This window comes from Drosophila elegans, unplaced genomic scaffold, assembly GCF_018152505.1.
Source record: "Drosophila elegans isolate 14027-0461.03 unplaced genomic scaffold, ASM1815250v1 contig_520, whole genome shotgun sequence".
Taxonomy (NCBI): Eukaryota; Metazoa; Arthropoda; class Insecta; order Diptera; family Drosophilidae; genus Drosophila; species Drosophila elegans.
The window spans coordinates 2236170-2513158 of NW_024545903.1; the positions used below are offsets into that span (position 1 = coordinate 2236170).

Consider the following 276989-nt stretch of genomic DNA (forward strand, 5'->3'; position numbering starts at 1 on the left):
TTTACTATATAGAAAGGTTGGACAATTATTTGAACAGTCTAAAACTAATAATGGCCAAATGAATTAACGGATGAAAACGCTCTCAAATAATAAAGTTTTATATACCACACGGGGTATCATCTGATGCATCTGTTGGGCAATCAACATTTGATATTCACATTTTCCAATATTTACTTGTTGGTCATTTTAAAGTGGCAAAATATTTGTATAATATACAATTTTTTGCGGCCAGCATTTTGATTTACAGCAGCAAAATAAACATAAATAAGGGCCCCTCGGAATATGGTTATTTGTGAATATTGGGTTATAGCGGATGGCTGAGTCAGCTTAGATTTATTTTCTTTTCGTTGCAATATGCATGCGTGGCAACACTTTGTGTGCCTGCATCCAAAAGCAGTTTATTGGCGCATAAAATTTAATTAAAACGTGGATACAATGGAAGCGAGGCGACCACAGGGCGTATAAGCACTTCTGTTACCCGCAACTTGACTTTCCATTCAAGCGGCCTTCTAAGAAAAACCCTTATCTATTCTCGCTGGCTAAAAACTCATTAAGGTGGTCAAAGGACAAAGGACAAGCCAGAACAATGAACATTCCACTCGCATTTTATGGCTTTCGGGTTTAATTAAAATCCACTGACAGGTTTGCATATATCTATCTAAGTACAAATATACATATTTTGGTAAGTCAGGTGCTGCTGCGGCGGCCAAGAAGTTCACCAGTAGAGCAGCAGCAGATAAAATGGCCCCAGACTGAGCAGCATCAGCAGTACCATCATGAAACCGAATAGGCGCCAATCCTGGAGGAAATCAGGATTTTGGTGAGTTTGCAGAAAAATTATATTTATATAGACTGCATATTAACCGTCATGTTGTATTCAATTTATACTTTGGCTAAAAAATCTTCTTTTTTGTCTATTCTTTTGTACTCTTTTCTACACTACACTTTTCATGGAAGCAATTTTGCATTTGTAATTTTGAGTATCTATTTAAAATAATAGAAACAAGTTAATTTGTAAGAGACAAAAAACCTATTTTAAGATTTGAAGTATTTATGAAATAATTACCAATGTTATTTCAAAAACGGAAGAAAAACATTTAAAATTTTGTAATCTTTTTAATCTCGAAATTAGAAAAATACTTTATTTATATCACACAGGAATTTCTTTAGTTGTTATTCTCTTATCAATTTTATAACACATCAAAAACAAAACGAAAATATTAGGAGTCTTAAATGAAATAAATTTATAAATGAAACCTTAAAAAAAATAATAGCAAAATGATAAATATTTCTTACAATTCCTCATAATATAAATGGAAAAATAAATAGTGCATCAAATTCCGGTTTCATCGAGTTCAAGGCTTCGCTTTTGGAAAACAATTAAAATATTTAAGTAACCCTCATGAACATCTCTTAAACTAACAAATGAGTTTAAACTAATTTTGTAGGAGACCAAAATCATGCAAAGTTAAAAAAATAGTTTGTCTATGCCGCAGGCTTACATCATTAAACTGCCTGGACACCTGCTCCTCCAGGCTGCGCCGGCAGATGGGGCAGCGCTTGGCCACCCAGTTACGAGCTTCCCTGTACAACTCCAGGCAGCTCCTGCAGAACGCGTGGTTGCAGTGCAGCTTCTCCGGATCCTGGATGTGGTCGAGGCAGAGGGCGCACAGGTCGGGCTCCCCATCCTCCTGCGGGTTGAAGGTCGATGGTGCCTCGCTGCTTAGCACGGCACTGTCCGTGGATACGAGGTTCTTCTGTACCATGCCGCCGTCCGGGTTGTCTGTCTATGTGCTTCGTCTTCGTATGTATGGGTCAAAGGTGTGTAAAAGTGTGCATGTGTCTGGGTGTCCTGTATTTAACTTATTTTTGTGCCTTCTAACTAGCTGAATTTTTGTGAAACTACAAAATTTTGAAAACTACCCGCCCCCAAAGGGGGTTGACAGGTAAGGCGGGGTGGACTTTACCGCGATTAAACTTTAATTAAACAGCACGGCCATAAATTTGACCGGCAAACACCTTAAGCTCCTTCGCCGGCCAATAAAATTTAATTATATCAACGCCGAGCGGCAGGCATCGAATGCAATTAGTAGTAGTCTTGTACAACTCAATTAGAAGCGAGTCGAGGCGTGAGGGGTTCGGTTGCCAAGGGAAGCCATGTGTCGCACGGCTCAGCTCAGCTCAGCTCAGCACATCCTTTGGCTGATTTTTCCACAGGACAACGCTTTGCACTTTGGGGCAAACGACCGCAGACGGAGACGCAGACGACAAAAATCGAACTTTGCAACTACTTGCAAGGAGCAGGGAGCGTGGATGACAAGACGACGGCGATTACTCCAACAGGGTTTTTAATTAAGCTCGGCACTAAAAGTCACATCATTCGAGGACACTACTCCAACCCATTCCATCCCATCGCATACCATCCTGCAAAGGACATCTAACAAGCAGCTGACAAATTGAATCACTGGCGTCAGCTGCTCTGCAATTTAACAGTCGGTAACAAGCACATATTATTAACGCTGGCCAATTAGGTGGCCATATAAACCGACTATCCTGCATTTGCATCCTCAACTGGATTAAAAAGTTGCCAGTCGACAGTCGCCAGTCGCCAGTTGGCAGTTGGCAGTCGCCATTGAAGCCAACTTGATTGTTTATTGTTCGGTGTGGAAAAGTTTTCCTCGCCAAATTGTTAAATTCTCAACTCGAATTAATTTGCCAGAGTTTCTTTAATTATGTTTATAGATGCCCGAGAAATTGTTAAGACACTTTTCCGTCCCCCCCCTTTTACCCCCATTTGCCAACTTTCCGCATTTTCGCGTTTCCAACTGCTCCACTTCTGCGAGCAGGTACTCAAATCCATACAGTCAGTCGGAAAAGTCGGCAAAGACGCCCAAAGACAAACGGCATCAATCTGGAAAAGTTGGCTAAGGGGGCGGCGGGCTGTGAACTTTATCTTTGGATTCGCGTTGCTATTATTTGCCTAAAGAATTAAAAGGAAATCACGAAAAACTCGACAAAAGGTATGCAAAAGATTTTGGGGGACGAGAAGAACTTTCATATAAATATTGTATGAAGAATTTCAAGAAGTGATTCTATTACTTTGTCGATCATTCGATTGTAGAAATAATTGCAAGCACAAGCCCGATAATTAAGAATTCGCAAGTAATTTTGATAATGGCATACTTATTAACTTTGAGATAAGAAATGTATATGATTGTTAATAAATCTCAAAACACTTTTGGTTATGATCCATTGAATAGCCTACATTTAATGTTAATATAGGCATTCCCTGAAAAGTTAAAATACTAAAGGTATTATTACTTTTATAAACGAGCACAGTTTATGCTTTAAGAATTATGCAACAAAGTTAAGAATATTAGACTAAAGTAGCTTTTCAAATCTGAGTTAATCATTTATTAAATAAACATTTTTTAACGAGAAACTTGTTAAGAACTATTACAGTTCCTCCATAAATCATAAATAAAATTCGCCCAATTTTAAACAATTTGTGTACAGTCATTGCCTTGAACAGACAAGTTAATTAGTAATATTTAGAAATCTCGGAAATTCTCCGGACTGATTTAATATTTGCAAAATGTTACGCTTTTCATGCTTCCTCTTATTTTTGGGTAGCTCCTCTGGGGATTTCTACCCGGTGCTTGGCTTCCGCTGAATGACGTTGCACTCGCTGCCTTTGCCATTTTTGCTACTTTCGCTAATGAGCTTTGTTACCGGACGCAGGCGGGCCGACAACAAAACACAGCAGCACTCATTTATGCTAAGCTTTTTGTGCATTTAGACCGCAAAACAAGGGCACCACCGGCGGCCAACAACTGTATCTGTGGCGCGGTGCTTAATGGGTTAACGTGACACCGAATGAATCACGGAGTCGGGTTGGGATCTTAGCATTAGTGGGTTAATATTTTAGCCAAGGGGAAACGAAACGAAACGAAACGGATGTTGACTGCCCAGATTTCCGCCTCGAGGCGATTTCCCTGGCAATATTCTCTAATTTAATGAGGCTCTGTGCTTAATTTGCAATTAGCCCAAGTTTTCGCAAAGAACTCTCGCCTGGTAGCAAATGTAGCTGCGACTAATTAGCAGAAAAGTCTAGTAAATTGCAGTGAATTATGAAAATTGCATTTGCAGGTGTTGCAGGCAAATGAAACGGCGTCTTCTCGGGACGAGCAGGTGAATGGAGATCTTATGCTGGCATTGAGTGGCCTTATTTTGGCATATAATGGCTGCCGAGCAGAAGCAAAAGCAGAAGCAGAAGCACTAGCACCAGACAATGGGCACAAAAGCCCATTTACTCGCCTTTCGGCCTTCACCCACTTCACCACTTGCCCTCACACCACACCAATCCTTTCATCTGGCCACCGCACATGCAGGTGAATCCAGTGCATCCGCACAGTCCCCTTCTCCTCCGCCTCCTCCGCCTCCTCTTCCGCCCACTTGTCTCTTTGTGGGCCCCCTTAAGAAAGAGCCGTAATTCAGCTAAAATGCACTCAGCCGGGTTTTGTTAGCCCGGCTCACAGCGCCGTTGTTGTTGCGGCTGGAAAGGTCCTTGGTCGTCTCGGATCTTGGATCTCGGCTGGGAGAACTGCAGCAGGGTAATTGGAAAGTAGGTTGCACATTTAGTTGCATTGTCTCGGCCTGGGACCCATTTCCATACCCATACCCATACCCATATCCATACCAATACCCCTACAGATGGCCATGTAAGGCGACCCAGTTTGCCATAAATCAACCGGCCAATGGCGAGCAATTTGTCGGTCGATTTGCAACATTAACAGGCCAGGCCGTCTCATAAATTAAGTTAATATTTTTGCATCCTTGGCCATCCAAAAGAGAGAGAGAGTGGGTAGCCAAGCGGAAAGCCTGTGATATCAACGAGTTGAGTTCGACAATTCAATTGAAAAACTGGCAAATACATTGCCGATGGCCCGAACTAAAAGATTGTTGACAGCTCGTTACAGCAACTGCAACAGCAGGCTGCTTGGGAAAGCAAAGTCCTCCCGACTTTTGGGCAATGAAAACTATGCAAATGACATGCAATGGCTGGGAAAACTTTGAAAAGCCAGCACAGACCGGAAAGCTGAACGGGGGGCGGGGTGGTAAAGTCGGAGGAAAGGCCTCGAGGATAACTGAAGACTGAAGAGAGAGCTGCGGATATACGTATATTTATATGTATATGTTTATCTAGTTTTTGGGCGAATTGCATTATGCAAAGTTGAGCGATTTGGGATTGCTTTAATAGATAAGCAATATGCCAGGGCTGGCTGGTTTGCTTGTTTTTGGTGAGCATATAAATTGGGATTTATACAAGTATGTGTGCGATAAACGGCACAAATTAGAGTGCCGAAGGGACAAACGGAGACAGCAAATCATCGGTGGCTGTGGGGCATCGAATTAGACCGGAAAATGGCTTGAAAACTACTTCAAGCAGTATATGTAAAATTAAGCACAAAATAAGTCTTTAAAAGCTGTTTAGTATGTGAAAGATTAACACGAAAAGAAAAATAAAACAACAAGAACTTAATAAGGAACCACAGCTAAGTAGATGAATATTTTGATGCCGCGAAATCTTTGCAGGCAAGACACGATTTCGTAAAAATTCATCATGGACATTATATTATTCATATTTATGGTCCTCTGGCCACTTCACGTCCGTCGCTGCCGCCGCCGCCGCCACCGCCGCCCACTACAAACTTTAATCATAAAACAAGGAGAAACCACGAAACAGTTCTCAACACTTTCAGCAACTTGAACGCGGGGACAGGACTTCTCTGGACATTCCCTGCCACACCCACCACTCGACTGTGCATTAATTCCTACCTTTTATAATGCAAAAATGAAAGAAATAAGGTGCACTTACTCCACCCAAAAGCCCAGCCCAACTGTTCCTTAAAACACAGAGGAAAGGAAGCATAAAGCAAAGCAAATTCCAAGCATGCCATGGAGATGGCGACTACGTCGAGGACTTGCACTCAACAAGGACGACCATGACGATGACGATGACGACGACGACGACGACGAGGACGTCAAGAGCAGTCCAAAATATTTAAAAAAAAGGATCCCCCTCACACACAGAGAGTTGATTTTTTTGTTGGTGGAAAATTATTCTTCTTAGCCAGCGTTTTTGTGTGGCATAAACAAAAGCCCATCGCTGGTCTTGGCTAGTTGAAAATCCGTTGCTTAAAGTTGCTTCCCCTAATTGTGAAAATGAGCGAGCGTGGATTACTCTACTTCGCCTACAGTTGCTTACAAAATTGAGTGCCTGGTAGCGTACTTATCCCCGGCAGTGTATACGCTCGCAGTTAAACCAACAAGGAGAAACAACAATTGCCATTGCACTTGAGCAGCGAGCACTAAGTTCACTTTATTATTGCAAGCTTGACGGAGTCACTTCCCTTGGCTTTTTCACTTTACCGCACATTTTTTTGTATTTTCTGTTTAATTTCTTTACTGCTGCTGCTACAGCATTTTTCCCAGTCACAACTACAGCTAAACAAATTTTTGGAGTGCTGGCGCACAGGTGTGGGAAATGGGAAATGGGAAATGGCCTCAAATGCATTGCAAATTATCTGCTAATGAGATCGGAATTCGCCGTTCTGAATGCCAAAGCCATTTTCCAAGCATAAATACTACTACTACAACATACTACAGTCGGCAAAGCTTCTAAGCTGGAGTACTTGGCTGCTGTCAAAAATTGAATATGTCTGTCGAGTGTATTTGCAATCATAACATATGCAGTCGAGAAATGCAATTTCCACAGGACTCTTGAGCACAAGGACTTGTACACACACACACACATGCAGACAGCGAAAATTAGTTCAATCTGAAGTGAAGAGTTGGGTTACTTATGCTTTTACACAAGGCTATCAACTTGCAAAGGCTCTTAATTGGGAGAATTACAGACATAACTGGCCAGGATACAGATGCATAATTAAAATAAAATCGTATCGTATAAGCAGAGAATAGTGTGCCATAAGTCAAAAACTATTTTCATTTCAAGTGCAGAGATATTGCTCAGCAAAGGCAATCGATTATGAAAATCAGGAACCTAACGGTCTCTATTTGCCTAATTAAAACAATCCTATCAAAAACACCAACATTTAATAGCTAGAGCCAGCTACTTGAGAAATAAATTGCTGTATCAGCTGCAGCAACTATTTAAAGTGCTTCGCTGAAGGCACCTTCCATATGCACATTACGTATACGCCAGCGCGGCCACACGAACTCCCGCTGTGTGTGCGGTTTTGTTTGACTGCCACCAGGTGGGCCATGCCACCCTGCCACCCTGCCCCCCTGCCCCACCCCCTTTTTCTCCTCTTACCCGCTTCGGTTAATATTTTCCGCACTTGGCTGCATAATTCATGGCAGCCGTGTGCAATTGCTGGCCAGGAGTGCGTGCTCCGGACTCCCCGTGGATGGCACACATGAGTGCCCATCCCGCTGGAAAATCTTTGCAAATCCTCCGCACATATTCCCCATTTGCCCTGGTCAGCAAGTGTCGCTGGCGTTAACATATGCAGGCCCCTGGCCAAATAGAACAAAACGCGCTGGCAAGTGTACATTGCGTCTAATTACAGAAGACGTCCGACTTTTTATCATTAAAAGCGCCGAAAAAAAAAACCACGAAAAAGAAAAAAAATAGCGAGGAGACCTATCTGAAATTGTGGCAATTACGTGGGGAAAGGCAAAAAGTTTTCTCCACTGAGCTCTGGAAAAACATTCGAAAGCAGAGGGCGAAGCGCACGAACGCACGAATAATTAACAAAATTTGCACTTTATCGCAGGATGCAGGACGCAGGGCGCAAACTTTAACGAGCAAACGCGAGGGTCCTTGGTCCTTAGTCCTGCTGGCAGTATTTTTTCCCTGCCTTTTCTTCTGGCTTTTCTCTCGCTCTGTGTGTGTGTGTGTGTGTCTATTGGTGTGTGTGAGTGTTTATTTTCCTCGCTTGGCATATGACGGAAGCTGATTTGAGGCAAACACAGTAACACATTTAGCTGGCAAACATGTTGGTAGCTGGCACTGCGACGGAAGCCGGGCTGGGAAATCGGAAAATAACTGAAAATGTGAAAATGTCAACGGAGTCGGAATGGGAAATGCTGAGGCGCAAAATCAACAGCGCGCGTTCGGGCTTATGCTGCCATAAGTGTTATGTATGTTAGTGTGGGTGTAAGCCTAAGTGTGTATGGAAGTTGTTGTTGCCGTTGTTGTGTGGGCGTTGCAGCAGAAGCGGCAGAAGCAGCTTGGCAACTAAAATGCAATTAAGCCAAGCTGAAACAAGGCTTTTTGCTGCCTTAAACCTCAGGCTTAGCCAGTTCCCTTAGCACCCCTCCACCCTCATCAGTTTTCCAAGCCATTTTCCAGCCCCACCGCCCACCGCCCACACCCACACACATGCACCGCATTACTAAGCACTTTTTGCAATTATTCACATTTTCCTTTTAATTGGAATTTAAAGTGCAGCAGTCTTAGCCAGCAACTGGCAAATCTGGATTTACCACAGTCTTTTACTGATACTAATGGACATAAACTAACCGATGATATCACTTTCAAAGATTTACTTTTAATGTAAGTTACTATTTGTATTAAATTAAAAACCGTTTTTTTATCTTTTTGGTATTAATCGCCTATGGCTTATAAAACAATATTATAGCAAATACATAATTCACACATCTCATCGAACAAAGTTAATTTAAATAGCATGCTCATTTGATTAACATTTTATTTGCATTTACTGCTCCCGTAATTGCGTATTTTTTGTTGTTTTTTCAAAAAATTACATTGCAATTATTTATCGACAAACTCCAATGGGCATTTAATTGATTGTGACCGTTGCAGTTGATGCAAAATATTTCAGCTCAGGAAGGGATTAAAAGAATGAAGCTAGCATCAAACATCTGTCAGATGTTTCAATTGGAAATGCAATTACAGTGTGCTCTCGATAAATTAGTTTGATCATTTTTTTTATTATTTAGCTTCTAGCATAGCTTCTTATATTCTTAAAAATTAAACATTAACATTTTAAAATATGGTAATTATTTTTTTGTATTTATTTTTAGATCCCTAGAAAGATTTTGAAACATATATAGAACGATTATGATATATTTCCAGAGCTAAACTATCCTTGCCATCAACTTTGTATTCTGTTCATAAATTCAATTTAAAATCTCTACTAGTAATTTGTATATTTTTTTTAATACAAAACAAGCTTTAAAAAAAGTGAACAGCGTTTAAAATAAATTGATTCCATGGAAAAAATACAGAATTTCGCTGGGAGCTGGTGGCAGGTTTTAATAATGTAAAGTGTTGGCTTTGCATATACATATTTTCACATGACTATAGTTTTTCTGGCTGGCCTAAAAGTAATAAAGGCCGCCGAAAGTAATCAATGCAACAAAAGTATATAAATTACGGCGGAGCCGTTGTAGGCGGGTTTTAACGGATGAGCTGCCTGCATTTTAATTAATGCGCCAGTTAGGCTTGTAATTTCGCCATTAAAATGCTCAATTAATGCCATACAGGCCGACTCGTAGACATTAATGAATTTAAACAAAAATTTATGTACTTACAGCTGTTGGTGTTGGGCGGGGCGTCAGCAGGAATTTGCATTTTAATGATTGAATGGTTTTCAATTGAATTCATTGTGTTTTGGTTCGGTTTTTATTGTGTTTTCTATACAAGCTGCGTGTTGTCCTTTCGTAATTAACCAAGCTTGTTCGATTGCAGTCAAATGTCACTTTAATTTTTTTGCAGCAAGTATATTTGCTAATGTTTGTGCTGCCATTTATAATACAATATTACAGTGTGCCATTGTATCCACGTCCGTGTTCGTTAATTGCATGCGGTCCAGCAAGGTCAGTCGGTGTTCGTATTTTTTTTTTTCGTAATTGCCAGTGTAATTGCTGGTGTCGAAGGTGTCGGGCGGACAGTCGAATAAATAATGCATTAAACAATTGCAGGAACAAAGGCAAAGGCGGGAAAAACCAGAAAAACGCGTCGACACGGTCCACAAATTATGCAAATTACTTTGACAGAGCAACTCATTAAACTGCGGCCAGGACAGCGAAATTAAAAAACTACTCAACTTTGGGCCAAACTATGCGGCTAGCGGGCGCTAGGTGGCGCTGGCTATGGTGTCAATAGTCAGAGTTTTCAGTGCAACTAACACACAGTCACGTCTTCTTCTTCTTCTTCTTTAGCATTTTGCATGAGTTTTTCACACTTTTCGTGGCACTTTGTTTGGGGAGAAATCCTCGCTGACTGACTTTTCCTGCTGATGCTGCTGATGGTGCTGGTGTTCTGGAATTTCCTTTAGCGATTTTTCAAATAGCTGCCACTGCAACGGACTGCTGGTGAAAACAGGACACACACAGGACGCAACGGATTCAACTTGTGAGCAACGAAATGCGTTGCGAGCGTTTTTATACCGCCAGCCAGCCCGATGAATTTTCCGGGTGGGGACATGGATATGCAAAAAGAAAAGAAGCGCAAGACGCACGGGCGTCGGACGCAGGACGAAGGCACAGAGAGCACGGAGCGGCGCACTCACACCGATGCAGAGATAACCCCATGGAGCGGCAGCGCTGCCCCCATCCCGCTCGCACTCGCGTCGCAGCATCCTCGGTCGACGTCGCCGTCTGCGCACGCACTGCCCGAAAGGTCCTGTCCCAAAAAGCTCGGCAAAAGCTCGCCGCCGCACTCGTTTCGCCTTCGGCCCGCCCTTCGTATGCTTGACAGCCTTCGTGCGATTCACGCTCGTTGCGGCCGAAGTCCTTGGGCCCTTCGTGTGCGGTGTTCATTTTCCGGACAGCTCGGTGTTCATTTACAGCACTCCCCTCTAGTGTTCTGTGTTTTTTTTTTGTTTTTTTTTGTTTTTTGCGTTCAGCCCGTTTGCGCTGCTTTGGTGCAGTTATTATTATGCGCTGGCTTTGTCTCCTGGCTCTAATTTACAGTTTCATTTAGTCGGGGTCAGACTATAAATAGTCGCGCTCATTTGCCGCCAGACATGGGCTGCCGTTTCGGTGCTTTCCATTTCGCAGACACGAAAAACCAGCCACCCACAACCTCCACCTCGACTACACCCCACATCGAACGCCATCAAATCAAACACGAAAATCAAATTTGTAAACAGCGCTCAAGTGGCACAAAACATACGAGCGGAAAATGGGTGGGAAAACACTTCCCCACCTGACATAAATTGTTGCCGTTGCCGTTGCCGCTGTTGTTGCTGCCATTAAAATAAACCGCTAAACGGGCAATATTTCGGCACGCTCCGAGGCAAGTCAAGTGCTGCCAGCTTCTTTGCATATGAAAGACCCAAAAAAAAAAGAACCGCTGAGGAATCACTTTTTGGAGGATGGGTGTACTTGCCGATTTTCCGACTTTCCAACATTCAGACCTTCCAGCAGCCACTCGATAAGCGATAAGCGACCGGAAATGGCTGTTTGCTGGCAAATTGGTTGCACGGCTGGCTCGCAACAAAGCCCGATACAATTTTTGCACTTAGCCGCATTCCGTGTGCTGCTAACTTGGCACATTCAATTAGCCGCAAGTGCACAGTTTGTTGCTTTCGACGCAGCTATACCTATATATACTCGTAAAGCGGCGATTTCTAATTTCGATCTGTCAAACGCAAAGACCCAAGATCGATGGCAGCCGATAAAAAAAGAATTTCCCCCGGTTTCGCTCGCTCCGCATCGCATCGCATGCCGGAAAATCTCGATTGGCGAGTGGTCGAAATCATTTACAATTCATGTGGAAAATATTCGTCTAGTGCATTGTGCAGCAATTTATGCTTAAATAAAAGGGCAGACAGGCCTGAACAGTTATAGAAATTTCACTGGCAGAACTCATTTCGCTGGTTGTACTAACTTGCATTACGTGCAGATCAAAAAAAAAGAGAAAAGAAAGCGACATGTGGAAAGGTGTAAAGGTTCTCCTGACTTTTCTGCTGCCAATGATGAGTTGGGAAATCCCAGCCAATGAGCCGAATACACATGGAGAAATGGAGGGCTTAAACTTCTGGTATGAAGCGGAAAATTGGAGCCACATCTGACCATTACACTTAAGCTGCAATAACCATCTCACGAGATGGAGGCCATGATGGTGGCAAACAAAGCAAACGAATCGGGCCAGGCAGCAGTACTGGGATAATAATAACTGGAGTTGCGAGTAAGATATAGAAGATGATGGCTATAATGTCCACACCATCAATTCGGCAACAGAAAGGGTAATACAGAACTGGAGGAGAAGGCCAAGAAGTAAGCCGGAATGTGACAGAAAATGAAGAGATAAATATAGAAATTGTAAAAATATATAGTTACTACTAAATTCTAAATAGCAATCATAAACATTTAATAAGAAAGGAAGCAAGCTTGGATAAGCCGAAGTTTATATACCCTTGCAGTTATTGCGAAAATAAAACATCTAAATTTGGAATTATATGAGTACCCATTTGAGCCCATTGAAGCTATGATGATTTTCACCCTAATTATTCGATCTTTCCTATACAAGATATATGCTATCGTTTTCCGATTTAAATAAACGCAGTGAAGGAGACATTTCCGACCTTATAAAGAATTTATATTCTTGATCAACATCACTAGCAGAGTCGATCTAGCCATGACCGCCTGTCCATCTGTCCAAACATTTAATAGTAATGACCTTAAATGTATAAAAGCTTTCTTTCTCAGCTACAGCCTTTTTTTGACCAATCTTCCAACATCTTGTCAAATGTAATCTAACCCAATGATCTCTTCACGGCTTCGATAATCAACTGCACCGCACTAATTATTCCTGAACAAATCCCCGAACTCCATTGGGCTAAGCCTTTGTGCTATCGTTTGGATTCATCATAAAATCGCAAATTCAATTTGTTTGACACAATCTAAACCAATATTTTAGGAGAGCCGCAAGCTGCGTGCTCGGTGCCCCCGTGAATGGTAAATGGAAAATGGGAATGGGCCGCAGCTATGGCTATGGCTATGGAATGCCAGCCAACGTTGGCGGCATCGGCAAATTATGACCACGAAAATAAACGAGTTACGCAAAAAGGCAGAAACCGTGCACAGTGCAGTGTGCAATGAGCACTATGGGATGCTGGAGTTCGGATGCCGAGGCCTGGATGGTGGCCATTGCAGATGCCCATGAAGCTATAGCTATGCCATCGCCTGACAGCAGAAAACCAAAAATTTTGATTTATGGCCAGGGCATAAACTGCATTTGACGCGTCTGTCTCACTCGCACCATCTATTTCTCGCTCTCTCTCTCTCTCTGTCTCTCTCTAAAAAGAGTGGGCGGTGCATGATATGGCTACACATATAATCAAATAGTAGCAACAAATGCGAGGATACTCCCGGATCGGCCAGCCATATGAACGGTGACATGGCAGGCACGAAATTGCAGTGAGAATGCCATTTTTCCTATGGATTTTCATAGTCCTTGCTTGCAAGTGCTCGAGTTTGCGTGTGTGTGTGTGTGTGTAACGGAAGTGCGAACGCAATATCGCGAATCTGTTACACTCACACACTCATCTAGTCGCTCTGTCTCGCTCACATATGGAGTTTCCACGACGTAATGATGATTAAGCATTGTAATGAAATTGCAAATTGGCGCCACGAAAGCATGAAGCCAGAGAAGGCGAAAGGGGGTACAAGTAGCCCATATTATTTAACCGAAAACGCAAAAAATCATGGAATTAAGGTCATAAAATTGACCAGTGCATTAATTTTAAATCAACTTCACTTTTGAAACCGTTTATATAAATTAGAGACTCTGATCCTTTAACAAACATGGTTCAAATAGTTTCATTTAATTCGATTTAAGGTTCACTTCTACGAAGTGAACTGCCTTTTAAGAATTGTGGATTTATTTTTATTTATCTCATATGAATTGCTTAGGATTAAAAAGTATATTTCATCTCATTATTAAGATTTGCTTAGACAATATATTTCGTATCCCCCTGAGAAAAAAGACTGGCTACTCTCCTGACAGCTTACATCTCATCAAAGGGAAAACTTGAGGGGCGTTGATTTCCCCGACTTCATTGCGGAAAGGCGGTGGTAATTGTATTGTAGTTGAGTGCCTAGAGCGAAATAAAACCACTAATAAGCCAAATGACGTGCATTTGTCAAGAAGTTCGCTTAAATCTTGGATTTCTCTTTTTGCAAAGTCACTATTGGCTTGGAGTCATGCCTAAAATGCTAGGTTTTTGGGTAAATCAGAAGTTAATAAACCGAAATTCCTTAATCTAAGTTAATAAGTAGAAACGATTTAAATTGTCTAAGGAATATTGTTTTAAAAACATTGAAAAAATTAATACTCAACGCGGTAGCTTAAAAAGTATATATGTTAAATATTTTGTTTACTATTAATATTTATAATATTTTCAGGTACACAAAAGAAAGGCATTTCAAAATGAATTTCAAACAATGAAGCTCATTTAATTTGTCAAGGAATATTTCAGCCTACATTAGTGTGGTTGGATGGCGTTTCCCATTTAATATTTTAGAAATAAGTTTTCAAAAAATAGTACCAGGAAAAAGAAGCCAGGACAATGGAAAAACACTGGCACCGGCAGTATAATAATAATTCGGTGTGGCTGCGGAAAGGGAGAAAAGTGGGGTCAGGTAGAGGAAATGCAAACGAAACTGTCAAAAAAGGCAGCAAAAATGTTACATAATCAAAATAATGACTCTGATGCTTGATGATGGGATGGGATGGAATGGGATGGGCAATGGTTGGATTCTGTTTCTGAGCCAAGAAATATACGACAACAATAACAAAAATAAATAAAAGCAATGACAAAAGTAAATTTCGAAATGCAAACAGAGGTAACACGAGGTGGGTGGAAGGTTTCAGGCTAATCTCTCAAGTGGCAAATGCATTCAAATGAATGTCAGGGATATTGAGGAGCATTCTGCTTGAGTATGGCTGTGGGTGTGCAAGTGGGTGTGTCAGTAGGTGGTGTCGGAAGGTTGAGTCCTGGGGGCAGGATGAAGTGCTGATGCAGCAAGGACAGCGTTTCAGTGGCAACGCGGTCGCTCGCTGCGACGAGCTTACACCATGCACTTGAAATTTAATATCACTGCCGACGTCCCCATCGACTTAGCTGCATTTTATTATAGCATACTTTCCAGCTACCCGCCCCCCCCCATCCTGCGAGTCCTGGCGCCTCCTCATCTCCAGCAGCCGGCACAATAATCCCTCATATTTATTTTTGCAAAATTATTTGCTTTGTCTGATTGCGGATTTGCAGCTGCAGCGTTTGCACAGTTACTTTGCAGCGGCATCAGAATCCGAATCAGAACCAGAATCAAGCAGAGCCTTCCTCCATAGGGGCTCCACGGTTGCCATATTCGGTTCCGGGCAATGGCAATGAATGAAAGTTCTTTATGGGCATTCGGGCCCGAGCCGGGCACTCATTTAATATGAAAGCAAATTGCATAAAATCACACCTGCCAGCCAACTTAGCACTCGCCCTGCCTGCGGCCCTCTGGTTACCTGGCAGCCAATCCCTGGCGCTTAGCGAAAGGGACAGAAGTCCAGGAGTCCAGGACACGGCTCCCGGTCGAGCTGCAACCGGAAAGCGGCAGGTCACTACACAGGAACAAAAGGAGGCGAATTCCAGAGCAATTTTCCTAGAATTAAAAGAACGCTGGGTTCCTTTTAGTTATGAACTAATTTTCGAAAAACTGAAAATTAATTAGTAACTACTACTTGACCAGAGGTATCTGCTAAAGTTTTATAACTTCCCAAAAACATAAATAACGTACAAATAAGATGTACTTAATAAAACTTAAATTTTTAAATTTAATGTAATTATAGTAACAAATTAAGCACATTTCTGATCTTATTGTATCTGCAGGCCAACCATCATGTGCGATCTTATTTAAATGTTTTATAGTTGACTACATCGCTTATTTAAAAGTTTTGAGGTATGAACCATTATTAAAACTGATTAAACTAAATAAATTCGTATATAAAAAATATACGAAACTTCTGTGTGTCATGCTACATTTGGCTGATCTTGATGAACTTTTAAGTTAATATATATTTGCCTAGTCTAATCTAATGTGCACTAAAAATATCTGTGACATAAATGTTTCTATTGTTTTTCGTTTTCATAGATACCAAATATTTTGATATTAAGAAAGACCAAATTGCTTTTACATTTTTGATACATATTTTCTCCGTGCATGACAACCGTAACCGTGCAAATATCGACTGCATGGCCCGGGCGCAAACAACATACTGCCCATCCAGCGAAGTGATGTCCCTCTCCCTGCCCCGGTCCCTGTCCACCCCCTCATCCTTTTCATCGTTCGCCTGCCACTTCGGCAGTTGTAAAAACACGTTTATGGCCTCTCCCTTTTCAGAGTGTCTCTGTTTGTGTCCACATCCCACATCTTGACTGCATGCCAAAAATACTGCCACCAAAACGGAACAGAACTGAACAGAGCTGAACTGAACTGAACTGAACCGAACTGAACTGAGCCGAACTGCACTGCACTTCACTGTCACCTAGCGATTACACGGGCAAGGATACAAGGATGCAGGAATGGGCGGCTCAAGGGCGAGTGGGTATGGTAGCGGGTGGGTGAGTGGTGCAACTTTACGATGTCTTGCGAAGAGGTGGGGGCGGCTCACACAAATAAAGTCGCGTAATGGGCCTGTTACTAATTTTGTGGACATGTAAAAGTTGCAGTCGTCCCAAGCAAATGCAGTAAAATGTCCGACAAACTCAAATTGGAATACACAAAATTCCCAAATGGGTTTGTTAATAGAAAACTCCGTTGTTAAGGGCCATTATGAGAGCGGCGGTAATAAAAGATACATGAGCTCTAAAATTAACAGTTCTATACATCGGTCTGAGATTAGATGGATAACAAAACACTATGTTTAAATAAGTTTCTCATTTTTAATCAACAAGTGTATGTACAACTGCGATATAAATTTAAAATTGCCTTTGGCAACTATGAAATCATCTGTTATGTCAAGTTGATTATATAAGCCACGCTTTTATTTGGAAAAAGCTATTACGAAAATTTAAATATAATATTTTAAGATTTCTATTTCAAATTTAGTATAAATGCAGTTTTAAAATATTTGTTTGCATAATTGTGTAACCAAAAGAAAAGTTACGAAAAACTTACAAGTTATTAATGAGTTTAAATACTTTTAAGTTGTTTTTTTTGTTGTGTGGTGAGGAAGATTGTTTTATTTTATTTAAAGTAAAAGAAATGCGAGTAAATTTAGGAATCATGGAAACTCAAACCTTAATATGAGAACTTTAATCTCAAGTGTTTTAGGTGCTGTAACTGGTAACTGCTGACTGACCATTAAAAACTGGCAGCTCTTTCTCGTTTCAATTTGTTATGCCCCCTTTCTCTCTCTCTCTGTTGGGCTACCCGTCTCTTTCAGCTGCCCGCCCGGTACTAGGGAAATTGCATACGTTTAGGCGTTGGCTTTTTGGTAGCCCTGTGTTTATGTAGCTGTCACGGCCACGCCTTGTCGCAGTCGGCACTTTGCAAAACGCCCACGTTGCAGTTGCAGTCCGTTGCACTGGCCATTGTTGTTGTTGTTGTTGTCAACGCTTCGATTTTGCAGCTGCAGACAATAAATTTGTGCCCGCTCATTGTCAACTAAAATCAAAAACATAATTCAGAGCTGCCAGCCAACACACGAGCGCCAGAAGCCGAGGCCCCAATGTTATGGCATAAGCATAAGTGTCTGTGTGCGAGTGCGAGTGCAAGTGCAAGTGCTGGGCATGAAATTAACACAAATGCCAAAACAGGAGCAGCAAGTGGGCGTGGCCCGGGGCTAAGGACTCCGGACGGAGCATACCACGGACATTGGACTTTAGAGCCGGAGTCCGTTTGCGCTTGCATTTAATGCATTCGCAATCGCATTCGTAATCGCATTCGCATTCGCAGCTAAAGGGGCAGGCAGCCACATCAGCCGAGGACCACAAATCGGCAAATCCATCTCAGCAGGCGGATACATTTAGCCACAAACGCACACCTACACTGAGAGAAAACTTTGGCAAAAAGTTGCAGACAATTCGTTCTTTTATTTTTTCAAATTGTAATTGGAAATCTGTTCTTTAAGGGCCGTTTTATTGTCTTTATGGTAAGTAAATGTAGACTTAAACTGCGGATCCAAGCCAACGCATGCACTGAAAGGAAAGTTTGATAGGAAGCAAACAATTCGTACCTTTTAGTACAGTATTTGCCTTTTTCTCATCAAATTGAAATATTAAATCGGTACCCCAAATTCAAAAGTTAAAAAAAATAATTTTAAATTGCTCATTTATTCCTTTTAACTAAGACTCAAGGAGGCAATTCGTCCTTTTTCTTGAATTAAATTTGTTGAAATTTATTAAATTTATAGAAATTTTGAAATGAGCTAGAATTAGGTTTTAAGCTACATTATTCCAGACATTTTTGAGCTTAAAACCTACTCTTAGCTTATCATGAGATTTAAAAAGCGAACCTTAAAGACATTATACCTATATGTTAAAAACACTTCTTGTGAAAAGCTGAAAAAAACGTTATATCTGCTTTTAATAAAACTATCAAGATAGTTTATTAGAACTTTGATTTACTTGTTTACTGAAACTGTTCAAACTTAACACTGGTCACTTCAAGTATTTTCAACACAGCCATACAATAAATTTGTACAAACAATATGATATGAATAAATTTTAGAGGAAACTGAAATTGATTAACAATGGTCAATATATGACTCTATTTTGAAAAGGATTTAAATATGATACAATTTCTTCTCTGTGGATACACAATAGTGGGCTGATGCGAATGACTTCCGGTAGTCGTCAGTGCTGTTTGTTTAAAGCAAATAGCAAATAACGTTCGAAAGGCAGCCTTCAAATATTCAAGCCACCCACCCACTTGCCTGCTTCAAACCAACAGCCGCCCAGCACACTAACGACCCACATGACAACCACTAATCTGCACTTGTAGTGACATTATATGGACATTTGTAATTTCCGGTCGATGCCATTTTTATAACCCCGTTCAAAACGCATAAAAGAAAATTTGCAACAATGGGGCTTACAACAATAAGCCGCTGACCAGAAAAGAAAGGCGAAGGAGCAGCAAAAGGGTTTGGGATTCGGGTTGGTTTTTGGGTGCCAACTTTTGGGTCACAAAAGGCGACAACTTCAGCTCGTTTACTATTAAAAAAAAGGCACCCACATACCCACACACATAGAGCTGGCAATTCGATTCTGTTTACGAGCTCTCATAAAAACTTGCATTTTATTTCGAGCGCCCAGGAGTCAATGGCAGAGTGTGTTGCCGTCTAATGAGGCCAACCTGCCATAGAAAAAGGGGTGGATGAGCATACACACTCGGAAGACCTAAGCAAATATGCTGGAAAATGAAGGCATGCCACATTTGCTGAGCCTGTGAAAATGTTTGGCTTATTGCCTTATTAAGTTCATAAAAGTTTCGAGTATTTAAAGGCAACTGCAAGTGCTTATGAAATTATTGCCAGCACACAGATTCACAGGCTATGGCACACCTGTGCTAGGCCGTAAAGCAATTAGCCAAATAGCAGCTCGAATTGCAGTCAGCCTCATTTTACCTACCCATTCCGCCCAAGGCATTTTCCGAGCCAATCTGCTGGATTTTCATTAAAAAGGAACTTGAAGTTTACAAGTTTCGTGCAGGCAAAACAATAAAGTTTCCTTTTATTTAAAGTTATCCAAGTTTCAACATAGGCATGTGGGGATGAACGAAAAAGTTTAATTTAATGCTAATCATAATTTAAAGTTTTGATATTTAATATTTAATATTTTGGAAATATATTATCAAAGTTGTTAAAGAGGAAAAGGATATAGAATGAAATGTTAAATATTGGGAATCTACTTAATGCCATTATACTCTATGCTAAAATTAACAAAAATTACAAGTAAATTAAGCAAAGTTGTGCAAGTTCTTAAATGTTAAATGTTTACTAACGTAACATTGCATTTCTTGTACCAACAAAATCACAACTAAAATCAATTTGTTGTGGATAAACAGCGTTTGATGGGCACACAACCCGTATGACAGAGTTCAGCCAAAGGATAAAGGACATTTTTTTGTTTTTGGGTCTGCCCGGAGGTCGAAGGCGTAATTGCAAATAAGGTTTAAACGCTTGCTTCATTTGGCCCAGGTGGAAAAGTCAATATTGCGGCTTTAGTTGGGAAATATTAACAGTCTCCGGTTGCAGGCTCCTTGGTCGAAGGGTTCTTCGTCCTGCTTCCTGCGTCCTGCGTCCTGGACTAAAGGTAAACCTCAACTATTTGCATACAATTTGTAGAAAATAGAAAATAATCAAAGCAATGTGCAGCTAGCCGTAAAGGGGGGCGGTAAAATGGGAAAATAGGAAAATGGGAAAGTGTGTGAAATGGGGGGCCGGAGCTACTTAGCAAACATCAACACCTGTTAAGGGTTACACTCGAGAACAAAGCTGCAAATTGGCTGGTGGTAAGTGCAGCTATGGCTAAGGGCAACAAACCTTCCACCTCACACGCCCACCACCCACCCACAGCACCACCAACAACAACAACACCACCAACCAACAACAACAACATCTAATCAATTTAACACAGAGAGTGAGACGGGTATACACGCACACAGTGAAAGAGACGGGGCGAAGGAAAATGCTGCTGACCGCAGGCAATAGGAAATGTTCCGGGTCCTGGCGATGCCATAGAAATCGGTTTTGGCCAGGACGAAAGCATGAGGCTCTTAACTTCATTATGAGATTTGTGTAATTGTTAACCAATTTACCGTTACGTTTTGCATGCCACAACGCACGGGGTCGCCCCTTGCCATCCATCTCGATAGCACCCCGTGATATATTGTCCAAATTATAATGCCGGAAATGTTATTAATTCAGAGCGTAACTCAATTCCTGGCACTAATTACGATGTAGTTGCGTTGATGATAATGACGACGACGCCTGCAGCCATCAGCATTTACATTGGGCACGATGTTTGAGTCGATGCCAGAGATTTCAAACTGATCAAACAGCTAAGCTGTTTAACATTTCTATATATATATATATATATATATATGTTCACATACTTTTGCCATTTGCAATTTAGCCTGTCAGTGGCTGCAATTATGCCAATTGTTCATGCAACCAGAGCAAACGAGCTATTACACACGCTCACACAGAGAAGGCCTAATATTTGCGATTTCAAAACAGCAATCCCAAAATGTTGTTCATTTTCTGTTTTCTGTTTGCCCATAATATGTCCAATTTAGACTCTCAAAGGTATTTGTTTTCATAGTTTTCACACGCCACTCAATTAAATCATTAATTTTGATACTCACACCCTGTAATTCTTACATAGTTTATGAGAGAAAAAAATAATTAAAACTAGTTTGTTGGCTTAAATATTCAAATAGTGCAATCATGATGCAACTTTTTAAGCCCCGGCACTGAGAAATACTCATGGATGTGAGCAGTAGGATATAAATTCACAGCCGAAAAAACATAAATATTCACCGCCACTCCATTAATGTGAGTTTTATAGTCTGTTGCCCAACCGGTGTTAGCCTAATTAAAAATGCCAAATGATGTCGCAGCAGTCGCCGGCTAAATGGAAATTATTTGCATTCACATTGTGGCACACGGCTGGCGTTGACAACCGGCTAATGTTGCAGTATCAGTATTGGGCCAGGAATTTGGCCCAGTTCGGATTATGCCCCCATTTTTCACACCACAATGACCTTTAATTGTTTGATGGCCCACACACTCACGTACGGTGGCGGCTCAAAAACCACTTTCGCTTATTGGACAGGATGCGGGAGCGTTGGTTTATTGATCGGCGGAATGCTTTTAAGACGCGGGCATAAAAATAATAATGATGCCGCGGCGTGGTGTCAAAGGGGCAGGCAGCTGTACATAGAAATAAATATTTATATGGGCGGCATCTATAAATTGAATGGCGAATGGCGAATGGCGAAAGGGTTGCCGCCACCACGCGGCAAAACTCAGGTGAGACAGGCGGGACTTATGGGCTTTGGAGGCGAACGAACACACACACACACACACACACACATACACACATTTCGACCTGGACATTTTTACGATGTGATTTCACATAACCACAACAGACGTGCAGACAAACAGGAGCAGGACGAACGACGAAGGACGAACGACGAGGGACGAGGGACTCAAGGCGAAGTAGCGGAAAAAGACGACATAAGTTGCAGCCGCGCGTTGGTGATAAACTTTGAAATTGCCAGGACGAAGGGGGATGCACGGGAATTTATTACCCTCCAGCGGCATCAAGGAGCTCACATTCAGACGTACCATACACCCACACACACACACACACACACAGCCATCAAAGAGCACAAGCGGATTCTAATAAGCAAAATGCGCTGTCCTGCAGCAGAATCGGAATCGGAATCGGAATTATGGGGCATTACCCAAGCAGCAGCCTTAACCCATGTTTCCTCTCCCCGGACAGACTGACAATCACTCGTTGTAACCCATAGTTGTGGCTTGATTTCGGTGCCACGCCAAGCATAACCAGGCCATTAATTTTCGAGAATCACAGGCTAGAAAATATAGATGTCCTTCGCTGATTTTGCAAGTGTCAGCGCAAAGAAGAAGAAGAAGGGGTTTCCCTCTCGAGTTGAGTTGATTTAATTCAATTCATGGACAGACAATGATTGCGTCAATTGCCGCATGTTTATCATTGTGACAGCCAAACTTGGCATTGTCCTGGCCAAAATCTTGGCACACACAAACCCGACCACAATCCCAATAGGACACAAGCCAAGAGGCAAAGCCGCAGCCACAGCGGAAATTGTGGAAATTGTATGTGAGCGTATTAGTTTGGCAATTGTGCAAGTGTTGCGCTGGAAAACCCTTTCCCTCCTCATGGGGAAATATCAAACTGCTGTTGCTTAAGCCGATAAAAATAGAAAATTGGGGCTATTGTGATCATATGATTAAAGCTGCCAATTTACATTTTCTTCTCCTCGATTGCATCAAAGCAAGCTAAATTTAAAAAGTGTATCAGAAAATGGAACCGATAAACTATTTCTAAGATTTTGTCTTATCTCAAACACCTTACATTAAAAAATACGATAATATATTAAAAACCATAATAAATGTATAACAAAATTTAGAAAAATAGCATTTAAAATAATTTCAATTTAGTACTTTTTTTTAGAATTTTGAACATTTAAGCAAAGCAAAGTGGTTTAAGACTGATTAAAATTATAAAGCTTAAACTGTTAATGTTTTTGTTATATTCAATCAAGATATATTACCAATTTTTATATTTTTTGTCTGCAAAAATCCCAATGGTACAACACAAATTAGTATTTTTGTCTGATCCTTAAAAATATTGAATTACCAATTATATTAACTTACAACTAAAATCATAGTTAACCTACTTCAAATGCTGCTTCTTTTCGAAACAGTCGCATTTTCGATTCTGTCCCACAATTTGTGCCTTGGTTGACCATATTGCCAATTAGGGGGGTTCTTTTTGTTGGTAAGGACTTTATATATATTGTACTTACCCCAGGAGTACAATTCAAGGCAGGTTTCAATTACACATTATGACTGCTGCACGGTCCGTTCGAAACTGCAGTAAAATTTCACCTACCCCGAAACGCACACACATTCCGAAAGAAATTGGATTTGCGACTGGTGGCTTTAGCCAGCCTTTTCTTTTTGGCCATTTTCCGTTTGCATTTGCCTCGCTTTTTATGTGCCCCCTGCCCCCTGCCACCACACGGTCGCAGTCGAACTTCCCGGCCCGTTGACTTTTATGAACTTATAAACAAGAGACGGGGCAACGGCAACCCTTTCGGCCTGTTGCTGCCACAGCTACTTCCAGTGCTTATTATGTGGATTATTAGAGGGATTTACTCGCTGCCATGTACAAATTCATGTGCTCCAACTCGGATTCCGGCTGCTGCCTGTCGGATACTGGATGCTGGCTGCTGGCTGCTGGATTCTGGCTGCTGGCTGCTTCCTTCGCTCTCACTTGGTCTTGGTGGCATCAATGACATAAATAAAAAGATTTCCAAAGGATTTGCCTGCGGGCCACCGCACCCAAAACACCCGAAAACAAAACACCCCGAAAACAGAGCCAAGACAAACCGAAAGTTTCTTTCTGTCCCGTAAAATTCGGGGGGCTTGGAACCAGAGGTGTGTGGGTGTGATTTACTCGTATGCCAAGAGCTAAGAGCTCTGCCAAGTCGGTGTTGATCTCGGCATTGCCATAAATTGATAACCAAAAATACATACATATATAGATGTGGAGACATTGTTGACTCAACTGGCCACTGATAAGCCACTTTGTTGTCCGGCGTAAACAATGACGTGTGCTGGACTTTCACTTCCAGTGGCCTGTTTGGCTGGCGGGGATTCTGTATAGAAAAGGTGGTTGCTTGGTATACCCTGTAAGCACAGTTAATCTCAAATATAAGGACTGTAATCTATGTTCAAGAAAATAAAAGAAATGCAAAGGTTTCCCTATTACTTTCAATATTTAAGGAGGTTTTTTGCAAAACAATATGCTTTAAATTTTCCAAAACAATATATACAAAATGAAACTTTTAAAAATGCCTAGATCATTTTAATAAAACTCGTTTAAACAAATCTTTTCGAATAATATAAAGTTCTACAAATTTAAAAAAAAAACTCCGTTTCCGAAAAATGCCAATATAAATAAAAACGAATAAAATTAGATTTTACATATTAATATTTATTGATGTACAAACAGTACACAGTCTAATACACCATTCACAATCATAAAGGGTATCAATAAATCCGATGGAATAACTTATCAGCCAGTTGTTTAACTTTGGCAGATTAGCTCACCCGACTTCCTCCACATTGAGAGGCTTCAAATCACATGTTTCACCCAATTAAAAAGCGTCAATTAACATTGATGTGTGTCAAAGGCGGAAAATGTTTATTGAAAATGTCAATGTAAGCTTAATATCAATTAAACAATAAATTCGAAAGTAAGTTAATAATTCGATTATCTCTAAGGCCGCTGTGCGGTGTCAATCAATGGGGCTGGCATTGATAGATGGCTAATTAATGTCGCAATCACAACACACGTGGCTGCAATCTAAGGAGCACCAGGTGCGGCGGCATTCCGCAGGACCCTCAGTCGCGAGTACACGATGTCCCAGTCGACGAAGGCGCCCAGGATGTGGCGCACATTGCGATCCGTATCGTCGTACCCGGTCCGTCCGTGCACCAGGCGCAAATTGTCGAACGTGAGCACGTCGCCGGGCGTGGTCTTGAATCGGCACGAGTGCTCATGGGCCAGACCCACGAAGGTCGCCATCGCCTCGTACCACGGACGCACCTGCTCCATGGGCACGCTGAAGTGGCTGTCCCGCTGCGGAATGCTGTGGTTGATGCGCACACACCGCCCCTCGGCATCCAAGCTGCAACGGGTCGAAAAGGGGGGCAAAATGTGGTTAGCCAGAAACAATGTTTTCGTGTCTGCCATGTTCTACGTTTAAATATTTAGTGGACCTAAGCCAAGCATATAAATTGCTGAGAAAAATTCACTATTTATGGCCCAAAACAATTAACTTACATTAGTTTTTTGTACTAAAAAAAATATTTTTAAAAGAACAAAAGTTTTAACATTATAAAAAAAAATTATAAAAATTGAATTCAGTCAGATCTATTTATTCGTCATTGTTAAATATATTACAAAAATTACAATTTACAAAAAAATTAGGATCTTTAAACAAAACTACGACACTCTATAGAGTAAGAAATATGTATTTCAAAATGTTATACTACACTTCCAGTTAATCAAATTTGTTTTAAATCTTAAAGTTGTATTTAAAATTAAGGTAAAATGTTAAATAAATTTAAAAATATTTTGTATTTTTAAAACACTTTTACGTCACTCTAGAGTAGGAAATATTAATTTTAAAATTTAAACTACACAAGTCTTAAATATTTTTAATACCCAGCTTAAATGTTAAATAAATTTTAAAATAGCAAAATTATAAAAAAAAAATTGCAATATTTAAAAATCTTGTCCTGGGTAAGAAATAGTAATTTACAAATTTTATACCACACTTTATGTTAAATTTAATTTAAAAATGTTTGATTCTCTCCAAAAAACTTTAGGCAACAAGGTTATGAAACTCTAAACTAATCTTAAACCAGAACAAGGTATATTCTGAAACCCAATCCATCTTTACTCACTTGATTACTGGTGCCCGCCAGATATTGTGGAACTGGAGATCGCCGTCGCTTCCGATGTCCGCCCAATCCACGGGCGTCTGGCAGAGAGCGCGGAACTGATCCGGATGCCGTTCGCGCATCAGCTCGGCCACGTAGAAGGCGTCGGTGAGCAGATTGACTCCGCCCGGGGATGCCGACTGCTCCAAGGTGTGCAGCATGGTCACTCCCGGCAGGTACTCGAAATAGGGCATGTCCGTGTGGAGCGGCAGAGGGGCGGCCAGGTAGGCATAGTTACTGGCACCCGGCTGAGCCCGAACACTGAACTCCTCCCCGTAGGTGGTGCGTCTCATGAAGCCCACGCGGTTGGATAGCCTGCGCAGGACGTCCATTTCCAGGGGCGCCTCCTTGACCAGAGCCACTCCGAAAACGGCCAGGTGGTGGAGCCACTGCTGCAGCGCCGCATCACAGGTGATCAGTTCTTGGTAGTAGAAAACTTCACGGACTTCCTCGAAATTCTGACCGCTCCACAACTTCTGTTCCGGACGGTAGAATTCTTCTAGGTATCGCTGGCGATTGGCAGTTGAGAAGTCCCGCTCCCGCAGCCAACTGTACGGATACTGGGAAGCGTGACCATCAGACCACTCTATATACAGAACCTTCTGCACCACGTCCACGCTCTGCCGCAGGACTCGCACACTGGTGTCCAGATTGTTCCACAACTGGGGCAGCCGGCTCAATGTCTGGGGCAGATAGCACTCCTGGCAGCGACAATTGTCGCGCAGCCAAATGTCCGGGAACTGCATATCCTGTCGATCGGAATCCGGCACCTGGACGAGGCGCGGTTGATCCTGCTCCTTCGGCGAATCCAGCCTGGGCGGCAGGCAGGTCAAATCTCGGCGGTCCGCTTGGAACATCTTGTGCTCATACAACCAACGACAAGGTCTTCCGATTGCGGAATGATTTGCGGGTCGGGAAGCGAGCAAACAGCCCACCCTGAGGGGTACGTGGCCAAAAAGCTGGATCTGATTACTGATCGCGTGATGTTTACATCTTAAGCTACACTGAAAATATTTTATTGTGTAAACAAATTTCAATTGAATGAAGTAAATTAAAAAAAATAATAATAATATTTAAAATAGAAAACAAAGCAGTTTAAAGATGTCACAGGGAAAGGTATATTCTAAGAGTAAAGAAAAAATTTAAAAGGAATTTATTTAAGATACCAAGTGAGCGTAACAATTGTGTATAACATTTATTAATAATAGCTCAGATACAAAATCTTTAAAATTTTAAAGATAAATCTACTTTTGAATCTATTATATGTTTTTATTAAAAAAAATTTTTTTATTTATATTTTATTATTTTATTTTTTTTTTTTTTATAATTACCAAATAGGTATAAGCAAACTTATTTAACATTATATTATAATACTGTCGCAGTGACAATATAAACGCAAACAAAATTTACATTTACAATAATACAAATATTTAGTATAATATATAGCTAAAATTTTTTTTTTAATTACACAAAAAAATACTCTCAGCTTTTTATTAAAAATCTTCTTTTTTTTATATGGAAAAAATATAATTTTACAAAATTAACCAACATGTTTTTGTTGATTTATAATTACGAATTATAGGGGCGGCCCCTTACATAATTGTACAATAAAGAAACTACAAAAAAATCTAACTTTAAGCGTACTTTTCTCCAAATAAAATAAAAAAAAAACCTGGAAGCCAATTAAAGTCTCAAACCAAAACCAAAAATTGTATTTTTTGAAGTGTAAGTCCAGCTATGTCTATCCCTTATCAATCCTATGTGAGCAGTGCATAATGCTGTGGCAGCGTTTTATGCTTTGTGATAGATTCTCCCCTCGCTTTAAGCCCCCGCCACCGGCAGTGTAAAATTAAAAATGCAAAATTAATTTTCGCATAAAACTGCAAACGCCAGCGATTTTGCATAATTGTTTGTCAGCTGCAGTTGTGTGTGTGTGGGGGAAGCTACATCTTCGACAGCCTTTTCATGGCGCCCCTGCCCCTGGAAACGCCGTCAATCATTGTTAGGCGCATTGATCACTTCATTCGCGCCCACATGCCACTCCCCCTCGATTTTCCCCAGACCAATGCTGATTGCAACGCGAATATCCTGCCTGGTAGCTGGAGAAAATCATAAACAATAACCATTTCATGCTGGGGAAACAACGGGCAAAGAATCGGCAACAACAGTATCTGTTAACCAGTATATATGGCGCGATTTTTAATTATCACTTTCGCATTCGCATTTTGTGAACGAGCATTGTCTGCCGCGAACACAACTCGTATCTATCCATCTACGGCGGCTCTATCACCGCCGTTTCCATTTCCATTTCCATGGCAGGCCTTTTACGCCTCGAACAAAGAAAGCGAACCGAACAATCCATCGAAGGCGCAGCTTTTAGCCGAGCACAGAATTCTTCTTTGCGGGTGAGGGTATTTCAAAGGGGTCTTTTTAATTTTTTAGATATTTAAGTTTTTAGAAAGCAAAAGAAATTTCAAGATGTAAAATAAAACAAAGTTTAGGCAGGTATGTTGATAATAACAATTAATCATATAATTATAATTCCGTTGTAAAGAAACCATTTTGTAATTAAACTAATATTGTAAGTCCCAACAACATTTGTGAAGAGGGTTTAATTTCATAAACCGACTAAAAATTACCCTTTGAACTATAAGTTTGATTAGTTTTTCATTAAATTATGCAAACAAATAAACAATAGCTGCTTTTTTTGCAAAGGAAGTTATAAAATCAAGAAAAACTCTCAAAAAAAGTAATTTAATATTGATTTGTTACCGATTCTATTAAAAAATTACTTTTTGTTTTTAGAAAACCTTAAGAAAGTGATACCAAATTCATGATGTGCATATAAATGATACTTCAAACTTCTTAAAAGAGCGTAAGAAATTCGTGTGAAAGCTCCGGTAACTGTTACATTTAATGCATTGTTTGGAAGGAGAGACAGTTCCCCCAGAAGAACTTTATTGTTTTCAATTAAAAACACTCACAGCCCATTCAGCTAACGAATCCATTCGCTCGGCATTTTTCAGCAACGGCATTCATAGGCTCGAAGGCAGCGAAAGCCGGCGACGTGACACAATTGCAGATGCAAGTGAAATGTAATGAGGTGTAATGAAAATGCATTCAAGTGACAGTTTTTCCCCACTCTCAGGACTCCTTCCGCCAGCCCACCTGCACTTAACAATAATCAAGAACAACAAGAGTTACAAATATCGATGAGGCTGAGTAATGAATTTCTGGGAAAAAGAATTTGTCAAAGCATTGGCTTAAAATACCTGTATAAACGATCTCCGGGAGAGTATTTTAATTGGAGTTCAGCCATTTCGAGACAAACATATCCGTGTTATCGACATTTTTTTCGCAACCGATCAAAACAAACCGCAAATTATGCAAAAACATCGAGTGCAACACTTACGAAAATTAAACGAAATCCGCAGGAACCACAACACATTCAGCGAAACAATACCCAAACCAAAATTGGTTGATGTTTATTTATTTCGCCGGCCTTCAAATGGCAAATAAATCTGATCCGAGTTCCGATTACAACGGTCGTTTTAAATGCCATGAAATATTCATTAAGCCAAAAAGGCGCAAGCGAACAGGTGAGTGAACTCGTGGATGAGTGGTGCTAACAATGCCCGTCTAACGGAGTGGCACAATGGCCAACGCTTTGGGCCTAATTAGCCTCGTGAGCGGTGTGGATTTTGGATTCAGGATTTTTCGGGTATCCATGACAATGCCAGAACGCATAATTAGGCAGAAAGTGCGACTCTCGAGAACGGACCCAAATTGGTCTTGGGCGCATTGTGTTTCCGTCCGGCCAAGAAATCCTCCAGCTCAAGCCGCGTAAATGGCTCTAAAAAATCACAATACTGGATGGCGGATGGCAAAGTGCAGTAAGTAGCTGCGGCCACTGTGGGACACATAAATAAATGTGTGCCCACAAAATCCGTAAATATGATTAAGTGCCAAATTTATTTACAGCTCCCTGGTTGCCTTTAAAAAAGGCAAGCAGAAAGCTGCCCAAAAAAAAAGTCCAGAGTCCCGTGGGCAGACAGGCGGAAGGCAGGGCCGTAAGCCAGAGTCACCACCTTCCGGATGTGAAAGGAAAGTGGTTGGTGGAAAGGTGGCTGCTGGCTGCTGGCTGGTGGCAGCTGCAGGTGCCTTATAGCCAACTCGATTACAATTACGTGCGCTAATTGCACTTTAAACGCGTCCGAGCTTGCCAAGCCAAGCCATCCATCCGACCGACGACTTGCTCGCTGCCCGCACAATTCTGTTTCTCATTTTTATGGCATTTCCTTTGGCACAACTTACAGTGCAACTACATAAATTTGCAAACACGATGTCCTTGCCCAGGACTCCACTCCACTCCAGTCCCATCCCTCTGTCCCAACTCACAGCCCGTGACTATTCCGGCCCTCGCATTGTAATAGCTGTCGCTCCGGTTGCCAAGGCTACCTAGTCATCGTCACCGCTGCTGCCGTAACTCAAAGTGACGCTAAATTTAGTTTAATACACACACACAACGCAGTGGGCAATAAGTGTGTTCTTATCACAAAACTACTCAATACATTCAACATTTTAAAAACACTTTCGAAAGTATTATATATCAATGAATTGATTTCACCTTATCACCAGGTATTAGCCTTTACTTACTGATTAAAATTAGCCAACTACATATCATATATATACCCTATCTATATATTCTAAAATAAATTTAGTTTTCACAGAACAAATAGTAGTTATATCTTTAGAAACGCAAGGATCATTTGTGTTGAAATCGCTAAATTAATTAGCCCCATCGCAGCGCATACTTTTTCTGCTAAGCTTAAACCAGTTAAGAACTATACCTTCGCATGAGCAGTTAGCTTCTAAGTCTAAGCAAGCCCATTGTGTGTTGCTGCTAGGCTCTAAATTAAATATGAAATACGGGGGTGGTCAAAAGTAATTACACAAATCAGATGAAAAGATGCTTATAAATAGTGTAAATCATTTTGACCACGCCTGTATGTATGCATGTTAAAGCCTGATGGACAAGCCGACCCCTAAACTTAAAAATCCTAAAATAAATAGTTAACAAATTGTTAATTTGTGTTCCAATTGCTTAAAGAAGAAGTATTCAAGAAACTTACTGCTTTCAAGGTATATTATCCGTAAGATCAAATTTTTAAACAATATCCACCATAACTGTTTTAATCAAAATAACAAACATTTTAAAATACATTTATAAAAACTCAATCTTATCGTTGGATGTTATTTTATCAAAATTGTTTTGAAAGCGTAAAACAATATTTAATGATTTTCAAATCCAGTTTTATAGAATGACCTTATCCATGAAATATTTTATATACATTTTAATACACCTAATTGCCACAATTATACTAAGTTATTCGTACTAACGATCTTCATATCAGTTGGCTGTACCACTGTGCCGGTGAAATAAATACAAAGCTGTCTTCTTAGTCGGCAGCAAGTGGCCCTTATAATGGGCCAAGGCGTAAGTCCATGTCTGGCTGCCTGTTCACCTGGCTGACTTTCCGCCCCCCCCTTTTAGGCCACCCACTCAAACTCCCTCACCTGCGGCATGGCAGTTGGTTCTTTTGCTCATTTACACCTTTTATTACGTATGCGTGCGTCGGTGCAAAAGCAAAGTTTGCAGTTTAGTTTGCCATTAACGTGGCCATAAGCGCTGGCCACCCCGATATGTATGCCTTTCCACCTGCTTGCTATTCATATGCAAATAGCGGCAGCGAGGTGTGCTTCGAGAGTTGTAACCAGCAGGAGTTTCCTCCACTCAGAAAGTTTCCTAGCCATCCTGGCTAAATCAAAGTCTGTAGCACGCTCATGGCTCAATGCATTGTAATTGTTAGGTAGTGTGTGCGAGTGTGTTGTCAAAACTGAAGTTCAGAACGTCGTCTTTGCCTTAAGAGCACTCTGTACACTGACAAAAATAATAAAACATTTTTAAGAAATTTTTTTCTTATTTATATTGAAGGCTTGAAAGAGGTTGTTTTCGTCAAGAGCCAATAAAGTACTTTAGATTTATTTTATGGTCCATCTATGCATACCGAAAATTCAGGAAAAATTATGAGGGTCGTAAATGACTCTGAAGCAACTGGAAACTTTTAATTATAAGCAAAAATACTTAGTTATAAATACTTTATAAGCTGTTCTTTACTGTTTCTTAGGAATCCAAAATGTGTTGCTGTGCTTTTATAAAGTAAGGCATGTGTGTGTGCGTTGGCGGGCTTGCGGGCAAAAGTTTTTAATGTGAAAAGTGCAAAGGAGAGTGCAACCCTCATGCGAGAAGAAAAGCATGTCACTCGCAGCCGCCGCCGCCCCTGAACCCCCTTTTTGGGCCATGGCCCGCCACTGTCACTGCATTTTAATTTACTGCATACCTTGAGGCGCCATTCGCCTGCGCTCGCATGCCAAGTGGCAAAGTCCAATGTACGCTCCGCCGCCAGAAGAAGCTGACTTGTTGCCTTCCTTGGCACACAGATACACACCCACACCCACACCCACACCCGCACCCACACACACATCCACACCCATGCCTATGCCCGCCCAGATGGGGATATTCCACCCCTTGTGACAAAGTGGCGCTGCGTTTTGCATTTTACTGCAAATTAAAGGATTTCTTTTGCCTTTTCGAGTTGACAACTTAAGATACTTAGGCATAAAAAGCCTGTCATACATGTCTGCCCTCATGTGAGGGTGTGTGTGTGTGTATGTCGTGTGTGTTCGTGTGTGTGTGTGTGTGTGTCGTGTGTGTTCGTGTGTGTGTGTGTGTGTGTGTGCGTAAAGAGAATTAAGTGCAGTGCGCTTTGTTGAGAATCACTCGAAACAAAGCCACAGGATGCTGCGGGCCCCGCCCCCTTACTCCTTGAAAGCCCACCCCCCTCTGCTGACATGCGGGGTCGTCCTGTCAATCCTCCAACCCATTTTCCGATTTACTGCACCTTTCTCGCCTGCGTCCATTTTATTATTTTGCCTTGATTATTATTTTCCATTTGCGCAAAATTAAAATACCCCCAACAACAATGACAACACAATATTTTGGGTGAAAAAATAAGAGGAAATAGAAAAAAATTGCAGTCTCCATTCAGGCGAAAAAAATGTGGGGAAAAGGCAAGGCTGGGGGATGCATGAATAATGTGAAACTGAAAACTTTTCATCAAAAATCAGCCAAGGGCTAAAACTGGACGTGAAACAGGCACAACTGAGCCCACAGATTCCCAGCTATGGGGACTATCTCCCTCTCTGTCTCTCAGTGTCCCCCTCCCCTTCTCGCTCTTCTGAATGTCCTGGCAGATAGGGAAAAAAAGAACTCTGACAGGACGCCATGAAAAGCTCGCTTTGGTGTGACAAATCAAAGACTAACACTGAGCGCTTTGGTTAGAGCACAAAACGCACGCTCGGATGACTGGCAGCAGGGTAGAAAGAGACGGGGCGAGACAACAAGAAAGAGAGGGGGAGACCGGACAGCACTGGGCGGTCACATTTGAAAGCCGCTGACAGCTGCAGTTGGTTAATGGCGAACTTAGCCAGTTGGTAGTTCACCAAAAAAGTGGAGAATTTAGAGAGTTTAATCAAAGGAACTTAGATAATGTAATTTTTAAAATACCAAACAAATTTGCCTCCTTTAATATAGATTTAAATAAAATTTTAGATTTGTTAAAAAGCACTTAAAATCAATTCAACAGGAAAAGCCAAGCAAATTAATAATAAATGAATTATTTTTAAACAATACAGTTTTCAATTTATTAAAAGTTTTGTTCAACATAACAGACATAATTCATTCACTTTTAAACTGTTTAGCAGTTTTTAAATACAAACGTTTGCAACATAAAGTACAAGTATTTAAATATATGCTCTTTATATTATATATTACATAACTTCTAAGTTTAAATTAGCTTTATTTACATTTCAAAAAACTTTAAATTTTTTTACTTTTACAGTGTCTATACCATTAAACTATTTATCACACTTAAATGGCTAACAATACAATACAACATTCAATTTTTACTTATATTAAAAATAGATACTGAAATTGTATGACGTCTAACATATTTCTTTAAAATTCGTAAATTCGAGGAAATCAATCAATTAAAACGCGATTGAAACCCATGTTTTTTTGTTATTTTTTGGTTTTTTCGACTGCTTCTCGCACATCTGCACCTCTGCAGATTGTGTTTCGTATCGTTTCGCTTCGCAAACAAAAACCCCACTCGATGGGTCGATTTTGCCGCACCGCCTGAACCGAAAGAGTTATTTCAATTTGCAGTGTTTAAAGGTACTTGCTTCTTTTGATAGCGCATTTGCGAATAAAATACAACAAAACATGGGGAACTGCAGCATGCCGCCTGTTATTTTTTGCTCTCTAATCAGAGCTCGCGCGCCTGCAAACAATGGTCTTAGTACGAGTATCTGCATCCTCCCACTCACCATTCACCATTCGCCATTCACCATTCCATGCCATTTCAGCTCAGCTCTGCCCAACCAGAAACCGAACCCATTCGCATCCTGGCATCCCGGCATCGTAGCATTCTAGCATCCTAGCATCCCTGGGCCAGGACTGTAATGAAAAAGGGGCAACAGCTCGCTGTTGCTTTTGGCATTGTTCCTGCTCCGGCGTGGCTTTACTTTTATGCACATGCAATTCTTTATATTTTTGCCATATATTTTGCCGAGCACAAATTTATTTGCGGCCGCAATTCCAATTCCCCGCTGCCAGGACGAAGGACGATGGTACTCCGGTTATTGTTGCGGCTGCAACTTTGGTTAATGCTCCGGTTACGGTGGCATGGAGGGCGGCTTTAAGTGAAATGCAGGATTTCAATTTGTCATTCGGCTTAAAGAGCCTGACAGGAAGCAAAAAGCCTCTTACCAACGAAGGGGAGGGGTGATGGTTATGGCATCCCATCAGCCCACAACTGACTGTGTTAATTGTTTCTGTAAAGTTTTTAATAACTCTGGGCAGCAGGCAGCGACTTCCATCAGTCTCATTATTTATTTGTAATTTAATAAACAACAAGTTGATGGCTGGAACACTCACACCCTCACACCATCACTCCTTGGCACTTAACCCCATCAATTGCCGTGGGCCAAAATGGCAGGCAGCCATCGTCATCGACGTTAACGGGTTTCCTGACTATTATTTGGCAGCAATTTATTTTATGTGAAAACTTTGTCAAGCTGCCTCCGAAGATTTTTATGGAGTCCCGAGATCGCAGATCGCTTCCACTTTGCCCGCGGCGTCAGCTTGAATTTTATTGCCATCGTGCATATTTTAATGAGGCATTAAAGCCTCTGCTCTCTACTTGGCTTTGATTTCCAACACCCCACTCCCGCCACGAAACATACACTCGTAATTTATGAGCAACTAAATATTTACAGGATGTGGGTGGGTGGCCTGTGTTTGACTTTGCTCGTCCCAATGTTTGGCTGCGTTTGCCGTTTTTAACACTCGATTACTTTAAATGCCATCGCCCCCCTTCTCGACGCCCCTGCATTTGACTTTGCCTGTCAATATTTGTTTTTGGCTTAACTAGCACATACACACCCGTACACACGCACGACTTACACTTACACCCCCCCAGAGAGTATCGCCCACATCAGCATATTCCTACGGAGTTTTCAGCTCTGTTTGCCCAGCTCCTTGTTCCCCAACTTATGTAATGAGTATTTGGTTACACAAATCTTTGAGCTGACCCTTCCACGCATTTCGCCAGTCCGTTCTTATTGAACGAACGCTTAAATTACTAAGCAAATGACTCATTTATCAACTGCAGCAAACGTTCTCGGGATTAGCATGGCCTGTCAACAGTCCGCCGAAGGGCGATTTCATTAAAAATGATTTAAAGGACGAGCTGCGGGACAGCCAATAGCACTGGGCAACGCATAAATTAAAACTCTCGGCATCCCCCAATGACTGCCGATGGGATGCACTGCAGCCATCATGGCCATCATGGCCATCATGGCCATCATGGCCATCGATTGACATTTGAACGGCGGGGCCTTGCAAATTTCGCACTTTGCTTCCAATTAAATCGTCGACAGTGGGTAATTTCGTTCGACAGCTGCAAATCAGTCAATAATGTTCGTTAGATCTAATTGGTTTAGAATCACCGCTTAGCTGAAAAAAGATTAAAAAGACGTGGTTTTTTTCACACTGCCATTTGTAGAAATCATAAAGTAGCAGCAAATTTAATGGTTTTACTGAAGAAACACGCTTTTTTAAATCAAACATTAATTTACATATCTTAAATTCATAAAGTAAAATTGAATTTTTCAAATAGAAACATAAAACAATATTGATTTTAAAGTCTGAAGTGTATGTTCAAAACAGAGAAAAATTTTTATTTAATTTTATGACAGTTGATAATAAGTTTTGTTGTCTGAATCTAAACCATTGGTATACATAAACATAAACATTAAATAATAAATACCGTTAACAGTTCTTTTGCCTGTTTCACACATTTCAAAGAACCCTTCTACTCTACCAACGAGCCATAAAAATAAAATGCATTTTGTACACGAAGAACGCAGCTGCAAGCCAAACAAATATTCGCTTTACTTTCAAATGCTTGTGATAAGTTTTAAGGTGAACCAGATTAAGCGTAATGGATACGGCTCTAGCCCAAAACAAATCGACTGGATCCCGCCTGACTATATCCTGTGCATTTTCCAGTAAAATTTATGATTGTTTGCATTATGCGTTTAATGTCGCTTGATTTACATTAGTTTGCGCAGCGGAAAAATTGAATTTTCCGCGCTTTGTGCTGAAAATTAAACAAAACAAAAATAGGAAAGAAAAAAACGGAAAACGTGCCCAAGCAGCAGACGCAATATGCAAATAATCTGCGAATTTATAGGCTTTCCCTGGACTCCTTGCGCAGCATTCAGCTACAGCTACAGCTACAGCTGCGACCCGGCATTAAAATCCTGAGTGGCATGCGGCTAAGCCAGGTTATTATCTTTTATGAACTGAACTTCCCTGTGATTGGTATAATGTGGTAATTTTGCTATAGCGGGGGCCGAATGATTGATGCATGTGCAGAGATGTCACACGGAACAACATGAGCCCGAAAACTTGCCTTAACATTTCTCGCAAAAAGAACGCAAAAAAATGAAATCAAAGCGAGGGGAAATACAACGCCGCTGGGGAAGGTTTAGCATGCATGTTCTTCGGGAAAATCCATTAAAACACTTGAGCCCGGCAGACGCGACGCAACGCTCTCCAAACAAGGAAAACCAGAATGCATTTCCGTTAATAGTGAAGGCGGCTTTGAAGCCTGGCAGCCACACTTAGACGCAGCACTTGTGGTTACCCTTAAACCTTAAACCTTCAGGACCCCCTCGCCCCCTCGAAGGACATAAAATGTTATTGATATTGCAATTTTTAGCATTTTGTAATTGAGGCTAAAGTTGGTGCCTATCGCAGGCACATCAATTGTCTGCCAGATACCAGCCCGAGCGGATAACTGTCTAAATGCCACTTGAGCATGTGTTTAAACATGCCAAGCACTTGGCTCACTCAAACTATGCAACAAGCAGCAGCAGCAGCAGCAGCAGCAGTAGCATAAGGAGCCCCGGCAGCAACACCACCAGCACGGCAGCAACATCGCCACCACACGGGTTGACACTCGCCGGCATCAAAGTTCATGGGTGGTGTCCTGGCGGCAGGGGAAACATCCTGTCGATGCGCTGATAAGGCCCTTATCCCTCCCCCAAACATCCCTTCAACGCATCTTGTCTCGTCTCGAGAACGAAGGCGAGTGCCAATGTTGCCAATGTTGTTGGGTAAACTCATAATTGGAATTAATTATGCATTCGCACTTTGCGGCCAACTTTTCAAGTGGCTGGAGTGGTTAGCTGGAGTCAGTTAGCTGGGCTGAGACTGCGACTGCGACTGCTACTGCGACCGAGTGTGTGGGCTGCTCCTTTAATTGTCCAAGTGAACGAACACAGGCCCTGCCTTGAATACAGCCACCAAAACGGGGACAGGGCCAGATCCCGACACAAGAAAACTTGCGGCTGCCGGCAAGGGTTAAGTGCAAATTGCAGTTATCGTAAGTATTTCTTATACATAGTTTAAACTTGGCATTGTCCTTGGGTAAAGAGATGTTCCCAACTAAGAATAAGCATTGTAGGTTGTTAGAAATTGTGAATATAACATTTAGTTTGGCAACTGTTAAACATTCAAAAATATATAAAATATTATAAGATTTATAGAATACATAGAAAACCATTTTCGATTCTTAGCATTAAAAATTAGTTTATATATTTTTTTTATATATTTACCAATTAAGTTGGTAAGGAGATGTTCCAAATTGAGAATCAGCATTGAAGGTTGTTCAAATTTGTGATTAATTTGGCAACTGTTAAACATTCAAAAATATATAAAATATTATTAGATTTATAGAATATATATAAAACCATTCTAGATTCTTAGCATTAAAATTTTCGAATATATTTTTAGGGGGCAGACTATACTTAAATTTTCCATTTAAAACACAATAAACGATTTAAATTAAGTTGGTAAAGAGATGTTTCAACCTGAGAATATGCATTATAGGTTGATAAAAATGGTGAATATAACATTTAATTTGCAACTGTTAAACATTCAAAAATATTTTGTTTGAAAGATACACTTTTCTCTAGTACATGTGCCATAATATTAAATTTATAGAATATATTCAAAACCAATTTAGATTCTTAGCATTACAAATTTTTGTATATATATTGAAAGGACAGACTATACTTAAATTTTCCATTTAAAACACAATAAACGCTTCAAATTAAGTTGGGTATGACACTCGAACAATAGACCTCACCTGGACCTGGTTTGCATTTGAAAAGCATGCGACTCGAGGAACATCCCCATTTAGCAATTCTCGGCCGGCAGCCATTCTAATTTAAGTTAGCCCATTTATCTTATGGCTTTCCTCTTTGTGCGCACTTTTTCTGTTTGCCACCAGCTCCAATCTCCTTCCCCAAGCAGTCCAATTTGTTGCTCCTTTATGGCTACTTATACTCCATGTCCTGCCCACACCTGCGCCCAATAATTACTGTGTGCCCGCTTTGGCATTGTCCTGGCGTTTGCAGTGCGGATTTGGCCTTTTCTTGTGCCCATGTTTCTGGCCAAAATGAATGCATAAAGGCATGGCCAAGATGCTGCGAATTAATTAAAATTTGACAGCTAATAAAACGCAATCACAGCCATGAGGGAGCGTTTTCACAATGGCCATTTAAGTTGCGAATTGCGGACAATTGCACGCTTCATTTCGCCTGTTTTGACAAGCCATCGGAATCGACTTACAAAAGACAGCGGCAGAGACCCGCAGAAAACTGACAAAAGGCTGTCGCAAATCACAAGTCCTGCATCGAAACTCGCGGGTGACTATGCACTGGAAAAAACTTTGGAATCTAGTTTTTTATAAGTATAATAAATTTCAAAAAAGTTGGTATTTAAGTCCCCGTTTACACATTCAATCGCATTTCATTGAAACTGAACTTCAGAAATAAATATAATATCTATATTAAATGGGTGACTATAATTTAATAAAAAATCTTTAATAAATTTCTATAAATGGGGGTTAAAAAGGGGGTATTTATTTATTTTCGAATGTTTAAATCGTTTTTTCTTTTGTATTTTTGAAAGGTGGGTAAAAATTACGTTTTGAAACCAGGTCCTATACATGGGTTTTACAACTCGTACATAAATTTATTTGGCACTTAAGCCAAATGTTTTATTACTAAAAGATTCTAAATATTGATAAATATTTTTGAAATAATTTTCTTTTGTGTAACCAAAGCAGAACAATGGCGGTCAGCAATGGGCCGGAAACGTTCCGACAAGAAGGGACTTTCTGGGTCTGGTCGCGTGTCATGAGCAAACAAGATAATGTTACAGCAGTCATCACAAATCGGGCGCGGAATAAGGTGCAGGAGGCCATGAGGACTGTGTGGACATTCGGGCTGGAATTCGGTCCTGGCAGTTTGTTCTTGCCCCGACCCTTCCAGCGATTTGTACGAAAAATGCAAATGAAAGCTTCTCAGCTTACACCAAGTCCTTGTGCCAGCAATCTTTGGATGTGGCTGTGGCTGTGGGTGTGGACTGGAATCCGAAACGAAGACGGAGATTGGGATGGAAGCGAAAGCTGGAGCTGGCTTGATGAAAATTCAGCCACGGGCCACAGGCTGCAAGTGGCTGGTCTCCGTAGGCTGGGAAATGATTGATCGACGGCATTCATTTCCCAGAAATGTTATTGCCATGCGTTCGACAGTTGGTCGATTGCTGGTCACCAAGTGCTTTAATTATGCCTTAAAGCCTTGTCTTTACATGACTTAAGTTTCTGGATGAAATCTACTTGTCGAAAAGTAATAAAGTTAAGCAAGCTATTTTGACTTAACGAAACAGGATAATTAAAAATTAAAAATATTATTTTAAAGCAATGGAATTATTTCTCATTAAAGTATTCTCTTTTTTATAATGTGCCCCGTAGGCCTTAAGTTGAACAGATTTATAAACGTTTTGCGTTCTCTTAATTTTTTTTTTAAATTTTATAGTTATAAAAATGAATGACAACTTTGACATTTCCGTTTTCAAGACATGTTAAAGATCAAATTAATTTTTGGTTACCAAAACTATGGATTGGTGAGCTTAAACCTTCATTTATTTGATACCTCTTTGAGATATGTATATGGTTACGGACTTAAAACTGAATCTCTTCGCTCAAAGGAACTTGTCAGACTTGTTTCTGAAATTAATTTTGAAAACATGGCAAATGTCCGATTTTAAGATCCCTGTTAAGCGTATCCGATCTTCGGCCAATCAGCGTTTGACTGCTTTAGCGTTTCCATTTATGAAAATGTCTGAAACATGTTTCGCTTGCGCAAACAGAATGCGAGTATGCAATAAAATTCCATTACAGCAATGGCTCGACTTAAAAACTTGGCCGAAAAAAGAAGGCAGGAAGGAAATTCGTTGCATACGCCCAAAGCTGTGAGCAGAAACAGGAACTGGAGCAGGAGCAGGAGCAGGAGCAGGATTCGGAGGAGCCGCCAGCAAGTGTATTAAAAGCCCGCAGACATTTTCCCTGTACGTGAGTGCATCGCATGTGCTTGCCTGTGTTTGTGGGTGTGTGTGTGTGTGTGTGTTTGTGGAAAAGTCCTTGCATATTTTATGTAACTTGGCAAAGCATTTAACAACACATGCACACCCACAGACAGAGGCAAACTCATTACTTGAATTTATTTAGCACTTAAACCAAATGTTTCATTCGCCTCAGCCGGCTGATTTGGTGCTCATATCCGTACAATTCCGGAGTTTGGTTGCACACTTGGTGGATGCCAGTGCCCCAGGCAGTTGCAGCCTCTTCAATTCTTTCTAAGGATCAAAATTTCTCGGTTTCTTGAGGATCCCGCGGGGCGAGCAGAAGACAGGACACTCCGGCGCAATACGTACACTATCTTGAATGCGCTTCAGTAGCTTACTTTTTCGCGTATTTTGGGGCAACTGCGAACAGAGATCGCCTTTGTCATGAATATAACCACATCGTGTGCAGATATCAGCAAGGGTACCGGCTAACAGCTCATTCTTGGCACAGGCTTCTATGGAACCACTGGACAGGACTTCGCTGCTGGATGTGGGAGAGATGTAGTGGAAAGATGGAGTGGCTGCCGGCACCGCCACTTTGACCCCACATCTTGGACACTTCTTGAGGACCATCGAGTCCCCGGGTTGCTCTTCCTGGCACTCGCAGTCCGAACACTCCGAGCCCTCGGTAAACTTCTGCATGCGACACGTCTTCCGCGGTGCGTAATATAGATCCTCAATGGGCCTCAGTTTTCCCTTTCTTTTCTTTAACGTAAACGTCGTGGGTTTTTCTTTGGGTCGCCTGAATTGTGTTGTAGATAGCATTTCCTCCCGTCTCTCCTGCAGCTCTTTCTGCACTATCTCCTCCGTAAACCGCCTGCGGTTAAAGGCCTGAAGGTGAAAAAAAGTTTATAAATCATTTCGGTTTCCTTTAGCAATAGCTCTGGGTTATTGCAATTTATTTCTTTGTTATATAACAAATTTAGAACGCAACCTAGAATTTTACATAGGTAGTGTATATATTTTTTTGTCTTTTTATACCCTTGGAATCGGAAAAATAAAAGAAAAAAATTATAGCTTTGGTGCTTTTAAATTTATTTTAATACTTCAGAATTACGACAATAACTTATAGCTCCCATGCAGCTTAATAAAAAAAAGTATCTTTTAAATTTTTTAATTTTTAAAAAAAATTTGTTTTATGTCAAAATGGTTTATTAGCATGGAATTATGCTTTTGTTTTAATTAAAATCAGAAAACGAATTCTTATAGCTGTCATAGGAACGAACGAACAATTGAGCTGAAAATCATCATAGCTTCAATAATTTTAAACATACACGCTTATAAATCGAAATTTAAATGTAATCAAGAATATTTAATTTTTGCAATATCTGGATGGGTAGTTTAAATGTATAAGCTTATGAAAATAAAAGGTATTCTTAAATGGTTAGAAGAAATTAGTTTTCAATAATAGAAAATCGGTATTTATTTATTTAATAAATATAAATAAATAGGTAAATATTTAAAAGGAGGCTAAAAATACTATGTTTAAGTTCTGAGGAGTAACTCCACAAAATACAACAAACATTTTACGCACCTTAAACATCTGTTTGTGATCGTTCAACACGGACCTGAGGTTCTGCAGGGAGTACCGAATCTCAGAGTCGCGCAGATCCTGCTCCTCACTGGGCGCCATGTCCAAGCTGGGCGCAAGGCTCACGGATGAACCGTAGGTGCCGAAAATGCGGCTAAATGTTGGAAACAAGCGCCGCTTGCGATCCTCGCGCTCCAGCGCCGCCGCCTTCAACTCCTGCTCGATGAGCTTCTTGTACAGCGGGCCGTCCAGTCTCGCCTCCTGTGAGCTACGGTGGCTATAGGGCGTGGTACTCCTGGAGCCCCGCTTTCCGAACGGGATGAGCCGTGTGCTGAGCCGTGTGCTGTACCGCTGGCTGTGCCGCTGGCTTTCCCTAGAGCTCTTGGACATCAGCCTGTCCACCTGACTCAACTTTCTTGCAACTGGCTGCTCAGGCTCGGTGTCCACAAGATTGAGAAACACATCTCGTGGCGGCTCTATCTTTGCGAAATGCATTTCGGTTGCAACGCCTTTGAGATACTCCAGATACCTGGCGGATAGCATCTGTTTAATCTCATCCTTACTGAAGCCCGTCCGGTTTAGTTCATCGTGGAGAAGCTGCAGGCTGTCCCACATTGGGTGTCTGCCCACCATCAGCATAAAGCGCTTGACATCGGTCACATAGTCTATGAACTTGTTCTTCTCAATGACGTCCCTGAGAAACATCTGCAGGGGCTTGTGCTTAGCAGCCGATTCCAGATCTCTCATAAGGAATCTGTTAGGGCCAGTCGACCTAGGCTCGGTATGACCCCTAGGCTCCATAGCCTCAGAATCGTCGACTTCCTCCGAAGCCCTCACCATTCGTTCGTAGTATTCGCGTATTTGTGTGGGATCCATCTTATCAAGTTCTTCCGGCAATGCCTCGTAGTGGTATTCGCGAAGCTGCTGGATCCTTGTCTTGGAAACAGAGCTGGGACTAGAGTGGTCAGCCGAATCGGCGGCATCTAGAGTCACAGATCTATTTCGATTTTCATCAATTTGAATGCTTGCCTGGGGAATGCTTGTATCGATAGTTCGACCGAAGTCTTGAATATTTCCCCCAATTATAAGGCCGCTGGTTGTCCTCATCCTGGATAGGATGGTATCGGAAACGCTTTTCTGAGGAAATGACTTCGGTTCCCTCTGACTGGTCAGCAGGGGAACGCTTATGGACTTACGACTGGAGAAACTTTTCCATTTTCTGGGCCGCACCGGTTGCGAAACACTGGTGGGTATGTACATCATGTTCTTCTTGAGCGACTGATAGTGGCTTTCCTCCCGACCTTTTGACGGTGCAACAACTATTTTTTTGGGCATTATGAGTGGACCACGAAAAGATTTACGCATACTACTTTTTCGGGGTCGGTTGGCCATAATGATTTTATTCAGCGATTCACTCAGAGAAGTAATGCTATCCCTGGCTTCAGCTATTGGGGATACGCTAGTTTCGGCCTCTGGCCTGGGTCGCTTCTTAAGTCTGCGAACCATTACATCAGTGGCGGCATCTGAACTGCGAGATGTTTTATCAATCAAGACCTCTTTGGATATTATTGAACCACTTGAACTACTACTGTAGCCTCTTATACTGCGTGCGTGCTTTTTTATGTGCCTGCGGTGTTTGATGACTGTTGAAAGATCACTAAGCAAACGATGGACCAAAGTTCTTTGTTTGCCATAGGAGCTCTTTTTCATAAGTTTTGGCCGTCTTGTTTTAACACTTTGTTTCCAGGAAGACCTTTTCTTAAGCTGTTCTGATCCTGTGGCAACTGCCCCAGTTTTCCCAGGATGGGAATGCGACTGCTTGCGATGCTTAAAATGCTTATTTTGGTCAAACAGTGCTCTCAGCTCATCCCGTATAACCAAATCCACGTAATTATTTTTACGCTTTCGAGATTTTTTTGTACTTAATAATTTTGTTTTAAGGACCTTCGGCTGTGGTGCATCGTCCATTCTTAACAATTTCTTCAGATTTAACGGATTAGCTTTTTTGGCCTTTCTTTGAAATTGTGGTTGGAAAACTCGCGATTCTGAAAAGATTGATATATCCGACATAATCGGTGACCTCTTTATATGTTTCCTTTTTTTTTTAGGGGCTTTTGGACTCGTGTTAGAAGCACGTTTCTCTTTCTTTGGCGAATGAAATTCAGTTAGTTCTTTTACCAACAACTTAAGTTCATCGAAAGACGGCTTAGTGGGATCTGGTTTTCTTAGTCTTCGAATCTTTTTCATTTTTCTTTGAAGTTCCCTTTGAATTAAGAGATCGTCCAAACTTATATGGATAATTTTTGGCTTGGCTTTGGCTTTCTTTTTAAATCTTATGGCTTTAGGTATTTTATAAGGTCTGTATTTAAGCTCCTCCTTAAAGACTGGAATTTCCGGCTTTGTTCGTTTCTTGGCCTTGGTGTTTTTGCGCAGCACCTCATTGTTCCAGAAGGTAGCAAAGTCTTCTATGTCGTTATCCTGACCAGCCCTAGTGCGACGATGCTTTCGTCGCCGCTTGCCACGGATATCTGATAGATACTTTCTTACCTCCTGGGCCTCTGCTTCCCAGATTTGATCTTGACCCTCAATGAACTGATGGTATTGGGGACTGCTCTGCCACTTTCTTATGGCCTTGGCCAGCCGGCGAAAGCACTTGTCCACCAGTCGTTGTGGATTGCGTCGTTTCTTCAGCCGTTTCCGCAGTTGGTGTAGCCTGCGATGGAGCCTCTTTTTCAACTGCTCCTGCTGTCGAATGAGCCGATTTTGTAGCCTCAAAGCTCGGGACCAATTGCCCAGCCAGTGCTTGTACATGGCCAGCATTCCGCCCACTGCCCTCCTCGCCCGCTCCCGTCTCTCCAGCTCCGCGTCCCGCTGTCGTAGGCCTATGGATTGCCGCATCCTCTGGAGCAGTTGGTCACGAATCCTGCACATCACCTCCAGACGACGACGGGCTCGACGCTTCCGCTGTCGCAACTCCCTGGCCTTCCGACGGATCTGCTTCTTTAGCAGAGCCATCTGGGTGCTCCGGTGCAGTAGTGGCACTTGCATTTCGTACTGACTCAATTTATTTCTCTGCTAAGCGTTATAGTTAACAACCAGGGAGTGTAAAAAAAGAAAGGATTCACAGGTACTAAATAAAAATAGAGACAAACTGTCATTAAATTACAAAAGGTTAACTGTCAAATTTGTGGCTTTACTAAAGAAATAGTATCGTAAATCTGTTATTTTATTTTACTGGCTTACATGGTTAAAAAATATATTTTTTTATAGCAGACACCTTTTAGAAGTAAACAAAATTTTGGATTGAAATTTATGATAAATCGATGTCACCACTTAGAAGTTATAAGCTAAAATATATTAACAACATTTTACGTTTGTTTTTGTACAATAATAAATGTATTTTCACCAACGTGTATTACATTACGTGTAAGTGTTATAGATATACCTTTTAAAATCTAGCAAAAAATTTATTAACACAAGATTTCTACGGAATTCGATGTTTGAAGGTTGCATTAGGGTAAGCTTCTAAGAGTTTAAAAAAAGGATATCGTATGCCTTTTAATTAAATTAACAATTGTTCAAAACCATTTAATGTTTGAAGAACACTTTCGCGACCAGATTTGAACTAAGTAATTTCTATTGAAAAATTATAATATTTTTTTATGTAGATTGTATTTTTTTAGAATATATATATTTTTGATAATGAAATACTACCTTTATGTTTTAAACATATTTTATTTTATTTAAAAACTTTTGAGTTCTCAAAAAATTCCCCCAAAGTCATTGAATGAGCTCAAAAATCACCGGCCAGTCAATTGCAGGGGTTTTTGCCACACCCCTTATCAGACAGTGTAAAGCACCTGGTCGTTCGGGGACTCCATGGCGAAACACCGCTCAGCTTACTGATAAAGCACAAAGCATCTATATAGATGTAGGTAGTTCACAGACGGTTGCTTCTGCGGGAAGCACCCGTTCGGAGATCGCTTGCTATAAAATGAGTGGCGATCAGATTTCAGCATCGACAGTCAACAGTCAGCATTCAGATCACTAAGCAGATCAATAAGCAGCAGATCAACTAAGCAAGATGAGCAAACTAGTTGCCCTAATTGTGGTGGCCATTGGCGTTCTTGGTGTTTTTGCGGCGGCAATGCCTCAGCGTCCGCTGACCCAACCACTGATCTACTATCCCCCACCACCGACGCCACCCAGAATCTATAGGGTGCGTCGCCAGGTATTGGGTGGCTCAGTGGCCTCCAATCCGAATGGAGGAGCAGATGCCCGACTGGATCTAACCAAGGCGATAGGCACTCCGGAGCACCATGTGATTGGACAGGTGTTTGCTGCCGGCAACACTCAAACCAAGCCGGTCTCCACTCCCGTCACCAGTGGTGCTACTTTGGCCTACAATAAGTGAGTTAACTGCTGTTGTTGCTGGCCACCAACCTATCGTATACTAACCAGCATTGTTCCCCTCGCTCAGCAATGGCCACGGCATCGACCTGACCAAGACTCATACGCCCGGAGTGCGGGACAGCTTCCAGCAGACGGCCACCGCCAATCTGTTCAACGACGGAGTCCACAATCTGGATGCCAAGGCCTTCGCCTCGCAGAACCAACTGGCCAACGGACTCAAGTTCGACCGCAATGGAGCTGCCCTGGACTACGCGCACATCAATGGGCACGGTGCCACGCTGACGCACTCCAACATTCCCGGTCTGGGCAAGCAGCTGGAGCTGGCCGGACGGGCCAATCTCTGGCAGTCGCAGGATCGCAGCACGAGGATCGATCTCGGCAGCACGGCCTCCCAGTGGCTGAGTGGTCCCCTCCAGGGGCAACGCGATCTAGGCGCCAATCTGGGTCTCTCCCATTACTTTGGTTAAACTTTGAAACTAAGTAAATATCAAAGGCAGCAAATGTCTTAAGATATCTTTAATGTTCTTTGAAAACTTTTGGAATATTTTTCAAATTAATTTATTTAATTTGTTTGTTTTATTAAATGTTACTCTTACTCTTTTTACTTGTACTCGAATTAATTTATTTATTAATTTAATTACAGGATTATATTCGTAATTGATTTTTATTTTATTCAAGAGAAATACAATAAAAAATTTAACATAAAATGTTTTAATCTTCTGAAAAGTTAAGATGAATACACACCAAATTAAAAACGTCTTGAGCCAATCTATGTTATTTTGCAAGACACAAAAATACAACAAATTTGATTTAAATTAAGCAAAGTGAATTTTTATTTAAAATAAACATAAATACAGAAGAAAACTTACTAAACAATAATCAAAGGAAAGGAAACCAAAAGGAATCTGCGAATTAAAGACCTACAAAGGCCTTGGCCTGCTGTTCGCCCGCCTCCTTGAAGAGTTCCGCTGTCTTCAAAAGTTTGATGAAGCGCGGCGAGTACTCGGCGGACATGCGCTTCTCCAGGACCTCATCCAGACTGGCCTGCTTCAGGACCTCCTGCAGGCGGGCATTCCGCTGATGGCGCTCCGCGGAATCGGACAACTTCCTGAGGTAAACGAGATCCAGGAGCAGCTCGTCGCGCACTCCGGCTGCAGACTGCTGATCCTCCATCGACATATCCTCGTACTGGCGCAGCAGCTTCTTGACGATCCGCGACTTTTGGTTGATTTTACTAGAGTCGAGCAGACGGACATCCTGGCTAAAGTCCTCGGACAGGACACGCAGCGCGCTCTGTCTCTTCTCACGAATCTTCTGCTCTTCAGTCGACGTCTTGAGGATCAGGTCGTAGAACTCCTGGAGATCCGGGCGCAGGGGAATGCAGGCACGTCGGCGCACCTGCTGGTCAATAATATTACTGATGGCCTCCATGGTGTCCCGCACCATGTCCTCCGTCTGGCGGAGATAGTTCTCGCTCTTGTCGTTCCGGATCTGGTAGAAGTTCTTGGGCTGCTTCTGCGAGCACTTGCGATTCCTCTCAAGAACGGCCAACAGCCGATCCATGCCCGGATCATTGCCAACCGCCTCGAAGACGGCCGACACAATGTCCTCGGAAATCTTGCCCGTGATCAGCTTCTCGTAGCTATTCGACAGGCTCTCATCGTTTTCTGTTCGGGGTCGATTGCTGTTGGAAAGAAATCAGTTAGGTAAATAAGAGTTATCTTCTAAGCACAGTCTTCTATTATTGTGAACTACATCAAACACAAAATAACGAAAGGTTCAGTATTAATAAGACACACTTCTTGAAATTAAACTTATACAGTATTTTTTTTTATTAAAGTATAAGTATTAGTTCAACACTTAATAGTAAAGCCCCTATACTTTTTATTTTCAATTCTATACTCAAAAGTCTAAAACTGAACTCTAAGGTCTTATTTTTAAACCAAATAAGTTTTTTTTTGATCCTTTCGTGTTTTTAATTTAATACTCATATTATTGAGAAATTGTTTTTACTTAATAGTTAAAAATTCATGAACCAATTGCTTAGTTTCTATGACAATTAATTTTTTGATTTAAGTTTTTTATGCAAGCTCATATAAAATACCTTAGTGACATAACAATACAGGCTCAAAAAATGTATGATAATAAGAACACAGATTGAAGAAAAGGTTATGTTAATAATAAAATTACACTCAGAAAACTAAATTTCTTGGTTTTAGGAAAAATTGACTGAATTTTAGGAATAATTCCTTTAATGTGAGCCTTCCATATAAAATGTAAGAAGCATTACCTAAAAATACTCTAAATCATTGCAATTTCAGCGTTGTTATACACTTGTATTAGATTTCTTTGTAACAAGGACATTTTTGTATAACTAGCACAAGCTTAACTCATGAAATCCTTACAACTCACCACTGGCCAGTTGCTTCAAGTCGTTCTTTGGATGCTACTCTTGGTGTTTCTTTTGGATCTATTTTTGGCGCTACTTTCGCAGTCCCTTTGTGCGCTTCTTGAGGAGTATGTTTGGACTGGCTCTTTCCGCTCCATTTTATGATAGGCCTTTTCAGATGACCTTCTTGCTTCCTCAAGTTCCCCTTTCCATTTTTTGGTTGCCACTCCCCGCCCTTATTATCTGTGGACTCCTCAACCACCTGGCGGATATATCTCTCCTCCGTGTCTTCCAAATCATCTAGGTTATTATCCCATTGCGCAGAATTTCCATAGAGTTGACCATCATCGATATCGTGATTTGATCCTGGATGCAGCCTCTTATAATTTGGTAGCAAGCTTATGGATCCATTGCCGTAAAACTGTTTCGTTTTCGGATCGCCACATAAATTGGCATTGATGGAGACGTTGAGCTTCATGGCACCCGGCTGAATGCAAACACCATCCGATGAAGTGGTGCTGGGGGCTGAGGTGGTGCTGGGGGCTGAGGTGGTGCTGGGGGCTGAAGTGGTGCTGGGGGCTGAGGTGGTGATGGAAGTGTTGTTGATGAAAGTGGAAGTGGTTGCCTCTAAAGTTGTGCAATTTGGGGGCAAACTCGGATCCGTAGATACATTCGCAACAGGGAGAGGTGAAGTAGTGGTGATGGGCACACATCTGGGATCTATGGTGGTGGCGGTTGCCATCGCCGCCAAGAAGGGATCGCTCTTCACTTGCTTGTTGAAAAAGGGTCCAAAATATCGATGAATTCCAAAGGATTTTACTGGTGGCGACACTGGCTTGATGGGCAGTTGTTGCTGTTGCAATGGTTGCTGTTGCGGCAGATATTGCTGCTGTTGCGGTCGATATTGCTGCTGTTGCGGTCGATATTGCTGCTGTACGGGCGATGGTTGCTGAACTACTGGAGTTTGTGGGACAGGCTGCTGCTGCTGTTGTGGTGACTTCATATTCTGCATTTTTTGCAACTCATTGAAAAAGTGGGTTAAATTAAAACTGGCCTGAAAATTGGATTGATGACGTTGTCGGTTTAGATCTGGATGTTGCTGCTGAACTGGGTGCTGTTGTTGCTGCTGCTGCTGTTGTTGCAGCGGTTGCTGTTGTTGCTGCAGTTGCTGCTGTTGCACTTGCTGAGGCTGCTGTTGCTGCATTTGATATACCGCATTGGGTCGCTGATTCATCATGGGCACCAGATCCCTAGTGGGATCGTAGATATTCGTCAGGGAATCGTCATCATGGGCGGCTTCCAGTTCATCATAATGTGCCAGCAATTCGTGACTTGGATAGGACTTTCCACCCGCATCCTCGGCATCTGGTGTGAGCAAGCCATTGCCCAAGGTGCCAAAATGAACACGATTCCCATTGTGGTCTTCAAAATCATCCAGTAGATGAACGAAACGCTTGGCCATTACATGTTGTTGCCGGAGTTCTGGTTGCTGCTGTTGCTCCTTGTCCTCCAACGATCGCTTGGATCTTCTGTTCTGTCTGCGGAGTCGACGAAGCCTCGTTTGCCGCTTGCCACGATTCTTGTCCAGCGACAATTCGTTGGCCAACAGCTTGACCACCGCATCGGGATTTACTTTTGGAGCCGATGCCGCCGCCTCCTTGGACTCAACTTTATTGGCTGCCTCGCACTCTGATTTCTCCTCTGCTGGCTCCTGAAGCTTTAGCTTGATGTTGACTTTCACAATGCTGTCATCCGTTTCCGGCTTTGCGCCCTCCTCGGATTTGCAATCCGTTTCGCCGTCGGAGTTGCCGTCATGGTTGTCGGCGGCTTCGTTGGCTTCAGGACTTTCACGTTTCTCCAGATTGTCTTTGCTTTCGGAACTTATGGCCAGTTCAGCATCGCCATTGGAGTGCAGTTCACTAATGGTGTTTAAAGTAAGGGGCATCTCACCTTTTAAAGGCAATTCTGATTTGACCTCTGCTGCAGTTAAAGTGTCAGCTTTAGCAGTAGCCTCTACTTTAATGGGCTGCATATCCCCTATAGCCTTCTTCGCTTCACGTTTTTTTTTAGTCTCTAGAGTATCCACTAACTTGCCTTCAACGATTGATGCATCAGCTTCAATTTTAATTTCTGACTTACCCAAAGCTTCCTCATCTAACTTGACTTGGTCACTCAAGTCACCCAACTTAATGTCCTTGCTTGAATGCCCTTTTCCTTCCTTAATGTCCAATAAGCCAGTTTTAAGAGCCATTTCACGATCGGAAATGCTTTGCCCCTCTTCAACTTCATTGGTTGATGGTAACGATTGCTCTCCTAGAGGTAATGCAGCTCCCAAGTCCGATAGATCGTTGACTTTCATACGAGGTGCAACCAAATGTGGTTCTCTTTTGAACCGGTCCAAGTCGATGGGCATGCGATTGCTCCTCTCGTAATCCCGCACACTGGTCATTTGTCGCTGATTGAGGGGGTGAAAGCGATCGTACTGGGGCACTCGGTAGTCGTAACTTTGGGGCAACTCCATCATTTGATTTTGATTCATATCCATGCCGGTATTGACGGGCTGCAAGTACTCCAAGTTTTCGTTCGGCGTCATTAAGCTATTGCCGCCCAATCGCTGATCTTCAACTTCGATATCCTGATTGGTATCGAACTGTTGCTGCAGCTGTTGCTGCAGCTGTTGATGCTGCTGTTGCTGCTGCTGCTGCTGTTGTTCCTCCAGCTCCCTCCTCCGCATCATGTCGTCCACCTTTTGGTGACGATGCATGTCCAACAGGGCGTTACTGGGCAGTGAGGGACCGAGTCCCTTGAGCATCAAACGACTGCTGGTTTTGAGCTTGATCTCGTTCATGGGATTGAAGCCAGTGCAAGAGCTGCGCTTCTGTTGCTTGAGAGGAGTTATAGCAATGAGGCCAGGTCTGGAGATCTTCGAGGACTTCTCCGAGGCATCCTGTTCGATCTTGGAGAGCTTGTAGTTGGCCTCGTGGGCCAGCTTGTTGGACGTGGCATGGGGAAAGGCCAGCCGGTTGAGGGTACTTTCGTAGACGCCATCCGGAATGGGGGCATTGCCAAACTCTGGCAACTTCTCAGCCCAACTACTATCCGCCTCATTCAGGTGAACCTCCTTGGACTTCTCCGCCTTCCTGGCCTCCAGACTCTCCTGGTCATTTAGCAGCTGCTGCACCTGCTTCAACCTTACGTCCAGATTGCTGAGACCACTGTCCTGCGGATTTAAATGGCTCTTAGTAACCTGGTACTTGCGAACTATGTTATCATCGCTTACTTCCTTGTACTTGAGCTTTACCTTGCCCATCTCGGTGCGCTCCATGGCCTGGGCATGCTGGTCGTTGATCTTCTTGGCCAGCGATCGCTCCTGTTTGCCGCACCTACCCTTTTGGTTGGCATTCTCTTGGCTCTTGGCCATGTCCGCCTGGATGTTGCGGAACCAGGCGTCCGCCGCCTCCTGCAGCACACGCTCCTCCTCCTCCTCCTCATCGGCCTTTGCTTTGGCGTCACCGACCGTGGCCTGGGCAAAGTTGGCCAGCATGTCGTCGATGGAGTCGCGCCGATCCCGACACTGCTGCTGCTGCGGATTGGCCAGCTCCTGCAGTCCGCCATAGGAGGACTTCAGTTCCTGCAACTCGGGTCGAGCCAGCTCCACCGCCCGGCTGAAGCTGAGCAACTTGTCGCTGCCCACCGAAGGGTTCCCCTGCTCCCGCCTTTCGTCTCCGCTCGACATTTGTTGGGAGGAACCATGCCCACTGAACACCATCAGCGCCCACCAGAATTGGAGGAAAATCATCTCGTATTGGGGATTTGGTTTTCTTGAAATAAAAATGGGATTTCCGTACGATTCAAAACTCTCTATCTCGGCCTGCTTTTTTTTGTTTTAATTTTAAGAAAAATTCAAAAGTAAATTGAGCATTTCAACAACCAATGAAAAAAGCGCCTATTAATTTAAAGTATCATTTGTTTAAAAATTAATCGAGCAGTAAAGCTTGTTTTAAGCAACAAAGAAGTCACAATCAATATTTATTTTAAAACTGTTATTATTGACATAACTTTACTTTAGTCTTGGAGGGAGGTAGTCAATATTAACATCATGACTTTCAATTCAATTTATTTGTATAACATTGATTAACTTTGGATGATAGAAACTCGCTGCAAATTTGATGATGCGACAAATAAACATACACATAAAATTACAATTTTTATATGTTTTGGATATCTTCAAAATTAAATAATTTATCATATTTTCCCTTAAAAATAAAATATGATGACTTTACAAAACCCTTGGTGCCTTTGTCTTTTAATGGGGAAACTTATATACCATTGTTAAATATTATTTGGCGTGTGGCTGGAACAACAAGTTTTGCTTCCCCATTGCTGGCCACAACCTAGTCGAACTCGATGGGGTTCCGGGGCACTGGGAGTCGAGTCTTTTACGTTGTGGCGCTGTGGCAACAGGTGTCTGCGGCACAACTTTGACAACTTGGCCCGATAAGAGTCGCAATGTCACCAGTCCAACTCCCCCCGTCCAGTCCCGTCCCGCCCCCCAAGTGACACGCCCCCTCATTCCGCCCAGAGGGGAACTGCTGTATTGTGTCAAGTTTTTGCATACGTACGACGACTGCGCCGGCGGCTTCCGACAGCTGTTTAACATGAGATGTCCTTTGTTGCCCGCCCACACGCACACACACACACACACACACTATCCTGATCCTGGCACAAGGGGTAAATGATTCCACTCCCACTCCAACTCCCAGCGGGAATATTGTTTCCTCGCCCATGTAAATCAGATTTTTGTTTTATACCAAAACTTTTGCCAATGGAAGTGGAAATGGAAATGGAATGGGAATGGGAATGCGCAGCGACAATAACATTTCCTATTTCCTTCTGTCGCTGCGAGTGTGTTATCCTGCATGTTGTCAATGCCAAAGTCAGCACAATGCGCCGCTCGAAATAATTGAAAATAATCAAACATTCAGTGGGAGCAACTGCAGCAGCAACCAGGCATCGTGGCATCCAGGCATCCAAGCATCCAGGCATCGAGAGCACCCAGGAGCAATGGCAACATCAACACCAGCAGCAGCAGCACAGGCAGAACTAATGTAATTAGCGGGCACAGAGCGCATTCGCTTTTGATTAAAAGTTTTACCATCCACCATCCACTCACTTGGTAATCCAGTGAACAACACAATGAAGCAATATGAATAAACGCATTGTGTGTTGTTTAGTTTGTAAAATTATCAGGAGGGAATGGGCGATCCGTTTTCCCTTGGTTATATAACCAAAGATGCTGCTAACGAAGTTAAGGCAGGCTTTTTATTTCTATCACAAGTGGGAACTACAGTTTTCCTTTTGACTGACAGAGTTCATTGTTTAGAAAAGTCTTGATAACTCCATTTAAATTTGATTTAGGTTTCTTAGCAAACCCTCAGAGGTAATTAATGTTCAAAGAATTTTTTGTGAATGTGCTTTTAAAAAGTCTTAAAATTATGAATAACTTTTATTTTGAGTATAAAAAAATATATATAAATATATTAAAAAAATCTATTATGGTTTTTTTTATAGAAGTAGGGAGAAAAGCCACTTAAATCACCAGGGACTTGAAATTTCTTTAAATGGTTTTCAGTGAAAAGGATCAGAAAGACTTTAGAGCCGAAAATATATTGTTGCTTACTATTAGAAACACGTTTAATAGCAAATAACAATTGCTAGAAAAATTTTTTAATTTGGGAAGCTCACTTTTCTCCATTCGAACGACTTTTTGGGACCTCAAAGTATTCAATATTTATATTATGTATACGCATGCCTCACTAGATTTTGCTAGCCAAAATAGCTGGTTTCAGTATTGACAAACTGCGGCAAATTCTCTCCACAGATTAGCCTATAGTTCACCGCCAAAGAATGTCGGATTAATCTCACGCAAAATGCGTCAAACGCCGCTGGCCAATAAACAATATAGCGATAATTTTGCGGCTTGTAATTAAATTACTTAGCCGGTCGCAGTGACAGGACACAGTACACAGTATGCGCTGGGCAAATCCTTTCAACAGGCCCGCGAAGTACCGATGTGGCTGAGCCCGGGGACATATTTCCATAAAGCCACCGCAGCCACCGCTGTCAATATGCGGATTAACGCATCAATTAAATGGCGGGGGGAAAGGGACGAGAGCTGGACATGGATATATATATTCAGGGGAGGCTAGCTGTTGCTTGCAGCGACAAAAATTTCATTTCGCCGGGTAATTTAATTAATTGCAGAATTTCACAATCAGGCCGAAGCTGGCTGGTAAAAACAATTTGAATTCCGCTTCAGCACTCCCGCTCTCCGGCCGTAATCCCCATAATCCCCGATTCTATTCGTCGCATTTATGATGTGCATGAAGTGCAAATTCAACCATTGCCGCTCATTTCCCGGACATTGGGCAACTAAATTAATTCGATAATTGACTTCCACTGCCTCGCCGGGTAGCATTGTCATCCCTTCCGGATCTCAAGCTCCAGAGGCCAAAGACCGTGACCATGAACCGTTCGTCGCCTCCACGGATGCTGCTCGTTTACTTTTTTATGGGCGGCGCACACAGAAAACATAAAAACGTCTGTTGCGTGTTGCATATGGAAAATTGCCAAAAGTCGGACCGAAAAAAAATGCGAGCCCAAGGAAAGAAGTCGCAAGCGGAATTGTTGCAAAGCAGTAAAGGCCAGGCTAATGGCAATGGCATGACAGCCGGAAGAGACGGACAAGAAAACATGTTCGGGCGGCCAAGTCAGAATCAAGGAGCAATGAGCAATGAACAAGGAGCAATGAGCAAGGAGCAAGGAGCAAAGAGCTGGCAGTCCGGACAGAAAGTTTTTATAGTTGTGCAAGTGCATGTGATTGCTTTATGAGCTCCAGATGAAGTTGCCGGCACGTCCGTGGCCCTGCTGTCATTTAGTTAATTATAAGCAATTAGCAGCGGATGTTGCCAACGGGGAATTAAATATTAAGCGCCTAAATGCAACCATTGCATATTATCGGTCACGAGCGAAACATTCTCCAAATGGTTCACCACCTCAATTTGAATTGTTTGATTGGTAAGATAAAAGGGGTGGCACTAATCCGAACTATAATATATTGCGTTCCAATTGCAACATAATTAACTTTGGGTAGAGATAACAAAATTATTTATTTAAGTGGCTTATCAACAATAAGTATTATACGTATTACTTATTTTGTGAAATTCTCTTTCACACAAATACTTTTTATTTATTTTGGACTTTTTTGATTTATAGTTTTCTAAATATTTTCTCTTGTTACTCTAAACCTGCCAATTATTCAATCTACATTGTATATTGCATTTCAAATAATAATTTTTATGACTAAAAAAACCTATTCCTCAAAAATGTTTTTTAAATTAGAGAGAGAGTTAAGACATAAAATAAAACCAACTAAGAATATACAAAGAAGAATATATACACTACACTATACATACACTAAACAGGGTCGAAAATGTCTCCCTCACTGCGTTGCAAATTTTTGACTAAAATTATACAACTCTTTGAAAGGGTATACGAAAACTTTTGCTTAAAATAAAAACACTTACAAAGATCCTATTTCATTTAATTTAACCCCTTAAAACAAATTTGATATTCCAACAATGAATTTAAAGCTCTAGGATAAGTTTCGATAAATTTTACTTTCGGATACACTGTTAAATAAGCAACTAATTAAAGATCAATAGCCTGAAAGTAACGTAAAAGTTACATTAAGAAAAACAATCTCTCAGAATTCAGATCATCTGCCCAATCTCTCGGCAGAAGTGGCTGCCTGGTAATAAAATAAACCATTTTACTGCTGTTGACTCATTTGAGAATTGTCTGTCTGCCTGCGTATGGGATTCGGGCTAAAGAAGTGCAACTAGATTCGCAGCAGAAGGCACAAGTAAAGGTAAGGACAGAGGTACTGGTGGAAAGAAAGCAAGAGTCAGTGGCGGTGGCATTAATTTGTGCTATTTCCTAGAGGTTTCTCTGTGGGCCTCAAGGCAACGCGTAACCAGTTGAAGACGGTGTTGATGATGATGCCAGGATGCTCCAGCAACCAGAAACCCGCCAACCAGCTACCAACAGCAGCAGCAGCATTTGTGGCCATGATAAAAGTTGCATGAGCTTGCACTGGGTATTTTATGCTGCTTTCTACCGCCTGTTGCCTTGCTACTTGCTACTTGTACACATGAAACAATAGTTATATTTTTTAAAGTCATTTTTTGACAGTGACAAATTCTAGTGTTTATAAATATAATACAATATTTTTAATTAATACTCAATATATTAAGCACAGGCATTGACATCACTCATTCGCACTGTTGCCTTTGAACGACATTTTTAATATCCAAGGAGCAAACTTTTAAGCCAGAATGCTTTTTGGCATATGTTTCGTAGGAATAATTTTCTTGGTTTTCGAATAAAAGCGAATTAATTTATGAGAATTGCTGTAATGTAAATGAATTTTTTATTAAATATAAATTTAATTATTTGGCATTTCCTACAAAAGTTTAAAATCGGAAATTTATAAGAAAATACATATATAAAGTTGATGTGTCGAATACTTTATGATCTGGTTTCGTTGTCTGTACTGCTTTTACAGAAGAGGAGAAAAGTGAAAAAGCTACGGTCTTCGGCCAGTCAGACGCGTTCCCAAGTTGCAGTCAAATTTTCATTTTTCCACTCACGTATTTCGATTAAATTCTCATTTTGGTCATAATTTTCCAGTTTTTACGTTGGCCTCGGCATTAAATTGCAACTCGGCTCTCTGGGGCGGATGTGGGCCCCCACTCACTCCTCCTGCTGCTCACCTACTCGGTTGCTTTTCCGACCGTTGCTTCTCTTCTTTATGTGCGTTGCGTATCGAAGGCATCAAGTTCTCTGTCGGCGAATACATTTAGAAAATTAAAAGTTTTCCAGGCCCTACGAGCTTCAATAGTATCTGCAATTGTTTGCGCGCTCCTTCTTCCATAAATCAATTTGCAACGCGCAAGTTTTATTATGGCTGCATAAATCCGTTAACAAAGCCCCGGCCACCTGATGCCAGATTTCTATATGTGGTCGGCTAATTTGGCGCGGCACGCACACTTGGCTTATTCCCAATGAGCATTGAACGATGTCAGGTACAGAAACAGATACAGATACAAACACAACGGATACCGATATATGGCAGCGACAGTTGGCTTAGTTGGACAAAGCAACTTTTTGCGCGTAATAAATTGATAAATAGTCCAACGCATATACCTATATGTCCCAAAGGGGGTTTGTTTGCTGGCGAAAGGAAGAAGGAGGTAGTGCATCGCCGTTCAGCTGCCAAGTATGCAACAGTTTTCAATTGCCACTCGCTGGCAAGCTGACTGCAAAATGTAGCATACTCTTGGGCTGTGAAAAAAAAAAATTGAAATATGGTTTTGGATTGGGACTATAATCGATTTGGCTTAAACTTTGCTAATTTAGAGAATCTGAGTTCATAGACTGTTTACAATAAAACAAGAAGGTATTATAAAGCATATTTAACCTGTTAATACTGTAAGAAGAAATGTGTTTTGTTCTTAAATATTAATGCTCTAAAATGTTTTATAAAGCCCACCTTTAAATATGTATATGTTTTAAGTTTTGAAAATGTTTCATGTTTTTTTAAATAAATATTTGAATAAGACCATTTTTAAATCAAATTCCCATTAATATATGTAGTTTACGTAGCGAAAACAATTCGAAAGACCAACATTTTTCAATATATAAGCTAAATTTTGGACAATACATTTTTTAGCTAACAAAGTTGTCTTGGACAAGTTGTGTGTATAAAGAAAATATTAGTTTATTATATTGAAATTTTAGAATCTCAATTACTGATCGTATAGTTTACAGTTTATGCATAAATTTTTATGTTTATATATTTATTTTATTCTATTCAGCACAGTCTTGCCCTCAAACTGGTAACACAGCTAGGCTGAAATGGATCTTGGTAATCCCAGCTAAAGACGTCTTTATCAAACCGCGTAGTCAATCAAAAGTAAACATTTCAGCCCCAAACTCCTCGAAGGTTCCACAATTTCAGCATAATTCACGCGTACTCATCCGTCTGTTGTTTTTCGATTATGTCGCATTGTCTTGGCTTAAAGTTTTTCGGGGCCGGGACCAGACCAATGGCCAACGGGGAGCAGTCGAGTTGGCCAGCAACTCGGGATGTTGCCTGGAAATATTACAGCGATTCCTACTTATGCCTCAATTCGTTTGCCTTGTCACGGCGAGTGCACAAAGGAGGAGTTCGAGGATGGGATGCCATCCGAGCGACATGACAAAGGGGCGAAAAAGGAACACCCGGCGCATCCTTCGACCCATGCCTGTGCATCACAAAACATGACATGGCACGAGCCATTCCGTTTGTTTTTTCTATTCCCATTTTACAGCTGTCCATCCGTCCTCCGTTGGCCAAACAAATTTTTCTCTGTTTTTCGCTGCGATCCCTGAGTAAAATATTATGTTACCCGGCGACAAAGAAAGACGAAACTTTGACTATGGCTCTGGGCTAGAACGAAATGAAAAGGGCGCTAAAAGCGTATTTAAATGCATTTTCTATAAGCAAATTTGCCGGTTATGCATATGCAGCATAAACCGCACACAAGCAATTCATTAAGCGAACGCAACGCGGCGGCAGCGGCGGCGGTGGCGGTGGCAAATAGAAAATTACTGACAAAACACTGTCCGACAGTTTACGAGCCGCAGACACTGAACATCGAATGGCAGGAGCATATTTACAACCTTCAAATGCTTCATTTTATTGGTCTCGGAACGAACAAATGGCGCACAGGCCACATAGACACTGCTCCACCGCTAGCTGGGAAAAATTTTGCATAATTTATGTGGATGCCGCGCACACGGAAGGACTCCAAGGATTCGAAGGAAAACAACGCACGAGCACACGGCCAACTGATTTAAATGCAATTGCACTGAAGTATGTTGTCGAAGGAGTAGGCGAAGTCGAAGGCGAAGGCGAAGGCGGAGGATGGAGGGTCAAACGGGGGATATAGAGACATCTGCACGTGCAACCGGAAACATCCGGAGACCAGGCATCTCCTTCGCCGGGCAATTTCTTTTCATTTGCCAAGGTGTTGAGTTGCACCGACACCGACGTGGCCAAAAGCCAGCAGCTATAATGGCTTGGTCACAAGTGTCGTCTATTTGTCGCCGACCGGGGCACTGGCACTCCAGCTCCAGCTCCAGATCCTGGCCATCGTGGGCATCCTAGCCATCCTGGGCAGCCCAAGACAAACAACCGACAAATTTTGTGTATTTTGTGCATTCTTAAAATTGTCCAAATTTATGTGACACGCTGCGCCAATTGATCAGATTAAATAAACATGAGGGCAAACGAATCGAATTTGGCTGTGCGGCCAAAGACAATGCATGTGGCAGTCTCTATTTAAATGGCGCACCAACAGACTGGGTTATACAGTGGCTTGTGGATAAGGCAGACTGCCAGAAGGAACATACACAGAAAAAAATATCTGAAATTTCAGGTGCAATAATAGGAATCATTAGAAAATGTTAAAAACATTATGCAATTTTATTTCTAATAAGTGTTATAAATTTTTCTTTTTAGTTTCTTGTCATCTAAAAAATCGAATTATACAGCTCGTTTTTATCTTTGTAGGACCAAATCTAGGTAATTATGCAATATTTCGAACGGGTTTTATTGTAAACTGTTTTTTAAATTTTTTTTTTATTTTATATGTTATCAATATTTTTAGAAAAAATTTAATATTCTAAAATTATAAATTATAATTCATAATTTAAAATTATTTATGTCGTTCACACAACGTTCTTTTGATCTTTTGTAGAATTTAGCACATGTGTATGTGTGTGCATTTGAATTGCACCATTTCAAATTCAGTAAAATTATTATTTTTTTAACAGACCAATAAAATATAATTTAAATTAAGATATTAAAACAATTACCAAACAATATTTAAATTTCATTGAAAAATGAAATGAAGCCGTGCGAAAGAACCCAAAGTTTGCTTTTATTTAAAACTAATTAATCGGTCCAACGCATGTTTTTAATTTGAGCAAAAGGTCTATAAATTGTTTTCTTGCAATCCCCACAAATGGTTTCTCATAGCTAATATTCATTGTAGTTACAAATAAGTAACATGAGTTTCCTAGAAACAAGTTCTCGTTCAAATGCAATTTACTCAAGATGCAAGTATTTTGTTGCAAAGAAAGTTTGACAGTTTTATTCCAGTTGATGCAACTGAAAACGAGCTGTCAAAAATACCCATGCAGTAGTTATTCTTGTCATAAACTAATCACCATTTGTCAACAGTAATTCATCGCTTACAGGTAGTAAACTAGTTATTACAGCTTTTCCGAATAAGCGATCAAATATTCCAATAACTTCTAGGGTACAGGTAGATTGCTTCGATAGATTATGTAGATGTTTAATGGTCGGCTGCGGCAATCTTTTCAGAAATTCCCGATCGCACTCCCGCTGCAGTTCGGATTGTGACGTTGGGGAAATTCTGAGCGGTCGCTGTAAACAAGCCCAGTCAGATGCTAATTTGATAGGTATTTTTCAAGCTATAAATACTGGAAGCCAATAGCTTGCAGTTAGTTGAAGCTGGGCTTTGCAACAGATCACAATGAAATCGTTTGGACTAATTGCACTTGCTGTTTGCGGTGTTCTCTGCGTCGGTGAGACAGTTAAAATAAATAAATAATGATCAATGGAGTAAATGAATATTATCCTTGCAGCTGCAGAGCCGCAGCAAACCTACGACGGCCGCGATGGTCCTCATGTCTTTGGAACGCCGGGCAACCAAGTCTATATAAGGGGTCAAAACGAGGGCCCCTATACAGTGCCCGGAGTGGGCGGCCAGTTCCAGAACTCTCCGCAACGGGGTGAGCATGTGTACACCGATGAGCTGGGAAACACTTTTGTGAACCGAAAGAATCCAGGTGGCCCAGGTACAGTGGATGATTTAAATAGGCCCTCAAAGCTTATATTCTATTAATTTGAATATTTTTTTATTTTAGCTTCCCATTCCATTAGTGGTCCGAGCCTTTCGGCACAGAACTTGGGAAGCTCACGCCAAGATGCCCCTTACAGCGCTGCTGGAAATCCAAAACGTGGCCGTCGAAGTCCGAAAGTTTTTATACGCTTTGAGGATCGCTTCGGGAATTCTGAAAGATCGGACTTTCACCGCGTCCGTCGCAGTCCGCAGCTTGTGGTCTCCCGTCCGGATCGCACAGTCCTGGTTGGCAACGGTGGAGTGTACGTGCAACGCAGTCGCCGCAGTCCGCAGTTCCATGTTGAGCGGCCAGATCGCACTGTAGATTTTGGCAACGGCGGCTTCTCCGTTCAACGATTCCGCCGTAGTACTCTGGATGACAAGGAGCAGCCTTTTCAGCCCCGTTTCCGTCGCGGAATCAACGATGCCCGCGTCCAGGGCAGCAACTTTGTGGCCCGGGACGACCAAGCTGGTGTTTGGGATCGCAACGTTTCGGTTTGGAAGCGTCCGGATGGACGTACTGTTACCCTTGATAACAATGGAAATGCCATCGTTTCCGGACGGAGAGGTACCCAGCGCGTAAGTACTCTAGCTCATTTAACCAGTCTAACCCTATCTAACGTATTCATTGTTTTTTTTTTCAGTACTCCTAAAAAGGTTCCAAATCAATAACTCTTTAGACTTTGTAACATAAACAATTTGTTACTATGTATATGCTAGTTAAATCACATGATATCTAAATATAAAAAAAATATCCCAAAAAAACTTTATACGTTAGCGAACACGAGTTTGGTTTGGGCTGCACTTGTGACTGCAAGTTTGGTTAAATTAAGGGTAGATTTCACCTTGAGTGAATAGGTTGCATATGTTGAATATGTCTATAGAGAACAGGAGTGACCAGAGCACTGGGTGAGATTCCTTAGCCTTAGCGAATATAGAGCTCGTTCGATGGGCAGCAGATCGTAGGCTATGTTTGTCATTTGAAACTGGTCCAGCTGCAGATCGTAGGCCTCCAAGTAGTTCTGAAATATAAGACAAGATATAGATACTCCAAGTAATTTTGTATCCACTAATCTACCTCATTGTCGCGAAACTCGCAGTAAACGCGATCCTCCCGGTGGCGAATATTTCGCAGGCAGGCATAGGTGTTGTTCCACGAATCCTGGCAATGGCATTCCGCCTCCGGTGAGCACTGTGCCAGCCGATCCTGCTTCGCCCAAGGACATTCGGGATTGTAGGTGGCCACGTTGCCCTCACCCCAGTATTCGATTAGCAGGGATCGTTCGAAAAACGGAATCCTCCGCTCTTTACTCAGTAGAATCTCGTGAAACGATTGTCCATCCATGTAGGCGGGGGTGCTGACGTTGGCCCACGCCAATATGGTGGGTGCCAAGTCCACCAAGCTGACGGCAGTGTCCACATGGCTCTCGGGTGCGATTCCAGGTCCCCGGATTAGCAGCGGTATGCCAATATCCGTTTCGTATGGCTGTCGCTTGTCAAACGGCTGTGCGAACTGTCCCACATGGTAGCCATTGTCCGAGGTGTAAACGACGTAGGTGTTGTCCAGCGATTGTGTCTCATTTAGCACGCCCACCAAAGTGGCCACCAGCTCGTCCACCGCCAGCAGCGATTCCCAGCGCTTTTGGAAATACTTGTCTATGGTGTCGATTGTCTCATTGGACAGCGGGCGGGATGCTCGAACCAACCAGTGTTTATCTGTGATTGTTTTTTTTTGTATTTTAATTCTACAGTACTTTATTTTAGAATGTTCAAACTTACCCTGTCGAACCTCATTAAAGCTGGGCGTTCGCAAGGCTTTTATGTGGGAGAAGACGCCCTCGTGTCGCGGAGCAGGAGTGAAAGGTGCATGGGCTGCCGGCGGAGCCACCATGGCGAAGAAGGGCTGTCCATTCCCAACTCCTTGAGATTGGGTGGCGTTCCTCAGGAAATCCACCGCACGATCCCTTAACAGATCGGTCAGATATGTTGACTCGTAGTGCACGTTTCCGGAATTCTCACGCAATGTATAATTGTAGTACCGGGAGTTGCCATGAAGGCCGTAGAACTGGTTCCATCCCTTGGGCACATCGCCGGCGCCCCAGTACTCGTTCAAGTACTTCCCGCCGAAGAAGGTGTTGTATCCGTTCTGCTGCAGGATGTGCGGCAGAGCACGGGGCTCCAGGGCCCTCCTCCAGTGCGGTCCGTAGCAGCCACCGCTCACGGAATTGTTCCGGGTGCCGTGGTTGTGCGCATACATCCCCGTGAGCAGACTCGTCCGAGCCGGACAGCAGATGGGTGTGGGCGTGAAGGCGTTGTGGAACAGGGCGCCTCCGTAGCCCAGCAGCTGGATCGTCTGCTCCATGGGAAACATTCCGCGCAGCTCCACATCCTGATCGTCGCTCAGGATCAGCAGGATGTTGGGTAATGTTGCTGTGGCGGCATTTCCCAGGCACGCAAGGATCAATGCATTTAGGAGGGTTAAGCCGGCCTGCAGGGATTGGCGGATGAGTAGATGGCTAGGATTGTTCTGTATTTACGCACCATGGAGCTAAGCCCAATTTTCTTTTGTTGACATGAAAAGTATGCGATAACAAAACCCGGCTTAAGATTTTAGGGTTGGAGCGCCCAAACGATCGTTTAGCATTAATTGGCGGTTTTAAATAGTGTTGCCGTTTTAACCTTTTCCCAGTCAGATCTGTTTTTTTTATTTTTTGAAAATATTTAAAACTGTAAAACAACTGTTGAACGAAAAACTATAGTTTTTAAATTTATAAGTAGTATATTTTATTCATCATCAAATAATTAAAGTAGCGAAAGAAACATTTACTTCTAAAAAAGGGGATAAAACATCATTTATGTGAAGTTGTGCCGTAATTAACCCACATTTCAAAAAACGCATATTTTCACTTAACTATACATTCCCGATGTAACGCTTTTTTTTTACTGATCTTAGATTATATTTTAAAGTCTCAAAATTAATAAAGAAATATGTTAAATAATACAAATTATTTTAAATTCCATTATAATCAAATAATTTTTAATTTCAATTAGTCGTGAGTGCATTGAAAAGTTTGCGACTATACTTATTTGCATAGCATGTGTGGAATTTTCTAAAATTTTGTATGAAATTATCCGGCATAAATTTTAAAAATCGAGAGAAAAATCCTCTAAGAGCACCCAGATCTGTAAAAATTAAATGTGGTAATGTTGCCAGATTGTTTCAATTCTGTTAAATGCCACTCCCGAACATGCGCACTCTGTGCTGTTAACCGATTACTGTTAATGGGCGCCAAAATAGATTCAAAAATTGTATTTGATTTCCCATCATCAATGAAAGCTGTAAATACCGTACGAGAAATATGATTTATTTCCTATGAATATCAATGGTTCAGTGACCGAAAAATACAGAATCTTTGCCGACATAAATATGTTTTTGAAATTCACAATAATGTAATGCATATGTAGGTACAAATGTTTACAGTTTACTTAGAGATAGACCTTTAAAAAAAGAATGCAAGTCTGTATCCGTATCACAAAGCTGCGCCAAGGACAAGGACAGATACGAAAGACCGAACTCTAGCCTCTTAAATATGTTTTTGTTCTTTTTGCGATCTTACAAAATAAATAACAGCAAAGATTGATAGACGTATATGCGCAATAGTCAATGTTGTGTGGCGTCTACGAAAAGTTTTCCGATTACTGCAAGTGTAAGACACATAGAGAATAAATGTGGTGTGTGTTTTTGGCCTACCAGAAATGTGCTCCTATCTGGTGAATTCTAAATACCAATTCAAATCTAATTGTTGACGTTGCTCCTTGCGGTTTCCTATATACATGTGCACCGTGAGATCCGTACTCCCAGCCCGTCCGGCTTAGTTTCCCTCGGGCTTTGGCAGATTCGTATCATATGCTCGTATAATGATAGACTGCGGCACAGCTCCGCCCTCCTCCTGGGAAAATGCATAGCCATCTGGGGATGTAGACAAAGTCAGTTACAATCTCATGGATAAATCACAAAACAAAATGTTGTGTGGTGGAGTCTGTAATGTGTGTGAGTGTGGTCCCAGTGTCTCATGGTTCTCCTTCTGAAGGAGAACCCCCCTAAAGGGAGGGGGTTGATACCTAATGGTACCCCGATCCCCGGGATTCGGACCTACTGCTCGAGGCGTCCTACCACTAATTGCTAATTGCCTTCTGGAACTTAGTGGTACTCACGCGATAGTTCTAGCTCCGTATCGACTCTCGTGTTGGCACGACGGGTAAAGACATTACGTAGCAGCCGGGCCGTTTCCGTGAATCTGTTGGGTTAATTTTTGAGCGGGTCGTATATGATTTAGTAAAGGGTATTCAATTTCGTGGGGGGGTGGGATGTTAATTGGGACGTGGGTTTCCATTTTGAATTGTTAGCACTTTACACAGTAGTTGCAGTTATAGTAACAAGATCGGTCCGAATTCTACGGAATGGAGATTTACTTGGGCTTTGGCAAAGGAGCATACATATAATCAAATCAGGATGAGAAACGAGGTGTGTACCAAATCGAAGGGGCATGCATATTACGTAATAAATGGAATAGAGCCTACATACTTTGGAGTTGGCAAATAATAGAAATAGGTTACGATTCTGGAGATAAAAATTACAACCAATCTGACGCTACAAAAAATAAAAGTTCCGTACAATAAAGTGTTATAGGTATACAAGTTTTGGGTCCTATCTATCCCTATAGCACCCTCCTGAGTTTGGGGAACCCAGTAAATCCCCAGTGACTGGGTGACGTGATACAGTGGGTGTGTGTGGATGTATCGTGTTGTTGGTGTAGATATGAATTTTGAGCTTGATCAACAATTTACTTACACCGAATTATCGATCCCAAGGCATACATGGTACTGCGCACACAGACATTAACGCAGATAACGTTCAGAGAAATTTCAAAAAAAACATTTTTCAAAATTTTGCTGTTGACTCTTTGACTTTTATTAAATTATATATATATTGATTAGTTTATTGTTGGGTGTGTTTTGGGTTCTGCGAGTAGGTGTTGGGTGTGATTGGTTAAGTCGCTTTGTTGGGTGTCGAGTAATACAAAATAAAATATAAGTACATACATACAACATAAGTGCAGAGCGGATCGAATCGGATCGGATCGGATCGGATCATATCGGATCGGATTAAATCAATCAGCAGCCATAGAGTTAGTATATATCATTGGCCGAATTAAATTGCATGCAAGCTGGGGTGGACAGTGCAGGATACATATATTCAAAACTGATACATACATATCATCAGGGTACCATCACATTCCAATAACGTTGGGATGAGTATGTATATCGGTTGGTTAATCATAGATTGTTAAGTAGGATCGTTAACATTTTTACAACCTGACAAGTTTCTTAAAAGTGTACGGCAATACATCCAGCTAACATATAGGTACGATTTAAAGTACATAAATTAACTCAGCTTGTGGGGAATGACGAAAAACTCAGCTCACAAAAGATCATTCCCTGATTATTGGCCTATTCTACGTGCCTAACATCCTGGCTACTCCTTAGACACTATCACAGTTGGCAAATAGTTTGTTAGCACATACAGTATGCGATGTAAAAAGCCCTAGCATATATTTATAGGTATATGTATGATATGAACGCGTCGGTTCTTAGTAGGTACTGGATGCGAATTAGGGGAAATAGTCCCACACGGAATGCATATTACAATACTATACAATGCACACTTATCAGATAATGGATAGCACTAGTAAAATAATTCGATTTGCTTTGCCTTCGATGTAGAGAGTGCCCAGTGGCCAGTGACCAGTGACCAGTGACCAGTGGCCTTCACATGTGCAGAGTGGCCGTTGTGGGTGACGTGGCGGTGGATCTGGCGCCACGGGCCACTGCGATGGGCACTGTACCTCCCCACCACTTCTGTCGCTGCCTGTGCCGCTGCTGCTGCTCCGTGTCCACCTCCAGCTCCAGGTTCTCCACCCGCAGGTTTGTCTCCACACTGGACCTCGACTCCGGGTTGGTGCGCTGGTCATGGGAGAGCAGGGCGTGGCTGGATCGTATCAACTTGCCGAGGGCGTATCCGAAACCAGAGTCACTAATGCGTCGCGTAGTGCAGGGATTTGAAATGGGTATATGGATCGATTGAATGCATGGATTGGGATTCGGGGGAACAAACATCGCCGACAGGGATTGATGGGGGGATAGAGGAAGACAGAGAGATTACATTTTAGGGATTTCAATTCATTAGATACTTGCTCAGGGTGATGCAGTCGAACACTGAGTAAGTCTGATTCTGATTCTGATTAATGCTGGCTGTTTTTTGTTTTGTTCTTGTTTTTGTTTTGTTTTAACTTAATAAAATTGTGTTTGTTTCTTCAAATGCGCTGATTTTATTCAATGACAACAGCTAGGCGACACAGCCAATTGTAGTTTAAATTTTAATTCTAATTGCATTCAAAATTGCTCAATAATGTCTACAAAATGCGTATCAAACATAAAATTTACGTATAAAATTGGGTATATTTTATTAGCTAGTTGTGCTATGTTTATGTTACACATGAATGACGAGTAGAGAAAGTGTTTAACAACTTATCTTACTCTAAACTCTATAACTATTTACACATTTATCTGCTAAGACTATGTCAGTTTTTCTTGTCTGTATCTCTTTTAAGCTTAAGCTTAATGTGTGTAATTCCGTTTCTTATTCGTACATATCCTGGTTTAACATTTCGTGTTAGTTTTTCATTGTGTATTCACTTTTAAGTATATATATTAGGTGTATATATTTGGAGCAATTTTCGTTGGCCAATATTCAAGACGAGTCTTTGGTTTTACACAGTAAGCACTAACATACATCGAAAGTTGAACAAACACAATTCGAGGAGGTGGCAGTGCGATAACGGAATGAATTGGATTAAGTTAATGCATATATGGCCCAAACAAACGCTAATAAATAACTAAGGTAGGATGCTAAATTGGTGCAACGACTACAAGAAGCAGGATACTGAGTGCAGGCACATATGTTCAATCAGCCTTGATTCGGGTTGAAGGGATTGGGTAGAAGAAATATCAACGTCTTAGGGGTCTAGTTAATATTCAGCAAATGCGCAACAATTCAAATTGAAAGTATAGTTTGAATTTGTTTTTGGACAAACAGAAACTAAATACATATGGAGGTATGTACGTAAGGGACCCTCCGGCCTCCGGAGGAGAAGCGTGACTACTGGGGTCTGGAAGGCGATTGCTTCGATACTTACGAAGAACGCGGCTCGTTCATCACTTCGGAGATGTCGCTGCGTCGGATCTCCGTTTCGCGAACAGCCTCCGTGAGTGTCTTGAACACGGTGTTGTGTACGCTGAAATAGAAACCAACGATTTAGCTAGTGTTTAATGGTTTTCGTCATCAATTACTAACAGTTTGCAGATGACATCCACCAGCAGCGTGGTGATGGGCACCAGCATCAGGCCGAAATAGAAAACTGGCGTCGACAGCAGCTGGATGTCCATGCCGCGGAAGTTGCTGGCAAACTTGAAGGTCGGCCACACATGGCTGTAGATCAGCAGGAATCCGAACCACAGCACAATGGAGCCCCAAATGGCCAGATGCGTCAGCCAGGTCCACGAGTTGGTAATGAGTCCAGCCTTGAGGCAAACTGTGACAATCACATACTGCAAGAAATAGAATGGTTGGCTTTGCTTAAATCAAAGGAGAGTACTGGTATTCAAAACCCTCACCGTGTAGACAAGGTTGCCCATCAGCAGGTAGTCACTGGTCTTGCCATCGCCCCAGATCACCTCGCTGCTGTAGGCAGCCAATGGCAACCAGAAGAGGAACACCGAGTGCAGCAGCGCATTGAATATCCAGATCCAGAAAACCTTCACGTTGAAGAGTTTCGCATTCTGCGACGTTTTGTACAGTAGTGGATACCGGAGCATCGTCTCCGCCGTGCAGAACTTCTCGAAGAGACCCATTGCAAACGGCGGCATGGCCGTAAAGAGCACATTGTACAGGCCAATGGTCCAGCGCTCGAACAGTATTTGACCCGACCATCCGGAGTAGAGGGCAAACCACAGCTCGATCACGTACAGGCACACGTTCTTGTAGAAGCTGTACAGGATCAGCTTGGAGATGCGTGCGTAGTTCCAGGCGCCGTGAACCAGAAGCAAGCGCTGCAGATAGCGAAACTGGGCGATCGAGTAGTCCGAGGCGCAGGCCGCCTGCAGACCCTCCACTCCAGATATTCCGATGCCCACATTGGCCTTCTGGATCATGGCCACGTCGTTGGCTCCATCGCCAATGGCCAGGGTCACCGCCTTCGTGCTCTGGGTGACCATCTCGACCACCTCGGCCTTTTGCATTGGCGACACACGGCAGCAGATGACCACGCGGCACAGGATACACAAGTCCTGGAAATCGTTGCGCAGGTCACAGCTCAGGGCGTACTTTAGGGTAGTGCCATCAATGACCAGCGCCACATTTGCATCCTTGGCCGTCGAGGTCTTGAACTCCCCGTAATGACGATGGATAACTTCGCGTGTGGCCTACAAGAAATATTGTAATCCACATATTCAGTTGGTATAACTATATCTACATATAAAAATAAAAAATTGAAAGAGACTCACATCAAGACTCTCCTCGTTAAGGATGATAATGTCCATGGAGTGACTGATCAGCCGGCAGGAGTAGCCAATGTTAATGGCCGTCTCCTGCTTGTCGCCGGTGAGTACCCAGATGTAGATGCCGGCGTCCAGCAGGGCAGCAATCGTTTCCGGCACTCCATCCTGCAGCCGATCCTCGATGGCCGTGGCGCCCAGGAGGCGCAGATTGTTCTCAATCAAATTGGCCGCATCCTCCAGCTTGCTCTCCCGGTTCTGCAGCGCCACCGAGGCCTTGTGGAAGGTCTGGCGCCACTCCTGGTACACGTCCGGCCGGATATCGGCCACCGCCAGGCATAGGGTCCTCAAGCCGTCCGAGGCAAACTCCTCTAAGTGGCGCAGCGTCTGGTCGCGGAAGGCTTGACCCTGGGGCGCCAGCCGCTCGTAGATCACCGTGTCGGCTCCCTTGCAAAAGAGCTTGATCTTGTTATCCGGCGTTCGGACAATCAGCGACATGCGCTTGCGCGTCGAGGTGAACTCGAGGACATTCAGCACCTCGTACCGCTTCCGCTCGCCCAGCGCATTGATCTCCACGTACTCCGGAGTGCGCGTGTCGAAGATGTAGCCAAATCGCTGGGCTCCCTCCACCAGAGCCCGCTCATCCGGACTGGCGGCGTGGTAGATGATGGTGCCGTCCTCCTTGCGCTCGGGTATCACCGTATGGCACACGGACAACAGCACCAGGAACTCCTCGATGACGGCGGCAGTCTGATGGCGACTCAGAATGTTCTGCACCAGTTGCGACTCCTCGGGCGTGCGCTCCGTTGTGTAGACGTAACCGGCGATGGAGCACTTCTTGAACTCCATCACGTTCTGCGTGAGGGTGCCCGTCTTGTCCGAGAAGATGTACTTGACCATGCCCAGCTCCTCGTTCAGGTTCGATGTGCGAGCCATGGCCGGCGTGTTCGACTGCTCGTGGTACATCTCGATGTCGTAGTTGATGAAGATGGCCTGCAGGAAGCGCACCAGCTCAAGGGTCACCTGCAGCGAGATGGGGATCAGGTTGTTGTACAGAATGAAGAAGGTGAGCAGATTGTAGCCAAGGCTCCTGGTCTTGAAGTCGCTGAGCGCCAGGTACCAGTCCGTTTCCCAGTGCTCCCGCGTCCAGAACAGGTTGCACAGACCGCTGGTTATGCACAGCGAGATGAGGATCATGAACAGCATGAGGATCTGCGTGTTGGTCAGCTTGTCTACGGTGGAGCGCTTTAGTGGCGCCGAGGTAGAGTTCTTCATCAGCTTCGTCTCCTGGCCGGAGTAGACCACGATGCCGAACACCCAAGCCGTGTTTCTTAAAATGGCACCGCGCTGCAGCATCTGATCATTGCCCAAAGCAACAGTTCTGCAACAGGAAGATTTAATATCATGCGTTTAATAGGGAAAATATATATTTTAGATTCTATATATCATAACAAAAGTAAGCTTTAGGGTTAAAGTTGCATATGAGTCAAAATCCCATAGCCATAGCGTTTAAAGATCAGATTTTCATGGAACTTTTTGCCATTCTTGGATCAGAAAGATAAAAGGGTTAAAAAATTCCAATTTTACACTTCTTTGCACCTACTCTTTATTTAATAACTTTTGATAGAGAGAAGTTATCCTATTCACTGCTTAAAAAAATGTCCATATATATTAAAAAAAAAATTGTTTACGTGCTTCAAAAAAGAGGAAATTTTCACTCATATGTAACATGATATTAGCAAGATTCTTTATATCCTTTGTTTAATGTTCATATTTGAATAAAATACAATGCTATTGCTTCTAAGAGAAAATAATTACAAGTACATGCATTTTAGTAACAATGTTATTGTTTCTAAGAGAAAATAATTAGAAACACATTCATTTTAGTTACAATGTTATTTTTTCTAAGAAAAAATAATTATAAATACATTCATTTTAGTTAAGAATAGGAATATAAATCATATATTAGTTTGTACATTATTGTAATACATTGCTGCCCTTTTGCCATACATAGAAGATAAAATCTTGAATTGCAACATTCCCAAAATAAGTTCTGAAATTCGTATATCTTTCTGTTTGAATTTTTGAGATTTAATTTGCTTTGTTTTGTGTTTTTTTTAAAACTTTTTAAATAGCCTCTAAATATAGATGATTTACTCACTGTTTGCCGGTCTCCTTGAGAACCCCATTAAACTCGTATAAATGCCGGTTGGGCAGCTCGCACTCGATCCTGCCCTCCAGTCGTTGCAGGTCCTTCGTCTCCAGCAGTCCTGCGGTGGCCGGTAGTCCCTGCCGGATCTTCAGGTTCGTCTCCCCATCCAGATTGGCCGTCTCTATGAAGCACATGGCCTGCGGCTCACTGTTGGCGATTCAGAGGTCAATTGTCTGCTAATTGGGGTTAACTTGGGAACGCACCTGGACGACAGCAGAATCAGATCGGCGGGGAAGAAGGTATTGATCCCCACTTTTATGATATCGCCCACCGTCAGCTCCGACCAGCGCACTGTGCTCCAGGAGCCACTATCCAGGCGTTCGATCATTCGGTGATTGATCTCATTATCTGCGCGATGTCGTTTCTGTAAAGCAAATACCAAATAAACATATACATTTGAAGAGTAGGAGTTAACCAAATTAAAGCACTTACGATATCCTCAATTATCTCCTTAATGGCGCTCACAGAGAGGATGAACATCAGCGGCACCAATGTGGTGTAACGACCCGTTGGCGATACATCCGGAATCTGTTGCAGCATGGCAATTAGCAGGAAAAAGCAGTTCGAATACCGCCGAAACTGCTCAAACAGGAACGCGGGCAAAAAGCTGATAAAACTGCAAGCGACCAACACAATTAGTTGGTTAGTTTGGGTCTAATCCACCAATTTAGGTCGTGATAAATGATAAGTGGCAAATGATGGGCACACACTCACCTATACTTTGCCGTCGTTATGCGATTATTACAGTATTTAGAGGGCTGTGGCCCATTAATGACTATGACACGCCTCTCCCCATCATCTGCATCGTAGCCGGCGGACGACGTAAAGTCCTCATCATCTGAAAGTATCCATTAAAGGGCGGTTAATAAGTGATATCGAAACGAGAGTGGCGTTATTTGGAACTGTGACCAGCAAAGCTTCTATCAACTGCATATTTTTTGGTGATTAGTTATCGCTGATTATCTGTTAAATACTACAGTTAGTGTTCATAGTCGATTAATGTTTCAGCAGTAACTGACAAAGACATTATAATAATGTGAAAAGAAAATAAAACTTTAGTTGATTAATTCGCTGAATATCTATTGATCTTCTACTGATTATCTATACTAGAATTAAAACTATATTACAAGCCGTTACAAATATGAGGATGATAATATTCACTCCCCACAAACACCAAACCTCTCTGGAAAACAAGATAATGAAAAAAATATTTGCAACCACAAAAAAAAGTACAACTTTATAGTATAACTCGGCTATTATTCCACTTTATTCCATTTCCGCTGCTATAAACTGAGGTGTCCATCGCCACTGCCATTCCGCCAAAAAGAAATTGGCAGCAATGGGGTTGCCCAAGGCGTACTTCCGGGCAAATCGGTGACAATCGAACTTATTGCGACTTGCTCTCTCGCCCTCGGGAATAAGGACCTCGTCGAAGTCCAGCTTCAGATACTGCTTGAAGGCCAGGAAGACGATTCGATGAATGCTGCGACTTTCCATGGACCGTCGGTTGTCGTAGGCCGCAAGCGTCTGGCCCCGGTTCACATCGCAGCCCGGAATGTTGCCCACCAGCCAGATGAGCGACTCCCTCTCTGGGGGCACGTCCAGGTCGAGCACCATCAGCGTATAGAACCGCACCGGGTCGGCCTTGTACCGGACGATCGGCAGGTTGACCACGTCGTTAATGACAAGCGTTACGCCCGGTTTGATCGAAATGTCGCAGGGATATTGCACATTGATTATCTCCGTGGGCTTGCAGGCCAACAGCTCGGGGATAATCTTGTGCTTCTTGAGTTCTGCCACCAGTTTGATAACTGGACTAACAACCGGGCAGGTCACCAGCATGGTGAATGGAATTTACAAAAATTTTGGTGACAAGAAAGTCCAATCGAAAGGGGGGAGCCTGCCTTGCTATTTGAATGATATGATTGATGATATAAATTCCTTCCTGAAACTTTTTTCTTTTCAATTGCTTTAAATTCCATTTTAAAAAAATCCAGTTTTCCGCTGTGTTAGATCAATAAAAAACGATCATTGAAAACATTTAAAAATCCAGCGAAATTCCTTATTGGTTTTTTCTTTTATCAGCTTGATTTATTTACTGAATCATTTGTACTCATTGTGCTTGAAGCTTGAAATAAAAAGTGTAATTTTTGTAAAGCAAACTTTTTTAACACAAGATTGTAATATTTCAAATGGTGGTTTAAACTTCCAAATCCCTTTGTGTGTGAGCCCACTGAAAAAAAATTGCCGAGACTAGGACACTTACGACTCCAACGGATACGCAGCGCCTTATAGACATTGCGAAAGTCCATGTTGACCCGACGAAAATGGGCGAAACACCTGAAGCGTCCCGATGGATTCCCAGATGGCGCCGCTACCACAGACTCCACCGTCTCCTCCTCCGCTTCCGCTTCCTCTTCCTCGGGCCCTGGTAACTCGTCGGATCCAGAGTCGCAATCGCCCACGGGTACGAAGGCAATGCTCTCGCCGGCGGTCTCCTCCTGATTCCGCTGATTCCGCTGGGGAAACCCCAGGATGGAGGACAGCTCCAGGTTACTGGCTCACCGGCAGGGATAACCAGCCACAAGTGGGCGTGACAGCCGAGAGCGGTATAAGAGTAGTTGCGTAGGATGGCGCCTGCGCTCCCTTTTTTTCAATCACTGCGTATAAGAAAACACATTTTCCATCCCGCATACGGGGGATTCTGTGGCATGCACATTTGCATATACACACGGCCAAGGAAAGTGACTTCTTTAGATCACTATTTGGACATTTAATAAGAGTGCTTCATTAGTTTTTCATCCCTAGCATCTTGGGAGGAATAACATTTATGCATCCATCACCTGGCAACGTGCCTGAACTAATCTTCAGTTTCAGGTATCGATTTGTCGCAATTATGTTAACTGGGCTAAGCACGTGATGTTCTGCTGAACTGATTTATAACGATTCGATTTAAAGGTATTGACTTCTTTGCTAATTGCAATGGCGACATTGATTGGCAAACGATTACTTAAAGTTCCTTCAAAGGTAGATAAATATTTTGCCACAAGAAAGCACTGTCTTTAAACGGTGAACTTTTTACTACGTGCGCTCTCCTGAGCTCCGATACTACGACTGAAACCAAATTTCAACGTGCTCGAAAAACCCAGAAAGGACAACAGGGATGGGTAAGGTAAGGGGGGTAACCCGTTTTACGCTCAGGTTGAGAGCCCCCTCCAAGTCACCCCTCCGCCCCACAAAGCTGCGTAGTGCATTCTAAAAGGAGCTTATAAAGCTTACGAATTATCAGTCAACCCAAAACATTGCGTACCACAGGGGTTTTCGAAATGCAGGAGCAAAAGCGAAAGCGAATGAAAGTAGCAAAACAAAAAGCAAGAAACAAGGGGGTGAGAGTCAAAAGAGAGCGCGTCTGCGCCTTGCCACAAAAGCTATACAATAAGGGAAAACATACTTGCCAAAAGACTCGACCAAAGTGCTACCCCTTTGTCAATCCCTTTAACACAATTCCTATTGAGTTAGAAAATTACACCTTAAAAAATCCCTTTGGTGCAAAAAGAAAAGCAAAAACTTCTTATCAACAACTGGATCTGGGAACTTTATGTATACAAATTCTTAAAACAAATTGCTTGGGTTCTTTTTGAAGAGACAAATTCCTGATATAAGCCAACAAAAAAACATTAGTCATGTCATGTTGCCCAAGCAATCTGATCAAAAGGAATTCGGAAAGTAATGGTAATCATAATAAATTATACTTTTCTAAGTTTTCGCCGTGCCATTGCTGTGTCAGCTCTGGTATTTACACTGCTTTAAAATTTTTTACCATTGTAATTTGTTAATGAATGATAATAACATTGAATAATGATAAAACTATTTAGTTTTGCTAGATTTATTTTAGAAGAACAAAACCTCATACGCCTTCAGCGAATATGTGTGACTTTGATTAGCCTTTTTGTTTCTCATGACTCAGAATAGTCGGTTTAAGACAAAAAAGTAAAATTAAAACGATTTGTTGTGAAAGCGCTATTATTATATAATAGTATAGAAAATGAAGAACCTTTTCGTTTTTTCCTTCCGAGGCCTGTTTTTTTAAGGAGACTTTTCATGGAAATCCTACTGCTCGCCTGTGGTGGTTCGCTGAGCCTGCGATGGGGATTGTTGCCGTCGGTCTCCGTGACACCCGTTCCTCTCCTAGATGACGCAGCCTGATCGTTGCCCTCGGGCCGTGAACCAGGCGGAACTCGGTCCTCTCCTCCTCCGGAAGGAGCCATCTCCGGACCCGTGGTGGCTGTTCGCCGAAGGACTTGGCTTCTCAGTTGCCGAACACCGCCGCCAATCCAAGACTGTACACTTGGCCACAAACTCCGGGCATCGAAGGTGGCTTGGCTGGCGGTCGGATTTTCCAGGCGCTGACCATGTCCGTTGCGCCCATTGTGGGCGTGGTTGCGGCCACTGCCCGCTCCGTTGTGTCCGCCACTCTCGTTTTTGCCTGGGTTAGCCATTCTAACATGGCTCCGCGAATCACATGAGTCGCACTACAATTAGTTCCTTACAATTTTCACTTTCCGGATCTTATCTGCTGCGACACGACACGAATCAATTAGAGAGTTCAAACGAAGGACCGCCGAGACTTTTCGCAATCGCGAAATTCTATTGCACTTTGGATTTTGCGTTTAACTGTCATTTTAATTCGGCGTTGAGTATTTCTTTCCTCTCATTTTTTGCTTGATTTTCAGTAGCTTGCTGGGTTAATGCACATGTGAATAATTAAGGGCTGAACACGTTTATTTTTAATATATTTCGAAGGGTTAGGCCCCGCATTTTTATCTTTGATTAAAATTGCACGCAAAATTTGAATATTAGTCATCTTAAAAACACGCAACCAAGTTCAAGTTACTTATACATTTAAAGGAAATATCTCGCTTATGAAATCGTTTAATAGTGATAATAAATTGCATGTTTATAAATAAATCTCGATCGCTTACATCAAAACAGCTGCAGTAATTAACAATGAATGAACAAATTTAGCACGACCTAATAATTGTGATACCTACATTAGTCTGAATAAAAAGGCTCTGTTGATATGGTTTTCACTTTCCATTATTTTAAATTTAGCGCTAAAAAATAATGGATACTTGTAATCTCTGGGTAATTCTGTTGATAAGTTTTACATTCGTCCATATTTTTAAATTATGAACTTAAGATTAATTCATTGATATGGAACAATGATGTAGTGAAAAGTTTAAATTTCACCAAAAGAATTGCTTTTAATGCAATATTCAACCTAAGACTCAGTTTTTGTGTAACTGCTTTTCTCACTGCCCTATATCGATTTCCTGTCCACTTAAACTTGTAATTGAACTGTAATTAGGTGAAGAATAAAATCAAACAACCAATCAACAATTCAAAATGCAGTTCAAAAATGGCATTAAGAAATCTGATATCCTATATAGGTATATATATTAACACAGGCGCTTTAAGGCAGTGTCTACGCAATTTAGTTTGGATTAATTACCCCTTGGAACCGACCAGTTCCCTCAGGAACTTCGACTCGTGCCTGTAGGTAAACACGACAGGTAGACAGCCATAACAAAAATTAAAATATGATTAGTTGCGTGGGCGAGCAGGGTAGTCCAGCGAACAACGAACTCGGAAATCAGAAGCTAACGAAGCGCCTCTGGGGCTGTCTGCGCTGACCAAGCGATAAAGGAAGTATTCTATTTGCGTGCACTGTACGTGTGACCTACGTGTTTTCCGGCCATTACTATATGGTCACCCAGAGCAACAACAAACCAACCAAATTATGGCAGCCGCATAGTCATAAAAACGTCCATCAGGGGTTCGATTTAGTCAGGATTTTCGCGTAGCAGTGCCCACTCGAGAATGGCAACTGCAACCTAGGGTCGTTGGGGTTTATCGATTGCTCCAGTTTCTTGGAAAATGCCTTGCATTCTGCGAGCACATGTAAGTACCTCTAATCAACTCCGGATGGCCTTGACACAAACACACGAACGCAATTACACTTGGGCTGGAAAATCGACTAAATTATATATCCAATTGGGCTTATTAGCCTTTAATATTTATAGGTTCTCCATGGGTGCAGTTACATTTGAGAAAATAGGAAGGAAACCTGATGGTATTTCTATTGGCTTTTCCTCTTTTGGAGTCTGACGCAAATCGGTTCAAGTAGATATATCTCGTAAACAAACATATGTAGCAATAAATATATACATATTCGCGACGCTATTAAAATTTATTCTGCCAGCCGCGACGGCGTCTAAAAATACCACCATAGACATAAGAATAAATAGGTATTTTGGATTCATTCCAAGCGAATTTACTTATTTGTGGATTTCATATAAATCCAACCGAAAGTATGCCAAAAGGGAGTGCATACTGTAAGAAAAACAATCTTTACTGTGGAAAAACAGAACTAATTATATAGCTGTCGTAATTCTCGCTGGCCTGAGATCTTAAATTAAACATTTGGCCTGCACTAAACCGGCAAAACAGTTTAGCACTCGAACAGCAATGAGATGGGGAATGGTTTTCCCTAACGAGAGGTGATAATTATGGCCCAGCAGTAATGAGTACAGTACATTGCGTCTGTACTTGTACTGCTTATCTGAGAAAGGTAAACAGATACAATATATATACACTGCAAACCCTCGATGGTGTCAACGCTGTCATGGGGAAGGTAATGTCGGATTCTCAAGACGACAAAGGCGTCCACGGACAATCGATACAAAATTACTGGCAATCGACCAACATTACTTAGCTGTGTCATCGTTTGTTTAGTTGGCCCACCGCGAAAGCCCGCATTTCCAGGAACACATTGAGGGCATTAGAGTAATGCTAGGCTAGATGACTACTGTGAGTTCTTATATAAGTACAGGGTGAGTCAAAGTAGAAGTGCATATACCCCTCAAGTTTCCCAGCTGCATGGAAAGTGCAGGGCAGCGTGACGAAATTGTCAAGTCATTTATTTTAATTTTTGTGTATATTTAGCACAACATGTTTTGTTTTCCCTTCGGCTTTCAATTAATTAATTTTTGTCTTGGCAAATAAAAGCAAAAGTGACGAATGTTTATGAAAAAAGAAAAAAACTTTCTACTCAGCAACGATTTTGGCAGCCAACGGGCATTGATCAGCTGGGGATTAACTATACTATATACATATATATGTATACAGTATGCGAATTATGTGTCACAACGGTGACGAACCGACTCACTAACATTTACCTTCGAGTCTGTTGATCTGCGAGTTACCAGAACACTGATATATAAGTGACATATCGCCCAGCACTTAACGGATGACACTAACCGATCTGATCCACACGCCCCTTCAATTTCTATGAGACGAATGCAATTTACCAGTAAATTAGTTCACACATGCAACTGCAAATGCGGCTAATGCCCGATAAAAGGGAAAAGAGTCGCTAGAAGAGAGCGTACAACCGATGACGCCAACAAATGGCAAAGAAAACTGGTCTGAACAGCATTTACAATTAACAACAATTGCAATTGCAAAACAAAAGAGCGCTACTTAACATTGAAAGGATCGGGAGAGTAAGAGAGTAAGAGAGTAACAGGCTAAAGCAAATCGACTTTCCAATGAATGGATGACAATAAGCGCGCTTTCAATTTGCTTTTTATTTTTTTTTTTGCTTTTACATGGATAAAAAAACCTTCCCCAGGGTCAGGGTGTAGTAATTTAGCATTTGTAAATGAAAGAATGCTTTCTTTAACACTGGCAATGGGATTTTTACCGCTGTTTCTAACATATTTTGGGTACATTTAAATCATTGGATATTGGTAAAAAAAAAATAATAATAAAAAAAAACACTATGCTACTAGTTGTTCGTTATCAATTCCTGGTATTACTGTTTTCTGTGTCACAACATACTTGTATTTCGAAAAAAAATATTTTTTTAAAAAAATATAACTAGTTTTTATAGACGCGTGTGTGCTTTTAATCTCTTCGCGTGTACACTTTATTACGCATTGAATCTTTTAATGGAATCATTTTCGCAACATATTTTTTCACTGTGCATGTACCATGCTGTACATTTGATTATACAGCTGCTACTCTTCATTGGTCGTAGCATAGCGTAGCATATGAAAATCAAACGATAAATTGACGCGACAACACTTATTTTCGTGCATACGAAACACGCTGTGGGGTGGTGGTTATCCATGCAACAAATGTCCCATTTAATACTCGGATAATTACATTTGACCTTTCGCGGCGCGTTTGTGGGTCTATTCAAATAACCGTCACTAATATCCGCTAGCGATTTGCGTTTCGGATGACTGTGCATCACTGAGATCACCGAAAAGTCAGTCGTACATTCTGACTAAGTAGCTGATATCCAGTATTTACTTTTGTAAATAACAATTCGCGTTGGCTCAACACGTCGACCTCGTTAACCGGTCCAAAATGCGTCCGTTGCGTCCGCTAGCACGACTTTTTGCTTGGCGGTTCATAAAGCGACTGAAATACTGAAACGCTGAAAAACTAAACAACTGAGCAGAGAGCGCCGAGTGGCGAAGCAACAGAGCAGCCTGGCATCAAGTGTTCGCCACTGTGGGGTGTGGGGTGAGGCGGATTTTGATTTTTGTAATAGCGGGCGGCGATAGGTTGCCAGACCGCGGGAAATAACCGCTCAAGAAATCAATTTTAGTTAAAGGTTGGCCCTTTGTTACTGCTCTTTAATGACTTATCAAGATTTACATACACGCAATACTGTTGGTAATTAGTTATCACACATCTGAATGCCAGAATTGAAAGGCAAGGTGTCAGGCTGACAAATGATGTAGAAGGACTGAGGAATAAGATAAAAAGTAATCGTCCCTTGGCATTAAGTAGAGCTAAAAAATTTAAAAAAAAGTTCAGACTGGCCCATGAGGGGATCGAACCCGCGACCTTCGCGTTATTAGCACGACGCTCTAACCAGCTGAGCTAATGGGCCATGAGTGTATGACTGCCAAAAGGCGCATTAGAGTAGAAAGCTAGGTCAAGTTGACTTTAAAAGTCCAAAATAAAGCGAAATCTCAGCCACAAAAGCATTTGCTTGAATGTTTAAATGTATATTATGTGTTTTTCATATTTAATATTTCTATATTTATTTAACATTTTACACAGATATTAACAAATTCTCGATTCCCCTGAGATGTTGGTTTTTGAAACTAAATGTTGACAGTCATGTCATAGGATGTTTATGAACTTAAGCATGGGGAAAACACAGACATATTTTTGGTTGAAATTAGCTTTAAACTTGTAAGAAGCGAAGACATTCCTGTTTTCGCCGAAAGTAAAGAAATCATTTTAATTTTTGAAAATAAAATACAAAAATTGTTCAATTTTATTTGACGTCTAATGAATGACTCCCAACTAACTTATTAATCATGCAAAGATTCTTGTCTAGGTCGCTCACTAGCTTTTGACCTATTAACAAGTTAACTTAAGACTCTAACATTATATTAAAAACAAATAAATCTTATCTAAATGCAAAAAGTAAATATTTCATTTGCACTACTTTCACTTACACAGCATTAAAATAAAATAAGAGAGCAAAAAATTTTGTCAGAAGTGGGATTCGAACCCACGCCCTCAGAGAGGACCAGAACGCTCACACACTTTCGTTCAGAAAGCAAGATTTGACATCTTGAGTCTGGCGCCTTAGACCGCTCGGCCATCCTGACATATGGCACTCAGCTGTCCGAAGCGCTAGTAGTGTGCGCGAGTATAGCAGAGTATAACAGTATAAGGCCAGTTCTGCTACGCGGTATGACAGTTTCTGCTAACATTACAGGCACTGTTAATTGTAACATGGCAGGTCTGTTAACTCTATTCTTTACTGAAATACGGCTTTTGACAGCGACTTTCCCATGGCCCATTAGCTCAGCTGGTTAGAGCGTCGTGCTAATAACGCGAAGGTCGCGGGTTCGATCCCCTCATGGGCCAGAATGATACTCTTTTTTTATTACTTTTTTTTAATGCACTTTGGAAATTAAAAAGTTTATATAGGTTTGATGAGAATGTGTCTTGTTAGTAAACCCAGATAAGCAAAGCCCAATTATAGACGGCTTCCAATGTTATCTCATGTCGTGCACGTAATTTCATCAAGTATCCTGCGATGATGTCACTTGGACCGGACAAGGATGATCTAACGTGGTATATTTCTTGCAGGGCAGCTAAGTGAAATGTCAATTCAGTTTGCCATCAAGGATGATTGAATTACCCGTCCCTTCAGTTTCTCAACTGCTGCGCGTGTGGGGTATCTTAATTTACTTTGGCAATCAAGCTAAACGGTTTATTGAGCGATCTTATCTGCGCAACGAGTTGAAAACGCTTTTAGGCCATAGAATGGCAAACAGTGAAAATCCGAATTTATGGGATTATATTCTCATTTTTCTTTGCGTTCCTTAAATCTAGTATTTGGGCGCCACCAAAATCATGTGTCAGGATGGCCGAGCGGTCTAAGGCGCCAGACTCAAGATGTAAAATCTTACTTTCCAAACGAAAGTGTATGAGCGTTCTGGTCCTCTCTGAGGGCGTGGGTTCGAATCCCACTTCTGACAAATATTTTTTAACCCAACCAAGAGAACGAATAAAAATCTATTTATTTTATTTTGTTATTAAATTCTATAACTTCTACAGAAGATTATCCGATATTTTCAAGTTGAATAGTTGTGCGCTCGCTCCCCACTTTTATTGTCATTCGAAACTTTTAACGCGTTTTTTTCGAAACCGTGTTTTCAAAGTCGGTTGTCAATATTCCTCGCGAACTACGGAGCCGCTAATTATGAAATTATTTTACAGGTCTTCGATATATTATTTACAAGGTCTTGCCAAACGAAATAAGTATTTTTGGTAAAAACCTGTTTCCAAAAATTCATTTTTGTTTTCCTATGTCCAATATTTTTATTTTTTACTTCTGATGATCGTACAAAACGTTCTGTTGTCAATTCGGAGAAACATTTTTTCGTGATGGCAAAGTTTAAAAAAAATTTTGTTTTAATAAAAAAAGTTTGAACAACATATTTTATTTTTAAGATGAAAAAAAACTATTTTAAATTGGCCGTTTAAAATATGTATGCTGTCCTTTTCTCCTTTCTTGTTTTGTTTAAAAATAAATAAAATGTATTGAATTATTTTAGACTTTAGTTTTGCCTTGCCGGAAAAGAATTAATCTATGTAGACTGTGATTACCACTCAAACCCAAATACTCAATCAGAGCCATATTAAAAACTGACATTGTATAGCAATATTTTTCCACCAATTTAAAAAATGTCAGAAGAGCAGTTGAGCTCGTTGCGCAAGCCCATCCCTATTTTGAGGGATGAGGAGGATAAAGATGGAGGAGGAGGTGACGGCGGCGGCGAGGAGAGCTTAAAACCTAAGAAGCACGTCAGTTTCAATCGGGTGGTAGAATGCTTCACCTACTCGGAAAACTTGACCAGCTGGAAGAGACGCCTGATGCCCGACAACGACTTGGTGATTATGGATAACGCTACCAAGACCCGCATATTGAATTTTAAACGTTTTTTCAGCGCCGAGCCATGCCGCCTGAATCGAAGACTCGCAGACGGATACCTTAGTCCAGTTTTCGACTCCATCCCACCATGACGACCATATTGCACAGTCAACACTGAATAAACACAAACCACCAGCGGAAGTTGTTAACTGAACGTGACACTTTTAACCTAATTGGGGAATAAACGGCTGTCCGTATCCTTCCGGGGAAAGGGATGTGGACCTGTCAGTTGTTTTTAATGCACTTCCCATGTTGGCTAGGAAGCGGAGCAAATGGCCAATAAGTTATTCATGATTGGTATTTATTTATTTTTTTTTGTGTGTTCGTATTAAAAGCATCAGCCAGTCTGCTCTGGGCTACGACCATATTGGCCTTCGATTCAATTCAAAACACGTAAATGGACATGCGATTTACAACGTTTTCTGTGTGCCGAACGGAAGGAGTAATCTGCATTTGAAATATTTACAATTGGTAAGGCCCGGCCAGTTGGAGGACAGAGTTAAGAGTGGATTGTGGCCCGTTTGAGACGTCAAAACAAGCATGGTTACGATAAGGCTTTACACTGCAACTGACCTATCACACCGAGTCGGTTAGCAAATCGATAGCCAGCCGGCAATTTAATGCACCCATAATCCTGCCAGCACCTGAAGACAACTGCCGAATGATGGGACCCATGGCAATCGGCTACTGATATTGATGATATATGGCCGTGTCATTTGACTCCCTTATCCGCACGGGCAGAACCCAATGCTAATCGCCATTTTGCGGCTATAAAAGGCCCTCGAGAGCCGTTAGTTTGCCACCAAACGACAAAGAGCACTACCACTACTGACTACTGACATGTTCCTCCAGATTGTGACTTTCTTTGCCTTGCTGGCCAGCACTTATGGCGCAGTGATTCCCTTGGGCTTGGAGCCCCAGTTGCCACCGGGTGGCAGGATTGTGGGAGGCATAGCCACGTCCATTGAGCAACATCCCTGGCAGGTTTCCGTTCAGCGTTCCGGTGCCCACTTTTGCGGAGGTTCCATCATCAGCAACAACATCATCGTGACCGCCGCTCACTGCCTGGTTTCTCCGTCCACGGCCTCCAACCTCCGGATTAGGGCTGGCTCCCATAACAGAATCTATGGAGGAGTGCTCATCCAGGTGGCTGCCATTAAAATCCATGAGGGCTACAACACAAACACCATGGTGAACGATATTGGAGTGATGCGTCTGCAGTCGAAGCTAACCTTTGGCTCCACCATGAAGGCCATTGCAATGGCCAGTTTGACTCCACCTCACGGAGCAGCGGCCAGCATCTCAGGCTGGGGCAAGACCGCCTACGATGGCTCCTCCTCATCGACACTGCTCTATGTGGACACCAAAATTGTGGGTCGCACGCAATGCGCTAGCTCCACCTACGGATATGGTTCCTCCGTCATGTCAACTATGATCTGCGCGGCGGCGGCTAACAAGGATGCGTGCCAGGGTGACTCTGGCGGACCTCTGGTCTCCGGAGGTCAGCTCGTGGGCATCGTCTCCTGGGGAAGGGAGTGCGCCCTGGCCAACTTTCCTGGCGTCTACGCCAATGTGGCCGAACTGCGGAGCTGGGTCCTTCAGGCCCAGAACACTGTCTAGTTTAAGTTAGTTTAAGTTAAGCACAATAAAAAACCAATTCGTTGTTGAAAATGCAGCTGGCAGGGCGTTCTTTTCTAGTTCTGCTTCCGCTCATTTGACTGCTCAACAGCAGTGACTTGTGAATCCAGTCCCCAATGCCACACATGGCGGCAGCAGGACGTGCCCTTCCTGTGGGCCACGCCGCTCGTTCATGCAATCTGGGTCAGTCCGCAGGGGCTGGCAGCCGGGTGGGGCTTTAAATTCAGGCGGGGAATTGGGGCGGGACAATCGTAAGCCAGTTACAGCGTTTGCATACTCAAAGCCCAGTACAGTCGAGTGACATGTCTGTCACATGGCCAAGAATGACATAGAAAATCTCTGACTTTCTAATTTGCGCTTTTTCGAACTACACTTATAAAAGTGATTTAAATGAGCTCCTTATATTAAGATTTTAAATATCAAAGTGAACCTTTAATGAGCTACTACTGTCCTTTAAATTTGGTTGTACCAGAAAGCCACTTGTACTTTTTTGATGTGGTCTTTAAAAGTTTAGTTATTTTAGGTAAAGCATTATTATAATTTTTTTGATTTTAATCAATTTTAAATACTTTTATAAGATAGCCCCGGAATAAAATACACAAAACTGTTTGTTAAATTGTTTGTTATAATTATTTAAAATTTTTGATTAATACAACATCCTTAACTTTCTTACTACTACTATTACTATTTAACTCTTTCAAAGTCACTTAGTTAGTTTACCACCACATTTATATCGGACGTAATACCCTTTTAATTAGACCAAGCTGACAACAACTATTAAACATAATAAATTTACAAAGAGCATTAAAGAGTAGGACACAAATGCATTTATTTTGCCATAATGTTCTTATCTTGTCAAAGCCGCAAACTCACGAAAATTCGCCGGAGCCATGTTTAGTTTTATTGAACAGGTTTAACGAAAAATATAGTCGCAAAGCAAATGAAGCGGTTGGCAAACAAATCTCCGGGGTGCATCGGCAGTGAAAAACCGCTCCCTCGCTCCACCTTCGCTCCAGACTATGGGGCGCCAGCAATATTGATCCAAAACGACAAAAGGGAAGCGACAAAGTGGGAAGATGACAGCAGAACCCATGCCCCGACCCACTAGCAGCATCTACAGCAACCTACAGATGGTGACTTTTGCCTATGGAATGCCAGGGATTCTTGGGAATTCAGATGCTACCCCAACTGCCACTCACCTTCGTACTCTGTGCGCTTCCTTCGCAGAAATGAGGCGGTCATTCGCAGGCCCCGATGGGCCAGGACGGAAACCCGACTCCTGCCGCTCTGCCGCGATAGGATGGAGCCCTTGGAATCCTTGCGGTTGGACGACCGCCGATGGGAGGAGATTGTCCCGGCCACAGAGGTGGACACGGACGCTGGTGGCTGCAGACCAGAGACCGGGGTCACCGGTGTATTGGGCGTGTCCGAGTCGATGAAGCCCAGGTTGCTGTTGGCACTGTTTAGGTGGATGCTGGAGTGATCCGTGGGCCCACAAAGCGTGACGCTGCCACCGCTATGGACACTGTGCGACACCGAGGCGGCCAGTTGCTCATCCAGGCCATCCGAGGTGCGGGGAGTCAGGTGCTCCAGGGACTCGAAATCCCGGTTAATGGCCGGAGGCATTGAGTGCCGGAACCAGGAGTCCTGGCGCTGCTGGGTCACGCGTTGCTGCCGACGGCGCTGGCTGGCCGACGATCCCGAAAGATTCCGCAAACGTCCATCAGGATCCCCATGTTGCGGACTGCGGAGCTCCAGGCTCTGGCGCTGGTAATTGGCCGACATGTCAGCTTCTCCAATCAGGGATTTGCTCCCAAGGCACTACTTGGTCAGGGTTCAAAGTCTGCAGGCACTCACAAGGCACTTGTGGATACTAAATCGGTCTCCAAACTCGTTACGTAAGGGCCTCAACCTCTGGCTTGGTGGGGGGTTCCATGGTCGTCTTCAAACCAAATTCCTTAACCAAATTCACATTCCCAATTCGTGGGCCTTGACTCTGACAGGTGTTGAGAACCGGAACAACTGGCAAACCAGACGCTGCCATTAGTCGAGCTATTTTAAAGGACTGTATTCCGGCAAATGCATCAAAAATTCATTGCAGTTTTGACATTTAGGGGTAATGGTGTTTGCTCGTCACGCATATCATATCGGGGCACGCTTTAGCTGGCGGAGACACCGAGTATCTATATAATTTCAAGTGCCTTTATTGCCAGAAATCAATCTTCGTAGCATAAATCTGCGACAGTCTAAATAATTAAATCGTCGCTCAAGGCAAAAACCTTCAGAATATCGAACTGCACTCCCTACTTCAAGTGCCCGACTGCAGTGCTAAATTGAGTATTTACACCTTTCCAATTACGCTACACCGTAATTGCAAAAAGTACGAAAAGGAGTGGGACTGCGGGACCGCATTCAACGATTTCCCACGGCAATGGAAAAACAATTGCTGCTGGCGGAAGCGCCGCAGCCGAAAAAAAACACGTCCACACCGAACCGAAGTCAAAAGCCAACTGCGGATCCTCCGCGGGAAAAGGAAAAAAAGGAAAAGGGACAACCCACCGCCGCCTTCGGTCCACGAATACCCGAGCCCTTTAGCCGAACCCGATGTGGACTATGAGGAGTTTTCATAAATATATGTGTCGCTCAGAGGACTGACTACCCGCTGTTCGTATGTGGGGCAGGCACTAAATAAACTACGAGATAAATTGGGCAACTATGAAAATGCGACTGTTTATATTTTACATTTTCCAGGCGAAAGTATGCAACAGCCCATGATTTTCGTTTTCCGTAACATAAATTGCTTTTGGCTGCAGCATGTCATCGCGGCCCATTAGCTCAGCTGGTTAGAGCGTCGTGCTAATAACGCGAAGGTCGCGGGTTCGATCCCCTCATGGGCCATTTCTACATTTTTTTATTTTTTTTTATTTTTATTTTTAAAGACTTGGTATCCAGGTGGTGTAAAATAATCTTATCAATCATTTGTCGACGGCCGAGATTCACAAAGTCTTTTATTAATATTTTCAGATAAAATCTATTTTTAGGGGGCATTCTCAACCGAAATGTGGGTTACGCACACCATCAGAGCAGTGTATAGACATACTTTCATATAAATAATGGTTTAAAGTAAAAATAAAACCTAATTTTACCCAGTAGTTTTTTCACTAGTCTGTAATAACTGTTATAATAAAAGAAATGCAGTTTTAAATAAAACTATTAATTATTTGAATAATGAAAAATTACAATATTACTAAAATATCAGATGTGTCACTGTTTTAGACGTTTGAATTGGGTAAGGAACGTACAATTGTAGTTAAATCTAAATATTTAATGTTTAAATATTTTGATAAGAAAAAAGTTGATAGTTCGCGGTCTAGAACTATGACTGTAGGGGGAGATTAACCGGAACCAACATCTTATTGGCTTCAGAAGTTAGAACTTGCACGACTTAAGGGGGGTGGTTACTCACACGTATTCAGGAGGCCCGGTTCGGGGAACTCGTTGCGGCGATACGAAAGACGAAGGCGTGAAATGGAGGGCATAACTTGCTAGTGAGCAACTGGTGACCAAACATAAACATCCGAGACAATCGCCGAAGGGAAAAGGAAAAGCCAAGAAAAGTGCGGCCTTTGTTTGGCTTCTGCTTCTGTGCGTATTTCCACACAATCCGTTCAGTTCAGTTCATCGAAGAAGGAAAAATCATTTATGCCAGCAAACATAAATGCCATACACTACACTCCCACTAATATTAAGGCACTGATAGAGGGTTTTCTATTTAAGCACAAGTAAATAACGTATATATATATATAGATTGATAAGGGAGTAAACAAAGCCGCAAACTTGGGCGATAAGGTGCTGCCGCACTACTGCACTCGATTTTCTATGTCTGAACTTGTAATTTGCTTGGTTTTACCGCTTTATGGATTTATTATTAAGGTGAACACGAGTCGCGGCGCCGCTTGTTTTTACTTTTTATTATGCTTTTTATTATTCGCTTTGCCTTCTCTGCAGATCTGGCAACGCCGCTACGAACAGCTGCTTGCAATTTATCGAAAATCGTCAGCGAACCCAAATTCAAAAGCACCGTTAAGAAACAAATGGCTAAGTTTATAAATATTCAAAAATAAGTGGTTACAATAGATACAAGAAAATAAAAATTGTGAAACCATTTGAGACACAATTTTCATTTAATGGAAAAACGAAAACATTTTGGCATTAATAAAATCATATAAGTATTTGGTATATCCCTTCAAATGTTATTCTGTTTAAATGATTGTCAATCTTAAAAACAAATTCCTTCAGAGAATGTATATAAAGATGATATTTTCCCAGTATTTTGGGCCCAATCCAACAATTCCAATAAGTATAAAAACAATTTTTTATAATTATAACGCAATGATTTATTCCCTAAAACGACAGGGTACAAATGACTTAAGTTCTAGGTCTTGTTCTCCACGACACCGCACTACTTTTTACACATTGTACAAAGGGATGCTTCGAAACAAAGTTATTGGATGGCAACGTGGTTAAACCGTTTTGGCGGTAAGTCAAACAATTATTTCAATATCCGTTTCGATGATTAACTGAAATCAGGGATCAAGAGCGGTTAAGTAGTAGGAGTATAAAAGCAAGCAGTAGCTACACGCAAGAAATCAACAAAAAATGTTGGTTAATCGACACAAGAACCAGGAGGAGTTAATGCTAGAGAATATTTGTAAATGTTTAGGTACTAGGAGGATATATATATACAGTCTAATATACATGTGTCATTCAATATGAATGAGTGCTCCGGGTTAGATACATTTTATCAGCACTCAGTTATTCTGTTAACTTTACGTGTTGGTGCTATAAACAGATGTGTTTTTTTCATTCAATGTGTTCGATTCCCTCAACAGTCTTTAGAAAATGCATGGGTATTTTGTATTAATAACTTCGTTGTTCACGTTCTCTTAAACACACAAAAAATAAAAATGAATCGATATAAGTTAGCAACGAGACAACTAAATCAATACGGACAAGAAATAAAAATGGCAAGAACAATTGCAAAATGGCAAATGAATATTGGGTAAATGGCCTCTCGGGTTAATGCTGATGTTCAGGACGTCGGCGCGATCGTTATAACTCATTCTCCATGTTTGAGCGAACGTTTCGCAGCACGTTGTGCGTTTTTAGTATTTGATTTTTGATGTCTTTCTCGACTTGTGCTTTTGCTTTGTTAGCCATACGCAACTTTTCGTAGGTGTCTTCAAATGCGCGTTTGGTGCGGATTAGTTTACGCCGCAACTCGGCATTTTCAAGATCTACCTTGGCACAGTCATGAGCTGTGGCTGCACCAGTGGCCAGGTTGGTCGTGTCGTCGGGTGAACTGGATTCTGTGGAAAAAGAAATACAAGAATTAATTGAGTGATCTCTTGGTCGCAAGATTCTATTAAACTTACCCTCGGCCTTTGTCTTTGCACTGGCTGCACCCTCGATTTTCATCTCCACAGTCTTGAGCATCGCTCGCTGGGCATTCGATAGCTCGACGCTGGAAATCCTTCCGGCATCGCTTTCTATGCCCAGATCTGGTGATGAATTGTTAACCCGCTGGGCCACCACTGCAGCTGCTGCCAGTTTGGAAGATGACGGCTGTCCCGCTGGTGGTCCCATGGGCACGGCCACCTCCTCGGAAGTGTAACCAGACTGAGAGACATCGCTGCTGTTGGAGCGCTTTGGCTGCAACTTTCGTTGCTCCTCCTTGAGCGCCTCCAGCTGAAGCTTCAACTCCTCGGAGCGCTTCTCCAGTTGAAGCTTGTCGTTGTACGCCTTCGTGCGCTCCATCACCGCCTTGGAGGCCTGCAAGGTGCTCTCGTCCAGTTGCTTCTTCAAGGCCCGCGTGGCCAGCTCGTTCTCGACGAGCGTCTGCTTCAGCTCCTTCTCGTTCTCCTGGTGATATTCCAGGGAGCGTTGCAGTTCCAACAGTTGCTGAGCCTGCTCCTGGTAGACGGTTAGTGCCACCCAGTCGCGCTCTAGAGCCTCCTGATGCAGCTGCTCGTGCTCTTCCAACTGCTTCATCGCTTCCAGCTTGTGCCGCTCGAGTTCGGTTTGCAGGTGTTCCACCGAATCGGCGTGCTGTTGTTCCATTTCCTGCAATTGCTGCTGCACCGCCTGCAGTTCCATCTCGGTTATCTGTACGTCCGCAGTCAAAGTGCTCTGTGTCAGCTTCAGTTGATCGATTTGTTGGGTCTTAAGCTCCAGCAGGCGTTGCAGCTCCACCATCCGCTGGTCCTCGTGTGAACCAATGGCCTTCAGATCCGCAGTCAGAGCCTCGTTGATGGCTCTCAACTGCTCCAGTTGCTGGCTGATGTCCAGACAGCGCAGCTGCTCCTGCTTGTATCTATTGTCCAGATCGACCAACTGACACTGCACGTTCAGCAGACGTTCGTCCTTCTGGGCAATCTGTTCCTCCAGCTGGGCGATACGTTCGCTGTTGCGGTTGCGATCCTGTCGGGTGGCGCAGCCTCTTCCCTCGCTCTCCGACTCGCTGGCCGGCTGATCCGGGGCCGCCAGACTGTTGGAGGTTTCGTCCAGGCCAATGCGTGCCAGGGAAACCTTGCGATCCGGCTCCGACCAGGCCTCCGATTCGCTTTGGTTGTCCAACTGCTGGGACTGTAGCGGCAGGGAGCGCCGCTCCTTGCGTTGCAGCTGCTGTCCCTCCGTGCTGCGACGCTTCTCCAGTTCACGTTTCAGAGCCTTGTTCTCCGCCTTCAAGTTCTCCACCGTCGGACTCATTGAACTGGCCGCGTGGATCTCCTCGTGGGAGTTGAAAGTCTTGTGGCTAACATCGCCTTCGGTGTACAGAATCTCGGAGAGATTACACAGCTGCGCGAGGCTCTGGTCCGCCAAGGAAGTACCTGTTATGTTCAGGGTCATATTTAGACTCTTGGAGAGATCCAAGCTGCGGTCCACAGCCTTTCGCATGGCATGACGACGATCGGCGGCCAAGACGCCAAGAACATCCTTGTGCTTCAACAGTGAGTTAAGGAATCCGGCCAGCTCTTCCAGTCGGTTGGTCAGCACACTGCAGACATCGACGCACTCCAGACGCCACTTGTCGGACGTCTCCACTTCCGTGCGAGCTTGCTGAAGTTCCAATCGCAGCTGCCCGATGACCGCGCAATTCTGCTGATCCTCTGCCAACCGCTGGAAGAGCACGTCCACCTTGCGCTGCAGCAGTTTATTGCGCTCCAGTGCCCTCATGTATTCCGCCTCCGTAAAGGATTGCTGCAGGTCGACTTCGGCGGCCGTCTCCTCGCCAATCTGCGGCAAGGACTTCTGCTGATTTGCCAGCAACTTGGTGAGACGCTCCACCTCGCGATTCTTCTCCCACAGCTCCCTGTTGACCAGGTTCTGCAGGTTGGCCGTCTTCTTCTTGACCTCCGCTTGCAGCTGCTTGATCTTGTCCTCCTGCTCGGTGATCTTGAGCTCGTAGCGCACCCTGAGATTGGTGGAGATTTCCAGGGAGGAGGCCTCGTTGTCACTCATGGAGCGGCCCGTCGTCGATGGCGAAACAGTCGCCTTATTGCTGTCGTTCTAAAAGGAAATATCAATAAATAATTACTTGTCTTTTAACCATATTTTTAAATTTCAATAATCCATTATAATTAATGTAAAATTATGAACATGTTATTAAAATAATTAGCTTGAAAGTTTTACTTAGTTTTCTTAATTAAATTTAGAATCTCTTTTGAGAGATTTTATTTTATATTTTTGAAACACACAAAACTTTTTTTGTGTTATGCATATTTAGCTGTTCGGTTTGCGACATACATTTGTGTGACAGCCCTGAATAAACACGAAATATCTTAATGTTTTTTATATGATTTGGCGACCTAATTGCTTAAAGTGGGTTCAGCGCTCTCAAGAAATCGAGGCCCATTTGTGTTTAAATTAAGCACGCAACACACTTTTCTAAATTTTAATACTACGACAAGGCAAACAATGGTTTTATTAATTCGTCTTTGGGAACTCGGAGCTGTAGAATATATAGGTAGTGCGGTCTACGTTAAAGTTTAAGGTTCTACTTTTCATTAAAAAAATAATTGACATTCTGCTTGAGTTTTATTTTCAACCGCAAATGTTTATCAATATATAACAAACGTAAGAAGATTGGTTTCTACAAAATTCTAACTATCATAGTTATTAGTATTAGAATTTTGTATGGAAACCTATGGAAGCCAATACCAAAAATAAAATAATAAGTACATTACACAAGGTATTATTTATGGGAAACATACACCAAACAAATTAACCTTTAGGAGGAAGTAAATAAATGCTTACCTCCTTATTGACCGACGGCTCCTTCTCCTGGTTAAGGCGCTTGATTTCCTTCTCCTGGCTGCTCAGCTTCTGCATCAGCTTCTGGATGGTGCGACAAGCCTGGTCGTGGATCCGCTCACGCTCCTTGAGCTTCTCCTGCGCGTCCTGTAGCTCACACATCTTGTCCGCCAGTTGGGCGCCCAGTTCTCGCTTGGTCTGTAAGTAATCAGAGCAAACGGCTACAGCTTCCAAAGAATTCAACACAAGATCTTAGCTTAGCTAATCAGCTTATGCTTTTAATGGGGCTTAGTAACATTCAATCAACTGGTGGGGCTGACATTCAATGGGATTACATTTAAATACACCTTAACGAGAAATTTGTCGATGTCTGGGGCGATGCGACATCGTTCGAACTTCGAATAAAATATGGGCAACTTCGGATTGGTTGGGTTTTCTATTAACGATCAACAAAAAACGGGACTAAAGAGAGAAGGCGGTGATCAAATGGCGAACATGAATCCGTCCAAGTTCCGGAAATGCGGATACAACAGCGAGGTTAGCCCGATACCGCCTTGGTAATGGCCGACCTCACAGGACATCTGCCACGGCACGCCGGCGTTTTGAAGACACATGTGAAGTCGCATCAACAGAAGGGCGAGTTTAAGGGCTACGAGCCCCAGCGACACAGGAACTGCCGAAACCCAGCGAAACTGGGCAACGAATAGTTGTAGAAAGCCGTGCTGGGTGCCGACACGGCCAGCAAAGTTGCGTGTCTGCTGTGATGTTGCCCTGCCTGGTGAAGATACTGAGGATGCAGATACGATTGCTGCTGACGATGCTGCTGCTGCTGATGCTGCTGCTGTGAACAACGACGGTTTAAGAGCTGAGCGCACTGGTCGCTGGATGAGAAGGGCGTCACCTGTCCGGCGTTCCAATCGCAAATGCTTTTGCACGATGACGGCCCCCGACTGCCGCACAAGACGCTGATCGATGAGAAGTTGGAGTGCAATGAGGAACCGCTGCCGCAACGTGCAAGTGATGTGTTACCAACCCCGGCATCCGGTGGCGTGCTCATCGGCTGCACGATGGCCACGCTACGATCCAGTTGCCGCAGCTCCCGTTGCCGCAGGTTGTCGGAGAGCTCACGAAAGTAAAAGTTCTCCTCCCGCATAATGTCCAGCTCGGCGTTTTGCTTAACTATCAATGCCTCGTACTCCACCAGGTTTTTCAGCACATTTCCGTACGCCTTATCCTTGCGCTTAAAGGTTCCCTTGATAAGGGGAGGGGGGATTGCAAATTGAGGAGAGGTTTGCTGAGGGAACAGGTACTGGGGACTCACTTCCAAGAGCTGAATGGTCTGTCGCTGCACTTCCATCGTTTCGGTGGCCTCCTTCAACGAGCTGTGTTGACTGGCCAGCTTGAGCTTTAAGGCAGCGACGGAGGTCACCAGACTCTGGATTTCCGCCCGACAGCCCCCGATTTCAACCTTTAGCTGTTCTATGACCTTCTGAACATAAGGGACCCTCTTTAAACCTTACACATATATTCCCTTTCCCACCTAATCTATACTATGAATGGCGTTACTTACGTTTGCCGAATCGGCAGAATCGTTGTCCTTTTCGAGACGCTCCACCAGCTCGGCATTCTTAAAGGCCAGCTCCTCGATCTTGGCCTCGCATGCTGTTAGTGTTTCCAGACGCTCAGCCAGCGCAAATTCCAGCTCGTTCTTGACCGCCGTATGACGCATGTCGGTCTCCAGCAGTTCGTCCTCCAGTTTTTGCACCTGCGCCTCAAGGCGCTTCAACTTCTCTGTATCAAATGTAACAACGCTTTCGCCAGGTTGGGCAGACTCTGCCGTCTAAAAGTCAAATGCGGTTTCAGGTTAGAATTTGAATATAAAAAACCCTTAAGAATCTTTCAAAACTCACCTGGTAAGAGCGAATCGTGTTCTGCAGATCATCAATTATCGCCTGGCTGTCGAAATCAGCTTTTCGCTGCATTTCCTCATGGTGAGAGATGGCCCTGGCGGCATCCTTGAGCAGCTCCATCTTCTCATCGACGGTTTTTCGCAGCATTTCGATTTGGATTTTTGCATCGATGAGCTGCTTGCCCAGGGAGTCCTGCGAGTTGTTTGATCGGGCGCCCGGCTGACCCTCCTCCATGAAGTAGATGCGCAACTTCAGATTGAAGTTCTCTTTGCGCAGCGTAGACATTTGCTCCTCCAACTCGCGCACAGATCGACCTTGCATCATTATGGGCGAGTGGCTTCCGACCTGAGGTCGCGCCACATCGAAACTGGCATCTAGAAACAACAAAAAAAAAATAGAGATCTAGATTAATAAAGAATGGCTTAAAGTTATTCAACAAATCACAACTGACTGAGAAACGGAAAACTTCCAGAACTATGCGACGTTGAGGACAAGGAGCGATTTTTCTTCATGTCGGTTAGTTTTCGCCCATCAGTTAAGGCGCAACCAGATAGAAAATAAATAAAGGCAAACTGGGCGGCCGAATTAATGTACAAATGCTCTGTGTATGTTGCCAAAATGGAACCCTAATATCCAATGATTTTTATCATTGAATTACAAATAATCCACAGCCAACTATAAAAAGCTGGAAAAGTTCAGCAGGAAATTTTGATTTAAAACAGATATAAAATGTACATATAGTCCACAACCAACTATAAAAACCTGAAACGGTTCACCAGGCAACTTTGATTTGAAATAGATTTTAAATTATTGGAGTGTCTTATAAATTATCTAAATCTGCTTTTCTTGAAATTGCTCCTTCATAATGAGAGTTTTCCCATGATTTATGATTCAAAGTTTGTGTACAAGTCTATACAAAATTTGTTGCTTTATACATTTTCATACGAAAGAATGCTATCTCTTGTTTTATGAATTATATTGATTTTAGATTGCTTCTAAACATTAAGAGACTCTTGGAGAATCAATTAAAACGTAAAATCATGAAATATCTCAAACTTACATGAGTTCTCCATTGTCACATCTTGCAAAGCTCCCGGACTGGTGCTGTAAAGAAGGAGGAAATCTGTTAATTGGGTACGATGAAAGCAGCTCGCTGTGACCTCGCTGAACAAACATCCAATAAAACAAGTCGTATATAGACGGTAATTAAGATTTTAATTTTGCATACACAAATTCACATATTTCGGCAGTGATGACATAATTGGCAGCCTATCGCTAACAACCTTTGACCTCGTCCAACTCGCTGGACGCACAATCTGTGGTGTTGTGCGGCTGGAAACACTCCTCGATGGTCTCCAAAGTGCCATTACAGAACTCCGGATAAACGGACCAGGCCGTCCAACCCTGCTGTTTCTGGATGAGCCGAGCGCACTGGACGGCCATGGTGATGTCGTCGCTCAGCAGGTGAGTGCAATTCACATTGCAATCATTGAAGGCATGGTACTCCGTCCGATTTGGCGGTGCACACCAGAAACGATCGCTGATCTGGAAGAGTCCGTAGTCACGGGAGCCATCCGCATTTCCCTGACCCACGACGTGCGTATTGAAGCGGCTCTCGAACTCGGCAATGCAGAGCCACAGGGGCAACTCCGATTTCGGGACATCCAGTATGTAAAGCTGACCAGCAAGTTCGCAGGGCTTTAGGCGAATGGCCAGCAAGGGGATCCCCTGGAACAGGAACCACAGCACCGGGAGTACTCTCACTTTCAACCAACTTGATCGGACCATTTCAAGTGAGATTCAGTCACGAAGTGACTATCCAACTCCGGCTATCAAGGTGTCTTACTAGTGAGATCAAGCGATCTTGGCTAGCGCGCTTAATCCGATACCGAAACCGGTTTACATTATTTGGCCTGGCTTATGACTTAAATTGGTAATAAATACTGGAAAATGAACGGACAATGCAAAAATGTTTGATGCTTGCATTGCACTTTGTTCTGGCTACTAAATATCTACTTTTAATGAATGACATTTCTCCCTTGTACGAAACAAAAAACTGGAAGTGCTCAGAATTTCTATTTTGATCATTTTTTTACGTTAATTAAGAAACTGATTCCAGTTTTCCCAATCGGGCGTGAAAATGATGGATTTGATTCCATTTAAATGAACACTCACAGTGCACTACAATAATATAGGAAAACTATATGAGATCAAATTAAGATATATTTCAAAAGTTGATTTGGTAATTCAAAACTTAATATTAAATTAACGAATTTTTCACATACTCTATTGACTGAGTAAAATGTAATTAAAGTTTAATATCTACTAATAATACTAATAATGTATAGTTTCTTAAAATTGATCCGCACTGTACGCTTTTTCTATTCTTTCAATTACAGACACACCCAATTGCCCAAATCGGCAGTCAACCTTTTTTTTTCTTTTTGGCCAATTGCTTTGTGAACTAAATTTCAGCTAAAGTCACACTTGAATGATCGCACTTCCAAAAACCGCAAGTCGAAATGGATGAGATTACACTTCAGCGCCTTAAATCCGCCGTGAAACGGGGAAGAGGGAAGTGCAATTAACCGGGCATACATAGATTACGTACACAGTAGGCCCAACAATTTAAGAACCATAACTACTTACCAGAATGCTCCATTGCTGGTATTCAGCGAATATCGCTTGAATGGGGAGCCAGGCACATCGGTCGAGTGGTTTAGAGAGGTAGATCGAAATATACCCGCCATTTTCTATGTTTCATCTAGCATTTGGCGCTCTTATTTGGCGTATTTATTTGCTTTAGATTTTATACGGGTATATACAAGTATGTATGTATGGATATTTGCAGCGACTCTAAATTTGAGATTTAATTAGTTGCTTTTACATAGGGTGGCCACGTCACCCCTAGTTGTTGTTGTTCTTGGCTTTATTCCCTAAATACTTTCGCGGCGCACGCCCGAATTCATTACGTATCCGCCATGTCGTCTTCCAAGGGGCAGGCCGCCATGAGTCATGGGCTGCTGGCTGACGTGCGCAGCAATCAGGAGCATTCAGCCGTAGAGCGGAAGAAGCTTCAAAGAGTCTGGCGCTCCTACGGATGGGATGCAGCTCCCGGCGATGGGGGATGGACGACGGTACATGTGGGGCAGCACGACTTCGAAGAGGCCAACAGATACACTACACACACCACACACCTCTACCTCTGGTCGTCATTTATTTTGGGAATTGAGCAAATTGCAAAGAGGCGACCGCAATACAAACTGCAAAACGTGCACCGGGCAAGTAAAGTCTGCCAAACATATTCACTGAATGTTTTGTTTTGGCCATCGGCCTGGTTACTATGGTGGTAATGAAAATCAATGGCTTAAGTTAAGGAACACCAGCTGGGTGGTATTGTAAACAACAGGTGGGTGTTGGAATCGTGTTAGAGCATGTGTCTCTTTGATTAACACCTGAATATTATCTTTGCTGCGTTTTAGGGCCTCTACATCGGCAGGTAAGCTGCAGTTAACCGCCCATTTTCACCCCACCTGGAACCTGTGCTCATCTACCTGCCTGCCCGGCGCGTCTCGAGTGGGTGTCAAACTATGGTTCATGACACACAAAGGCGCCTGCATTGTTCAACAAAGAAGTACAATAACAATAAACAAAAGTGAACTGAGCATATATCGAGTGATATGTGAAGGTAGTACTATAGACACTACACATATGGCTCAAGGCAAAACTACAATTTACAACTTTTTGGGCAGGTAATGCAAGTTGCACACTAAATGTCTATCTCTACCGACTTGATATTTCAAAATACACAAAATATGATCAAACATTCCTCTCCAAAAAATGATACAATTTTAGAATAAACCTCCTTTTCGTCTAGAATATTTATTTTTCGGAAAAATTACCCCCAAAGAAAATTATATTTGACTTAGTCTTTAAACAATAGAATTAAGGACAAATTAACATAAATAAATATTTGGAAATGTTGTAATTTCGAATAATGTATAAATATAATAGTAATAATGTTATAATAAATCACAACTTTTTGCTATGAATTTCCATGTTGTTATTAATAGAGTTATTATAAAGTAATTCATGTTGATAAGAAACCTTTTTCCTTTTTTCCCCCAATATTATATTATTAAATTCACAAAGGAAAAAAACCAAAAATTGATGACCAATTTTGGTGATTAATAGTTTTTCGGGGTACATCCGCTAAATGAACGCTTAAATTTTATAAGAGTTTCCGATACTGTACTTTACAAGGCAGGATGCTTTTTTTCAGGGTAGGGACGAACATTGCAGTTTGGATGGGCAACAAAGAGGTGTTCTTTTCAGTTTTTACCCCATAGGGGTTAATTCAACGAGTCCATGACCCCTTATGAATGCACATGTGTGTATGCATGTATGTAGGTACTAAAGCCACACATAAAACTGAAGACTGATAAGACTTATGAGGAAATTAAGAATACCAGGAAATTAAGAATTCCGGGAAATGATAAACTACAGCTAATGATGTGATATGTCTGTCGATTGAACTGTGGAATGCTCTATTCCACAAACAAATTAATTTCTATACTTTTTCCCGACTAAAATTAGCCGCAGCATCGCGGCGACAAACCATTCGAACAAAAACAACAACAACAACGGGGGCACCACCACAGTCATCTGTAGTATATCTAAGTATGTATTACATTGTATGTACATCCGAGCACACTTTTGTACTTTATATGTATATTTATACGATTTGTTTTTCACTCGAGAACCACTAGCAGCATCTCCTGAATCGCTTATCCACAGCAATTTAGCAATAAATACAAATCAATCTATCACTTTTGTATCTCGTTGTGCAGTATAAACAATTGCACTTATGTACAGATATGTACAATCAAACACTCACACACCCGCACACCGCTTGACCCGCTGATTGTTACTGCTTATTTACATATAAAATGAGTAAGTGTGTGTGTATATGGCACGATTGATAGCCGAGAGGCAAGCAAAATAAACCGAAAAACGCTCTTTACACGTCCAAATAAACCGAAAGCTAGAACATAACTGACTGAATGTACGATGCGACCGATTAAGAGAGCGAGAGGAAAACTCAGACTCATCTGCGAGGAAAGGAAAATGCGCTCAGCAGATGTTACGCATTTCCCAATGCGGAATTGCCGTAGTCGTACACTGAGTGAAATAATTGCAACATTTTAGATCAACAAACTCCCTGTTAGCATTACAGATTTAGATTCTGACTGTGTATATTAATTTGGAAATTTGGAACTACATATGTATGTATGTACATACGTACATACATAGATGTTCCTAGAAAAGGAAGTCACAAAGGCTTAACAACTGAGGCTCATAAAAAATTCTGATTTAATAATATAAAATTAATTACTGAACAAGATAATGATTCATAAGGTTGAGTTACCGTTGCCCTACCTTTATATTACAAATCCTGATAAAGAAATGAAATATAAATAAACAATGCTATTTGGTAACATAAGGTGGTTAACTTTCTAAATATTTAATATTTAATTTAATTTTATTTAATTATTTAGCCGGAATAAAATTAAAAATTTAATTTTTTAAAAGTTGACCACCTAATGCTACCGAATCGCTTTGTTTGCTTTAAAATAAGAACAAAATCATGAAAACCTGAATATCAAATTCATATCCTGTAACCATAGAACTTTTAAGCTAAAATAATTTTTTTATATAAATCGCCATTCCCAATTTGTTTCAGTGTACTTGTGATATTGCTGCTCTCTTTGGAAACATTTGGGGTGGGTTATACACCCAATGTACATATGTATGTGTTTGCAAGGGTACCTCCCCCTGTGGGGCCGATTGTTACGGATTTGGGAGAGCTCCAGCTGAGAGCGTCAGTTCCCGATCACAGTGGGCACATTCGCAATGTCACATGCCGATCATCTGCTGCGCACTTTGGTGAAAAGGGAATACGAGTATTTATACTCTTATTGGTTTGGTAAGGAACTGTTTTTTGGCTGTCATGCCTACTTACTCATCTATACTTTTGGACAGGGCCTCTGCCAGTTTGCGCAGCACCCTCCTGTCGATTTCCGAGGCACCATTCTCCTCCAGGAAACTGGTCACCGTCTCAATCAATGAGATTTCCCTTAAGGACGAGGCGCAGGTGGCATTGCCATCTCCGCAGTAGTCCCGCAAAACCTGTTTAGACTGGTCCATGGGAAGTCCTTTCGAAGTTCAGATTGTTTTTTTTTTTTACTAACACTTAACAATTTTACAAAGGACGCTAACAATTAGGTTTTTTTTTTCTGTTTGGAAAATGAAGCGCGCTTGAACAGCTGCTTTTGGCGTCAGTTATCGGAATACAACCGGGCGCGGATACAGCCTTGCCATATGCCCGGAATTAGAAGCCACAGCGGTGTGGCAACGCTGAATGTCGATTTTCGTTTCTAGAAAGTCGATTCCTATCGAACGTAAACAACATCGACGGTTTACGAAAATTAGCATTTGCCTGATAAGCAACTAGAACACAGCGGCCACAGATATAACGCCATGCTATAAACGATTCACGGGCACGTTTACGCCAGCCCAACCAAACCAGCCCAATTTCAGTTGGGGGACATACACTGCGACAAAAAAAAAACAGGTAGAGGAAAAGCTCTCCCGTAACAGCAACAATGTTCGCCACACTGAAAAACAAAATAAAGGAGGAAACGGGCGAGGATGTTGTCCAGCCGGGCAATCAGCGTTATCCCAGCACCAACAACAACAATTACCGGCTACGTAGTCGCCGCGTTAGCATTAATTCCAACTCGGCCGATGATGTGGGCGGTGGCGGATTCTACAATGAGGTATGAAAAAAAAACAAAACAGCCTATTTGTGTATACATATAGAAAGGTGAAATGGATAAACAAACACCTGTACCTTTTTGCAGTCGGAGCAATTGTGCCAGCTGCGGAGTCAATGCAACGAGCTCACCACCAAGTTATCCACCGTCACGCAGGGATTGCAGCAGCTGCAGGAGGAGAAGAGCCGCGTGGACAAAACCAACGAGATCCTGCTGGAGAGCGTGCGCGTGGCCCAGACGCAAAAGGACATGTACTGCGAGGAGCAGGAGAAGATCCAGAATCTGCAGCAGATCGAGATCGACAAGTTGAAGAACCTGCTCAGTTTCCGCGAGCAGGAATCGGTGGATCGCATGGGTCTCATGCGTCAGCAGAGCCAGCAAATCGAGTCCTTGAGCGAGGAGCTGGAGCGTCTCCGTCCCATTGAATCCGTGGCCGAGGATTTGCGCGACGAACTGGAACAGCTGAGGCACGCCACGCAGCAGGAAAAGAACCTGCTGACCACCACACTGGCGGCAGTGCAGGAAGAGAATCGGCACCTCAAGAAGCGCATGAAGATCGTCGAGGAGTCGCGTCTAGAGTCGCTGGGCAAGCTTAACTCCGAGCAGCAGGTGCAGGCCCTAATCCGTGAGCACAAACTGCTGGAGCAGCACTTGGAGGAGGCCCATTTGCAGCTGTCGGACATCAAAGGGTCCTGGAGTGGCCAGAATCTGGCGCTGGAGACGCAAGTCAGTCGTCTATCCAAACAAGTGGCCGAGGAAACCACCGAAAAGCGCAAGGCCCTCAAATCCCGCGACGACGCCATCGAAAACCGCAAGCAGGTTGCTTTCGAACTGGAAAAGGCCAAAGATGAAATCAAGCAGCGAGACGATAAGGTAAGTAGGCAGTCATCCTTTAACCCCGATACTTATTTTTACTTAATCCCAGGTTAAGCTGCTAGAGGAGGAAATCGACGAGCTAAGTGTGGCTCTAAAGGAGTGCCGCGAGGAGAACGAGCAACAAATCCTCTTTGAGCGCAATAAATCTGTGAGTATGCCTTCCGATGCTGACGATTTCCATTGGGACTTGTAACACTAATAAACCTTGTAATGCGGTACTAACTCTAACACTTAAGTTTCTGGTATACCTAACACCACCTTTTGGGAAAATGCAATTTTCCGCTACACCTATTATGTACTTTTGGATTGTAAATGTTTTCCTTTCTGTATTAAACTGATTTTAAATCGTTGGCAAAACTGATTGGTAACCTTTTTCCTTAAACAATGCACGCATATGTATATGTTTACCTTCAATATCCTAAAACTGCTTGATGGAGACTTTGTAAACCAATAAACCGAATGTTCTCAGCAAAATCTGGAAACAGAGGTAAAAGATCTCAAGACTCGTCTTACGGCGGCGGATGACAGGTTCACCGACTACGCCTCGAATGCCGAGCAGGTGGCCCAAAAGCTACGCACACAATTGACTGAAAAGCAGGAGCAGCTGGACGAAACCATAATGCAGCTGGAAATCGAACGAGAGGAGAAAATGACTGCAATACTCCGTAATGCGGAAATCGCCCAAAGCGAAGACATTTTACGGCAACAGCTGCGCCTAGAGCGCAGCGATGCAACCGATCTTCAGGACAGGAATAATCAACTGGAGAGGGATATATCTGATGCCCGGCAAGCGCTGCAACAGATCAGCAGCACAGCCCAGGATAATGCACAAAAGTTGACCGAGTTCGAGGAAGTTCAATTGGAAATAGTCGAGAAAAATAAGGTAAGATGTGACCAAACTGTTTGTGCTAACTCTAATTTGGCATCTTTTGGTGTAGACAATAAAAACACTGAATCAGCGCTTGGTCGACCTGAAGAAAACTGTGCAAAAGGAATTGCGCAGCGCGCAGATATCAACGGATAGTGAATCTCATCCGACAACGAATCCCGGACACAGAATCTCAAGCTCATCTCTGGAGACGTTTCCCTCTGGCGACAAAGGCAATTGCATTATAATGGACGAAGTTAATTTCCAATATTTGAAACATGTCATAGTGAAGTTCTTGACCAGCCGAGAGGTTTGTACTTTCACTCGATTTCCGCTCGGTTATCCCGAATTCATGTGCATTTCCCTTAGGTGGAAGCACGTCATCTTGTCCGTGCCGTCTCCACATTACTTCAGTTGACATCCGAGGAGGAAAAGCTGCTGCATGACACTTTGAATTGGAAGATGAGTTGGTTTGGCATGAAACCAACCTAAATGCCCACTGCATTGAATCACATTTGTATTCTAGTCTGTAGTCAATTCATAACGTTCGTGTAATATGTACATACCAATTGCATACGCAGCACTGTGTTACTTTGTTTACCGACAACATTCCATTCTGTTAAATAGTATTTATTTCTACCGTTGTGATTTTTATAATAAACTACCATTTATGTAAGCGAGTGTTTGTTTTTTTTTTGTTTTGTAAAAGGTTTTTTAGTTTTCTCTAAATTGAATTATTAATAAGTAGCTTTGAGTAAATTAAAATAAAATTGTTTCTTACGTAGAATTACTTTCATATTACTTTACTTGATACTTACTTCCATTCTACTTACTTTGGTGGCGCCATCTAGTTGTAATATGTTCTTGTCGACCAAAATAAAAGTCGTTTGGTAATTTTGTTAAAAATACTGCATTTTACATTTAAAAATATGTTTTTGTTATATGTTGGTTTGTTACAAGTTACGTTCACTAAAATTAACTATAAATATGAATTTACTTCAATTTATTTATTGCAAAAACCTACATTGTATGAATAACTAACTATTCATTTGTATTATCTATGAATAAATGATATAGGAGAATTTAAGAGTAAACAATAAAACACACTATTACTGAGGCACTTTTTGGTGTTTATAACAATAAAGAAGACAGTTGAATTAGTCGCATATTCATCGATATTGCTTTCATATAAGAATGACATATTTACACTTCAGAATCAGAACTAAACATTAAACTAAGTCTAGGTGTTAAATGCATTTAAATCAAAATTGCGTAAGTAGGGGCTAAATCATTTGTGGATTTTCTGTCAGAACTCGGAAAATTTGGCACACGGAATTTCAAAAGACTCACACTTACATCGTTTAGACCTATGGTAATTACTAATAATTGCATTTCGCTTACAAAAATCTGCAGTCTATTGTTGCGTATGGTTGCAATCTATTTCTGGCTATCTGGCAAAATGAAACTTAACGAGATCGAATAAGTCCTCCAGGCATGGACGCTCTCTCTATAAGCTACGATTAAAATTAGTTAAAGCCTTAAATGACCAATTAAACACACATACATATTTACAAATCAGTTGTAGAAATTAGAGTTGTGAAAATATTAAAAAAAAAAAAAACGTTGATTAAACAAAAATCAATGCAGAAACAAAGTGATATGTTGCTACACCTCTCTTGCCTTACATGTAAATCTCAAAATGTTACGTGAACCCCCGACTGGGCGACTGTACGGGCGATGGCGGGGGCGGCAGCGGCGAGAAGTACGTGGAGCTCCGCGATGACGGCGATGGCGGGCAGGATGACTCCGGCACAATGCGCACATCGCTGTGGTAATGCGAGCGTGGCGTCGGCGGCGGCGGATACGGCTCACTATCGTAGCCGTATTGCAGGCAGGCGGCCGCCGAACTGGAAGAATGCTTCGTGGCCCCTCCATTACTATTGTTGCTATTCGATTTGCTCGTGTAATTCGAGTCGGACTCATCACAAATGTCCGTGGAGCAGGGCGTGGGTGGCGGTGGCTGGTTAATGATCTTGTAGTGCCTATACGGACGACGCGATCTGGTCGCCGGTGAGGGTGGCGGATTGATTGGATATGCCACCATACTACTGCCATTCGTCGTTGAACTCGAAGCCCCCGTGATGTGATTGCGATCGTACGAGTTCATGCTATTCCGCGAGTTCAGCGTGGACATCCGCACGGCGTCCGCCACGGAGGCGATTTTGGACACCCTCTGCGATTTACTGAGCGTCGACGGTGACAACGGATCCGTGGCCTGGTCGTCCTTGGGCTCCGTCCTACTCTTGCCAATTCGCGTACGACAGAACTGCAGCAGATAGACAATCGAAAAGATGGTGATCATGGTGGCTCCAATTAAAATCATAAACGCGCGCTTATCGGTGGCCGGCGCCATGCGACGCTGCAGGCAAATGTCCGAGGATTCGTCGGCTCCATCGGCGCAGTTTTCCCAGCCATCGCAGAGCAGGGCGGCCGAAATACACAGCTGTAGGAGTGTATTAACAGAGTTAACAAAGTTCGTCATTCGCACTAAAACACACACACACTCACCTTATTAATGGGGCACTGGAACTCCCCCGGGCGCTTACAGCAATCCGCCTCGTCATGACCATTGGCACAGTTGGTGGTGCCATCGCAGACCAGCGACTTGTCGATGCACTCGCCCGACTGGCAGCTAAACTGATCCGCCCGGCACGTGGGACATCCCACCTCGTCCGACTTGTCCGGACAGTCCTTTTGGCCGTCACAGCGCCAGGAGGCGGGTATGCAGTCCTTGTTCACGTCACTGATTCCCGACACGGGCGCCGCGCACGTAAAGTGGTCCGGTCCACAGGCGGGAAACGCGCCGCAATTCTCCTTGTTCTCCAGCAGCATCAGATGCTTGGGACAGGAGCAGACGTCGCGGCTGCGTGCCATCCCCTCGCCGCTGGCAATGCAGATGTGGGAGCACTTGGTGCGGCTGTGCAGGCAGGTGTGGTTGCGCAACACCTTCGGATCGGGCGTCCACACGGCCCGGATGTCGGTGATCTGCGGCAGCCGCTGCAGCTCAGCGGATCGCCTCTCGCCGGTGACTGTGATGCGTTCCACACCGGTCTTGTCATCCAGCCAGTAGACAAAACCACCCAGCGCAGCGATGTTGATCACCTGCGAGATGTGCATGGAAACCAGAGTTTTTCTGACAGCACAACAAAGAAACGGACAAGAAGTAAGTCAAAGTAGTAAGAAGTTTTAATCTTCAAAACGCACTTGTTCTTGCCATTGATATCGATGGCATCGATGCGCTTTCCGTGCGCATAGTAAATCATATCAGACTGTTGGTCCAAGGCCAAGGCTGTCACTCCCTCCAGTTTGTAGGCCAACTCCACGCGCTCATTGCCGTCCACGCGGGCACGTATGATGGCCTGGTGACTGCCCACATCTGTCCAGAAGAGCAGACGCTTCATGGCGTGCACGGCAATGTTGCGCGGCTTTTCCGAGTCTCCCGTATCGATCACACCCACGGATTCGCCCAGAAAACTTTAAAAACAAACGAATCATTAAAGAAAATCTAATCAACTTGTAGATTAATCACATATTTACCTGGTAACGTTAATACTGTTGGATTGGGAGCAAGTCCAGAAGAGCAGACGTCCAATGATGTCGATGGCCAGGTCAAAAGGCTGTCCGGAGTTGGCCAACAAACTGACCTTGGTCCCGTTTGCCAACGATCGCTTTATACTGTGACTTCTGCCCTCAATCTGCAAAGAGTTTTAGATAAGTTAAAGATCTATCTTGAACAAGGTGATTTCTTAGCTTACCCAATAGATGTGATGAGTGATGGGATCATAGTCCACAGCGCGTATATTCTTGCCCGTCACGGGCAGCGGAATATTCGGGCAATCCGTGGTGTTCGGCAGCAAGCGGCCAAAGCTGTTCCTCTGACTGAAGATGATGTAGTTCTTGGGCGGAATGCAGGAGACGCCATCCTTGGCCAACTGGTAGTGGGTGGGGCAGGCGCAGGTCATGCCACGTCTTCCGGGCTGAGCCAAACACAGATGAGAGCATCCGCCGTTGTTCACCTTGCAGGGATTGACGCCGGTCTGGCGATTGTCGTTGAACACCAGCAGCGAGGTGATGTACGTCATGCCCGAGTGAACGAGACTGCGGTTCTGTCCCGTCACCTTGTGCACACGCTCAATGTCGCCGGTGTTCCAGTCGCTCCAGTACACATAGTCCTGGTACAGGGACACCGCATACGGTTCATCCATGTCGCTGCCCACCAGTATCTGCCGCTTCTTGCCATCCCAATCGGCACTTTCGATCTTAGCCGGCCGCGATTGGGTGGCCCAGTACAAACGTCTGGTCTCCTGGTCGAAAGTCAACCCTGCGGCGTGATTAGCACCTGCCACAATCGTCTGCAGATCGCTGCCGTCCATGGCCGCTCTGCGAATTGAATCCGTTGGCGATTCCGTCCAGTACATGTAACCGCGTCGCGGCTCCAACACCAGCGAACGTGGCTCCTCCACTCCCTTCCAGAGGAGCACCCGTCGACTGCTGCCATCCAAGCGGGCCACCTCAATGCGTCGCGCCTCCGCATCCGACCAGTAAATGTTGCTGGCCAGCCAGTCCACGGCAATGCCATCGGGTCCAATCAGGCCGGAGTCCACAATCCGCTGCACATACGAGCCGTTCAAGAAGGCCCGGAAGATGCACTTGCTCTTCTGATCCGTCCAGTAAATCCGCCGCTCGGCCACCGAAACATCCAGGGCATGGGCATCGCGCACATCCTTGAAGGGTATCCGCTCGTCATTGTGATTACCCTCGTTGTACTCGATGGAAATGCGACCAATGTGCTCCTGGCGGGAAAACAGAAGAAATGCAGCTGGCACCACACAGGTGCGCTTGTCGTTGGCCAACTCAAAGTCGATGGCACAGCGGCAGACGTAATCCCGTGGACGATTAAGGCACAGATGCGAGCAGCCTCCATTGCGCACCGCACATGCATTCTGACCTCTGACCTCCCGCAAGCGAGTCACCTTGAGGCCCATCAAGTCCGGATACTGATCGACCACAACTATCCGATTGTTGCCCGTAATCTTGTGGGCCCGATCAATCGAACGCCTCTGCCAGTCCGTCCAGTACAAGTAGTCATCCAGGATGCTCAGGCCAAACAGATGCTTCAGATTATCGCTGATCACCACTCGTCGGCCAGAGCCATCCATGTTGGCCACCTCGATTTTGTCCGTCTTGCCATCGCACCAGTAAATCGCCTTGGCCTCAATGTCCAGGGCAATGCCATTGGGCCAGCCCAGGTTCTCGGAGACCAGGACGACACGTTCGGATCCGTCTAGCGATGACCGCTCCACCTTGGGCTTGCGCTCGTTCCAATCGCTCCAGAACATCCAGCCCAGCGAGGGGGCCACCGCAATGGCTCTCGGCTCCTCCAGGTGCTCATAGATCAGCACCTTTCGGGCGGTGCCGTCCAGGCGACACACCTCTATGCGATCCGTGACCGTGTCCGTCCAGTAGAGATTGCGGGCCAGCCAATCCAGAGCCAAGCCATCGGGATGCCGCACCTCGGAGGTCACAAAGTCAGTCACCCCAGTGCCATCGGCATGGGCTCTCTTGATCGTGTATGTCTCCACATCGGACCAATAGATGTGCTCCTCCACCGGATCATAATCGATGGCAATGGCGTACTTCACCTTGCCCAGCGGCAGCGGGAATATCGTGTAGTCCGGCGAATCCAATGAGATCTTGCTGATCTGCGTACGCTGCACAATGAACATCATCTCCTGGGAGCCATTGGCACAGGTATTCGGCGAGATCAGCTTAACGCCAGTGGGACAGGCGCAGCTGAAACCCTGCGAGTTTGTGGCCAGCAGACAGAGATGCGAGCAGTTGCCATTGTTGTGGGCACACGGATTGTCCTCATATGGCTGCAGTGAGGGATCCCAAGCTCTAACGGAATTCGGAGCCTTTGGCGTGTCTATCAGCTCCTTGAGCTCACGGGTCTGCAGATCCAGAGCATTCAGCGATCCCCTCTGCCAGTCCGTCCAGTACAAACGATCGTCGAAGAAGGTCAAACTAAAGGGATATTTCAAGTTGTTCACTATCGTCCGACGACTGCTTCCGTCCAGCCGCATGACATCGATGAAATGATGCTTGCCATCCGTCCAGTAGATCAACTCGTTCTTCAGGTCCACCGCCAGGCCATTGGGCCAGAAGACATGCTCCTTGACCAGGGTCATGCGCGATAGTGGATCACCATCCATACTGGCTCGCTCGATCTTCGGATACTCCCCCCAATCTGTCCAGATGAGCAATCTGCGGGCTGGAACGACGGCTACCGCTCGCGGCTGATCGAGATCCGTCCAGAAGAGCACCTTCTGGTAGCGACCATCCAGCGTGGCCACCTCGATCCGATTCTTCTCGCCATCCGTCCAGTAGATCTTGTCCGTATACCAGTCGATGGCCAGGCCCTCGGGCTTGTCCAGACCCGTGGATATCACAGTTTGCTTGGGCGCCCGCAACAGCGGCTGCAGTGCCGTGGAATTGGTGTGCGCACACTCGATGATCTCCCGGCCGGAATCCGTCCAGCAGACCAGATTCTTGGCATAGTAGAAATCAATGGCCATCGCTTCGGCCAGATCCTTAACGATCACATCGATCTGCGGTCCGCCCGTGGGCCTCGTGATGTTCGCCACCTGGATGTCGTGGCGGGTGGTGAAGAGCAGTGTGGCCGGCGTGTTCACAAACGCACTGGCAGGCGGGCTGGCTATCAGGGATGAGGAGCTGGGCATGTGAACTGCAAGTAAAGGGAAGAAGTGCAAACAAATTAGATTAAAGCTTAACATGTTTTGGAATTTTATGGAATTTAATTAACCTTAAACAAGGAAGCAGAAAAGCATTTTTTTATACAGAACTTATTTCAATTGTTTTGATTTACTGCATATTAATTTTATATTACAAGATTTGTATCATAACCTTACATCCTTTTTTATGAATAAAAAGTTTAAATATCCAAATAATCAAATGTTATTTGACGCATACCGGAGTTTATTATTATGAAATAACTGAAAACGTCTGATAATGAAATTCCATACTTCTAGAAATTGTTTACTTTCATCTTAAAGTAATAATAATCTGGTAATATTTACTTTTTGAAGCACACAAAAATTAGTCTATTCCATCTCTTTGATTAAGCCCTTTAGTTTTTTATTTTATAGTTCTATTTTGACCAAAATGAGTTGGTGGCTTTAAGCAGATTGCTGGCAACTTTTAATTAACAAATGCAATATGCATGCGGCGGTGGGTGCAATAGCCATCAAGAATTAAACAAGCAACAACGTTCGCCGGCTCGAGAGGCTAACAATATGGCAGAGCCGGAATTGTTGCCGTAGTAAATGGTAAATGAAATCACAACTACGCCCAGCAGGTCTTTGTTCACCATTTATGTGCCTGTGCCAGAGCATTGGGTGGGTTGGTTGGTTGCAGGCACTCCAAGCTGCAACCTGCTGTTCGCTGCAACGCTGATCTAATTGCGTATGAATAAGCGCATATAGTCGCATGTAGGCGCATGTAGACGCATGGAGGTGGAACAATTTTAGCCGATTGCCAACGGCATGGCCACTGAAAATACCCTAATAGTTATATCCATGCTGTTAACTTTACTCAAAAATATTATTTAAAATCCGTTTAGTTCTGGAACTAATTTGATAGCAGTCATTTTGAAATTGTTTTTTTTTTATATGGTTTCATTATAAATTTAATTGAATGTTTGAGTATTAACATTGAAACTTATTTTAATTTTTTAAACTTTTAATTAACAAAAAGACAATTTAATTTTTCAGGAAATATTTTGGCTTTCTTTGACTTTAAACTTTATGATATAATTCCATTAAATAAAAATTGAGTGGAACAAATTCAACTAGTGACTTAGAGCGAAAACGAATTGATTTATAGAATTTGTCAACATATAAACAACCAGAATATGCTGCTCCTTGGTCTGTGAAGGATATTTTGGAATTTAAGCAATCTGCTAGACGCTTTTAAAGAGAGATCCACTTTCGGTCGCAAGATGCTGACCCACAAGGCAACAGGAGCTGGGCGGAATGCAATCCCTATTCCCCAAGCACCCCAAACACCCCAAACACCCCATTTCGCTACCTGTCAGCGCGTCAGGCATTTGCAATATTTATGCAACCAGGCGAGGAAGAAGCAGGCTCTCAAGTAATCCATCAAGCACCGTGGACTGTGGGGGGGGTAAAAGGGAGGGGGACCGAAAACAAAAATGGTGACATTTTGCAAAGTGGGTTGGTTGCTTGGTTGGTTGCCTGCTCATATGCCATCAAGCGTGCACACACCCACTTTTCCACTTTTTTTTTTTTTTTTTTTTTTTTTTTGCCATTCCCACCTCCGGGTAGTTGGCCCCCAGGTGCAGCAACAGGATTTATGTGCCAAGTGTGCAAATTCAACAATATTTGCATACATCCCGACATCCCTCTATATATGCATACATACAAGAATGTGTGTGGGCAAATGTTTGCCAAGCTGTTCTGGAATCGTTCGATAATAGTGCTAATGCGGGAATCCTATATCATTACGTTCGGAGATTATGTGCATTGTAATCCCCGATGCTGACAATGGGAATACGGCTAGATGACGTTGCTGTTTGGGGGTCCAGCACTTTACTGCAAATCCTTGTATATTATTCACATTTTTTATGCTCCTCCGCAGATGGCAGTGAAGCGTTAAGAAATCAACATCATTACCAACAAAAACAAAAACAACATCAACAGTCCGTAGCAGCAGCAACAAAAACAACATCAGCAGACATGCTCATCAAGTCGAGTACCGGAGCCAAGAAGAGAAGTTCCCCAAACAACCATCTCTGTTTTCAATACACCAAAAGAAATTACACGAAATTCTATACATAAAATGTTTACGTTTTTAGAAATAAATCAAAGGCCCATATTTAAATTATATTTAAAAAAAGAAATGAGTTTTGTTTGAAGTTTTTAGAATTATCAGGCATTTAAACCATTTAACCAGAGTTAATAATTGGTTTAAGCAACAGTTTAAAATTAAAAATACTATTTTATTTTTTAGTTGTTTAATATTCTGAATGCGGTTAAAAAAAACTATTGCGAGTGCCGGCAAAACAGTGACCACTGTTCTAAAAACATGGCCTAAAAGTTAAAAAAAAATTTCTCGGCCACCAATTTGTTTAGAGAAATTTCCAAAAGTTCTTCTTGCAGTGTAAGCACACACACTCGACCGAAATTGAAATGCAGACGAAGCCAGAGATGGAACCGTGGCGTAACCCGTTGATTCCTCCTGCCTGCACTTCATTCAAACTTGGGAAAATATTTTAATTATTAATGTATACAACTGGGGTCGGGTCGCGTTGGATCGGGGGACAAGAGAGGCTCCAATGGGAGCAGCAGCGGCAGGCGGAGATGGAAGCACAGCCAGGAGCTGTGGGTATAGAAATGGGCAGCGGATGCGCATGTGAATGATGCGGCTTCACGATTGGCTTTGGGTTGGGTGGTTAGTTGGTACGGTTCTGGTTTTGGTTTTGGTTTTGGTTCTGGTTGCTACTTCCCTCTTGTGGCTCGTGGCTTGTGGCAAAATGGCATAATTCGGATGACCGAGTCGACAGTTTCAACGCCACGGCTTTGGTCGACCTACGTGGTCCAGGAGCTAGTGAAGGTGCAAATGCAGGTGCAGGTGCAGGTGCTCACCCACCGGCAGCAACAACTGCACTTAAATGCTAAATGAGTGCAAGTGCTGTTATTGTTAGCCAACTGGAGCGGGGCGGCATCTCGGTAAAACTCTACGGATCCGGTGGATAGTGGGCATCGGGGAGGTGATGCAGAAAACTTTAAGTGAGCACTGGCTGGGGAGGAGCAGGAGTAGGAGCAGAGGCAGAAGCAGGATGCTGCCACTCCATCCGCATCCCGGGCTGGCAACACTCGAGTCATGCCAGTCCTGCCATTCCTGCCATTGGGTGATGGCAGCTGACGCTAGTTGCAACGGAAGTTGCAGCTATTTAAATGTGTTGAAGAGAAGAGGCCCGGCTAAATAGGCAGCCGGTAGAATAGCAGAACAGTTCACCAGTTGGCTGCCAGGAAGGCAGGCAGGCTGGCATCTAGTCAACCATCCGTGCGATATACAACCGCTCCTACTACTGCTCCATCGTTGTAGTTTTTGTTACTGGCATTTTGCATACGCTCATTGCTGTACTTGTTGGTTAAGGACAGAGTGCACTGAAAACTGGCAGGGTAAACAGGAACCCATTAAATATTATTGAGAAAAAATTTGAAGTTCAAAGATTGGAAAAGTGTTGCAAATTTAAGACTAACAAAATAGTTACTAAATTAAAAATTTGTTTTTGAAAATTAAACTGGCTTTTTGGCAACATTAATCGGTTAAGCAAAGCAGCTGCGATTTTCTAAACACGGAGAGCAATTAGTTTCAATAGTTCACGATATACAAATTTTTGTAATTTTTAAGAAAACAAATTATACCTTTTTTAGAGGCACATATATTTTCTTAAATATTTTCCCTTATAGAAAGCCCAGTTTCTTACACTGCACTGTAGAGTCTCACTGCCACGCTCCATAATTAATTTCGCTCATGAATAATTTTTAATTAAATGTGCAAAGGCAGAAAAAAAGTGCACTAAAATAGCATTGAAAGGAGCAATGTGCCCTGCTTTTGTCATGACCCCTTTTTTCTGCAGCCGAACTGTTGGAGAGTCGGGAAATTCCGAATCCTGCATGGCATTCATAATCAAATTGAACATAAATAAATAAACATAGCCTGGGAGTTGGTAGATACAAATCAGTGGAACTTGTGGCAGTCACATTGAAAAAAACACAGCAGCTACTTGAGGTAACAAAGTTTTCAAGAGCAAGCTTCAGCCCCTCAGATGAGGAACTGTACGTGCATAAACGAGACTGTTATCAACTGTCGTCCATTAGGCGTCCGCCACATCTCAACATGCATCATGTTGGAGTGCCGGCTGAATGCTCAATAAATTATATATGTAACATGCTTTTTATCAATTACTCGCACCTTCAAGCCGCCAGACTACAGACGACAGACGACAAGCTGCAGCAATGTCCATGGCAAATTGCGGGACAAAACGTGAAGACGGCAAGGAGTTGCAGGAAGGCAAGAGAGAAAGAGTTAAAACCGAGCCAAGAAGACCAGACCAGACCGAATCAGACCAGACCACACGACGATGCCAACGAGCTGGGACTGTGAAAACTTCGTTGGCAGCAAATGCAATTCCAGCAAGTAAATGGAGACGGCAGCTATCCGAGTCCAAAGGCGTTAACAAGTGTGGCAGCAAAAAGGGAGCCTGGCCAGCTCTGGGCTCCTGAAACTTTTCCATTAGGTTCGCCCTGCCTCGGTTTTAACACCACAGTCAAACCTCTTTAGTTGGAATTTAACTTTTATTTGAGGAAACGAGTATTTAAAACTTTATGATTTCAAACAACCTGTTCGAAATCTCAAATATATTCTACAACCTTTTATTTAGCTTGTATTTGAGTTTATTTTCCTTTTTACACATAAAATCTTGAGATTTTAACATTTTTTTTACTTTTCCTTGAATTTGTCATGATGAAATTTTCCTGTTTTCCATTTTATAATTACAAGACGCTATCCCATCATTTGCATAACAGTCTGTTGGCTTTTTCTACATCTCCAATCTCAGAGGCAGCTGCATAATATTCCCAACTTATTCATTGTTTCGTCAATCAGGCGTTGACATGCCAGTTCCGCCCTAATGGCCAACAAACTGAGCAACGGGAGGAACTCGAATTGGCAAAGGAGGAGATGACGATGGCGATGGCGATGGCGAAGGAGGAGCACCTGCCACGAAAGCCAGCCAAAGTTATTCAAGCAAAACTCCTCAAACAAAAAAAAAAAAAAAAAAAAAGGCCAACCAAAACCGTACAAAGCCAACGAAAGAAAGCAATTTTGTGAAAATTTAAGATGTGTTGCGGGCAAACTTTGGCCCCCTCTACTTTGGCTCCGTTTGCTGTGCATTTTACATACAACACGAAGGAAACATGAGAACAACAAGCCCACGAAAAAGGTACAGAGAGATAAAAAGGCGAAGATACCGGAGAAGACCCGTTCCCAATTGAAGTCAGAGGGATCCAAGCCAGCCAGTACAGCAGACCATCCAGACCCAGGAGTTCACTCATTTAAATTATCAACACGAAGAGGGAAGCGAATGAATGCAAGATGTTCTGGCGAAGCGCAGAATCCTCCAGCGAATCCACTTAACTTCAAGTTAACACATATGCTTGGTTGCCTGCGTACGATAATAACAATCACGGTCCCGATGATCACCTCGATGATGAAGCTCCTGGCCCTGTGCTCCCAATGATGAAGTTCGGTTTTCCTTTTTTTTTTTTGTCATTCCCCTTTTGTTCTCCAGTTTGCCAAATTGTTAATGGCTATCAAGGACGAGGAGAGACTACTTCTCTTTGAACTGCAACCTGAGACCCCAAACGAAATTGCAGAATCTTTCTCGGCTGCTGCTGGTTTTTATTTCGGGTTTTTTTTTTTTGCGTCGCTGCTTGGGCTGAATATGTAGATGAAGCTGATTTTACTTTAAGTTTATGTGGGGCTACCTTATACTTAAAGCTTCAATTCGAATGGTGGGAAATAAATATATTTTTGATATACAAATAAAAAACAATATTTTTGATATTGAGTGTGACTTGAATCTGCCTCTCCCAAATCGCTAGCTTTTATAGTTTCCGAGATCTCGACATTCATACGGACGGATAAACAGACAGACATGGCCAAATTGACTCGCCTATTGATGATCGGAAACGCTACCTTTTACCTGTTACATACTTTTCAACGAATACAATATTCCCTTTACTCTACGAATAACGGGTATAAATAGGCTTTGTACTTAATTTCTATCAATTACGTAAGTCTTTTTATTGTTTCTGCATTGAAAAACGGTCTTTAAAGCTGCTGTCTGAAATGGTTTCTATAATTCTCATCAACATTATTATACTTTTGTTTCCAGCTGAAAGGAGCTTCTCTTTAACCCCTAAGCCAATACAATAGCCATACAATAGTCTTCCTTGACAATTTATAAGCCCTCTGAAATGTAGTAAAAAGTGCGCAACCCTGGTTAATCTTGTTACAGCATCCCTGACAGTTTTAAATTAAAACCAAAACCACTGACACGAAAATGTTCACACACCTACTTAAAATGTAATCGCCGCGTGCTGCGGAAAAAAAAGGGGAGGGCGATCCGTAGGAGGGTCTGATGGGGTTGAGGAGCGTGGATGAGGAGCGTGGATGAGGATGAGGCTGCGGGGTGCCTGTCTGCTCACCCGATATGACAACTGGCCATTAACGTTAAAATAAATACGCTGCGATGGCCCCGGCAATGCCAATTGCCAACTAAAAGACTGAAACTTGGTCGATGGCAGCGCGACCATAATGATTATGTTGCCGAACGAGTGGGGAAGTGGTTAAAAAGCGATGGAGCGTTGAATGAGAAAAATCAACAAACCACAAATCGTATACGAAACGGCGACGGATGCGGGAAAAATGCTAAATAATCTCTGTGGTGGCGCAAAAAACACACCAAAATGGAAATCAGCTTGTCCTGGCCCGATAATGTGCATGGAAAATTGTGAGTAGCCAGCAGTATGGCGAATTTTGATGGCATGTCCAGTGAAGCGAACCGGACAACCGAACCGAACCGAACCGAACCGGCGGCAACAGCAACTTAAAATGCATTAAAACGCGGCTCGCAGCATTAACATTTAAAAAGTTAAACATAAACATGACTGGCTGCATCCGGATCCACATCCTCATCAGAGTTCTTCGAGGCAGTTAACAAGCTGCCAGCCACCGCTTGGTCAAAACAACATTAAAAACAGCAGGTAAACTGGGTATAAGAAGCATTAACACAATTGCTTTAACCTTATGTCCAAGTTTATCGAGTTTTTTTAACGTTTTTGATGCAAGTTAATGCATTAGAAAGAGCTTACATATATAGTAAAACTTTGCATTAATATACAAAACATATTGGTGTAACTAACAACATCTTCTAGATACATAAATGCTTAAATCTCGGATTCAATAACTTAAAAATATGTCTGAGTGGTAAGAAAAAGGTTTTACTTTGAGCATTACTTAAACAAAAACGTATATAATATAAAAATTATAAATATTTAAAGCTGTTTTTAATGGCTTATTAGAAACATCAAATGCTTAGATGCGAAGGTTAGTAACATTTTTATTACATATTTATTTGACTACAGGTTTTATAGAGATTTCTTCCTCTTAAATAGAACCACAAATTATATGAAATTTTAAGAGTGTTGTAAAATTATAAACGAAGCCAGAGGCCACAGTTTGGATTGCCTGCTTGCCAGACCCATGATTGCATTAAAATTTATGCCAAAAAGAGAATCCTCAGACCCGGAAAGGCAGCCTCGCCTCATCATACACAGCTTCAGATCAAGCTCAGGCTGGAGGAGAATCTGCAGCTCAGATCATCAGCCCATCCCAGCTCGTTGAGAGTTGCCCCCAGCCCGACGCTTCGCCAGTCCTTTGCCCACTTATCGGGCAAACATCATCAACTCCACTCGATGCGGCTCAAAAACAAAACGCAGTATATTGTAGGACACTCTGTGGATGCAGCTGTGGACTGGAGTTATATAGCTATATAGCCGCCAGTCGAAGCCAAAAGTGGAAATTGCAATTGTGCCCGAAAAGGGGCCGAGAGCATTTTGCTCAGCCATTGTTTTGCCGCTGCTGCCAGGCCTCCTCATGTTTTATTTAAAAATCCTCAACATTATATTACAATGGGCGGTGGACGGATGCGACGATCTTTCCATTTGCTTGATGGAATGGAGCATTTAAATATTATGCAGATGGATATGGCTGTTCAACACCAAACCAAACTCGATTTTCTTTTTCCAAAAACGAATGTATGTGTGTGTGGTGCCAGCCATCACGAACGAAACCCAGAAGACGTGCCCGGCCAAATAAAATATAATACTAAGAGGGGAAAAAAAAATGAAGTCATGAACTTTATTTTCTCTCAACTCGTTAGCATCAACACCCATTTCCCCCGCCCCCAACAAAATCCCCTGCGAAACGCCATTAACTCGCACAGCATGCAATTTGCACGTTCGGAAGGGAAAGACTTGCCAAAACTCAACTCGTTCGCGCTTCGGGGGAGCAGCCAAAAGAAGAAGCTGTTCAGGCCAAAGTTACACAGAAAACAAGGCTAAGCTTGGAAAAATGGGTTTGGATACCAAACACTTCCTTGATCATTTCTAGGAAATCTGTTGCAAGAGATACCATATACTTATACTTATACTTAAGTCTATTAAAATATTTAGATAAAGCTTGTTAGATAGCATGCCTATGCATACAAATCAAAGGCAACACAGATTAAAATATTAGAGACTAATATTTAATAATATTTAGACATTTTACAACAGTGTATTCAATTATCACCATAAAACTACTGGATTTGTTAGGATTAATAAGTGTTACGAAGACTATTTACCCCTCTTTCAAAAACCACTCTCAAAGGTTCGTTTGCTTTTAACTGTTTATAGATTTCAAAATATCCTTAATCCTGTAAGTCAATTCAATCCAATTCTCTCTGTGTACAGCTACAGAGCTACAGCTACAAAAAGCATTCCGCAAATTGGTGCCACGCAGAAAGAGATAGCGAACTGACAAAGGAAAGAGAGAGCAAGAGGAGAGGCAAAGCAGAAGCGTTGTGGTAGGAATCGTGCCAAAACTGTTGAAAATGTTGCACAAACGATTGGGTTTGTTATCTTTTCCAAACGGAAAACGTGCTGTGCCCCCAACAGAAACACACAAAAACGGAAAAAAACACACCAGCAGAAAGACGACACAACGTGGAAAAGGCGCAGACATGCAGCAAACTCTGGGCCACAAAGATGCTGGGATGCAGTTCCAAAGAGGCGGAGGAGTCGCAGTTGGAGTCAGAACAAGGTACATCTATCAGCCAATTCGGGGGCGGAGAAGTTCTTTTTTTTTTTTTTTTTTTTTGTATTTTTTTGAGAATATTTCCTCAGCTCATTGGTTAGTCGCCCGAGGGTTAAGGGGCCAAAGACTCGAGTGGGCCAAGAGCTCTTTGAATGAGATTGGGCTCTGGAAATGACAGTGGCCCAAAAGCAAATCGTCGTCGTTAACTTCGGTCGGGGGGCCTCGTCTCAGTTTATTTGAGGTGTGGAGAGGTCAGTTGCTGCTGCCTTGCGCCGTGGTTTTCAACCGCCCGTCAGCCTTTGGGCCATAGAAATTTGCATCAATTTCGAGTCAGGGAAGACGAACTTAAATTTCAACAAGAGGCTCTGAGTGTTTTTTTTTTTTTTTTGCATATCTAAGAATTCTTATGGCTTGTGAATTGTCGATCAACTGCGCCAATTATCATTTCAAGAAGAAAATTATGCAGCACTTTTAACGGTCCTTGGTGGGGAATAAACATTTTGTTAAAAGCTAATTCTTAAGGCACTTGCTGTCTCGATAGATTTTCTGTAAACACTCAGTATATTAAGAATAATTTAAATGATTTTATATGAAAGCATTTTAGTGTCCTAGCCTATTAACTATAAAAGTCTTTCTACCTAAATTATTAAGGAAAGTATTTATGCCTTATCCTCTTTTTGCTCTTTTTGCAATCCCTCTTTAGTGCGCCCATTTTAGTTTGACCCAATTTAAATGTGTATAAAGTTTTTCCCACACGAAAGGCATTTTAAATTAAATTTAGTTTCCAACAAAAATTCATAAAAGTCTGGTTCAAAGTTTAAACCTTTTTGGCATGTTCTAAAATTAATGTGGCTTCTAATTAAACTTTTACGATCAAAATTTAAGAAATGTCGTAGTTTGCAGATCGTCAAATTTTTCGTGTTACAAATAAGTTTTTTTTACTGATTTGAATGCAGAATAAAATGCATTGCACGAGTGCTTACTTAAAGCGCTTACACGTAAGCACTTCCTAATTAAATACTTGTGCCAAATACGTGACAACGATGGCGAGAGCGAAATGCAAGCGCAGCAGCAGCAGCAGCAGAAGTAGAAGCACCGGCATTCAGGAGGATACAAGCCTAGTCAGCGAATAAAGTGCTGCATCATTATCAGCAATGGCAGGATGCACAGGGTTGCTGGTTGCTTGCCCGCCTCATGGGGGGTTGGGTTGTCGAGGAAACACTGTACCCCCATGTCAGCGGGCTGGCAGCTGAAGGGGAATGCGTCTGACAAGCACATGACCATGCTCAATGTTTCTGTTCGGTTCGGTTCTGTTATGTTCTGTTCTGTTATGTTCTACTCTGCTCTGCTCTGTTCTGTTCTGTTCTCATGGCCGGCGCACTCACTCATAATCAAGCTGAGGTGGAAGGTAGAAAATGGAGGCGGCCCCTCAGTTTGCCGCCCCTGCCCCGCCCACATAGCCAGCGACGGCACGACTGGGGCCACCACCATTCATATTATGATAACGATGTGGGTTGGTCAGAGGAACAACAACAGCAGCAGCAGCAGCAGAAAAATCAGCAGAAGCACCAGCCCCAACAGTACACTAAGAAAAAATTTCACTCACAATGCGCATTAATTTTAATTTTCCTTTTAACTTGTGACAGTAAAAGAGTTTGAACCAAAATATCCGGGTTGTTACCCTTAAAATGGAGATAAAAAGCTTGCATGAAAAACCATTGTGGATTTTGCGTATTTAAAAACTTTAAAAAGTTTAGACTAAATTAGACACTTTAAAGTATTTTTTGATCAAATTTTCGGAAATTACGCTTAAATTTTTAATATACATCGTTAGCTATTAGAATATACTTGCTGTCAATTGATAGTTGTCTAATAATTAGTTAAGAAACACTTTTTAATTTCTATAATAAATGCCTGATGTACATACATAAAATAAGTTATTAATAATTTAATAAATTAATTTTAAAGGCATATCGATTAAGCTTTCTTTTGTCCAGTGGACCAGCAGCCTCCAACGCTGCAGCAGTCACGGTTGGAAAATATCGTGTTAATATTTTCTGCAGCTCTGCCCTGGCTGCCCCACCAACCGCTCCTTCCCCTGCCACTGACACTGGCCCCCATCCCACGCCCCCTGGTCCACTGCCTCATCCACTGCCTCATCCACCCAGCATCCGTTAATTTTATGGCAATATGCCTCGTTCGTCCGCCGTACACGAGCATAGTTGTGTAGTAGTTGTAGTTGCTGCACTCAAGTGTTGCCCATCAAGATTGCGGGGCTGTGTGCCTCGCTGGCTATGAATTGCGATGCCTGCAAGCCAGGGATCCCAACGGGGGGAGGGGCAGCAAGGTGAGCCATGTACTTGCAGAACAGCGAAAAATAATAAAAAAAAAAAAAAAAAGAAAAATAAAACTTGAAAATTTAATATTCCTGCGCGCCGGCTTGATGATTTAAATTAATTTGCAGCCAGCTGAGCGCGGGCTCATTATGTTCATTATGCCACGGTATATATGCATAGGGATATCGATAATGCTAACAAGCCTGCTATATCCCATTTCTGAATTCAAATTACTCAAAGATTGATTAATTTAATGAGTTCAGTTAAACGTGCCTTCTATTTAAACGGTTAACAAAAGCATATTGATTAAGTAAAATGGGGTAAATTTGTCAAACAAATATGCTTGGCATAAACTATTAGAAAAATTAAAAATTAAATATATAAAAAGCAAATTTTTACTACATACCATTGTTAATTTAAATCAAATAAAAAAAACAATTCTTTTTTTTTACAAGTTTTTTTGTTTTGTTTTTATCTATACAAAGATAACCTTGCTTATTAGGAAAAGGAATTCGCGTAAGTTTTTAACTCAAAGGAAAATAAAGCTATAGAATGTCATTAATATCCTATGTAACTGCATAATGTTTGTTGTTTTGTACTGCCAAATTAATTCCGTTTCGTAGACTGCACACACAGTTGTCACCCCCCAGAGTTTCCCAATAACAACTGTTCCGTCAAGTTGTGGTTTATTTTAATTAAATTTTTAATTCCGCCGCAGGGTCTTGAACAGATACAGATAACAGGCATGTGACAAACAAAGACAACCCACCCGGATGCCCAAATATTTGCCTATTTAAAAAAAAAAACAAAGCGAGGGTAAGTTGTCCACTGCGATAAATAAGTTGGGTAAATAAATAAAGGAAAGAAAAGAAAAGGAAATATCTGTCTGCAGTGATTGCACGGCCTATAATGCAAGTTCAATATTGGGTTTGTAAAAGGCAATATGTTAATGCAGATGGAGAGTCGGTCTTGAGCGGACTGTCGCTGGCTGACAGGCATACGAAATGAGTAGCATCCAGCCAGTTGGGAGCAAGGCAACAAACAAATTGACATTCAATTAGTTGCCAGCAAGTCGGGCGTCCTCGAGAACACACTTCCAGAGCCACCAAGTCCCCCCTTCCATCTTCCCCTGGCCCGCAGAAGCTGTCAGAAGCAAACATTTGTGCAAAATAAAAATTTTGTACACATGTACAAATAAATAAAGCAACTACAAGTTCGAGGGCCATGGAATGGGGGAAAAAAAAGGAGAAATAAAAGTGGAAAAAATACCTACAGCAGCAGAGACTGCGACTGCCAATTGAGACGACTGCGACTACTCCACTTCTGGCCATTAGCACCGCATGGCAGATGGAATTGATTTATATTGAATTATTGAACTGGCTGCCGCGGCGGCCCAAGTATTTGCACACTGATTGAAGTGAATTGGAATTGAAATTTCTACAGCGCGCTAGACTGACATCGAGGAGATTTACTTTTGGTTAATTGCCACATGCGGTCCAAAGTCTGGGCCATGTATGGAAATGTTGGCAGCGAGCCTGGCGCGCTGGTTATAAATTACAGCATAAATTATCCCGCGCCATTCTTGGGTGTTGTAAAAGTAAATTGCCAAGCAGGAGAGCAGCCATCGTGCTGCAAACAAATCACCTTTTCAATTGGCCCCTTGCCTTGGCCTCTACATCTGCATCTGCATCTCCATCTCCATGTGAAACTCCATTTCTTGGCCAAAAGGACCGGCGACTGGCGACTTTGCTGCCTCCAACCGATGGTCAAGTTTTGCAAATTGATATTTTATTGCCATTTACTTTTTGCCTTAGCCCGGTGTTATGGCTGCTGCCATGACCAGACTGTAATTTATAAATCAATTTTAGATTTATGCAGGCCCGAGGAAAGTGGCTAACTAATTGCTCTGTCACCGATGAAGGCAAACATTGAACGTCTGCATACATTATGAATTCATCAACAAGTACTCAAGTCATCTTTAAAAACTTTAAGTTTAGAGTTCCTTTTCATATTGCTTTAATTGTACTTTTAGTTTTTGTAACTCAAGATATTTTCTATTAACAAAAATACGTAGATAACAGTCAACAAAGTTTGCCTTAATTTTATTGCATTTATTTATTATCTGAGCTGTCACGAAGTATGAAAGAATTTTAAAGTAAATTTGTGTCACTTTAATTCAGTGTCTATAAAACAAACACTTTTAATAAAAGCGTAAATTTTCGTCTTTCCTAATTCTAAGCTTTTGGAAAAACCTAAAAATTGCCATGCTAATTTCAACTCAAATTTATGATTACCACATTTAGCATAACAATCCAAACTAGTTGGAAATGGCTTTGCGTTTTATTCATACTTTGCTGGTTTATAGGCGAGATTTGCTTTTCACATGCAAATAAATCGGCAACAATGTTGGCATTCAGTTGACAAATTTAGCATTTTTAATGGAGTTCGGGTGTTTCTTTAGGGTCTCCTCCTCCTCATCCACCTCTACAAAGCTTATTTTTCTGGCCGTTTGATTCCATTTTAATTATTATACTCGCTTGTTACCCCCTACACGCTTTTATTTATACAAATTCTTTACGCTCGCCGTCGTTGTCTTGTTTGGGTTTTTGTTTAGGGACAAAGCCAGATACACAAACGAGCTTTGGCTTTGGATTTGGCCATAAAACAGCTTGTTGTGTGGCGAGTGCGACTGCCTCGAGGCGTTTTGTGGGCACAGCCCAGAAAAAACCGAAAATCCAAACACAAACCCAAGCCCAAGCCCAAACCCAAACCGAAACTCAAGATTTGGTTAGGGAGGGAGAGGAATAATCTCATGGGTTGGCCAGTAGCGTAGTCCAAGTTCGTGAACAGCTGGGGGAACTCAGGTAGCGCAGGTAACTCTGGAAAACGAGGAGAGCAAACAAGCCGTGTCCTAAAAGAAGCGAAGATATTTGAAAGCAGAAAGAAGCGATATCTCTACAGAGAACAAAATCTATTTAATAATAGCATATGTTAAAAACTGTTGGGTACCATCCAATTAAAATATTAAACAAGCCCATGAATCTACATTTTCTTAATTAAACCATTTCAGTTAATTGAAGAGTTAAACCGATAAATAATTACATTAGTGAAATATGATTATGTTTCCAAAAAAGTAGTAAATCTGTATTTATATTGTTTTCTCTCAGTGCACGTTTAAAATCAAGCCATGAAGGCATCTTTTGGGCTCGTTAAGCACTCGGAGTCTGTGGCTCTCGATAAATTTGGCCGTAATCTCGATAATGATTATGTTTCCATCGTTGTTGCTCGTTCCCTCTTCTCCGGACTGTTTTCCTTTTGTTTTAAAGATTTTGTTTTTAAGTCTCTGGCACGCATGTAATCGGAGCTTATGCGATAATGAAGTTGTTGTCTACTGGTGTAAAATTACTATGGGGATATACGAAAGTTATTCTTTTCGGCCAGAATTTTGCTTTATACTCCCTGGTCCAGCTCATATATCAGCATAATGAAGTTCGACATTAATGGCGCAAACGCAACAGGTTATTTACTGTTAGCTGATTTGTTTAAAGCGTCGAATCCGCTCTTTTGTATTTAAATGCGCGTCTTAGTCGCAGAACGTGTTTTGTCTCGCGTCGAATGGAGTCGATTGGATTGGAGTTGAGTTGAGTTGACACCTTCCTATGCATATTAACCGCCTGTCCGTTGTCAAAAAAGGTGTCATAAGCGAAATTTATTTCGCTTCCATTTACGGGGATATATCACAACCAGGATTTAATGAAAAATCTTCTTTTTTTTTGTTTTATATTTTTTTAAAAGATCTCTTAACGTCATATTTTTTAGTTCTTGGTACATTTTTAACTAAAGAAATCTCCTCCATTTCTAAGGTCGTGTACCTAATCATGAGAAAAAACTATAATTTCAAAAGAATAATTTTTCGGCCACCCAATTCACAACCATTGAACAATTGTATCCCTCTCAACTAAATCCTTTTATATTTAGGGTGGCAAATAACCACCTGTCAACGGTTAATCGAATGGCCAAGTGGAAACGGAAACTTGTGGGAGCAGCCACACATCAACGCACCCGGCTAAATAAGCTGTTTGCGCCCAGTGCAGGCTTGAATGCAAAATTAGTCAAGCGCGCAACTGCATTTACCGTGAAGGTGAGCGAGTGAGTGATACATGCAAACACAAACACCGTCGCAGAACGCAGGCAATTCAATTTCAATATGTGGCAAATTATAACAATTGCCCAGATCCAGCCAGATCCAGCGAAGGAACACACTCACACGCACCTCGGCAGCTGCGGTTGATTGCTGAACTGAATCGAAAAAGGCGTCCAAGTTCCGGAGCGGGGTACACTGGCCAACGAGCTACTGAACTCAGGGTCCCCACAGGGCATTAAAGTTTAAATTATTTTATAACTGAATTATTTAATACATTATTTTATACCAGAATAAATTAATAAATTATTTTCAGATCGATTAAAATAGTCGATGCTTTTTTTAGAGGATTTTTTATCGTCTATTCAAAATTATAAATATAAAACGAATTAATCCTTGGTTACCTGGAATTGTAAACTTAATTGATACTATTTTGAACAAAATTAAAATTTTGTAAAAAAAATTTTAAAAGTTTTTAAAACATTAATAAGCTACTTATACTTCAACAGCCTCATTAAAAGAGTCTTGTCTTATTATAAAAAATTTTACTTTTAACTATCTAGAAAAAAGATTAAAAACTCTATCGAATCTAACATATTGTCCTATTGTTAGCTTTAATACCTTTTTACGAAAAAAAAACCAATTATGTGGCTTTTAATTTTCCCAAAATTTGAACTACGATTATACATTCACAAACATTAACAAATTTTAACAAACTTTTTAACCAGTGTAGCTCGTGTGCAGCACCAAAGTTATTACGCATACCAAAGGTAATAAGCTCGAGTCATGGAAATTGTTATCGCTTTTCTTGCCGTTGTTGCTGCAAATTGTTGAAAATTGCCAAGCCTCCGTCGGAAGATGAGGACAAACCACAACCCAGCAGGCATATAATACGTATTCATATGCTTTTTTGTCCAGGTATTCGAGAGTGACATGCCGATGGAGATGAATCGCTCACAGTTATGGTTATATGCCGCCTGTTGCATGAGGCCGGGGCAATTTAGTATCTTAACACGTTACAAATAAATGTCATTATTAAGATGGCATGGCATACCATACCACAAACATCGGCTCTTAATGGCCGACATCGTGTGTGAATAAGTGTGCGAAAGAGGGAAAGAGCTGCACAGATATATAGAGGAAGTTGTAGCCCAGTAAGAGAAACGAGCGGATGCCGCTGGTATTCTCCCTCGTTTGCTGTTAATTAGCATGCATCAGCCGTAAGGGAGAAATTAAACACAAACGGCGAACAATTTGTGTATCAACACATTAGAGAATGATTTGTTGTTGCTCTCGATGTGCCCTGCAATAACCCCGGCCCTCTGGACAACTCAGAATGAATTGCCTACCCATTGTACCAATTACAAACGTGCCTATTGATAGATTTTAAACACACGCACTCGCAGTGGCTTTGATGAATTGTTTTAAGATCTGGTTTTGTTTTCAAACTAAACTAAATATTCCACTTTAACACTTTTTAAAACAACCAACAAATTTTTAATTATGTTTTAATAACGTAGTTAAACATAATGCTATAGTGATTCTTCGATCAGAAATTTACCACACTTTTTTCCTGAGTGTTGTTTTTTGTTTACTTAACTAGCTGCTTATTGCTGCGTTGGCGGTGCAGTTTAATTTTGCATTGCTTTTTTATATGAATTTATGGCAACGACTTGATAAACAATTTACAATGCTTTAATACTGCTTTTGGCTCAACACAATACCATTCGAATTTTCCCCACCAAGAACGTGGAATTTAATTCTTTTGCCAGTCGTTTTGGTCGTGTTTGGGATTTACGTTATCGAACTTTTCCCTTTTGTCGATCAAAAACCATTAAAACAAAGCACACACCATCTGTGTGATAAATTAGTTTTTGTAGTTTTCTGGTTTCAGTCGGGTTTTCGACCTATAACTAATGATGTTGATGAATCTCGGTGATGGCTGGAATTCGGTGTCGTGATTTTATTTATGCGTTAGCCAGAGAATATATTTATGCTGCCAGTCTACAAAGTTTTGATTGGCAAAGCTAAAGGATCTTATATGAACAAAAAAAAAAGAACCAGACAATAAATGCATATTTAAGCAGCATTAATTTATCGTTCGACAAAAGTTAATTAAAAAATCAGCCAAGGCGTTTTCGCTTGGGCCACAAATCATCCAAAGTGTCACTTAAATGATGGAGAAGAGACGCTCTCCAGGGGACAGTAAGATGGAAAATCAAATACGATAAAAAAAACGGCTCCCGACAAATTAGTATGCACAACAGGTTAAAAATTGACAAACGCCAGTCGATGGCAGCTGCAAGCACGAAAAGCACGAAAAAAAGAGCAACAGGAAAAATGCCAAATATAGGGGGTATAAAATAATAAAAGCCATAAATAAACTTTAAATTGGTTTTTTCTAGATAGGAAGCGAACGAGGTACAAGAGTGAAATAAATTAGCAGTCCGTCGAGCGAAGACCGACTATGGACTATGAAGAAGAAGGATCTGCCAACGAGCTGCGAATTAATGTTTCCTCCCAGCAATATTAGATAACGAAACCCGAGATTCAACCATATGGAGAGGAGATCTTTCGCCCGAAAATAAAAAAGAAACTCGGGAGCCAATGAAACGTAAACAAGAACGGCAGTCAGAACAATTACACGAAAACAAAGAGCAGTCAAAAGGCCAAAACAAGCCAAAATAAAAAAAAAACACACACACACACACACACCAAAAAAGAAAAAGAAAAAGAGGAAAACATTTCTGGCCAGGTTTGTTGATTGTACGGATATGTGGTGGAAGGCACGCTGGGCCTGGCCTCTAAATGACCGGCTTGGAAACGAGTCACAAGTGGCGGCGTGGCAGGGGGAACCGGGGGGAAAGGGGCATCAAAAGGGTCTGGGCCATGATTTGGGCCTGGGTCTGAGCCCGGTCTCGTCTCTTAACGATGTGCATGTTTATGCGCTGCTCTGCTGCGTTGCAGGCAACGCACGAACGCCCGGACATTTAAAGCAGTGGAAGCAACAGCAGAGCTAGCAGAACCAGCAACAACTCCGGCTGGAAGGTAGACAACATCAGCGGGAGCGGAAGAAGGGCCAAGTTAGGGAGCTTGTTAGCAAGGGAGACATGGCCAAGATGCTGCCTAGCGATGGGTAACTTTGGCGTACTAAAACTATCGTTTATCTTGATTTTAGTTAAGCGTTTGGAACTTTTTTTAATATCGAGAATCCAGATGATTTTTAAATATAGAAAAGGCCACATAAATTAGTATAGTTTTGAAACTACTTACAAAGGGTGTCCAATAGTATGCAGTTAGCAAAAACACCTTTCGAATAAAAATATTTGGTTACCATCGTTTAGACAACTTTATAAAGGATTTCAAAAATTTTTGGTTTATTTGTTAAAAAATGGTGTTACTTTGTAGTTTCCGTTTTAATACTTTAAGCATTTAAAAAATACGTTTTGTATCCCTAAAGCTAGCATATAAATATAACTCCACAACGAACTTGAGTTTGAGATTATTTTTAGTTTTACAGTTCAACCGATGAAAAGAACCTTTTGTTATTATTCCAATATTATTAGATTTTCATGAGAGTTCATCTAGATTTCTGTGACTTATGTTGTGACTGAGATCTCGAAAATTTATCGGCCATCCCTAATTGCTCCCGGAGTCGAGTCCCCTTGTTTTTTTTCGGTTTCTCGTTCAGTTCGTTAGTTGGCCAAAGCCAACGACTATGTTAAGTGGCCCATACACACAGATACGCACACATACCAATGCACAGCAAACAGGGTTGCCTGTGCGCCTCCAGATATGCAAATTGGTATAGAAATTTAATTACTTGCTGACATGTTTTGGGCCTTTAAATTGGCAACTTGTTTGGTAAATTATAGTCGTAGAATTTTATCCGCACTTACTTCATGAGCAGCTGCTTGAGCATTATTCTTACTTTTATCTCTGTAGTTAAGCAATGATATTATTATTATTGGTGTCTTGACCTTCCTAGAGATATCGGTCTGCTCAAAGTAGCAATCAAAAAGCACAATCGATTTTGTTGGACAAATTCTTTTACTAAGCTTTTCTATGATTGATTTGAGTTGCTAAGACCCTATTATCATAAGATATTTGATTTCTTAGATATCGTTTCTTTTACAAACAGTTGAATCGTATTTCTCATTTGTTGTGGGCATGCGACTTAAATGATGCCAAGCCCGATGAAACAGCCATCTAAATTCTGAATAAAGTTTTATGTGCTATTAAAGAATCCCTCAAAATATAAACACACTCGTAAAATTAATGATTTGCCATGTGAACAACTCGTTTAAACGTGAAGAGTGGAGTGCGATGTGCGAGGGAATCGGGATGGAGAACCAGCTGGGAATGCCTTTAGCCTATCGACGTTTCCCTTTTGCAATTAACATTTGTGGAACACACGTAATTACAAGATTACGATAAGTGATAAGCGTCCCGCAGCAGGATGAAGAAGTTGGCCAAAAGCAGTTGGACGGGTCGCGTTGCTTTTTTTTTTTGTTGGTCTTGTGGCAGTTGCATATTTGCATAAGCAGACCACGCTGGATATGGTATCCAATCTACTGGCAATGCCAAAACCGATTACGGCATGCACAGAGCATAGTACTCAACATATTGAAGTAATTATCTTCATAAAGTTTTAGTTCAATCTCAAGCTATAAGCAATAGTAAACGCTTTCATTCTTGACAATAATAAATACAACTTGTAGCGAATTTTTAAAAATTAGTTAAATACAATTTTTTAAAAATAATGTACAATAATGTACAATTTAATTTAAATTGTAAGTAACAATGTATTTTTCTCAGTGTTAACACACAAAGAATTGCACCCATGACAGAGGTCAGTGCCAGGCCAAGCCGCCCACACAAATCAGCGGCCTGAGGAGGGCAACTTCGTTGATGAGTATGATACGATGATACGATGATGATGTTGATACTGTTGCTGCTGCTGCTGCTGCATTGCAGCCAATCTGCTGGCCAACACAGATGCATTACACAAGCGCACACATTCATTTCGGACAGACCACACCACAACATTATTGTTTAAATTGCAAAGTGATACATTTGTGCCGGCGGACCGAGAGTTTGCCTTTGGTTTTAGCAGTTTGCATACGGAATGCGGATGAGTCCCATGATGATTGGGTTGGTTAAAGCCCAATTGTGTTTACTATGCGTTCAGCAGCTTAATTGTGCTGGTTTTCAGTAAAATGATTAATTTAAGAATGTTTTCGTTGCAATTCCTAAGAGGGAATTAGTTTATAATAGTGCATAACTGATTAATTATCAATTACAGAAAGTTTTAGCCAGCTTAGGGCAATATAAATTAATTCTTAAATCACAGCTTTAAATTATCCATAAGCAAGCTTGAAAACAAAGCCCTAACTACTTTTAGTTAATTGTGTTATGCATTTTGAATTGAACAATTTGCAGACAGTTGCGGATAATGGTCCCTTGATAATTCCCGAGAAGAAAGTGTCGCAAGTGTTGACAGACATTCTAAGCCAATGTCAGCGCTCGTGGAAAGTAGAACTGGTGCACACATAAATGAAATCAAAATCAATGTCAACAACAGTGAAATGTCGAGTGTCCCGCGGGGATGCAAAGGATGTCAGGATGTCGGCGGTGGGCGGTGGGAGGTGGATGTGGCGTCAAAGGCGCCGTCGCCTTTGAAGTGCTCCCATTACTACTAAACTGGCGTACTACGGCGTAGTAAATAGAAGCTAAAGCAAATAGCGTCGTGCTCTGACGTAAAAGGACGAAAAAAGAGGGGGGCGGGGGGATACCCCACACGGAATGACAGCGGCAAAAACGTCAGTAGCTGCAAAAAAGAACAAGGTTTAAAGAAGTGGGTGGGTGAAAGCGTGTGGGAAAGAGAAGCAAATCAACGCAGGCAAAAACACTTTGTGCGCGCGTCAAAGTGTTAAAGAAAGTAAGCACCCCCCATCCAACCGCCCACACATACACACGAATGAGAGCCAGGAAAGATGGAGATGGTTTTTCCCGGAGCTTTGTGTACATATTTGATGCGCTTTTTTTCACCCGGCTCGACAAATTTAAGTTTTCGGCTTCCTTTTTCGGGCGGCGGCTCTTGCTTTGTGGGCGCCCCAATGCATGCTGGAGTACTCCCAACTACGGACTACGGACTACGGACGACGGACTACGGAACTCCGGATTGCAACTAAAGGAGAGGGCGAAAAAAGCGGAGGCTTATCTTCCAGCCAAACACTCGAGCGTCCCCTTTTTTTGGGGCTTAACGATGTTTGGACGGCCTTTGTCCATTTGCTATTTCCATATTGACTTGACCCGTAGAGGCCCCTTCCAATTCTGTCCTTTGTGCCCTATTATAAGCTACACTGAGAAATAATATGCAAACCATTGGCATAGATGAGCTTATGGAATGGACTATTTGTTAAATATATAAAGTAAGGCATTGTTTCATATGTTAGAGAAATAAATTGCTTTGCGGTATAGGTTGCATTTCTTCAAAGCTAGAATTCCCAAGTGCTAACTTTATAATTTGTTAAAGTAAGTAAAATTGAAGTTTAATATAATACAAAAAAAATTGTAATTCTGATTTCAACATTTTCAAGTAAGAAGGTAATAAAATTTATAAATTTGGGATCATGAAGATACATTTTCCAAAAAACTTTTTATGTACAACAATATACAATGTTGACCATTTATTTTTCTTTGTGCATGATTTTTGCGCCAATGCTTTGTGCATTTGAAATATGCCGGCAATTACTGGGCAACTTTGGCATATTACAACTGCTGAATTATTAGTGAGCTGCTTTTTTCAGCTCATTAGCGTCGCATCTAGTCGGAAAAGTGTTTTGAGGAGCCACGAAGAAGGGGGTACTAAATTATGCGCAGTGCAATCAAGTTGAGTGCGTACTACAGTCTAAATAAGTAGTAGTTGTTTATTCATAAAAGCATTGCGCTGAGAAATTGTCAGCCTTTGGGCTTTGACAACATGAAAAAGAGCTTAAAGAAAAACGCAAAGCGGTAAAAGGACTGAGCAAAAAATAAGGGTCAAGGGGGGGAGAGGGAAGCTCAAAAGTGCAGTTGAAACCACATAGACAAACGAATACAGTAGACGCTCGAAGGAGTCAACACTTTGGATTAAAAGACTTAACATATTGCACGTGACCCTTTGTAGCCAGCACGACTGGCTCGAAATTTATATGGATTAAATTTAATTTTTTTAGTTTTTCATAACGCTGCTAAATTATTGAAGTATTGACCTTTTTTGGATATTTTTAAAACTTTTTTAATTGCGGAGATTTGTTTTCTTTATTTATATGTATTTTAACTATTTAAATCAAATTTCAGCTAAATATTTGGTATATCAAATTTCAACATCATGACAATTTGAGCTACCACTTTTAAGAACTGTCATAAATTTCGTGTAATATCTCATATCGAATAACTGTTAAATTGGAATTACTATTTGTTATTCAATTATAGTTAATGGTTGACCAAATCGGGCGCTACCTGTGAAAAGAAAGCCTTTAAGCGGAGTAAAGGAGAATGATATCAAAGCCCTATTCCTTTTACAACCTTCCTATCCCTGTGGTTTCTAACTTACACCCCGCTTCTCGTCAAATTAATCGAAATGCCATCAAATACTTTTCAATTCCTTTTGCAAAAACGATGCCCTTTGTGCGAATTGAAAGTAGAGAACTTACCATTTTTGTATTGCCAACTGTTTGAGATGCCAAAGCAAATCAGTAGAAAGCCGATCAGCACATGTCGCCATCCCACTCCCTTGTTAAATGTCGCACATTTTGGGGCTTTCGTTGTCACATCTTCATTATTTGTTATAACTTGGCACAATTGAGGTTCGATTTCAGCAGACTTTATGTGTGGCTCAAGAGCCATCTTATTTTGGAAGCACAATCACCGAAATTTTAAGACATTTGGCGCAAAAAATTAGAGTCGACGCGACCCGATCGTTTGTCTATTGTTAGGCGCACATATTCACACGGAAAAACTGCAAGTGGAAAAGAGACGAAGTGTTAAAAACAAGTCGCACAATAATCAATTTTTTGTTATACACTGAAATACACTGCTTTAAGTAATTTTTGGAAATTGTAAACGTTTTAAGACAATTTTTATATTTCCTCTCCCGAAATTATGTGTTTTTTTTGCGTAATAAGAAATTATCCTCTTTTTTTTAGTTTGTAAAGTTTATTAAACATTTTTTTTTTGTTTATATCTTTTTTTGCAAAAGTCACATCTGTTTATTTGGCTTTTTGAGGTATAAATCTACACTTTTCCGAAAAACAGTTTCCAAAACTCCAAATATTGAAACTAAATTGAACGAACTGTGTTGTAAATGTTTTTATATAAGTAATGTTTAAATTATCTACTTTGTTCTGTTTCAATTTTATGCAGCTCTTCTTGGTTTGCTATTTATTTTGTTTAGTAGTTTAGCAGTGCGCGGGAAAAATTAGTTTTCTTAAAAGTTTTGGCATTCTTTTGTTAACTAGTGATCATTTGGGCAATTGTATGCTCTGCATTTTGTCAAAGGGTGTTTTGTTGCACAGTTTTCAGCTCTTGCTGTTGTCAAAATGAAATTGAAATTTTGATTCATTTGCTGATCAGTGTGATCGCCTTGTTCGCCTGTGTGCGTGCTAGAACTTGTTGTTGTCGTAAAGTAGCGAGTGATAAGCAATTGTGCAACTGTGTGTGGGACGACCCCCTCCCCCTGGAAACCGCCCATCTGGTTGCTAAATTGAAATACTGTAAACGATAAGGCAACTTGGTAATTAGGCACCTTTTGGCGCTTCCACGGCGCAACAAGCCGGCGGTTGACGGTGTATGCAACCCCCAAAAAAGGCGCTGCTGCACTTTCCAATGGAAAATTTCACGACGACAACCAAAACAAACGCAGTTTGCCGCTGGAAAATGCAGCAACAAGGCAACTAAGAGAGAGATAGAGGGAGACAGAACCACACACGCACACAAAAGAAAACAGAACGTCTTTCAGGCAGGCCGTAAATTTAGATGCCCGAAATCTCTTGTTTTGTTTTTAGAACCATTTGATACACATTCACACAGCAACAACACACGACGACAACAACAACAGCCCGCACGCTGCACAACAAACGTGAAAAACACGTCAAATTCCTAAGTATCAATGTTTAACGACCGCTAAAAGTGTATTAATCCAGCCCGTTTGGTTGCCAATTGTTGTTTAGTTCACGCAACTCGACCGAACGTAGCCATTTTGTGGTTACTTTATTTTGTAAATATTTGATTTACTTTTCACTGAGTTTTCCGTTCTCCGTTGCCGTGTTTTTCGTCTCGCTCTCAATGCAGAGGTGGATAAACTTCGATGCCAAAATCGATGCCTACATCGATTACATCGATGTTTTCTAAACATCGCCGTAATCGATGTTTGGCGGGGCAACATCGATGTTTTTCAATCTCTACTCTGCTTCCCCTCTGCCTAAGCGCTGTCCAATACTCGCCGCTTTCCCCAGAGATCAATCCACCTCCCACTATTCGTTGAAAGGTAGGTTCATAAGGTTTTGCCGTTCCAAAAATTTCCCTAAATAGTCTGCCGTTAGAATTTGACGGACTATTTATGCGATAGTTAGCCGATGTTTCTGCGGTGCAGCCCTCTTTCCACTCAGACCATCCCTGAAAAACCGTTGGGATTTTGGAAAAACAAAACATAAGAAAAGATGGTTAACCTGTTGACTTTGTTCGTCAAATTTTAACGGCAGACAATCTGCGAAGTGTTTGGAACGGCAAAACCTTATGGACCTTTCCTTCAACGGATGGTGGAAGGATGAAGGATCTCTGTGGAAATAGGCTATAATTAACGCGATAGTTTGCCGATGTTTTTTACAACGGATAGACTGTGTGGAAATAGGGCATTAGTGTCTAGTTACACTTGGCAGATGGAGATGGGAAAAAAGTGCGTAAAAAAAAATTTCAGCAGCTACTGGGTTGCTAAACTCCTGAAATTTCACCAAGTTGAAATTTGTATTAGTAATTGATATGATATATTATAATTCCCCGTTTATTTATGTTAAATTTGTCCACGTTTCAACAAACACCTTTAGCGTTTTCTTCACAAATCAAAACAAAGAAATGCTGTTTAGACGCAGCTATTCCGATATCGATAGGAGACGTGCGTCAGTGTAACTTGGCTATAAAACAGTGAAAAAATATTAATTTAAACTTTGGTTTGAATACCTGAAGTTGCAGCAATTGCACAAATTTAATATTTTTTATGGCTTTATATCTTACAACAGTACACTTTGCACTGAAACTTCATAAAATGTCCGTTAGCTTTATTTGACCGCTGTTAAATTTTAATAAAATTAATGGCGTAATTCTAAAATGTCTAACCATTACTATATCTTAAAGAATTAAAAAAAAAATTAAAAACAGCTATATAGTTATATTTTTTTTATTTGTTTTTTTTTCGATAGTTCCTATATATGTTGTAGTCGTCCGATCCGGTTCGTACCGACTTGTATACGACCTTCAAGGGAAAAACAATTTTTAAAAGATATTCATACATAGATCGACTCTCCTAATGATGCTAACCAAGAATATATATATATTTTATAGGGTCGAAAATGTCTACTTCAATACGTTGACTGAAATACCAATACCCTCTCCAAGGGTATGAAAATTAAAATGTTATATTTAAATCTTTTTTAACAATTATTTTTAATAAAAGAAAAAAGAGCAGCTACATATTAATATTTATAATTTAAAAAAGGATTTAAAGTATATTTTATATTCTAAGCATAGTTTCCTTACTTATGATTATGATTACTTATAAAAACTTAAAAAAGTGAAAAATAAAAATGTCGTGCTTCAATTTGTTTTTTTTTTTCATTTTAGTTGTCAGAAAAATATACGTTACATTTTTGTACAATTAAATCTGTATTTTTGTAACGCTGAACAATAATTTTAAAACAAGGGAATTACTTCTAAAGGAACAAATCTACAAGCGCTATGTGTGGTTGTCCATAAATTGCAATTCCGACCACAACAGCAGGGCATTCGGAGGAAGGGGTCGCGGCTGCGGGGAAAGCAACATTACCGCCTGCTTCTCCATGTCCACTTCGGTTCTAAAAGTCACAAAATTAATTATTTAAAATTAAAAAAAAAAAAAAAAAACAACTTAAAGCCAACAGCACTTACACGCAACAAAAGCCGGCGACATTGGTGCCAATCACATCATCTTCCACGGATTCGGCAAAGCTAAGTGCCAGCACATGGTGAATGAGGGCAGGAGTGGGAGTGACGGCCACCACCTTGGTCTTGTTGTCCTCCGCCTTCATGCCAATTGGCATGCAAGAGTCGGGCAGCGGCGGCGCCCCAATCTTGTAGAGTCGCAGGTCTTGGAACTTCACTTCGAAACTGAACGGATAGAATGGTGCTCTTGCGTTTCCGTAGAAATACTCCTTGATCCGCTGATCGCGCGCCTCATGCCGCAGCTCTTTGCTGCGCTCCACGACACCGCCGCTCTTGGGCAGCAGCACCACATTGACACTTTTGGGCACATCACGCAGTAGTTCGTTGTAGAGGCGCTCCTGGTCCAACACGAAGATGGCACAGGCTCCATACGCCCTGGCGGCGTGCAACAGGTGTGCATATCCGGATCCCTTTACCCAGCCGCAGGTGTTGATTATAATGCCGGAGCTTTTGGCTGGAAAAGAAAGAGGGTATTGCATTTATATTTTCTATTAGATGAACTCCAAATAAAATGTATTTAACCTTTCACAAACTGTAAATATCCCACTTACTCCGCTTGTTGCTACTCAGAGCCTGTAGCGTAACCTCGGCCATCTTGGAGACGACGGCATTGTACAGCACACTGTTCCCGCTGGGCGTCTTGTGGCCAAAGTGGTAGACCAGCGGCGCCGTCTTGGCGAATCCTTCCTCGACGCTCGCTGGTCGCTCGATGAGGATGGTGGCCACGTTGCCCGAAATGGCAATGGAGCCCTGGCCCACGTCCAAGTCGGCATAGAGTGGACGACGACCCACACGCACCGCATAGTTAAGAAGGATGCGGCACAGCGTACTCTTGCCCACGTCCATGGGCCCAACGACCATGGCCACTGGACCGCGGCGATCCTTCTCCTCGGCCTCCGTGCGGAATTGCTCCAGGGCAGCATGGCAATTGACGTACTGCACCATTGGAGTCTCCTTGGAAATGTAGCACACGTCCATTTTGCCGGAGACGTGCAGCACACAGCCCTGATACGTGAAGATGGCCACCTTGGCGCCCATGCCGAACTCGTACTTCTTTTTCTTCACCAGCTCCGTGCCGAACATCTCCGCAAAGCCATTTACAAGCTAAAACAAAATATTATAGTTTATTAGATACTCAGTATTCTGTTGAAAGTCGGCGGCATGGTCAACTTACGGATACCAAGACTTTGGCGTCCTTCTGCTCGATTTCAAAACGCAGTTCGGAGTCGGCCTCCAGCGTGTAGTCTTTGCCATGGTCCTCCGACATAATTGGATCCTCTGCTTCTCTGAGAATTTGTTATAATAGCGCAATAAAGCAAATATTCGAAAAGGTAAATGGTAAACAAGACGCCAGTGTTGGGAATCGCCCTAGAATCAGCTGGGCACTAGAGGTGGGCATTAATCGATATGCAATATGTCGACACATGTTTTTCTTTTAAAAGCCATTTTAAAAAAATCGTGATTGTGATAGTAGTAGTCTGGTAAACACTATTAAAAAATCCTTAATCTAACGTTTGGTATTCCATAATTCGGTTTAGTTATTAATTTTTGTTTAATTTTCTGTTTAAATTTATAATATGGGCCGTTAAAACTATCGATGTATCGATAGCGGAAATGATTTTATATTTAGCTGTAGCGTCTGCCCACAGCCGCTAACAGGTGTTATTACTTCTCACCTAAAAGAAGAAAAAGAGAACACAAAATTCAATATTCCCGCCAACGAAATGGATATTTAACTAAAATCCGCGTAAATAGACAAAATGCAACTCCATCTCCAAAAAATTCCAAAATATCCAAGTCAAATTCCTTTAAATACTAAAAAAAATACTGAATCACAACCGAATTAACAGCCTACTACTCGCAATAGCACACGTACCTCTCAAGAAGCCGCCTGTATAAATAGGCTGTTTGATATTTTCGGTCCTCAGACATTCGGTCACACTGCGCTAAAAAAGCGGGAGCGCTTTCAAAAAAAAAGAAATAAGAAGTGGTGTGTTTTCAAGCTCCAAGTTCGCCGAACTAGAAAGATGCCGAGGAAAAGTGAGGCCAGTCGCACAACGAGAGGGCCAAAGCCGACGCTGGGCGACACGGACGCGGAGAATGACGACGACACGGCTTTCCGATCGCCGGACCCGGAAGATGTCACCGACTATGGCTTGGAGTTCACCAGCAGCCGCCTGGAGCTGCAGGACACAGCCAATCGCCGCTGCTCGACGCTGCGCAAGCGCACCGACGGACGTCCTGCGGACACGACCTCGTCGAGCGACGAGGAGGATCAGGAAAATCGCCAACCGGCAGCCAGATCGGCGGGGACGCGCCGCATGGCCCATCAGCAGGGGAGCCGCCCCTTAGCTCAAGCCCAGCAAGCCAGGGCTCAGGCCCCAGCTTCGGCTTCAGGCTCACGACCAGCCGCTGTTCAGCCTCCGGCCCGGCGACGCAAGCCCAGCAATCCCAAGAGCAAAGCCCAAAGGATGGATCGCGAGATCCGGCGGCTGCAGAACTATCCCGGCCTGCTCATACCCAAGCTGGCGTTCGCACGCCTGGTGCGCGAACTGATCATCAAGCACAGCCAAGGAGAGCCAATGCGTGTCACCGAGGGAGCCTTGCTCGCCATGCAGGAGTCCAGCGAGATCTTCCTGACGCAGCGGTTCACCGATTCCTATTTGCTCACCAAGCATCGTCAGCGCGTCACTCTGGAGGTGCGCGACATGGCGTTGATGGCTATGATTTGTGACCGGGCTCATTCTTAGTCCAATTAAGTCATCTAGCCTAGTTAGTAGTAAGAATGTTGCCGTTTTAAGTTGAAATCCCGTTAAGTTAACTGTACCGAAAGTTCAAGGACCAGAACGAATCTGGATCGACATGTTTAAAATTTTAAGTTTTTTATAATATATATTTCCACTTTTGTAAGCCACAAACATCAGAATAGTTTATTATTATTATTTCAGCACATACATATATGTTCTTCTGTACTCTTTTTGATTTAATTCATTGCCGTGACATGAACTAATTAACTAAATAGGCAACTGTACATAAGTATGTTATGTGTTATATATGCAATGTTAAAGGAAACCTAATTCGGCATTTGAATTGTTGTGCGAAATATATGAATAAAAACAAGGATTTATAAGCATTCACATGCCGTTTTCATTTTATTTAGCCTGACATGGTATCGGGCCGTTTTAACCAGTTGTAGTCACGATTTTCAGTTCTACACCGGCAGATAAATTCAATTGAGGAACTCAGTTTAAAAGACAGAAATTGTGTTATTTGTACACGTCTATATCCTAAAGCTGCTATAGGAACGACCATGCTATAGCTATTAGCAACCTTTAGTTGTTTTTCAAGAAGTTTTCGGAAAGGGGTATTTCATTAAATATAATCTATACGATTTTGGTCGAATTCCTCATTTGCTTTCAGTCTAAGAACTATTAACAAAACCGCTAAGTCAAGCTAATTTTTAAAAATCCAAGCAAAATTCACAATAGCAGTCACAGAAACAATCACGACAAATAAGCTTATTTACATTGTTATATTAAAAAACTATATCCTATCAGTTACATTGCAAAATTCTAAGGATCGGACCAATATAGCTGCTAAAGGAGACATCACGTCATAAAGGCTTTTAAACATCGTTTTATTAAAAAACAATATCCTATTGATTACATTGACATATGAACAATTTTGCCTATAATATTTTGTAGTTACTGCCAGGGATTGGATTGCCAAAGTTTGGTATTTAATGTGCATCCTAAAACGGATTATGTGGTCAGTCAGGATATCGTTAAGATATCGAGGTAAAAAAGTGTTTTTTTTCCCACTTTTTAGTTAATTAATTAACTTTCGCCATAAATTTCAGTAATATTTTCAATGTAATATTTTACACATACATTAATCATCTCTAATGATTCGCTGTGTTTACATAATAGTTTAAAGAATTTTTTTTAAATAAATGCATCTTCACATCTCAATTTTTCTTAGTAAACTCTTGATAACTAACGATTTATACTCCCAATTGAAAAGCATGGTTTATTTTTAGCAATTCGTTTTATTTCTAGTTCTTGCTGTTTGTTTCGTCTCCAATTTCTTGTACAACATAAAACATAATCCATAATAGTTTAACTATAAAGTTTGCCGGCCAGCGCCGTACGAGCTACAAATATAAGTTTTTAGCTAGAATTTAGGATGCATAAGATGTAGTCACGCGAAACGCACTAAAATTATGGGCTTAGTCAGGATAGGTATAGTGCGCTTTTTGAAATGAGTCACCATTTAGAATGTCGCGGCCCTTCAGACGACGCCGATGAGTAGGAGACTAAGCACTAAAACGAGTAACATGAATAGATATACTGGCCTCGAATGAAAATCGTAGCTGCGCGACTTATTTTGTTGTCTTTAGTGGGATGGATCGTTCGCCAATGGGTAATAGTTGGCCGTGGCCGTGGCCTCAGAACTTAAACGTAAATTGAGCTTTCATCGAGCTATTTATAGGCTTATTCTGCTTTCTTTTTGGCATTTGCACAAATGTGATTTAGCACAGTAAAAATACTGCAATCTGGATTTATTACAACTTACACAATCATACAAAATATATGTTTTTATATATATATTTAGCCATGTAATTGATATCGGAGACTGCAACAGTTCTTTTCTCCCATGAGTCCTAGCCACCTCGACTTCTTTGACTTGCTACAACAACGTGTTGTAAACTATATCCTAAAATGTAGGAGCAACCGTTTGCTTCGCTCTTTTGCTAACGTTTTTATATGCTTTGTTTTGTTTAGTTTTTTTTTTGTTTCATTTCGTTTGGTTATGTTTCTCCTGTTTTTGTAGTTTAAATATCGACGGTGAATTTTGTTGGGTTGTGTTAACGGGTTTGGTTTGTATTAAATTGCGCTCCGCCTGCTCCTACGAGTATCCCACGGCTCTAACGACGTACAATTGTAAAAGAGAACTAATTAATGTAGCGGTGAAGGCCGAAACCTAATGGGGTTTGCTCTTCGACTTCCGATGCGCGGTGCCGCCGTTCTTGTCCGCACTGCTGCCAAAGTTGCTCTGGCTGCTCACGGAGGCGGTGGCCGGATGCGGTGTCCCACCCTTGGGCGTATACGGTATCCGGAAGAGATCGATGCGCAGGTGCTGGCAGATCTCCAGACACACCTGGGCACAGTAGCGCAGCAGATCCTGGGTGCCCCAGATCAGGGTGAACCACAGCAGCCAGATCTCCGGCACGATGCAGTTGAAGTACTGATTAAGGAACAGCAGCGCGGGGCCGAGCAGCGACCAGTCCAGGTAATCCATCTCCGACTTTGTCATGTGGGCAATCTGCCGGAGAACACATCAATTAATAGTGTTTCTTTAATCTGATTTTTACGTTTTATTTAGACTTTAAAGACTTAATTGTAAATAACAATGCAATATTGTTTTGCCAGCAAAAAAAATTGTTTTGCATAAGTTTTAACCATTTTTTGATATAATGCAGGCTGGAATCTATCAACATGTTTATTTGACTTTAATTAAACCAACATTTGAAGTCTTTTTTTTAGAAATCTGTCAATTTAAGTATATTAGCTCTCTGTAACCCCATTAAACTTATAAATTTAAGTTGCTTTCGGAAGTCTTTCATTAATATTAGTTTTGGCCCCACTTAATTTAAACTTAATTCTTTTGGAAAACTTACAACTTCTGTTTAAACAGAAGAGAAAAAGCCTTCAGATTTGCTTCAAATCATTTCTCTAATTAAAATCAGAGCACTATTAAAGCTACAGCTGCAGTCCTTCAACTAATGAACTTACCACCAATTTGTTGGTGACCTTTGCGGCCACCATGCCAAAAGCCATGATGTACACCGATGCGTGCTCGGTGAAGATGTTCTGCGGCGACTTGTGGGCGATCATCAGGGCGGGCAGCACCACCAGCGTGAGGGGAATGCTGGGCGACAGGACACTGGTGCCCTGCAGGAGTACGGAAAGTGTTCAATTAGAAACGATCTTAGGGGTTTTTGCTGCACCCTTGCAATGTGTCACCGTTGACGGCATTGTGCGTGTGTGGTCATTGGACTTTAAACGTTTTTGTTAGTTAATTGTGAACTGCGGCACATTTTGCAAGGGTCACAACAAGTCAAGTGCACAAACAAAAGTGTACAAAAATTCTTTTGGCTTTTGGTGTTTAGGGTTCAGCAATTTCCCCTTCATAGAACATTTCAAAAAAAAAGAACACTTGAGGGGAAATTGCGCTTACAGATTTGTTTATTACATGTTTTATTTACATGGTTTAGCGCAATTGGGCGGGTGTGTGGGTGGGTGGTTGGTTGGTTTGGTGGTGGTGGTGGATTTGTTGGTTTTTTGTGGGTTTTAAAATGCACATATGACAGTATAAAAAGCCAATTTACCATACAAAGTATAAAATATCAAAAGCAAGCAACACATGCCATGCCAACATGCCATCACCAAAAAGTAATAACTACGAGCTACACAAATAATAAAACTATAAGTATATATTGGACATGCACTTGGATCGATAAGATAGCATTACTCAAGGTAGTTCAAAAGCAACACGTTTTTGGGGACTCTCAGATCTCAACTTGTGTGCTACTGAAGCCGATTTACAGTGCGTTTAAACCACATTAGACACATGAAATTTGTAACATATGTTCTTCCAAACGCACTGCACACCAGGACAAGGACGAGACTATCTCTGTGGGTGTTTTTCGGGAGCAACTTAAGCGTTAAATTCTTACTGCAACCGACGATCCGTTCTTGCCACAACCCTCTGTTAAAATGCATTTGGTGTAGCGCAGTGCTAGAACAAAGTCAACGCCGCAGGCCACATAAATAGGCAGAAATCGAGTTTCGCAGTCGTAGTATGGTAGCTGCCAATATCAAGGTTTATGGGGGAATTGGATCGGGTTCGTTTGGGGTTGTAAAACGGTATTGATTCATTGATTGATTGATTGATTGCGTGCGGGAGAAAAGAACGGCGCACATTAATATTTCATTTTGCATTTACGAAGCACTTGTGGTTTCCCAAAAGTCTTTCGATAACCAAAGTGTGGCTTAAAAACTTAAAGGTTAAAGGTTTTTGTACAAGCTCCAGAGACACCAAATATGTAAATAATATGTATGTTTGTTAAACTTAAACTTAGGCTTAATGGTGCCATTAAATTATTATTATAAATACCAATAACTGTCGTTCTAATAGCAAATAAATATGAAGTAATACCACATTAAAACTACATTATTAACTAAGCCCAAGCAGCATGCTTTATAATATGGCATCCATCCAATGTTGTTGCAATAGTCAGTATGGGAAATAGGAAATGATCGAGTGCGAGAGCCCAAACCAATTTCCAGAGCCCTCCACCGGAAAAGCTAAAACTGCAAGCCATTTCCAAAGTCCAAGTAAACGGAAAATGCAAATCGAATGTTAGTAGAGAACCCAAAAGCAGAACCAAGGATTAGTTAAAGATGTTATGGCTGGGGCTAAGGATTAATTGATGGCCACCTTTCGAGTTAGTCTGTTAACTGATTTGTACTGGTTTTATAATAGTTTTTCGCCTCGTTATTGCAAGAGGAGGGTACAATGCTTACAGCAACTGTGGAGCCGTTTTTGCCACTGCCGCCTTCAGTAAACATTTTTAAGAAATTGATTATATTCAAGGTATAACCGAATGTGATAAATATTAATATTGTATAATTCCATGAAAGGCCCACGATTGGTATCTAGTAAAGATGAAAAATTGCAAGAAAAACAATAAAATTTAGAGTCTTTGACTACAATCAGAGGATGAGAAAATTTTGTTGATAAAATGTTTTTGGTTTTGGTTATAGAGTTTTCCAAGTGTTAACCAGCCAGTCGGTCAGCAACTGTGAACACCCAGCAAACTCCTCTTACTTACAACTATGCTTAAAGAAAATACATAAGATAGAGATAGAGTAGTTTTAGATATTACTTTTGGGGTTAAATAGGTAAATCCAAAACCGGAAGACAATATAGACATAATATAAGTAAATAGAAGGACCAATAATGTCAACTGGACATGTGGACAGGGCAAATACATAGATTAATTGTAGGGACAACTAAGATTTAACTTAAATTTTGCATTCAGCAGCCTCCAATAGTAATTGTGTGTGTGATTTTTTTTTTGTTTTAGGCATGCTTGGCTCGTCTTGGCTCCGAATATGTCAAGTTTGAGTCGTTTCAATAGCAACAAAGCAGGATTATAATTTTTGCAGCAGCTGCGCCGTTTAAACCAAAGACACATGAACAAGAATCAAAAACGGCACAGATTAAATAGGCAAGCAATTTGGGGGTTAAAGAGTGGGATAGAGGGGTTAAGGGTATCCTCACGCCACGCACCTTTCCTCGAAACTCAGCTGAGCTGATCAGCAAATAGAAAGCTAGGTGAAAACTGAAAACTGAAAACTTCTTTTTGTTCAGATCAATTTTTTTTTCTTTGAGAAGCCAAAATATTTTTTGTTTTGTGTGTGTGTATTTGTTGTAGTGGTAGTAGTATATTGTGTGCATGTGTGAGTTTGTGTGTGTGTGTGTGTTAAGGACTTACAGCAACTGTCGAACCATTCTTGCCAACACCACCGGCTTTAATGACGGAAAATACATAAGTTAGGGAGAGCAGACCGCACACAATGGTCGTCATTGCCGGGCCATACCAAAGCTCTAAACTGCCAATGCCGATCTGAGTGTTATGTGTAGGTTTGTTAAGTGTTTTTTTTTTTTGGTCACAATAGGCATTGCATTTCGGCAGGTTTGTTTAGAGAGCGCGCGCAGTACGCATAATGTACATAGAAGTAGAAGGTATTAGACATATAAGATTACTGGACGTGGTTAAAGTTTAATAAGAAACTATTCGGAAAACTATAAGTTTATCAGAGAGTTCTATGTGTTCTATCCTGGCCTTGAAAACCTATGAAACTTCGTGGTTTTAAATGGGAACTTTGGGGGGCTGGGAGGTTTAACTCAAAACTAAAATCGCTAAATCGCCAAGAACGAAACTTAAGGCAGCTGAGCCGAGCTTAATTCTAAGCAGCCTAAATGAAACTCCAACTCTAAACTCTAATGTTAACGTAACGAAATAAAACTCTTAAAAATACGCTTAATTATCTAAAGAAAATATAAAAGGGTATGCGAAAAAAAACTTCGGGAATAATTAATTATTCGAGGATCTTCGTGGGGTGACTTCGGTACCACTCCTACCTTAGTCAACCAGATCTCAGGGCCCAGCACAGCCGACACCAGGTGAATGGCTATGATCGAGAATTGCGCCTCCGTCACATCGATGCGTCCGAAGCGCATCGTTCCGGACACGTACGTCTGCCAGTGGGCGCAGTAAAAGAGGGCTATAGCACAGAAGCACTGGAAGAAAAGTCCGGAATTTATCTTGCTCTCAATGGCATGCCCCATTAGCCACTCACCTGGAAGAACAGCCAGTTGGGATAGTGTCCCAGTTGGCAGGAGATGCAGGCCGATACGGCCACGAACACCGTCGATATGGAGTCACAGCCATGGTCGAAGAGCTCGCCCAGCGGCGAGGAGGTGTTCGTGCGACGAGCCTGCTTCCCGTCGATGGAGTCCAGACTCTGGTAGATGAACAGACCCAGGGCGCACAGCAGACATGTCCAACGTGGCGGAGCGTCAACGCCATTTGGGCTATAACTAAAGTTTGGTATGACAAAACAGAGAGTTAATTACTTGCCACCACAGAAAGTGCTTTACCAAAAAAAAATGTACAATTGAGCGCAACCAAAAATATAAGAGTGGAACTATAAAACAATTATAAATTAAAAGTAAAGCCCCACTGTAATGGAATTTCCCTTTATATGGTCATAATGCATATTTATTTATTTTTTCCCCAAGTATATTTATTGATTTATGCAACATATCCTTTATCCTTAATACAAGTGTAAAAAGATCAGAAAAGAGAAAAATGAGAAATATATTCTTTAATTTTATGTATCTATTTAATAAAAATCCGCGTTAAGGTCGTTGTTCATGCCAAATAATGGGTTAATATTAAACATTATGTTCTTACTTTGTTGCTCAATATACCAGAATACCAAAAACAGAAACAATTTTTTTTAACATTATTAAAACATCAGTGACTTAAAGAAGTTTAACCAGAAATTTTTGAAATTAATTGTTTTCTTTTCGAAACAAAGGAGCTGTGATTTTTTTAAGACTTTCAAATTCTGTAATATTTATTAAATTACTTAATAGTTTTTTATTTGATATATGTGTTACTTAAGTAAAATCTTGCATATACGACCCAGATATTATTGATTAAAAGCTGAGTAAGTAAGCTGATTCATTGCAAAGCTAACCAAACAGACGTTGTGCAAAACGTTGGCAAATTAAATCAAAAACTCAATCAATTACCGAAAAGTACAAAATACAGTTTTCTTAAAACTGAAATGCTAATTGTTTTCTGTTGAGCTTGTAACTTAAAGATCCTCTTGTAAAAAATAATTGAACAACAAAATTAAAACGGTTTTACCAACCGGTGGGGCTGCAAAGCGTACAATTTCAAACAGTTTCGTGCATTTCCAAGTCAATTTTCCACACAGACTGACGTCAGTGAGCATAAGATCGCCTGATGGGCAAAGTTCCAAGCTGAATTTCTTAATTATCTCTCAGGCCAAGTATAAAATCACTACTTTGCAGCTGAAACTCGAACATGCCCGATTGGCGTACCGCTATCGCCACCGCAGTGTCGCAAAATCAGCTGACTTTGCGGTTCCGGCTCGGAATTTCGGCACACAACAACTACTGCGGGCGGAATAAATAGTACACCTGATTCCAGCTGAATCATCGTGAACAGATTGACACTACTTTATCGAGTTCCACTGACCTAGACAAGTTCAGCAAAATCCGCAAAACAAGCGGGCTGGCAACAGTTGTGTTCGCACATTATTATTAAAACAAATACAAAAGTTGCACACAAAAGTAGAATAATAATGGGTAAAGAGTGCAAATAAAAACCGGTCTGGTCTTTTTGGCGAGGTTTTGTGAATGAATATATACATATATCCTACAGCATGTATTTTGGTCTAAAAATAACAGAAACCGACACGTGAGCAGCATTGAAGGTGATTCATATGCTGTGGGACAGAAGTAAATGGCATACGAACGCTCTAAAGCAATCAACCATAATGAGGCGAAAGTAGGGACACGTGGGTTTAACCAAACTGTTGGTTTATTATTACTAATTAATTTCCCATAAAGCCATAATATTCCATAACTTTAAATATTAAATGATTCATTTCATTTGACTTTTGCCCCTTTTACTTGTGTACCCTTGACTAAAACTTGCAAATATGTGTGAAAAACAACAGACTTTCAGCAAATTACTATTTTTCATTGCTAACAAACGTGGTAAGAATAATTTAGAAACATATAACGAGGCTTTGTCTTTAGAAATTCAAGCTTTTCTCCACATCAGCAAGAGTGAAAGTCTCTCTAAAAATAGTTCTTTACTTTGTTTGCTAGGAGTAGCGAAACATGTTCAAATGTTGGACTTTGCTGGAAAGACCCATAAAAATCAATTAGAGATGCAAATTGTCATTCTAATTCAATCAAAGGTATCCCAATTGAAAGGCAAACAATTGGAAAATGCAAAATGTGCCCCCTGGGTTAACTCATGTGACCCCTTGCCTTCGCAAAGTAAAACTTTCTCATAAGTTCTTTGCCGCCGCGCTCTTTTGCACCTGTTTGAATTCAATGCAGTATCTGACGACTCTTGGGATCCAAACGCTTAGCCTGCCTTTGTTTATTTACTTATCGTTTAACTGTGCGGTTTTTGCAACGCCCTCAGACTAAAGAAATGCGTCATAATACGACGACAAACGACGATGATTGCGATTACATACATTTCGCGCAGTTCGTGTGTAATGGCTAAAGTGGCGAGACGCCTTCGCTATCTTATCGCTGGCATAGTTATAGTGTGTCCAAGTTCTGGAGCGGGAGGTCGGCAGTATCCGCCACTTTCACGCCTCTCCACCCCCCACCCACTGGTTTAGTTAGTTAGCGTAGTTATGGAATGATACGCTATCACGACGCATTATGAAACAAAATCGGCTGTTCGCCTGATTTTCTTGTTTTTCGCTGTTCTCCTCAAAAACAAAGTAACTGTCAACGTTTGAGAAACTGATATTATTTGGGCTAATTAAATACTGTCCTTTAAGTTAACTGCTTGACAAAAAAGTTTTATTGGAGTAATATCTTTTAAACTTGCAAATCTGTGAAGAAAACGAGTGGTTTTAATTTAAAATTAAGTTCAAGTTATGTGAAAACGACATGAATAATGTTATTAATGTTAGTAATTAGTTTCTGCTTTTAATAAAAATTATAAGATCGAAAAAAATTTAAAAATTAACTAACATATTTTAAAAACACAAAAAGATGTTCAAGTTTAATAAAGAAGGGCAAACAATATTGGCTAAGTTAAACAATTCTTGAGAAGGAATATATATTTTTCTGTGACAATTTTGCTCAAAGCAAACAGTTTAGCCATCTTTAGAAGTAACCAAAAACTTTACAAATCTCTAATGTTGCTCTCAAAACAATAACAGTGAAAGTAATAGCAGAAAATAGAAAATTGTTTGCAACGAAACTGCCAAACCCAAGCAAACAGATCCGGCAAACTCAAAGTGACAAGTGTGACAGTTGATAAATGAAAGAAAACAGCTGTGCAGAGCCCTAATCCCACCAATTGGGTTGGAAATTTCCTAGCCAAAAATGAGATTTTCCCAGGGTCAAGGGTGTGAAAAGGGGGGTGAGGGTTGACACCGGCGAAAAAGACTTTCGGGCGGTGCAGGGGCTTACCAGATTAATATGAGCGTAGTGACCACATTGACGATCAGTCCCACAATGGTGATGAGATTGGGGGCCAGCCAGAGGGGCGTCTGGGCCACCAGCCAGTTCCACCAGGGCTGCAGCAGCGGATCGAGGAGGCTGGCACTGGTGCAGGAATACTTGTGCTCGCTCAGCTTCCTCAGCTGCTGGGCACTCAGGATGTGCTTTTCCCGGTAGGCGAGCAGTGGCATTTTCCTTCGAGTTACGCGCTGCGTTACGTGCGAATGCGAATCCCTGATGCGCTTTTCGCTTTTCACGTTTCACGTTTCACTTTTCACTTTCCTCTGACCTAGCGCTTTTCCCTCGCGCGCATTTGTATACGTGTTCCTCGCTGCGCGCTTATGTGTATGTGTGTGTGTGTGTGCGTGCACCTCCGCTTTTCCTGGCTATTTCCACACGTGGACCACAATGCTGGCGGAACAACGACTCGCGCGCTGTTTAACGGGTGAAAATTGAGCAGTGGGCGGCCTCACGGTTACGTGGATGTGCGCGGCGACTCTGCACTTGTATGTTTACTTAACAAAATTAACTTAATTGAACTACCGTGCCGAGTAGTTTTTTTCTCAGTTCCATATGAGAGTGTGACCGTGGCTGTAATTCATAAATATGCCATAAGAGCTTCCAAATAATAATACCAAAAATATACCACAAAATAATTAAATATGAGGGTGGAAAACCTGGATAAGCAAAGTCCATTTCGTATTGCCATTTCATTATTATTTTAATATTGTTAAAAATAGTAATAACAGCTGTGTGACCATAATTTGCAAATTTAATTGCATTTTACAATTTTGAAGACACTCATTGAACCTTAAAAAGTTAAGGAATGCACACGTTAAACACAAAAACGCTGACAGCTAGATCTTACTTTGCCTATCCATGTGATGGACGTGCACATTCTAATACACGAATTCCCGTTCAAGTATAATAAACGATTCGTTGATGAAATATATATTAAAATATTAATGATAATCATGCTTCACAATGCTTCACAAGTACACCTTTAGTACAGACTCAAACCATTCAGACCACTTTACTTTAACAGTGATAATTTTTTTCTATAACAGTTTGATTTAAAAATACTATAAAATAAATCCTAACATATCGACAGTACCTATCGATAATTACACATTTTGAATTGAAATCCCTTTTGAACCGAACCGCCAAGCAACAGCATTCAATTTTATATATCATAGTTTATTAGATAAATCAGTTTGTTGCTTAAACTACGTCCTCAACTTAACATACCGTATGCAATGTTTCATTTGTGTTTTCGCTTGTTAGTTAATATCTAAACCTTGTCATTTGCCTGCTTTATTATTAAGATTAGAATTTAAGTTTAAATATGCGGCTAAACTACTGGTTCTGGGCCGAGAAATGTTCGCCAACGCCTGCAAATATGCTCAAAAAGTACAAAACTGTCGTGCGTCCAGCTGCTGGCCAATATAAATTGTGGCTTATGTAAATTATGGCCTATCAAAAGTTATTTTTGATGTGTTGTGTTCATGAGGCATCGTCGTCGTGTTTCATAGTTTGGTGGATATTAGGAAAATGTATAAATGTATTTGCTTTGATATATAATATGTATAGATAAAAAAATAGGCTTAAAATGTTTCGTTTTAGCATTTTGTTGTTGTTTAAATTACTTTATATTGGCAACTCTCATTACATTGTTATGCATATAGTTATGTAGTTGATAAACGCGTAAACGTGCAACTATTTCGCTTTTCTGGTGACAAAAAAAGCTTACACACAGCACACTCAACCAATTATAAATAGTAGTAGTAATAATTTATAGCACAATATGATATAGCAGCAGTTTGAAACTTTTTACACATGTCACAAATGTTTCCTTCCATTTTCTTTTTTTTTGATTTATTTTTCGTTTTTAATCGAGTTGGTGGTCAGAAGACGGGATGCAAACAATAATAAACAAAACAGACAGCGAGCGAGATAGCTAAATTATTGACAATTTTAGATTTTAAAATGAGGGGACAAAATTTCATATAATTTAGTTATAGTCGCGCAAAAAGTGCATGTGCAGCCGAGGCCTAATATCGTTCGCTTTGCATTATGAAGATACATATTTAATTATAGATGCGTGCATGTATGCAAATAGTAACCAGCGATGCAAAAATTAATTTAATTTATGTGGTAGGCAATTACGATAATATAATATTAATTTTGTTTTAATTGTCTTCAGCTTTGAGACATTTAGGCAAACGTTTAGTTTTCATAGTGAATTTGTTTCGTTTTCTATAAAACGTGTTAAGCATAAGGTTGGTTGGTAATCGTTATCATATAATCATAATAATATAAGTGTTTACTCGCTTTAAACGCACTCCGTCAAACATCAAATAAACTAAAGAGCACATTTAGGGCAATCCTTAACACTCGTTTCGCAGCACAGGACAAATATTCTCTTTATCGAACTTAAATTATATATATTTATATCAAAAATCCGTTTGTTTACAATTATAATAATAGTGCCATCTGGGTATGTAGACATACTTGCATATGCCTATAGTTGCGGTCAAGATATTAGCAGTGAGTTTCGCCCCTCTGTTTCAGAAGATGCCAACGGAAAACTCGAATCAAATGCTTTTTATTCGGCCGCAGCTATATATACACAAATAAATTTACATATCTAGTTTAAAGTGTCACTCAGTTGCTATGAAAAGATTTCGTAAGGGTATCGTACTGTATTGTTTTATCAAAAAAACGTCAAAACGTAAAAATGCATTCGGCTTATAGGCTTAAACTTGTGTTGTATACGTTGTCTACAGAGTTTATGTCCATGTTGTTTTCTTGTATATAAATATTTAAAATTTGTGTTTAGTTCCATCTTGCTGTTATTCGCAGTTGCTGATGATGCTGCCTAATCGTTATCGTTATGGTTTGTGTGTGTTGTTGTTTCCGCGGAGAAGGGGAAGGGTAAGGGGAAGCGGTGTGTGTGGCGTCCCTCCTTAGAAGTTATCTTATTATGAATGATATGGCGTCACATAAGTTGCTGGGAAGATTCCTTTCCTATTGCCGATCTCGCCGTTCCACCAGTTCTCATCGGAGCGATCTGTGACGGTGATGACATCGCCGCGTCTGAAGTCCAATTCGCCGGATTCCTGTGGCACAAAATCGTACAGCGCCTGCACGAGCATCTGCAATTAGAGAGAAAGAAATCGGTGGAAGATCATGAATCTCATCAAATATTCTTGGCATCACTGTTTGTTTATAGTTCGAATGGGTGGGCGGCGGCGGCGGCGTGCAAAAGCATGACCTCAATGTGTTACGCGAATTTGTATTTTTGTAAAAACGAATACACGCCTGTCTGTGCGGCAAAAGCGTCCGCGGAACGGACGACAGGCAGGCACACCCACCTCTTCAGGTATCATATCACGCAATTTGACATCCTGTGACCGGGACACGCTCGCCGTCCGATGATATTCGACCAGTTCGTTGAGGGAGTTGAACTTGACCACCCAGAGGAAGAACTTGCTTTGGGCATCGCGCAGAACCTTGAAATGCTGAACACCATCTGGGCATCTGCGAGATAAGAAGGTCATTAGTGATTAGTGATTTGCATTGAATGTAAGACATCATCCGCTTGAAGCAACTCACTTGACTGATAAGGAGAAATCGCCGGGACTGGATTCGCTGATGCGTATCAAAAAGGCGCCTTCGTGCTTATTGGACAGTAGCTTCTCGGCATCCGCACGTGTGATCCGACCGTAGTACCAACTACAATGCAAGTTAGGATTAAATACATTTTCATTAAATAATTTTGGCTTGAACTCACTCATGGTTCTTCATTTCTATGTAGTTGCTGGGTATGAGGCCTTCCTTCCCATCCAGCTCGGCGCGATACCAATTTGAATCATCTTCCATATTTAATATCTGAAAAATAAATTTATTTTTAAATAAATCCAAATACATACTTAAATCAATTCATCAGATAGATTTATGTCTAATATGTGTATTCATAGCTGTTTTATAACAATCACTCAAATGAGTATGCAAGTGAAAAAATATATTTTAATTCCTGTATCAAATTCATTTTAAACGGCTTAAATATAAAAGTACATTTTTCACGCTTATCGTTGTATAATATATAAGCAATAGTGTTATTAAAAGTCAATTGAAGCATTAGAAACAAAGTGTATATAAAGTAGGTTTTACTAAACTCTGATAAAAACGTTAAGGAAGATTGATTTTGAAAAGGACTAAATAATATAAATAAACAGTTCATTCTTATTTTATTTGTACTTTCATTAATGGAAATATAAATGGTTTAGTGCTTTAAGAAAGCAAATATTTGTGTCATAAACTTAAGTAAGTAATAGCTGGCTAATTAAATCCATCCTAATTAAGTCAAGAATTGGAGGATTTAATTACTATATTCTGTCAATAACACACCAGATGCCCAATGAGTAAACCGACCCCCAAAACGCTTTGTAAGAACCTGCTTTTGTTGTTTCCATTTTAAAGGCCACACCCCTTTATTCGCCCCAGACAATGGGGATCAATCGAAAACATTCTTCCGCTTTGTTCATTGGAGACTGGCCCGATTCCCCAGAGATTTCGATAAACAATTTTCAATTGTTTGTTGATTGAGAGGCCCAAAAACTGTGTCAGTGCGCAATCAATGGCGGGCAATGAAGATAGGCTTACGCTCTGGGAAACATATCTATTATCTCCCCTATTCTCATATCTTTTTCGTGCGGGACGCTAAAAATAAACAAGCATTATGGCTGACATGTGATAAGAATGTTAAGTAAAACGGTGCTCGAGTGGGCGAATTTCACTTTTGTGTATCTAATGGACTTTTCTCTAGCTACTTTTTTTTGTTTGTCCATTTCGCATGCCAATGACACAACAAGTAGTCTACGTAATCGAAGTCTTTTATTTTTATGATTTCTTTCGATTGCCAGTCAAAATTGAATTTTGTATCTCTGAAAAGGTCTCGCTGTTTGCATTGCCACTGGGAATTCCCATATTTGAAGGTGCTGAGCGGAGTTTATTTATGAATGAATCGGTTGACAACGACCTCCAACAAACACTTGAACCTTAATCCGCCCTCCAATAGCCTTCATATTTCGCCCCCTCTTTATTTTTCCCAAGGAAATCTTCCCACAAATACATATGTATGTACATATGAAAATATATTTATAGAGAAAAGGTCAGGATTTTGTCGAAGCAATGGCTTCCTATTCACTAGAAGAAGCCTTAAATAAATACGTAATTATCTGTATGTGCTAACAGATTTTTCCTTGAGTTACTAAAGTTATTTGGCAGGTTCGCTGTTTTTCAATAACTTTTGTTCGTCGAGTTGAAATAATGGAATGGCATTCAAATGAGTCACTACACCCTGGTGATACCATGAAGTTAAGGGGTTGTTGAGTTTCTTAACTTGCAAGAACTTATGTGTCACTCATATAATTTTCCCAATAATGCCTCATCGATATTTACATATCTTTAAATAAGGGGAAAATTCAAGGGGTTATTGTTTCTTATAATAGTTGGTAATGAAATCAAGAAGATAATAAAATGATCAATTAGGTCAAATAAGTATATATAACTATTAAAATTGATTTAATAAATAGGAAATAGATATTTTCAATAAGATAAATATTTATAAAATTTGTTCTTTTGCCTAAGTAAACGGTATCTTAAAGTCGTGTTAATCTGTAACTAATATTTTGTTTTTTTTGGTTACATTTTCGCACATTGGCTAGATGAAGGTATTCGGGTGGATTGGTGGGGGTGTCAAAGTCAATTCCAGCTTATGTAAAACTCAATTATTGTTTCCACTGTTGGCAGTGGCAGGCAGTGGGATTTTGCCCGCTCAGCTGGATCTGCCCCGACTAATTGGCATAGCTCCATAGTTCTAATCCACCCCCCATAACCGATCCCACCCGCATCTGTCACCCAGACATTGTTCAGCGTATATTTATCTTATTTTTAGATTGTTTCATTCATTGAAAACAGCCTGTCGAGAAATGCATTTCCACGGATTCGTCGTTTATTACAGAAAGTTTTCTCGCTGCCCTACACACAGAGAAATCACAGATGGTATTTCTTTGAACACAAAATTACTTCTGTAAACAAAATTCAATTTTTAATAACAAAAATATGGGTGAAAATAATACTAATATTCTATTTACTATTAAGAAATCAACAATCTGTCCAATTAGTAATAAGTAATTAACACTTTAAAATGTATATAGCGCAATGAGTAAAAAAAAATAAAAAAAATAATCATGTCTAAACAATTAATTTTTGTCTAAACCCACATGTATGTGTAGGTCTAGTACATCATATTGGTTGATTTTATTCAGTTTCATAACTTGTTCAACGTTAAACCTTTTTTTCAGTACAGGGAATGTGCCTGGTTGTTGGATAATGCATAAATATTTCGCGACGCTCTCGGAAAGCTGGCACGTAGCGGCCATGATTGTTATTATCAATTGTTTATTCTCGTATGTTTATGTAATTACTAGACACAAATGTTTTTGTAGATTCGGGTTCTACGCTGGAAAGTGTCAAAGCGACACAAACGTTCAGTTCACTTTTCGTTGTTTTCGCTATAAGCGAAAGTTGAACATAGAATCCCATTTCGTCTTTTTGAACGATAAAACGTGGCTGCTTTTGGTGTTATAAAGCCGTTAGAATTCGAGGTAGAATTCCTAGAAAACTGAACTCTAAATATCCAAGAAAATCGCTGTTCTGAAAACCAGTTTCTGGAAAGAAACCAAATGAAATGTTTGATGATTCACGGGTCCTCTCTCTATCGCTGTGTGTCTGTGTGTTTGCCGGGCTGGGAATCTTTTCGGATAAGGCCATCGGATGGGTGACTAAGCAAAGGCAAACAAATGCGTTCGAACTTGTATTCATATCTCCGGCGATAATCCTACATTTCTCGGTTTCGGTTTCCCTATCCAGAGATCGCCACAACCGGTAATGACCGCAAAGATAGTTGGGTTAAACGAACTGCTTTATCAGTATGGCGGGTTGTTTACCTACTGATAAGCTTGGACGGACTACGGAGGAAGTCATCTTGGCAGCACTTCGTAGACATAGTAGCAGAAGTCCCTCTTCTAATGGACGAGTGCAACGCACACACTTGACCTTCGGGGAGCGATAAAGAAGCTTCTTCGGCGAGTCATTGACACCATCAATCAGCCGCAGCAGCAGCATATGGAAAAAATGCAAAAGGGAAAAAACCTGCCACAGGCCTGGGCCCGGGTTCCTGCTGTGACTAACCTACGACAAGGTAGACACACCAACAACTGCCGCAGTTGCAGCTACGAAAATCAGCTTACTTACAGCGCCCTGGCAACAAGAAACCGGAAAATTCGCCAGCCAAAACAAAGGGTCTGGCCTAGGACAGCCAAACACAAACACCTGGAAGGCAACGGCGAAAAAGATCGAATCGCAGCCTGGCAGCAGCATTTTTCTTCTTTTTTTTTTCTTTTGCCAGAAACTAAAGCTGGCCGAGCTCAGATCGGATGTGTCTCACAAAGTTCCGCAAAAGCTTATAGTGAAATCAGAAACTATATCACCAAAATGGTTTTTGGAATTACCAATCTATTGAGTTTTAAAATTATTGTTTTTTTTTAAACTTAAAAGGTAAACAAAATATGATTGAATAAGTTTAAAAACTCTATATCAGTGTGTTTCTGTAATGTATATTTTAATCGTTGAATTTATTTTTTTTGTGAGCAGTTTATTTTTATTTATTTTATATAAAATGTGAACATATTTAAGTGCTTTGATAACAAAACAAGTTTTGGTTTTGTTTGTAATCAAAAATATATAAAACAAAAGGTATATAACACCCATGATTTAAAACCTTTAAAGAAAGAATACTTAAAAAGAGGGTGTAATTTAAAATATTTTTGAGTCATTAATCATTGTAAAGACAATATATAAGTTGATACCATGTGAAAACGGAAATCCCCATTGTTGTCAAAGTAATAATGTCGTTTGGTTTTCGGAGTTTTGTAAATATTTCATTAAGTTTATAAGGTGAAAAGGTGCATCTGTAGAAGATAAGATGTGTTTCAGTTTTTTTTACTTTTCCAGTGGCATTTATTGCGGATCAAAGCTTTTGCCAGATTTTTTAAAATTGATAACTAAAACATTTTGCAATCTTGTATGTTTTCTACATGAGTTTAAAAACTTTTTGCATTTATATTAAAACAAAAATGTAGAAAAGAATTTGATTAAAACTCATTGATAGAATTTTTTTTAAATATCTTTCAAGCAATATAATTAACAAAAGTTGATCATTATAAAGCCACTATTTTAGATGTAACCACTTAAAAGTCATTGGTTTTTCTGGGTTTTGTAAGGGAATTCATGTTTCGTTGAGTCACCGGTAAGAATCTTTTCGTGTTGCCTTTTGCGGATGCACCTTTTGAACCGCTTTTGCCAGCTTTTATGAGTATCTGCCACCACTCCTGTTTGTCGGGATTTAGTAACCAAATCCGTCTGGGGCCTGGGATGTGGGTTAAGGCAACGACCTGGAGCAACTGCATCGCTGCAGATTATGCATGCAGGTCCTGCCCCGCCCCCCGCTAGCGCCCTCTCCACGAAAAGTCTATGAATAAATCCAGATATTATGACGGGTGGACTCACCTTTAGGATCTGAGTTTTGCGAAAACTCAGCTCGTCGTCGGCCGTCGCGGAGAAATCGTGTTTGGCAATCGCTTCCATTTTGTGTTGTTGATTGCTGCCGCTGTTATGTGCGTAATTGTAAACGCTTTTGGAGTTTATTTTAATTTAAGTTTAAGTTTTAGATTTAGTATTATCAGCCTTGATGCACCACACACACACAAACACACACACACACTCGCACTGCACAGCACACACAGGCAGGTTGGAATTCTCACCGCTCTCGCTCTCTCTTTCTCACTCACTGCTCACTAGTGCTGTGGAAATGGAAACGAATCCGTGATTAGTTAGCGCGCATTATATAAACAATAAATCATGGATATGCGGCAGGGCGCTTTTCTGGTTAATAATAATATTTTTGGGCTAAGCGAAGGCGAGAAAAGCGATTAAAAATACACCGACGACAACGACGACGACGACGACATTCCCAGGCAGCGGAGCAACAGAGAATGACAGCCGCTCTCTCGCTCGTTCGCTCTCCCCTCGTTGTGTGGGTGTGTGTGAGCGTGGCAGCGTTGCCAGCAGCGTACAATTTTGAAATTCGGAGAAAAGCAGGTACCGCAAAAGCAATTAAATGCTGGCGTTAACTTGTTGTTGTACTTTTTTCTATGTTTTCAAAGCCAAACAATGCGAGCATTTTGCGATAAATATACTACAACAATATAGGGCGTGGGTGCTTGCTGTTGGCAATGCTGCCGCGGTGACGTTGTTGTTTGTTTTATTTTTTGTAACCCCAATAAACACACACACTCGCACACGCGGCCCTTGTATTTATGTGAACAAGTTTCGGCGAATTATTTTGGGTTTATGCGTTTGCTAGCCGGCCGCTATGTTATCTTGATTAAAGGCGAAAATGGTTACAAGCTTAGGCGACAATAATTAAGCGCGGGGAGCGGTTTAGTTACTTATATCTGCTGCTTAATTTGTAATTCACTTTTATTTTCATAGCAGCGTGACCGTGGCTGGGTCGCTTAATTTTACCAGAAACATGTAGAATACCATTAGTCAGTATTAACAGCAGTCCAAACAAACGTATAGTATTTTTGGTAGTGCTTATCCTGGTCACACTGCGGGACGCTTCGCCATCTTAAAATACAAAATAGGGGACGCTTCGCCAGAAAACTCATCAGTGCTATTCAATTCCAACAGGACACTTCAATTTGCCTCGCCCCATTTGTCACTGCGTCGTCATGCTGCGCCACAAGGAACTGTACAAGGAGCATTCGCTGGTGCTGAGTCCGCGTAATCACTGCCAGGAGAACAGAGATCGCCTGCAGGCGGCGCGCGCCAAAAACCGGGAGGATCGCTTTCATCAGAACCGCATCATTAGTGTGAGTCCCACGCCAGTCAAAACGAAGCCACCGCTGGCGTCCCTAGAGGTTCTTCCCCAGGAGAACGTAGCCCCCTTTCAACATGGCCAGGAGGAGGAACAGCAGTCGCAAAACCAAGTAAAGATGCCCGTGGAGCAATCAATTCCAAAAGCAGACCGCAAAGCGCTCTTTTTAAAGCGCTTCATGGAGTGGAAGACCTCCAGGAGCAAGGAGCACAAACAGCGGGAACAGAAGCGTCGCGGGGCAGACAAAAATGCTCCGCTCGTCAATCAATCAAAGGCTTTTCCCAAATCAAAATCATTTAGAGTTCCCGAAAACATGGCTCCCATCAAGCAGGAAGATGCTCCCGTTTTTCAGCCGCCCAATCGCCACTCGCTCTACGTGATTGTCAATCCTTGCAAGGACAAGAGCAAAGTATGCGAAGCAACGAAGCCAGCGGCTGCGGCTCCTCCGGTAAACAAGTCGAGGCGAGCAACTCTTCGTGGAGATAAAGCGGCAGCGTCTATCCTTCAAAAGCCTGCGGCTGTAGCTCCTCAAACTACCAAGCCCCTGGCAGCAAATCCTGCAACAAACAGTAATCCAGTGGCTTTGGCCCGGCAGAAAGCAGCAACGCCAGCAACGAAACCCGTGCCAGCAACTCCTCTGACCACCAATCCAGTGGCTTTGGCCAGGCAGAAGGCATCTGTGCGACCCCTACACATTGCCTCCAGTAATGGCAGGACGCAATCTACCAGACTCAATACTGTCCCTGCAAATGAGCTCAAAAAGGTTACCACCATACCCAGATGCACGCCAGCTCCACTGACCAAAGTGAAAGCAGCCACGGTGCGGCAACAGCCCACTGTTAGCAGCCAAATGCCAAGGGTGACTACTGCTCCAAGACCGCCAATGGGTCGACAGGCAAACGTGGTGAAGCCCAAGCCCATTCGTGGCGGTGGTGGAGCAGCGGCAAAGTTCAAGACTTCCTCTGAAATGGCCAACAAAGTTCCTGTCAGTCACACCATGCGCATGAAGGCCAACAAGCCGAAGGGTCAGTTTACAAAGCTCCAGGAGATCACGCGGAAGAATCCCCAAGTCAAGGCCGACTTGCTGCAGGCAGCCACACTAGAGATACCGCCTGTCACACCGCTGGACGAAGCCCAGGATGAGAATCCCTTTCACGCACAGGCCACATCCACGCTGTGCAAGTCCAGCAGTGGCAGCGGCACTCTTCTGGAGGCTTTTGACGACAGCATGAGTCCTGTGGCACCGGCCAAAGGCGAAGAAGAAAGCACTGTCAAAAGGATTTTGCTGCCAGCGGACAAGACCGAGAAAGTTCCAGTACCGGTGGCAAAGAGAAAATTCGACTTTACGCGTTTCTCTGTGGCCAATTCGCCGGCGGAGGACTCGCTGATCCTGCATCCAGAGCAGACGACCGGTGAGTACAGCAGTGATCTTTCTCTAAGCCCAATCTCACCTTCCCATTTAGTTAAGGGACCATATGCAGAAGATGCCACCTTGGTGCCGTCAGAGGTGAAGACTCCGCCACGCCGCGAATCCGACGGAAAGCCCAACTATCTCAGTCCGTTCGTGAGTGTGTCGCGCGGAAAGGTGAACTCGCGATGCGAGAAGGAGAAGCGGAATAGCTTTTACCTGCCCGACGAGGAGTCGCCGTTGGAAGTTCGCCGGGCCATCGAGTCCGTGCTGTATTTCCGGCTGCAGCTGAAAAACGAAATCGAGCGCCTGCAAGCCCTTTGCGTCGAGTGGGAGGCGTACAGCAAGGAGAACGAGGCACGGTTGCAGGAAACGGGCGGCATTGATATGATCAACGTGACCATCGGTCAGACGCGCCTGCTGACCACCAAGAAGATGATACAGTTCAGCGGCCTTATCGATCGCTGCGAGCAGGGTGCCACCGGCAAGAACCGCCGATCGAACGATGGCAGCGAGGACACGAAACCAGTGCAGGCAGAGGATCTGGAGGGCTGGTGGGACATGTTGCGGCTGCAGAGCGAGAACGTGGACAAGCGCTTCGAGAACCTGAAACGTTGGAAGGCCAACGATTGGCTCGATCCGGATGCAGTGGCCGTCGCTGAAGAAGCCGTCCAGCCGAAGCCAAAGCCCAAGATGTTAAGTCGCAACATGAAGATTAAGGCAAAGGCCAAGCCCAGCAGCAATCTGCAGCAGTTCCTTCGCAAAGCCCATGCCAACATGAAGAAGTCCAAGGTGGAGGAGCCTGCAATGGACGATGGTGTGCCCTCCACGTCACCCCGGCCCAGTTCGCCACGTGTGATTGTGGTGCGCGACCGCAAGTCCTTCTCGCCCGCCCGCACCGTTCTCCGAGTGTCGACTGGCGAGGCACGTCCGTCCATTGGCGGCAATACGCTCCTGAAAACGGCCATTCTGGCGGCCGCGGAGAAGAATGCGGCCAAGACGCCGCCACAGAGACCGCGCACCTCCATCCTTAAAACTCCGGGCACCGCCAAACGGCAGAACCGTGGCGTCCTTTTCAGCGCCAAGAAGAGCGTACGTCGCTTCCAATTCACCTTCGAGGAGGGCAACATCAGCACCGACGAGGCAGTGGGCGCCGATAAGCTGGAGGACTGCGAGGAGGACATGTCGCTGGAGGCGTCCTCGGAGCGCCGATCGATGGAGCAGGACCCCGGAACGAGTCAGACCAGCGGCACAACCCCTCGGACGTACACCCTGCGCAACCGGCGGGTGGCTCTGCGTCCCTCCTCCGAGTTCATGTAGAATTGTTTATATGTTTATTTTATAGTTAAATATTTTATTGCGTAATGCCATTAAGTGTTAATTGTTTAAGATGTTAAAATGTACCATTTGGCGTTTTTGTTTTGAGGAAATTGAATCATATCGTAATTCAAATAAATTATCTTAAATTGTCTTGATATGTGTAGCATAAGCTGATAAATAAATGAAAAACGAATTTTATGTGTTTACATTTTATTAAGATAGATTTTAAATGTATATCAGCAGAGTATGTCAAATTACTTAATTAAAAAAAAAGTTTTAGAATTTTAGTAAAATTTATTAGTATGTAATAATAAATAAGAATAAGTGGAAATGGAAGTACTTTTCAAATACGTAAGTTCTCAATGTTTATAAACTATTTATTATGAAATGATTTTTTTTCTAGATATTTATAAGTTCCTAAAATTTAAATATTTCGGTCTCGGTAAATACAAAAATGTTATATATGCAAATACAAAATGCCTTTAAAATTACCTGTTTTTTGTTTTAAATTTACAAAAATTGAATATGATAAGTTGAAAACTCAAAATTTGGGTGTAAGTATTTGCTAAGACGTTATTCAAATCCAATCTGTTAATTATTTTTTGGTATATTTAAGGTATTTTTTAGTATTTCCAGGCCATATTTCAGTATATTCGTCCGTGTACCCAGGTATATTTTAACGGTCGTGCTACGGTCCCACTGTGATTCATAAATGTAATGGAAGTCCACTCGACGGCAATTTAAATTGAATTTTGAATTTGCTGTTGCATTCAATTGTAAATACGCGCTGATAAGGCCGCCAAATGAAAGTGCAAATAGCAGTGATATCGCGCCGCGCATCCCACCGCAGTGACTAACAGCCTCTCGACCAATTCGTTCGCCCGCGACGCCCTTTGAGTTGAACGCATTCACATTTCCGAGTGCAGATTTTCTTTTTGTTTTGCAGGCAGTGACCGCGCACTGCTATCAAAACAGAGACAAAGATTAATTGCTAGCTCTCCCGAAACCACAACAGACGCAGCAAGGACTAAGCATGGACACCAGTGGCGGCAATTTAGGTGAGGACCTGGTCAATTTATATTTCAAATTGAATTTTCAACCTCTGGTACAGCGTGTACTTGGCATGGCAGTTGGCCGTCCGCTGGCGCGCAAATTGTTCCCCTTGATTTTAAGGCCCCCCTATACTTGTTTAACCCCTTGGGCTGCGTCTGCCAAGCGGATTTAGGTACCCTAATGGCATTTCGATTTGCATATTTTTGGCGATCGGTCGAAATTTTGATTTATTGCAAGTTTTTGCACTCTGCTGACGAAACGAAAAGTGCTTTTAACGATCTGGGAACATCCCGTGTAGCCGCGTTGCCAGATAGTCTGATACACACATAGACATGTGCTTGTCTGTATTGGTGTTTTTATTGGGGTACAGTCTTGGGGGCAGTTGTTGTTTGCCCAGAATATAGGACAAAAGTTGCATTGGCAGGCCCTTGAAATAAATCCGGGACTTTTGCTAAGGTCTTATGAAGCTTATTTGCTGTGAGGACTTGGCAAAATGGGCGTTTAAAGGGTAACGAAAAACGCGCACAAAATAGTAACGTCGACGGTGGTTGCCACTCCCATCGAAGTACTTATGCAAACGGCTCAGATAAAAAAATTATAAAACTCAATGTTAAATTAACAAATAATAATAGCTACGCTTTACCTAATAAATTAATATTAGAGATTTAAAAATAACTTTTCTTGGTACGAAATAGTATTTGTTATCGATAAGGCGGATGTCTATCGAAATACCAACACAAGGTGGCAGCTCTGGCGCACAGCACATTTCAGGGTTTACGCAATTTCGAGCCGTACGATTTTTCTCGACCCGTGAAAAGGCTTTTTGCCCCTGCCAGGACAGCTCAATCTAAACCAGTAAGTGCAACAGGAGTTCCCCCTCTCTGAAGCGCCTATCCTAATCCCAATATCCAGTTAAAAGCGCCCAGAGGAGAGCCAGCGAAAGCCCAGAACCATGTCACACGCATTTGCCGCCGCCGTCTGCCGGTCCACCGCATCCATGTCTTTGGCCCTACGCTGCAGTCGGCGGGCCATGAGCTCCGCGAGGACGCTACGCCTGGCGGCCGTCACTGCCTCCTCCACTGCCGGCAAGGACTGGCAGCGGAACGGACTACTTTCGACCCCCCGCATTGGCAACCTGCAGCAGTACCTCCGCCAGTATGCCAACGAGAAGAAGGTGTTCGAGCGCACCAAGCCCCACTGCAATGTGGGCACCATCGGCCATGTGGATCACGGCAAGACCACGCTCACGGCGGCCATCACCAAGGTCCTGGCCGACAAGCAGCTGGCGGAGAGCAAGAAGTACAACGAGATCGACAACGCGCCCGAGGAGAAGGCACGCGGCATCACCATCAATGTGGCGCACGTGGAGTACCAGACGGAGACGCGGCACTACGGCCACACGGACTGTCCCGGTCATGCGGATTACATCAAGAACATGATCACCGGCACGGCCCAGATGGATGGCGCCATTCTGGTGGTGGCCGCCACCGACGGAGCCATGCCGCAAACCCGCGAGCACATGCTGCTGGCCAAGCAGATCGGCATCGATCACATTGTGGTGTTCATCAACAAAGTGGATGCCGCCGACCAGGAGATGGTCGATCTGGTGGAGATGGAGATCCGTGAGCTGCTCACTGAGATGGGCTACGACGGCGACAAGATACCCGTGGTGAAGGGATCGGCACTGTGCGCCCTGGAAGACAAGAGCCCCGAGATCGGCAAGGAGGCGATCCTGCAGCTGCTGAAGGAGGTGGACAGCTTTATTCCCACGCCAGTGCGCGAGCTGGACAAACCGTTCCTGCTGCCCGTGGAGAATGTGTACTCGATTCCCGGACGTGGCACCGTGGTCACTGGACGCCTGGAGCGTGGAGTGGTCAAGAAGGGCATGGAGTGCGAGTTCGTGGGCTATAACAAGGTGCTCAAGTCGACGGTGACGGGAGTGGAGATGTTCCATCAGATCTTGGAGGAGGCCCAGGCCGGTGACCAGCTGGGAGCGCTAGTGCGCGGCGTCAAGCGAGATGACATCAAGCGCGGCATGGTCATGTGCAAGCCGGGCAGTGTGAAGGCTCTCGACCAGTTGGAGGCCCAGGTCTACATCCTGTCCAAGGAAGAGGGCGGCCGCACCAAGCCCTTCATGTCCTTCATTCAGCTGCAGATGTTCTCGCGCACCTGGGATTGCGCCGTGCAGGTTCAGATTCCCGACAAAGAGATGGTCATGCCCGGCGAGGACACCAAGCTGATTCTGCGCCTCATCCGGCCCATGGTCCTGGAACAGGGCCAGCGCTTCACGCTGCGCGACGGCAACCTGACGCTGGGCACCGGAGTCGTCACCAACACCATGCCCGCCCTGACTGAATCGCAGCGTTTGGAGCTGACGGAGGGCAAGAAGGCGCGCGAGAAGAAGGTGGCTGCCAAGAAGTAGAGCCCGTAAACGCTGTCAGTCATTAACTAGAATCATATTCTTAAGCGATTTTTATGCATATTGTATAAGTTGTTGGCGCTCCAATCACAGTCGAGTAAAATAAAATCAAACCCCCATTAACAGAAAATAGCAGCAACATTTGAGATAAACAGGGAAAATTGTTCTAAACGTACTCCGTTGATTTTATAAAATCGAAAAATAATTGTATTTGTAATTGCAAAGTTCTTAACTATCAATACGTTTGATCCTTGTATTATTGAGTGCCGTCATAAGCATAGACGCTTTATCCAAAAACCCAAAACAAGATGTAATCACTAAAGGGAAAACAAAAGAAGTTTGAATTTCGGCACCCGAAATCGATTGCTTATTGAACATGTTATCGGTATCGGAAATAGATACATTCGAAGTCGAAATAGATACACTTTTAAACACACATTTTTAGTGTTGGAAAATGCACCGGTGCAACCGCCTTGACCGCAGCTGATGATAAAGAACATTTTGAAATTGAATTGAAAATTGACAAAAATGACTACTTACCGCGTTGACTACTTGTCGGGTATATTTAAAGGCCATAAAATGTTATTCACAGTGTGAATAATGCCTGTTTTTAATCCGCAGATTCCCTGGACGACACGGAGCCGTTGCCCGAGTTGAGTTTTGAAGACTTTTTGGAGCCAACGTCGGACAAGAGCTCCCAACACATGGAGATCGATGCCCTGGATTCGGATGTCGACGACGTCGACGAGGATGAACCGGTCGATCCGGCCAACGATTCCCTCAACACGCCGCAGTTCAAAAGGAACGTGGTGCACATAGTGGAGGACAAACGGTTGCCCACATCGGGTGGAGCCGTCTTGAAGTCGCACGCCATTAAAGTGGTCACTGCCGGAGCCAACTCTCCGGCCAAGCCGCAAATTAAGGACCTCAAGATCCTGAACAATCTGAAACCGATTACCAGCCAAACCCTCAAGATCGGCAGCACCACAATCGCCACCACATCCACGCCGGGCACGGGCACGGGCACCATCACCAAGACCCTGAGCAATTTGACCCAGATCAAGACGCAAGACGGCCGGGTAATCTTCGTTCAGAAGACTGTGCCCGCCACACAGACGAAAGCCCCGGTAACCGGCTCACCAGGCGGAGGAATACGCCGTCTCGTTGCGCCGGCAGCCATCCAGAAGGCGGTCCTCGCCAAGGGCGTGGCTCTGGCGAACACGGGTCTGGTCAAGGCGGCGGTGCCGGGCAAAGCAGTCACCACCGGTACAACCGGTTCTTCCGGCTCCGGCTCCTCCACCGCCTCCGCATCCACCTCCACGACCTTCACCATCAAGGGCATCACACCGCTGGCCGGAGGAAGCAGTGCGAAGGTTACATCCCCCGTCACATCGCCCACATGCCAGACAGCGGTACAGCACACAAAAATCCAGGTGGTGCGCACTGCCGATGGCAAGATCATCAAAATCAATCAGGCTGGTTCCTCGCTGCTGCTGAATGCCAAACAATCAGCGGTTGGAACTTCGGCCACTCCGGGAACTTCGACTGTCAAACCATCGCCCTCCACCGGTAGTGTGGTGCTGGGCAAATCCGTGGGCCCGGTGCTGCTGAAGTCAGCAACACCTGTTAAGCAAGCCGCAACGGCGACGAGCACAAGCACAACTGCAACGCCAGGCAAAATGTTGGTGCAGAGCGGTGGCAAGCAGATCCTTGTGTCCAGCAAGAACATCATTAAACTGTCGCCGAAAGCGGGGGCCACCAGTGCGATAACGAACACGGCTGGCGGACAGACCGCATCGCCCACGAGCGAATTGCACGCCATTCAGCTGCCCGGCAAGGCAGGAGTGCAGTATGTACGCGTACTGACCAACACCAAGAGTGCCGCCGCGGGATCGAGTGCAAGCGTGGCCGTTCCAAAGACCATGCCAACCCAGAAGATCACTGTGGTGCGGACTCCATCTGGCACATCCGCGGCTACGAGCAAACTAGCCACATCTTCTGCCACACCAGCCGTAACAGGTCCAGCCTCAGCAGCGCCGAAGGCAGCTCCTTCCATGGGTAACACGAACAAGATCGTAATGCGGACAATGGGCGGCAGCATTGTGCCGCTTCCCTCCATGCAGACGTTGGTCTCCAAGGTGTGTAAATGTGGTCTAAATTTGTAGCGTATAGTCTCCTCTAACCTAATCCTTTTTATAGCGTGCGCTGGGCGCCAGCACCAACGCCTCCAAGCCAGCCAGTGTCAGCAACACAAACACCAGCAACAGCAGCAATAGCGGCAACACCAGTGGCAACCAGGAGTCACCACGCAAGAGCCGGCTAACTGATCTCAACCAGCAGCTGAAGCACTTGGCCTCCGCCAGCAGTGATGCCAGCGACAGCAGCGATGCGGGTCCGGAGGCCAAGAAGCCGCGATACGTGATCACCATGCAGCAGCAGGGAACGCAGCAGACTACGCAGGCCAATCAAAAGCTCATCGGTCGGCAAACGAACGTGCAGCGTGTGGCGGTGGCGAGCAGCAGTCCCAGTTCCAGTGCGCCCAAGAAAATCTACAACTTTGTAAAATCGACGGGGACCAATGGGGTCAAGTATATGATCTGTAACTCGGGTGTGCCCCAATCGTCGACCAGTGCCATGCGGCGGGGCTACACTGGCTATGTGGACAACAAGTTGCGGCGCACGCTGTCCATTTCCTCGCAGCAGCATCGCTTCAAGCAGTTGAATCCGCAGCAGCAAACCAAGCACATGCAACTGCAGGCTCAGGCCAAGCAAAGGATAAGGCAGCAGCAGCTGCAATCGGTAGCGATCAAGGTGGAGCCAACGCTACCGGTACAGCCGCCCATCCAGAAGCCCATCGTTCCCGCCAAGCCGCTCTTCGACATCCTGAAACCAGCGGCAGCCGGGACAGCGGCCACCGTCGATGCTCTAGGCGGCATGACCTCGCGACGGAAGCACTGCAACTGCAGCAAGTCGCAGTGTTTAAAGCTCTACTGCGACTGCTTCGCGAACGGGGAGTTCTGCCAGGACTGTAGCTGCAAGGATTGCTTCAACAATCTGGACTATGAGGTGGAGCGCGAGCGAGCCATTCGCAGTTGCCTCGATCGCAATCCAAGCGCCTTCAAGTATTTATTTCGGAGGAAGATCGAAGATTATCTGGTCCATATTTTAACCCATATTTTATTTTCTTCAAACAGGCCCAAAATTACGGCTCCTAATTCAGGGGACATGCGATTGCATAACAAAGGCTGCAATTGCAAAAGATCGGGCTGCCTCAAGAATTACTGCGAGTGTTACGAGGCAAAGATTCCCTGCACAAGCATATGTAAATGCGTGGGTAAGTGAGAAACAGTTGGTCAGATTGCAAATTTGATTTAATTAACTAAAATCTATGTGATGCAGGCTGTCGAAACATGGAAGATCGTCCGGATGTGGACATGGACTCTTTGGATGGCTTGATGGGAGCGAAGGGTGCAAAAGCGGACAAAACAAACGATAAGCACACGCACGAAAACCGCGCCAATTTGTATTTGACGGACGATGTCATTGAGGCGACCATCATGTGCATGATATCACGGATTGTGATGCATGAGAAGCAAAACATGCCCGTCGAGGACACGGAGCGCGAAGTGATGGAGGAGCTGGGTGAAAGTCTGAACCAAATCATCACCTTTGCCAAGGACAAGCACGACATCTCGCAGCTGGATGAGTCCAAGGCGGCTTCTTAGTCACCCAAACTAGCGGTCACACATGAATTAGTTTTAAGTTCAAAGCGTTCTTGACATTTCTCCCAACCCTCTTAAACCTATTCTAATTTTTGGCTTTCTAAAAGTTGACCTTAAAGTAAAGTGTACAATTTTAAAATAATCTAAACACAAAATGTATATACCATACATAGCAAATTTCAGATGTAAGAACATTTTAAACTGAAGGGGAGCAAATTGCCCCCTTTATCGGAATTTCAACTGATTGTGTTAAAAACTTTTCTTTGAAGTGAATGTAAATAATATAGAGACTCAATAAAGTTAAATGTCCCTTAAACACTGATTGATTGAAAGACGTGCGATGTTTTGTAGCTTGTTTATTCACCAACAACTTCAGTTACACATTTGTATTTTGCATTTGCATTGTTTCCAATTTATATGATGGGCGAGTATATATTAAACTCAACGAATATTTCGTTTGGTTTTCCGATATCGGTATCAGCTTAGTTAGCAATATCTCTATGAAATAAACATATGTCAAATGACTAGTTATAGATTATTAATGTTATAGATATTAATGTTGTTCGTATAGATAGTTGGTATTTTAGTTTCACATATAGTTATATTTAAGTTAGTATAGTTGTATATTCTACTTGGTCACCATTGGTCATTATAAATAGTATATATATGTATGTTTGTGTTTTGGTTTCTCCCGGTTCTCACCCCATAAACATGGCATGGCATGACATGAGTACACACATAGTTTCAAGGTTTGTGTAAAAATGTGATAATCGTTATATATATGTATATATATATATATATATGCTAATAATGCCAGGTTATCCATACTAAATACTCTGCTTTATTTTGACTAATATGCTCGCGCTAAACTATACTTTATTTTGCGGTCATTCGAATACGAACTTTTGAGAGAGAGTATGTGTGTGTGCGGTTATCTTAGTTAGCAAATACATACAGTAAACGTTAAGTATATCAATTTAATAATAATAGTATTAATTTCGAATATTAAAATACTGTGCACAAAACGCTTTGGTTAGTTGCTTTAGCATTGTTGTTTGTTTGACCCCATACCAGCTTTATTTTTGGATTGTTTATCTCATAACACTTATGCAACATTTGAACATAGTTAGGCAACAATAACGACTTGATTACGAATAATATTGTGAGTATGCTGAACTATTCAGTTAGAAGCTATATTGTCTAATTCACACGTTTATATTGAATGCTGGGCCCCCGAATGTGGGGGGCTTGAAGCATAAACTTTCACAACAACTTTATGAAAACCGAACAAAACCTTTTGCTAAATATCATATGTACTTTGCAGTTGCATACCCTGTACAATGTCTTTGTACTACAACATATGTATGTATGTTAAAGTGGCTATAATATGCAATTTTTGAAGAGTCCCTTAGTTGTAAAACGCGTGTTGCATGATTGAATTCGGCAATTCTTCAAAGCGTGAAAAGTGAAAGGTCATAACGAACACAACGTAGAATCTCGTGTACTATGAATGGATCTAGAGTATTATTGATTGAGTTAAAGTTCAAGTTTCACAACAATTGGAACAACGATGATAATCAGCAAGTATTTCAGCTATTCGTATATACAGTTTGTCAATATAACCTCATTGTATACCTGCGATTAACTACATTTTGTTGGCCTTCCTTTTGCCTTTTCCGGCCATTACAGAGATATTTTCCTTTACAATACGATTAATTTGGGTTATACGCGTCCAAAATAATGCTTTTGATGACCCATCAAATAGGGACTTATGCATTGAAGAGGATTTTACATGATCTTTTCGATCAAAACGCTAAAAGACACTTGCAGCCATTCAAGTGTCTTGCGACAATATCCCAGTGATCCAAGTTGATCTGATTGAGTGCGGGAACGAAGTCGTTAATACTTATGAGGAAAAGTCTTAAATTTTGGGTGGGAAGAGTTGAAAATTTGAGCAGTACTTTGTATATAGTTTAAAATATTTATCAAACACTCAATTTAGCGACTTCATTCTCTACTATATAATTGAACGCATAATATGTAACTAAATATATTTTCAAAATTGTGTTCGCGTATATAGCCTTCTACAAGTAACATATTTGTTTCCTGTGGAAATGTATTTATTTTCCGCATACCTTTCGGCACCAAAAGCTTAAATTTAATTCCCTTATTTTGTCAGATAACTTGTGTGTGTGCTATGTGGGCAACAATTTTACAAGATTTTTTCGATTATTTAGTTTCTCTATTTTAACTTTAACAACTTGAATATGAAATTGATTTGCTTAAGGAAGGTGGGTCTCCCCTTTTGGTGTTATACCCATTATTGCCCTCCAATTGCTACGCCGTATTGCCAGAAGGTTTTAATGGGTTTCGAGGAGCGAGTCAAGTGTGAACAGAACCGAGAACCAAAGTTACCTGGGTTTTCGGTTCTAAATCTATAAAAAAAAATTTTGTCAAGAAAAAAAAATTCATTTCTATGATTGCCACGCTGTCTTCGAACTCGCAATCTCTTTGGCCCAACGTCCTCGAAAAGTCCAAATTTCCTGCCCCAAATGAATCGTATTTTGTGTGAGTTTCATGTGGTTGCCAGGTGCAAAGCTCTGTCAAAACTAATTCCCAGGGCCTTCTATGGTGACAGATCCTTCACGTCGCATTCCGAGTGATGTCTTCCACGGAGACCCCTTCAAAATTCAGTCGTACAACTTTCGCTATGCCGACAAGCCGTTTTATCCCATTCAGAACTATCAGAGGCCACCGCCCCCGGCTCCGCCGCCACTTGTGACGAAGCCCTCCTTCCAGACCTTCTACCACAATCCCCGGTTCAGTCAGGATCCCGAGTACATTCCTGCCAAGAGGAGTCTACCCACTTGCTCTGTCAGTGAGCACCGGAAGCGTCGTTTGCAGCAGGATTCCAAGGCTCCCCAGACGAGACGTCCACCCAACCCATCCACTGTCACGGATTCCCCGCTCCTGAGAAGCTGCTGTCAAAGCGGAGCGTACCAGACGATGAGACGGGACCAGAGCAGCACGACACTAAGAAGCAATAGGAGTAACCACCTGCGAGCCACTGGTGGTGGCATCCGCAAGGCCTCGGCCACCACCTTCTGCCGTGGCTCCAACACCCGGCTGGAGAGCAAGCGAAGTGCCTGCAGTGGCTGTGAGATCAACATCAGCATCTGCAGCATGGACCCTCAATCCGAGGTGGAGAACAACAATGTGAGCATCAAGATCGAGGCGGATGCCTATCTGCTCAACAACACGGATCGGGTCAAGCCGAACACGGAGCAGAGTAGCAGCTCCAGGTGCACTGGTGCCTTTGGCATCGACATCGACAAGCGCTTGTCCAAGTTCAATGTGAGCGAGACGAAACCGCGTACGAGTCCGGAATGGGAGCTCCGGCAGAAGGAGAAGGTCCGGGAGGAGGAGCGTCGCCGGCAGCTTCGGGAGGACCTCCGACTTGAGCAGGAAAGGGAGCGCCAAGAGGAGCGCGAACGTGCCCGTCAGCGGGAACGGGATCGGGAGCATCTACGCCAGCTGGAGCGGCAGCGGGATCGGCAGCGTCTATTGGAATTGGAGGAGGAGCGCGAGCGGCATCGATTGAGGGAGCTGGAACGGGAATCGCAGCGGTGCAGGGAGTTCCACCGCCTGTGTGTCCTCCAGCAGCAGTTGCATCGGGCGGAAGCCAAGCCAATGAAGCCAAGACCATCTGTTCCAATGACATCGCACTTGTGCGCTGTCACCTCCGATGACCGATTGCCCGGAATGGCCTACTGCGATCTACCTTCCCGTCGGAGTGAGCGTTCCGAGGTCTCAAGGAGAAGGCAACCTGTGCCGAAAGAAAGGCCGACTACTCCGTTTGGTCAGAGAAAAGAAACCGTAGCATTCGCTACCCGCTCACTTACTCCTCCGCGTTCGTCTACACCACCACCCATGGCCAGCTCCCGTTCATCATCTCCCACTGGTAGTACCAATTGCTCCTCCTCCAGTCGAAGCTCTAGCCCCATTCGCAATACCACCATCCCAAGAAACCTGGATCGCAGCACTTCGGGCACTTCCAATGGCAATGTCCATGTCACAGTCACCAGCAACGGAGTGCAGAGCAGCTGCAGCATGAGGCGATCCTCGAATGCTCGGGTGAGTGAGCCCAAGCAGCTGAATGGAGGCCAGCCCCTCGTTACCTCTCTGAACAGCATGCCCATAAGGATAACCACCTCGCGGACGACGGATAGGGATCTAGCGTTCAGCATGAATCATGTGCGGATGAGGGGATCTTCGCCAGCGACAAGAGAAGGGAGCAGAAGTGTGGAAAGTCGGGATGCCTGCCAGGTGAAGATCGACGTGTTTGCGGACAATCTGCGGAGGATGCGTTTATGAGAAGGGAAAGTACGGGGGGGTTGGCATGGTTGCCTTCGGGGTCAGATCATCTCTAGAGCATAGATCTGATCTGACCCAGAGGTCACCCATGCACTCCCTTAATTTCTCTTTGATGGACCAGTTGTGCGATTCGTTATTCGACTTGTATATGTTTTTAGCCCAACAAAATCCGAAAAGAATATACCAAATTTCTGTATAATCTAGACAATTCGCTCCTTGATGCTCCCCCCACCCATTAAATCAATGCAATTGCAGGCGTCTGCTAATTGGATCAGCAATTAAACCTTCCCTGCTGGGAGTAGAGTCTTCCGAGGAACGACTCTTAGAAGCTCGTGAGCTCTGTGTACAGTCACATCTGATGTTTTCCGATGCGACTGTTGGTGTTCTCAAAAAAAAAAGTTAGTTTCCAATCCTTTGGCCACTGAATTGCCTCCAATATGTAGTAGGGTTCTTAGGATCCTTACTTTTTTCTCTCTCTCTTTACCATCCATCATAATAATTTACCCGTCACTTCGAACATCTAGCCCTATTTTCACTCGACTTTCTAATTCTTCTATAGTACTTTCTTCAGATAATTCTGTGCTTGACTTTAACGTGTGCAAAACTTTTTGGGGGGGAGAGGTGTCTTCTTGATATGATCAATGGTATATATAAACACTATAGTGCAACTTGTGCAAAACATTGAACAAGAACAACGATTTCATTTGGAAATTCATATGATATTACTGATATTGTTGGTTGTGGTTACGGTTACTTTTCTGCCTCTTTGATCTTCACTTAATTTTTTTTTGTTGATTTTATTACCCTTTTTTTTTGTTGGTTTTTGGTTGCACTTTTGGCAACATTGCGTTGGAATTAAATCGTTTGCGTTTATTCGTCTTCATCGTAGTTCTGATAGGTTACATAACGCACCTGGGCCCGATCGCGTCCATAAATCAAAGACTGGAATAACAAGGAAACAAATAAATTATGGGTTAGTTTACTATATTACCTTATATGAAACATATATGAAGCATGCACAATAAAACTCAGGCAACAATTGAATTAAAAATTAAAAATTTTATTACAAACAAATTAAGCAGAACTTAAGGCTAATAAAAACATAAGAATAAGAATGACTAATAATACGAAAAAATTAACAACTAAATGATAATTAAAAACTAGGATATTTGCTGGCAAGACTCAAAGCCTCTCGCTCTCGTAGGCCTCGTTCGTTCTGCCAGCCTCGGCATCCGTATTGGGATCGGATGTACCATGCATGATGGCCGGGCAGGAAGCGGTCAGCTGGGGGATTCCAGGGGATTCCCCTGCAGCGGCAGCAGCGGCTGCAGCCGCCTCGGCCGCCTCCCTGGCCATACGTACCTTCTTCTCGTCGCTCGTCGGCGGATTCTTGAGCATCGTCAGCAGCGGGGCGTACATGAAGCAGAGGATGGCGATCCCGAAGAGCATCCACTCGAAGCCGATGCTCTTCACCAGCGATCCGGACAGCGCCGGACCCACGGCAAAGCCCACGCAGAAGGCCACATCACCCAGGGCATAAACACTTCCATACACCGCCGAGTGCCGGATGTCCACCAGGTAGCCCAGTTCGGGCATCATCGAGGAGTCCACCATGCCGATCGCAAAGCCCAGGCCAGCGTTCGGAATAATCAGGTGCGTGATCGAGGTGGCCATGGGTATCTTAAAAAAATATTAAACATATAAATATAAATTAAATTACAATTTTTTTTTATATTTTATAAAATTTATTAGGAAAACATTAAGATTTTACTAATAAAATAAAAATATTAAAACCAAGTTAATATATTGCTTTCAATAAAATCCCTTGTTAGTCGCTAATGAAAAGAACACAAACACGCGAATTATTTGGCTTCATGTCTTTTACCATAAAAAAATAAAGACGTCAGTTTTTTAAATATGTCTTATAGATCTAATAACGACATATCCTTAAGATAGTGTATGAATTCTATATTCTTAGTAGCCCCCAATTAAATGAAAACGGTTACGCGAATTCTTCAGCTTAATTTTCATAATAAAAAAAATAGGCGATATTCTTTAGATATGTCGTACTGTTCTAATAACGCTATATCTTTAACTTGATATAAAAAATCCATCCTTTCTTTAATGATATCTTATCCCATAAAGCGAATTCTTTAGTTTCCTCCAACCCAAAGTTTATTTAAATGGTTAATATAGGGATCCAATCAATTGTTTATATTTTACTTTTACATTAACAGTTGTTAATGGTTTAAATATATTATAAATAAATATTTCACTTACAAAGATCAAACATCCCCCGATGATAATCAAGCCCAAGCAGGCGGCGAACCAACGTCCTATTTTGTGTCCCAGCGGTCCGAAGAGATTGGTGCCGATCAGGTAGCTAATGGAGGCGGGCAGGAAGGCCACGCCCTGCTCCCAACGGGTGGCGCCCATGTTGTCCACCATCCACAGCGGCAGCGAGGGCTCCAGCATGGCGATGCCCATGTTGGCGAAGGTGATCGCACCCGCAGCGATCAGGATGTAGGGATCGCTGATCAGGCTCTTCAGCGAGGGTGGTTCCGTTTCGGCCTTCTGGATCGACGGCTGCAGCATAAACAGCTGGAGCAGGCCATCGCCCAAAGCCAGAGCGGCCAGGATCAGGAATGGCGCCGACTTGCCCACGAACTCGTACATCACCCCGCCAAACGGAGGCCCGATGAGCACGCCCAAGGCCAGACCGCCCAACGCTATACCCATGGCATTCCCGCGCTCCTTGTCGTCCGTGAACCGATCCGCCAGCATGCCCATCCCCGAAACCGAGGAGCAGGAGGAGCCGATGCCCTGCAGAGCCCGCGCCACAAACAACACCAGGTAGGAGCGGCCAAAGGCGAAGACTAGGCAAAGTAGAAGGGTTCATTGCGATTTGCCATGGCATAGCGTGTGTGTAACTTACTGATTGTTGAGAGAAACATTATCACAAAGCCAGCGAACATGGGGATGCTGTAACCAATGCTGCACAGAGAGAAATTCATTCAAAGATTTAATATTTTGTATGTAAGGCAAATTTAAAATTAAAAATAATAAATAATAGACTTTCAGATCATGTAGTAACTTGTTTTAAAAATGTCTGAAAACAAAATATCAATTGAATTTTAAGCTATTGGATTTAAAAAATTTCTTACTAAGATGAGTATTAAATTAATACCACGAAAGTATGATAACAAAAATTTTGTTTTACACTCCACGGTATAGGAAGAAAAGTAAAACTTATAGGGGTTATATTTCTCGTGTATTGAAATAATACTTATACTGTATTACTGTTTTTTTGGGTGTAGTTTTATTTATATCTTATTATTCTATTTAATTATTGTTTTAAGGCTTATTTATTTGTATTTATAACATAAACATAATTTTATGAAATTTTAATATATACAATCATTAATATATTTTAAAAGGTAAAGGTTTCAAATGCCTTTTTATGCCCTTAGAGGGTTTTATAATATCAGTCAGAAATATCTTCAAGATATATAATAGTAATGGTTAAATATTTCAGAATTAGGGCTTAATCGGACGACTATATCATACAGCTCCCATAAGAGTAATCATAATATTAAAAAAAAAAATAATACAAATTTTTTAAATTCTTTTTTACATAGTTCAGAATTGATGATCGATTAATTTAGCTGAAAATCATCATCAAATAAATCCAAGTATAAATATTTTCAAGAATATTTTATTTTTGCAATAGCTTGCTTTCTTTCCTTTTTTTTTATAAAACAAAAAATCAAATTCAGATTTGTATGTAAATTAAAATTATAATTTAATTTATTTGTAAATCCACTAAAGTATGTTTGATGACTTTTCTAAATATTTTTCTTAAGATATTTAATCTCAAGCCTAAGCCTTACCCTAAATTCGACTTACCGGTGCGTCAGGGGTCCTACAATCGGGTTAACCAGCAGCTGGACAAACGCCTTGGAGGCGAACAGCAGTCCCACCTCGACGGTCTCGCCCACCAGCTCGTTGTGGCGCTCCTCCAGCTCGCGGTAATAGGTTTCGTTTTCTGGGGGGATATGCAAGTACTTGGGCTGCAGACCGGTGGCCAATTAGCGCGCAGGCGATACACACTTACCCTCCGGACTTATCGTCGAGAACTCGAGCGGAGCCGCCTCGCTGCCGTCCTTGTTGCAAGGACACGGCGTGGGTGGCGGCGGAACGTTGGACGTGAGCGGGGTGCGTGGAAAGCTGTCGAGCGGCGCATCCGGATGTCGTATGTCGTACAGGAACTCAGGTATGATGGGCACTAAGCGGGGGGGCGGGCGAACAGAAGTGGCGGGTCTTATAATTTGATTGCAACAAAAAGAATTTGCTCACAATTAAAACGCTAAACGCTCTTGTGCCTTCGGGCAATTTTCGCACAGGCCCAGGCGCTTGGTAATTGCGTTCTCCAGGCCCCAGAAAGTTTTGTAATTGCCTTGCCGCTGGCAGAGATTGCCCCCTTTCCCCTTTCCCCTTCCCTTCTTTCCGCCTTCCCACCTAATTGAGTTGCAACCAAAAAGGGGGCTGATGATGGGCTAAAAATTGCGCATACGCCACGTTCACAACGATGCGTTTAATGGACTCTCCACTGTCTAGCGTAAAAGCCACATGCAACTTGGCCCCTCTGCCGGCAAATTCAATTTGTTTATTGCATGCTTCGACTCTGTTTATATTTATTATCAACACCCGGAGAACTCGAGACAACTCCGGGCCACTGTAATTGCATTTCCTGCCAAAGTGCTAGCACTAGGCCGAGGTCAGAGGTTGGATGGTCTTTCAGTTGAGTAGTGAGTGCCGAGCATAGTTTGAAGTATTGTTGGGGTAATTTGTTTGCTTGTGAGCCCAATGATTCGTGGTTATCGTAGTGACAGGCCGTAACCATATATGTATGGCCTGCAAGTTAGGGTTTTGTGCTTTAATGAGGGCCATTCAGACATAATGGGCTTAGGGCTAGGTTCTAGGGCTAGATGTTCTAGCTGCCAGCTCTCGTATTGGTCCGTGCCGCCACGTGTCAAAGTTCAGCGAAAGTGGAAGTATCACCTGTCGACCCGGAATCCCATTCGACTGTCACATATGTCGGCCATGTGGTCGAACATGCCATTTGGCGACCTGCTTTTGCTCCCAAATGACATGCAAGCGGAAATGTATGCAAATTTGGTAACATCTACCTAATTGGGGTTAACCACTTGGCGATTAAACAGCAAATTTAATGCCACAAGAGAAATGTTGCCTAGTAATTCCCAGTCCAACAACTCATTAAATTGTCTCCCCGAGTCTTTGACATGAAAATGATAATTCGAAAAAAAAGCACGTGTAGCCGGGGTCACGAGGTGGGTGCAGGATGTTACGGGTCAGGAGGTGGGTGTGGCATATTAAGGGTGGGGGTGGATTGGTATCGGGATTGAGTGGAGCAGCGGAAGTCACTCAGTCGCTTCGGTTGCATTTCGCGTGTCAAAGACACTTAAACCGCAATGCCAAAAGGAAGGCGACTCGGGCAGCTAGACAAACAAACAGTCACTATCGCTGATTCAGGGCTGCGAAAATAGTGATAGGATGTTAGTGATTTAAAAGGCTGATTAAATACGAGCCCACTCGTATTTGATTTTTTAAGTTTTCATTTAAAAAAATTTTAATTAACAGATAACAAAAAAAAAGTATGTATCTAAAAATGTGTTCACTTTTTCGTTCCTTTTGCAGCATAATGCAAAAATTGATCAGGCTAATGCTTGTTAATATTTGTGTTAATTGAAAGGAACAAATTTTGGAAAGGAATTGGAAAAAAATCTGTTCTGCATTCCTATATCTTTTTTCCAGTAATTTTACTTGTTGTTTAAAGCTTGTGGTCAATACTATTATAATTTTCTCTACAATTTTGGTTTCAAAAAAATATTTTCTTTTTTTAAATTAAAATAAAAAATATTATATTGCTGTTTTTATTTTATTGTAATAAGTTAAGATTGGCAGGAGAAATAGCTAATAATGACTGTTATTTTTTGTGTTGCCTTGCTTAAATTCTATCCAGATGATAAAGACATTGACAGTTCTAAATAAAAAAGGGCAAACTTGAAAAAGGAATATTTCCATTTTCTAAAACATGTTTTAGAGCCCCAACTCCTGTGACACTTTCTTTATCGCAGCCCTGTGGCGTCCGCAGGTCACCCAGATACATCGATTCGACATGCCGGGCGACAGTGGCGTCGTCGTCAAGCCAAACAGAAGCAGCAGCGGCAGTGAGGCGGCAACTGGCAAAGCAACCAGTCATAAGCCAAAGCCAAAGCCATAGTCATCCGCCGGCGACGAGGAAGAGGACAACTCAGCACCCGAGCTAGAAACGCTGGCATACGCTTTGTGTAGCCAATTAATATGCACAGGATTTAATTAGCCATAGAATCCGGACGGAGGGAGACGGGGGCTAGAATGCGACCCATTTGGGAGTCGGCCAGCAGGCCGCTGTTTGTGCGCTCCGTGTGGCAGGAGGCGATCGGGAGGCGCCACTTCATCCTCGACTACGAGCCGCGACAGAGGCAGCGCTGTAAGCGCCAGAAAACCAGGCTGAGAGGTGAGTATATATCACTTATAGGATAGCATCTTAAAGGGCTTGAGTTATTTGTAAAAATACACCCATTTTGTATTAGTAAAAAAAAACTTAAATTAATATCAGTAAAACGATAAGAAATCTAAGCATATCTTACTTTAAATGATATGATCAATCAATAGAGTTAGCTGATTTTGTATATGTCCTAATAAAGTAACAATTCATACAAATAGGTACACTAAAAAATTCAAATAAAATATAACCATTTAAATCACAATTTTGAAATCCTAGTACTTATAATATTTGGATCCGGCAAATAATGAATCAAACGGTAAAATGAAAAAAATGTTTTACTTCGATTGCAATGTTGTAATTCAGAAAGCCTGGTTTTTCCTATTCCAAAAAATTGTGATCCAATAATAAAGAAAATTGTTAGTCTAATAAGCAAGTGCAATAATTGTACACGTTTTAAATTAAATAAAAAAAAAAAATTTAACAAAATTCTAATATGATTATTATGACTGATAATGCAGAATGATAGTTATTTCAGAAACTTATATTTTGTTTTTAAATTTAATAACATTAAAGAAAATTGTTATTCCGATAAGCAGCAGGTGCCAAAATTGTACCCGCTTAAAGTTCAATTTAATAAATAAATTTAATTATAATTCAAATCTGATAGATGATCGATGATGGTGAATGAAAATTATTTCCGAAATTTATACTTGGACTTTAAAGTTTAAACTAATTTTGTAAAAACTCTTTTGATAAAGGCAGCGACCAGCAGTCGCAATCCTGCGAGTTCTACGAGCAGTCCACGGAGGACAGCGAGGAGTACCTGGACGAGTACCTGCTACTGGACGCCACCAAGCTGACGCTGCAGCAGCAACAATCGCTGCCCGCCTTGGGTGGGCGGCCGGGCCCCGCCCCCTCGTTGGGGGTCGGTCAGCGGGATCAGCGGCACAACAGTCGCCAGTCGAAGCGTCGAGCCTGGCTGCTCAGCCGCGGGCGCACCTATCACCTGGATCACCAGATGGACCATCAGTCGCGTCGAAGCTCCTTGCAAGATGCAGCCAGCAGTCTAACCACTACGGCCAACAATCCCGAGGAGCGTCTGGCCGAGAGGGTGCTCCATTGGCTGGATTTGGCCGGACGCACGGACATAGTGAAGGAGGCGGTGCCGGTGCCCAGTCCACCAGTGGCCACCAGTAGTGCCCAGTTGGCCAGATCCGCTCACAGGCTGCAGCGCAGTCAGCATCGCAGCATGAGTCTCAAGCGAGTGGCGGCGGCGGCAGCAAATCACCAGCGATCGGTGGCCAGAAAGCCCATCGCCAAGTCACCACCTTCTGCCCCGCCCGTCACCACGCCCCCCGCCCCTGCCTCCGCCTGCGCCACCAATACCAATGCCAAGCCCATAACCATAATCTTCAACAAGGAGGGTGTACCAGTGCGTTTAAATAGACCCGCTCGCAACATCGATCTGTGCACCCTGAGCAGCAGTGCCAGCACCACGCGAAGATTGGCGGGTCAACTGGCCTCGGCCCGCCTGTACAGTGGAGCCAGTGCATCCCCGCTGACGGAGGACAGCCGCACGCCGCCGCTCAGCAGTCGGGGAATGGCGTCGGCCACCTCGGATAGCCGGAAACAACTGCACATCTTCATGCCCAGCCTCCCGAAGAAGGGTTTGCTGGCAGCGGGATCGGCGGCTGGCAGTGGCATTGGGGGTTCTGGCGAGGATGCCCTGAGCACCAGCTTCAGTGAGCTTTGCCAGCTGTAGACAGCCTCAGTCTAGTTAGTAAATTCTGATTTTAATTTGTACTCTACAATATGATAAAACTTTACAAAGTTTTAAATAAACGTTATGCAATTTATTTTGAAAACACAGTTCTATTTGAAAATATTCATGCCGAAAAACTCGAGATTCTTTGCAACATAAATAGTTATATATTAAAATGGTGTGCAATTTAATTTTGAAAATCCCTTCTATTTTAAAGTATTAAACTAATGACTCTTTGCAAAATAAATAGTTCTTATATTTCAAACAGAAAAGAAGTCTTTTATACTATATAACTATAATTTATTTTTGATTCCTAACAGTTATATTTAAAATAAAATATTTAAAAAAACGTTTGCTGTTTATTTTTTTTAGACGAGCACCTTTTTGCCACACAACTTTTGTTTTTCATCTAAAAAGCGCAACACAGTTTTATTAGTAAGTTTCTATCGAAGCTCTACGGTTCTTGAGGAAATTATGCAAATGATTCACAATTCTCTTTTTGTTAAACTACGGGTTCATTGACATTCAAGTGGTTAATGCGGTTAATTTGAATGATTATCCTCCTGCGCTTCCCAAAAGCGAAACTAGGCAAAACTTTCTACACGCTTTTGGCTTTTGGCACAACATAGAATAATGAAAGGGAGAATTAGTCAAGACTAATTTGCCTTATTAACATGCAAAAAAAAAAACCGCTCAAGAGCACAGAAATAACTGTGAATTTAGGAATCCTTGAATTGAGGATACCCTTTAAAATCGTATTTTCCACCGTTTAAAATAATTTTCATAAAATAACTTGCATTGAAACCAAAACTATTTCAAAAATCTCTTTGCCTTAGAATATAGAGTATTTATTGTGCTTCGGAGGACAACTTATTAATATCGTACAATCTTTTCTTGGCTTTATTGATTTTCGTTTTTGTTCCGTTGCCATTGAAAGTTTCTTTTGTTTATTTTTTTTATATCGAATTTGGTAAGTTTATTTTGGGATTACCCCGAAAAGTCGGCGGCATGTGCCACGCCCATTTTCTTTTGTTTTGGTTTCGGTTCTGAGTGTATTGTTGATTTTTTGCGTTTTATTTTTGCTGGTGAGGTTGGTGGTTGTGGGGTGGTTCCCAAGTGAAAGGAGCGTAATCAATGTAATTGTGGAAATATTGCATGTTTAACAATGGAATAAAGTTAAAGTTAAAGTTTTGCCCTAATGAATGTGGCAATTTTGCGCAGAATGGAATCCAAGTTGAGGAAGAGTCACATAAGGTTTTTAGTTAGTAAAAACTGAGTAAAGAAATAAAAGTCTTAAAAGAATCATTATATCGCTGAAAATATGTTTGAGCTTTTAATATAATACACTTTTAACAACAGGGGGATGTGGAAAAGGCAAAAATTATCAAGGTACAGATAGTTTAATATTTTCTCTAGACTTTTCTATGCTTCCTTAGGCCTACTCCTTGGTAACTATTTTTATGGAGTTTACGACAGACAAAACGTAAACAGTCGTAAACTAATTATGGACATTACATATCCATCAGTGTAATGGGACAACAACTGTCAACCGTTGCGAAGGAGATTCCATGGATATCCATCAAGCGTCATGCAAGCAACACCAGAAGCTAAACCATCCGCCTGCCACACGTGGCAAGTTGCCGTTGTCGTCGTCATTGTTTTATTTTATGACTGACGCGTCGGTATTTAGATTCGATTTCAATATCGCAACAAATACACAGGTGCAAATCCAGTTGCAGATAAAGGGGGAAAAATATAAAATCAGAAGCGCGAATTCTTGAGCGTCACTTTAACAAATGTTTGACTGGTCGATATAAAGATTCGATTTTAATATTGCCATCGATACACAGGTACTAATACAAGCACAGATACATTGGGGAAACATACAAAATCAAATCCATGAGTTATATGATAAAACGCGAATTCTTGAGCTGCACTTTATCGGTATTTAAAATCGATTTTAGTATCACCATACACATACCATACACACCGATACACAGGTACAAATATAAGAGCAGATTAAGGGTGAAAATATTTAAAATCAAACACATAAGGTAACGCGAATTCTTGAAGTGTTTGAAAATGTGATGTTTAATACAGCGGAATTGAAATTATGACAATGCTTTACAATCGAAAGTGATGCCCTTTTGTTGCATAAGGGATATAATTAATAAATTATAAGAAATTATAACAGGTTCATGAGATTTGTTCACTGTGCATTTAGAAGATACGCTGCAAGTAGATGGTGGGGGATAAGCGCAAGGCTCAATGAGTCATTGCGTCTGCCATGACAGCGAAACGACACCGAAAAAGCCGCACGATTGTGACCTTTGTATAAATGGGTCTGGTTGGGTGGTTGTGACTACGGCCTCTCGTTTCGAAATCCACAACCAACGGAAAGCGGGCGAAAAACTTTCTGACTTCAAGGCAAGCCAAAAGACAAAAGGGGGAGCAATTACTTTTGGAGGCAAAAACTTTTTCGCCGCCTGACGTTTGACTTTTCCCCATTTCTCAGCGCTCAGCGCAAGAAAATGCGCAACAATACTGACTGTATTCGGAATGCACACATAACAGGCCTAAAAACGGACTGCCGTGACTTATTCGCGTTTCTGCAGCGGACGCGGCAAGTTCTCCTCGCAATTGGCGTTCTTCTTTTGCCGCTTGCTTGTTGGCCATCATAACGAGCAAAGTTTTCCACGGCGCACTTTAATTTTCCGGCCATTAGTGGCATGTCCACCGACGAGGACTCCCTGGGCAGTCCCCTCAAGCCGGCCACGCCCACGCCAGTCGAACGGGAGCGTGAGCGTGAGCGGGAGCGTCCCAGGGGCGGACGCTCAGGAGCGGCTGATCTGCTGCGGCATCAACAAAGTTTCGAGGCACGCTACAGCAGCATCATCCAGAAGCAAATCTGGGAGACGAGCATCAACAAGGACGTGCTGGAACGGCAGCTGAACGCCTACTTCCCCTTCTCGCGCAGCGCCTCGCTCTCCAAAGATGGATCCGGCGGATTCGATCAGCTCCTGCCGCCGGCCACGGGCGGAGGTGGTCTGAAGACCCGCTCCCTGGCCACCACACCTACCAGGAGGCCGGGCCCGTGTCTGGAGAAGCTGGAGACTGTGGATGTGGCCTGTCTGGAGTCCAAAGCCCAGGAAAAGTAGGTCGGAAATCCAAAGGATTTAGCTTAATCATTCATTGTGATGTCCGTAAGGTTGAAAGGCAATTTTTGACATTCATCGACTAAGTTAGGATAGGTCAGATATTTAGTCCCCGGATTCGTATTCGAAAATATACAATGAGAATTTATCATAAATTTAAAACAATGCTCGTAACAAACAAGAAAACTTGCAAAGCATTTTTTTCTGTGTTAAATATGTAAACCTATTATTTTGCAGAAATGTCTTTAGTTACCCGTCTTAAATGTTTACAGAGCATGAAATATTGGTTTTATATAGTAGCGATGAGTTTTCTAAAACATACATTAATATTTAACATACATTTTTTGATTACCAAAATGGTTAAAAGGTTTGTTTGATTAATTTATTTTATAGAAAACATATCCTATCAATCAATGAAGAAAACAAAGATAAAATCCGGGGTCTACTAAAAAAAAGGTTCTCAATCTAGCTTTTATAAGTATTACTAACATGTAAGTCCAGCAATTTCCCTAAAATCTACTATTTATTTGGCACCCCAAAGATTTGGCTACAGCACCGAGACCATCTATTTGCATAGTTCAACCAATGTCAATGTAAAATACTCGTTTTATTGGCCAAGGATATGACCGTATCCCTGGATCAAAGCGAACCCTATTTAAGCTACTATTATTCAATCTTCCTCAATAAAACAAAGGCTTATTGCATATTCAATTTGGTATCGAGTCAAACGGATAAGGTCGTGGCCCATATAAATCTCCACAGGCTTCGGGATAAATCTAATTTATGAGGATATTATGCGAGAAAAATAAAACTGGGGGAAATGTGAGAAAATGGGGGTGTGCTGGGTCAGAGATCAAATGTAATAATCAAATGTATTTGCAGCAATTTTCGCTTCAGCACCTTGAGCGCGAGAATCGAGAAAGCACTTAAGTGGAAATGCCGCCAGTCAAACGCTCGCTAAAAGCCCAGCCCATTCCTCTATCCTGTCAGCAGTAATAGTTTTTCCACTTTCCACTTTTCCTTTGACTTTCACTTCCGTGCTGTCTCTCTCTCGCTCTCTCTCAACAAGTTGCTCGAGTGGTTCGGCTTTTTCCTTTGGTTTTTGCCCAACTTGTTGATTTAAATTCATGAACGTTGAGCACAAAGAAAAATCTCGTTCCTATTTTTTTTGGCTTTTTTTTCTATCCGCCAGCCTTGCTGTATTTGTCAGGCTGGAGGACCTGCGGACCAGAGGATTCCCACTCAATGTCCATGTGTTTGGCCAGACACTTGACATAAGCACTTGGCCGGGACACATCCACCCCCAAACGGTCAATCCCTGGTGGGGTTTTAGTGTCAACTGCAGGAGGGTCTGCCAGTGCGTGTCCATTTAATTGACTGTCGACAGTCGACGGCCCAGCACTTGGAGCTGCCCAACCCAGTCTGGTTCATTGGTCATCGATGCTCGCTGTTCGATGCTTGGTAATGACTAAGCACAACCACTTCAGCATTGATTAGTTGTTGGCTGGTATTTGATTTAATTGCACGGCTTTCCACATAAATTAAGGGTGCACGAAGTTCTTATCGAATGATCAGAAGACTACTGTTTATTCCAAAACAAAATCACTCACTTATAAACTAGTTGTTAGCTAAAAAGTTCTCTACTTAAATTAGGGCTCTAATAAGCTCATAAAAAATTGAATGTAATTGTTATGGAAAGGCCAAAATTATTTCTTTAAAATAATCTATAACTATAGATGTAAGGAATTTGTTTTTTTTTTAAAGTCAGAAACTTTATTTTTTAAAACCTTTTTGGAAGTAAGATATTTCTTCAGAAAGATGACCTTTTTATTTATTCAAAATTTATTTAAAACGTGTTTTTAAAGAATTCTTGATTTTGAATTTGTTTCACCACTATTATTTGGAAAATGTGTTTAGCAGGGATAAGTTTTGTTTAAAGAAGTTACTGTTTCCCTCATTTTAGATACTATTATGGAGTACAGATATTGTTCATATAAATCTACCCCAAAATGAATGGTGCTTTTTTCTTAAACGGTTAAGGTTTGTATGATTGTTAAGATCTCGCCATAGAGAACACCCGTTTATCCTAAAAAAAATAACCTCAGTACCTTCAGAATTGATGAACTGACAAAGACCATTCGCATTGACAGGAAAACGTTCATTAGCTTAAGTGCCGCTCTGTGGTAATTTTATGGCACCACTTTCCCCATCCTCTAGGGAAATGGACAATTTCCAGGCGATTGGCTGGATTGGCAAGGATAACCAGCCCCGGGAGATAAATGCTCATGAAATGCTAATGGCCACCAAGGAATAAGATTTATGCGGTGGTATTCCCATCCCCAAGGTAAACTTTTACTCACCCACGGTGGTCAGCAGCATGTTGTCGAGGAGCAGGGCTATGGCCACGATGACGAGCACCAGGCGATTGGAGCCCCGCCAGCTGACCATCCAGGACTTGGCGGCGGACCAGGACCCGGCAGCGCGTGGATCCTCCTCGCGGTACTGATCCGCTGGCGGCGGTGCCGGACCACGCCCCCCGTGGACCTGCGATTGGTAGGTGGGCGGTGGCGGGACCGGCGGCTCCTTGCCGACGCCCAGGATGCCGCAATCTTGGTCCGTTCCCTGGTTGCCATTGTGCTGGTTGCTGTCCAACTGCTGCTTGAAGGGATTCTTGCTGGGTGTATTGGTGGCTGGTCCGCCGGGAGTTGGCTGCTGGTTGCTGCTGGCGCTTATGGTGAAGGAGGTGGTCTCGCTAATCTCCGACTGCTTCTGGGGTGCTGTGCTCTGCGTGTGTTTTCTTGGTCCACCATTTCCCGCATCGGTCGATGATTGCATTGCGTCGCTAGCCGCTGGTTGCTACGGAAGGCAGTAATCCGATTGTCTTTTAAAATGTAATCAAATCAAGTCAAATCAAGAGTAAGCAGCTTTCCCATCATCCCCGTTCCCATTTCCATTGCCATTCCCATTCCCATTGGCAATCCAAATCCCACGCTCGCTTTATGCCTGAATGATTTTCGCTAATTAAAAGTAAATTACAAGTCTTGGGGTTGGAATTAAAAAGTATCTTTCACACGGTGTTACGTATAACCGTAGCTCTAATTGAATCATACGCAATTTAAATATTTATTTAATTGCCAGCCACTGCCACTGCCATTGCCATTGCCATTGCTACCCCATACTAACACCAAATACACGGGGCGTATGCGCAACATTTGTCATTGGAACATTTGGTGTTGCCTAACGCCAGGCGCAAATTGAATTTGCCTGCATAATTCGTTTTGAAAGACCCACAAAAGGGAAGCCAAAGCGTAGACTTCTTTAAGTTTTCGGTTGTAAAATTGAATTAACCCACTGCTATTAGCAAAAAAGGTCTCGTAATTGAAGGCAAAGATGAATCAAGTCTTCCGCCAAAAGTCTTTGCATAATGTCTTCAATTTATTCTGCAATTGAGACAACAATTGATGCCTGTCCCAGCGGACAATTGATTGTTTATGACGTCTTCGCAGAGCAAAGTGTTGTCATTGAATGACAAATGGCAAATATCTGATAAATAAACGAGAAAAAAGCTGAAAGTTCATACAACTGCATCGCGTTTGGGGGCGTGACAAACAGCAGCAAATTTTGTCATTTTAATTGATTAAATCAACTAGAATGAGCTGCTAAAACAAAAAGCTGTTGCAATAGTTATATTACAACGAAGTCGGCATCATTTAATTAGCCTCCACACTTGTTAAGCCCTTTTACAAAAACTGGTACTACCAATGTTATTGGCAAGTTGATTTTTAACGAATTAGCTAAGCTAATAATCATTTTAAATAATACTATTGCATTATAAAATAACAACAATTAAGAATGCAACTATTCTTAATTTGTTTAAAGGTATTGTTTTAGTTTGTGAACTCAAAGTCGTGGTTACTTATATTTTTTTTAAAAGATGCGAGAGTTTCTATAAATAATTTGGGGAGAGACAAAAATATTACTTAAATGCATTTAAAAAAAATTTTGGTTCTTTTAAGTGGTAGATTTTTATACATTTTTTATTATTATTATAAAAGTAAAGAAAAGGCTATTTTCAAATAATTTTCCTTAAAATGAAAGGCATTAAAATATTTTTACCTGGCAGCTTTTCCTTTATTGAAATATAACTTTAGATTGTATGCTGAACAGTACTCTTGCTACTGGAATATCACTTGCACTAATGAACCTGAATTGCCACCAGGCCTTGAGTATTTATAGAACTCTGCTATAACGACCGATTTTTGTGTGGCTTACGATCGCCTATAGCCGCCAGATACGCGCACAGAAATCCCAATTAGTCGCGGACTCTGTCCCAGTGAATCAGAAGTCAAGGCTTTTGAATTTGCATTCAGGAAGTACTGATGCTATCTACTAGGTTGCACTTTCTTTTTCACGATGAGTTCACTTTTAAATTGGTTTTTGGGGGGATCGTTCATTCCGCGGATTCTACCGACAAGTCGGCGCTCTGAACTCAAACTAAAAACTTTAGCGTGTCGCCTGAGGCTTATTAAACGAATTCATTTTTGCACAAGCAGAAAAGATGTGCTTAGTTAGTATACGAAGTAATCGCCACGGAGAGAATTCAGATATCTTTGCATTTCAAATGAATGCACAGTGAAAAGTGTGTAAAATACATTTTAATAAATATTAATTATCAATTGGCATGCACGGTTTATGAACGTGGGAGAATCCGATTCAAACAAAGGCTTCAGTTACTTATTGGAAATTATGCTAATGTTTTTGGGTTTTTAAGTTTAACTTTAAGGGGGCGCACTTCTTTTATTTTGAATTGATTAGAACCTCATTTACCTTAATTGGTTTTAAAACACAAAATAATTCAAATGCATTAGTTGCCCGTGTGTTGTCTTAATTTGTTTTAATATATATTAGAATAATATAATTAAGCAAGAGGATAAAATTAACTTTTTATTAAGCCGATGTTTAAATGCCGTGTAAAAAGCTGTTTAAATTTATTGTATTTAATATGTTGTAAGCTTTTTAATAAATAATATAATATTTGTTGAAATTTTAAAGAAGTAGAAAATACTAAAGTTGTGTTTACAAATATTATTATTTTATGAATTTATCTATAGGGTATATAGAATTGCTCGGTAAAATTAAATTAAACTGCACGTGCGATGCGATGCGACGAATGCGATTGTTTAATTCATTATTTATGTTCCCTCAGATATTTATTTTGATTGTTGTTTGTCGTTGCTTTTGTTTTAATTGTTGTTGTTGAGTTAATTGCACAAAATTTTTCAACCGCCGACGGTCAAAAATTTAGCGGCTTGTTGCCATTTCTAGCCACTTCTAAGCATCGACACGCAACTTTATTTAAATTGTGCTCATTTTTCAGATTTTTATTAATTAAAACGAAGCTTTTGCCTGAGCTTGGGCACTGGACTTGAGCTTGACACTGAAGCCAACGGCTCACGCAGATTGAAGAGACCTCAGTTTATGCAAGGCCATAAACTGGTTTTCCTATATAATAAACCAGGAATTGAAAGCCCTTCAAGCGTTGTTTTTGTTATGACCACTTAATTGTTTTACAAATTTGCACAGACGCCCGAAGCTGCGGCAAATGATTCTTTTTTTCTCAACTACTGATAATTGCAATTTTAATTGCAAAACGATAGCAAAGTCGTTCCATCTAGTTGCAAAGCTGGGGCGTGTAAATGAGGCCCCTTTTAGCTAATTAGCTCAGATCGATTCTAAATATCAAGTATTTATACAGTCAGCTTGGAACACTAAACTATGGGACTATAAAGTGTGAGCTTGAACGTGCCTAAGTGGATAATACACTTTTATCCCTAAGGTAGTCGAGAGTTCAGAGAACTAACCATACATATACTTTTGTGAACGCGGTAAAAACTTTTGTGTTTTTTTTAAATTTAAAATAATACATAAAGTTTTCAAATTAAACACATAATTGGAAAATTATAAATACTCTTATTTGAGTTTCAAGTTTAAAATTTATATTTTAATGGCATCGAGTTTGAGTTATTATTAATTAATTATTATTAATTGTTGTAATTATTGACTAAATTGGTATATCTACTGTTTATTTAAGAAACTCTACTTGGGATGATAGAATTAGGTAATTTGAAAAAATAAAATTTAAAACCATTTTATTCATTTTCGTGTTGCCTTTTTTAAATGTAAACATTTAACTGAAGTTTCAAAATCAAGATCAGTTTTAGCGTTGGTTTTAAAACTGTAACCCAAAGCACTAAATATTAATCTATGAAGAAAAACTGTTTGTTTTCAATTAAACAATAAATTAAGTAATTTTGAATAAAAACTGAAAACACTAGTGACCCGTTTTCCTTATGTAAATGCATTATATACCTGAGTTATTTTTTATATACGACTTCCTTAGCTTCCTTGAGGGGACTTTCTGGGGAGTTATGGTTTCGGTGACGGACAGGGTGGATTTTGTGTCTGGTCTGTTCAAAATGCCTATTGCAATTCTACAGTTGCTGTTGTCAGGTGGTTGTTGTGGCCGGATTTTGGCGGGTGAGGTTGTGCGTTGTTGGAGTATTCCTGTGGGAGAATTAAAAAAACGAAGTCATTTAAATAAAGAAACTTGAAGCGGATTTGCAATGTCTCCGGTGGCCCAGCGATTTCTGCTGGCAGTGGCCACTTGTGGATTTTGTGTTTTGTGATGGCACTCAAGTGGTTTTCCTTTGATGGGAGTGTTTGCTCTTCACTGGGCTTGCGGCAAGGTCGTTGGCCAACAAAAGCCAAGGAAAAGTGGGAATTATAATAGGTCTCGAAATGCATAATAAGAATTTTTTCAACTTTATTATTATATAAAGATAGAAATATATCATAATATAGATATATCATAATAAAGATATATCATAATATATCTTTAACAATTTTATAGGTAACGACATGAAAATTTGGATAACCGACCGACTATCAATAGTGAATATGAACATAAATATGTGCGGCTTTATTATTCAATACCCAAATAAGCCACACTCAATAAGATTGCGGCTATTTGTCCAGGGTAAATAAAGAAAAGTAAATGGTATTTACATCTATATTTGTTAATACTTTTATTTGTCTTTGTTTTTAATTTTTTTCAGCAAGTTGGTGGCTGACAAGCCGAGCAAAAAAATTGTATGCCTGCCAGGCTCGATTCAAATCGATTAATAAATAAATACATGTAGGTCTACGTAAATAAACAGGCAGTTGTAGCCGCTTTAAAATGCAAATTTCGATTGAGTTTTGATTGATTTACCTCATTCACAAGCGAATGTGCTTATGCAATTTGGTGAAATAAAATGAGTGTTTGCCAGGTCGGCAGTAAAATAAATTATATTTGAAGTGGAATACAAAACAACTCGTCTGTAAATGTATATTATAACTTTTGATAAATCCCTGCTGATTAGATAAAACACTTTATAGATAAGTTCTAGTGAAAAAGGAATGTAAATTGAAATAATTTAAAACTTTGATAGCAAAAAGTGCGACGTTTAAGTATAAACTGAAGTTCCAATCTCTTATAGATTCTTTGTAACTTACACCCTTCTATCTTTGGAGTTTTCACATATTTTTGGATGATGTTGCCCGTTGCTTGGTGCTTGAACGTTTTGCAATTTAAACACGGTCTTATACGCACATTTGTTGGAATTTTCAAGTGTGATTTTGTTGCTTAGGCCAAACTAAACTACTGCTAGAACGGTAACTGATTGTGAGTGGGTGCCACAAGTGTCTGTTCTGGTGCTGAGGCTGCACTGCGAGCGTGGGAAACGGGCACGTCCATCAGCCACGAGATCTCATCTCGCACTGAACGGAGATGCGCTGGCCAGCGGCGCACGAGGCGCCGGCGACGTCGACGGCGGACGACTGCGCCCAGGATGTGGATGGTCTTGTGGCAAGTGCCTCAGGAGCGGGAGAAAGTCGACGGGGAGAAGAAGGACTACGCTGGCAGCGCTGCCACTTGTTGTCTGCTGCCTGTTGCAGTAGTACACTCACGTTATCCGTACCGGCCCAACTCCCCCACTTTTCAACCCACTTTCTCCCTGACTTTCTCCTCCTGCCTCCTGCATATTGATGGAAACTGCCAACGGCAATGATTCTGCTCAATTGCCTTCATTGTGTTGGCCCTCCATATACATTTGGTGAGCTTGGGGATGTATGTGCGTTTCTTCTTGTGTTTGATTTTATATTCGCTACGCCTGTAAGTATGCAACGCGTTTCGGGGTTGCCTGCCATCTAGAGGGCACACGCATATTATGCCTAATTGATTTTTGCCTCCTAAGTGGCAACTCAATTTTTGGGGACAAGAAAAAGCATCTTCAATGGTTTTTGCGTTTAGCGCAAGTCAAATTTTAAAAGTCTTAAAGGCAGCTAAATGGGAATACCCTGTGATAAAATTACAAAATTATGTTCAACTTTTTTGCTTCAGTTTATAAGATTGACAATTGGTTGGTAAGTAATATTTAAAAACCAAGTCTGAGCATTTGCTGTTGATTAGATTTTAGATTAATTTATTAAATGTCATTTGAAATAGATGTTTTTTGTAGATGCTAAATAAGCATTTAAATAAATAAATTAAAAACTTAAGGAAACTTCCTACGCATAGGTTTTACTTTATATCATCCAAAGTATGTTCTTTTTAAATTAACATATTTGAAATACATGTGACTTTTATTTGCAGTGCGTGCACGCATTCTTAAGCATAACACAATTTGCGTTTTCTTGTCAAGCCAAGGTGTAACAGGTGTGTTGAATATCCTTTGGGACATTGGCCTTAGGGTAAGTGTGAAGTCAAACGTGTTGTTGCCTTGATTTAACCAATTTCCGGTGTAAATTCTTTGCCGGCAGGCAGGCTGTGAACACTGAAACCACCTGATGGACTTTCGAGGTGAGCCTGAACGATTCCACTTACCCATAGGTCTTTTCAATTAATCCATTTAAACTGTTGTAAATTTATGCAGCCAGCCGGATGAGACACGCGACAAAGGCCAACAGTCAGATAAAGATGCGGATGCGGAGACACAAAGACCGCAGCGATTGGAAAACGACACGCGACTGAATCGAAGATTGGGAAAGAGGCAGAAACCGAAGTCAGAGGACGGGACCAGAAATACTTATAAGCATTTACGATGATGGTGTAGTTTTGCGATCACGTTTAGGGTCCCAAATTTGCATATTGTAGTCGAGATATTAAGCCTGGCATCCACAGCAAAACAAAAAACAATGTGAAGAGTAGAAGGCAATTTAAAAACATAAACAGATTGACCGGCTAAAACAGTCGGAAATGTGGAGATTGGTGACTTCGGTTTATTAAGAAACCTATCTTAAAGAGGCTCTACAATCTGGAAGGCATTTGGCATTTAATAGGAGATAATATGATAATTTATGTAGACTTATGTTTTATGGATACAAAATTCGTTTGTCTAGACAAGTAATATAAACCAAACATCTGGGATAATATTTAAATTGATATGGTTGGGATTCCAAGATTGGCAGCATTAATTGGCAAGCTTTGACAAAATTTTGGTAATTAATTTACAGTGTACATCTTGCAGCTCTGTTATAAATCATTTTGGTTGGCCTCTAAAAAAATGTTATAAATATACATATCTATATTTATATATTCGTCTTCAATAAATCATTAATTCAATCAATAAAATAGTAATAATAAAAATTTTGTAAAATTAAATTCCTTAAACCTAATCATTGAAAAGTATAAAAAAAATAATATTTAGAGTGTATGGATTTTTGTAACAAAGAATTTATTAAGATATTAAATAAATAAACTAAAGCTCTGTTAAAAATATTTAAAATAAAAAAAACTTAATCATATTTATTTTGGAAAGGAAAATAAATCGTATAAATCTTTGTTACATTGCTTTCAATTTTTTAAACATTCAAATGTTACCAATTTTAATAAAAGCTTTCTTTACTTAAAAAGTTCAAAACGAAAACTAAAACCAAAACGAAACCAACCACTCACAAATCGATTTCAAACACATGCTTTGTGTGAAACTCTTCAATTGGGGAAAATCGGGGGAAAATAGCATCGCCGCCAAAGCAACAACTACAATGGAGCCATAAAAAAAAGGTGGTGAATTTCATTGAAGTGTTAAAGTGGCGACGTCAAAATAACTTCAAAGTTAATGGACTAGAAATCGACCAGGACTGATGGCATTAAATAATACAATAAATGCAGAAATGCTTTTGGGAGAGGATTAAAAGGGGCTTAAAAGGCCCATTTCGTTTTTCGAGCCTAACAAATTGAATTTGCCACATATGACAGCTTAACTTCACATGCTGGGGGTTAAATCGATGACAAATGTGGCTCAAATGCTGATGCGGGTCATTCCGATGAATATCTCTGGCTCTGCTGTGGTCAAGTTTTTATCACAATTGAAAAGAAAACAGAGGGAAAAAGGAAACCGGAAAACCCATTCGGCTGCAAATGTTTAATTTCCTTTTGTTTGAAATGCTACACACAATCCTCGAGCTTGAGCTGTCATTAGCATTTGCGAAATCTATTTAAAAGGACGACGAGTGCCAGTATGCCCCAGCCAAAGTTCAAATGTCACCCGACTCGTGTGAGTATGCCTGTGGTGGAGATATTTTTCCATTTCCCTAGTGGCATGGGGATGATACTAGAGAGTACTGTGGGGGTGTCGCATATTTGGTGGCATTCAATTGGAATATCAACACGTGCCACATCATCCACAGCAGCTTCAGAGCCGCTTTAGCTCCTGCTTTCGCATAGTTGTGTTCGCCTTTTACCGCTTGGCATTTGTCTTAGTGGAGAATGAGCCCGACTTCATTAAGAAATTCCGCAAATATTTTGAATTTATTATTGCGCTTTTATATTGCAGCGAAATGAATAGACGCTGACTAAGCTGATGGAGTTTTTTTGTTCCTCGGCAGTGAAAGTGAATCAATGACCGATCCTTTAAAAGGTTTTAGCATAAATATGTAAATATCCCTAAATTATAAGTACTTACATTATTTGTTAAAACATTAATTTGAGTTAGCTTTTGTCTATCTAATTCAAGGAATTTTTTCTATCATAACCGGAAATGTTAATTTAATCAGCGCTTTGGAAAATAAATAAATTGTAATAAGTTTATTAGCATTCATTGTAAAGATTATTGCTTAAAAAGTTTGTTGTACTCCTTCAGAATTGTGTTACAGGGAGGAAAAACGATTTCGAGCTTTACGAACGACCATATTCCAAATAATTTTGTATGTTGCTAGCTCAAAATAAACCATCGTTTTTTAGATATTCAACATGTTCTATAACATTTTAATGTGGAGACTTCAAATACAGCGTTCTTTCATTTTTACACAAAAAAAAAAGGAAAACTAATATTAAAAAAAAAGTTGTTTCGCCCAACGTGGGGCTCGAACCCACGACCCTGAGATTAAGAGTCTCATGCTCTACCGACTGAGCTAGCCGGGCACTTAGTCACCCATCAGCAGGTAATATCTCAAGAATACCATATAACATATAGAATTTTCCAAAAAGAGATTTATGGAAAAGTATCTATAAATACTGAAGCTATTGATGGTATTCAGGAAGTCTATGATATAAGATTATTGTAAGGCCTTTCTATTTGTAACTATGCTTTTTATTTTGTAGCTGCCAAACTAGTCTGTGCTTAAATTTGTATCTTGTTTTATTAAAGATTCTAAACTTTAAGGAATTAAATTTGACCCGATTAAGCGGGATTAAACTAGAGTATAGAGACAAACATAGGAAACGGCTTACGAATAAAAGAAAAATTAATTTAATGTGCTTTAAGCCATTTATTTCACTTAGAGCCACTTGCATATAAATGAGACGGAGGACGTGTCCTGCGCAGTGTCCGAGAAGGGGGCGTGGCCAAGGACAACCAATCGTGTGGCTCGGATAATACGCATTGCTTTTATCCGCCAGTCAGAGGAAAAGCCCGAAGCAGAAGGAAGCTGTGGAAGTCACTCGGCTCTTCACTTGTTGCTCGCCAAGTGAGCAGGGGAAAAGAACGTGGAAAAGCGTGAAAATTGATAATAAACGCACTTCGCACGTACATACACTCGCACGAGCATTTAAGGGCTGTGGTGGCATAGAACACTTCTAGTCACATTTATTGCCAGCTTTTATGTTATGCTTTTGATTTATGGCGCGGCTTTTACACTTAGGAAATTGTCAGAAAACAGACGTTTTCGGCTAGCTATAATATCACAATCATTCACTACTGTAGAATCAAAATAGTAAGGCATACTTTCAGGCCTAACACTAAAATTGGTACCACTCTTAAGATGAACTTTGGTTATAATCTGAAAACCATGCCAAATCTGTTAAAAGCATGACAGAGAAGACAGTTTATGATTAATTCGCACTCCTTTTTTTTTGCACCATTCATCTTCTTGGTCAGATCCTTAGACATTGACCAATTGCCCGTCCATTAATTCTGCTTCTCTGAAAGCCTTTTCCTATTAAGTGTCTTTCCGGATTGCTTCTGTTCTGGCCACACACCACCCCGCTCATCTACTTAATTGCTTTTTTATTTGCCTGTTGCTCGGCCACAATACACAACAAATACAAGCAGATTGGATTTTGTGGCGCTTTAAGTAAATAATACAGTTTTTATTATCTCCATTGAATTGTACAGATACGCGAGACAGCTTAAGTACTAAGCACTCCCCGCAATTAATTGTAGATTACGTAATAATAAAAACTTAAGAACTAAGCCTAAGCGTTTTTTTTTTGTGTTTTGTTTACAAGCAACAACGGAATTTGCCTAGCTTAAACCAAAATTGCGATAGTAATCAATTAACATTTAACATTTCAACCAAGCGACTTATGATGTGTATAGTACAACAGAGTATTTTCGCTAGTCAACTAAGCCTACAAAATTGCACACAAGCAAACCCTATAAACTAGGACTATAACTAGGCTAATGGGCCACACTAACAAACTGCGAATGGGGGTACTACTACGCATCGTAGATCTTCAGGTTGTCAAACTCATCGAGCGTGTCCTCCGACCCAGATGCGGTCAAATCCGACAGCTCATCGAGGCACTTCTGGCGCTTGCGAACATTCCAGTGCAGACCCTCGGCGAGGGAGTCGAACCAATCGGAGATTTGATCCTGGGAGCAAATGCTGGGCACGGGATAGATGGAGGTGGTCACCCGCAGGCTGTCGCCGTGGTTCAGCTCCTGATCATTGCGTCCGTCAAAGGACACCCGAGAGGTGTTGCGGCTATCAGGTGAAATGGATATCTGCAAAAGCAATAGGTAGCTATTAGTTATCCGTTCTTTTTTGGATATTTAACTATATTGATGATATTGTAGGAAAGGTATTAGTAGTTTTGCGACCCCTTCTAAAGCATGATTCACAACTTAGCCGAGGTCCACATTAATTAGGTTGAGTCATAAAATGTGCTCGATTAAAAACCGATAATCTTAAAAACAACATTAGATAGTGAACTTGACATTGAACTTTAAGAAATTAAAGGCATTCTATACTTTCAAACTTGTTTAGCTGGAACTTACAGAAATGAAATCTTTGTATAAAGCTTTAGTTTTGTTTTTGTTATTTCTATCGGAGAAAGATCGTCTCAAAATCAAAACTTTTTGAGAGTTGTTTGTAAAAAAATATGCCAAACTCACCTTCAGTTCCACTCCGGCAGGCACCACAATGGGCCTGAAGCTCAGCGAATGCGGGCAGATGGGCGTCACCAAAATGGCCGGCACGGAGGGATGGATCATGGATGCACCGGCTGCTGCCGCATATGCCGTGCTTCCCGTGGGCGTCGATACGATCAGGCCGTCACCCTGCACCGAGGTTATGTACTTGCCATCCAAGAAGATATCAATGTTGCTCAGATACGGCGAGGGTCCTCGGTTGATCACCACCTCGTTGAGCACCAGGATGCTGTTATTCGGGCAATTGTTGTTGTTGCACCCGGATTTCCCTGTTTGTCCGTTGTTGAGCTCTACGTAATTGAGCTGCCTGTGCAGGCTGGGTTTGAGGAGATTGCCACCCACAGCGGTCAGCAGCGACTCCTTGCGGCGCTCACCCTTGCGATGGATGGAGCAGCGCAGACGGCTGCGCAACGTGAGGGCGGCATGACCCTCCAGGACATTGGTCACTTGCTCCTGGAAGTTGTCGCACTGGAAAGGCGTTAGGAAACCGAGAGAACCCAAATAGAAGGCCATCACCGGTGGCACGGACTGCTGGAAAAGCTGCGATGCATAAAGCAGCGTTCCATCGCCACCCAGGCAGACGATGAAGTCGATCCGATCGGTCAGATCATCGCGGCCATCTCTGCAAAGTTAATGATAAGAGATTTATTAAATTTCTTTAGCTGTGAAGATTTTTATTTTGTTTACTTTTTATGTATGCTATGCTATTTTTAATACACGGATTTTACAAGCTCAAGTAAATTAAAATAATAGAATTTGAACTACCAATTAATCCGTCAACATCTATCTAATGCTTTTAGATGACAAGGTTCCAGACGATCTTATGAATATAAAACTTAAGATCATCCAACTACATTGTAGTCTGCATACCTCTAAATTATTTAAGTCAATAAATTAAACTGCTACATGTATACTGCGTATACTCGATGGTTTTTTGTATAACATAAATCTTAAACCCGTGTAATGGGTCAGATCGACTCTCAACAAGGAATATATCGAAAGCCCCAAACACATCGCGTCGATTATAAAACTTTGAATTAATATTTCTTAAATTGTTTTCATGAAACCAAGTGTATCAACACTAACAAATTATATTTTCTATTAAGTCCAAAAATTAATATTTGCGTTAGTTTATCAATGCCAAAAGAGTCGGTTCGACCGGAGAACCCGGGAATGTGTTAAAATTTGAGTGCACGGGTCTAAGGCTAACATTGTCTTAAAAACACTTGCCTAAAAGATGCCTAACAGAACTTAAACACTTAATAAAGTTTAATTATAAAAAATTACAAGTTGTTTTTTACTTGTTAAATGAGGTATTTAAAAAAAGCGTTAGGGTACTAAGACTAAAAGCCCAACCAAGTGAAATCATTAATATTATAATTCCCGCCACTCACTTGAAGGTCACCAACTTTTCGCGCAGCGCCAGGAAACGCGCCCTAACTCCGGCGTAGTCGTCGTGCACCTGTCGGAACTTGGAGCTCTCCTGCTCCAGCTTGACGTCATCCCGCAGCAGCTTGTCCTCGAGGACGGCGGACTCCACCCAGACGACCATGCGCTTCTCCTGCACCAGCCACTCCACCAGCTGGACGAAGGGCAGCAGGACCTGGGAGTCCTTCTTCTTGATCACCAGAACGGTGAGTGGTGGCTTGTACCAGGTCAAACGCTGGCTGGCCGGATCCTGGATCTGCATCACCATGGCAGAGTTCTTCATAATGCGACCGCATGGTCCAAATTGCTGGAACGGCGACGGAGCATTCAGACTCCTAGTGCGCCTGCAAAATGAAAGTGAAGTGAAGAAAATCGGGTTATAAAAGATATTCCCAGTGGATGAATTCTACTAAAAATACACCTCAAAATACGTGGGTTGGGCGCCACTGGGGTCACCTGTTGCTCTTCGACCTCGGAAATCTGGCGCTGCAAGGCCGGCGCTAGTCTCAACTTTTGGTGCTGCATGGCGCTAAGTTCTTAACTGTTTTGAAATGGTCGATCACGCCCTTATAGTAGCCTTCTTAGTTAGCACTAAGCACAAAAACTTGTTGGAATTTTCGATGCGAGCGCGACTGCTCCTCGCTCGAAGGTTACAAAATCACTGACAGGCCAATTTGGTGTTCGAAAACACAAAATAAAGGTATGTGTATATAACGAATTTATATTTTTGTTTTCATTACAACAACACGTAGCAGCGCAAATAAACTTGTTGAATCTGCGGTCCAAACAAACAGGAATTGCACATGCTAACACACAGAGAGAGAGAGAGAGAGTGAGCAAGAGAGAGATAGAGAGGAAGAGTGGAAAAGATGGCCAAGAGAGCGAAAATGTGGGAGAGCGCTGCTGCTGTTGAACTCTGTCTGTGAGTCTGTGTGAGTGCGGGGGTGCTGAGCATAAGCATCGCATCGCATCGCAAGTTAACGGCTTTGATTGATGTGCTAATATGCGATGACTCAGCACAAAGAGACGCAAGAGAGAGCGGAGAGCATAAATGAGCCGTAGGATAGACTAGGCAGAATCAGAACTAGACCACTGAACCATGAACACCAAAGATATAGAACAATGGGCGACATAAGCAGCTTTCAATCCAAAAAAAAGTAAATATAAAAAGCCAGGTTCAGGTACAGGTACAGGTACAGCCAGGTATTCCAAACATTTTTTAATTTAACATTAAATATATCTAAATAAATCTCCTATATAATAATCAAATAAATTCAAAACAATTTGATTAAAAAGATAATTGTCAATCGTTTTTAAAAACCAGAAACTACAACATTTTGAAAGAGGCAGCCTAAAATAAATTGTTCCCTAGTTTTTATGGCAAGCTTATTGTTGACTTTCATCCCAAATCATATACAATTTTGCAATTAAAACACAATTAACACGAGCTGAAAATCTTTAATGCTTATGCTATTTTCTTAACAAAAAAATGAGGAGACCTCACACAAACTGCCAAAATATCCTTCATAGTTTTTGGAAATAAAAATGATATCAAAAGTATATTAAATATCATAATAATATTAAATTTAATAACTTGAATGAAAATTCCCTTAAGTTGTTTATTACACTTTCGCCTTCACTTTCTATATATCCAAAAAACAATTTCAATTCCTTGTGATTATTTTATTCATCAAACACACAGATAGTCCCATTGTCTGACTCACTTAGAGACAAGGCACAATGACAAAAACTTGGGCGAAAGGAAATTACGTTAAAATGACGCATATGTTCTGATGCAGGAAGATGTGTTGACAGAAGGTGATCTTGTTTCCCCATTGACTTAATCATGATAATGACTTCAAAGGAAATTCAGATTCATTCATTCACTTACGCGACATTTTCACAGTGAACGCCCGCTAAACGCACATGCTCGATCGCTTCTAAAAACCGACTAAACTGAAAGTTCGATGAGAGAACCAAATGACTTAAGTAAGCACTTAATTTGCTAGATAGATATGCATGCAATGTCAGCATGACACTGCTTTAAAATACCTTACATTATTGACTTTCCTGTAAACCTAAAGTCCGAATCATTTTTAATTTACCGCAGTCTTTAATGAGGGGCCTACTATATAATCAATTTGAGGCTCTGACAAGCCATGCAAATGCGGTTAAAGCCACATGACCTGCACACCTTTGGATTTCGGCACCGCGAATCGGTCACGGGCGACTGTCACCCCGTTATCGTTGCGATTCGAATACATTTCAATACATTTACCTGTTGCTTTTGGTTTATGGCCGGCGTCAAGCACAAACTGGCACCGATTTCAAACCCAACTGGCATCTCAAGTTTTTCCAAACAAACCGTAAAAAATAGTAGCTAGTGAAGCAAAAACCTACACATAAATTAACAGACGGCGCCATCGTAGTACCAATAACCGAGGTGTTAACAAACTCGTTTTTTAAGTGGCCAAAAAATGAAAAAGAAAACACGCCACGAACGCTGAACTATGCAGAAAGGTCAAGGACTTATTGCCTGGTATAAGTGAGCTGAGACAACGGTTTTAGAGCTGAGTACAGGCTACTAAAAATGATTTATTGATAAATAGGTCTGCTCAGTCATGATGATAGGGGAATATCAGTTGTGAAATTGATACTAAGTTCGTTGTACATATATAATTAGCCGATTTGATCTGTGTAAACAAAACGCGCCTAAATGCACACCACACTTCTCACACCTGATAAGCACCAACGACATGGTAAACACTTGATTACAAAACGGCACTCCTTATCGAAGCACGCCGCGTACAAATGTCCGACGACCTGTTAACTTTCATACAACCCCACTGAGGGAAAAATACGTCATTTCAAATTAAGTATTTATTCTAGTGATTTTTTATTTCCTTGTTTTTAATAATTGGCTGGTTTTTGAGAACTTTTTATTCAAGGTGTTCGTGGAGAACTCAACGTCTGAATAAATAAATTTAACTTTAAATTTGAAAGTCATTTCATGCCAGTACATACAAAAATATTATTAATGACTTAGAAACGTAATTGTTTTGACAGGCCACATACCTCTATCATTATTTGCAGTTAATAATATTTAATAAAATTCAATTAATTTTGAATTAGTTAGAATTTTGAATTAAATGCATACATGCATTTTTAGTTCTAAAGAAATGATTTTTTATTCTTGATGTAAAATTAAATCAAATTAAAAAAAAAAGTGGAAGTCAGTAAACTTGTTTAGAGATTGTCGGATCCAGTTCAAAATTTACATATATTTTATTGCCTTTTCGTGGAAATATTTTTGTGCGGCTGAAATATTTTTGCAGTGTGTTATGTTTGTTTTCTTTAACTTATCAGGATTTCACCCGATTTAGGTCGCTGCGAATCGGTTTGGTTTAGTTGAGATTACTTACGGCCAAGTGCCGCTTCGCGTGCGTCTTGTCGTGGAATCGAAATAGCCGTCATCAGGTTCCTCTTCGGATTTGGCCAGATGGTGCTCCTGGCTACTGGCCAAACATTCACTAGCCACGGTCTGATCCTTTTCCTTGGTGCTGGCTATATTGGCCTTGTTCTGCATAATTCTCTGGCGCTTCAGCGAGGCATTGTGGCGGATGAGGAGATCATTGTACTGGTTCTGTTGGTGGCCAGTGCCACTCCAGGCCAACTTATAGCTAAAACGCTCCTCCAGACGGTATTGGTGTAGGGTGGCCAAGTCAATGTCCGACAGGCACGTCATTTTCAAGTCTTTTAATCACTAAATATCACTCAAAAATTCACAGGAGATTCGTATACTGTTAAAACATTTTTCCACTGAAAATGGGTTGGGAAATTTTAGCTGACATTTCGCTTGGCGTTTCTTGGTTGATCATGAAATCCCACACCCTTGTGGAGACCCTGATTCGCCCAAATGGTAAATAACATTAACCTTGCTCCCCTTTGCTAGAGGTGTTAACAATGTTAACAATTTCGGTAACAAAAGAATGCAATACATTTCTGCGGGGTATAAAAAGGTAACTGCTTTGGCGCGTGGTAAAAGTTGATAAACAAAAACGATCAGTTTTGGGTTTTCGTATATGAACCGGTTTGTGTTTCTGTTGAAATTTGTGCAAAATAAATTTGTGATTAGCCATCGAATAGTTTGTTTTGTTTCGCTTTTTTCTGGCCAACCTAACGGACCAGAAACGTAGTTCCGGCTTTGACGCAAGAGCCATCAAAAACGAGAGAGATGCGATTGGCTAGAAAGGAGCGGGACAAGGCCCAATATGCGTCATTAGCCAGCTTCCGTCGGCGGGGGGTTGGCGGCGTTGGACTTGGCCAACTTTTATCGCCTGCTTAGCCATATAACGATGTCAAGTATAAATCAATTGGCAAGAAATCCGCTCGCAAAGCTGCTTGAAAATAACTTGAACGTACTAAACAACCACAGTTAGCTTTATAACGAGAAATATAATTAAATCTTTTTTTTTTGTTCGTGATTGCTTTACGTTGGTCAACAACCTTTTAATAAGGCAAACACGAAAAATCCAAAAACGTCCACTTAGACCACAATTAAACCGTCCTCTCTGCAACCCACTTGGGCATAACAGTATCGCCAGCCATTAATCTAGAAATCGTGACCTGTGTGTGTAATGAGCTTGAAGATCTCAATCATTTCGGTTTCTTTCCGAAAGTGCCCCATCAACAGTTCATTAACAGAGGTCGCTTCAAGATTCTGTTAAGTGGCTGATAAGATGGGGAACTTAACAGGAAGGGGAAGTATCTGTAGAGGTCTTCGTAAAGTGTGTGGTTTGAAGAAGTCAAACAACAAACAAGAACTGAGATATCTTGCCAATTTACCATTACAGATTAAATTATTTAGTTAGGTTACCAGAATACCCAATTGTTCCTAACATTCTATTTAAAATGTAAGCCTTAGAACAATTGAACAAAAGTTTGTACTGTAACCATATTTTAGAGGCGTAGTAAGGCACTACAACCTCTCTCTTCGTCTTTTATCAGAAAATAATCGGATTTGGCATTCGTTACATTTGAGTGATCACTTCCATTTGGAATTCTAATTTAATATATTGCATAATAAGAATTAGCGAACAATATAATCTTTAGTTTCTAGAGATCGCGTGATCCAAAGCCTTCCCACTCTTCTATTTTTACCGACATAAGGAAGCAAAAAGGTAAGTACAAGTCATTGAAAATGTTTCTGTAAAACAAACAAAGGAAGGCACCAACCACCACCCGCTCGTAATCGCCAGTTACATCCGTAGTAATCGGACTATGACAATAGACGGGTACATAAAGCGAATTATAAGTGACTTGTGCCACAAAGAAAATTGAAATAAATAAGCGACAAGCACAAATTAATTAATCATTAAACGGACGGGCCAAGCAGCGAAATGCGCACTGGCAGCAACTAAGTTTCGTAATTGTCATTCAATGGATCGGAAACTGGGCAAGGGAACAGCAACCACGGATTAGTGGAACTGCCAGGCCACAACGTGCATACAAGTCAGCGAACACATGCGATAACTTAATTCAAATGACGCCTTTCGTCAACAATTCGCAGGTTCTAAAGGTGCAACTGCAGGTATTACAGTTGAACTTCTATAGTACATGCCAAACCTTTGTTTGTTATTAAATTCTACCTCTATGGGAAACGTAGTTGCTCTTTGTACTTCGCTTCCAATTTAAATAGGTAAAACAAAGCTGGGTTTAGTTTATTTTACGATATAGGTCAACGCTAAAATTATACTTTTATTTGTGTGAATTCTTTTGTGGGTTCATAGATAACAAAACTGCTTCAATATTGATACTTTAAGCGAGCGTTTGAAAATGGTACTGAAACTAGGCTTAACGATGCTGGGAGATATCTACTATCTATCCATTCAGTGGACCACAACTGGGGCATTCGAGCTATTGAAGTTCAACTGTAGTTTTACAAATTAGTGTAAGTGCATGTTTCCGATTTAACGAAGTTTTAGTTACATAAGAAAAAAAACCCTAAAATAGAGTTACGAAATGCCTAGGAAGAATGTCCAAGTCATAAAATAGTTGAGATTTCCTAATTAAACAAAAGTTTTTCATGGCAAAGTTTCATTTGGCTTTTAATGTTTATCGAAATTAAGGGGATAAATATCTATTTTCAATTATTAGGGAAAACTTATATATTGAGTTCAATTTTGTAGATAAGCTTCTTAAGTTCGACTGTAATTCCATAATCTAAACCCACAATAGATTGACGGATTGATAGCCAGGTGGCTGACTAAAGAAGGAAATCGAAAGTGGACTGGGTCCCAGACCCCAGAAATGCTAAGTCATGTCTGCGCTAGAAAAAGTAACCAGTGGCTGGCAACAAAGTACTCTAATTACACGTTATATAATCTGTTTTATTTTCTTTTTAGCACAAGCGCGAACCAAGGCGAAGTTTCCAGCACCGGCGGCTTTAAACTGACCAGCGATCGGCGCCAGGTAAACGACCGACTCGAAACGAAAACCGCTCGAAGATCGATGGCGGTACAGGTATGGAAACAGCGCGAACACGACCGTTTTGCCCGGTGAACACGAGATAACTGAGCTGGTCCGCCAAAATGGTGATTTAACTGGACGATTTCTATGCGCGATTCCGATTCGAAAATAAAAGTACACGAGCCGAGCGATTGTAAACAATGAACGGCGAGTCGATCGTTTTGGCGGTGTTTCGCCGGACATCGCTGGTAATAAACAGCTGAGCGGAGCGCAGCCACGCGTCGCGATCGAAGAGAAATATAAACAGGCAACAAGTGCTTACTGCTCACTGCACACTCACTGTTACTGTTATGTAAATGTAATGAGCGGCCAGTGACTTCTAAATTGGTAATAATAAATTCAACAAAATTATGATTGGTAAAAGGCATCAGCCTAATCACCAAGTACAGCTTTGAGATCCATAAATCAGTTTATAGAGCCATACGAAAAATTTTAGGTGCTTTGGACTATGTAAAATCATATTTTTTTTAATCATTTAACAGCGCCTTTAAATACAGTTTTACAGGCTTTGCAAACTCTGCAAACTCATACTGTTCGACTGGTAAGTAAAAATGTTTAATGAGCTCTGAGATCCATAAATCAATTTATAGCGCCAAAAGAAAAACCTCAGGTGCTTTGGACTGTGTAAAATAATAATTTTTTTGAATCATTTAACAGCGCCTTAAAATACAGTTTTACAGGCTTTGCAAACTCTGCAAACTCATACTGTTCAACTGGTAAATAAAAATGAATAATGAATGGGAATGCAATTAAGTGTAGGAAATCGATTTTTTCGGCCCACATCTGGCACATGTCTCACATTTGTCACACGTGTGAACAGAAGTTAAATTTCGTTAGAAAACTACAAACTACAACAACATGTGTTGGCTACTTGAGAGCTAGGCATTTTCCGGCCAGCCCTAAATTATTGCCATTTATATTATAAGTGCTACATTTCCCTTATTGTTTTACGCAACAGTGTGCTTGAGGTTTTTATATAAACAGCATTTGAATTTTGGTTTAAAATTAAATCTTTAAGATTTTAAATACGTAGGTGTTTTTTTAATTGTCAGATTTTGTTAAATTGCCCTATTCAGGTGGTGATCCAGCAAAAATTAAAATTATTTTATATTTATTAGAAGCTACAAAACAAAGGTAATAAACTTTATTGATTGTTTTTTTGTTTTTCTAACAATGTTTTAAGAAATTTTCTAAGTTATTGGACATTTACAATTATATGTTTTGCGTTTTTGTTAAACAGGATTTTTTTTTTAACTGAAACCATCGTAAAATTAATTATGTTCAATTTATTTGGTTTAAATTTTAGCCAAGTATTTTTTAAAGGACTTCTCTTTAAATTTACGGTCCTTTTTAACGCCTTTTTAAATAGGATTTTTCTGTGTAAGGATCATTAGATTAATATTTCCATCCATTATTGTATTCAATTCAAATTATTATTTCTATGAAAGTTTTAATGACTAAGAACAATTGAATACCTAAAGTGTTTGTGTTTGATTTAATTACTGATAATATCAATATATGAGAATTAGCTGAGCAAAACCAAATGAGTGTGACACAATTTAAAAATTTAAATGTTTACGCTGAATCATTTGATTGAGATATCCCGTTAGAGAGATCCGTTCCCACCCTCCCGAAAAATACCGAAATCTAGTTGAGAACCGGAAACAGTTTCTGGTGGCACCACTAGTGCCGCCCACTTACCACCACCATCGCATCTGGAGGTCGTCGCTGGCAGTGCCGTTATTTATGCCAGGACCCGGGGCCGAGGATGCTGCTGCGCTGCCCTGCCTTCCACTGTTCACGTGGAGCAGCTGATTGTCGTGGTCGTCGTAGTAGGATCCATTGGAGGAGGAGCCCACGGAGGTGCCGGTGGCCTTCGGAACCGTTTGGGCGGGCGAGGGTTTGGGTTTGGGGGTGGGTGTGTTATGGGCCGGGATGTTGTTGTAGGAGGACGTCATTGTGTTGGTCACTTGTAAACGCGCGCGTGTGTGTGTGTTTGTATCTGCGCACCTGTATGTGCGCGGGTGTAAGTGTTGTTGTTGTGTAGTGTGTTGGCCTCAGGTTGACCCACTAACGCGATGCACCTGACAACGACTGCAACTCCCAATTGGCAAATTCCCGGTTTAAGGCTAGTGCCGACTAGCTGCTGATTTTCGATTTCGAGAACGCGACTCCCGAAAGGTCCATTTTATTTGTTATTTTCTTGCACCATTTCACGTCAGTGTGGCCGTTGTCCGCGGGTTGGAAAATACTGCAGTTACCAATCGGCAAAATGAGAAAAATGGCTGCTATGCGGTCACACCAAGGCGCGAAAGTTCAAAACTTTAGTTTCGTTGGCGAAAACTATCAAATTTTAATGACCAAATAAACATAAATATTAATTAAAATAAATAATAAATGCACATAAAGTATAGAACGTCCAGTTATTGCTTAATTCCGAAAAAGGGATTTTTATCACGTTTTTCTTTCTTGCAAAAGTTTTTTGTGGAAAAAAAGTGTCTTAAATCCTTTTATTGGAATTGAACACTAACTAGACTTCCTGTACTTTATGTGCATTTTTATTTAATTTTTAAAGACATATTACCCATCCTACAAAAATTAAATTGTTCTATAAATGGCTTAAAAATAAATATTTTTTTTTAATTTCTTAAAAGAATTAAACACTGGCTTAGAACAATGCACGGAAACCTGGATGTCTGTTTTAAATTATTTCCAGAACATGAAAATGGTTGGCCAATTTAAAAAAATAAAAATTGTATGCCTTGGCGTTGCCAGACCTGGCGCTTACTCCCGTCAAAAAGCTTGTTGCTACAACACCCAGCTCTTAGGCGCGGTAACACTTTTAAAATTTCAAAACTTGTCCAGTTCAAGGACATTCTCCACATCACTCACCGAAACTGAGTTCGCTTTTCCAGCAAACTAATGGGCAGCGGTTTTCTCAGCGGTGCTGGTGAACTGCCAGGCGTTGAGCCCTCTCCATCGACAATTTCCTGCGCTCGCTGCATATCTTCGGGATTCATTTCAAATGTTCACTTCCCAACGCAATTTGGAACAATTAAATCACAACCGCACGCTGGCAACGTTCGTCGTCAACTACGGCGCGATTTTATGCATTTCGCACAACCAGATAGGCACGCACCGCACACCTGGCGCACGCACACGCAAAAAACGGCGCACACCTTGAATTCGGCGGGCAAAAAAGGCAAAAACACACGGCAACAACACGATCGAGCGAACAAACAATGGTACAAGATTTTAGCCGTGTAATGCACATAGCTTGTACGCCTGAGGGCGCAAATGGCTGGCAAACATACAGCTTCGGCTAAAAGCTACACTTTCAATTCGCACCCAAATCGATGCAAACTAACTTTTTTGACAGGCCCAAGTGCGTGGCTAGCAACGCTAGCCCAATCGAATCGAAACCAATTCAATCCTATCCGATCCAAAGGCAGCCGCGAGGTGAACAACAACAAGCAACAAGTGGCCTGGGAGAGGCGCTATAAAACCAGTCTAAATACGAATTACTTTCTGGCTGTAATCTAAATTGCAAGGTGTGTTGGGGAATAGACTAATGCGAATTACACAAGGCAATGTTGTAGAACACATTTCAAACAGTTTGCAATCGGCATCAATCTACAGCAGAACTTGACAATGTTTTCTAAACTATACACAAGCTTAATTTGGTAAAATATTAAAAAACAATTGCATCCTATTGCAGAATACAAGGAGAGTTAACAAGTATTTAATGGTATTATTTATGTATTATATTATAATAAAAAGTGCTTTATAATTTAAAATTATTCAAAAGATTCGAATTATGTTTAAGTTTTACTAGCAGCATTTATTTTTAACCAGCAGAAATGTACAATATTTCAGCATAGCTTAGAAGCTCAAACCCTTTTTAAGAGTTTTGGGTGAAATGTGCTTTATCCATTTGCTCGAAATACTAATAAATTACACACTAAATAAAAAGACTTTTTGCATGGGCAAAGGACTAAGATTACTACTAAAAGCCCTAGCCTACGATAAGCAACAGGGACTTACGCACTACACATCGTACAATTTCATATTCTCGATCTCGTCCAGCGTGTCCTCCGATCCGGATGCCGTGAGATCCGACAGCTCGTCGAGGCACTTCTGCCGCTTTCTCACATTCCAATGCAGTCCGTCGGCGAGGGAGGCGAACCAGTCGGATATTTGATCCTGGGCACAGATGCAGGGCACCGGATAGATGGAGGTGGTAACGCGCAGACTGTCGCCATGGAAGAGTTCCTGCCTATTGCGTCCATCGAAGCTGACCCACGAGGTGTTGCGACTCTCGGGGGAAACTGAGATCTGAACCAGAATCAAATGTAAATGATAAGTAAGATATGAAACTATTGGAAACCCACCTTCAGTTCGACCCCTGCTGGCACCACGATGGGTCGGAAGCTTAGCGAGTGCGGGCAAATGGGGGTCACCATAATGGCCGGCACGGAGGGATGGATCATGGAGGCACCCGCAGCTGCCGCATATGCCGTGCTTCCCGTGGGCGTCGATACAATCAGACCATCACCTTGCACCGACGTGATGTACTTGCCGTCCAGGAACAGATCAATATTGCTGAGATACGGCGAGGGACCTCGATCGATGACCACCTCGTTAAGCACCAATATGCTGTTGGCCGCCGGTCGTGCATCTCCATCTGGGTCCAACTCCTGGGTCTTTGCCTCATGCTTCCTATCGCCCCGGCGATGCATCACACAGCGCAGACGACTGCGAAGCGTTAAAGCAGCATGACCCTCCAGGACACTGATAAGCTGCTCCTCGAAGTTATCGAAGCGGAAGGGTGTGAGGAAGCCCAGGGAGCCCAAGTGGAAGGCCATCACAGGGGGCACCGATTGCTGGAAGAGCAGGGAGGCATACAGCAGAGTGCCATCGCCACCGAGACAGACAATAAAGTCTATCCGATCGGTCAGGTCATCTCGGCCATCTCTGCAAGCGGGAACAGTGTTTTAGTTACTCATCTAATTAGAAGTTTTTCATAAAAAACAGACTCACTTGAATGTCACCAGCTTATCGCGAATGGCCTTGAACCGCACATCCTCGTTGAGCAGAGCATCCTCCAGCACGGCCGACTCCACCCAGACCACCATGTTCTTCTCCTGCAGCAGCCAGTCGACCAATTGGACAAAGGGCGCCAACACCGAGGCATCGCTGACCTTTTTGATAACCAGAACAGTGAGCGGTGGCTTGTACCATGTTAAGCGCTGACTAGCCGGATCCTGGATCTGCATGATCATGGCTGAGTTTTTCATTATGCGACCACATGGTCCGAATTGCTGGACAGGCGAAGGTGCATTTAAGCTGCGAGTGCGCCTGCAATTAGTTGAATAAATATGAAAAATTAGTTACAAAAAAGAACTTTATTAGTAACTTTCAAGACCTTAGTAAATGTCGTTTGTTTTTGGTTCCTAAACCTGGCTCCTCCTGAACGCAATTGTTGTTGCAATCATTCATATCCTCCCACTTCACATTGTTAAACTCTTCGATGCTCAGGGAGCTATAAGGCGGAAACAAGGCAGCAGCCTGCTTCTCGGGTCGCAAGGGAAACATTTTCCAAATATTGAGTTTAATTTTTGGCAAAACCTTTAAAATACTTGGCTTGTTTTCTCTACTCTTACAAGTTGCAGACTAACTTCGAACAACTGTAAATCAACCTCATGCAAATGGCGACAGTAAAAGCAGGCAGAGATCAAGAGAAGAACGAGTGAGATGCTAAGGGATTCAAGAGAATCGCATTGAAGATTCCCCTTCCTGCTTGCATTCGCAAAACACACTGGAAAAAAAAGATTTTCCTAAACTAAGGATATCTGAGACATTTATCTGTGACAAATTAAATTGCATTTCAGCAATATTTAGCATGTAAATATTTAAGGATTCCAATATTTAAACTCTTTTGTTTATTATTTTGTAACTACCATTTTAAAATCAACTCAAAAAGGTCAGTCCTAACTCAAAAATTAAAAAAAACATTTGAGTTTATTGTAGTTGGACTAGTACTCATATTAAAACATGTAAAAATCTATTCAATGGAAACTCTTTCATAAGATTCAAATAAATACCATTTTAAATCAAATCAAAGTGGTAGAAAATATTATAGAACATGAAAATATGTATCTATTGGGAACTCTTACTTAAGACCCTAGAGTACATATTCATATTCGAATTTATTAATTAAATAGGTAGATATGAAAAGGTAGTTTCTAACTAAGGATCTTATTAACATTTTTAATATATAAATCTGCAGTGTATGGACTTATGGCCATATATTTTTTCCTGTGCATTTCCAACTCCACTTTTTGCGACATCGTGCAGCTGATTTGGATTACAAATTCCAGCTTTTCGCATGCAATCTTATCGCTAGGAGAATGTTTTTTTTTTTAGCTAGTTATCCACTTACGGCCAGGTGCCGGAGCGTCTGCGCTGCCCACCTGACGCCGATCCATTGCCATTGGCATTATCTCGGGTTCGGCCCCGTTCCCGTTCCAGACTGCTCCCTTCGAGGTCCGGCTGCACCTTCCTCTGCAGATTCCGCTCCAGACAGTGACGGGTCATCAGACTGAAGCCGACGTGGTGATGCTGATATATATGCTGGCTATTGGGCAATCCGTAGTGCCACCGCTGCTCCAAGCGATTCTCATGCAAGGTGGCCAAATCAATGTCCGACAGGCAGGCCATTCTGACTGCAGCCTCACTTTTCGGGCTCAAAAATCGCCAACCAACTAGTCAAAATGTATCTTTGGACTGCAGTTTCGAACGCTTTGATTTTTGGAATGCAGTCAGACCGCATTGTTTTTGGCCAGCGCAAAAGGGACCAAGGTTAGTTTTGTTTTCACAACAAATTTTCGTTTCAAAAAAAAAAAAAACAACAACAACGCCCACGCACTTTTGATCGATGAGACGAGTTAATATGCGCCCAGAAATGGGCCAACGTAAAGAGAAAGTGTTTTATCGGCGTCAGGGGGAAAAACTGGTAATTAGAAATGCATTAAGCTGATGGCGTGCTTAAAGAAAATCGCTCTTTTGTGTGTTGACTTTGGCCTTTTGTCAAAGAAGAGACAAATTTGCACCGAGTTTCCACTTGATTACCACGCACAGCTGGTCGGAAAATTATAGGCAATGTAACTGCGGAGGGCCCTGAAATTGTCAACCGGGCGATCGCGTGTGCGAGCGACAACTGAGCAGCCGAGTTGACAAGGTTGGCTCGATGGTGTTTTGAGTTTTTTACTCTTAGCCGTTAACAGTTACCCTATTCCGGAGCCATTTATTTCAGAGCGCATGCGCGGAGGCCATCACGCTCAATTAACAGCTCAATTGATAACATCGAAGATATCAAAGCGAAACAATTGCCAAAATTGGAGCACTTTGTGGACCCATGACTAGTCCAAAATCGCTTTTCAATTTCGTTCGCTTAAATTGAATCAGCAAAAGCATTTGGAGGAGCGGATGGGTTCAAGATGGTACATTCAACTTAGATAAGAAAATACGTAAAACGTTTATGAGCAGCTACAGTCATGGTAAAAACATTGTATTTATGAATTTTATTAAAATTGATCTCCCTATTAATAGCAAGTTATATATCTGTACTGGGCAGGACTCTTATGCCCGTTTTCTCTTAAAAACGGTAACCTAATAAAAGGTTTTAAGCTAAAAAAAACCTATGGGATTTCTAAATTTAAGACTCACTTCTAGTTTATCATGTTTAAATGTTTTTAAACAGTATTTCAAAACCTTATAATCTAACAATCTAATAAAAATTTCTAAATTGTATTTAGACGGGATATTGAAATAAACAATCCATTAAAACTTTTACAGATTTTGAGTTGCAAACAATAAGTATTGCTCAAATTTGTATAAGTTACCATTATTTCCTTGATTTGTATGATTTCAAAATAATAAATAAATTTAAAAAATTCCGTTAATGCCTATAACAAAAGGTTTAAAAAAGACCTAATTTAAATTAATTAAAAGAACAAATGAAATTGATTTAGTTTTGTTTGTCAATATAGTGAATTCTCTTGAATCTCTTGTCACTGTGTCTAAGTTTTAAGATAAGTTCTAGGAGGGGGAGATGTACAGCGAGCTAATGCATTAAAAATGTATTTTTCTATCTATCTATTTAAATCCTTCTAAATACTGTCAGCAACGATGCCCTATTTTTGTGTTCGCCACTGTAGTTGCATGAGAGATGGGAATCCGGGAAGAGGCACAAGTGGCATGCACGTAAATAGGGGCAGGTTGTTGGGACCTTACCACCACCAGCTGCTGGTCATGAGGCCGTCGCCCAATCCCGGCGCCGAGGTGGATGCAGTTGCTCCATCCGCCAATCCACAGGCATTCAACAGATGATGCTCCCCATTCGCGGCGGCATCATTTTGGCTGCAGGGAAACGCCTGGCCATCGGAGGAGTTCTTGTCCACCGATGCGGGCATCTATCTGTTGCGACTCTTCTTCCCGGGAAAGATTAGGGCCACAAATGTGCCCCTTCAGCAGGAATCTATCACTCTGATTGCTCCTTATATGCAGAACACAACACAGGAATTTAACGAATTTTTAATGCAAAAAATTTTGTAGGTAGAGCTGTCACATTGTCGATGGCAATATCGATACTTATCGATATTTTCATTCATTGCGCGAATTTTTAAAAACCAGCCGATGGCTCACGTCATTTGCAAAAGTGTTCGTCATTCATAATTGTTTGCGACAATGGAATGCAAATTAGTCAGGCACACGTGAAAACAACGTTTATTTTAAGCCTAATCTGTACGTGTTTTTAAGTGCTTTTTAAAACACGAACAAAAGTGTGTTTGTTTATTTTTAGAACCATTTATAAACAAAGTACAAACTTTTGCTGGAGAATCACTTGTGAAATTGTAATAATTAATCTTTGATATTATTTTTAATATGAAAATAAAAAATTGTATTAAAAGTATTCCAACATATCTAATGGGAATGAATGTCACTAACATGTCTACATTTAAACTAAAAAAACACTTGGTGAAATTCATTAAAAATATATCTGGTTTGTCTGAAGGGTGTTCAAAGCCGAATTATTATTAAACTGAATATCACTTGTGAAATGGCAAATCCTTTGGAATTTATATATGTAGCTTTGAAAATCTATACATGTTGATTTTCTCTAAATAAAAAAAATTCCTGTCAACTCACCTAAATTGTTTTCGCCTCTCGCTCAAATCCAGAACCCTTCTCAAGGGTCTGGGTGAGTTACCCGGCGATGTGCCGGCAGCTCCTTCGTTTTCCTCCTCCAAGGAACTGGACACCGAACTGTTGGCCACCATTTGGCGGGCCAGTTGCAAATCCTCCTCGCGCATTTTCGTAAGCTCCGTAAGGCCAAGACTCAACGACAACCTCGCTGTTCCCGTGGCGAGATCCAACTAAGTGACTGGCCATGCCTCGTTTTCCAAAATATATACAATGCATGCGCATATGTAATACTCGGGCGAGTGGAGAGGTAAGTTGTTGAATAGATGCTGAGCCAGCCCCACTCGTACTTTGAATTTATTAAGAGCCTCCCGATATTTACATTTCCAGAGCAACTTTTTCAAGCGGTCCATATTTTGACGGCCCCGGGGCGTGGCAGATCGGGGCTGATCGATTTATAAGCTGTGCGTGGATTAATAGCCGGCGGCGCGTTCTTAATAATATATTTCCGAAGGTAGCGCCAAGAAAATAGGCCCATTTTTGCATTAACACGGATCGCACGATTTTACATTTTTGCTGATATACAATTTATATATTTAAATATTCCGTTGTTCTTTTTTATGCAAGAAATATGTGGTTAAATTAATTCAGTCTTTACGAACAAGGTGAATTCTTAAGATGCAAGTATTCGGAAAAGGACTTCGGGTATCCAATTCATGGCTATTCAACTAATCTACATTCTGGGATCCAACAATTTGTTATTTGGAAAAGTGTCAAGTCTTTATGTTAATAGAGAACTTCCGGGTTATTAATTGGTACACCTTTCTTGTCTTAGGTCCGGGTTTTTTCCTGAACCAATTTTTTATTACTTTTGTATATAAGAGAAAGATATTTATAATAATAATAATAATAATTGAAAGAACCAAACCTTTTGTAAATATTACTCTTTAAAATCTAAACTTATAAATTAAACATTTACCAAATTTTGAAGATTTTTTTTTGATTTTTTGACTTGCATGTCATATTACATTCGTTCATATTGAAAGTTTTATTTTTTAATTTTACATCTGGTTTCCCAAATATATAATATATATGTAATATATACCTAATAAAAATATATTTAATGTCTTATTTTCTTTTTTAAATTAAGTTATATTTCTATAATTTGTATTTTATGTATATTAAATCCGTAATTTTATTTTTGCAGTACTAATACAATTTGAATGAAATTAATACATATTCAACATTTTTTTGGCCACTTTTAGTTTTTGTTAGTTTGGTTCATTTTTATTTTTAAACCGCTTTTTATAGACTGTAAAAGTTAGATAGTTTTTTACATAAAAATCATATTTGACATGTATTATACAACTCATTCGACATAAGCATTCTACATCCGCCACACGGTGATTCGTATTTGTGTACTTAAAACCGCCAATTAAATAAAGACAGTGGTTGTTCTTTTAAATTATTATTATAGAATTAAATTAAATGTTTTTAAATTCATTGCTTCGCGCTCTTCTGTTAGTGAGGGGAAAACATCGATAGCTTACTTCCTGTCACATCGATATGAAACAAATATCGATTATTTTAAAAAATCATCGACTTTGGTTACAGCTCCAATTTTTGTTCCAGCTCTAAAGCCGACGATTCTTAGTCAAAAGCTAAGGAAATAAGTTAGTTTAACGAAAAAAAAGCGAGCTACAATGACAGCCAAGGCAGCATTACCCCTGCAGATGTTCGGCCGGCGTCTCGTCCAGCTGAGGTCATCGGTCACCGCGCAGAATATGAGGTAAATCCGCCCGTATTGCTTCCTCTTTTCTGTGACGTAATGAGGGCGCACGCTTGTCGGCAATCGCACGTAATTGTAACACTACCATTTCCACCCTTCCGCAGCGCCCTGCGTTTGTACAGCACAGAAAAACAGCCGGAAGAGGCGGCGCCTGCGGCAGGAGCAGCCGAGCAAAAGACCCCCGCATCCTCGCCAGAAGTTGAGAAACTTACGAAGGATCTGGCCGCCGCCAAGGAGCAGAATGCTGAGCTCCTGGACAAGTACAAGCGATCCCTCGCCGACAGCGAGAACATGCGCAACCGACTTAACAAACAGATCAGCGACGCCAAGATCTTCGGTATCCAGAGCTTCTGCAAGGACCTGCTCGAGGTGGCGGACACCCTGGGACATGCCACGCAGGCGGTGCCCAAGGATAAGGTGGGATTACAAAACTAAGGTCCTTTATATGAGAATCCTATATGAGCAAGTCTGTAAATAGTTAGGCCTTTGTGGTTAAGATAAGCAATTAGATAAATTCAATTTCGTTACTCACAGATAGTTTTCCTTCTCAAGCTTTTGTAGATCACGTTTTCGGTTCAATGTCTTTATTTCTGAACTTAGACAATCTAGATTCTTTAATTTTACATATGTATGTATTTTTTTTTTTTTTCAATTCGAATGAAAATGTGCTCGTATGTTAAAGTTAAATATGAACGACCATACATACAAATTTTTGAATAGTTTTAGGTAATGATTTGCACAAAAGTTATTAGTAAAAAGATTTGTCAAGCTTAAATAATCTTTCCTTTATATAAGAAGTTAATATTTTCTAAAAGACTGGATTATGATTTAATTGAGACATTAACATTTAATATTTTATTAATCTTTATATTTTATTTTAAAAGAGTCGAATGGATTAAAATAAGCCATTATAAAGACAGCTGAATTATATTATGTTCACTTTTGCGCACTTCTTCAAGGGGTAAATATATAATAATGGAACGGGTTTTCCTTCTTAATCCCTTTTTTTAATTAAGTATGGATAAGCTCAAAACTATTTAGGTCTTGTTTAATTACTTATTAAATATACCCTTACTCAATTTCCTTAACATTTCAGCTTAGCGGCAATGCTGATTTAAAGAACCTGTACGAGGGCCTCACCATGACGCGCGCCTCGCTGCTGCAGGTGTTCAAACGGCATGGTCTGGAACCGCTGGACCCCATCAACCAGAAGTTCGATCCCAACCAGCACGAGGCTCTGTTCCAGAAGGAGGACAAGACCGTCGAGGCCAACACCGTGGTGGAGGTGACCAAGCTGGGCTACAAACTGCACGAGCGCTGCATACGTCCCGCCTTGGTGGGCGTGTCCAAGTGTTGATAGCGAAGCGTCTGCCCAGCGGCATGCAAAATTCCCAGTACACCCCCCTCCCCCCCAAAAATCCCATTTACATGGTGTCGCTCTCAGTTGTTTGCAATTTGTTTTCTGCTGCAAAATTCATGTACGTAAACCCTGTGTAAATACAAAAACAATCCTACAAAATGCATCCTTCGGGCAGCGCTTGCGAATTTAGAATTCCTCCTAGTTTCTAAGAGATCTGTGACTGGATTTGATGGCCACAATTTGTACCACATGCGTTGCCATCGAGTGTTCCAATTTAAGGTTTAATTACGATAATAAAAACATGTGTTAGTTTGTTGAAACCTAGTGAGATTTTCTTTTGGATTTTTGAAGCCTCTGGTAATTCTGCTTATCGGGGTCGGGGTCTCTTTCTGTTCTCTTTGATTTTCCCGTTTTCATTCGCCTTCGAAATGTGAAACCCTCTTGAAAAACCATTTCTTTTGTCAACAGAAAACCAGGTAGCGCAGGGTTATCACATTCCTGCTCGTCGCGTAGGTGGAAAATTCAATGGAAATGAGAGATTTTCTAAGACCCAGCAGGTAGTTTACCAGCACGATCCCATGAATTCAGGGAACACATACAGATGGTGGGTCCATAAAACGAGATTTCGTTCCGGGTTCAAAGTCTACAACGAATGGTTTTCGAGTAATCGTGGTTTAGTTATCCTGAAACATTTGAAGTGAACGGAATGATTGCCTTTTTAATGCGTTTTCTTTGGTCCTTTGCCCTGCTACAGTGCATCCAGGCTAAAGTCGCGTTGAGACCTCTTTTCTACGGTCAGGATAGTGCTGTCATAGTGGATACGTATAGAAAATTCCCGCCCAGGTTGGACTCCAAGCTTCAGAATGCCTTGTACTACAACATGCCAGTTTATAAGCTAATCAAGCCTGGCTTGCCAACCAAAACCACGACGACGACGACGAGCACTACTGCGGCTCCAAGTCCAGGCTATCCCGCTGATCTGCTGGACATAGCTCACAACAAACTGGGCCTAAAGGATCTGCCGAGCATTGAGGAGCTGGGCGAGATGATTGGCACGGATAATGCCAGGGAGACCATTGACTATATACGCACTCTGACCGGCACTGATGAGGGTCTAGCCCTGATGAAACAGTATCTGGACGCTCTACATTTTGAGCAGGCGGAGGAGAATGTGGCGGAGGAGAATGTGGCTGAGGAGAAGGAGGAGGACGACAATGGAGACAATGGTGACGACGACGACGACGACGATAACAACATGGCCAATGTTAGTTATGATGAGCTGCCCCAGGAAAAGTCAACTGCCGTAGTGGCCAGCCCGGAAGGAAGCCTAATGCAACGCGTGGGAGACTTTATGAAGCAGTATAACCTGTGGTCAGGCCAGGTCACCACTACGACGACTCCTGCTCCGGTCATCGCTCCTCCAGCCCGTTCGTTTCTGCCCGTTTTTGTACCTCCTCCGTCGGGCTTGAAACCGATGCGTCCCATCCTGGTGAGGCAACCCCTTCCATATCACTATCCCATTCCCCTGCGACCCGTTGCACTGCCCACCGTAAAGACCACTCAAGTGCCCAGCACCACACGGGCACCCCATCCACATCTGAACACTCCGAAGCAGCAAGAGGATGCGGAAATCAAGTACTCAACCCTGCCGCCGCACATCCAGCAGTTCGCCAAGTTGGCCAACATCTCACCCGAGGTCGTGGAACGCTTCCTGGAGCGACAGCCCAAGCTGGCGGAACTGGCCAAACGGCTGAGCACCCTGGCCCTCAGCCCGGAACAAACACAGGCCATGGACTCCCAGGTTATCAGGGCCGTCCAGAATGCGCTGACCAAGAACGATGATCTACAGCGACTGATCGAGGCGTCCCAGGCACTTAAATAGACCAAATGTGTACCTAGTATTAATATCATTTCAAAGAAAATAAACTCCCTCTAAATCAATCATCTTTAATGGCTTGCTTTATTGTTTATTGCTTTATTATTTTATTTTCAGCTTTTTATAATTTCTTATAAAGCTAAACTAGTTTTTTAAAAAAATGTTTTCCCAAAAAAAAATTATTTTTTTGGAAGTTTGCCATCTTCTAAATTTTTGATATTTTTCAAAAATAGTAGGTTATCATATAGGAAATACCTTTAATATTAACAACAATATAAAGTTAACAAAATTTTTATTTCTGCTACTAATTTGGCCGAAATCCTGTCAGCAGTATTGGACCTTTTTTTTTGGACCTCCGAAGACTGCACAGAGATTCGTTATTTTATATAAAAATAACAAATCAATATATATCTGAAAATAACCCTAGTTATGTTTAAAAACCATATATTGAACATAATATTTCATTAATATAAAATATTTTAAATTACATTTCCAAAATGGTTACGCAGATCGTAAAGCTTGGGCATAACTTTTGTTTTTAATTTGAATTGTGGAAGTACCTCAAAACGCAGAGATCTAATAAACCAACACGTTATTAAATACTACCAAATTTTTTCTGGCGTTACTTGCGTAACTGAAGCCCATTGTAAATTCGGCCACAGTTTAATGATTTTTTTAACGCTCGGAATTTACAAGAAATCATATTTGTCTGTCAATTTAAATGAAACGCCAAGCATAGAATTCAGCAAAGCATTTGGTAAGATTGACCCATGGTTTTTCATATGTCCATTAAAATAGCACTCAATTACCCTGGTAAATGGGCAAATGAGCGTGCATAGGACAACACGATGTTCTATTGAGATATATACATCTATAGCAAATAAATTTAGATAATTGTTCGACCACTAAAATGAATTGCAAAGCTGAGAGGAATCAGCACAGAATTCGGTAAGGTGGTCGATGTGATTAATATATGTCCTTCAAAATAGCACTCAGATACCCTGGAAAATGGCATTTGAGCGTGCATAGGACAACACGAGGTTTTCATAAATGGAAGAAATATATGTACATATGTACATTTTTCTAATTGTTCGACAACTAAAATGAAATGCAAAGCCAAGAGATATCAGCAAAGCATTCGGTAAGGTGGTCGATATGATTAATATATGTCCTTTAAAATAGCACTCAGATACCCTGGAAGATGGGCAAATGAGCGTGCATAGGACAACACGTGGTTCTAGAAAAAAATATGAGATTAATATCTTCACGAGAATAAACCGAATTCAATCGATGCGAAAAATCAATGAGCAGTAAGCAGTGAGACCTTAAGTGGTAACCAAAAACACGCCTTCATTAACAGGGGTGCTTTTTTAACAAATTAGTGTTAAGAATGGTCTTATAGTTGTTCCTAAATTATGACAAAAAAAAATTAATTTTAATTTAGCTTAAAAGTATGCTTTAAGATTTTACAAATTTAAATAAATGTAAAATTTTGTTGAAACGTTGTGAGCGTAACATTTTATTTAAATCAACTAATTACAATATGATATTTACTATACATTTAAATGTTTTCTTATATAAAGGGATTTATGTATATATTTAAAAATTATATTAACTTATATTTTAACTAAATAGTCTGTTTTTAGGATTTTTTTGAAAGTTCAATGTTAGGTTCAATACATTAGGTTAAAGGTATCTTTATTATTTTATATACTTATTATTTATAAAATAAGAAATAATTGAAATAAAGTTGCAAGCAAACAAAATATTTCATCAAGAATACTTAGATTGGGTATTCCATTTTAAATTCTCAAAAATTAAACACCGATCTTTTGAGTTACAAAATTCTAAATTTAAAATCTTCGACTTATTTTAAGGTTTTGTAATCATGTTTAAGCTGGTGAGTCGCTTGAATACGACAAATTACATGGCCTCCAGCTGTAAGCACCAGCCGCACGCCACCAAACCTCAAGGTTCCGCCTTTAACAAGAGGATGAAGCCCATGAAGGAGTTTACGCACGGTAAGATCCCCAAGATCAGTGTGGTGGGCGCTGGACAGGTGGGTACGGCGATCAGTGTCATGCTGCTGCTCCGCAATCTCACCAAATACCTCGTCATCCTGGACGTCAACTACGAGCTGGCCAAAGCGGAGGCTCTGGACTTCCAGCATGGCGCCGCCTTTCTGGGCGATCCACGGATTGTGCCCTGTGGCGATGGCTCTCACTCCAAGGATTCCGATTTGGTTATCATTACGGCTGGGGCCCGACCAGCCGGAAAGGATCGCTCTCGCATGACAGCCATGTCCAAGACCGTGGAGATACTCAAGGAGGCGGTGCCGAAGCTGGTGGAACTCAGTCCCAAGGCCACCTTCATAGTCATCTCGAATCCCGCCGATGTGATGACCTACGCAGTGCAGCGGATTGGAAAATTGCCCAAACATCGGTGCTTCACCACCGGCTGTCATCTGGACTCGATGCGGTTCCGCAATGCCATCGCCGGACGACTTCGGTTGCCGGCGTCTCAAGTCCAGGGCTTCGTGATCGGGGAGCATGGCAACAGTGGGGTGCCCGCTTGGTCTACCGTCTCCATCGGCGGCATACGGCTGAAGGACGTGGTCAAGGATTTGGCCTGCGGCGAAGATCCGGAGAATTGGTTCGAGATCAACGGGCAGGTCGCCTCAGGCGGTCTGTTCGTGGGCAAGGTCAAGGGTTACACCAACTGGGCCATTGCCACCACCTGCACGGACATCGTGGAGGCGATGTGCGGCGGCAGGGGCAAGATCGCCTCCGTGGGCACCGACATGCGGGGCATCAATGACATCAAGGACAACGTTGTGCTATCCCTACCCTGTCTGGTCCAAGCGGGTGGCATTAGTCATGTGTTCGAGCTGCCCCTCACGGATGTGGAGAAACAGAAGCTGCACGCCTCTGCCGAGATTCTCCTCGAGGCCCAATGCTTCTTGAAGCTTTAAGCCAGCAGAAAAAAAGTATTAAAAGTTTGAACCTCACTGGATAATGACAATTTCCACTTGAGATAATCAACTCAAATAAAAGAAGGATGGGCGAAATAGTAAGTAGATCTGAAAACTAAACTAAACTAAAAGTTTAATCGAAAATAATTTCTAAGAACTAAATGAAAAACTTCTTGTATTGCAGTGATTGAAAAGATGTTGGATACTAAAAACATCTTGCATATCTTAGAAGACCTTTAAGTTCTGAACTAAATGCAAGCCAATGATGTATGTACATCACAACAAGATGATCTATATATACTAACTAGTTTTGTTTTTGATGATTATTATATTATAGGATTATAGGATGATTTCCAATAATAGTGCTCTTAAAGTTACTATACTTAGTGATAGCTCAAATACCATCTTAGAGGCCTCCGCTGTGATGAAGTTATCCAAAAATAACCACACTCAAATCTCAAGTGGAAAATGGGAAAGAAATGAAGAAGAGCAAAGAGAGTGAATAGGCAAGCCCTTTGCCCTTTCCACTTATTCTCCAGAGCAAGCGAGACAAACACACCATCTTTTGTAAACAATCTGTTAGAGTGCAACGATATGAAGATACTATTCGGCATTTCTGTAACCCTGGTAATGTACATCTAAAATTTTGTAAAATTTCGAAAAAATATGATTAATTTCTTTGTGAGCGGTGACAATATTTTGGATTGGGGCGATTCCTCAAGATCGTGGGGCAGGTCTGCCAATGAAAATCGAAAGTCAAAGGTCTTGGAAACGAATAGGTGAGCAGCGAAATTGAGAAAGCGAATGATGAGCCCCAAACTGAGAAATCTCGCGTCTCAAGACGTTTGGGGACTTCATGCGGAGCGTTGCGCAATTTTTGGAGCCAAGGTCTACGATTGTAGCAGGCGCCCACGAATCTCAGCAGCGATTAGCGATCGCGTTTCGCTCTCCACACTTTTATATCTATTTCGATTTCTATTTCTATTTTCATTTCCATTTTTTTTTTTTGGTTGGGTGTAGATGCGACGAAGCGAATCAAGTTTTTGACCTAGGGTTGCGACACGCCAAGATTATGCAGCATCCCATCTAATAACCACAAGTGTAGCCAAGTGTAACATTCCACCAGGCGAACAGAAAATGTGCAGGTGGTTCACTCAAAACTCTTAGATTTTCAACGCCTCGTTGCATTGCCTGGGAAAATGTTCCGCCACGATTTTGGGCTATTGTTGTAGAGACACGATCGCAGCGGGCCACGCCCACGCAGTCAGGCCCTTTCCCATTTCACTATTTTGTTTAAATAAATGGAAATGTTTAACATGTTTGTTTGGCTAATTGAAATTCACTAGGCGCACAGTGCGTAGGGAAAGTAAGCACACACACGCAGCTAGATTTCCAGCTACCTGCTTTGGGATTTTCGGACTTTTCGTAGACTAACAACTATTCTTCTTTTATGTTAGCCTATTGAAATGCTACAGTTTTTCCCCCAAAATCACGATTACATATTTATAGAGTGGACCCCCATGGAGCCCGACGATGTTTATGTTTGTTTATTGTTGGTTTTGTTTGTTTTGGCTTTGAAAATCCGAATAGGGTAACAGAATTTCTAGGCGGTGTGAAAAGGTCTACCAAATCTGTGGAAGCGATGACCCTATGCTTGTGACATTCTACCTTTGCTGTTGACCTATTAAAATGCTACAGTTTGGCATGTGTTTTCGGGGATGCGTGGGTTGATCGTGGTCCATGTGATGCTGTACTGACCGCAGTCAGTGTACTTAAGTGTGGGGTTCCCCGCTACTCTGTTCGCCTGTTGAATTGCTATACATTTGCATGGTCTGGTTTTTTAAATCGCGTGATGGTATGATCTGTCATCTGTGTAGGATCTTCCACACCATCAGGTTTTCCCACAGTGATCCCCACACATGCCATCTTTCGTTTTCCATGTGCATCCGAGTGTGACCTTTGAACAGGCGAACAGACAGTGCAACCTGCATCCGATGCAACTGATGCAACCGAGTGTCATGTGAAGATTTTCTCCCACTTCTCAGGGCCTTAGGTTATATTTAACAATTGCATGTGAGTTTTTGGGTTCGTTGCATTTTCGTTTCGGATGCTGGATGCAGTTTTCCAAAACACGATTTCCACCTACTATCACTTTTGTCAGCCTGTTCGAGATGGTCACGCTTCAGTGATCTTCTGAATGGGATTAGATGAGATTATCTCTATTTGAAAACATTCAAAAAAGTTTGAATTGTTGTTTGGCTGTTTGATATTCTGCTAACCTGTTATATTGATCTATTTGGTCACGCTCCACTGATTTTTCCTAGAATTGCCTTTTGACCCTTTAAATGCTTATCCAAATAGTTTTCCACCAAAGTCTTGTATCTAATATTGATGCTGGCCGGATTGTCTAATCCGTTTGGTCACGACTCAATGATTTTCATGAAAAATTCTTAGGAATCAGCAGGTAGGACAATGCACCCACACTTTTTACTGGTTGCATTCTATAAAATCTGTTACCTTGTTCAAATGCTTTAGTTTTGTGACCTTTAACTCTTTTTGGTTTCGCTATTTATTTAGAAACCTAATTGATTTGGTTTGATACGTTACCTTCCCAATTTTTGTTAGCCTGATATTTTGAACCAGTTCGTTTTGCTTCACTGATTTTTGAGAGGCTGTGTAATTTTACCTAAGAACCAGTTTTTGGCTATTTTCATCTTTTGTTTTTAAGCCTGAGTGAACATGTCCTGCCTATTTTGAAAGCCTGGTATCTTGATGCACTTGGCTGCACATCAGTGACCTTAAACATAGGCCACTTAATTCTCTTAAAATAAATAAAAGTGTAAGCGAGGCTTACCTTTTTGAATGCTGTGATCCTGTTTAAGTGCTACAGTTTTGCGATCTTTAACTCTTTCATTGTATTTTCAGACTGTGATGGTGCCTGAACCTTTTTAAAAACGTGTAGGATATTGAAAATCAAACCAGGCCAGTCAATGTGCTGAAATTATCAATTTCGAGATCTGGTTTCACCCTGAGGAAAGCAAAAGTTTTGTTGGTGAAACTCTGAAGGTCCTTTTGGAGTGGAAATAGATTTCAAGTGCTTATACAGGTAGTCCTTATGTATGCTGCTCTTAGTTTATGGTCGCCTGTTTGATATTTGAACCATGGTCACGTTTCATTGATATTTATCTGATTATCTTTATTTTAAAATGTAAATGAAAATATAAATTTTGAATTGTTGAAAAATGAAAAAAATAGTTGGAAAGACTCACAAAAAGGGTCAAAAATGATGACAGGATAACAGGATAACAGCATCTAAAGACAACTATATAATTCGTAAAGTGGAAGTTATAAAAACAATGTGGAAAATGAAATGGATAATAATTGTCAAAGTAAAGGCCTCGTTCTTAGATAATGTTATGTTATAAGGAAATATAATAAATAATCGATTTTCAGGAATTCAAGCTAAAAGTGTGTCGAGGAAAATGTATTCAGGAAAATTTCGGGTTTTCCGATTCTCAGCAGCCTGCTACTTTTGCTGATTGCCTATTGAAATGCCACAGTTTTCATCAATGTTTTCTTTACTGAAATATACCATATTCTACTATTAAAATATTATGCTGCTGGTTAATGAGTTTCCCGGTAACCTGCCTTCAAATTATGTAAGCCTAATTGTTCTCCTGAAATTTAAATTCTGCGAGACGAAATAAATTTCTTTATATAAAAATGTTCCCATCCTTTTACCGTCTATGATCTTGGTCTCGCCTCATTGGCTATCAGTTTATTAAACCTAATGGTGAGGTTGTGCAGAATCCGATGAAAATGTTAAAATTCTTAGTTCCTAAAATTCTTTGCGTTGTTTTCCAAGTATTTATGCTGTTTATTTAATTTTATCCAAAACAATTTTTTGATTTTGGACACGTTTCATTGGTTAAAATTTTTAAGATTGAGTGTAACGATTCAAGTACAATTTTCTTCTGTATACTCTTCAGCAATTTTCATCCACCCTGTTGAAAACAAAATGTTACAGGTAGTTTAAAAAGGTCGTGCCCAAAAGATGCTGAAGATGCTGGATGGTAGAATTTTACCTTCACAAGCTACCTGTTTTTGATCTATCACCGCTGAGGTCCTGTTCGATTGCTGCACTTTTGTGACCTTTAACTCTTTAACTTAACTATGATTTAATATGATGAAAAAGAATTTTTCTTGTTGGCGAAGTTTCTTTGCAGAGATAGAGTCTAAACAATTGACTGGTCTGTTTCTTTCATACACCTTATTTTGCTCAAAGAGTTTCCATCATAAATGATGTTAACCTAGTCGGTTTTCTGACATCGTTCATGGTCCAGTGAATTCTATCTAAAACCATGCAGTCGCAGTACAAGATCCAAGGTCGAAATAGAGGAAGATGGCTGGACTCTGTTGGCTGAGAGCGAGAGCTATACAAAAACTATATTTTTTCCATAAAAAAGGAAAATTAAGGAGCAACTTTAAGGTCAAGTAATTTTTCTTAACAAAATTTCGTCGTCTTTATGTACTCTGTTATAAATTTATGTTTACCTGAACCATTGTCTTATGCTGGCCACGTTTCATTGGCTAAAAGGATCTTCATGCTTTTTGCGACCTTTGTACACTTTTACTTACCGTAATGAACAAAAAAAATTGAGAAAGGCCGAAAGGTTCAATAGATGCTGAAGAGGATACCTTCTTATGGTATCTTATACCCTGTTCGATTGCTACACTTTTGTGACCTTATAGTTTTATTTTTTGACTTTGAGTTGTTGTATAACCGTGTTAATAAGACGGTTTAAAATTATACAAACTGTAGCATATTGATAGGTGAACATCAATAGCTGTAAGCTGATGTAAATGCGTGCCTTAAATAAAATTTAACAAAGATTACCTGGCCTGTTCGAAATTTGTTCTTGACTACGCCTCAATGATTATCATCTTGAATTTTATTTACAAACTGTGTTGATAGTTGCATTTCAATAATATTATAGATTAATTTTTTGTGGGATGATTCATGATAAGTTCGTTTTACATTACCTTATTCAAGATGTTGGGTTTCAAAGGTTTTTTTTGAGGTGCCCAAAATTAAATAAAATCTTGAAAAGGTTTTCCTTTTCACCTGCCTTTTTTCATGCTAACCTGACCATTTCGAACCGCAAGGCTATGCATCATTGGTTCTCATTTGATTATTTTTGATTATTATAAAAACTATTGTTTTGATTATTGGGACTGACATGATTTCAAAACCCATTGTTCGCTTTTAAAATAATTTCCTTTGAATTAAAGGGTTTTAAGTTAAAAATTTAAATTGTAGCATTCGATTAGGCGAACAAAAATTGTGGCAAGCGAATGGGATGTCAAAGGTCAAGCCGAAATACGGAAACGTTTCAGGTGTTTGTGAGGTAGATGCTGTAGTAAAGATTTTCCGCCGTCATCTGCCTTACTCCCATGCTAACCTGTTCGTCGTTAAGATATTGGTTACGCTTCTTGATTTCCATTCAGAAGCGACAGTTTTCGTGGGAAAACCGCAAACGAAATTAGGTAGCCCTCCCGTAAAATCTCATATTTTGTGGGTGCAGAGATCTCCTGCTGCGATCGTTAGTCTGGCAATCTTGTTAACCTGTTCCCTGGATACACACGAGTGCGCTTCAGTGATTTTTCCCATCATTGAGCGATGCTCAAGGGAGCTGCCCGCGGGCTCTTTTCTCCTCCTGGCAGCGCCCTCCTTGAGTTTGCTGTGGACCTGTTCGAAAATTATGCATCGATGCGCATCAGTGGCAATCATGGGATGATAATGGGATGCTGCTGCTGCTGCTGATGAGGTTGTTAATACATTGCCGGGCCTGAGCCCTGTACCTGTAGTCTGAGCCAGATTACCTGCCTATCGATGCTGTTCACCTGTTCGCTTGCTACACTTTATGCATGCTTCGGCAGTTTTCAAATTATGATTTATGTTCTTTGGGATTAGACAAACAATGGGCGTTGCGGTTCCCAAGATGCTTGCGTTTCGTTAACCTTTACCGACTTTCTCACGATCTGCTTGTGGCTTGAGCCCCCAGGGCCCATGATCACCGCAAATCCCTTGCAGACAAAAGAGCCAAAGGCTTAAATCTGTATCATTCGAATGGGCGAACAGAACGGCAAAGCAGAGGTCTTCTAGCTATTTATTTTTATTTGCAGATATCTGCAGATTTATCCAGGTACCTGAGTGGTCGTGGTCCCTTATTCCTTATGCCTCAATCTCAGCAGCCTGGGATGCTGATGATGCTGTTGGCCTGATCGTGAGGTTCGGCTTGATTGCACTTTAAACCGCAGGCGGTGGCCCCGAGGCAGTCGGAGTTGGGTTCCTGGAAGTCGTCCACACAACAAAAGGCCAGGTTTGATGGATGGGTTTTTTGTTTGTTTTGCTAATTGATTTTGAACAGGTACGCAGAATGCGTTGGCAAGCAGTTGAAGATCCCTGAAAGCTGTTGTCCCCTTTTCCGTAGGTCCCCATTAGCCAATTCCCATAATTGGGAACGATAGCTTCCTGTTTATTTTAATGCGGCGTGAAGTTGGAACAGGCTGGCAGAGAACGAAAGCAAGTTCCCCGCTCTTCGCACTTCAATGGTTCTTGGCCCAATAATGGCTATTGTAATTCGATGCGTGTCGAAGACCATTATGCGGGTCTTTGGCAGCCAGCACTTCTTAGAGCCTCTCGATGCCCCGCCTGCTGACTTCGCTGTGAGCCTATTCAAAAACATGAAATTATCGTGACAAACATCAGGGTTCATTAAGTCGCTTAAACATATTTACCACACATCACACGATCGTCTTTCACGTCGATCTCGATCCATATAGAGTGTGTGTCCGGGGGGGCGTGTCTTTCGCCTTGGGCAATTTGAGACCCTATAATTTTCCACTTGATAATCTTGGCTGATGATCGCTAATTGGCTGTCAAAGGGACAGGAACGCAGCCCAACCCAGCAAGCAACTGGTTGAGTTTCTGGGCCTTTCTTCGGGGTTGCAACATGAAGTGTGTGGCACGTGCCACACTTTCTTGAACCGCTTTTGTCTGTAATTTGATGCTTGTAAATGTCTTGGGCCGGAACAGGCACACAGAGTTTGGGGAACGACGACAAGATGTTCCGAAACGAATGCTTCTTTAGCCTTTTTTTCGTTTCCTTATTTTTGGTGGTTGAAGTTGAATTTGATTTTGTGGTGGAAAGGGGGGAAATGATTGAAGGTCTTGCGCGTAATTGTATTACTTAATGATGCGGTCTAATTGGAGTTTCCTTCTTTTCGGGCATTCGATACCAGGGTCCAGTGCCGGAGATTTTAAAAGATGTTAAAAAAAGAATCTTTACATTTAAAAGCTTAGTATGTATAAATAATATTTTATTTTTATAACTAAACATAGAGTTGTAACAACTAAAGCATAAAATGTTTGTGAATGATTCAATTTTGGATTACAATTTTCAATGTTTTGCTGTCTTATTTTGAAGATTTTACTTATTAAAATTACAAATTTTAAATCGATACAAGTTTTCCCAAAACAAAATGTCTTTTTTTTAGATACATAAAAACTTTAAATATTAATATATATATATTTTTGTTAAATTGAGATACACAGTAAAAAGTTTAGCCGATTTTTAAAATTCAAAAAGTTTTTATTTTGTAAGCTTGCAAACTTTTACATAAAGTTACAAAACCGTCTGCAAGAGTATAAAAATGATTTAAAAAGAGCCTTTTGTCGAACGCTTAAATTCTAAGCTCTCTTTTGTAATGGATCCAAAGTCTTTTCGAAACTTTATTAAACGGTCATCACATGTGTATATCTTATTTACTTGTAATATTCCAATAAGAATATAGTTTTGAGTGTATGAAGTAAGTTTCCCATCGAGACTCAGGCACAAATTTGCCCTACACGTATCTTAACACAGTTTCAACACCGCCTTTTACTAACTTTCTGTTTTCCTGGTCGACATCTTCGCTTGAGCATAAAAAGTTCTCACGCTCATTCGGCGTTCGCGGTGAGCATATATTCTTGTAACGGATAATGGCCAAGAATTTCCCACACGATGTTGACACAGCGAACCGCGACCAGCAGACAAACGTAAACGTTAAAGCCCTCAGCAAACACACACCGAAAAAAAAAAAAAAACAAATTCCACAGAGTCCACATCCGTTTAACGTAACGATCGAGGATCTCGTTAAGACCAACAACAACAACCACTCCATAAGCGAAGGAGAGAGAAGTGGCCACAAATGTCAGGAAAGTGGATGCAGTCATCCAATTTTTCTGCTCTCCTGGTCCCTTTTCCAATGTTTCGATTCGGAGTTCTCACGCGAGCACATGCCAAAACGAAAAAGGGCGAGTGAGAGTGGCAGGAAAAACAATTAACAACTAATTTAAGCCTATGCATATAATTTAAGTGAGCGAGAGGACCCAAGCGAGATGCCCTATCTGCAGGAGCTGTGGGAAAAAATACGTTACATTCCTTTCCAGTTTATTCCCACGCGATCCTCGACTCTCGTTTTTGTTGGTTTTTTGGGTTTTCGCTTTCATGACATACCCAGTACTTTTAAGGTACTGCGGTGTATTGGTTTTGCGCAAGCAGATCCAAGAAGATCCTATAATTATTCCTGTCAGATAATAAAAATTCCCATTGCAAAGGTCAATAGCAACGGCAATAACGGCAAATTGATTAAAATTTGGCGTTGATTTTTTTTTTTTTATTAATTATGTAAATAAGAAAAGGTTTTTGTTTTATATTTTTTGCTTTGGATTTTCTGGAAAGTCTAGCAAAATGCCCTTAAACTGCCCTATAAACTTTAATCCACAAACTCTAAGCTGGTTTATATTAAATTATTATGCCTTTTTTAATGAAATTTTTGTTTTATGGAAGGATTCATAATTTTTTAACACAAACATTCTTGCACTTTACAAAGCTATTATAATATATTTTTAATTTTGTTTGTTTTTTCCCAATTTTGAAAAACCTTTAAGTCGTGTAACCTTTCTTGCTATAAGGACATTGATTAAGGGGTACCTGATAGTCGAGACACTCCACTACAACGTTCTTTCTTGTTTTTTGTGGCTCTTCGTTCACACGCTCTGTGCGTAAAAACAGAAATTCGAAAGATGGGAAAAGGCTGGGATGCTGCCTCTCTTTGCTGATCGCCTGTTGCAAGATCAACAAAATTTGATTGAAATTCTCACGCTCGAGGCAAGGAATTTTACCTGCCACAAAAGGATTACGCCCACATTAGTTGTGAGATCTGTAGCTTGAAGATCTTTGGATCGAGATATTTGTAAGTTTTTTTCTACAAATTATGGTCTTGGTTTTGCTGAAAGCCGCTTATAAGAGGTGACACTTTCAACCCTCTTGGGATTTTAAGGAACCTAAAGATGTTTTTATAGAAACTTATGAATCTGCTGTTTCCCTAATGGAAATCTTAAGTTGCACGACATTTTATTTTCTTATGACCAGAAACCAACCCTCATCTGTAAGAAGTATAAGTTGGGTAATCTTCTCTACTCCTGTGATTGCTGTTTTCCTGGTAAGGCCAAGACATATTTTGAAGATAGCCCGAATCACGAGGGTTGCAAACGTCTTAGGACTGGAAAGAGAAGACCTCCTTGTAACTCAATAGTTTGGTGGTAGTTTGGCACCATCTTATTATACACCTCACAGGTAGGAAGCCAGGTAATCCTGGAAAGGTGAGAGCTGCTTGTTGGACAAACTGTGTGCCTGTTAGCTATTTTAATTGAAGCGAAGTCGGATTAATCCAATTTGCATATAAAATCCATTGGAATAATAAGGACTCTCTGGAAGTATCTTACCCAACTGTTGGCGCTGCTTGCCTGATACCAAAAACTAATTAGTGTTCCATATATAGACCGCATTCTCACGCCTTCAGGGACTTGAGAACATAATAAAGTTCAAAGGAATCCATAAAAAGATCAAAGGAATCCATAAAAAGATCAAAGATATCATAAGGTTTCGTGTATCATGTGACCGACGGAATGTTGAAATCGGTTTATTGCCTTAAGGATGCTGAGTGCCTAGTAGAATCTGTCCAATTAAGCCAAATTCGTTCTCACGCCTAGCCCAAAAAATCTCAGTATGTGGCATGTGGCATGTGGAGTTCCTGGAAAAAGTAAACACAAAAAAACAGTCCCAAAAAACCGTTGTAAAAAAACGATGTTTATTTTTTTAAGAAACGGAAGCTGAGACAGGAAACACAAACGGTTGATTAGGAATCGATTTCCTGTCCAAAGGAAATGTATTTTCAAGTGGTAACAAAAGACACTTCCTGTTGTGTATTTCCGTTTCCGAAGGAATCTATGCTGCATCCGTAATCCTGCAGGTGTTCTTTTGGTGGCACATGCGATATGGATACGTTAATTTGAAATAAGGACTGGGAAACGTTTTGGGGTACTTCCCAGCATTTCTGATTTTCTGTTAGATAATTCCCAGTTTAAACATTATTCGAAGCTGCTTCCCACAACATCCAATCTTCCCATGAAAATCTTTCCTCTATAGAACGTGCTTTTTAAGGATTTCCCAAAATCTCTTCTTAATTTTTTTTATGTTATGAGGAGGACTCTATTTTCACGTGGTAACAAAGGTCATTTCCGGTTGTTAACAAGCGTTCCCAAAAGATATTATCCTGCTTCCGATATCCTGCAGGTGACTATTCAATGGCATATGCCATGTACTTGGATTCAATGTTAACGATTGGAAAGCGTGTCAGGGCACTTGGCGGTTTTTCTGTGATCCTGTTAGAAAATTCAAAGTTTCAACCACCACTTGTGGATCTTTCCCACGAGGTAGGGAATTTGTAGTTAATTTTCCCATGACCTTTTTTAATACTTGTTGCTCTTTTCTTACTCAGGTAAAATCTTTCGACACTCAAGACGCATAGTTTCCTTTTCAAGGAAATTGAAGTGTTAACAAAGGTAATTTCCCGTCAACGTTTTCTAAAAAAAATAATGCTGGCTCTGTAATCCTGCAGGTGATCTTTCGATGGCATATGCGATGCGGTTGGTTTCTAAGCATTGTGGTACTGAGATTTAATTGCATCTAGGTAGATTTGTTAATTTTGCTGTTATCCTAGTAGAAAATTGTTTGTTTAAACAACCACTTGAGGTGGTTTCCCACGATGACTACTCATCTTTGACTTTCCCATGAAATGTAGTACGAATTCTTCCATGTCCTTTTTTAAGAACTGGTAGCGTTTTTCTTGTTCAGGTAGAATCTTTAAGAAAAGTTTCTGTTATCCTGATAGATTTTTTATTGAGGTTGGAAACTATCACTGAATTATTTTGCGGGTTTTTTACAATATTTAGTATTTTATACAAATATTTGCATTGTACTTAAATTTAATATACTTTAACGTATTTGTTATGTGTAAAATATTAACTGGAAGGAAATTATTTTAGATCCCATACAAATTGTGATGTTCTTGTTTTGGTTTTCCGCAAGTATTAAGATAAAGTTCCTTAATTGATTAGCGAACAAATGAATACCGTTATTGCAGACCGCATTATCGCACGACTCGAAGATATCGATCCCATAGAATCTTTTTGAAAAGGTAGAAAGGTTCCTTTTGAAAAATCAAAAAGTTGTATCGTATTCCAATTAATTTTCCCAGGACTCGAGACCAGGTAGGATTCCATTTGAAAAACTATTTTTGGTGTTCTGCTCTTTTCATGTTCGCTTGGTACATGAGTGTTGAGTTTTCTTGATTAGTTTTAATTTTCACACGATCGGCAGTCGTTTTTCCCACACTTACCCTGTGCGTATGGGATATACAAAATGCATTTAATTGATGTTCCCATGCAACAGGTCACAGAAAGAGAATCATCGTGTGCGCTGAAGTATATGCATTTTCCCAGGACTCAAAAGTAGGTAACATTCCTTTGGGAAAATTATGTAGAAACTGCTGCTGTTTTTGATGGGCGCCTGTTAGATGAAATTCGATTTTACTCAATTAAGCTGTAATTTTCACACGATCGGAAAATAAGTTTTCTTCTTCCTGAGAAGTTTTAAAAAAAAGGGCACTCAATTTAAATTTTCCCACAGCTCTGTATAGGAAATAAAAAATCCTTTCAATTTATTTTCCCATGCAACAGGTTGCAGGAGAGTAATATCGTGTGCCCTTAGCCAACTGCATTTTCCCAGGACTCGAAAGCAGGTAACATTCCTTTCGGAAAATTATTTTAAGTGTGCCGCTGTTTATGATGCTCGCCTGTTGCATGAAAATCGATTTTACTCGATGAAGCTGTAGTTTTCACACGATCGCAGATGTTTTTTTGTCTTATTCCCATGCAACATGTTTCAGTTTCAGTTCAACATTATCGTGTGCTCGCAGCCATCTGCATTTTCCCAGGACTCGAGATCGGAAAACATCCATTTGGGAAAACTATTTAGAGTGAGCTGCTGCTTACGATGTTCGCCTGGTATTGGAGTATTGATTTTCGTTAATTGAGCTGTAATTTTCACACGACCGGCTAATGAATTTTCCCACATCTGCGCTGGCTGCATAAGAACGGTACCCAACATGTATTTGTGTTCTTTTTCTATGCAACAGGTTGCTGGAAAAGTGGCATCGTCGTGGGATTCGGTGCAGCTGCTCGTTCCCAGGACCCTTTAGCAGGTATAAATGCATATCTATCCGGAAAAACTTTGTGACTCGTGCTACCAACTATGCTGTTGGCCTGGTTCTAATGTTTACATTAGGAACATCTGGTTTGGAAAATTCACACGGTCGGAAAATGGTCAAAGGATCCTGGGCAGATGGAAACGTTCCCACAGCTGCAGCGGCTGCACTCTTAGTTATTGAAAGGACCGTTTTTTAACAAAAAAAAGGAGGTTCCTCTTTACAATCAACAGGTTTCCTGGAAAAGGGCACATGTTTTGTACCGTGCTGAATTTTCCGCTTCATTTTCCCAATTTTTTTCCAGACCCAACCAACAGGTAGAGACTATTTTGGGAAATCTCACTGAACTTCTTACAATTTTTACTGTTAGCCTGGTAGAAGAATTTTCCGTTTTGAGAACTATTTTGGAAAATTCACACGATCGGGACAGATTTGAAGAATGCATTTTCCCACAGCTGCTCCAGCTGCAAGATCAAATTCATAGGGCACCGTTTTTTAAGGTTCTTTTTTATGTGGGAGGTCGTTTCTTTGAAAAGATTTCAGCTGCACCTTACAATGCAGCCAGCAGGTAGAATTGTTAGACTGTCTTCTACATTAGCTAGTAAAATTGCTGAGAGCCTGTTTCATGATTCTTTCAGTCTTTCAATAAATTAGAAAAGGTAACATAATGGACAGAAGAATAAGGATTAGGGATTGAATCCTTTGCTTTTTAGGCAACAGGTCCTTGCTGCATTTTCCAAAAATTCTTCTTTTCCTTTAGTGCCTTGTTTCCTTTCCTGATTCCCTGTTCAGAATTTCAACAAATTAGAAAAATATTTGAAAATGTTCACACGGGTCGAAAAAGTTGCATCTCAAAAAACAATTTTCCCATAAAGCATCCCAAATTTCCAGCAAACAAAGGATCACGCACCCAAAATTCTCAGGCATTTTCCCAAAGACCGACATGTGTTGACTACCTGCTCGTGCCCATTTTCCGCACATTTTCCAGGCTCACATACACAATTTTCTGCCAGCCTATTACAAATTTTCAGAGGTTTCCCAAGCATCTTGAATATTTCACACGGTCAGCCCGTGTCAAGAAAACCAAAATTTTCTTTAGCCTGTGCCGATCTTTGTTCTCACGCATCTGCCATCCAGATAATGGAATGCGGGAATAGAAAATGCTATAATGAAAACCAACACACAATGCGACGATCACTGGTTTTATGTGATTCCCAATTCGGGGAATAAATTCTAAGGCTTGGGATGGTGAAGCGGTCCCTTTGAGTGGCTTTAAATTCCAGAAATGGTTCGTGCGGGTACCTGAAAAAGATTGAAACCCGGTTTGTCATCTCATTTTGCGTGGGTTAATAGGAGCTACTGTGAATGGTTCTGTGCTCCCGTTAAAAAAGTTGTTCCAAAAGAGAAAGAACATCAGCGTCGTTGCGATCATAATAATCATCCCATCAATTAGAATCAAACAAATTTAATGTGATTTCTGGACCCCTACGAAATGTGGCCTTGATCTGGGTTCAATTTTAATCTTCTACCAACAACGAAGCTGTAAAACTAGTCATCACATTCAACTTAATCATTTTTAAGCACAGTGGAGCAGTTGGTAATCGAAATTCGTTTTATAGTCTTTCTAAACAATTGTGGTATACAAACTGATAATGTTTTTTCAGCTGTCGTTTTGGCAAGCCCCAAACTGAATTATTTTATGCTATATAAACAGCAAGTATAATAAGTTTTTGTTTGTTTTTATGTATTCAATTTTGCTTTTGCTTGTTTCTACAAAATATCTCTTTTAATTTTTTGGCAATGTTTATACATTTTTATATAAGAGATAATACTCGAGCAAGTAATTTAACACCAGTAGTCTTGTTTGCTGAACTAATATAATTTAATATAGACTGATACAAATTCACAAGTAAAGGTTACAAACACATTAGAAAATTTATCTAGTTTAAGACCTCTTATGCTTTAAACATTGTGTTGAGATATAGGATAGTGTAGCGGATCTAACCAGTGATCCTGAACGTCAGACAGTTCATGCTATTGGTCACAGACCTAAATGGGTTGGAGATGGTTGCATTGCGGGGATTGATGTCCGCCAAAGTTACGTTGGCAACATTCGGACACGATGGCGTATTAAGAGCTAGCTCTCCGCACACCACGCGATTTTCAAGGCACATGTCCACGAGTCGCATGGCGACTTCCACGGTGGAGGTTATTGAGTAGACCTGTCCAAAGGCGCACTGCCAGGAACTACGGACGCGACTTTCGGCTGTGCATTCGGAACTTTTAAGGTAGTTATTGAAGTTGTTTTGGCTCGTCACCGTGTACTTGTTGGTATCACCAATCTTAAAATTATACAAATTGGTTAAAATCGTTGGTTATACGAATATTTTAGCAGTCTACTCACCACTTTGGTCACACAGAGTGTGTAATTCAAATGAGCGTTTGGATGGAGCTTCACACACTGCGCCAGGCCGTTCTTCAAATTATTTTTATAGTAACTATTGAGGGAGTTGTAAGCACTCTCGGGGTTATTCAAAACCCCATTAATGTTTTCCGCACACTTGGTGATTGAGGCTCTGGCGACGGCGATCGTTGGGATGGTGTTGGTATAGTTCTGAACGCACTGTTTGCTCCACGAATCGATCAGAGTGATGGGATCCAGGCGAGCGGTGGCCTCCTCCAGCTTCAACTGCATCGAATCCGCCTGGACATTGAGGGCCTGAATTCGCGAGGCAAACAGGTTCTTAAAGTTGGCCATCTCATCTTCCAACTGTTTAAGCTTCGCGTCGTACTGCCGCTGGTTTTGGAGTAAATAGAGGTCCATGGATTCGAAGGAGCTCGTCGCCTGACCGGCCGACAAGCTCAAAAGAGCCAGACTGATTGCTACTTGTAGTAAGCTCTGCATTTTCACTGTGAAGCTATGAATTGTCGAACCTCTGTTTATATAGACATTCTACGCGTACTCTTATCATTGTACTTCCCCAGCTGCGACCCCATAATTAATTGTACTTTTGCCAGCTTTGAAATCTCACTCTATATACTTTATTGCCTTATATATAATTTTTAAATTAACCATTGCTTGCAAAAGGTTTGGCTGCCTTGCGAATCGCAAGAATTTCTTAGAATATCCTCTTATCTTCGCTTTGTATTTGCGGAAGGCTGAAAAATAATTAAATTCGCAAAAGCTCTAAACAACTTTAGCGTTGGGTAAATAATAGAATTTTGTTTAAAATGGGATTCACAAAAACTAAATGTCAGTTCGTAAATATGATAAGATTTTTACAGTACTCTTTTTCAACATAAACGAAATTGAAGGAATATTTCTGAAGACTTGAATTTGTTTACCTTAGAAAATGGGGTTTACATAATAAAGAACACTGTAAGTAATTAAAAAAACAAAGCAAATATTTTTGTATTAAAAGTTTACAAATAACTCTAGCACTTTTAATCAATTGGAATTCCTGAAGGGGTTCACAAGGTTGAATCATAATGGGTGTAAATATTATCAGCTGCTGATGCATCGGTTTGATTTGTAATCTCAACGCTGTTTTCTTGTACACCTCAAACAAGGCAACCTCGGCGTTGTTGTTGCTCTCAGCAAATAATATAAATATAAATTGAATTTGCAAACCCGATCGAATTATTATCCATAAAAGGTCACTGAATATCGACATATTCGCCCACGCGGATCGAGCCAAGGCGATTGCACAACGGAACTTTCTAGCAATTCGGTTTTTGTTTTTTTTTTTTTTTGCTATTATTTATTAAGTATACGAATAAATATCATAAGAAGTAAAATACAACAAACGCTTAGGTTAGGGTACAATGCGAAACCAAAACAAACACAAAATTTGCAGGATTAGTTTGATTGAAAGGGAAGGATCGAATCAGATCGAAATGAATCAGATCGAATTGAATCTCACTCAGTGCTGGACCAACTTGAAGCGAGCGGCCTCCGCATAATCCCTGGCATCGGAGAAGTTCCGTTCCGGCTTAATGCGGACATCCGTGGGATCGGTGACGAACTCGCCGCTCCAAGTCGGCGGCAGAACAGTGGGGGACGTGTCGAAGTCGAAGTAATCCTGATCATCGGAGCGATTGCGCTCCTGTTTGATACGGGTCTCGCCGCTCTTCACAAAAGTTCCGTCCCATTCGGTGGGCAGGACAATGGGCTCCGTGCTGAAGCCGTAGAAGTTATTGGTATTGGTCACGTTCTGGTTCTGGCGACGGATCTTGGACACATTGTTGACGGCTCCATCCGGATACTCGAACTTTCCGTTCCAGCCCTCACACTTGATGGGTATGTAGTCCTCTTTCTTGCGCAGCGGCATCTCTGCTTTTCTTATGTTCTTCCGGCAATATTGAACTATTCACTTCGCGTTCGCAAACACGATTGAGAAGCTGTCGAGCTGGTCGTATTCTAAAATATGATTTCACCTCGCTTTAGAGCAAAACTTGTCATGTAAATGATTGTTATTATCCGCAGAGAGTCGAGTCAACCCCCGCGATTTGTTTGCGAGTATATTTGAATCGCTGACGTCAGGGGCGCGAGTCTTAAAGCGGTTTCTTCCGACAGCTTCAAACGGGTTCAGGCACTGAGAAAAGATCATCAGCTAAAACTACTAAAGAAATAGCAAGTGGGTTTGCCATGAATGGCTGTTTTTTGAGCACATCGTATTACTGATCAGGTATGAAAAATAATTTTTCTAAGATCGATTAATTTCACTTTTTTTTTGGCAATGTGTGGCAAAAATTTCCAAAGATTAGTTAGTTTAAAAATGTTAGGAGTTTTTTGTTTTTAGAACTTAAATATCAATTCTTAAAGTTTAAGATATAGGAACTATAATGACATGGAAAAAATGTATACAAAAAAAAATAAATCAAAAAGTTTTCTATGTTAATTATCACTATAATATTAAAAATCCCAAATCCAAAGTATATTTATAAATAATGGTATTTGCTCTAATAGTGAACAATCTCTCTGGATACTTTGAGTTCTATTGAAACTTTTTTTCTTTTTTAATATTCAAATTATTAATTTCAGGTAAAATTTTTTTCAGTGCACCTTTAGGTCGCCTCCTCCACAGGTTCACACTTTCGATCGGTGGCAGACAATGGCGCGTCGCTTGGCGCTTGGCCATATAAAGTCATCGCGTCTGGCAGCTCAATGGCAGAGCGCAGCTCCAGCCGCGTCGGAGAGTTATGGTGGTGGCCTAGCTGTCATAGGTGTCTTATGTAAAAATACGAGGGTATATCTTGATTGCCAACAGATTGTTGTGATTCATTCGACCCGGCAGCAAATAAGACGTGTTCTGGAGGTGGTCGACAATTAGAATGTGTGCAAATCGGTGCCGCATTATTATAACTTATTTATTTTTGGAAGCTTGCCGATCTATTTCTGTAGATAAATTGTTCAAAATAATTGAGATATTTTTGCCCGTTTATAAGGCGAGTAGTTCGTGGCCTTAAAAGGCATCACTCATTAGCATTTTATTTATTTGCATTTTGTTATTATGAGCCTTTAAAGGTGATTTATTTACTTTCCAAATACAGGAAATGATCAGATAAGACAGAAGAAAGGTTTCTATAGCTTAGATTGGTCTTGATTACTTGATTTTAAAATGCTTTATTAGCACTGACTTTCTTACATAGAAAGGGTCCCTGACCCTACCTTACATAGCTAAGCGCAGATATGACTGGCTTTGGGCCATTATTCATTTTTTGCATGGGTTCGTGTCCATGCTAATTGCTAGTCCCATCAGCGTTTCCCAATTAAGCTCTGCGCAGACAAACGGTGGATGTTGTTCCGGCATAGAAGAGTTACACAGCGAGAAAGCCTACTGAATGAGAAACTTACTTATCCTACATAATTTAAAATACCCAATCTAAATGAATATTTAAATCGTCTAAAAGTATGCAATGACAAATATATTTCAATATATTGTAGACTAAATTTGGTTTAAGATCCAAACAATAGGTAAAAAAGTTCGTAGAGAAACCTTACACTAAAAAAATTAAATTTAAGTTATTGATGTTTCAATGAAAAACGCTAATTTAGTTTTTTCATTTGTGTTTATATTAACAAGAGAGTTAGTTAGAGTTATATCTAAATTTTCTTCTAAAAATATAAATTTTTAGGCGGTTTTTTTTAAGGGCAAAATCAATTTCTTGCAGTTTTGAAAGTCTAAGTAATTTAGTGATCTATAATTAATAGTATTATACAAATTTAAAAATTGAAAGTTGAACGGTTAGGATTTGAGTTTCTTAAATTAAACAAGTATATTGTGCACGAATACATCCGAAGTATTTATGCTTTTGCATAAATTAAATATTCCTTAAAACATTTAAATTTGACTTTGGTAAAAAAAAAGGAATCAAGACCATTAAACCATTACCTACAGATGATCTTAACTCGAAATAAAAATGCTGTTTACTTCAATTTATTTAAAAAGCCAAAACAAAGCGAAAGCTCAAATATTAATGATGTTTACTAAAGAGTCAACAAAAATATGTATGCCACTTTTCTATCTTCGCTGGTTTCAATAAAAAGATCGTAGTCACCCATCTTTTTCTTTAGATAGCATGTAAATCCTGTTTAAAAGTATTGTTTAATTAAGTTGAAGGGATAAGCTTATAGTTTCAGATGTATCCCTTAAATTATTTTCTTCAAAAATATTTGCTTTCTCCTCTTTTATTCTCTCTGTAGCGGCTGCACCTCTATCGCCTCCTGCTCACTTCAGTCGGATGCGTGGCTGGCTTACCTGCGGGCTGGACTTGGACTCCCCCGCCGGAGTCCCCACTGCCACTACACCTCCACCTCCACCTCCATTCAGGTCCCTCCGCCATCTGCCAACATTTTCTGCGGGCTGGCCAACTCCTGTGCCGCTGCCTCGTTAGAAGAAGCAGCAGCAGCAGCAGCAGCAGCAGCAGCAGCAGCGGCAGCGGCGGCAACAGTTTGAAACTTTCTCATTTCGGCTGGCATGGAAGAGCAGAATGGCCTCCTCTGTTTGTGGCCTCGACGTCTGCACATTTGCTGAGCGCCTAGTCGAAAATCCAACTAATTGCTTATTTTAACCCCTTGAAAACTGGGCGCACACCCAGACACACACATACACTATGGTCCCCCGGGCTTCGTGTTTATTAATTAACAACACAAAACCCCGAACCAACAAAAGGCCCCGTACCCACACACACACTCACACACACACACACACACACACACACACTCGCACACACTTGCACACACTCAGTCTGCCATTCGGGCTTAATCCAAGTGCTGTCTCTGGCATATTCATTAGTGTTCATTAGTGGAACAAAATGCTCATTTACTTAACTACTCCGGGACTGTGGAGACCCATAACGAGCTTGCCTTCTCTTTCGCTCGCCCTCTGCCATCTCACTCCCGCTCCCACTCCCACTACCACTGCCACATCCACTCCCATTGCCTCGACACTTATCGGCACTCGGCAAGTCACTCGGCTCCTGCCTTGTTGGCCATCTCGCTCTCGTGTTGCCAATTAAAATTCCACTTATGCCAAGTTAACTCACTTGGCTCGTTAATTGTTGTGGCTTTTTAATTGGACCCTTTTTTTTCTCCTGCTGCCGTGCTTCCCGGCTCCGGCTCCGATTCAATTGAACAACAACGACAGCAACTACAACAACACCGTTTATAATGAATAGCGCAAAACTTGTGGGCGCTATATGCATCCAATTAAAGACCCAAAAAAACACTAACCCCCCAAAAAAACCCCCCAAAAGTCCCCTTCCTCGCTCTGCAGGCCCACCTCCTCGCTCACTGACCAGGCTCGGTTTTTTTTCCCCTTTTTTCAATGTCCCATTTGGATTGCTTATCGTCGTCAGGGTTGTCGAGCCTTCGTTTGAGGAAATACAAATTATCATCTTGAAATTGGAAATAATATTAAATATTTTTAAATTAAATTATTGATATACAATAATTTTGCTTTTGTTCCAGTCTAAAAATGGATAAAAAAATTTTATTTTTTCTTGCTTAAAAATATTTTTGCAAGCATTTAATTTTCATAAAGCGTAAATAAAAAGTTATCTAAAAGCGAATTTAGTTTTCTTCTCAAAAATTATATTTCCTATTAAAGAATCTACCATACAACATTTTTTTATAATTTGAAATGTTAAAAAAAATGTATGTTAGGTTAGCTATAATAAAAATTAAAAAAAATAAAATTTATATAAAAAACAAAGACAAGAAACTATCAAATATCCCCAAATATATGATTAGATGTGACCAAATAAAAAAAATAAAACATATAATACTTTCAGGGTACCTACCTTGTTCCCAAAAGTGTATCCTTAGTGACAAAAAAAATATTTTTATATATATTATAATAAAACGAGCTTTAATTGGCTGTCTTGGAAATCCCTTTTCGCATGCTCGACAACCCTATCGAGCTGCTCTGGCTCCATTCAACTAATGAATGAAACCACAAGCAGTCGAGCAGCGGCAACAACAACTCGAAACAAAAACCCAACAAAAACCCCTAATTAAAATGCATTTTCATTTGGGACGTCAGAGCGTTGTCAGCCCCCGAACATCCCCCGAAAGCGCCCATTCCGGCTGCTTCCCCTTCCTGCCACTCGGACAGGGGCGTGCTGAAAAGGGGGCTATTGCATTATTCGCCTTTATTAGCCCCTTTCGAGGCGCCACTGTGCGTCTCATGAACCGTTATACCATTGTGCCCACACATACGCATAGTTATAGGCCAAAACCGCCCCCTCCAACCACCCCATCTCCTAACAGTTCGGTCTGAATGGCTGCGGGCATATTTAATTACAAAAGCTGCTAATTAGGAAACGTACACACCCACGTTGGTTAATTTGTTTGCAAACCAATTAACTCGGCGCATAGTAGCAGGCGCACAGAAAACCACAGACAGTCGACAGGCGGAAGGCAGCAGCAGCAGCAGCAGCAGCAGCGGCAGCGGCAGCGGTAGCAGCAGCAGCGGCGAAAGAAACACAGCAGCAGCAGCAGCAACGGCAACAGCAGCAGCAGCAAATGGAATATTGGTCGCTTAGCCAGTCCCTCAGTTCAATTCTGGGGGTCGTCGGAAGCCTTACGTGGACGGGATGGTTCAGTTGGTGCCGGAAAAGCAGAAAGAACTTTCCAATCGGTGAACGTGGATGGCAAACTTAACGCAACTAACTAACAACTGTTAACGAACCCTGCAAAGCCACAAAAGATAAGGGCCCAGATCGGCAAGGGGTGGCGTTGGACCAGTGGCGAAAGGGGGCGTCGGGGTCCAGACCTAAGTCTAATAAATGAAAGCGAAACTTTAATGAAAAAGTTACGTTTCATTAGGCGTGCGTGCCTGTGTGTGTGTGTGTCTACACTGTGCGAATATTAGCTCATTTGTTAATTGCATTAATTACATTGTCGTTGAACTAAACTGTTAATCAGTCAAAACGATTTTTTCTCAACTTTATTTGTTAAGCAATTTTCTACATCAGATCCTTTTTTAACTACTACATAAAGTTGCTTATCACAATATTTTATTTTTTTCTTTTCTACAAATGCCTTTATAAGTGGTGACGATCGCGTGACAAAAACAATTAACAAATCCTACGTAATAAAGATATTTAATGTGTTGGCAATTTTTTTATTTCTTCCTCTTATTGTTTTTGATATACATAATTTTTTCCTGTTTTTCGTATAAAAATTGTTTGTTAATTGTAGGTAGTGTCTTACTTTACAATTAAAGATGCAATAAAAAAAAAGTGTGTTGGTATTAAAACAAACTTAATTTGCCTTGTTTTCCTCGGTGTATGTTTGTTCTTAATAAATGAGCTAAAGCTGGTGCCAAAGTTTCTGTCGCTCTTGTTTGGCCCGCTTGCTTTTTGCTGCTGGCTTCCGCAGTTGGACAGTTGTGCGTGCTAATGAGTAATAAACTGGCTCTGTTGTCGTTGGCTGTGGGGGAGGTGGGTTGAGCCACCCACCCCTCACACCCACCTCACCCCACCAGTGGCCCAGACAAGCGGCAGACTTGAATGTCAGGCGAACAGACCCATCGAGCAGCATGCGCTGGCCGAAAAGGGAGAATGTGAAAATAGCACTGTAGAGTGTAGAGTGGGTGGGTGGGGCTCTTTTGGGGGAGTCATCCGGGGGGAGAGTGGCTGAGGCCTTCTGTTCCGCCTCAGCTTTCGCGTTAATTAGTTTTGAGCGCCTTCATTATGCAGCTACATGTGGCAAGCGAGCGAAGCAGATGGGTTGTTATATTCAGGGACAGGAGGGATTCCCATATATGTGCATGTCATTCTCTGTTTGCGATTCTGTCTTTTGCTGCGAACTCACAATCACGCTAATGAGTTTTTAAGCTGACCGACCAATTTGCTTTTATTAAATGTTTCGCATTCGGTGATTTCTTTTTAATGGTATTTTCTAATTTAAGCTGCCGACTCACTGACGTTGGAATCTAATAAAATTTCATATTCTATACGAATATAAAAAATGTTATAATGTTTATCCTTACTTTTATTTAAATAAATCCATAAATTTAATAACAAATAAATAATTTATATTAATTGAAATCTAAAGCATGAAAAAAGGTTTCGATTTAATAGTTTTTAGATATACACCTCAACATACATACTTCAATTATATAATACTAATACCAACTATATGGATAAGGAAATATATTTGAAAGGAACATTGGAAAACTATCATTAATTTTTTAGCAACTTTGGATTTAAATATATACCTTTTTTTATTAAAAAAATAACTCTATATTTTAAACTTGTTCAATTTCTTGAAAAAAGAATCAAAAGCCACTAGTCATTAAGAAAAAAAAGTTTTAAAATTAGATTTATTTAAAATTACAAATCAATAAAAGCTAAAATATTTAAAGTCACTTAAATCGAAGAATAATTTTGGGGGCATAATGCGTTTAAAGTTTAAACATACACTGAGTGTGTTTCATGGTCATAGTTACCCACCGCCCTGGGCCAAGTACCACATGGAATATAATACTGCTGATAAGGCAAAACGCTAAATGCGATTGCATCGCATTACATGAACCAGCAACCTGTTCCCATTTGCTGGCCGCCCGAAAAGCACTGAGCTACAAAAACACTATGGCTTATCACAAAAGAGTTAACAGAGACTCCAAAAACAAAAACATATTGAACAAAAGGCAATGTGCAGGCACGTTTTTCCCCCCCCGCAGATCCGATCCCCTATGCCAGCACGTGTGAGTTGGCCGTATTTTTGGGTTATCGCCAGTCATATTTGTTCGTAGAGAACTCTTTTCGGCCACCTGTTGCCGGTCGCTGAGCGCCTGATGCGCCGGCAAATAACCGATCGTCAGTTATTTATTGATTTCTGATTGATGGGCAATCAAACCCCTGCAAAGCGATTCGTTTCCAATCGGCTTGTATTAAGGGTGTGGGATGTAGGGGCCAGCTCGTGGGATCTGTGAGCATGTCGGGGCGGATTAGCTAGCTTTGGTCATGCGGCCAACAGCAAACGGCAATAGGCAGAGATCGTCGGCGCTGGAAATTTGAATAAAATTAACATTACAACTACAGTAGCGGCCGCCATAAATGTTGATAAGCGCTTGACTTATCAAATGCATAAATAAGGTTCGTTTGGTTAACTTTAGTTTATTCATTTTTGAAATGTCTATAACAGAAACCCAAGAAAATATATGTAAACATAAACACTTATAAGTCTAAAAATCAGGGAAAACGGGGATGTTTTGGAGACACTCGTATATGTTACTTTTTTTTTTGTTTTTCCATTCCATTCCTTTGTTTTGTCTATTCTTTTGTGACCTTTTTTTTTTTTTAGCAAAACTTAAGTAGCTACGCCCTAAGCCTAGGCAATATTATAATGATCGTTGAAAACCCGACACCCGAAAGTATGCTATAAGTACGAACGCCTACTTGCGACTGCCCTTGCGGCACAGCTGCTGAACCGCCTGCGCTGCCGCCAGGAAACTCTTCTCGGCGCAGCGCTTGGGCCAGTCCTAGGACTCGTAGAGCAGCCGCTGATAGTGCGGCACGACTTCGTGTCGATTCACATGCAGACTGAATTCCAGCGCCACCAGAACAGCGAACTCCGACGAGATCAGCTCCTTGCGATTCAGCCGGAACACGCTCTCCGTCTTCTCGATCAGGCTCTTGAGGGCGTCGCCCTTCACGTCGTTCATCTTGGCGCTGAGCAGCAGACAGGCGCCGGCGCACAGCTTGCGGTTGCTCTTGTTGATCAGATTGGCCAGGATAAGCTTCTCGAAGTAAACGTACGCCTGCGAAATGGTCACCAAATCGATACGCGAGTCTAGTTTGTTGATCCTGCGCATCTCTCGCTTAATGCTGTTGGGGAAGAATAAACAAATTAATAAAGCTTCATTAAGGGTATCTAAAAATTAAAGAATGGATTTTGGTACAAGTTTGATTACAATTATGTGACTTAATAGCCAAAATTCCATATTTCATTTTAAAATATATTGAGCACCGTATAATCTTTGTATAATCTTAACCACGACTCAAATAACTTCAATAACTATATTTGTAATGATATTGCTTTCATTACCAATATAGTTATTTGAGTAATGACATTGCTTTCACTACGAATATAGTTATTTCAGTTATTTGAGCATTATCATTATGAATACATACAGAACATTTTTGTAATTTAAATCAAGATTGCACAAATTCTTTTAAAAGTAAAATCCTTGTTCTTCAGATCATGCAGCTTACCTCCTCAGCTTGCTCAACGTGAGCTGGATGGTGGGGAACTTCTCGCGGAACTTGTCGTTAAGCTCCTTCTTCAGATCTGACGGACGCACATAGTCAATGACCGAGGTCATGTAGGAGGTAAAGGTCAGAAGAGTCCGATGCTTTCCGGCAATCAATTCCGGGTCGTCCAAGATGCTCGCCGAGTACTGTTGGTTCTGTAATTAATAATTATTAATTATTATGATTAAATTCCCCTCTAGCAAACGAAGAACAAAAAACTTACACGAGTAGAATCTCCGCCCAGAATTACGCTCTCTATATCCATATCCAACTTTAAATCCGGGGTCGGACTTGTCGCACTGTTGCGGTTATTATTCTCATACGTGAAACACCTGCGAATTGAATGACACCATTTTAATATCCCCCAAAATGCAGATACATCTTAAGGCAAAGCGTGAGAGAAGGCAGGATTGGGTTAGTTGAAGCTTTGTTCGTTGGATGTGTGTGAGAGTGGGTGGCTGGGCGTGTGTACGTGGGGGAGGTGAAATTGGTTAGTGGTCTAAAAGCTTTTGGCAGTCAACCAGGCTATGAAATAGATAGGTTTGACTTGTCCCATAGCAGGGTTGCCTGTAAATTTGTTGTCATATTAGCTGTTTTCAAAATTTACCATTTGCCTTGACGTTTGGTTATGGTTTTTGTGCTGAAACGAAGTAGTGCAAAGCGTTAAATGAATTAGCAAAAGTTAATGCCACATAATGTATCAAGTTTGTTTTTTGTTTTTTTTTTTTGGGTCAACTATTACCGAACCAAAACAAAGTCTATAAATGCTTATTCAAGCCTATCAAGCAATAAATGGTATCTTACGATTTTTGAATTATATAAAAACAGAATTTGTGCTGAGTTTTAGTTAATTTATAATTATTGGTTGGGTAACATCACGCTCAACTCTTCATGAGTCAGATGTACAAGTCTTGCTAGGTCAGCTTTGTAGTGGTTGTCAGCACGAGCTAAAGTCAGAGTCTTCAGTTACAAAGTAATATGAGAAGTTAACAAAGAAGCTTTATGTAAACAGAAATCGGACTCGGAATTGTAAATTGTAAGTTGTGGTGAAATCTTTTTGTTAAAGATGATTTTATATTCTTGGTTGATTTCATTTCGCTCAGACAAAGGGCTTAATAAAGTAATCGTTCGGTATGGCTAACCATGCATAATGACTCTTAATGGATGTTACGAATGGATCATGGGCATGACAAAATGGAGCTGATTGAATGTGTTTAACAAAAATGATACGAAAGAAGATCCAAATTGGGTAGCAGTCTGGAATCCGGCACCAACCTCGCAATGCCATGATTCTTGAGCGCCGCTGTGCCCGTGATCTCCATTTGATTCTCGAAGAGGGAAGGATTCGCCGACGCATTGCCATGCTTTTTGCGTTCCTTTTCGTACTGACGTGACGGTATCAGCAGATGACCATATGATATATCCTATGTAGAAAATGTGTTTTTCATTATTGGGTTAAATTTTACATTATTTAAACTTGTAGACTTACCTGACCACTTTCGGCCTTCTGTATGCCCAACAAATCAAACGGATCAAAGGGTGCATCATTAATGGAACTCAGGGGACGTGAAGTTGATGGATTTCGACGACGTCGATCCTCTTTGCGGAATTCAGCTCTAAAATAGAAAAAAGGGGGAATATTTTTAAGTACTTAGATGTGCAGTACACTTAATAAACGTCTTTCCTATATACGCGTTATGCATGATTAAATAGTTTTATTAACCAAAAATGTTTTCTTCATTTGTGTATAGTTAATACTTTATTTTCAAAAGGCGTCTTTTAAACAACTTATTTATTATTTTCACTAACAATTTAGATTTTAGGTTTCAATGTATTTTATTTTCATTTTATTGATTCTAAAGACAAGTCCCCAAAATAGCACATTAAAGAAAGATTCGAATTCGGCTTTTAAGTATTTTAATGATGGTAGGTATATCTATTTTCTTGCTTAATGATTTACAAGCTGGAATCTTAAATGTATACGTCTTCACTCACCTTCCATTCTTGCCCTTGTAATAGGGCAGGGACGAGAATATGAAGAACGGGATCTTGCGCGACACCAGCACCATCCGCTCGTCGCGTCCTTGGCCAAGACCCAATGCCTGGCCGGCGGTACCTCGCCGGCTATCGCTGATCTGTACTGACTTGTTCAGGCTGTTCCGGAAACTGCCCGCATAGTTGCCAGCCGGAGTCAGACTCTCCGTGCTGCTGTCGTCGGTGATGTGGCTAACGCTCGATCCACTCAGAACATAGGTGCGTTTCAGACCGCCTCCCATGGCAATGCTCGAATTGGAGCCCGCCCGCATCCCCGGCGCCGTATTTAAACGTGCTCTCCGCTCCGGCTGCAAACTCTGATCGCTTGCCCCGTTGCTGAAGGTGCTGCAAACAGAAGCGCAGAAGAGATTCAGAAATCGGTTAGAATTATAGCGATCTAAGGAGCAACAGGCGCTCAACAATACGTGTAGCGTGAAAAACGCGCGCAAAGCGATACAAAATCGCGCTGGGCTGGACCTTGAAGGCGGTTTTTTTCGCCCCAAATTGTTGCTGTTTAAAAATACGTTTTTTTTTTTTGGTATTTATAAATTCAATGACAAATGCCAGCGAAGAAACTAGTGGTGGCAATTTAGCTAACTGAGCGAACAATTTGGCTTTTAGTATATCTAAAAACTATTTTTTTAAACAATATTTTCTTTGTTTTTTTAGTTTTGTTATATTAAAAACTCTTTTAGAGCGAAATAAATTTGGCCATATATTAGAAATATACAAAGTAAGCTAATAACCTAATAAACTTCTTATTGACTTTATTTTCCTATTTAACTCCTATTTTGCTTTCTTAAAAAACTTTTGTTTATTTTTTGTTTAATAACAGGAAAATTGTTTTTTTTAGGTAATGTATAAAATCGCTTATCTCCATCACTATTTTTGCTATAAATGCAATTGCTTTATTTATAGGATTTAATCTTATCTCTTGCTTTAGTTCGTTGATACTTGTTTTGTATTATTTATAGCTAAAATTAGCTATTTTTAAGGGCTAATGAACAAAGCATGCATCTCAGAAAGAGTGTCTCCGCCGCAGGGGCCCATCGTCACACCCCTCATGCAATGATCGATATTTTCACAGGCCCGCAGAAACAAAGAAACAGTTTGCGGGTCGAGCCTACAAAGATTTTCCTTAATGCGTTTTAAGGGCGATCGAAAGGCAGCCCGTCCGCTTATCGCTGGTGTATTTTTGGAAATCAAACACAGAGTCAAACACACTCGAAAACACTCGCACACACACATGTGCAATGCCGAAGGGCAGCCGCAATGAAAGTCAATTAGCCAACCGAAGTCGACGTCTTGACGGCATCTGTGCGCCTGGCCGATTACCTTGGGATAATTGGTCTAGGTCGAGGTTACACAGTCGAAAGAGCGTGGTGGGGCGAACTCCCCTAAAATTCTTCGAGGTGACGATTCTGCGTTAATTAGTTGGATGAAGTGCAGTTCGCTTTTCATTCGAACCCCCCCATCCTCACCCTCGTACCAAAAAATATTATGATGGAGATGGCGCCTAGGCTGTCATAACCCGTTAATTAGTTGGAGCATATTAACAGGCGCCCAGAAAAACCAGCTGGAATTTTTGTTTTACATGCGTACAAATGTAAGAAGACGAAGAAGAAGAAAGGAGAGTGTGGGGGGGATGGATGACTCCAAAATGTGTGTGTGTGTGTTTGTGTGTTTGTGGAAGAAAAGGGCCGGGCAAACATTTATTATTGTGCGTTTGCTTTTGTGTTTTTGGTTCGTCTAACTTATTGACTCGCTAATGAGTTTGTGTGTTTTTGTGTGCGTTGATAAGAGATTGGGCAAAGTGCGTGTGCGAGGGAGAGGGAAGCCAAAGGCCACAACTGCACCTCAAACATCTATGCAAGTGTGCGTGTTATGGTCTGGTTTTTAATAGTTTTTCCGTTTTGGTATTTTTTTTTTTTTTTTTTTGAAGACTCCATCTATAAATTGCTGCGCTCCTGTGGCCAAAGCAAACAATATTTAAATTCTAACAATAGATTTGATGAATTCGAAAATGCGATCCAGAGTATTGGGAATTGTTGAGGAATCAGGGATGTATTTTGTGTTTCTCTTATTCAAAGTATTGTAATTAAAGATCATATCTGGAATTTAAGAACTATACAATTTGTATCCAGTTTTACATATAGGAAAACAAATGGTAGAACTGCAGTACTGTAAAACTTCATGCTAACGAACAGAATGTTAAGCAACAGACCTATTTATAGATTTCAGGAAATATTTGCCGTACTAATATTAATTTGAAATATAAATAAAAATTAAATCGAGGATAAAACATTTTTGTTGGAAAAAACTAATTGGCTTAATAAAGGGCATGAATTATTGGAAGTTCGAAATTAATAAATGGATTTGCATACACTTACTTACATAATTTCATGTATTATATTTGCTAGTGTATTTGACATAATATTTTCCCTAGTAAGAGGACCCTACATTCATTCTTTGGTTAATCAAATTCCCCAAAATTGTATTTAAAATTGAGGTGAGAAAGCTTTTGAATGTTTTAGGTTAAAGTTTAATTTAAAACCCCTTATCACTTTGCAAATTTGCAATCAAAATATATACCTTGTTCCTCCTAGCTGTACAGATCTGAATATATGTACATAAGCCTTTCGTCTACATTAAATCTTTTTGATTTTAATATGCAAATATTGACCAAAAACTGCTACTAAAAGCTTGGGTAAATATACTTTTCACGTCTGCACAGGAGAGCAAGCAAATAAATCATGCCCAGAGCTAAATCGAAAATAGAATATTTTAATTGCGCTATCTTGGCTTCCCCTTTCTCCGCTTTTTAAGTACTTTTTGTGTGTGAGCGTGGAGCAATCAAATCAACTGAGTCAATTTAGCTTTTATCAGCAATCGCTTTTGTTATTGTCATCGTTGGCTTGTTGTTTTTGCTGTTATCAGTTGGCTATAAGCAAACAGATGTTATTGGAAGTAAGTTTTTTATATAAGTTTCTATTTGACCAGATCACGTGCTTATGAGCTAAAGTGCAGGTCTCATGATAAAAGCTTTAACCAGAAAAGCTTGGTTAAATCGAAACAAACACATAAAATAAATATGTAAATAGATAAAAACTTGTTTGGTTAAACAAAAATATAACATAACATAGCCTGGAGTCGCTCTAAAAAGCTAACGCTAATCGCTGTTAAACCGCTTAATAAATGCAATCAGACATTTTATATGATGCACTATTGCATGTGGGTTTTGGCTAATAATTTCATTGATTTTATTAACAAACTGATACATTTTTAAGACTTTATTTTGGTAAGCGGAGGAATGACGCAAATTGGTTCTACCATAATCAATCTTAGCTCCTTTCACCTCGAACCAAAGTTGATTTCGAAATGAAATGGTGTTCTAGATAAGGTGCAAACACAACAATCGACAACAATCCAATCGAAGCAGTGGAAAGCGGTACGCCAAACAAAAACAATAATCGTGTTAGGCAGGGAAGGCGTAACAAAAGAATAACCGCGCTGTAAACAAACGGTCAGAGCAAAATGGAATGCCGAAAAACGCCAGCGTAATCGGACTAGCAAAAACCTCGAGCGACTTTTGTTTACACAAGTCCAAAGTAATTACATAAAGCGAATAGGCAAAAATTGTGTATTTACATGTCCAATTGAAGGCTGTCGATAAAAAGCAAAAAAAAAAAGGAAATAGTCTGGGTTGTTGATAATAAACTAGAAGTTTTTGGCCCATATTTTTAAGCGAAAATTTAATTTTAATGAAACTATTGCAGAGCATTAAAATATTTTATCATTGTTCACGTTTACCTCATCCCACTACTTTGATTTTTTGCGACCCACACTCTTGGTTTTAAAGTCGGGAGTATAAAAAACGACTTTGGCAAAAGTGGAAATCAACAAATAACTGAATAACCGGCAAGAGAGAACCCATTTTATCCGCTTTTAACCGCTTTTACTGCCAAATACAGTGGAAGTCATAAACGAGCCAAGCGAAAGCCACTGAAACGAACAGATAAAACATAATAATGTGACATGGTCTGACGTGGAGTTTGAACATGTGTCGATTTAAATATAATAAGTCGCAGTTATTAGCATTGAGTTTAGCCGATAAGAACTGAGAGCTTTATCGTGGCTCTTTGTTTTGGATAGGTCTGTGCAATATAGTCAACAAAGACGTTGCATTAAATATATATGTATGTATATTTACAAAATGGATTAGGCGTGTCTGTGTCATCTTTGAGCTTATCGTTTATTTCTTGGCAGGCAGCGAGCTTTATGGCAGTCTTTGTGGACTTTTTCTGAGCTTCCAAATGCACAGAAAACAATTAGATACGATTTCAAAGTTGTTTTAAACATATTTATTTTCAACATTCATTTATTTTTATTTATTTTCATTTTATTTTCGTTTTTTCTTGCAAAAAGTTTTTTTTGTAGTAATAGAAAGATAAGTTTCTAAGGCTGTAACTTATTTTTTTCTGTGTAAATTTGAACAAAAACAAGTTCTAGGGGTGGATTGCGTAAACTTGAATGCAGTTGTCGATTGCATTAGAGCTATGTATGCACTTCAAGCTTTTTGCACCACTGACATACATTTTCTCACCCTGCTGCATAAATAAACCCTTTCAAGAAACGACCTTGAGCACATTTTTTTCAGGCTTCAAGGATTAGAACCCCTCTTTATACGCACAAGTAGTGCGAATAAAACGAAAACAAACAAGAACGAGGGGAAAACCGGTTCCTATTACGTCGTCGATTGCATAAAACTCTGCCCTCAAGGTTACCCAGTTTGGCGGAGTGAAATGCAGGGGTTGGGGAGGTTTTTCGGTTTGGACAGGTTTGCAGCCTCGACATTGACATTGACATTGGACAAGGGAGCCAGGATGAGGCAACAAAAGCTCTGGCCGCTCAAGTTCAATGCCAAGCTTTGCCTTTGCCGGCTGGAGGTCCTCAGGAGAGGCCCCTCCCTTAAATCATATCAAATGCCATGACGCAACCTTTAAGAAGGAAGTGAAAAATAAGAAACCCACAAATTATGCGCTTGGCAAAAAAAAAAAAATTGTTTACGTTTTTGGCAAAGTTTCAGCTTATTTTGCTTTTCACTCTTCCATTCCCATTCATCAGCTAACTCCACAAAAGGTAGCTCAGGTTTCAAAACAAAAACTGGACCGAAGTAGTTTGTTTTGGTTTTCGAGTTGCGACGCAGTTTGTTTTTGAGCTTGCGCAGCTTTTTGTTGCAAAGATTCCCACACCCAAAACTGAGGGTGTTTCGAATAACACAATATTTTTCCTTGCAACAATTTGCAGATTCAACAAGTTCTGCAATCAACAACATTTTTATCCCATTCCAGAGCGGAAATAACAATGAAACCCTATATTGGTGGGTAAAACCAGAAATCTATTTGGGTCCACTTAAAGAATATTTTTTTTACAACTTTGAAGAACTTAGGAATTTCTTGAAAGCTCTTAAAGACTTTGCTTCTTGATGATGTGGCAATAAGTTCCCTCTATCTGTAATTTTTTATTCAGTTACTGAGTCACGACAATTGGACTCCGTAGCTATGTATATATCAGAAATGGCATTGCAACTACAAAGAGTAAACGATATTACAAAACTTTTTCATCACAGGTGATTCAGGTAACCCTTAAACTGCTATTAACGTCAATGGGATTTCTTATCAAATGCTTTAAATTTTTAATGGTACGATCTTGACTATACAAGATCTCTTGATTTAGCCTATATGTTATATATCAAGATCTTTCCTAAGTAATCTTATCAGTTATGGCTGTCATATATAACTAATCGCAAGTCATTTCTCTTACGATAAGGTGAACACAATTAAATTAAGATTACTTTTGTAGTTGAATTATTTTTAAAAAATGAAATAAAGTCACCATTTTATGAGTCAACGTTAACAATTGACATGACTAAAAATTATAATTTTTTTTTCTTCAATAAAAGATTAAAATTAACTTAAAAATGCAACAATTTTAAATATATTATTAATCGAAAATATAATATTTTTAAATATCCTTTATTTACTTTGTTTTGTTCATTTTTATTAGTTCATTTTTCAAAGTACAGGCCTATAGCGCTGGGAAGATGCAAATTAAAGACGATTTTGCTTTGATGGTGTACGATGGCACTAAAAATATTTCTGCAGGACTCGACTTAAGTAAACTGATGTTGAAATCGGATATATTTTCTGTATAATCGAGTTATAAATTTGATTTGGAAACAACAAATATTCAATTTTATTGATATCTTTGGCTTCTTGAGTCTTTATTACTAGTAATTACCAAACTAACCAAAACAAGTGCCCCCGGTAAAATGATTTGCCCCAGCAAATGGCACTGACAGGTCGCTGACAAGCCAATTGGCTTGGCGCCAACGACGTGTGCCCAAGTATGTATGTAAATGTACCACCCGGGACCGATGACAATAAGACCCCAGACCCCGAAAACGGGTTAGCCACCAGTTGAGTGGTGGCACCACGCGAAAGAAACCGAAAACGCTAGGAGGCAGAAATACCGAAACGCCATCGGAGCGCGACTGCAAAGCTGCAGAAACAAGGTCAGTTTGTCAAAGCGCAGCGGACGAGTTCAACGAAACTTGTCTCTGGCATTGGAAGTGAAAGCTCGGGGATGCATTTTAGCTTTGCTCGGAGAAAGACAAAAAAAGGCCAGAAAGTGTGTGTGGGGGGGGAGCGGAAGTTCAAGGAGGATTACGAGCGTTTCGCGAGCGATTTACGAGCGATTCATTGGCGTTCGCATTCTGTGCATTGCGTAATTATTGCGTGTTTATGCTCGAACCTAGATAATAGCTATGATTCACAGCTGACAGGTCGTTTAAATGCGTGACAAAACCGCGTCACTGACAAAGGCTCCAAATTAAACGAATGCCGCCGCCTCTCAACATGCAATTCAATTCAAACAATTGTTTGCACAGCTTTATTGCTGGGCACGCTCTCTAATTTACGTTAATTGAGCCGGCACTCGTCGATGAATGAAGCCGATTCTCACCCTAAACTGAACCAAAGTTGATATATTTTAGGGGTATTTTTAGCGCCAAGTGGACCAGCAACAGGCCCCTAATTGTGCACCATAAGGCGTTGAAAATGTGCAAATCCCCTCAGCGAAAATACGTCACAATTGGAAAAATGCTCTTGAAAATATTCACATTTCACAAATTAAAATTTATAAATAATCTTCTGATTTCCGACCGTCCAGCTGCCGTGGCGTGGGTATCATTGTGTTTGCTTGTTTTGTTTTCGCGGTATTTTGATCAAGCTGAGCCTTTTGTAAGCAAATTAGAGAATAAGTGTCAATTGGCTAACGCCAACTTGAGCGGAAATTTTAATTAACAACCCGAGGAGGAGTGGCAAAGGAAAATCGATGCCAATTATGACGACAGCTTAATTGAACTGAACAAAAGTTCAGTGATCAAGCGAAATGATTCATTTTTCATTACCAGAAAATATTTATATTTATATATCAACAAAGAGAAACAGAATTTCCCCCCGCAGTTATAGGAAACGTTGGAAAACGTGTGGGGAAAAACTGTCCACTTGACGTCACTTGTCAATCTTCTCCCATAAATCTATTTTTTTAGAAGTGAATAATATGTGCGTTGAAAAAATTAGTGTCAGTTTTAGAAATATGCTTGGCATTAAATTTAGCTCAGATACGTGCAAAATATTTTAACATTTCTTTTTAAGGAAAGTTTATTAACCATTCTTAAACTATTTTCTCATTAAAGTGTAATGTGATATAATTTTTTTTAAGTGTTTAAAAATAGATTTTTTAATTGAACAAACTATTTGTTATAGAAAACGATTTTATTTAAAAAAAAAAAAAAAAATTATAAATTATTTTAGTATATTACATAGATTTTTTGAAGCTAAACGGCTTTAAACTTCAAATTCGAATCTAAAATGTTTAGATGCAGTATAACCTTTTTTTAAAACAAACTGTTCTTGACAATTAAAGCGAAAGAGGCAAACACAAATTCATTCTTCATAACTTTCATGATTTCAGCGTTTTGTGAGCACTTAAATTATAGGATTTTCCTAGCCAGAGTCCTAACTTTAAAAAGCCATATGCGTGAGATATATTTAGCAACTGTTTATAAAGATACTGATATAAAAACAGTATAGTTGCAAGATGCACTGAAAAGCAAATATTTATGTTGATAACGTTTTTGGATGACTCACCGTTCCCTTAGGGGCAATAGCTTGCTGCCCGCTCCCCCGGCGACGCCACCGCCGCTGCCCAGATTGGACACCTTGAGCGGTATCTTGACGCTGTCCGAATCGCTGCCGCTCTCGGCACCCGATCCTCCGCTGCCGGCGGTGCAACCCCTTGCCTGCCGCTGTTGCTGCTGCAACTTTTGCTGCTGCTGCTGCTGGAGCTTAATGCCCATATTGCCACTGCCCGGTACCTGGTGGTTCTGGCTTTGTCGCCCCGACGAGGTCGGGCGCTTTATGTTGCGTCTCTCGGCCGGCACAATGCTGCTGCGATTGTGATCGGCGGCCGGCAGGACGTTCATCAGGTATTGACCCATATTTTCAGCTTCACTAAAATGCCCGTCCCCATCGCTGGCACCAGTGGTGCAGTCCTCCAATCCCATACCGATCCCGATCCCGCCATCGATGCCCATGTGGACATCGGCGCTGCAGAGGAGCGGTGAACAGAGGGCTCCATTCTGCTGCTGATGTTGCTGCTGATGTTGAGTATGTTGCTGCTGCGAGTGTTGCTGCTGCGAGTGTTGCTGCTGCGGTTGGTGCCGCTTCTGGTGGTTGTGGTGCGTCGCCGAGTGGCTGCGCTGATGGTGGTGCTGCTGATAGTGCGGATGAAAGCCCCCTGAGCCGAGTCCCAGCGAGGATGGGTTCTTATTCTGGTTGCAGAGCAGGCTGCTGCCGAATGTTGCGCCGAATTTGGTGTCCCGATGGGTGCCATCTAACGAGATATTCGATAGGAACGAGATCGCAGCCAGTCTGCGCCTGTGTCTCGTCTTGTTGAGCGAACTTGCCATTAGGCGATTAACCCTTAATTACCAAGCGAGATTAACCGAAGTGGGTGGTGTGGGCGTGGGTCAAGTCCCTGGTTACTATACCTATATATATATTATATACTGTGCGGGAATGTGATGTTGCACTTTTCTAAAACGAACTTCTTCGATTTTTCACGAACGGTTTTCCGTTTTTTTGTATTTTAATTTTTTACTGCCTGCTGATTTTGCTTTTCTTGATCTGATCAATTAAGTTTTTTAGTCTCTAACTTAGCAGACAAATTAAAAAACAAACTACTTGAACGCGACATGGTGACAGATTAAAAGCACTTCTTATTGCGGGAAAAAACAAATGGATTTTATTATTTATTTTTATTTTTATTTACTAGCGTTAATGCGTCGTTGCGTTGGTTTGGCTGCAAGTAGAAGTAAGAATAAAAGAGAGGAATTGAATCAATAAGTGCGGCGATATAAGGCATCGGGAAAGCTGTTTTGGCCAAGTGAAGCTTTGGCAGGGTATTTTTGTAACATACGCTGATGTGCGATGTGTTGCTAAGGAGAGTTTTTTTGTTTTTTGTCTTACTTATATGTTAGATATAATTTTTGTATTTGTATTCTTCGAGCAGCTAGACTTGATTTTGAAATGTATTTAAAATGTGTATTTTTTGTTAAAACTTTTTTTTAAAAAACTTTTTTGTTTACATGATATAGCAATTTAATTTTTGAATAACATTAACTTTTTGTTTAAGATACTCTTTTCAAACATCGACTATCTGAGACATTTTATATTTTACCAATTCTACTTTTTGGTAAGGTTAGCAATTTAATTCAAGAATCTAGTGCTTTTATATTTTGAAAACTCAATTTAAGTGTAACACATTACCTAGATCTTTAAAGTTAACTGGAACAACTTAAAAATAAGTGTTTTTTTTAAGAAATTAATATTTTCGCTGTGATTTTGGCAAGCGGGATACATAAATCGCAAAACTCCTCGCTGCCAAAGACAAAGAAAGCTTTCTCGCTGGCTGCAAAAAAAGCTGCATGCATGCGGCTCAAAGCTGCACAAAATCGTTGTTGTTGGGCGGCTCAGTGTGTCAGTTTGGTGGGTGGCAACAACCAAGAGAGTGAAAGAGAAAGAGAGAATCGGCCAAAAACCGGCAATGAATCTCTAAGCGGTTTTCCGCTTGCTCTTGTTCTTCTGTTTACTCCAAATCGGAAGGGCCCAAAGTGCCGAAAAATTTCTTCCAAAACAACTGTGCGTGGAAAATTTTCCACTACCCGCGAGAAACAGCTGTTTTGAAGCAGGAAAATAGATTTTCCGGGGATGATTTTACTTTGGGCCCAGCCTAATTGGATTTGGCTGGACCAATTGGAACGAGGCACACACAAGTTTGAACGTGTCCGAAAAAAAAAAATCAATGCAGGAACAAGTGTGTGCGAAAACATTTATGACACCCCCACCCACACGGACACACACTAGAGCCAAGTGCGTGTGACGTGTTTTTTTTTTTTTTTTTTTTTTTTACTTACCACTTTGGTTCTTTTTGCTCGGTCGTTGGGTATTATTTTAATCTTTCGTCGATTGATAGTCGTTCTATGCTAAGAAATGTTTCAAGCGCGTCATTTTGTTCTATTTATAGTGGATTTTCGACAGACTTTGATTTTTCGCCTTTGGCTGCCAACTCGCCTGCGCTCCTCACTCTCTTTCGCTCTCGTTCGCGCGCCTGTGTGAGTGTGCACTCACGCAGTTGCCTTCGTTGCGTAAATTATGCAAAATGCAGGCCAACTGCAGTGTGTTCACGAAAACTTTAAAAACGATCGGCTTGAGACGATTTTTTGCGAATTTATTAGCGCGGCAAGTGAACTGTGCGAAATACGCAAACGGTATGAAAATCAAATTATCGGTCGCAGCGACGAAAACATCAGCATACGGGCTTCCACAAAATTCACGAACTGAGGCCAGTGTTGGGAAACGCGCAAGGGGAAAAATACCAGTTTAACGGGAATTAAAAATACCACTGTGGTGTTCTAGAATAAAAAGAAATAATAAATTAAAAATCCATGACTACGATTTCTTTGTTATTCGAATGTTAATATATTTAATTCAGTAATGTTTAAACATTTTTTTAAACAAATTATAAGCAATTATGGGATAAAAAACTTTTTGAATATATATAAACAATTTGTTAAAAAAGTTTTTAAAGATCTATTTTTGTATGGCACAGCTGAGCGAATTCAGTATATTTCTGCTGAATTTTCATCAGTTCAGAGATTAAGTTGATTCGGGGATACCCAAATTATTTCCAAGAATTTTAGCTTTTATTTAATTTAAAACCAATCAAAATTGGTATTTTTCTAGTATATTTATTTGACTACTTTTGCACCTTTCTGGCATCCCTGACCGAGCAGCTGTTTTCGTGGGACGCGCACGAGAGGAAAATAATTGTTTGCGGCTTTTTTCGTTGTGAAAATCGCGAAAATGGTGACAAAAGCAAGTCAAGCACTGAATATAGAGATTAATTTCGTAAGTACAATAAACTACTCATTAAAATATAGCTTTCTAATCATATATATAACCGCAGGAAGAGGAGGATGTTCCGTATGAAGAGGAAATCCTGCGGAACGCGTACTCCGTAAAACATTGGCTTCGCTACATAGACCACAAAGCCAAGGCCCCCGATAATGGTGTGAATTTGGTCTATGAGCGTGCTCTAAAAGAACTCCCCGGTAGCTATAAGATTTGGCACAATTACCTGAGAACCCGCAGGAAGCAGGTGCGCGGCAAGATACCCACGGACCCCATGTACGAGGAAGTCAATAGTGCATTCGAAAGAGCCCTAGTCTTTATGCACAAAATGCCACGTATCTGGATGGACTATGGTTCTTTTATGACCTCCCAATGCAAGGTGACCCGCACCCGTCACGTTTTCGACCGCGCTCTAAGGGCTCTGCCCATCACACAGCACGGCAGGATTTGGCCACTTTATCTGCAGTTTGTGCGTCGCTTTGAAATGCCGGAAACAGCTTTGCGCGTGTACCGCCGCTACTTGAAACTCTTTCCCGAGGACACCGAGGAGTACGTGGACTATCTGCAGGAGGCGGAGCGCCTAGACGAAGCTGCCCAGCAGCTGGCGCATATTGTGGACAACGAGCACTTCGTTTCGAAGCACGGCAAGTCCAATCATCAGCTGTGGAACGAGCTGTGCGACCTCATTTCGAAGAATCCGCACAAGGTGCACTCTCTAAATGTGGACGCCATCATCCGTGGTGGACTGCGGCGGTATACGGATCAATTGGGCAGCCTGTGGAACTCTCTAGCGGATTACTATGTGCGTTCCGGTTTATTTGATCGCGCCAGGGACATCTATGAGGAGGCCATCCAAACGGTGACCACTGTGAGAGATTTCACACAGGTCTTCGATGAGTACGCCCAGTTCGAGGAACTATCGCTGAACAAACGCATGGAGCAGGTGGCTGGCAATGATGCAGCCACCGAAGAAGACGATATCGACGTGGATTTGCGCCTGTCGCGCTTCGAATACCTTATGGAGCGTCGGCTGCTGCTGTTGAATAGCGTGCTCCTGCGACAGAATCCGCACAACGTGCACGAGTGGCACAAGCGGGTGACGCTGTACGAGGACAAGCCCGCCGAGATCATTAACACTTACACGGAGGCCGTGCAGACCGTGCAACCGAAGCAGGCGGTTGGTAAGCTTCACACCCTCTGGGTGGAGTTTGCCAAGTTCTACGAAGCCAACGGACAGGTGGAGGATGCCCGCGTGGTCTTCGAACGCGGCACTGAGGTGGAGTACGTCAAAGTAGAGGATCTGGCGGCGGTGTGGTGCGAATGGGCGGAGATGGAGCTACGTCAGCAGCAGTTCGAGGCAGCTCTCAAGCTGATGCAACGGGCCACGGCCATGCCAAAGCGCAAGATTGCCTATCACGATGATACGGAAACGGTGCAGGCGCGACTCCATCGCTCCCTGAAAGTGTGGTCCATGTACGCTGATCTGGAGGAGTCATTTGGCACCTTCAAGACCTGCAAGGCGGTCTACGAGCGGATAATTGACTTAAAAATCTGCACTCCGCAGATCATTATCAATTACGGGATGTTCCTGGAGGAGCACAACTACTTTGAGGAGGCCTATCGCGCCTATGAAAAGGGCATTTCCCTGTTCAAGTGGCCCAATGTGTACGACATCTGGAACTCCTATCTGACCAAGTTTTTGGAGCGGTACGGCGGCACCAAGCTGGAGCGTGCCAGGGATCTCTTCGAGCAGTGCCTGGATCAGTGTCCCCCGGAGCACGCCAAGTACTTTTACCTACTGTACGCTAAGCTGGAGGAGGAACACGGTCTGGCCCGGCATGCCATGTCTGTTTACGATCGCGCCACGTCTGCTGTGAAGGAGGAGGAGATGTTTGACATGTACAACATATTCGTAAAGAAGGCGGCCGAGATCTACGGATTGCCTCGTACTCGGGAGATCTACGAGAAGGCCATCGAATCGCTGCCCGAGCAGAATATGCGCCACATGTGTGTCAAGTTCGCGGAATTGGAAACAAAGTTGGGAGAGGTGGATCGAGCTAGGGCCATTTACGCCCATTGCTCACAGGTAAGTTGGTAGCTAATACTGCCCCCCCAGTTTTGCTGAGTAGTTTTTATATGTTTTAGGTTTGCGACCCACGCATTACCGCAGACTTTTGGCAAACGTGGAAGGAATTTGAGGTACGCCACGGCAACGAGGATACAATGCGCGAAATGCTGCGCATCAAGCGCTCCGTGCAGGCCACTTACAACACGCAGGTGAACATGATGGCCGCCCAGTTCCTGAACACGAACAATGGAGCGGCTGCGGATGCCGGAGCTGGAGCTGGACCGGATGCCATGCGTCTGCTGGAGGAGAAGGCACGCCAGGCGGCCGCCGAGGCCAAACAGAAGCCCACCGAAAAAGCAGCCTCCAATATTATGTTTGTGCGCGGCGAAACCCAGGGAGGTGCCAAGGATAAGAAGGATACGGTTGTCAATCCCGATGAAATTGACATTGGCGACAGCGATGATGACGATGAGGAGGAGGATGACGAGCAGGAGAACGAGGCAGCGAACGAGAACCACGGGGCCACGGAGGCGGTCACAAAGGCCGACGATGAAGGTCTCGTTATGAAGAAACTGCGCTTCGAGCAAAAGGCCATTCCGGCCAAGGTCTTCGGTAGTCTCAAGCCATCCAATCAAGGCGACTCCGATGAGGAGTGAATGTTTATAATACTTCTTTTTGGGGTAAATATATGTATGTCAAAAGTTTTACAACAGTTGCAAGATCTATTTCATTGTTTATTTTCTTTAAATAAGCTTTATAATTATGCCTTGTATGTTTGATTGGAGAATTGCCAAACGGAGTGAGCGTTCCAAACAATGTCTTCTCTTTGGGTAATTGTCTCTAGTTAGTCTACCCTTCAGCCTAAAGAAGGAACACACTTTCTTTCCAAAATTATTAGGAACAACGTACTACAAAAATTTGATCTATCTGTCTTCTCCTCACTCTCCACTCACTAAAAACTAAAAAGCCAAAGTGACGTGCGCAAGGTCGGACTAAACCGGAAACCAGAGACCGTGTAACTCCGAAGATGGCCTCCACACGCATGATAAGCGCATTTACCCGCAATCGCAGCATGTACAGAAGGGTCCAGGGCGCCTGGAAGTCGTACGATTTGTTCGGAGGACCACTCACCATGAACCATAATCACAATTTTCAAATGCTGAGGGGATTGGCAGGAATTGCGGACAAGTGCGACAGCAAGACGGTGATCAAGGGCGTGGTGGTGGGCGTGTACTCAAAGGAGGGCGATGGCAAGGAGGCCAAGATGACGTCCAGCGGCGAGAAGTTCGACGACCGAACGCAGGGCAAGGTGTCGGAGCTGCTGCGCGAAACTGGCATCAAGGGGGATCTGGGCAAGGGTAAGGTCTTCATGAACGTGGACGCCGAGTTCCGGGCAGTGGCTGTGGTGGGTCTGGGCCAAGAGGGTGCCGGCTTCAACGATCTGGAGAACATCGACGAGGGCATGGAGAATGCCCGCGTGGCCGCCGGCGTAGGAGCTCGTGCCCTGCAGCTACAGGGCTGCACGGAGGTCTTTGTGGACTCCATGGAGTATCCGGAACAGGCGGCCGAGGGCAGTGCGCTGGCCATTTGGCGCTATAACAGCAACAAGCGGAAGCAGGATCGCACTCTGGTGCCCAAGCTCGATCTCTACGATTCGCCGGATGTCGATGCCTGGACGCGGGGTCTATTCAAGGCCGAGTCACAGAACTTGGCCCGGCGATTGAGCGATGCGCCAGCGAATCAGATGACCCCGTCCATTTTTGCCCAGTCGGCGGTGGATGCCCTGTGCCCATGCGGCGTTTCGGTGGAGGTTCGCTCCATGGACTGGATAGAGTCGAATCACCTCAACTCGTTTCTGATGATCGCCAAGGGTAGCTGCGAGCCACCTGTGGTCCTGGAGATCAGCTATTGCGGCACTGCGCCGGAGGACAGACCCATACTGTTGCTGGGCAAGGGATTGACCTACAACAGTGGCGGTCTGTGCCTGCGGCCCAAGGACTGCCTGCACATGTATCGGGGTTGCATGGCCGGAGCAGCGGTTTGTGTGGCCGCCATTCGAGCGGCGGCCGCTCTGTCGCTGCCCGTTAACATCTCGGCCGTGCTGCCGCTCTGCGAGAACATGCCCTCCGGCATGGCTGTGAAGCCGGGCGATGTGGTCACCCTGCTCAATGGCAAGACGTTGGGCATCGTGGATGTCAGCAAGGCCGGAACGGTTGTGATGGCCGATCCCCTGCTCTTTGGCCAGACCACCTATAAGCCGCGTCTGGTCGTCGACCTGGCCACCGTGGGCTACGGCGTGTGTGCTGGTCTTGGTGAATCTGCTGCCGGAATGTTCACCAACTCCAATTTCATAGCCAAGCAGTTCGAGAAGGCAGGCGGCCTCACTGGAGATCGGATATGGCGTTTGCCCCTGTGGCGCTATTTCAAGCAGCTGGTGACCCCGAATCTCACGTTCGACATTAGCAACCGGGGGCATGGTCCCGCCTCCAGTTGCATTGCCGCCGCCGTGCTGCACGAGCTGGTGCCGTGCGCGGATTGGGCCCACATTGACATCCGGAATGTGGGCATGCTGACGCGCCACAATCCGCTGCCGTATCTGCTCAAGGATCGGATGACCGGCCGACCCACCCGCACCCTCGTACAGTTCCTCTACCAGATGGCCTGTCCGGATAGCAAGTGATCTCCGGATCTGGATCGTCCGCACCTAAGTCGCTAGATTCCACGTTTTTCGTTTCATTTTTCTTCTGTTTTGTGTCCGAGGATTGGTGTTAGTTTTTTTTCTTATCCAGTCACCATGTCCATGGCATGTCTAAATTTGTTGTTTAAAGTTACATGTGCAGCGGGGGCATCCGAAGGATGAAGCCCTTTTACGGAAAACGGACCTTTAAAACTTTTATTGTTCGAATGAGCGTCTCCAAACTGCACATAATTAAACGGCTTAAAAAGGCAACGACTTTTGTTTCTTTTGGACTCGTGTTTTTAAAGCTCTATTGAACTGCATTCGAATATATACATAGACCAAACATTTGTTTAACATTTAAAATTAAATATTCTTGAAAACCTTTAACTACATTGGAAGCTATGATGATTTTCAGCTCAATTATTCGATCGTTTCTATGGCAGCTATAGGATATTGATTTGAATAAATTTAAAACCGTAATTCTAAACTATCAAATTATTACTATTTCAAAAAGAATTACAAAAATTAAAAATTAGGTAGTTAAATTTTTTTTGTATTTATTTTTTTTTATATTTTAATTGTTCTAATGGGAGCTATATGATATAGTAATCCTATTTTGATGGAATTTAATTCTTGAAGAAATGAAAAAATTATTAAGATTTAAAGATTTTAAGATTTCTAATAACTCTAATTTTCGGTCCCTGTTTTAAGCTTACATAGAATCAAATGCTAGTAATTCAAGAAAGTGTAGGTGGTGTCCATTGAGCTTTGTGATAAAGTATTTTGAAATTGGCTTACTTGCAGCATTTCCGCCTTGACCCCTCACACATCAACTGTCACTTACTCCAGTTAATTGAGCGTGAGTGTGAAATGGGAGCAGAGAAAGTGTTTTATATAAACTTGGCTGCTTGGGTATGTTGAGCGTCACCCCTCCCTCCCTCTCCCATATTCTCTTACCAATCTTGCTGTTGGCCCTTTTCTTGTTGTTGCAACTCAGTTTCCAGGACGGCTTATTAGCCTAATTGCGTGAAGTTGGCTTTAATGAGTCGAAAAACGGTGCCAAGCCAGGCCCACAAAAGGCCACAAAGCAAAAGCCGCCTCTTGTTCTTGTTTTTGCTGCCGGCCTGTTGTGGCTTTGAATTTATGACACGGCTTTAATGGGTTAACTGGGTTTACTGCTCATCCCTTAGCTCATCAACTATCCGGCTCACTCCCCCATTCTTTGGGCTCCCATTGCATAGTTCTCTGGCTCGAATTTTTGATAATTAAGCCAACATTTTTGTTCCCATCCCCGATTTCAGAGGGGGAGGCGATAAGAGAGGGTGCTACTTGAAGGACCCTCGCCAGTTGAAAAGCCAGCGAGTGCGAGTATCTTAATACGGCGACATTTTGCACAAGTCATTAGGCCCTGCGAAATGATAATTTTGAGGAATTTTTGCATTTTCCAATTTGGAAAGTACACTGCGATGGTTTGGGTGTATTTGTTGATTTGGGCTGTCGATTTAGGAGATTTTTTTTGGTAGTAAGTACCAACGAATTACAAATTTAGGTAAGAAAGACACTTTTTTTTCAGTTAAATTAATTTAAGTAAAATCGTTTGATAATTATTATTATAATTAATCGATATTAAAAGCAATTGACTTTTTGCTAGCATAAGAATAAAAACTATTCGAAAACTTATTTTATTAAATGATTAAAGATTTCTTTTCGAGAATTTGGTATGCATTTTTTTATTGATTTTACTATGAAAGTTTATTTTAAAATTTGTGAAAAAAGATTAATCCAGTACTTCAATAAAAAAAAACGTTTTTTTATTTACATCTTTGACCAGTTTCTTGGTTTAGGTTAACAAATATTTTTATTATTATTTATTTAACTTATCACACATTTTTGCACTAATTTTCAACTTACATTTCTATAGCAAAAAGTGATAGCAAAGGAAACTTCCCCTATTTATTTTTTTTTTCGAGTGCTAAACACTTGCCCTCGCGACTTAATGCCTTCTAACTGATAACTCTGGGACTTCCCCTCGGGTTGGAGTGCAGCCAAATGAATTTGCTAATGAGCAATCAGGCTTGAAAATATGCAAGTCGACCGAGGGCACTTTAAAGAGTCTCTCCCGACCATTAACCCTCGCAAATCCGCCAGCAGCGTTAATCATTTACAGCATCAGTCGCCGCAACACCACCGCCACAAAAGCCCAAATTATGATTATTTAAAGGCAGAACGTGGAAATTAGCGTTGGGCATTCTGAGATTCGGACAGTTGCCAAGGCAGCGGTGGGTTTGGTGGTCTTTTCCATTCGAAATCCCGTCGGCCTGGTTTGGCTACAGCCCAACAGCAAAAAAGAACCCAAAAAATAAATGAAAATGAAATCCTTTTTGGCGGCTGGTGTTTCGGGGGTGTCCTCGACTAGAAAGAATTGCAATTGTGATAAAATTCAGCGTAACTAATGCCGACCACAGCAAAATGCGATAAATCGCTGGTTGGGTTCATGCTTGTACCCTTTTTGAAACGAGTCTTTTCGTTTTATTAATTCTGATGGAAGTCAAATGGAATCAGTTTTATTTTGTAGTTGAACTAGTTTACATGACAATGAATATAATTAATTTATAATACAAAATTATGTATTGAATATGCGAAAATAAAATTAATTAAATGTATTTTCCTTTAAAGTCACGCAATTTATTTTATATTCACTTCCTTCGCGTATTAAACATAATTTTAACAGAAATGCGAATTATCATGATGGTAAGCATGAATTCTTTTAAGTCTTTTATATTCTATTTGCTCTTGATATTATTTAAATGAAATACTTAGAAACATAAGAAACTTGGTTAGAAAGAAAATCAACGTTTTTTACTGTCTTAGGTCTTAGACAGTAAAAAATCGTTGATTGGTTTATATATACGTAAGATAATAAAAATAAATTTTGAAATTTAAAATAACATTTTCAATCTAATATTGTAATATTTATGTGATCAGGCTCACTAAATTAAATACATTTCTTCATAATAATATTCAGCCCATAGAGTTGATCGGAGTAAACAACTTTGTATAGGTATATGAAGTATAATAGGTGAGTTTTAAGATCAGCAAAGTATTTTAGGGCATCGTTGCTTCTGTGCAGTGATTTAACCCCTTTTTCGCCTATATATTCCTTTCTTTGGATATCGCTTCGTTCGATTTAATGGGTAGAGGTTGGGATGGCTGTTGCCTTTTGCGGTCGGCTCGGACGGTTTGTCCCCGTCTAAACTTTTGTCGGCTTTGTGCGGCTTTCATTCCCTTAGTTCTTCACTTCGCTTCCGTTCCTTTTACCTTTTTTTTTTTTGCGGGTGTCTGTACATTTTTCTAGCATTGCCTTTTGGCGGGGCGGTGGAGATTTAGTTTCGTTGGAAATGATAATTTTCACTTGAGCGAGCACGTGAAACTGGTGGACTATGGCCGGAGGCGGGGGGCGTGGCAGTGCCACCGGCATAGCGGTATCTGCTATAAATTGCCAATTAACGGCAGGACCTGCTCTGCGGTGGATTTCATTTGCATTTCGATTCGTTGCCACATAGTATAAATAACCAAAGAAAGGTCATGTGCCACGCTGCGTATACTTTATATTTCTATGCACCTTCGCTTTTAGCGCACTCTTTTGGCCACTGTGCCAGCGTTTCGAGTTCCACGATTTTTTTCGCGACCACCGACCTGTCACGCTTCACTTGCCCGTCCGGTGTTGAATTCAAATGCAGTCGATCTACAGCCCCCTTGCAGAATCTCCCGCTTTTTCTGGTCAAGCGTCGTGCTAAATTCGTTGCGGTTTTTGCGGTTTCCTTGGCTCGTTCTTGCTCAGTTGTTTTTGTCCCTCAAAATACTCACAATAAATACACAGCGCAACGGCAGCGGCCCGAATCCGGTTCATTTGCAAATGGCAATTGCATCTGCAAAAAAATGGCCAATGAATAATTGAGCGTGTGTGGTGAATATGAATGAATGTGCACCGAAAAAATAATACCAAATTCTTGGATTCAATCTTGAAATTAAATAGAAAATGTTTCAAAATATTCAATTTGTAAGGTTTGGTCAGGAATTAAATATTAATTTTAAATAATCTTAAGTCTTTTAGCCATTGTTCAAAGGATTAGACAACAGACAAATCAAATCGTAAGCCAATAAATTTTTGTAGAGTACCCTTATCACTCGCTTTTAATCTGTCATGGTCCCTTTTAGCGCTCATCACATTTCGGATATGATTAGTTTTATTTTTGTTGTTGCTTGTTAAACAGCCAGCGGGATAGACAAATAAATTATAGCCCATCCAATGTTTGGTCTAACTATGCATTGCGTATTCGACGCGTTGGCCACTGCCTCCGTATCTATCAGTACATAAAACTGTCTGGGCAAAATGCTAAACAAATAGCCAACAACAACTTGGATAGTGCATAAACATGGCATAATATTAGGAGTCCTGCCACCACCCAATAAACGGCAAAAGCACAAATTATGTTTATTTATTTATTTTTAACATTGCCCCCTTTCAGTCCAGTGGAAGATAAGCCCTGAATGGCTGGCAATCGGTTGATTCGCCTAATGTATACATGCATAAATTGAAAATATTTGATATAGATAATACGGTGCATTTCTTAGCTGAAAGAATTTTAGATATTTAAATTTATTTAATTCAAGAAGTTGATTTATCATACATTAAATAATAAATTAATAATACATACATTTAAATAATATCAAATAAATGATTGAGTTTGTGCTTTATTTTAATTATTTATTTATGTATATGAGAACGTTTAGGAAAACTTGATACATTTAAAATATATTAAATAAATATATTAATATATATTAATATTTTTCATTATTTTTTAACAAAAGATTTATTTATCACTTAGTGGCTATTGTTTTTTTTTATAATAATGCTTTTTTGATTTCAGTAAATAAAAATATCTGAAATACAAGAAAATACGTTTCTTTATAAGAATGTCGTATACCTTTTGTTGTCGCTTTATATTGGGAGCTTGTTTTAAGTAAAAATGCCAAATTAAAATGCAAGGAGTGGGTTAAAATTCCAGCGCCTAACTTAATAGCCAATTTTTTTCCTCAATCTGTATATTTATCCATAGCTCAATTGCATTTTTGACGTTCGTTTATTGAGCAATCTGTGTTTTTAAAGCAATCCCATCTACTTTTGCTCTTGAGTTATTGTATTATTTTAATCTCGAGAATATCATATCAAAAGATTTTACAAATGCTTTTATGCAATCTCTTTGAAAGACTTAAATCTGCTTCTGAAAATTATTTTCCAAGCAATGCATTTCAATGAAAACTGTCAAACAGATTTGGGGGAAAAAAAATAAAATACATATTTCTGGCATTCAAGTGTTAATATACACACGCATAAAAGCATAATTTACGAATGGATGTTGAAGTTTTTGCATTTTTTTACATTTTTATATGGCAATGCCACTGTACAATTGTGATAAAAATAATAGTAAAGCGTAAAATTCACAAACCAAATCATTTTTTTTACTTTATAAATAAGCAAATTTTTTTAATTTGTATATTTCATTATTTATTTAAGGACAATAAAATAAATAAACATTATTTTTAAATAAAACTCTTAACTGGTTCAAGTTGTACTTTTTTGTTGATGGATAAACAATAACCTTATGAAAACGATCATTTATCATCAACCAAAAAAAAATTAAAAAAATTTAGGTACGCTTGCAAAAACCACTAACAATTTTGCCAAAGCTGTGGTGGAACTGAAAAAATTAAATATACGAATATCTTGTGCATATCGAGAGATGAAACCAACTCTGACCTACCCCGTTCCACATTGCCAATCTGGCGATGCCATTCGCATCCCAATTGAGCCGCACTGCGTGCTCTGGCCACAATGGAAGGCATTAAAATTAGTTTATTTGAGCCTGGTTGTGCCACTGGGCATTTCCAATCGAAACCGCCTTCCGCCCACTCTATAGCCTCCGCCCATTTCCCATTTACCCGCTGGTTGTTCGGTGCATTCCTCATACGCAGTGTGTCCCATCAGCAGTTGTATTTCTGGTTTTCCGTTTATCGCCTGCATTGTTTACCGACTACCTCCCCCCTCTTCCCCTGTCTGGCTGTTTTGTTATTTATTTAAAGTGATTATTGGGGGAAAATTTAATGTTAAGCAACTTGATAGGATTTGCTAAAAATCGTATCTTTTAGGAGGATTATGAATGCAAACATTTTGCTCTTCATATATTCAAAGTAGGGAAGCTTAATGAACAAAAAAAAACAACATTTTTTCCTGATTTATGTACACAATTTTGTTTATTTATTTTAACAAATTTCTATACTGAATTGCAAATTGCCCAGCGGACAGTCCACGTCATTGTCATCAACTTGCAA

At 41.5% G+C, this 276989-nt stretch overlaps 36 protein-coding genes and 6 non-coding genes across 88 annotated transcripts in view; 20 read left to right on the top strand and 22 right to left on the bottom strand.

Annotated features, from left to right (window-relative positions):
* Window positions 1–604: 604 nt before the first annotated feature.
* LOC108149122 (E3 ubiquitin-protein ligase RNF125) lies at window positions 605–1968 on the bottom strand. The gene is made up of 2 exons (XM_017276522.2): window positions 1503–1968; window positions 605–799 (listed from the first exon to the last, which is right to left on the bottom strand). The coding sequence occupies exons 1-2, from the start codon at window positions 1764–1766 to the stop codon at window positions 716–718; spliced, it is 348 nt and encodes a 115-aa protein (XP_017132011.1). The 5' UTR covers window positions 1767–1968; the 3' UTR covers window positions 605–715.
* Window positions 1969–24956: 22988 nt separating this feature from the next.
* On the bottom strand, window positions 24957–27187 carry LOC108149052 (gamma-butyrobetaine dioxygenase). The gene is made up of 2 exons (XM_017276398.2): window positions 26246–27187; window positions 24957–25464 (listed from the first exon to the last, which is right to left on the bottom strand). The coding sequence occupies exons 1-2, from the start codon at window positions 27136–27138 to the stop codon at window positions 25140–25142; spliced, it is 1218 nt and encodes a 405-aa protein (XP_017131887.1). The 5' UTR covers window positions 27139–27187; the 3' UTR covers window positions 24957–25139.
* Window positions 27188–41028: 13841 nt separating this feature from the next.
* On the bottom strand, window positions 41029–46140 carry LOC108149042. Its single transcript, XM_017276386.2, has 2 exons — window positions 42979–46140; window positions 41029–42275 (listed from the first exon to the last, which is right to left on the bottom strand). The coding sequence occupies exons 1-2, from the start codon at window positions 46021–46023 to the stop codon at window positions 41676–41678; spliced, it is 3645 nt and encodes a 1214-aa protein (XP_017131875.1). The 5' UTR covers window positions 46024–46140; the 3' UTR covers window positions 41029–41675.
* Window positions 46141–46991: 851 nt separating this feature from the next.
* LOC108149047 (attacin-C) lies at window positions 46992–48004 on the top strand. The gene is made up of 2 exons (XM_017276389.2): window positions 46992–47385; window positions 47456–48004. The coding sequence occupies exons 1-2, from the start codon at window positions 47060–47062 to the stop codon at window positions 47853–47855; spliced, it is 726 nt and encodes a 241-aa protein (XP_017131878.1). The 5' UTR covers window positions 46992–47059; the 3' UTR covers window positions 47856–48004.
* A 132-nt stretch (window positions 48005–48136) lies between these two features.
* LOC108149049 (interaptin) lies at window positions 48137–53639 on the bottom strand. 2 transcript variants are annotated; one of them, XM_041709893.1, is made up of 3 exons: window positions 53058–53638; window positions 49801–52997; window positions 48139–49072 (listed from the first exon to the last, which is right to left on the bottom strand). In XM_041709893.1, the coding sequence occupies exons 1-3, from the start codon at window positions 53574–53576 to the stop codon at window positions 48301–48303; spliced, it is 4488 nt and encodes a 1495-aa protein (XP_041565827.1). In that variant the 5' UTR covers window positions 53577–53638; the 3' UTR covers window positions 48139–48300. The 2 variants fall into 2 exon arrangements, with proteins under 2 accessions (XP_017131880.1, XP_041565827.1); XM_017276391.2 differs by having other exon boundaries at window positions 48137–49072; window positions 49801–53639.
* An 8740-nt stretch (window positions 53640–62379) lies between these two features.
* Window positions 62380–63506, top strand: LOC108149133 (immune-induced peptides). Its single transcript, XM_017276537.2, has 4 exons — window positions 62380–62494; window positions 62555–62767; window positions 62837–63390; window positions 63456–63506. Exons 1-4 carry the CDS (start codon window positions 62443–62445, stop codon window positions 63462–63464), a joined length of 828 nt encoding a protein of 275 aa, XP_017132026.2. The 5' UTR covers window positions 62380–62442; the 3' UTR covers window positions 63465–63506.
* On the bottom strand, window positions 63494–65443 carry LOC108149132 (N-acetylglucosamine-6-sulfatase-like). Its single transcript, XM_017276536.1, has 4 exons — window positions 65353–65443; window positions 64591–65299; window positions 63890–64527; window positions 63494–63833 (listed from the first exon to the last, which is right to left on the bottom strand). Exons 1-4 carry the CDS (start codon window positions 65353–65355, stop codon window positions 63690–63692), a joined length of 1494 nt encoding a protein of 497 aa, XP_017132025.1. The 5' UTR covers window positions 65356–65443; the 3' UTR covers window positions 63494–63689.
* A 712-nt stretch (window positions 65444–66155) lies between these two features.
* LOC108149066 (probable phospholipid-transporting ATPase IA) lies at window positions 66156–90779 on the bottom strand. Of its 16 annotated transcripts, XR_001774584.2 has the most exons (12): window positions 88010–88776; window positions 74351–74474; window positions 74069–74252; window positions 73840–74000; window positions 73586–73783; window positions 71434–72805; window positions 70546–71352; window positions 70226–70479; window positions 70068–70166; window positions 67027–67109; window positions 66598–66781; window positions 66156–66510 (listed from the first exon to the last, which is right to left on the bottom strand). XR_001774584.2 is itself a non-coding variant. In XM_017276415.2 (11 exons), exons 1-11 carry the CDS (start codon window positions 88593–88595, stop codon window positions 66684–66686), a joined length of 3915 nt encoding a protein of 1304 aa, XP_017131904.1. In that variant the 5' UTR covers window positions 88596–88779; the 3' UTR covers window positions 66156–66683. The 16 variants fall into 16 exon arrangements, 15 of the variants coding, with proteins under 15 accessions (XP_017131904.1, XP_017131903.1, XP_017131907.1 ...); XM_017276415.2 differs by lacking the exon at window positions 67027–67109 and adding an exon at window positions 67664–67695 and having other exon boundaries at window positions 66156–66781; window positions 88010–88779; XM_017276414.2 differs by having other exon boundaries at window positions 66156–66781; window positions 88010–88777.
* On the bottom strand, window positions 74886–75600 carry LOC108149068 (putative odorant-binding protein A5). The gene has a single exon (XM_017276425.2). It carries the CDS (start codon window positions 75476–75478, stop codon window positions 74903–74905), a length of 576 nt encoding a protein of 191 aa, XP_017131914.2. The 5' UTR covers window positions 75479–75600; the 3' UTR covers window positions 74886–74902.
* Window positions 82531–82604, bottom strand: Trnai-aau. Its single transcript has one exon. It is a non-coding gene; the product is annotated as a tRNA-Ile (tRNA).
* Trnal-caa lies at window positions 83217–83337 on the bottom strand. The gene is made up of 2 exons: window positions 83300–83337; window positions 83217–83261 (listed from the first exon to the last, which is right to left on the bottom strand). It is a non-coding gene; the product is annotated as a tRNA-Leu (tRNA).
* Trnai-aau lies at window positions 83526–83599 on the top strand. Its single transcript has one exon. It is a non-coding gene; the product is annotated as a tRNA-Ile (tRNA).
* Window positions 84096–84216, top strand: Trnal-caa. The gene is made up of 2 exons: window positions 84096–84133; window positions 84172–84216. It is a non-coding gene; the product is annotated as a tRNA-Leu (tRNA).
* On the top strand, window positions 84849–85393 carry LOC108149069. Its single transcript, XM_017276426.2, has 2 exons — window positions 84849–85132; window positions 85189–85393. The coding sequence occupies exons 1-2, from the start codon at window positions 84926–84928 to the stop codon at window positions 85234–85236; spliced, it is 255 nt and encodes an 84-aa protein (XP_017131915.1). The 5' UTR covers window positions 84849–84925; the 3' UTR covers window positions 85237–85393.
* On the top strand, window positions 85948–86847 carry LOC108149067 (trypsin alpha-3). Its single transcript, XM_017276424.2, has one exon. It carries the CDS (start codon window positions 86013–86015, stop codon window positions 86790–86792), a length of 780 nt encoding a protein of 259 aa, XP_017131913.2. The 5' UTR covers window positions 85948–86012; the 3' UTR covers window positions 86793–86847.
* Window positions 89635–89708, top strand: Trnai-aau. The gene has a single exon. It is a non-coding gene; the product is annotated as a tRNA-Ile (tRNA).
* Window positions 90780–91182: 403 nt separating the features above from the next.
* On the bottom strand, window positions 91183–103361 carry LOC108149081 (centrosomin). Of its 8 annotated transcripts, XM_017276459.2 has the most exons (10): window positions 103056–103361; window positions 98094–98137; window positions 97034–97407; window positions 96694–96963; window positions 96445–96612; window positions 96157–96375; window positions 95693–96088; window positions 95127–95315; window positions 92246–94379; window positions 91183–92179 (listed from the first exon to the last, which is right to left on the bottom strand). In XM_017276459.2, the coding sequence occupies exons 1-10, from the start codon at window positions 103238–103240 to the stop codon at window positions 91923–91925; spliced, it is 4236 nt and encodes a 1411-aa protein (XP_017131948.1). In that variant the 5' UTR covers window positions 103241–103361; the 3' UTR covers window positions 91183–91922. The 8 variants fall into 8 exon arrangements, with proteins under 8 accessions (XP_017131948.1, XP_017131949.1, XP_017131944.1 ...); XM_017276460.2 differs by lacking the exons at window positions 98094–98137; window positions 103056–103361 and adding an exon at window positions 97485–97732; XM_017276455.2 differs by lacking the exons at window positions 95693–96088; window positions 96157–96375; window positions 96445–96612; window positions 103056–103361 and adding exons at window positions 99683–99889; window positions 101725–102090 and having other exon boundaries at window positions 95127–95321.
* LOC108149083 (lysozyme 1B) lies at window positions 98144–99672 on the bottom strand. The gene has a single exon (XM_017276462.2). The coding sequence runs from the start codon at window positions 98819–98821 to the stop codon at window positions 98309–98311; it is 513 nt and encodes a 170-aa protein (XP_017131951.1). The 5' UTR covers window positions 98822–99672; the 3' UTR covers window positions 98144–98308.
* A 106-nt stretch (window positions 103362–103467) lies between the features above and the next one.
* On the top strand, window positions 103468–106293 carry LOC108149082 (golgin subfamily A member 1). The gene is made up of 6 exons (XM_017276461.2): window positions 103468–103872; window positions 103957–104742; window positions 104795–104893; window positions 105215–105628; window positions 105684–105923; window positions 105983–106293. The coding sequence occupies exons 1-6, from the start codon at window positions 103699–103701 to the stop codon at window positions 106103–106105; spliced, it is 1836 nt and encodes a 611-aa protein (XP_017131950.1). The 5' UTR covers window positions 103468–103698; the 3' UTR covers window positions 106106–106293.
* Window positions 106294–106726: 433 nt separating this feature from the next.
* LOC108149072 (low-density lipoprotein receptor-related protein 6) lies at window positions 106727–137474 on the bottom strand. Its single transcript, XM_017276441.2, has 7 exons — window positions 137396–137474; window positions 135817–136121; window positions 109429–112418; window positions 109211–109368; window positions 108878–109147; window positions 108182–108806; window positions 106727–108116 (listed from the first exon to the last, which is right to left on the bottom strand). The coding sequence occupies exons 2-7, from the start codon at window positions 136007–136009 to the stop codon at window positions 107316–107318; spliced, it is 5037 nt and encodes a 1678-aa protein (XP_017131930.1). The 5' UTR covers window positions 136010–136121; window positions 137396–137474; the 3' UTR covers window positions 106727–107315.
* Window positions 137475–138990: 1516 nt separating this feature from the next.
* Window positions 138991–140720, bottom strand: LOC108149144 (protein CLP1 homolog). The gene is made up of 4 exons (XM_017276551.2): window positions 140529–140720; window positions 139906–140458; window positions 139301–139808; window positions 138991–139227 (listed from the first exon to the last, which is right to left on the bottom strand). The coding sequence occupies exons 1-4, from the start codon at window positions 140619–140621 to the stop codon at window positions 139110–139112; spliced, it is 1272 nt and encodes a 423-aa protein (XP_017132040.1). The 5' UTR covers window positions 140622–140720; the 3' UTR covers window positions 138991–139109.
* A 509-nt stretch (window positions 140721–141229) lies between these two features.
* On the top strand, window positions 141230–142487 carry LOC108149048 (histone H3-like centromeric protein cid). The gene has a single exon (XM_017276390.2). The coding sequence runs from the start codon at window positions 141382–141384 to the stop codon at window positions 142102–142104; it is 723 nt and encodes a 240-aa protein (XP_017131879.1). The 5' UTR covers window positions 141230–141381; the 3' UTR covers window positions 142105–142487.
* Window positions 142488–143382: 895 nt separating this feature from the next.
* On the bottom strand, window positions 143383–152806 carry LOC108149114 (cholinephosphotransferase 1). Of its 3 annotated transcripts, none has more exons than XM_017276516.2 (6): window positions 152192–152806; window positions 148786–149026; window positions 148568–148726; window positions 146094–146225; window positions 145150–145308; window positions 143383–144679 (listed from the first exon to the last, which is right to left on the bottom strand). In XM_017276516.2, exons 1-6 carry the CDS (start codon window positions 152410–152412, stop codon window positions 144338–144340), a joined length of 1254 nt encoding a protein of 417 aa, XP_017132005.1. In that variant the 5' UTR covers window positions 152413–152806; the 3' UTR covers window positions 143383–144337. The 3 variants fall into 3 exon arrangements, with proteins under 3 accessions (XP_017132005.1, XP_017132004.1, XP_017132002.1); XM_017276515.2 differs by lacking the exon at window positions 146094–146225 and adding an exon at window positions 146944–147075; XM_017276513.2 differs by lacking the exon at window positions 146094–146225 and adding an exon at window positions 147918–148049.
* A 1027-nt stretch (window positions 152807–153833) lies between these two features.
* Window positions 153834–161867, bottom strand: LOC108149086 (growth factor receptor-bound protein 2). 5 transcript variants are annotated; one of them, XM_017276475.2, is made up of 6 exons: window positions 161797–161867; window positions 160856–161148; window positions 156015–156112; window positions 155837–155956; window positions 155596–155761; window positions 153834–155376 (listed from the first exon to the last, which is right to left on the bottom strand). In XM_017276475.2, the coding sequence occupies exons 2-6, from the start codon at window positions 160931–160933 to the stop codon at window positions 155203–155205; spliced, it is 636 nt and encodes a 211-aa protein (XP_017131964.1). In that variant the 5' UTR covers window positions 160934–161148; window positions 161797–161867; the 3' UTR covers window positions 153834–155202. The 5 variants fall into 5 exon arrangements, with proteins under 5 accessions (XP_017131964.1, XP_017131966.1, XP_017131965.1 ...); XM_017276477.2 differs by having other exon boundaries at window positions 161826–161840; XM_017276476.2 differs by lacking the exon at window positions 161797–161867 and adding an exon at window positions 161753–161784.
* Window positions 161868–161965: 98 nt separating this feature from the next.
* On the top strand, window positions 161966–165148 carry LOC108149085 (guanylate kinase-associated protein mars). The gene is made up of 2 exons (XM_017276474.2): window positions 161966–163639; window positions 163691–165148. The coding sequence occupies exons 1-2, from the start codon at window positions 162082–162084 to the stop codon at window positions 164953–164955; spliced, it is 2823 nt and encodes a 940-aa protein (XP_017131963.1). The 5' UTR covers window positions 161966–162081; the 3' UTR covers window positions 164956–165148.
* Window positions 165149–165661: 513 nt separating this feature from the next.
* On the top strand, window positions 165662–172465 carry LOC108149105 (protein lin-54 homolog). Of its 2 annotated transcripts, none has more exons than XM_017276504.2 (5): window positions 165662–166013; window positions 169049–170565; window positions 170627–171549; window positions 171622–171761; window positions 171827–172465. In XM_017276504.2, exons 1-5 carry the CDS (start codon window positions 165989–165991, stop codon window positions 172150–172152), a joined length of 2931 nt encoding a protein of 976 aa, XP_017131993.2. In that variant the 5' UTR covers window positions 165662–165988; the 3' UTR covers window positions 172153–172465. The 2 variants fall into 2 exon arrangements, with proteins under 2 accessions (XP_017131993.2, XP_017131992.2); XM_017276503.2 differs by lacking the exon at window positions 165662–166013 and adding an exon at window positions 168866–168986.
* On the top strand, window positions 166731–168557 carry LOC108149106 (elongation factor Tu, mitochondrial). The gene is made up of 2 exons (XM_017276505.1): window positions 166731–166863; window positions 166921–168557. The coding sequence occupies exon 2, from the start codon at window positions 166961–166963 to the stop codon at window positions 168428–168430; it is 1470 nt and encodes a 489-aa protein (XP_017131994.1). The 5' UTR covers window positions 166731–166863; window positions 166921–166960; the 3' UTR covers window positions 168431–168557.
* A 23-nt stretch (window positions 172466–172488) lies between the features above and the next one.
* Window positions 172489–176531, top strand: LOC108149078 (putative uncharacterized protein DDB_G0271982). Its single transcript, XM_017276451.2, has 2 exons — window positions 172489–174717; window positions 174788–176531. Exons 1-2 carry the CDS (start codon window positions 174702–174704, stop codon window positions 176521–176523), a joined length of 1752 nt encoding a protein of 583 aa, XP_017131940.1. The 5' UTR covers window positions 172489–174701; the 3' UTR covers window positions 176524–176531.
* Window positions 176532–177353: 822 nt separating this feature from the next.
* On the bottom strand, window positions 177354–195877 carry LOC108149077 (synaptic vesicular amine transporter). 3 transcript variants are annotated; one of them, XM_017276450.2, is made up of 9 exons: window positions 195566–195875; window positions 194381–194575; window positions 190372–190867; window positions 180638–180808; window positions 180430–180568; window positions 179459–179517; window positions 178804–179399; window positions 177886–178203; window positions 177354–177465 (listed from the first exon to the last, which is right to left on the bottom strand). In XM_017276450.2, exons 3-9 carry the CDS (start codon window positions 190844–190846, stop codon window positions 177394–177396), a joined length of 1830 nt encoding a protein of 609 aa, XP_017131939.1. In that variant the 5' UTR covers window positions 190847–190867; window positions 194381–194575; window positions 195566–195875; the 3' UTR covers window positions 177354–177393. The 3 variants fall into 3 exon arrangements, with proteins under 3 accessions (XP_017131939.1, XP_017131938.1, XP_017131937.1); XM_017276448.2 differs by lacking the exon at window positions 177354–177465 and having other exon boundaries at window positions 177617–178203; window positions 195566–195877; XM_017276449.2 differs by lacking the exons at window positions 177354–177465; window positions 194381–194575; window positions 195566–195875 and adding an exon at window positions 192128–192467 and having other exon boundaries at window positions 177616–178203.
* On the top strand, window positions 182510–184988 carry LOC108149079. Its single transcript, XM_017276452.2, has 2 exons — window positions 182510–183103; window positions 183853–184988. Exons 1-2 carry the CDS (start codon window positions 182962–182964, stop codon window positions 184854–184856), a joined length of 1146 nt encoding a protein of 381 aa, XP_017131941.1. The 5' UTR covers window positions 182510–182961; the 3' UTR covers window positions 184857–184988.
* LOC108149080 lies at window positions 185836–190349 on the top strand. Its single transcript, XM_017276453.2, has one exon. It carries the CDS (start codon window positions 187586–187588, stop codon window positions 188012–188014), a length of 429 nt encoding a protein of 142 aa, XP_017131942.1. The 5' UTR covers window positions 185836–187585; the 3' UTR covers window positions 188015–190349.
* Window positions 195878–199399: 3522 nt separating the features above from the next.
* On the bottom strand, window positions 199400–199472 carry Trnak-cuu. The gene has a single exon. It is a non-coding gene; the product is annotated as a tRNA-Lys (tRNA).
* A 1135-nt stretch (window positions 199473–200607) lies between these two features.
* LOC108149084 (NAD kinase-like) lies at window positions 200608–219117 on the bottom strand. Of its 12 annotated transcripts, none has more exons than XM_017276466.2 (7): window positions 218869–219117; window positions 214699–215016; window positions 214050–214632; window positions 213719–213993; window positions 203097–203474; window positions 201667–202324; window positions 200608–201276 (listed from the first exon to the last, which is right to left on the bottom strand). In XM_017276466.2, the coding sequence occupies exons 1-7, from the start codon at window positions 219030–219032 to the stop codon at window positions 200989–200991; spliced, it is 2664 nt and encodes an 887-aa protein (XP_017131955.1). In that variant the 5' UTR covers window positions 219033–219117; the 3' UTR covers window positions 200608–200988. The 12 variants fall into 12 exon arrangements, with proteins under 12 accessions (XP_017131955.1, XP_017131953.1, XP_017131952.1 ...); XM_017276464.2 differs by lacking the exon at window positions 218869–219117 and adding an exon at window positions 217954–218270; XM_017276463.2 differs by lacking the exon at window positions 218869–219117 and adding an exon at window positions 216101–216884.
* Window positions 219118–220468: 1351 nt separating this feature from the next.
* On the top strand, window positions 220469–222331 carry LOC108149143 (grpE protein homolog, mitochondrial). Its single transcript, XM_017276550.2, has 3 exons — window positions 220469–220651; window positions 220756–221068; window positions 221748–222331. Exons 1-3 carry the CDS (start codon window positions 220566–220568, stop codon window positions 222006–222008), a joined length of 660 nt encoding a protein of 219 aa, XP_017132039.1. The 5' UTR covers window positions 220469–220565; the 3' UTR covers window positions 222009–222331.
* Window positions 222332–222636: 305 nt separating this feature from the next.
* LOC108149057 (intraflagellar transport protein 46 homolog) lies at window positions 222637–223952 on the top strand. Its single transcript, XM_017276402.2, has one exon. It carries the CDS (start codon window positions 222718–222720, stop codon window positions 223891–223893), a length of 1176 nt encoding a protein of 391 aa, XP_017131891.2. The 5' UTR covers window positions 222637–222717; the 3' UTR covers window positions 223894–223952.
* A 1742-nt stretch (window positions 223953–225694) lies between these two features.
* LOC108149051 (L-lactate dehydrogenase B chain) lies at window positions 225695–229992 on the top strand. 3 transcript variants are annotated; one of them, XM_017276395.2, is made up of 5 exons: window positions 225695–226956; window positions 227043–227125; window positions 227196–227485; window positions 227545–227637; window positions 229784–229992. In XM_017276395.2, the coding sequence occupies exon 1, from the start codon at window positions 225776–225778 to the stop codon at window positions 226856–226858; it is 1083 nt and encodes a 360-aa protein (XP_017131884.1). In that variant the 5' UTR covers window positions 225695–225775; the 3' UTR covers window positions 226859–226956; window positions 227043–227125; window positions 227196–227485; window positions 227545–227637; window positions 229784–229992. The 3 variants fall into 3 exon arrangements, with proteins under 3 accessions (XP_017131884.1, XP_017131886.1, XP_017131883.1); XM_017276397.2 differs by lacking the exons at window positions 227545–227637; window positions 229784–229992 and having other exon boundaries at window positions 227014–227125; window positions 227196–227543; XM_017276394.2 differs by lacking the exons at window positions 227545–227637; window positions 229784–229992 and having other exon boundaries at window positions 227196–227543.
* Window positions 229993–241372: 11380 nt separating this feature from the next.
* On the bottom strand, window positions 241373–242441 carry LOC108149129. The gene is made up of 2 exons (XM_017276534.2): window positions 241917–242441; window positions 241373–241854 (listed from the first exon to the last, which is right to left on the bottom strand). The coding sequence occupies exons 1-2, from the start codon at window positions 242415–242417 to the stop codon at window positions 241513–241515; spliced, it is 843 nt and encodes a 280-aa protein (XP_017132023.1). The 5' UTR covers window positions 242418–242441; the 3' UTR covers window positions 241373–241512.
* Window positions 242442–243250: 809 nt separating this feature from the next.
* Window positions 243251–243919, bottom strand: LOC108149131. Its single transcript, XM_017276535.2, has one exon. It carries the CDS (start codon window positions 243841–243843, stop codon window positions 243436–243438), a length of 408 nt encoding a protein of 135 aa, XP_017132024.1. The 5' UTR covers window positions 243844–243919; the 3' UTR covers window positions 243251–243435.
* A 7205-nt stretch (window positions 243920–251124) lies between these two features.
* Window positions 251125–265276, bottom strand: LOC108149043 (CDK5 and ABL1 enzyme substrate 1). 2 transcript variants are annotated; one of them, XM_041709837.1, is made up of 9 exons: window positions 264852–265276; window positions 262525–263737; window positions 254273–254656; window positions 253767–253893; window positions 253553–253701; window positions 252885–252917; window positions 252501–252609; window positions 252239–252432; window positions 251125–251851 (listed from the first exon to the last, which is right to left on the bottom strand). In XM_041709837.1, the coding sequence occupies exons 2-9, from the start codon at window positions 263343–263345 to the stop codon at window positions 251506–251508; spliced, it is 2163 nt and encodes a 720-aa protein (XP_041565771.1). In that variant the 5' UTR covers window positions 263346–263737; window positions 264852–265276; the 3' UTR covers window positions 251125–251505. The 2 variants fall into 2 exon arrangements, with proteins under 2 accessions (XP_041565771.1, XP_041565772.1); XM_041709838.1 differs by lacking the exon at window positions 252885–252917.
* A 453-nt stretch (window positions 265277–265729) lies between these two features.
* On the top strand, window positions 265730–268628 carry LOC108149119 (pre-mRNA-splicing factor syf1 homolog). The gene is made up of 3 exons (XM_017276520.1): window positions 265730–265845; window positions 265904–267934; window positions 267994–268628. The coding sequence occupies exons 1-3, from the start codon at window positions 265801–265803 to the stop codon at window positions 268570–268572; spliced, it is 2655 nt and encodes an 884-aa protein (XP_017132009.1). The 5' UTR covers window positions 265730–265800; the 3' UTR covers window positions 268573–268628.
* A 119-nt stretch (window positions 268629–268747) lies between these two features.
* LOC108149120 (cytosol aminopeptidase) lies at window positions 268748–270866 on the top strand. The gene has a single exon (XM_017276521.2). It carries the CDS (start codon window positions 268944–268946, stop codon window positions 270594–270596), a length of 1653 nt encoding a protein of 550 aa, XP_017132010.1. The 5' UTR covers window positions 268748–268943; the 3' UTR covers window positions 270597–270866.
* Window positions 270867–276890: 6024 nt separating this feature from the next.
* Window positions 276891–276989, bottom strand: part of LOC108149056 — a 1286-nt gene continuing 1187 nt past the window's right edge. The window contains exon 4 of the mRNA XM_017276401.2: window positions 276891–276989. This exon is cut by the window's right edge and continues 410 nt beyond it. The gene's annotated coding sequence lies outside the window, so the exon portion shown is untranslated.

What these genes read in the sequence shown, in the direction of transcription:
- LOC108149043 (XM_041709837.1), bottom strand. Translation starts at nt 263,345, where the DNA reads ATGGCAAGTTCGCTCAACAAGACGAGACACAGGCGCAGACTGGCTGCG. An exon ending in TACAAGGGCAAGAATGGAAG is followed by an intron (nt 253,894 to 254,272) that starts GTGAGTGAAGAC and finishes TTTCTATTTTAG; the next exon opens with AGCTGAATTCCGCAAAGAGG. An exon ending in AAGAATCATGGCATTGCGAG is followed by an intron (nt 252,918 to 253,552) that starts GTTGGTGCCGGA and finishes ACTTCGTTTCAG; the next exon opens with CACAAAAACCATAACCAAAC.
- LOC108149052 (XM_017276398.2), bottom strand. Translation starts at nt 27,138, where the DNA reads ATGTTCCAAGCGGACCGCCGAGATTTGACCTGCCTGCCGCCCAGGCTG. An exon ending in TGGCGGGCACCAGTAATCAA is followed by an intron (nt 25,465 to 26,245) that starts GTGAGTAAAGAT and finishes GACCCGTTGCAG; the next exon opens with CTTGGATGCCGAGGGGCGGT.
- LOC108149106 (XM_017276505.1), top strand. Translation starts at nt 166,961, where the DNA reads ATGTCACACGCATTTGCCGCCGCCGTCTGCCGGTCCACCGCATCCATG.
- LOC108149086 (XM_017276475.2), bottom strand. Translation starts at nt 160,933, where the DNA reads ATGGAAGCGATTGCCAAACACGATTTCTCCGCGACGGCCGACGACGAG. An exon ending in GCAAAACTCAGATCCTAAAG is followed by an intron (nt 156,113 to 160,855) that starts GTGAGTCCACCC and finishes TTTATTTTTCAG; the next exon opens with ATATTAAATATGGAAGATGA. An exon ending in GATTTCTCCTTATCAGTCAA is followed by an intron (nt 155,762 to 155,836) that starts GTGAGTTGCTTC and finishes CTTATCTCGCAG; the next exon opens with ATGCCCAGATGGTGTTCAGC.
- LOC108149042 (XM_017276386.2), bottom strand. Translation starts at nt 46,023, where the DNA reads ATGCAAGTGCCACTACTGCACCGGAGCACCCAGATGGCTCTGCTAAAG. An exon ending in ATCACAAACAGATGTTTAAG is followed by an intron (nt 42,276 to 42,978) that starts GTGCGTAAAATG and finishes TTTCACCTTCAG; the next exon opens with GCCTTTAACCGCAGGCGGTT.
- LOC108149131 (XM_017276535.2), bottom strand. Translation starts at nt 243,843, where the DNA reads ATGCCGCTGCGCAAGAAAGAGGACTACATACCCATCAAGTGTGAGGGC.
- LOC108149057 (XM_017276402.2), top strand. Translation starts at nt 222,718, where the DNA reads ATGATTGCCTTTTTAATGCGTTTTCTTTGGTCCTTTGCCCTGCTACAG.
- LOC108149120 (XM_017276521.2), top strand. Translation starts at nt 268,944, where the DNA reads ATGGCCTCCACACGCATGATAAGCGCATTTACCCGCAATCGCAGCATG.
- LOC108149083 (XM_017276462.2), bottom strand. Translation starts at nt 98,821, where the DNA reads ATGGTCCGATCAAGTTGGTTGAAAGTGAGAGTACTCCCGGTGCTGTGG.
- LOC108149143 (XM_017276550.2), top strand. Translation starts at nt 220,566, where the DNA reads ATGACAGCCAAGGCAGCATTACCCCTGCAGATGTTCGGCCGGCGTCTC. An exon ending in GTCACCGCGCAGAATATGAG is followed by an intron (nt 220,652 to 220,755) that starts GTAAATCCGCCC and finishes ACCCTTCCGCAG; the next exon opens with CGCCCTGCGTTTGTACAGCA. An exon ending in AGGCGGTGCCCAAGGATAAG is followed by an intron (nt 221,069 to 221,747) that starts GTGGGATTACAA and finishes TTAACATTTCAG; the next exon opens with CTTAGCGGCAATGCTGATTT.
- LOC108149114 (XM_017276516.2), bottom strand. Translation starts at nt 152,412, where the DNA reads ATGCCACTGCTCGCCTACCGGGAAAAGCACATCCTGAGTGCCCAGCAG. An exon ending in CCAACTGGCTGTTCTTCCAG is followed by an intron (nt 148,727 to 148,785) that starts GTGAGTGGCTAA and finishes CTTTTCTTCCAG; the next exon opens with TGCTTCTGTGCTATAGCCCT. An exon ending in AGGTCACCAACAAATTGGTG is followed by an intron (nt 144,680 to 145,149) that starts GTAAGTTCATTA and finishes GTTCTCCGGCAG; the next exon opens with ATTGCCCACATGACAAAGTC.
- LOC108149072 (XM_017276441.2), bottom strand. Translation starts at nt 136,009, where the DNA reads ATGGCTCTTGAGCCACACATAAAGTCTGCTGAAATCGAACCTCAATTG. An exon ending in TCACTCATCACATCTATTGG is followed by an intron (nt 109,369 to 109,428) that starts GTAAGCTAAGAA and finishes AACTCTTTGCAG; the next exon opens with ATTGAGGGCAGAAGTCACAG. An exon ending in AACAGTATTAACGTTACCAG is followed by an intron (nt 109,148 to 109,210) that starts GTAAATATGTGA and finishes TTGTTTTTAAAG; the next exon opens with TTTTCTGGGCGAATCCGTGG.
- LOC108149048 (XM_017276390.2), top strand. Translation starts at nt 141,382, where the DNA reads ATGCCGAGGAAAAGTGAGGCCAGTCGCACAACGAGAGGGCCAAAGCCG.
- LOC108149085 (XM_017276474.2), top strand. Translation starts at nt 162,082, where the DNA reads ATGCTGCGCCACAAGGAACTGTACAAGGAGCATTCGCTGGTGCTGAGT. An exon ending in GCATCCAGAGCAGACGACCG is followed by an intron (nt 163,640 to 163,690) that starts GTGAGTACAGCA and finishes CTTCCCATTTAG; the next exon opens with TTAAGGGACCATATGCAGAA.
- LOC108149047 (XM_017276389.2), top strand. Translation starts at nt 47,060, where the DNA reads ATGAGCAAACTAGTTGCCCTAATTGTGGTGGCCATTGGCGTTCTTGGT. An exon ending in GCTACTTTGGCCTACAATAA is followed by an intron (nt 47,386 to 47,455) that starts GTGAGTTAACTG and finishes CCCCTCGCTCAG; the next exon opens with CAATGGCCACGGCATCGACC.
- LOC108149132 (XM_017276536.1), bottom strand. An exon ending in CTTTAATGAGGTTCGACAGG is followed by an intron (nt 64,528 to 64,590) that starts GTAAGTTTGAAC and finishes AAACAATCACAG; the next exon opens with ATAAACACTGGTTGGTTCGA. An exon ending in GCGAGTTTCGCGACAATGAG is followed by an intron (nt 63,834 to 63,889) that starts GTAGATTAGTGG and finishes CTTATATTTCAG; the next exon opens with AACTACTTGGAGGCCTACGA.
- LOC108149144 (XM_017276551.2), bottom strand. Translation starts at nt 140,621, where the DNA reads ATGTCGGAGGACCATGGCAAAGACTACACGCTGGAGGCCGACTCCGAA. An exon ending in ACGCCAAAGTCTTGGTATCC is followed by an intron (nt 140,459 to 140,528) that starts GTAAGTTGACCA and finishes ATTTTGTTTTAG; the next exon opens with CTTGTAAATGGCTTTGCGGA. An exon ending in TCTGAGTAGCAACAAGCGGA is followed by an intron (nt 139,809 to 139,905) that starts GTAAGTGGGATA and finishes TTTCTTTTCCAG; the next exon opens with CCAAAAGCTCCGGCATTATA.
- LOC108149066 (XM_017276413.2), bottom strand. Translation starts at nt 88,595, where the DNA reads ATGTCGGCCAATTACCAGCGCCAGAGCCTGGAGCTCCGCAGTCCGCAA. An exon ending in GTGGATGTCATCTGCAAACT is followed by an intron (nt 70,167 to 70,225) that starts GTTAGTAATTGA and finishes TTTCTATTTCAG; the next exon opens with CGTACACAACACCGTGTTCA. An exon ending in ATGAACGAGCCGCGTTCTTC is followed by an intron (nt 68,906 to 70,067) that starts GTAAGTATCGAA and finishes GCGACGCATTAG; the next exon opens with TGACTCTGGTTTCGGATACG.
- LOC108149084 (XM_017276463.2), bottom strand. Translation starts at nt 216,378, where the DNA reads ATGGCCTGCCTGTCGGACATTGATTTGGCCACCTTGCATGAGAATCGC. An exon ending in GATAAGCTGGTGACATTCAA is followed by an intron (nt 214,633 to 214,698) that starts GTGAGTCTGTTT and finishes TCCCGCTTGCAG; the next exon opens with AGATGGCCGAGATGACCTGA. An exon ending in CTGCCGGAGTGGAACTGAAG is followed by an intron (nt 201,277 to 201,666) that starts GTGAGTTTGGCA and finishes TTGCTTTTGCAG; the next exon opens with ATATCCATTTCACCTGATAG.
- LOC108149133 (XM_017276537.2), top strand. Translation starts at nt 62,443, where the DNA reads ATGAAATCGTTTGGACTAATTGCACTTGCTGTTTGCGGTGTTCTCTGC. An exon ending in TTGCGGTGTTCTCTGCGTCG is followed by an intron (nt 62,495 to 62,554) that starts GTGAGACAGTTA and finishes TTATCCTTGCAG; the next exon opens with CTGCAGAGCCGCAGCAAACC. An exon ending in AAAGAATCCAGGTGGCCCAG is followed by an intron (nt 62,768 to 62,836) that starts GTACAGTGGATG and finishes TTTTTATTTTAG; the next exon opens with CTTCCCATTCCATTAGTGGT.
- LOC108149081 (XM_017276459.2), bottom strand. Translation starts at nt 103,240, where the DNA reads ATGGACCAGTCTAAACAGGTTTTGCGGGACTACTGCGGAGATGGCAAT. An exon ending in ATTCTGCCGATTCGGCAAAC is followed by an intron (nt 96,613 to 96,693) that starts GTAAGTAACGCC and finishes CCTTATGTTCAG; the next exon opens with AAGGTCATAGAACAGCTAAA. An exon ending in CGTGGCAGATGTCCTGTGAG is followed by an intron (nt 95,316 to 95,692) that starts GTCGGCCATTAC and finishes TTACAGACCAAG; the next exon opens with CGAGAACTGGGCGCCCAACT.
- LOC108149079 (XM_017276452.2), top strand. Translation starts at nt 182,962, where the DNA reads ATGCGACCCATTTGGGAGTCGGCCAGCAGGCCGCTGTTTGTGCGCTCC. An exon ending in CCAGAAAACCAGGCTGAGAG is followed by an intron (nt 183,104 to 183,852) that starts GTGAGTATATAT and finishes CTTTTGATAAAG; the next exon opens with GCAGCGACCAGCAGTCGCAA.
- LOC108149077 (XM_017276449.2), bottom strand. Translation starts at nt 190,846, where the DNA reads ATGCAATCATCGACCGATGCGGGAAATGGTGGACCAAGAAAACACACG. An exon ending in CATGCTGCTGACCACCGTGG is followed by an intron (nt 180,809 to 190,371) that starts GTGAGTAAAAGT and finishes CCCCCCGCTTAG; the next exon opens with TGCCCATCATACCTGAGTTC. An exon ending in GTAGGACCCCTGACGCACCG is followed by an intron (nt 179,518 to 180,429) that starts GTAAGTCGAATT and finishes CTCTCTGTGCAG; the next exon opens with CATTGGTTACAGCATCCCCA.
- LOC108149082 (XM_017276461.2), top strand. Translation starts at nt 103,699, where the DNA reads ATGTTCGCCACACTGAAAAACAAAATAAAGGAGGAAACGGGCGAGGAT. An exon ending in TCTTTGAGCGCAATAAATCT is followed by an intron (nt 104,894 to 105,214) that starts GTGAGTATGCCT and finishes GAATGTTCTCAG; the next exon opens with CAAAATCTGGAAACAGAGGT. An exon ending in AGTTCTTGACCAGCCGAGAG is followed by an intron (nt 105,924 to 105,982) that starts GTTTGTACTTTC and finishes CATTTCCCTTAG; the next exon opens with GTGGAAGCACGTCATCTTGT.
- LOC108149069 (XM_017276426.2), top strand. Translation starts at nt 84,926, where the DNA reads ATGTCAGAAGAGCAGTTGAGCTCGTTGCGCAAGCCCATCCCTATTTTG. An exon ending in TGATGCCCGACAACGACTTG is followed by an intron (nt 85,133 to 85,188) that starts GTGATTATGGAT and finishes ACGTTTTTTCAG; the next exon opens with CGCCGAGCCATGCCGCCTGA.
- LOC108149119 (XM_017276520.1), top strand. Translation starts at nt 265,801, where the DNA reads ATGGTGACAAAAGCAAGTCAAGCACTGAATATAGAGATTAATTTC. An exon ending in TGAATATAGAGATTAATTTC is followed by an intron (nt 265,846 to 265,903) that starts GTAAGTACAATA and finishes ATATAACCGCAG; the next exon opens with GAAGAGGAGGATGTTCCGTA. An exon ending in TTTACGCCCATTGCTCACAG is followed by an intron (nt 267,935 to 267,993) that starts GTAAGTTGGTAG and finishes TATATGTTTTAG; the next exon opens with GTTTGCGACCCACGCATTAC.
- LOC108149122 (XM_017276522.2), bottom strand. Translation starts at nt 1,766, where the DNA reads ATGGTACAGAAGAACCTCGTATCCACGGACAGTGCCGTGCTAAGCAGC. An exon ending in TGTCCAGGCAGTTTAATGAT is followed by an intron (nt 800 to 1,502) that starts GTAAGCCTGCGG and finishes GATTTCCTCCAG; the next exon opens with GATTGGCGCCTATTCGGTTT.
- LOC108149080 (XM_017276453.2), top strand. Translation starts at nt 187,586, where the DNA reads ATGTCCACCGACGAGGACTCCCTGGGCAGTCCCCTCAAGCCGGCCACG.
- LOC108149129 (XM_017276534.2), bottom strand. Translation starts at nt 242,417, where the DNA reads ATGCAGAGCTTACTACAAGTAGCAATCAGTCTGGCTCTTTTGAGCTTG. An exon ending in CACTCTGTGTGACCAAAGTG is followed by an intron (nt 241,855 to 241,916) that starts GTGAGTAGACTG and finishes TATAATTTTAAG; the next exon opens with ATTGGTGATACCAACAAGTA.
- LOC108149051 (XM_017276395.2), top strand. Translation starts at nt 225,776, where the DNA reads ATGTTTAAGCTGGTGAGTCGCTTGAATACGACAAATTACATGGCCTCC.
- LOC108149068 (XM_017276425.2), bottom strand. Translation starts at nt 75,478, where the DNA reads ATGCTGGTGACCTGCCCGGTTGTTAGTCCAGTTATCAAACTGGTGGCA.
- LOC108149067 (XM_017276424.2), top strand. Translation starts at nt 86,013, where the DNA reads ATGTTCCTCCAGATTGTGACTTTCTTTGCCTTGCTGGCCAGCACTTAT.
- LOC108149049 (XM_017276391.2), bottom strand. Translation starts at nt 53,576, where the DNA reads ATGATTTTCCTCCAATTCTGGTGGGCGCTGATGGTGTTCAGTGGGCAT. An exon ending in CTTGAAGCAACTGGCCAGTG is followed by an intron (nt 49,073 to 49,800) that starts GTGAGTTGTAAG and finishes TCTTTCCAACAG; the next exon opens with CAATCGACCCCGAACAGAAA.
- LOC108149105 (XM_017276503.2), top strand. Translation starts at nt 168,956, where the DNA reads ATGACTACTTACCGCGTTGACTACTTGTCGG. An exon ending in CGCAATCCAAGCGCCTTCAA is followed by an intron (nt 171,550 to 171,621) that starts GTATTTATTTCG and finishes TTCTTCAAACAG; the next exon opens with GCCCAAAATTACGGCTCCTA. An exon ending in AAGCATATGTAAATGCGTGG is followed by an intron (nt 171,762 to 171,826) that starts GTAAGTGAGAAA and finishes TATGTGATGCAG; the next exon opens with GCTGTCGAAACATGGAAGAT.